Source organism: Hypanus sabinus, chromosome 2, assembly GCF_030144855.1.
Source record: "Hypanus sabinus isolate sHypSab1 chromosome 2, sHypSab1.hap1, whole genome shotgun sequence".
Lineage (NCBI taxonomy): Eukaryota > Metazoa > Chordata > Chondrichthyes > Myliobatiformes > Dasyatidae > Hypanus > Hypanus sabinus.
This window is the reverse complement of record NC_082707.1, coordinates 16,742,070-17,030,427: the sequence shown is the minus strand read 5'-3', so window position 1 is coordinate 17,030,427 and position 288,358 is coordinate 16,742,070. Positions and strand designations below refer to the sequence as shown.

General features: G+C 44.3%; 1 protein-coding gene across 3 annotated transcripts; it reads left to right on the top strand.

The window, feature by feature from the left end:
• Positions 1-58,453: 58,453 nt before the first annotated feature.
• On the top strand, positions 58,454-276,891 carry LOC132406609 (rho guanine nucleotide exchange factor 26-like). Of its 3 annotated transcripts, none has more exons than XM_059992420.1 (15): positions 58,454-59,040; positions 70,364-71,163; positions 84,068-84,116; positions 96,414-96,565; positions 140,655-140,711; positions 161,485-161,645; positions 206,395-206,547; positions 208,205-208,334; positions 213,610-213,684; positions 221,742-221,831; positions 246,515-246,669; positions 260,790-260,999; positions 270,986-271,056; positions 273,382-273,486; positions 275,080-276,891. In XM_059992420.1, the coding sequence occupies exons 2-15, from the start codon at positions 70,471-70,473 to the stop codon at positions 275,220-275,222; spliced, it is 2,244 nt and encodes a 747-aa protein (XP_059848403.1). In that variant the 5' UTR covers positions 58,454-59,040; positions 70,364-70,470; the 3' UTR covers positions 275,223-276,891. The 3 variants fall into 3 exon arrangements, with proteins under 3 accessions (XP_059848403.1, XP_059848410.1, XP_059848415.1); XM_059992427.1 differs by lacking the exon at positions 58,454-59,040 and adding an exon at positions 59,265-59,482; XM_059992432.1 differs by lacking the exons at positions 58,454-59,040; positions 70,364-71,163; positions 84,068-84,116 and adding an exon at positions 94,272-94,387 and having other exon boundaries at positions 275,080-276,887.
• The last annotated feature ends 11,467 nt before the right edge of the window (positions 276,892-288,358 follow it).

Below are 288,358 nucleotides of genomic sequence, written 5' to 3'. Positions count from 1 at the left end.
TTGTCTGCAAACTTTGCACCAAAGCAACCAATACCATCATCTGAATCATTGACATATAAAATGAAAGATGTACTTCCAACATAGACCCTGTAAAACCACCACTAGTCACAGGCAGTCAATCAGAAAAGACTCCCTTTATTCCTACCCTGACCCCTGCCAATCAGCCAGTGCTTTATCCATGATAGAATATTTCCTATAATACCATGGGATCTTAACTTGTCAAACAGCCACATGTGTGGCACCTTGTCAAAGGCCTTCTGAAAATCCAAGTACACAACATCCATCAATTCTCCTTTGTCTATCCTGCTTGTTGTCGGGCAAGATTTTCCCTTGAAGAAACTATGCTGACTACGGCTTATTTTATCATGTGCCTCCAAGTCTCCTGAAACCACATCCTTAACAATCAGTTCCAACATCGTCACAACCATTGAGTTTGGACTATATGGTCTGCAATTTCCTTTCTGTCCTTTCTTGTAGAATGGAATGACATTTATAATTTTCCAATCTTCTGGAACCATTCTTGAAACTCGTGATTCCTGAAAGATCATTACTAATGCCTGCATCCACCTCTTCCTGTCTCCTGGGGTGTTCACCATCTGGTCGTCCAGGTGACTTACATTCCTTCAGACCTTCCAATTTTCCAATAACCTCCTCCCTGGTAATGGTATCTTCACACACGTCTGACCCTTGACACCCTCAAACTTCCAGCATAGAAACATAGAAACATAGAAAATAGGTGCAGGAGTAGGCCATTCGGCCCGTCAAGCCTGCATCGCCATTCAGTATGATCATGGCTGATCATCCAACTCAGAACCCTGTACCTGCTTTCTCTCCATACCCCCTGATCCCTTTTAGCCACAAGGGCCATATCTAACTTCCTCTTAAGTATAACCAATGAACTGGCCTCAACTGTTTCCTGTGGCAGAGAATTCCACAGATTCACCACTCTCTGTGTGAAGAAGTTTTTCCTTATCTTGGTCCTAAAAGGCTTCCCCTTTATCCTTAAACTGTGACCCCTCGTTCTGGACATCGGAAGCAATCTTCCTGCATCTAGCCTGTCCAATCCCTTTAGAATTTTATATGTTTCAATAAGATCCCCCCTCAATCTTCTAAATTCTGCTAGTGGCATTCTGCATACTGCTAGTGGCTTCCACAGTGAAGACTGATGCAAAATACTTATTCAGTTCATCAGCCGTTTCCTTGTTCCTTCATTACTACCTCTCCAGCATCATTTTTCATTGGTCCCATATCCACTCTCACCTCCCTTTTACACTTTATACATTGAAGAAACTTTTGGTATCCTCTTTAATATTAATGGCTGGCTTACTTTCGTATTCCATTTTTCCTTCTGAATGACTTTTTTGGATGCCCTCTGATGGTTTTCTAAAGCTTCCCAATCCTCTATCTTCCCACTAGTTTTTGCTTTAGTATATTTCCTCTCTTTGGCTTTTATGTTGGCTTTGACTTCTCTTGGTAGCCATTGCATTTCTGCTGTCATCCGTTCTTTTCCAATCAATTCTGGCCACCTCCTCTTTCATGCCTCTGTAATTCCCTTTACTCCACAGTAATAATGATACATCTAGCTTTAGCTTCTCCTTCTTAAATTTCAGGGTGAATTCAAGCACATTATGATCACTTCCCTTCAGGGTACTTTTGCCTTAAATTCTCTATTCAATTCCAGTTCATCGCACAATACCCAACCCAGGATAACTGATCTCCTTATGGGCTCAACCACAAGCTGCTCTAAAAAGCCATATCATAGGCACTCTAGAAATTCCCCTCTAGGGATCCAGCCCCAAGCTGATTTCCCCATATTGAAATCTCCCATGACTATTGTAACATTGCCCTTTTGGCATTTTCCATCTCCCATTGTAATTTGTACGCAACAAAATATGCTGGTTTTGGAGAGGGTCCAGTAGAGATTCATGAAAATTATTCCAGGAATGAAACGGTTAACATATGGGGACTGTTTGACAGCTCTGACCCCGGACTCTCTGAAGTTTAGAAGAATGAGGGGGGAATCTCATTGAAACATATCAAATATTGAAAGACCTAGATAGAGTGGATGTAGACAGGATCTTTCTTATCCTTAAAGGGTCTAGGTTCAGAGGGCACAGCCTCAGAATAGAAGGATGTCCATTTAGAGCAGAGATGAGAAGGAATTTCTTTAGCCAGAGAGTGGTGAATCTGTGGAATTCATTGCCACATATGGCAGTGGAGGCCGAGTCACTGAGTATATATAAAGCAGAGGTTGATATCTGGTTGTTATCCGGATACGGAGTCATGGATACGGCCCTTTCCAAACCCTTCCCCACCATGGAGTACATCTACATGAAGCATTGTCACAGGAGAGCAGCATTCATCACCAGGTATCCCACCATACAAGCCACCTTCTCTTCTGGCTGTTACCATCAGCAAGAAGGTACGGGATCCTCAGGACTCACACCACCAGGTTTAGCAACCATCAGGCTCTTGAACTAGAGGAGTAATTTTACTTGACTTCACTTATCCCATTACTGAACTGTTCCCACAACCTATGGACACAGTTTCTAGGATTTTTCATCTTACGTTTTTGATAGTTATTGCTTATTTATTTATTTATTTATTTATTTATTTATTTATTTATTATTGTTTCTTTTGCTTTCTTTTGTATTTGCATAGTTTGTTGTCTTTTGCTACTGACAGTCCACCCGATTGGTGTGGTCTTTCATTGATTCTATTACGGTTATTGGGTTTATTTAGCATGCCTGCAAGTAAACAGTGAGATAAAATGTACTTTGATAAAAAATTTATTTTGAACTTTGAACTTTGTTAGGTTCTTGCTTAGTCAGGTGTCAAAGGTTACAGGAAGAAGACAGAAGTATAGTGTTGAGAGGGATAATAAGTCAGCCATGATGGAATGGCTGAGCGGGCTAATTCTGCTACTATGTCTTATGGTCTTATAGTATTATGACAAACAACAATGGACCCACCCAGCACCGATCCCTGTGGCACACCCCTAGGGCACAAGCCCCCAGTAAGAGAGTCAACCATCCACTACCACACTCTGGGTTCTCCCCTGAAGCCTGTGTCTAACTGAATTTACTACCTCATCCTAAGTCTTGTGAGAAATGAGCTAATCATTAAATAGAACATAGAACACAGGAACATAGAAAACCTACCGCACAGTACAGGCCCTTTGGCCCAGAAAGCTGTGTCAAACATATCCTTACCTGAGAACTTCCCTGGGGTTACCCATAGCCCTCTATCTTTCTGAGCTCTATATACCTGTACAGGAATCTCTTAGAAGACCCTATTGTACCCACCTCCACCACCGTCGCTGGCAGCCCATTTCACGCACTCACCACCCTCTGCGTAAAAACTTACCCCAGACACTTCCAAATCTTTATGCTTCAGTGAAGGAGACACAGAGTTAATGTTTAAGGTTGAAGAACAGATTTCCAGCAGCTTCAGTCTTTTCATAATCGTTAGAAATAATGACCAATAAACTGCTGGATTCTCATCAAAATGACATCTGTTACTGTAATGTCCTTCAGGAGAGGGTAATCTCCATCCTCATTCACGCTGGCACATCTGCGACCAACTACCGGTTGAACCTGAAACAATATATCATGCCAAGTATAGCCAAAGAGCAATACAGCTTGGAAACAGGCCTTTCGGCCCAACACAAGCATGCTGACAATGGTGCCCACCAAGGCAGTCCCATCTCAATGTTCAAAATTCATCTGCCATTTCTTTGTGCCCCATTACTACCTCTCCAGCATTACTTTTCAATGGTCAAATATCCACTCTCACCTTTCTCTTGCTCTTTATATATATGAAGCATCTTTTGGTATCTCCTTGGATATTATTGGCTATCTTACCTTCATCTTTCCTCTTCTTATGGTTTTTTTCAGTTGCCTTCTGTTGGTTTGCAAAAGCTTCCCAATCTTCTAACTTCACACCAATCAGCCACAGAAAAATAAAAGAATACATTAGAACCCATGAAAAACCATACATGAAAAGGGAGAGTACCTTAACGTGAGTCTATAGGCCATGAAGGCTGTTCAGCACTGAAGCAAGTGAAGCCATCTACACCAGTCTAGGAGCCTGAATGTTGTAGAGCTTTTGATCCTGTTTGGCCCATATCCCTCTGAACCCCTTCTTATCCATTAGCTATCAAAATAACTTATAAATGTTGTTAGTTTACTTCGACTACTTCGTCTGGCAGCTCATTCCATATGCATGAAGAAGCTTCCTCAGGTCCCTTATAAATCTTTCTCTCTCAACTGAATGCTATGCTCTCTCATTTATAGTCGCCCTTTTCCCTAGGAGAAGGTCTATATGCATTGACCTTATCTCTGTCTCTCGTGATTTTATACATCTCTGTAAGATCACCTCTCAATCTTTTATATTCCATGGAATAAAATCTTACACTGCTCATCCTCTCCCTGGTCCTGGCAGCATCCTCACAAATCTTCTCAGCACTTTTTCCATTTTAATGAGGACGTTCCTATAACAGGTAAACAGGTTAGTTGGTCACTCTAACTTGTCCTGGGTTAAATATCTGGCTGTTGGAAGGTGCAGCTCGTTGAGCTGGAAGGGCCTGTTCCACACTCTATCTCTAAATCAATAACTGGACTTAATACGGTCTCCAATCTGGTGGCAAATCATTGAATTATCAAACATCTAGTAGCCACTCCTTCTTTGCCCTTTCCCCCTTCTCTCATTTATCCTGATCCAATTGATCCTCATCACCCTATCCCTTTCCCCTCCTCCATCTTCCCATCACCCCTACACTCTTCCCACTGGTTGTTCTCCCCACCTCCCTCCCTTTATTCATGTTCCACCATCCTCCCCTATCAGATTCCGTCATCTTCAGCCCTTTGTCACTACCAGCAATCACCTCCCAGCTTCTAACATCATTCCCACACTCCCCGCCTGGACTTTCATCCCACACTAACTAGATCTACCCATCACCCGCCAGCTCTTCGTCCACCTTTATACACTCGCTATTTCCCATCTTTCCTGCCAGTCCAGATGAAGGTTCATGACCATAGATGCTGCCTGCCCACTGTTCCCCCAGCTCCTTCGTCTCTTGCAAAGGCAACAGATACATGGGAACCCCGTCGATGACAGTCACAAACCGATGGAGAGATTTATTGCTGGCTTTTCAATAGCACTGGTTCACGTACAATACATCAGTGCTGTGGGAGAGGCTTCACCAGCAGACCATCTCCACGTTCTTGCTAGGGATGGGGCAGTGACTTCTGGCCTGCCTGATCGCACCAAAGACATTGCGGTGTAGTGGTTAAGTTATCAGACTAGAAAGTAGTTATCATTGAGTTAGGAGCATAGTGAAAATCCCATCTGGGACTGGTGAAAATTTAAATCAAGGAATAAAGTTAGAATGCACAGTACAGGCTCTTTGACCTGAGATGTTACGCTAGCCCATATAAAACTACTCCATAATCAATCTAACCCTTCCCTCCTACACAGCCCGTGACCCTTCATGTTGAGGGCAGCACATTAGTCCAGCAGTTAGCATAATGCCAGTGATCCAGCTTCAGCTCTGCTGCCCTGTGTAAGGAGTTTCTGTGTTTTCCCCGTGACCATGTGGGTTTCCTCCCATGTTCCGAAGTCATAAGGGCTAGTAAGGTCTATTGATCACTTGGGTGTAATTGGGTGGCGCGGGCTCAATGGACTGCAAGAACCTGTTACCATGGTGTATCTCCAAATAAGGAAAATAACTGTCCACTCTCTAAGTAGATTAGTAAATTGGAGGTTTAACACAACCCAATTAATTAGAATATTTGGGGATTTAAAAACAACTTTAAATTTTAGAAGTACTTCTATAAATGTAACATGGAGAGCATTCTGACAGGCTGCAGCACTGTCTGGTATGGGGTGGGGGTGGGGGGGGGGCTACTGCACAGGACAGAAAGAAGCTGCAGAGGGTTGTAAATCTAGTCTGCTCCATCTTGGGTACTAGCCTACAATGTGCCCAGGACGTAGTCAGGGAGCGGTGTCTCAGAAAGGCAGTGTCCATTATTAAGGACCTCCAGCACCCAGGGCATGCCCTTTTCTCACTGTTACCATCAGGTAGGAGGTACAGAAGCCTGAAGGCACACACTCAGCGATTCAGGAACAGCTTCTTCCCCTCTGCCATCCGATTCCTAAATGGACATTGAACCCGTGAACACTACCTCACTTTTTTAATATATGTTATTTGCACTATTTGTAATCTATTCAATATACTTATACTGTAATTGATTTACTTATTTATTTATTTTTACATTTTTTTTCCTGCTATATTATGTATTGAACTGCTTTTGCTAAGCTAACATATTTCAGGACAGATGCTGGTGATAATAAACCCGATTCTGATTCTGAACTTTTTCCCATGGAGGACGGTGATTATCAGGAACAAGCTGCCAGAGGAGTTGGTGGAGGCAGCTACAACTACAATGTTTAATTAGCATTTCGACAAATGCACAGATAGGAAGGGCAGAGAGAGAAATAGGCCAAATGCAAGAAAACGGGATTGCTAGAGACAGATATCACGGAAGGCAAAAATGAGGTGAGACAAGAGGGCCCGATAATCAATGCTCTCTGTGTGAACAACCTATCCCCGCAAACTCCCAAATATATTGATTAATAGAGACCCATTAAATCTCCAATATATTTATTGATTGTGATCAAGGGAGCTTTAGGTAAGGCCAGAATTTATTTATTGCCCCATTCAATGATTCGAAATAATGTGTTAGATTCTTGCTTTGAAAGGAATTGTGCAAAGATTTCTCCTACGTTGCAGATAAAATTTATTCCTTAGGTCTTATAAATAAACCAAGTGTGCTTCTCTCCCTGAAGTTGTTACCATGGAAGTTCTGATGACAAAGTGGAAGAAGGTGGGGGGGGGGAAGGGAACAAAAATCACACTGACGGCTTTGACAGACTGGCGTGTTCGTCACGTAAATGTATTTTTAATTTTTTGGTGATTTGAAAGCAGGTCCTCTGATGTGGGAGCACTGGGCATGCGTGGTTCCTGCTCGTGAGGGCATTAGTGCTGGACTGGAAGTCTGCAAGAAGTGCTCTCCTGTCAGATGGACAGCCTTTCCGTCCAAAGCAGATAACACAGGAGCAAAGGCAGGGAAGGAGAATGGGAGGAAAGGACCAGAACGGATAACAGAACTATAAATACGCATTCAATTTATAGAGCTGTGTTAAAATGGAAAATGTCGGTCTCTCAACAGCCCCATTGAATTTGTGAGGCTGGGGTTGGAAGGGAAGCTGAAATCTGGCATCTTAATACTAATAACTTCCTCCGTATTGTTTGGTTATTTTGCTTTCCACAGGAATGATGCTGAGTGAGTCCCAGCCCACAGACCAGAAACAGAGAATGGGGAGAAATAGTCAGAGGAGGCCAGCAGACAGAGTGTCAGTGCTGCCACCTAGGGATGGGAGCTGAGTAGTGCAGTGCCCTGGCTCTGACATCGAATCCCCAAGCAGGAGATAATCTGATGGAGGAACTCCAGACTAATTTTTCATGAGATTAATCTTGGAGTAGACTAAGATGTCAGCAGAACATTGTGGACCAAAGGGTCTGCACTGTTCTATGTTCTATGGCTATGAGAAACAGCTCTTTATAATGAAAGTAGGGCTACAATCAGAAGATAGTTAACTCTAATATATTGCATTATACTATTGTTACTAATAATAGTATAATATAATGAACATAATAGATGCAATATTAAATTACTAATTGTATAATATATTAATGTACACTCAAAATATATTGTAAAGATATAATTAGTTATAATATATTGATCAATTAATAATCTAATTAATAATGCCAATGAAATATATTATAAATATATGTGCCAACTTCTTTTGCAACTATAGGAGATGTAACACCTGTGACTTCACCTCTTTCCATAGAGTGCCTCATCCAGTTCAGCCACAGCTCCTGAAGCACACATTGTAGGCTAGCATAATCATATTGAATGGAGAAATCATGTCTAACAATTGAATAGTCTGACTCTTTATCTTTCAGTTTGGTCCACTGTTATGTGGTCAACCCAATGTCCCATTGTCCACTACACTCATTTTTACAAGTTCTTTCTTCACAAGGTCCTACCCTACCAAACATTGATTTCTCAAACTTTTGGTAGCTGCACCCGCCCCTTCACCATCCCCCTTTCCTATTTCTCTCTTTCACCTTATCTCCTTACCTACCCATCATCTCCCTCTGGTGCTCCCTCCCCTCCCCTTTCTTCCATGGTCTTCTACTCTGTCCTACCTGATTCCCCCTTCTCCAGTCCTTATATCTCTTTCACCAATCAACTTCCCAGCTCTGTAATTCACCCCTCCCTCTCTCCCAGTTTCACCTTTCACCTACCACCTTGTATTCTTCCTGTCCTCCCCCCCCCCCACCTTCTTACTCCGACTTTGCCCCTTCCTTTCCAGTTCTGCTGGAGGATCTGTGCCTGAAGCATTGGCCGTATACCCTTTTCCTGTCCTACTGAGTTTCTCCAGCATTTTGTCCGTGCTGCTTTGGTTTTTGCAGCATCTGCAGATTTTCTTGTGTTTGTTTTTCACCCAGAGGTTGGTCCGTACATGGAATGAGCTGCCAGAGGATGTGGCTAAGGCTGATACATTAACAACATTTAAAATGCATTTGGAAAGCAATGGTTCCCAACCTGGGACTGCGGACTGGTTGGGAACCCCTGGTTTAGAGAGATGTGAACCAAATGTGGGCTAAAGGGGCTAACTCAGATAGACATCCTGGTTGGCCTGGATCCATAGGAACAAATAAACTGTTTGTCTGTGATTGAATCTCTGTAATAGAGTACAACATAATGATCACCTTAACAACCAGCAGAGTCAGGATCAAAGCCTGATTTACTATCACTGACTGAGATACGTGGTTTGCTGGTTTTTATCGTTGACAGTCGTTTTGTTGACAATGCAGTAACAGGGAGGAAAGGCCCAGTCAGAAATAAATGGAAACAGAAAGAAGCACCCACAGATTTTCGAAAGAGAAATGTTGCGGACACTTGAAATTGTTAAGTCAAAAATTGACCCATGAGGGTTGCAAGGTCCGAGATCAGAATCAGAATCAGGTTTACTCTCACCCATGGAGGACAGTGCAAAGCAATTTTTTAAAAATACTATGTTATAATAATATAAACAAACAAATAAATAAACAGTGCAAAAGAAAGCAAGATAGTGAGGTAGATGGAAGTTCAAAATTCAAGGTAAATTTATTATTAAAGGACGCATACTGTATGTCACCATATACTACCCTGGCATTCATTTTCTTGCAGGCATTTACAGGAAAATAAAGAAATACAAATTAATTTATGAAAAATTCTAAGTAACAAAGACTGACAAACAGCCGGCGTGTAAAAGGAGACCAATCCTGAAAGTGATACTGTGAACGTGAGGTATAGAGTGCTTGAAAGTGGGTCCAAGGGTTGAGGAGTCGGTTCAGGGTTGAGGTGACTGAAGTTATCCGTGCTCTGATGGTGGTACAGTGATAATTGTTGCTGAACCCAGCGGTGAGGGACCTCATTCTCCGTCACCTTCTGTATGTTTGAAGTGATATTCAAAGTGAGCCAAAGTAAATTTATTTTCAAAGTACATACATGTTACACGTACTACTGTGAAACTCATTTTCTTGGAACCATTTAAATAATTAAAAAAAAATACAATATTGATGAAACATCGACTGTACTCTTTGCCATAGATGCTGCCTGCCCTGCTGAGTTCCTCCAATGTTTTGTCTGGGTTGCTTGGATTTCCAGCATCTGCAGATTCTCTCTTATTCTCAATATTATTTGTTGTTCTGCTGCAGGGATACAGTGCAAGATGCAACATTTACTATAAGTCACAAAAATAACTAACTAATGCAAAAGACAAAAAACAAGGTAGTGTTCATGGGTTCGTTGACCATTCCAAAATCAGACTCTGGAGGGAAGGGAATAATGGTCTGCTCTTCCTGCTTTTAATGTTTGCATGTCACACATTGCAGAGGATACAGGAAGATATTGTTTTTCTGGCTAGATAGACCGAGACTATAAAATCACCAGTGGGCTCAAGCAGGATGGTCCACTGTGTGTGTATGAAAAATCTCATATTTAATTGACTTGTCAATAGTCATTTATCAGTCTTTCATTCAGTAAAAGCAAAGCAAACACCAGTTCTCTGCTCATGCTGCAAGGTTCCAGCACCTGCTTCACTCTTGTGCTGCCATCGTGTGGCAGGAAGATGTCACTGCATCTCCCTCATACCGAGTTCAGAGCACTTTCTGATTTTTTCTGTACTGTGCAAAAGTCTCAACACATCAATAGCTAGGGTGCTTTTGCACAGTACTGTAGTAATTTTATGAATTTCACTGTTCTGCTGCTACAAAAAAAAAACAAATTTCCTGACTCTGATATGAGTCTCTGTTGTGGACTGAGAGTGGGAAGAGAGCAATGAGAGGGGAACCATGATTGAGAAAAGGGGAAGGGAGAGGGGAAGGAGTGGGAAGCACCAGAGAGAGACTCTGTAGTGATCAATAAATCAGTGGTTTGGAATCAAATGACCTTGCCTGGTTTCTCAATGCTGGGTGTGTCTGCACCCACACCAACCCCCGCCCTTGGCACTCCTTCTCTGCCATCTGTCCCACACCCCCTCACAGGCCAATCCAACTGCCCAACAGCCTTTGCTCCCCCCAGGTTTACAAACTTGTCTACACTCCGCATTGGCAAACACAGTACTGTGCAAAAGTCTTCAACGCACCAGCTATATGTACTGAGCATGCCCAATACATTTGCCTAATCTACTGTAGAAATATAAAGCTGAACAGGCCCTTCCTGCCCAATGAGCTGTATGCCGCCCAGCAACCCACCTATTGAACCCGAGTCTGATCACAAGGGAATTTACAATGACCAATTCACCTACTGACTGGCATGTCTTTAGACTGTGGAGGAAACTGAAGCAACCAGAGGAAACCCGTGCGGTCACAGGGAGAACATACAAACTCCTTACAGACAGCACCGGAACTGAGCTCCAAATTCCAGAATGCCCTGACTGTCTTGCTAGCTGCTACACCACCACTGCCCCACTTTTGGATTTGTGGATTATGAAATTAACCTAGAACAGGTAAGCCTAGTAATTTCTGAGGTAGGGACATGTTCGGCACAACTTTGCAGGCCGCAGGCCCTGTATTGTGCTGTAGGTTTTCTATGTTTCTAGCAGGGATTACAGTGGAATTCCGAACAATTCTGGATAATTTATGTCACCCAATGGTCAGGTGTGGCCTCTTTCTGAGTTCTGACTGTAATTTTCAATCCCGAGTCGGTGAGTGATGCTGTTTATGCTGCTGTCGGTCCTATCTAACTCCATCCCTGTCACCCAGTGCTCCCTTCCCCCTTACACACTAGTCAAATCAAATCAAAGCACGTTTATCATCAAAGTGTGCATAAATTATACAAGCTTGAGATTCATCTGCATACAGGCAGCTACAAAACAAGAAACCCGAAAGAACCCAGTTTGAAAAAAGACCAACACCCAATGCACAAGAAGAGAGAAAAAGCAAATCAGATCAAACTTTGCAAACAATAAAGCAAGCATCGGTATTCAGAACAAACTGAGCCCATGAACCTGAACCCCAGAGCAGGCCCATAGCCTCAGTTTATCACACAGAAGAGAAGGTCACCATGAAGCTTGCAGACACAAAGCCCAGAGTAACGGGAACACAACACAGCCTCAGCGCCAAGGAGAGCTGAGTAAAATGTCAAGGGTTCACCTTGACCACTCCCTGTGAGAGAAGGTTCCACGTCCCCAACACTGTTTGGGAAAACAGGTTAGTTCTGAATCCCCCACCGGATTTCTTGGTGACCCTTTAGTACTAACATTATTATTTATATGAACACTGGTATGTCACCAAAGACTCCTGCAATATTCTCCAGTTGTACGGTGGAGAGCTTTCTGAATCACCACCTGCTACGGTGGTTCCATTGCACAGGATCACAAGAGTTTGCAGAGGGTTGTAGACAGAGCTGGCTCCATCACGGGCTCTAGCATTCCTACCATCAAATTCATCTTCCAAAGCCGATGCCTCAAGAAGGCAGCATCTGTCGTTAAGGACTCTCCCCACCCAGGACCGCTCTCTTCTCATTACTACCATCAGGGAGGAGGGACAGAGGCTCGCTCAGAATTACAGGAACAGCTTCTTCCCTTCCACCATCAGAATTCTGAACTGTCCTCCTTCTTCAAAGAAAGGGGCCTTCCTTTCTCCCCCATCAACCCGCCCTCACCCGCGTCTCTTCCATTTCCCACACGTCTGCCCTCACCCCATCCTCCCGCCACCCCACCGGGGGTAGGGTCCTTCCTGTCCTCACCTCCCACCCCACCAGCCTCTGCCTCCAGCACATAATTCTCCATAACTTCCGCCATCTCCAACAGGATCCCACCACCAAGTACACCTTTCCCTTCCCCCCCCCCACTTCCTGCTTTCCACAGGGATTGCTCCCTATGTGACTCCCTTGTCCACTCATTCCCTCCCCGCTGATCACCTCCCTGGCACCTTGCAAGCACAGCAAGTGACATTCCTGCTCCTACACCTCCACCCTCGCTACCATTTAGGGCCCCAAACAGTCCTTCCGGGTGAGGCGACATTTCACCTGTGAATCTGTTGGGATCATCTACTCTGTCGGGTGCTCCCGGTGTGGCCTCCTGTATATCGGTGAGACTCGACACAGATTGGGACACCGCTTCGCCAAGCACCTATGCTCCGTACGCCAGAAAAAGCGGGATCTCCCAGTGGCCACCCCCTTCCACTCTACATCCTGCTCCCATCCTGACATGTCAGTATATGGCCTCCTTGATGCGCCATCAATAACTCACACCGCGACGTAAGGTGAGATATCGGCTTTTATTGACTGGAAGAAGGAACCAGCAGTGAGTGACCATCATACTACATCCTGGAGACTGAGAGGCCGGGCTCAGGCCTCGATCGCCTTTATACAGGGGTCAGTGGGAGGAGCCACAGGAGCGGTCAGCAGGGGGCGTGTCCAGACAGGCACATAGTTCACCACACTCCTCTACTGCCGCGATACAGCCACATTTATATTGCCACCCTCCTTCACCATTCCCCATTCCAGTTTACCTCTCGCCTTGTATCCTTGCCTGCCCATTTCCTCCCTCTGGTTCTCCTCCCCCCTTCCCTTCCTTCACAGTCTTCTGTCCTCTCCTGTCAGATTCCCCCTTCTCTAGCCCGTTATCTCTTTCACCAATCAGCTTCCCAGGCCATTACTTCACCCCCCCCTTCTCCCAGTTTCACCTATGACCTGCACCTTGTACTTCTTCCTCCCCTTCCCCCACCTTCTTAAACTGACCTCGTCTACTTTTTCCAGTCCTGATGAAAGGTCTCAACCTGAAAATTCGATGGTTCACTATTTTCCGCAGATGTTGCCTGGCTTGCTGAGTTCCTCCAGCATTTTGTGTGTGTTTCTTTGAATTTCCAGCATCCGCAGATTGTTTCATCCTTTGTCCTTCCTCACTATTCCTTACTTGCTCTCTTTATTAACTTGTGTAAGTTATAGTATAGAGGTCATGGGTTAAGGGTGAAAGGTGAAATGCTTAAGGGGAACAATGGGGAAAACGTCTTCAATCAGAGGTGGTGAGAGTATGGAACGAGCTGCCAGTGGAAGGGGTGGATACAGGTTTGATTTTAATGTTTGAGACAGGTTTGAGATAGGTACATGGATGGAAGGGGACTGGAATTCTATGGTTCAGGTGCAGTTGGATGGGACTATTAGATTAAATGGTTCGGCATGGACCAGGTGGGCCAAAATGCCTGTTTCTGTGCTGTACTTTTCTATGACTATAATTGCTTTATGTATTGCACAGTACTGCTGCCAGAAAACAACAAATTTTCATGACATATGCCAGTGATATTAAACCTGATTCTGACTACCTTTTGTAAAAGCTCTTTTCCTAAACATTTCCCGAAAGTGGAAACATTCTCTCTGCAAAGACCCTTTGTAATTTGACTTTTTTTACCTTAATCCTCAGCTTTATTTCTCAAAAGGAAAATGTTCCAACCTGTTCATTGTGTTCTGATCTCATGCATCCCAGTCTTCTCCATATCCTTTCTCAACACCTGTATTCTTTCTATGACACAATACGCAGTAACGCACGCATACTCTGGGATTGACTGAACCATGGTTCATCACAGTTCCAGCACAACTTCTCCAATTTCCAATTATATTGTTCTTGGTCTTGAATTGATTGTTATCTCAAGCCCAGGTTTACTGAGAAAACCTTTCATTGCATGCCAGCTACCCAGATCATGTAAAACATCAACTTAGTAGTAAGAATCAGAATCAGACTCAGGTTTATTATCACCGGCACGTGATGTGACATTTGTTAACTTAGCAGCAGCAGTTCAATGCAATACATAATATAGAATAAGGAAAAAAGATAAAGATATTAATAATAAATAAATAAGTACCATGTACAATAATGAATAGATTAAAAATCATGCAAAAACAGAAATAATATATATTTTTAAAATGAGGTAGTGTTCACAGGATCAATGTCCATTTAGGAATCAGATGGCAGAGGGGAAGAAGCTGTTCCTGAATCACTGAGTGTGTGCCTTCAGGCTTCTGTACCTCCCACCTGATGGTAAGTGAGAAAAGGGCATGCCCTGGGTGCTGGAGGTCCTTAATAATGGACGCTGCCTTTCTGAGACACCACTCTTTGAAGAGATCCTGGGTACTCTGTAAGTTAGTACCTAAGTTGGAGCTGACTAGATTTACAACCTTCTGCAGTTTCTTTAGGTCCTGTGCAGTAGCTTCCCCCACCCCCATACCAGACAGTGATGCAGCCTTTCAGAATTCTCTCCATGGTACACCTATAGAAGTTTAAAGTGTTCTTGTTGATGTACCAAATCTCTTCAAACTCCCAATGAAGTACAGTCGCTGTCTTGCCTTCTTTGCAGTTGCATTGATGTGTTGGGACCAGGTTAGGTCCTCAGAGATGTTGACATCCAGGAACTTGAAACTGCTCGCTCTCGTCACTTCCTGATACCATGAGGAATGGTATGTGTTCCTTTGTCCACAATCAGCAATTTTGTCTTACTGATGTTGAGTGCCAGGTTGCAACACCACTCCACTAGTTGGTATATCTGGCGATGTGAGACCTAAGGATCCTATAGCTCCTTCCTGATGGCAGCAGTGAGGGAGCATGCCGGGATGGTGGGGCTCCTGGTGATGGGTGCCGCTTTCTTGTGGCAGCACTCCTTGTGGATGTACTCATTGGTGGGGAGGGATTTGCCTGTGATAGTCTGGGCTGTATCCATTATGTTTTGAAGGTTTTTCTACTCATGGCATTGGTACTAGTCCATGATCCAGCCAGTCATGATACTGTCCGTTGTGCATCCATAGAAGCTTGTCAGTCTTTTAGTCAATCCCATGCTAACTTCTAAGAAAGCAGAGCTGCTGCCATGCCAAGGTTTCATAGTGTTGCTAAAGTTCAAGTCTATCATCACTTACATGTGTACAGCTAAATGAAACGATGTTCTTCTGGGACCAAAGTGACAAACACAGTACATATACCAAATACAGCACATAAAATAATATTAATAGATAATATATTTATAGATACTGTAGATGTAGAGGTTGACACAGTGACATACTCACAGTTTGAACACGGGACAGGGGGATGGTGTAATCAACACGTTGAAATGAGCAGGGATGATGTAATAGTCTTGTGAGTGGGATGATGTAATGGTCTTGTGAGTGGGATGATGTAATTTTCTCATGACCATGGGGTGATGTTATGTCACGTGATGGTATGTTCCAAACGGTATGTAAAGCAAAGCCCACAACTGTGACGCAGTTCTCTTTTTATTTTTGTGCAACCTTGTTGTTGCTGGTTGGAGGTGTGGAGGCTCCACCATTTTGTTCGTTGCACATTTTTCTTTCCTTACAGTCCAGTATCGGAGAGTGAAGGCATTACCGGAGTTATCCAAGTTCAAAGGATTGGATAAAGTTAATGTCATTCACCATCTTGGGAAGGGGAATGATCGACGTTCTTTTTCTGATTTTGTTTGGGAATTGTTGCATGCACTTTTGAGTTAAACACCTGCAAAGTCAGCAAGGTTTGTGCAGTGACCACCCTCCAGTCAAAAGGTCAGTTCCTTTTATTTCCTCATGATTTCTTCGAACAGACAGACAGACTTTATTTATCCCGAGGGAAATTGGGTTTTGTTACAGCTGCACCAAACAAGAATAGTGTAGAGATATAGCAATATAAACCATAAATAATTAAATAATAATAATAAGTAAATTATGACAAGTGGAAATAAGTCCAGGACCAGACTATTGGCTCAGGGTGTCTGACACTCCAAGGGAGGAGTTGTAAAGTTTGATGGCCACAGGCAGGAATGACTTCCTATGATGCTCAGTGTTGCATCTCGGTGGAATGAGTCTCTGGGTGAATGTATTCCTGTGCCTAACCAGTACATTATGGAGTGGATGGGAGTCATTGTCCAAGATGGCATGCAACTTGGACAGCATCCTCTTTTCAAACTCCACCATCAGAGAGTCCAGTTCCACCCCCACAACATCACTGGCCTTACGAATGAGTTTGTTGATTCTGTTGGTGTCTGCTACCCTCAGCCTGCTGCCTCAGCACACAACAGCAGACATGATAGCACTGGCCACCACAGACTCGTAGAACATCCTCAGCATCATCCGGCAGATGTTAAGGGACCTCAGTCTCCTCAGGAAGTAGAGACAGCTCTGACCCTTCTTGTAGACAGCCTCAGTGTTCTTTGACCAGTCCAGTTTATTGTCAATTCGTATCCCTAGGTATTTGTAATCCTCCACCATGTCCACACTGACCCCTTGGATGGAATCAGGGGTCACCGGTGCCTTAGCCCTCCTCAGGTCCACCACCAGCTCCTTAGTCTTTTTCACATTAAGCTGCAGATGATTCTGCTCGCACCATGTGACAAAGTTTCCCACCGTAGCCCTGTACTCAGCCTCATCTCCCTTGCTGATGCATCCAACTATGGCAGAGTCATCAGAAAATTTCTGAAGATGGCAAGACTGATTGCAAGAGATGACAAGGCATCTCCCGGCTGTGGGATTGACAGATTCATCATTACTTTGAAGGAATTGGTGTTTCGGGGAAGTCTTTCCTTAATGACTGTATAAATGATATGGACTTTTGAACATATCACTTTGTCTGTGCTTGGATGAGAACTCGTTAAGAACAGTTTCTACATTTGACTGTTCATTAGATATTGCCGCCTAACTGTTAACTTCCGGTTAGTTAGTTGTTTGTTTACTTTTCTAAGTTTTGAGCAGAGGTTAATAAATCTCGGGATTTGTTTATAAACCCTGTCTCAGTTTCATATCAATTGCTGCTGCATTCGTAACAACATAAAGTGTACCATATTTCAGCACATCCATGTATACGGTAGGCAAGCATGAGCGCAAATTGCCTCGAGAAGAAGCCCAGAGATGGGGCATGGGGCAATGATCGACTCTATTTCTCACTGATTAAAGCATCGCAGAAGATTGAAGCATCCAGACGAAGGCAGAAGAGAGCGAGGGGTCGCTCTCTATGGATGGCCGTGCCGCTGTGTTCAAGTGGCTGCTCTTCTCAGAGGGCAACTGTGTTCGAGTTGCTCTTCTCAGAGGGCAACAGTGTTTGAGCTGCTCTTCTCAGAGGGCGACCGTGTTCGAGTTGATCTTCTCAGAGGGCAATCGTGTTTGAGTTGATCTTCTCAGAGGGCGACCGTGTTTGAGTTGATCTTCTCAGAGGGCGACCGTGTTTGAGTTGCTCTTCTCAGAGGGCGACCGTGTTCGAGTTGATCTTCTCAGAGGGCGACCGTGTTCGAGTTGATCTGCTCAGAGGGCGACCGTGTTCGAGCTGCTCTTCTCAGAGGGCGACCGTGTTCGAGTTGCTCTTCTCAGAGGGCGACCGTGTTCGAGTTGATCTTCTCAGAGGGCGACCGTGTTCGAGTTGCTCTTCTCAGAGGGCGACCGTGTTCGAGTTGCTCTTCTCAGAGGGCGACCGTGTTCGAGTTGCTCTTCTCAGAGGGCGACCGTGTTCGAGTTGCTCTTCTCAGAGGGCGACCGTGTTCGAGTTGCTCTTCTCAGAGGGCGACCGTGTTCGAGTTGATCTTCTCAGAGGGCGACCGTGTTCGAGTTGCTCTTCTCAGAGGGCGACCGTGTTCGAGTTGCTCTACCTGGAAGGCCGCTATGTTCGAGTTACTTTCCTCGGAAGGTCTCCTCAATGCTGTTGTTGGATGTTATCGAAATTCTGAAATTTGTGTGATTATTGTTGTAGACTGTATTTCAAACTGATTGAATTTCATATCAGTCTCCTTCAGTTTTCTGTGTTTTCTTTCTTGTTGCCAAGTGCCACGTTGGGGGTTTGAGCGTAGATGCCCTTGATGTCGTTTTTCTGTGTTAGATCTTTGTCAGGGAGGGGGTTGGGGGTTGGGGGGGTCGATGTTCTAGCGGCTGCTTTTCCATGTGGTTGACCTGTTTGTTTTTGTCTGAGGGAGGGAGTTGGGGGCTTGGGGTGCACAAGTTTTTATTTGCTTTTCTTTTCTTTTTTATCAGGGGTGGGGTTGATGTCTCTCTGTCACAACTTCCATCATTTTTCTTTGATTTCTGGCAACCTGGAGAAGATGAATCTCAGAGCTGTATACTGGATACATACTTTGATAATGAAAATGAACCTTTGGACCACTTTTGGGTGCCTAAAACTTTTGCACAGTACTGTAGTAATCTTACGTATTGCACAGTACGACCGCTACAAAAAAAAAGAATATTTTCCTGACATATGTGAGTGATGATAAACCTGATGCTGATATGGGTGATGTCTGGGTGTGGATGACACCGTGATTGGGGGTGTAGTGGACAGTGAGGAAGGCAGTCGGGGCTTGCAGAGGGATCTGCATCAACTGGAAAAATGGGCTGAAAATGGCAGATGGACAAGTTTTGCACTTTGGTAGGACTAACCAGGGTAAGTTTTACCCTGTGGACGGTAGGGCACTGAGGAGTGAAGTAGAACAAAAGAATCTAGGAATACAGGTACATAATTCATTGAAAGTGGTATCACAGGTAGATGGGGTCATAAAGAAAGCTTTTGGCTCATTGGCCTTCAGACATCAATGTATTGAGCACTTATGGTGGTTTTATAAGACATTGGTGAGGCCTAATTTGGAATACTGTAGTGTGAGCAGTTTTGGTCACCTACCTACAGAAAAGGTGTAAACAAGATTGAAAGAGTACAGAGAAAATTTACAAGGATGTTGCTGGGTCTGGAGGACCTGAGCTTTAAGGAAAGATTGAATTGGTTAGGACTGTATTCTTTAGATTGTAGAAGATTGAGAGGAGATTTGATAGAGGTATACAAAATTGAGGGAGATACATAGGATAAATGCAAAAGGTTTTTTCCACAGAGACTGGGTGGGTCTACGATCAGAGGTCATGGGTTAAAGGTGAAAGGTGAGAAGCTTAAGGGGAACATGAGGGAAAACTTCTCATTCAGAGGGTCATGAGAGTGTGGAATGAGTTGCCAGCACTTGCTGCATGCGAGCTCAATTTCAACATTTTAGGTGAAGTTTGGATTGGTACATGGAGAGTAGGGGTATGAAGGACTATGGTCCTGGTGCAGGTTGATGGGAGTAGACCGTTTAAATAGTTCCAGCATGAATTAGATGGGCTGAAGGGCCTGTTTCTGTGCTGTGCTCCTCTAACTCTGAGGCACCTAGTATAGAAGGCACTGCCTGTAAATGCAGTCAATTTTGTCAATTTTTAAGAACAGGGTTTTTTCCTTGCCAATTTTTAAATATTATTTGTATGTCATGACCTGCTTTGTGTACTGAATTAAAACATTTGTAAGAACATTTCATATTTCATAACAGTATAGAAGGAGGGCATTCGGCCCATTGAGTCTGTGACAGCTCATGAGCTAGTTTTCTATGTAAGTTATTCCCCATCATTTCCCACCAGGTTCTCCCACTTGCCTGCATACTAGGGGTAACATAGATTTACTTTTAAACTAACCACCTGTAAATTATTGGGATTCTGGGAGGAAATCAAAGCATCCAAGATCAGAGGAAATCCAGATGGTCTGAGGGAGAAGGGACAAGCTCCATACTGACAGCACTGGAGTTCAGAGTTGAATCTGGGCCACCAGAGCAGTGAGCTAACAGTTCAACCAGCTGCACTGCTGTGTTCCCTATGTTTATTCAGACCACAAACTGGGATCCAACAGAACATGGGAAACAAAACTAGTTTGAGATATACAGACCTATAAAGCAAGGGAACAGGCCCTTCAACCCTGCAAGCCACATTTCCTTTACCCACCTTTGGTCCATATCCCTCTAAACCAGGGGTTCCCAACAGACCCCTCTGTTAATGGTATGACCTCATGGCATAAAAAAAGGTTGGGAACCCTTGGTCTAAACCTTTCCTGTTCAAATTGCTATCCAAGTGCCCTTCAAACATTTTAATTATTCACACCTTGACCCACTCCTCTGGCAGCTCGTTGCATAGAGCCAATCCCCCCTGTGTGAATAACTTCGATTCAGATTTATTTATTGATTGTATATGGAAACAGACAGTGAAATATGTGGTTTGCGTTAACAATTATCACCAGCCTAGGGATGGGCTGAGGCAGACCGTAAGCGTTGCCACACGTTCCGTGTCAGCACCTTGCTCTACCTTGCTCAGCAGAACACAGAACACAACAAACAATAAAACATCAACAGCAAAACCAGCCCCTTTCCTCCCTCCCACCCATGGACAGTCCTCTCCTCCAACTCCAGGACAGGCCTCCTGTCTCCAGTCTATGGCCACGAGATTCAACTTCCAGACTTCCAATTGACCTGATCTTCGGTATCAACTCCCGGATTAGACGATGGCAGGACTCCGAACTCCAGGTTTGAGGTCCAGGCATGCCGACTGACCAGCCCTCATGCCTCCTGGTGTCTCCTGCTTGCACGCACTCCTCTGATCTGAGGACCCACTGACCTAGGAAAGCTCAATATCCACAGATGCCCTTCATCACCCATTCACACATCACTGGACTTCAAGAGCAGATTGGAGGCATAGGCTCCAGATGTCCTTGTCACCCATTGACATCACTTGCCAATCAGGTCGCTCTTAAATTTTTCAACTTGCGCCTTAAAATTACGGCCGTTGGTTTTAGATTCCCCGACCCTGGGAAAAACTCCAAGAAATGCAGATAAAGTCGTTAGAGAAAGTGCAAAGAGAGGATTGGCTATCAATTGCAAGAAGACCAAATGCATGGTTGTCACAAAGAAAACGGAAATATAGAAATGAAAATTGAAAATGCTTAACGAAACAAACAAACGTGGAAATTCAATTACTTAGGGAGCACGATGACATCTGACAGTAGGGCTGATATTGAAATTAGGAGAATTGGGATTACTAAATGCGCATTCAAGCATTTGATCAAGGTACTAAAGAATACAATAATTTCTATTGATTTGAAACTCAGTGTGTTGTGGTGCTACATTCATTCCATGCTAACGTATGGAAGCAAATATTGAAAAATATCACAACAAGATGAGACAGACTCACAGCTGCGGAAATGTGTTTTTTGACACAAGATTGATGAAACTATCGTGGAAGGACAGGAAACAAATGAGGAAGTATTACAGAAAGGTGGAAAAAGAAGAGAGCTGATTTTGTCAATCAGGAAACAGCAGCTGGAATTTCTGGGACGTGCACTGAGGGGAGAAAAAAGCTCAAATGTCTTGCAGCGATGGGGAAAATTGATGAAAGGTAAAGTCGTGGTCGACAGCACATGACATTCATGAGATACATCGAGGGACTGACAGGTAAATGTTTTGAAGAGTTTGTTAGAATTTCTCAGATGAAAGAGAGATGGATGACCATGAGCATTCATGTCATATCACATGGCACATAATGATGATGGTGATCCCTGGGGAAAAAAACTGTGACCATCTACTGTGTTTGTGTCATTATGAACCTCTGTAAGGTCACTCCCCAACCACCCTCACTCCAGGGAACAAACCCCAGCCCATCCAATCTCTCCATGTAAGTCAGGTCCCACCATCCCAGTGTCAGCCTATGTCTAGAAACTCATTCTCTACCTTGGCAAAGGATGCTGGGTACATAAGTACAGCTGCCAAATGAAGTGGCAGAGGTAGGTATAACAACAATGTTTGACAAGACATTTGCGCTAATATATAGATAGGGAAGGTTTACAGAGATATGATCCAAATACAGTCCATCACAGGAAAAGGCCTCCTCACCACCAAGCAGATCTACAGGGAATGCTCCCACAGGGTATCACATCACCAGGTTCAGGAACAGTTAATACCCTTCAACCAGCAGGCTCTTGAACCAGCATGGATAACTTCACTCCCCTCAACACTGAACTGATTCCACAACCCGTCGACTCACTTTTAAAGACTCTACAACTCACATTCTCAGTACATATGTATGTATGTTTTATTTGTTGGTTTATGGATTTATTTATTTATATTATAATTTTTTTGCATTTGCACACTTGATCTTCTTTTGCACATTGGTTGTTTTCAAGTCTTGGGGTATAGTTTTTCATTGATTCTATTGTATTTCTTTGCTCTACTGTGAATACCTTGAAGAAAATGAATCTCAGGGTAGTGAATGGTGACGTATACGCACTTTGATAATGGATTTACTTTGAGTTTGAACTTTGAACTTCGATAGCCTTCTCTGCCTGGTTGATTCAGATGTTCTACTGGACACGTCTTAAATGGTGTCAATGACTCTGCCTCCGCTGCCCTCTCAGGAGAGTGTCCCAGGTTCTCACCATTCTCTTGGATCTCCTCTGAGGTAACACGAGGGGGAATTTCTTTACTCAGAGAGTGGTAGCTGTGTGGAATGAGCTTCCAGTAGAAGTGGTAGAGGCAGGCTCGGTATTGTCATTTAAAGTAAAGTTGGATAGGTACATGGACAGGAAAGGAATGGAGGGTTATGTGCTGAGTGCGGGCCAGTGGGACTAGGTGAGAGTAAGCGTCGGCACGGACTAGAAGCGCTGAGATGGCCTGTTTCGGTGCTGTAATTATTATATGGTTATATATGGTCTCTTCCTGCCCACCCAGTTGAATCAACGATAAGGAAAGCAATGTTAGCATTAATTTTGAAAGGACTAGAATATAAAAGCAAGGATGTCGTGTTGGTCAGGCCACAGCTGGAATATTGTGAGCAGTTTTGAGCCTCGTGTTATCATCGGAGAGGGTCCAGAGGAGTTTTACAGTAATGATCCTGGGAATGTATGAAGAGCATTTGATGGCTCTGGGCCTGTACTCACTGGAGTTTTGAAGAATGAGGGGGAATCTCATTGAAACCTATTGAATATTGAAAGGCCTGGATTGAATGGATATGGAGAGAATATTTCCTATAGAGGGAGTGTCTAGGACCAGAGGGCACAGCCTTAGAATGGAAGGGTGTCCCTTTAAAACAGAGACAAGCTCAAGCATGGTGAATTTGTGGACATTACCACAAATGACTGTGGAGGCCAAGTCATTGGGTATATTTGATAAGTTCTTGATTAGTAAGGGTGTCAAAGGTTATGGGGAATGGGTTTGAGAGGGTCAATAAATCAGCTATAATGAATTAGTTGAACACACTTGTTTGGCCAAATGGCCTAATTCTGCTCCTATGTCTTATGGTCTTATGGTATGTTCTCCTGTCTGATCTTCTTCTGATGCAGGCAAAATTTGTTTGCACTCTATCAATATACCTCCTAACTTTGTACATCATTCATGTCTCATTCTGACCTCCTCGGCTCCAGGGGGAACAGACTCAGCCTTCCCAGTCCCTTCTCATAACTGAACTGTTCCATGCCGGGTAAAACCCCGATGAATCTCCTCTGCACGCTCTCTGGCACTATCACAGAAAATAGAACAGTCCAGGCCCTTCAGACAACAATGCTGTGCCAACCTTTTAGCCTACTCTAAGATCAATCTAACACTTCCTGCCTACATAGCCATCCACGTGTCTATCAGAGTCTCATAAATATCCCTAATGTATCTGCCTCTGCCACCATCCCTAGCAGCACACTCCATGCACCCCCACTCTCTCTGTAAAAGCATAACTCTGACATCCCCCTCACACCCATACTTTCTTTCGATCATTTTAATCTTATGCCCTCTCATACCAGCCATTTCTGCCCTACTGTTTGTCTATTTTATCCATGCCTCCTATCATCTTGTAGGCTCCATCAAGTCACCACTCATCTCCCTTCACTCCAAAGAGAAAAGCCCCAGCTCACTCAACCTTTCCTGGTAAATCTCCTCTGCACTTTCGCTGAAGTTTCCACATCCTGTGGTGACCAGGACTGAACACAATACTACACGTGTATCCATATGTGTATCCGTCCCCCTCTTTTCCTTCGCTACATCGATGACTGCATTGGCGCTGCCTCCTGCACGCATGCTGAGCTCATTGATTTCATTAACTTTGCCTCCAACTTTCACCCTGCCCTCAAATTTACCTGGTCCATTTCTGACACCTCCCTCCCCTTTCTTGATCTTTCTGTCTCCATCTCTGGAGACAGCTTATCTACTGATATCTACTATAAGCCTACAGACTCCCACAGCTACCTGGACTATTCCTCTTCCCACCCTGTCTCTTACAAAAATTCCCCTTCTCACAATTCCTCCGTCTCCGCCGCATCTGCTCTCAGGATAAGGCTTTTCATTCCAGGACGAAGGAAATGTCTTCCTTTTTTAAACAAAGGGGCTTCCCTTCTTCCACCAACAACTCTGCTCTCAAATGCATCTCTCCCATTTCCCGCACATCTGCCCTCACCCCATCTGCCTGCCACCCCACTCGGGATAGGGTTCCCCTTGTGCTCACCTACCACTTCACCAGCCTCCAGGCCCAACATATCATTCTTCGTAGCTTCTGCCACCTCCAACTGGATCCCACGACCAAACACATCTTTCCCTCCCCACTTCTTTCTGCTTTCCGCAGGGATCATTCTCTATGCGACTCCCTTGTCCACTCGTCCCCCCCATCCCTTCCCACCGTTCTCCCTCCTGGCACTTATCCTTGTAAGCGGAACAAATGCTACACCTGCCCTTACAGTTCCTCCCTCACCACCATTCAGGGCCCCAGACAGTCCTTCCAGGTGAGGCAACACTTCACCTGTGAGTCAGCTGGTGTGGTATACTGTGTCCGGTGCTCCCGGTGTGGCCTTTTATATATTGCTGAGACCCGACACAGACTGGGAGACCGTTTCGCTGAACACCTACGCTCGGTTCACCAGAGAAAGCAGGATCTCCCAGTGGCCACGCATTTTAATTCCACATCCCATTCCCATTCTGATATGTCTATCCATGGCCTCCTTTACTGTCAAAATGTATCCAAACTTAGATTGGAGAAACAACACCTTATATACCGGCTGGGTAGCCTCCAACCTGATGGCATGAACATTGACTTCTCTAACTTCCGTTAATGCCCCCCCTCCCCTTCTTACCCCATCCCTGACATATTTAGTTGTTTGCCTGTTCTCCGTCTCCCTCTGGTGCTTCCCCCACCCCCACCTTTCTTTCTCCCGAGGCCTCCCGTCCCATGATCCTTTCCCTTCTCCAGCTCTGTATCACTTTCACCAATCACCTTTCCAGCTCTTAGCTTCATCCCACCCCCTCTGGTCTTCTCCTATCATTTTGCATTTTCCCCCTCCCCCCCACTACTTTCAAATCTCTTACTATCTTTCCTTTCAGTTAGTCCTGATGAAGGGTCTCAGCCCGAAATGTCGACGGCGCTTCTCCCTATAGATGCTGCCTGGCCTGCTGCGTTCCACCAGCATTTTGTGTGTGTTGTTTGAATTTCTAGCATCTGCAGATTTCCTCGCGTTCCTCGCTCTTTAACTACACGTGTGGTACAGCCGGAGTTTTATAGAGCTGAAAACTTGCCTCACGGTTCTTGAACTCAATCCCTGACTAATGGAGGCTAACACACCACACCACCCTATTAACTTGTGTGGCAATCCTGAGGGATCTATGGATGTGGACCAAGGTCCTTCCCTTCTCCACAGTGCTCCCAGTCCTGTGATTATCACTTCCTGCAACACAATGCCCAGAACTGCGTGTGTTGCTATAGCTGAGGTCTAACCAATGTTTTAAAAAGACAGAAGGTAACCTTGCTATTTTGTTCCCAAAGCATCCGGCCCAAGCAGGGCACCAGGCCAAGTACTAAAGGCCTGTGCAGATCAACTGGCTGGTGTGTTCACTGAGATCTTTAACCTCTCACTTCGGCAGTGAGTGGTACCCATCAGCTTCAGCAGGCTTCAATTACACTGGTGCCCAGGAAGACTGTGGTGACCTGTCTCAATGACTATCATCCAATAGCACTTACATCCACAGTGATGAAATGCTTTGAGAGGTTGGGGATGAAGCTTATTAACTCCTGCCTGAGAATAAACTTGGATCCACTCCACTGGAGAAACAGGTCCACAGCAGATGCCATCTCATTGAGTCTTCACTTGACCCTGAGACATCGGGACAGCAAAGGTGCATACATCAGGATGCTCTTTATTGACTACAGCTGAACATTCAATACTATCAACCCCTCAAAACTAATCATTAGCTTCCAAGACCTTGGCCTCAATGATTCCTTGTGCAATTGAATCCTGGATTTCCTGACGCAGACTCCAGTCAGTTCGGATTGGCAACAACATCTCCTCCAGGATCTCCATCAGCACAGGTGCACCACAAGGCTGTGTGCTTCGTCTCCTGCACTCTGGTTGAATGCCCCAATTGGGTGGTCTTGCATTGATTCTGTTATGGCTATTTTTCTATAGATTTATCGAGTATTCCCACAAAAAGTGAATCTCAGGGTTGTATATGGTGACATATATGTACTTTGATAATAAAATTTGCTTTGATCTTTGAAAGCTGGCATCCTACGTGGCTTCCTAACAATGTTACCTACCTGCATTGCCAACTTCAAGGATCCAGGGACTCGTACTCCGAGATGCCTCTGAATCCTAATGCTCACCCTACCAACCCTGTTGTATTACCTCGCCTTTTAGTTGTTCCAAAAAGTTTCCTTTCACATTTGTTTGGATTCATAGCAACTTACAACAACACTCTGGCCCATTGTGTCGATGCTGCACCAACTCTCCATACCTAGCTCAGTGTTAATGGGCTGGATGGTCTTTTCTTCATATAGTTATGGAGTAGTACAGCAAAGAAACAGGCTCTTTGGCTTATCTAGTCCTTGCTGCATGATCTACTAGCTAACCCAGGCATGGGCAAACTACGGCCCGCGGGCCATATGCGGCCCGTTAAGCTTTTTAATCTGGCCCGCAGAATTTGATGAAATTATATTAATAAACCTTGTTAACGTTTTTTCCACGCAATTCTGGCGTTTTCCCAATAGATGACGCACTCTATATACATTGACCTTTGTTGAGGTGCAGCGTATTACTCCACATTTGCGCTTTACTCTTTGTTCGGCTCGACCTATTTGTGTGAACAGGCGTTCAGCGTCATGAACATCAACAAAGCCAGCCACAGATCCAAGTTAACTGACCAACACCTCAGATCCATCCTGAGAATCGCCACAACAAAACTAAATCCAGACTTTGATGCGCTGGCTAAAAAGGGAGACCAACAACACTGTTCCCACTGAAATTAAAAATAAGTTTCTTTGTTGTGTTATGTGAAAAATGCATTTGAAAATATTTTTTTTCAATAAGGCTTACATGTTACATGTTATTTCTGTTAAGTGATGGACATGAGTACTGCGCTGGTGCACGTACGTTCTCAAAATAAAAAAATGCGCTCCAGATCAAATAACGCGCTCTGCATACTGGCTGGTCATTGTTGAGTTTTGGCACAGGGGACAATTGAATAAGAAGGAGCAGGACAAGTAGACCTGCATCTCCTACCGTTTTTGAAATAAAGACAGTCCGGAGGAGAGTGATGATCATAATATCTTGAAGGATAACAGAATTTTCAGTGCTTTAAAATAATAACTGTTACTATTAAAAAAAGCTGTATTTTATTCATTTAATTTTCAGTGTTTTAAAAGTCATTTCAATAAATAGCTAAATACCATGGGACTTCAAAGACAGATATTTTGTTGTAATGCATTTGTTCATTTTCAATTGAAATTAAAGCACATGTTTTCTACATATCCCATGATATTTTATTTTCTCTTATGAGGTGTATTACCAAAACACTCGGTCCATCTGCTCCTGGTCCGGCCCCCCTGTCAAATTTTAGAACCCTTTGTGGCCCTCAAGTCAAAAAGTTTGCCCACCCCTGAGCTAACCCCATCTACCTGCAATCAGATCATATCACTCCAAACGTCCTCATCCAAACTTGTCTTAAAATTGAAGACTTACACATATAAATAGTTAGGGTGCCTAAGACTTTTTGCAGTACTGTATTTGCCTATACCAGGGGTCAGCAACCTTTACCACTGAAAGAGCCACTTGGACCCATTTCCCACAGAAAAGAAAACACTGGGAGCCGCAAAACCCGTTTGACATTTAAAATGAAATAACACTGCATACAACGTTTTTTTTGCCTTTATGCTATGTATAAACAAACTATAATGTGTTGCATTTATGAAATTGATGAACTCCTGCAGAGAAAACGAAATTACATTTCTGCATGCAACAAAAACATTTTGAACTCCGAAAAAAAGACGTTGGGTTGAAAGTTACTTTTAAGTAAAATACTCAATGTCTATTTGAGTCCTTCTGGTATTTATGAAAAACGCCGAACTTAAATTTTCCGCCAGCAGCAAACCAAAAATAACATCAGCCAGCTGTCAGCCTGAAAAATAAAAGGACTATTTCACTGAACAATGAAAAAATATGAATATACATAAAATAATAGGCAATTAAAATATTTATCATACTTGGTTAATGGGATTTCTGCTCCTGGACCTCAGCGCACAGCGTCTGCACATCAGGGCTGTATGACGTCACCTTCATCTTTACACAGGATCGCAAGCTGTCATCTGTGAGGCGTGCGCGATGTTTGTTTTTAATAAAGTTCATGTTGGAGAACACCTGCTCACATACATATGTGGATCCAAAGATCGACAGGACTCAAAGCGCATACTTTTTAATGTTTACATAAATGTCGGGCATAGCATTCCATGTTTCGAACACAAGTTTGTCCGGTTTTGGAAGGTTTTCAATATCACTCCATTTGTGTTTCTGAGCAAGAACGGCCTTCTGACGGGCAACATCTTCAAGGTCTGCTGTCAAGCGTCTAAACTTGGACACCCATATGTCTTTGTCGGCTATGTCGGCCAGTTCCATCTCAAGATCAGGTTGACTCACACCTGCCAATGCAGTCGTATTCAGTAGGGAAGGATCGATGCTTAAGGGAGTGACCGGGAAGGATAATGTGTTTTTTTCCTCTCTGAACTCACAGAAGCGTTTCCCAAACGATGTTTGCATTGCGATGATTGCAGAATGTAAATACTCCGAAATTATCATGTCGTGACCTTGTTTGAACTCTCTCAAATTGGGGAAGTGAGACAAAGTGCCTTTCTGTAAATCTCTGGCAAGCACTGTCAACTTGCGCTCGAATGCCAAAACATCCTCCAACATGTGCAGGGCTGTGCGTCCTTTCCCCTGAAGAGCTGTGTTCAGCGTGTTCAGGTGCACTGTCATGTCTACCATGAAGTGTAGCTTTTCCAGCCACTCTGGCTGTTCCAGCTCAGGAAAGGTGAGCCCTTTGCTGCCCAGGAAAGTTTTCACTTCTTCCAGACACGCGACAAAGCGTTTCAGCACCTTCCGTCTGGACAGCCAGCGATAAAAACACGTTGTAGCGGTGTCAGTAAACTGCAGTCAAAGATAGCTTTATTCGAACTAAACAGCCTTGCTTTTAAGCCTCCCTCAACCCAGCCCCCATGGACGCAGATGCTGCAAAAGACGCGTACTCACAAACCCCCGTAGGCTATCTCCCTTAGCCGGAATGCTGGCTAATTGTGAGCCGTTTCGGATGTGCCAAGAAATGTGTCGCCACACTTAGATTGTACAAGATCACCATAATCTTCAAATTTAGAATTACATTTCAAAAGCTAACAAACTAACATAAAATACATTTTAATTAAATACTGACCAATTATTTCCCAAAGCCACAGGGAGCCGCAGCACAGAGGTGAAAGAGCCACAAATGGCTCGGGAGCCGCAGGTTGCCGACCCCCGGCCTATACAGAGTAGAGTGTGAGTTTGTAAATCTGGTGGGAACAGAGGTGGTGGGAATAGCAAGGGTGGAGTGCCGCGGGTGTTGTGTGGAACAGGTGGCAGAGAAAGAGTGCCAGGGGTTGGGGGGGGGCGTAGGACAAGTTCAGGCAAACCCAGCCATGAGACACCAGGCAAGATCATTTTATTCCAAACAATTGGTTTATTAATCATTACAAAATATCACTCTAGTGCTACCTGCTCCCTCCCCTCTCCCTTCCCCTTTTCCCAACCATGATTCCCCTCTCCCTGTCCTCTTTCCCCTCTCAGTCCACAATGGAGACCCATATCAGAATCAGGTTTATCATCACTCACACTTGTCATGAAATTTGTTTATCCTTTGCTGTAGCAGTACAATATAATACATAAAATTACTAAAGTATGTATGTGCCTAAGCCTTTTGCACAGTATTGTACATGTACAATTGAACCCACATCCATCACATCTGCCTACAACTTATTCCAGACTTGCACCACCCTCTGAGTGAAGAATTTCCCCCTTGGGTATCTCACCCTTCACTCTAAACTTCTAGTTCTAGTCTCACCCAATCTGAGGGGGAAGAGCCTGATGCATTCTTCCTACCTATTCCGCTCATAATGTTATACATCTCTATCAAGCCTCCCCTCACTCTCCTGCACTCCCTAATGATGTGATACTCACAGTCAGCCTGTGATAATATTAGACAGAGCAAGTGTGCTTGGCTCATGTATTAGGTTCCTTTATATGTTGGCAAACACTCATCAGCCAATGAAGTTAGTCCATCATTTTAGTTGGTTGTGAAGTGACAGTCTGTTTTGATTTCTCAAGCTGTTGATTCTAGCTTTTATCTCACTGGCAGCTGCCACATCCAAAAATGGTTTGGCATCAGCTTTGAATAAGCCATTTTTTGATCTAATCCTCTCGTCAATTCAAATTAACTACAGCACCCCAACTATTGGGAGCAATTTTGGACCCCTTATCTGAGGAAAGATGTGCAGGCCCCAGAGAGGTTTTCCAGAGGAGTTTCACGAAAATGATCCCAGGAATGAAAGGATTAACCTAAGAGGAGAACTTGATATCTCTCAGCCTGGAAACATTAATGCAATCGTGAACAAGGCGTGCCTGTGGCTCAGCTTCATTGGAGGAGGTTTGGTATGTCACCAAAAACTTAAGCAAATTTCTATAGATATACCATGGAGAGCATTCTACAGGTTGCATCACCATCTGGTATAGAGGGGCCACTGCACAGGATCGGAAAAAGCTGCAGGAAGTTGTTAACTCAGCCAGCTCCATCGTGGCCACTATTCTCCCCAGCATCGTGGACATCTTCAAAAAGGTCAAAGTTAACTTATTATCAGCGTACATCTATGTCACCATATACAACCTGAGATTTGTTTTCCTGCAGACATACTCAATAAATCCATGGTAGGATAATAACCATAATAGAATCAATGGAATACCATACAAACTTGGGTGTTCAACCAGTGTGCAAAAGACAACAAACTGTGCAAATACAAATAGAGAGAAATAATAATAATAAACAAATAAGCAAAAGTATCAAGAACATGAGATGAAGAATTCTTGAAAGTGAGTCCATAGGTTGTGGGAACATTCTAATACCTCAAAAAGGAAGCCTCTGTCATTAAAGGCCCTCACAATCTGGGACATGCCCTCTTCTCATTTCTACCATCAGGAAGCAGATACAGGAGCCTGAAGGCACACATTCTTACTTTATGAGTGGCTTCTTCACCTCTGCCATCAGATTTCTGAACAGTCCATGAAACCATGAACGCTACCTCACGAACAGGTGCTGGAAACGTACACAAGGGCCCATGATGTTTCTGAATGTGTCCACAATATCCTGAAAAAGGAGGGTGAGCAGCCAGAAGTCGTGGCACATATTGGTACCAATGACATGGGTGGAAAAAGGGAGGAAGTCCTAAGAAAAGAACGCAGGGGGTTAGGAAGGAAGCAGAGAAGCCGTTCCTCAAGGACAGTAATCTCCGAATTGCTGCCTGTATCACACGACAATGAGGATAGGAGTAGAATGAGGTGGCAAATAAATGCATGGATGAAGAATTGGAACGGGGGCAGGGGTTCAGATTTCTGGACAACTGGGACTCTTCTAGGCTAGGTGGGAGCTGCACAAAAGGGATGGGTCGCACTTGAATCTGAGGCCGACCAATATTCTTGAGGGCAGGATTACTGGAGCTGTTGGGGGTGGTTTAAACTAATATGGCAGAGGGATGGGAACCAGGATGATCGAGCTGAGGATGAGCCAGAAGGTTTACAAGCAGATGATGGATGTAACATGAATGTAAGGAAGGACAAACCAATGACTGGGTTCAAAAGCAGACAGAGCAAAGAGTTAGATTGTATGACAGAGGCAAAATTCAAAAGGGTGATGAATGCAGGACTGAAGGGGCTGTATTTAGATGCGTGTAGCATTCGGAATAAGGCAGACGAACTCACGCCAGAATTAGAAATTAGTCTGTATGACTTTGTGGGCATCTCTGAGTCATGGCTGAAAGAAGGGCATAGTTGGGAGCTTAACAGCAAAGGATATACTTTGTATTGAAAGGAAAGGCAGGAAGGTATAGTTGGTGGTGTGATTTTGTTGTTAAGAGATGGAATTACATCTTTATAAAGAGGTGACACAGGGTCAGAGAATGTACAATCTTTGTGGGTGTTAAGAAACTGCAAGTGTAAAAGAATCATCATAGGAATCATAAATAGGCCTCCAAATAGTAGCTAAGATGTAGTGTTGAGATTCAATATGCAAGGGGATTAGGAGAATCAGTTTGGAGTCAGATTGCAAGAGATAATTTATTGAACGCCTATGAGACTGTTACACGGGGGCGACAGGAGAACCCAAGTGCAGGACACTAGCACATCGACTCAGTTGGGGAGGCTGGCATAGACCTGAACGTAGAACAGAAAACCAGAGGGATCTTGACAAGGAGACGGGATTCTCAGGGACTCTCTAGAAACTGGAGCGGAACTTAGAACTACCGGTTCCAATCGGAACAGGGAACGAAGTATCACACGAAAATTGACTAATGAACTGGCAACCTGTGATAGAGCAGCCATCATATTTATTTCCCAGTCTCTGATGAGAGCCAGATGTACAGTAATTGGGTAACCAGCAGCAATTGACTGAAATTGGAGCATAATCGGGGAGAAAGAAGTGTTAAAGGGGAACGGCCAACCAGAACCATGACAGAGACAGCTTTTTAGAGCAGCTTGTGCTTAAGCCTACTCGGGGAAAGGCTATCTTAGACTTGGTGTTGAGTAATAACCTGGATCATATCAGGAAGCTTAACGTTAAGGAGCGTTGGCTTGCACACAGAAGGCAAAGAGTGGTTGTAGACAGGTCATATTCTGCATGGAGATCGGTCACCAGTGGTGTGCCTCAGAGATCTGTTCTGGGACCCCTTCTCTGTATGATTTTTATAAATGACCTGGATGACGAAATGAAGGGATGGGTTAGTAAATATGCTGATGACACAAAGGTTGCAGGTGTTGTGGATAGTGTGGAGGGGCTGTTGGACGTTACAGCAGGACATTGATAAGATGCAAAACTGGGCAGAGAAGTGGCAGATGGAGTTCAAACCAGATAAGTGTGAGATGGTTTATTTTGGTAGGTCCAATATGATGGCAGAATATAGTATTAATGGTAAGACTCTTGGCAGTGTGAAAGATCAGAGGGATCTTGGGGTCCAAGTCCATAGGACATTCAAAGCTGCTGCATAGGTTGACTCTGTGGTTAAGAAGGCATACGGTGTATTGGCCTTCATCAACCATGGGATTGAGTTTAAAAGTCAAGAGGTAATGTAGGACCCTGGTCAGACCCCACTTGGAGTACTGTGCTCGGTTCTGGTCGCCTCACTATAGGAAGGATGTGGAAATCATAGAAAGGGTGCAGAGGAGATTTACAAGGATGTGGCCTGGATTGGGGAGCATGCCTTATGAGAATAGGTTGAGTGAACTTGACCCTTTCTTTTTGGAGTGGCAGAGGATGAGAGGTGACCTGGTAGAGGTGTATAAGATGATGAGATGCATTGATCATGTGGATGGTCAGAGGCTTGTTCCCAGGGCTGAAATAGCTAACATAAGAGGGCACTGTTTTAACGTGCTTGGAAGTAGGTACAGAGGAGATATCAGGGGTAAGTTCTTTTACAGAGAGTGGTGACTGCGTGGAATGGGCCACTGGCAGCGGTGGAGGAGGTGGAAACGATAGGGTCTTTTAAGAGATTCCTGCATAGATACATGGAGCTTAGAAAAATAGAGGGCTATGGGTAACCCTAGGTAATTTCTAAAGTAAGTGCATGTTTGGCACAGCATTGTGGGCCAAAGGGCCTGTATTGTGCCGTAAGTTTTCTATGTACTATATTCTATGAACATTCAGGAGGCAGTGATCATAATACGATTGAATTCATACTGCAATTTGAGAGGGAGAAGCACAAGTCATGTGTATCAGTATCACAATGGAATAAAGGGAATTACAGAGGCATGAGAGAGGAGCTTGCCCAGATGGATTGGAGAAGGATACTGGTGGGGATGATGGTAGAGCAGAGACGGCTGAAGTTTCTGGGAAGAGTTCACAAGGCACAAGATAGATATGTCCCACAGAGGAAGAAGTTCTCAAATGGCGGTAGTAGGCAATCATGGCTGACAAGGGGAATCAGGAACTGCATAAAAGCCAATAAAAGGGCATTTTAGATAGCAAAAGTGAGTGGAAAGCTGGATGATCGGGAAGCTTTTAAAATCCAACAAAATGCAATTAAAAACCTATCAGAAGGGAAAAGATGAAATATGAGGGTAAACAAGCCAATAATATAAAGCAGGATACTGAATGTTTTTTTTCAGTTATATAAAGAGTAAAAGAGAGTTGAGAATTGACATTGGACCACTGGAAAATGATGCTGGTGGGGTAATAATGGGGGATAAAAAAATGGCAGATGAACTTAATGAGCATTTTGCATGTTTCTTCACTGTGGAAGACACTAGCAGTGTGCCAGTGGTCCGTGAGTGACAGGAAGCAGGAGCGAGTGCCATTGCTATTACAAAGGAAATTCAAAGGGAAACTCAAAGTTCTTAAGGTGGATAAGTCAACTGGACCAGATGGACTACATCCCAGCCTCCTGAGAGAGGTTGCTGAGGAGATAAAGGATGACCTTTCAAGAAGCGCTTGGTTCTGGCATGGTCCCAGAGGACTAAAAGATTGCAAATCTCACTCCATTCTTTAAGAAGGGAGGAAGGCAAAAGAAGGAAATTATAGGGCAGTTAGCCTCACCTCAGTGGTTGGGAAAGTGTTGGAATCTAGTATTAAGGATGAGGTTTTGGGGTACTTGGAGACTAATGATAAAATAAGTCAAAGTCAACATGGTTACCATCTTGCCTGACAAATCTGTTGGTGTTCTTCAAGGAAGTAACAATCAAAATGGACAAAGGAGAAGCAGAGGATGTCACTTACTTGGATTTTCAAAAGGCATTTGATATGGTGCCACAGGTGAGGCTGCTGAACGATTTAACAACCTATGGCATTACAAGAAATATGCTGGCATGGATAGAGGAGTGGCTGACAGGCAGGAGACAGTGAGTGGGAATAAAAGAGGCCTTTTCTGGTTGGCTGCCATTGACTAGTGGTGTTCCTCCAGGGTCAGTAATTGGGACTGCTACTTTTCACAGTGTTTGTCAACTATTTGGATAATGGAATTGATGACTTTGTGGCTAACTCTGAGGATGATACAAAGATAGGTGGAGGGGTAGGTAGTGCTGAGGAAGCAATGTGATTGCAGCAGGACTTAGACAAATTGGAAAAGGGACAAAAAAAGTTACAGATGGAACACAGTGTTGGGAAATGTATGACAATGCATTTTGGTAAAACGAGCAATAATGCGGACTATTATCTAGTTGGGTAGAAGGTTCAAACATCAGAGGTGCAGAAGGACTTAGGTCTTTGTGCAAGACTACCAGAAGGTTAATTTGCGTGTTGAGTCTGTGGTAAAGAATGCAAATGCAATCCAGGCATTTATTTCAAGGGGAATAGAATATAAAAGCAAAGAGATAACGCTAAAGGCTTATATGACAGAGTATTGTGAACAGTTTTGGGCTCCATATCTCAGAAAGGAGGTGTTGTAGCGTTGTGCTACACACAACGCTAAAATAACGACACGCAGTCGGTAAGTTATTTCGAGACTAGTTTATTCAAACTTCGCGGCGCTGGCATTTAATCCCTAGTCCCGCCCTCTCCGGGCAGAAATAACAACAGAGGTGCATTACCAAAGTCTCCCCCCCCCCCCCCAGCACGCTGGCTATTTGTGAGCCGGTTCGCCTGCGCAGAAAGTGAGTCGCCACAGTGCAGTCATAGGAGCGAGTCCAGAGGAGGTTCACGAGGATGTGTCTGAGAATGAAGACATTAGCGTAAGAGGAGCTTTTGACAGCTTTGGGCGAGTATTCACAGGAACTTTAGAAGAATGCGTGGGAATCTCATTGAAACCTACCGAATGATGAAAGGAAGGACCAGATAGGGTGGATGTGGAGAGGGTGTTTCCTATGGTCAGTGTATCCAGGACCAGAGGGCACAGCCTCAAAGTTGAGGGGCAACCCTTTAGAACAGGGGTAAGCAGGAGTTTCTTTAGGCAGGGAGTGGTGAATCTGTGGAATGCTGTGCCACAGACTGTGGTGGAGGCCTAGGTGGAAATTGTTCATTTCCTGATCAGTCAGAGCACCCAAGGATATGGTGAGATGGCAGGTGTATGGGGTTGAGTTGGATCCGGAATCTGCCATGATGGAATGGCAGGGCTGACACGATGGGTTGAATGGCCTAATTCTGCTCCCATGCCTTGTGGTCTAAAATGCTGGAGGAACTCAGCGGGCAGGGCAGCATCTATGGAAAAGGGCACAGTCGACGTTTCTGGCTGAGTCCCTTCATAGGAACTCAATTAAATTAAATAAGTAGTTCAAAAATAATTTTTGAAAAATCATGAGATAATGTCCATGGGTTTATTCACCATTCAGAAATCTAATGGTGGAGGGTAAGAAGCTGTTCCTAAATCATTGAGTGTTTATCATCAGGTTCGTGTGCTTCGTCCTTGGTGGTAACAGTGAGTAGAGGGCATAGCCTGGGAGATGGGAGTCCATAATGGTGGATGTCACCTTTTTGTGGCATCACCTTTTGAAAATGTCCTTCAGAAGGAAATCTTTTGGAAGCCAGTGATTGAGCTGGTTCAGTTCCCTAATTTCTGCAGCTTTTCCTGATCCAGTGCAGTGACCCCGCCATACCAGATGGTGATGCAACCGGTTAGAATACTCTCCATGGTACATCGGTAGACATTTGCAAGAGTCTATGGTGACATACAAACCCCTAATGCAATATAACCACTGTCGTGCCTTCTGTCACCTTTCTGTCAGCTGGAAGGAGAAGCTGGTGCTTGTATTGGAGATGGAGAAGGAGAAGCTATTGCTCAGGTTGGAGAAGGAAAAGCTGGTGCATGGGTTGGAGAAGGAGAAGGAGAGCCGCCCTTTGGGTTGGAGAAGAAGGAAAAGCCGGCACTCGAGTCTGAGAGGGAGAAGTCAGCACTCAGGTTAGAGAAGGAGAAGGAGAAGCCAGTACTTAAGTTTGAGAAGGAGAACCCAGCGCTTGAGTCAAAGAAGAAGAAGCCAGTGCTTAGGTTACAGCAGGAGAAAGAGAAGCTAGTGCTCAAGCCAAAGAAGAAGCCGGTGCTCAGGTTGGAGAAGAAGAAGCTGGTGGACAGGCCGGAGAAGGAGAAGATGGCCGATGGGCTGGAGAAGGAGAAGGTGGCAGACAGGCTGGAGAAGGAGAAGATGGCCGATGGGCTGGAGAAGGAGAAGATGGCCGATGGGCTGGAGAAGGAGAAGATGGCCGATGGGTTGGAGAAGGAGAAGATGGCCAATGGGCTGGAGAAGGAGAAGGTAGCAGACAGGCTGGAGAAGGAGAAGATGGCCGATGGGCTGGAGAAGGAGAAGATGGCCGATGGGCTGGAGAAGGAGAAGGTGGCAGACAGGCTGGAGAAGGAGAAGATGGCGGACGGGCTGGAGAAGGAGAAGGTGGTGGATGAGCCGGATAAGGGGAAGGTGGTGGTTGGGCCGGACAAGGAAAAGCCAGTAAATAGGCCAGAGAATGTTTAGAGGAGCAGACCTGGGTGCGGACCGTTCTGCTGCCTGCTATTCAAAGACATCCGAGTTGGTGCACAAAAGCAGTGTGCAGTGTAACAGAGATTGACTCTCTTGGACATCTCAAGGTCCTGTTGGACAATGATATTGTAAGAAGCCACAGACCTGTTTCCCTTGTTTGGTGGCAAGACAGACGATGAGGTAGCATTATGGTTGTAGCGAGATCCAGGTCTCAAGACGAGGGTTTGCCTGCTGCTGCAGTCCAGGTGAGGAGGCGCTGGAGGCGGTGTAACGTGGCATCCATGCTCGGTTGGGAGATGGCCTCTTTCGTCAATGCCGTCAGTGACTAGTGGAATGACAGGCTAGATTGCCGGGAACTGTACCACCAATCTGCATGGTGCTCAGGGACTTGCACCATGCATGTGTTCTCTTGTGTAATGATGTGTGTGTTTCTTTCTCTCTCGCTATGTTATGCACTTTGGCCCCAGGGAAACGCTATCTAATTCAATAGTATCCATGTATGGTTTGAATGATAATTAAATGTGATTTGATTTGACTTGATCCAGTCTGAGCATTCTCCACTCTCTGATTATCAAGGATACTTTCACCCACTCACTGGATTTATCTTTTGATTTTCACACCATTCTCTATAAACACTACAGACTGTTGGGCATGAAAATCTCAGGAGATCAGCAGTTTCTGAAATACTCAAACCATCTTGGCACCAACAATCATTCTATAGTCAAAGTCATTAGATCACATTTCTTTCCCATTTAGATGTTTGGTTTGAACAACAATTGAACCTCTTGACCATGTCTGCATGCTTTTTTTTTGAATTGAGTTGCTGCCACTCTACTGGCTGATTAGAGATCTGCATGAATTAGCAGGTATATAGGTGTACCTAATAAAGTGGCCACTGGGTGCAGGAAACCATTCCCTACAACAAAGGGATCCCAGGATTGAATCTGTGTTGCTGGATCTGGGAGGCAGCAGAACTGTATTATCAACATTACTATGTCCTAACACCATCATCTTGGCAAGTGCTAATGGACTGAATGGTCTTTTTGCATCACACAGGCTTTTCCTTACATTATATGACAACTGCCTATTACCTCACCATGGTGCCCCTCATCCTTCCCTTTCTCCTGTGGTTCACTCTCCTCTCCTATAAGTTTCTTTCTTCTTTAGCACTTTACCTTTTCTACCCACCATCTCCCAGCCTCTTACTTCATTTCTGCTTCCCTCAACCACCATTCATCTCCCCTGGATTAGGCCATGAGTGTCACCCGGTGCAGACATGGCCCAAGTGAGAGACACTGACGCAGGTTGATAGTTCACAGATATTCCACTAATTTTCTAATTCGTCTTAAGTCCTACTGCAATCGCATTGCTTCCTTAGCACTACCTACCCTTCCACCTATCTTTGCATAATTTGTAAACTTTGCCAAAAGCCACCAATTCTATTATCCCAATCACTGATAAACAATGTGAAAATTTGCGGTCCCAAAACCGGCCCAAGGAACACCACTTGTCACTGGCAGCCAAACAGAAAGAAGTCCCCTTTATTCCAACTCACTGCCTCCTGCCTGTCAGCCATTCCTCTATCCATGCCAGTATCTTTCATGTAATGCCATAGCTTTTCATCGTGATCAGCAGCCTTATGTGTGACACCTTAACAAATGCCTTCTGGAAATCCAAGTAAATGACATTCACTGCCTCTTCTTTATCCACCCTGCTTGTTACTTCCTCAAAGAACTCTAACAGATTTGTCAGGCAAGATTTCCCTTTACACAAACCATGCTGAATTTGATTTATTTTGTCAATAGTTCAAGTACCCCGAAACCTCATCCTTAGAAATAGACTCCATCACTTTCCCAACCACTGAAGTCAAACTAACCCTTTCTTTTCCTTTCTTTTGCCTTCCTCCCTTCTTAAAGAGTGGAGTGACATTTGCAATTTTCCAGTCCTCCGGGACCATGCCAGAATCAAGTGATTCTTGAAAGATCATGACCAATATATACATTATCTTTTCAGCAACCTCTCTCATGACTCGGGGATGTAGTCCATTTGGTCCAAGTGACTTTGAATTTGCCTAACACTTTTTTTTGTAATAGCAATGGCACTCTCTCCTGCTCCCTGACACTCACGGACCTCTGGCATACTGCTAGTGTCTTCCACCGTGAAGAAACATGCAAAGTTCCCATTGCGTTCATCTGCCATTTCTTTGTTCATCAACACTATCTCACCAGCATCATTTTCCAGTGGTCCAATATCAACTCTCACCTCCCCTTTACTCTTTATATAACCGAAAAAACTTCTCATATCTGCTTTATATTATTGGCTAGTTTGCCCTTGTGTTTAATCTTTTCCCATCTTATGGCATTTTAGTTGCCTTTTGCTGGATTTTAAAAGTTTCCCAATCATCCAACTTCCCACTCACTTTTGCTGCCTTATACTGTGTGCCCTTTCCTTGGCTTTTATGCAGTCCTTGACTTCCTTTGTTAGCCACAGTAAAACTACTTATTCTGTGGGACTCTCTTATTCCTGAGAAAGGGTGCAGAAGGAGTTTATACTGGGATGCTGCCAGGACTGAAGAACATGTGATATAAGGAGAAAGTGGGCAAGCTTGGGTTGTTTTCTCAAGAGTGGTGTGGAGGCTGAGGGGAGACGGGACATAGGAAAGGGTTAGATGAGGTGTGAATCTCGGTCACCATGGACCAGCTGGTTCAAAGTGGCTGCTGCAAAGCTCTATGGCTGTAGATTGCAGAGTACTGTAGTAATTTTATGTATTGTACTGTCCTGCTGCCATAGAATTCATAAACACAAGAAAGTCTGCAGATGCTGGAAATCCAAAGCAACACACACAGGATGCTCACAAGGTACTCAGATAGCACCTATGGAAATGAATGAACAGCCAATGTTTTGGGCCGAGGCCCTTCTTCAGGACTGGAAAGGAAGGGGGGGAGACGCCAGAATAAAAAGGTGGAGGGAGGGGGAGGTGGATAGCCAGAAGGTGATTGGTGAAGCCAGGTGGTAGAAAGGTAAAGGGTTCAAGAGGAAGAAGTCGATCGAAGTGGGGAGTGGACCATAGGAGAAAGGGAAGGAAGAGGGGATCCAGGGGGAGGGCATAGGTAGGTGAGATGACAATTGTGAGTGAGTGATGGTAAACCTGATCCTGATCTCCATTGAGTACTGACAGTGCGAAGGGGAATCATGGTTGGGAAAAGAGGAAGGGAGAAGGGAAGGAGTAGGATGCACACAAAAGACATTCTGTAATGATCAATAAACCAATTGTTTGGAATCAAACGATCTTGCCCGGTGTCTCAGGGCAGGGTGTGTCTGTACCTGTGCCACCCCACCTCCCCACACTTGTTCAGCACTCATTCTCTGCCACCTGTCCCACACCCCTCTGCGGAGCTCCACCCTCGCCATTCCCAACACCCTTTGCTCCCATCAGATTTATAAGCTCACTCTCGGCTCCACATTCACAAATACAGTATTGTGCAAAAATCTTATGCACCCTAACTACATATATGTATGTCTCTCTGGAGACTCTGCAATTTTTGGTTGGAGTGCAGGATTATTTTCTCATGACTGCTTGCCAACTTGATGAGAACGAGTTAAGGAGATTTTAAGACTTGTTAGAATATGGTCCCGTGGCCAGCTTTTACATCAATTGCAGTCATCCTGATTGCCGTTATGTTTATTAAATTCCTGGGAGTCCTGAGGGATGGGTGTGGTGACATGAGATGGTAACAGTGTCCAGCTGCTGTTGGCTTCTGTCTTGCAATGAAGTATATAGAATTAGCAAGTCCCAGAGGAAATTCCTTCTCTCCCCCACACTCTATCTTCCAAGAAAATGCTTCTTATAATTACAGCTAAGGTATAGGGAATGGAATACCCAGTGGCATGTCCTCTTGGTCAGCCTCTTGCTGGCAATAGGAATTTGGAGAATTGACCATTTAGTTCTCAGCCATGTCGCAGGAACTCGCACGTTCTCCTCCAGGTCAAAGCTTAAGGCATCAAATTCCAGATTTGTTTCTCACGATATACAAAGAGGCCGTTTGGTTCATCAAGTCCATGACAGCTCTCAGAGCAATCCCATCAGTCCCATTCCGCCCATTCATTTCCTATATCGATGCCCTGGCACAGAGGACATAGAACAGTACAACACAGGAACAGGCCCTTTGCTCCACAGTGTTGTGTCAGACTAATCAAACCAGTGGCTAAATCCTAGCTGGACTAATTCATTCTGCTAACACAAGGTCCACATCACTCCATTCTCTGCATGTTCACATATTGAATTTCTGTATGTTCATGGTCTTCTGCTGCTGTAGCCCATCCACTTCAGGTTTTGGTGTGTTGTGCATTCAGAAATGCTCTTCTGCACAACACTGTTTTAATGTGTGATTATTTGAGTTACTGTCACCTTCCCGTCAGCTTGAAACAGTCTGCCCATTCTCTCCCGACCTCTCTCATTAAAGAGGCAATTTTCACCACAGGACTGCTACTAACTGTAGAATGGTAATACTAACTACTAACTGCTACAAACTAATTGTTCTGTCTTGCGCACCATTCTGTCAAAGTCACTGAGATCACATTTCTTCCCCTACTCTGTCATTTGGTCTGAGCAACATCTGAACCTCGTGACCATGTCTGCGTGCTTTTATGCATTCAGTTGCTGTCACATGATTGGCTGATTAGATATTTGCATTAACAAGCCAGTGTACCTAATAAAGTGGACACTGAATATATGTCGTGATATTTGTTTGTAATCAGCAGTACAGTGCAATACATAAAATAAACTATAAATTATGATTGGAAATACATACAGTATAAAAAAGAGAAAATATGTTGTGCAAAAATAGTGAGGTAGTGATCATGGATACAGTGTCCATTCAGAAACCTGATGGCGGAGGGGAAGAAGCTGCTCCAAAACTGTTGAGAATGTAACTTCAGGCTACGCTACCTCCTCCCGATGGTAGTACTGAGAAGAGGACATGTTATGGGCAGTGGGGGTCCTTCATGTTGGATGCCACCTATCTGAGGCAATACCATTTGAAGCTGTCCTCGATGGTAGGAGGCTCGTGCCCATGATGGAATTGGCTGAGTTTACAACAGTCTGCAGCTTTTCTGCCCTTGTGCAGTGGCCTGTCCATACCATTCTCTGTGTTAAAAACTTGTCCCTTGTATCTCCTTTAAACTTGTTCCCTCTCACCTTAAATGCATGCCCTTTGGCATTGGAGATTTCTATGCTGTGAAAAAGATGCTGGCTGTCTACTCTATCTGAGGCTGTCCGTTGGTCATGGAGGTTGAATTCTAGGTGTCCACATTCGATATGCAAGCCAGGGCAGGACAATATGGAGAGCAGGCTGTTACTTATGTAGCAGGCTCCTCCTCTCCACATAGCTGATGAAATCAAAGGAGACCAACAGAGTTTGGCAACAGCGACATCACAGGGGTTGCCAGTCACCACGGAGCTCAACGTAGGTCTTCCTTAGGAATTCCAGCTCCGGAGTTTTCCTCGGTTTTTCTCCAGAAGCCATGAGTGGCTACAGTCACAAGTCAGCGATGGTCTGAGACCAGAGATTTCCTTCTCTGGTCAACCACAGCTGACGAGTTCCATCTGCCCAAGGCGACTGGTTTTAAGGCACCAATAAGTCGCCTTTGTTCCTTCTCCTGTCGGTAGAAATGATTCTGCTCAAGCCACGCATGAAGGCCAGGAGCTGGATGTTATTGTCAGAAATGCATGCCATTGGGAGCAATGAATAGGTAGTGGAAGCTTGTCCATATTAACTTCTTCAGCTATAACAACCTTAATGTGTCTCTCTGCCTCCCATAATCGTATGAGGTTCCTTTAGTCTTCCCTTAAATGCTGCCACTCCAGAGAAAATAATTCATGTTTTTTCAGCTTCTCTTTATAACAGCTGCCCTCTAAGTCAGGCACCATCTTGATAAAGCCACCACCCTCCTGATCCTCCAACCAACCACGTACAGTACGGCAACTTACAGCCTAGGCTATCACAGGTGAAGCTCCCCCCACCACTGAGCACATCTACAAGGTCCATTGCCACAAGAAGGCAACAACCATCATCAAGAACACCCAGCATCCACGCTATGCTCTCTTCTCACTGCTACCATCGGGAAGGAGGTGATTCACCCACTGGGCACGTCCACCACACTAGCTTAGAGCAAAGTTTTACTGCAATCATGCAGAAGGCACTCATCCTTGTATTAGTTGGAGTCACACTAGTGGTATATAATGTTTCAAGCTCTCTTCTTGCTGCTGCCAGCAAGCAGAAGGTACAGGAACCATAGATCCCACACCACCAGCTTCAGGAACAATTATTCCCCTTCAATCATCAGGCTCCTGAACCAGACTGGATAACTTCACTCACCTCAACACTGAACTGAATCACAACCTATGGGCTCACTTTCAAGGGCTCCACAACTCATGTTCTCAACATTATTTATTTGTTTTTTTTTGTATTTACAAATTTCTATGCACATTGGTGCTTGTCAGTCTTTGTGTGAAGTTTTTCATTGGTTCTACTGCACTTCTTTGTTCTACTGTGAATCAGCCGTAATGGAACAGTGGAGTAATCTTGATAGGCCAAATGGCCTAATTCTGCACAGTCATCTCCCCCTCCCCCCTTTGTAGCAGCTGATTCCATTCTCCACTCTCAGTCCTGATGTAGGGTTTAGCCTCAAAACATCAGAAAATAAATCTCTGGGTCGTATATGGTGACATGCACACACTTTGATAATAAATTTACTTTAAAATTTGAATTTAAAGGAATTAAATTAATGACGAGGATGTGAGGGACTCCACTTGGACTTAGGAAGACACCCAACCACCAGCTGGAGCTCCAAGTTTCCACTGATAATCACGCACGGAGTGCGGCACTGTCGGCGGAGTCACCCGGCTGCCCAAACTTCGAATTGGCATCCTGCCTGACCCTTTAGGCGGATCTAAAAGCTCCAGAGAACTAGCTCGAAGGAGCTCCGGATTGCTTTCTGGTTGTCTGACCAGTTTAAGAAGCAGTCAGAAGAGCAATGGGCAAGATGTGCAATGCTGCTAAAATGTTCCTGTATTAATGAGGATCAAGGATTAGCTTTATCCGCCATATACATTTACATGAACATATTAGTGACCTGCAGTGGTGCTCGTGGTGTTGAAACTCTGGGATTTGTGTCTGCGGGTTCTGCGACTGTTTGATGCACTGAGGCTGTGGGCTTGCTCCAGGCTTCGTGTCTGAGGACTCACTTCCATTCAGAACGCTGTTCACTTGCTTATATTGTTTTCACAATTTGTTCTTTCTTTTCTGTCTCTGCACTCTGGGAGTTTGTAGATATTTTTATGGGTTCTTTTGTGTTTCTTGTTTTGTGGCTGCCTGTAAGGAGAGAAATCTCAAGGATGTATACTTTAGTGGAAAGTCTACTTTGAACTGAGAACTTTGAATGTGCAACAACAAATTCAACAGTTATAAAGAATGACATTAATAAAGTTAGAAGTACAGATATGGAATAAAAAGTGCAGAAGGACATAAAGACGAGCATGTATTTACAGTGTACAGTGCAATGACCAGCAACGAATAGCAAAGGGATATTGATCAGTTAGCGGGATGTACTGAGGAATGGCATATGGATTTCAACTTAGATAAGTGTGATTTGTTGCATTTTTGACAATGAAACCAATGCATTGATGAGTGTTGTGGGACAGAACAACTTGTGCGCAGTTCACTGAAAGCAGCCAGGGAATTAGACAATGTGGTGGAGAAGCTGTTCAGCATGCTGCCCCTCATCACTCAGTTCATCGAGTCCAGGAGTAGGGACATTACACTCAGTGGCCATTTTATTTGGCACCTGCTCGTCAAGGGAAATATCTAATCAGCCAATCACGAGGCAACAACTCAATGCATTAATGCATGCAAATATGGTCAAGAGGTTCAGTTGTTGTTCAGACCAAACATCAGAATGGGGAAGAAATGTGAGCTAAGTTATTTCAAGTGTGGAATGCTTTTGGTGCCAGACGGGGTGGTTTGAGTATCTCAGAAACTGCTGACCTCCTGGGGTTTTCATGCACAACAGTCTCTAGAGTTTACAGAGAATGGTACAAAAATTTAAAAAAATCCAGTGAAAGGTCCTCAGAAAGAGAAACAGAATTAATGTTTCAATTTGAAGACCGTTTGTTAAAACTGGGAAGATTGATTTCGGCATTAGGAAACTATTTGAAGGAATTCATTATCTTATTGTAAAACCTGGGAATTATGGTTATCTAGGAATTCAGAACGTGCTGAAGAAACTGATCTGCTGGAAGAATTCAGCAGGTCAAGTAGCATCTGTGTGAGGAAAAGAATTATTGATGTTTTGAGTCAAAACCCTGCATCAGGACTGGGAGTGGAGAATGGAATCAGCTGGTACAAAGGGGGGGAGGGGGAAATGACTGATCACCATAGATATATGAGCAGAATTAGGCCATTTGGCCCTTCGAGATTGCTCCACCATTCTATGTTGGCTGATTTAATTTTCCCTCTCAACCCAAATCTCCCCTTTGACAGCTAAGGATCTATCAACCTTAGCTTTAAATACAACCAATGACTTGGCCTCCTCAGCTGTCTGTGGCAAATTATCCCCCAGATTCACCTTCCTCTGGCCAAAAATATCCCTCCTCATCTGAAGTGGCAGGGTTTCAACCTGAAACGTTGATAGTTCTTTTCCTTGCACAAATGCTGCTCGACCGACTGAGATCCTCAGGCAGTTTGCATGTTTCTCCAGAAACCAGTAATCAGTGCGTCCTGTGTCTACATGAACAAGGTGCTCACTCTGACACAGAAGATGGTCACTGAGCCACAACAAACAGCAGAGGGCAGTGTTGCCCCTTGATCGATGGTCGGGCTCCACAGGGAATCAGAATCAGGTTTACTATCACTGACGTTTGTCATGAAACATGTTACTTTGCGGCAGCAGTGCAGTACATTTTTTAAATTATAAATTATGATAAGATAGATATATAAATTAAATAAGTATTGCAAATAGCAAAAATATAGTGTTTATGGGTTGGTCATTAAGGTGATTCACGGCGCTACCTCAGCCCAAACCCCAAAAGGAAAAACCATAAAACATAGGGCTGAATTAACTAATTCTGCTCCTTCGAGACTGCTCTGCCATTCCATTGTAGCTGATGTATTATCCCTCTCAAGCCCACTTTCCTACTTCTCTCCATAACGTTTGATGTCCTGATTAAACAAGAACCTATCAACCTCTGCTTTAAATGTACCCAATGACTTGGCCTGCACAGCTGTCTGTGGTAATGAATTCCACAGATTCACCAGTCTCTGGTGAAAGAGCTGTTTCTTCTTCTCTGTTCTAAACGGACATCCCTCTATTCTGAAGCTGTGCCCTCTGGACATAGACTTCCCCGTCCTCTCCACATCCACTCTATCTAGGCCTTTTAAGATTCGATAGGTTTCAATGATATGGCCTTGTTCTACTAAACTCTAGCAAGTACAGGCCCAAGGTCATCTAACAAACCTCATTTGTTAACCCTTTCATTTCTGGGATAATTCTTGTGAACCTCCTTTGGACCGCTCCAATGGCAATACACCTCATTTCAGATAAGAGGCCCAAAACTGCTCTCAATACTCCTAGTGCAGTCTAACTAGTGCCTTATAAAGCTTCAGGATGACATAATTGCTCTTATCTTCTAGTCCTCTTGAAATGAATGCCAACATTGCATTTGCCTTCCTTACTCAACCTGCAAGCTAATCTCAGGGAATCTTGCTTGAGGATTCCAAAGCCCCTTTGCACTTTGGATTTTTGAATTCTAGTGTATGCCCTCTCTTTTGCTTTAATGCTGTCTTTGACTTCCCTTGTCGCACATGGTTGCCTCACCATCTCTTTAGAATATTTCTTATCTTTGGGATGTATCTTTTCTGTGCCTCCCAAATATCCTCCAGGAATTCCAACCATTGCAGTTCCACCATCATCATCCCTACTAGTGTCCCCTTGCAAACCACTTTGGCCAGTTCCTCTCTCAAGCCTCGTAATTCCCTTTACTCCACTCTATTACTGATATGTCTGATTTTAGCTTCTCCTTCTCAAACTGCAGGGTGAATTCTATCATATTATGATCTCTGATTCTAATGGTTCCTTTACTTAGAGTTCCTGGTCAAATCTGGGTCATTACATAACACCCAATCCTGAATTGCCTTTCCCCTAGTGGGTTCAACCACAAGCTGCTGCGAAAAGCCATCTTGCAGGCACTCTAGAAATGTTCTGTCTTGGGATCCAGCACCAACCTGATTTTCCCAATCTACCTGTATATTGAAGTCCCTCTGGCCTTTCTATTACATGCCTTTTCTGTCACCTGTTGTAATTTGTAGTCCACATCCTAGCTCCTTTTTAGAGGCCTGTATACAACTCCCATCAGGGTCTTTTCACCCTTGCAGTTTCCTATCTCCACCCACAAGGATTTTACATCTCCTGATCCTTTATCACCTCTTTCTAAGGATTTGATGTCATTTTTTACCGACCACAGCCACCCCTCTGCCTACCTGTCTGTCCTTTCAGTACAATGCGTATCCTTGCATGTTAAACTCCCAATCATGACCTTCTTTCAGCCATGACTCAGTGATGCCCACCAACCTCTAACTGAGCTGCAAGATCATCTACCTTATTCCATATACCGTGTGCATTCAAATATAACACCTTCAGTTCTGTATTCATCACCCTTTTCAATTTTGACCCCGTTACACTTTAACTCATCCCATTGACTGCAATTTTGCCCTTTCATCTGCCTGCCTTTGTCACAGTCTCATTACCCACTACATCTAGTTGTTCACCAACTGCCCCAGTGTCAGCCCTATCACTCTCATTCCCAAACCACTGCCAAATTTGTATAAACTCTCCCTATTGGCTCTAGCAAGCCTGCCCAGAAGGATATTGGTCCCCCTTGGGCTCAGATGTAACCCATCCCTTTCGTACAGTTTATACTTTCCCCAGAAGAGATCCAAATGACCCATAAATCTGAAACCTGCCCCCTGCACAATTCGTCAGCCACAAATTCATCTGGCAAAACATCCTACTCTTACTCTCACTGGCACGTGGCACAGGCAATGATCCAGCGATTACTACTCTGCAGGTCTTGCTTTCAGCTTTCTGTCTAACTCCCTATATTCTCTAATCAGGACCTCCTCCTTTTTTCTACCTACGACTTCTGCCTACTCACCCTTCCCCTTTAGAATGCTGTGGGCCTAATCCAAGACATCCCTGATCTTGGCACCTGTGAGACAACATCTGGGTGTCTCTTTCATGTCCACTAATTCTGCAGTTGGCTCCTCTAATTATGGAATCCCCTATCACTACAGCACCCCTCTTCTCCCCACTTCCTTTCTGAGCCTCAGAGCCAGAAACCTAGTCTCTGCGGTCATCCCCTTCAGCATATCCAAAGCTGTACACTTATTACTGCGGGGAACAGCCATAGGGGTACTCTGCCCTGGCTGCCCATTCCCTTTCCTTCTCCTGGCCATCGCCCAGGTATCTACCTCTTGCAGTTTGAGCCAAAGGTCATCGAGCTGCAGCTCCAGTTCCTCAACGTGGTCTCTGCGGAGCTGCCGCTCAGTGCACTTCATGTAGATGTAATTATCAGGGAAATGGAGGTCTTTCAGAGTTCCCACATCTCACACTAAGAACATATCACTACCTCTGGACCCAGTCTTAGTACACTAGCTATGTACTAGCAGGAAAAACAATACTGATTAAAAACTTACTTAGAACCTATGCCTGTAATTGCCCAAGCCTGTTGAACTAAAGCGCGACCACTCTAACACTGGCCCACTCACACAATGACTGCTCTAACAATGGCTGCACTGCTTCACCTCCCCTCTTTTATTGGCCCTCTGCTGACTGCAGCCCACTGCAAAGAGCTAAAAGCATCCGAGCTTTTTAAACTTTTCCTGCGTCACCAACAAATGATCTCTCACGCTAGCTGCAGTCCACCGGACATGCAGTGAAAGTTACCGTTAGCAGCAGGGCCCATAATCAGGAAATAAAACAGATCTAGGATTGTTGGTGGAGCAGGCAGAGAATCCGTTCAAGAGTCAAAGTCAAGTTTATTGTCATATGCACAAGTAACGGAGAGCTTTACTTTAAAGATTAGCTCTCACCTGTCACATGTACATCCATACACTATTTGTGTCAAGGACCAACATAGTCAGAGGAAGTGCTGGGGGCAGCCTGGAAGTGTGGCCACACGTCTGGTACCAACACAGTATGCCTACAACTCACTAACCCCAACCTTTAAGTGTACAGAATGTTGGAGGAAACCAAAGCACCCAGCGGCCATGGGGAGAACAGACAAACTCCTAGGCAGCAGTGGGAATTGAACCCCATTGCTGGTGCTGCAACGCATTACACTTACAGTTGCTCCGCTCTGCTGCCCCATGCTGCTGTGTTGCCCTCTACCCTACTGCACCATCCGCAATGCCACTATGCCACCCCGTACACCAACATGCCATGAGGGGAGGTAGCTGTTCTTGAACCTAGTGGTGTGGCTCTTCAGGCCAGATGGTGGAGATAGCTGATGATGGACATTGTCTTCTAGAGGCAGTGCCTCCTGTAGATACTACTGATGGTGAGAAAGGATGTGTCTGTGATATCTTGGAAGAATCCACTACTCTCTGTGCTTCTTGTGTTTCTGTGCATTCAAATGACTGTACTAGACTATAACAACCTAAATGATGAGAGTTTGCAGAACTCTGAGACTGGTTGATAATGATAAAATATGGAAACAGGCCCTTCGGCCCAACTTGTCCATGCTGAACAAGATGCTAACCAAAGCTAATCCCCTTTGCCTGTGTTTGGCTCACATCTCCTTGAACCTTTCCGAACAAGCTCCAGCTCCGGTTTATTGTCGGCCAACCATGCACATTTATACAGCTAAGTGAAACTTTGTTCCTGTGGGGCCGAGGTGCAAAACACAGTGTGTGCAGTCACACCCAGCACATCTAGTTACAATCCAGCACGTGTGTGGCATCTGTTAGTCCCGTGAGAGCATGGATCCGCGCCCACTCCAGGATGCAGGCCCGTGCAAGGTTGTATGGAAGACCGGCAGTTGCCCATGCAGCGAGCCTCCCCTCTCCACGCCACTGATGTTGTCCAAGGGAAGGGCAAGGGCCGATACAGCTTGGCACCGGTGTCGTCGCAGGAGTTGCCAGAACGAGGTTGAAGGCAACGTCGGACTGCCTCAGGGACTCCAGCTCCGGATTTGTCCTCAGGGTTTACTCCCGAAGCCTTTCCCATGAGTGGGTATGGCCGCAAGGCAGAGGAGGTTTGAAATCTGAGTTTTCCCTCTCTTGGATGGACTGTCTTCCCAGGCTGACGAGCTCCATCTACCTGAAGCACTGGTTTTAAGGAGCCAGGACCCACCTTCGCCCCTTCTCCTGTCAGTAGAAACAGTTCCGCCGGGCTTAGAGGCTAAGCCACACGAGAAGGCTAGGAGTTGGACTTGGTTGTCAGAGGCTATTTGAGGTGCATGCTGTGAGGAGCATTTTTAGGTAGCGGGACCTTGTCTCCACTACCACCCCTCAGTTTGACAACCTTGGAACTCTGCACATACGGACACAAAATAATATTAGTACAAGTCCCTGAGTGGCATGGCCTGGAGACTGACAGGGTGGCATGAAGTGTGAGGTGTGTGTTTACACAAGACAGTATAATGACACTGAAAAGAAGCAGTCGTGTAAGTATGTGAAACAACAAAAGAGGAAAAGCGATCAGTACAGGATGAGAGTGTGCCTGTGGGTTGAGGAATGTGGTGGGGGTGTGAGGGGAGGGGCACTCAGATAGGGTGTACACGTGTGCTGGGTGGCGGCAGGGTGTTAAGAAGTCTTAACAGACTGGGGGAAGAAGCTGTTACCCAGCCTGACAGTTCTGGTCCCTATGTTGCAATGGCACTTTAACTGACAGCAGGAGGTCGAAGAGGTTGTGGGAAGCAAGGGAAGTGTCTCAGACAATGCTGGAGGCGCTGAGTATTCAACTCTTCTGTACGCCTTAAATGGGGTGAGAGAGACCCCGATGATGTTTCCAGCAATCCTCACTATCTGCTACAGGGTCTTGTGATCTGATGCATTGTATTTCCCATATCAGTCTTCTGAACCTTGTTAATTTATCTGCCATAAGTACTGTCTCTGGCAGCCCGTCCATGAATACACCACCCTTTGTAGCCTCAGGTCCCTTTGAAATATTCCTTCTCTCACATTAAACCCATTCCCTCTCGGTTATGGTTTCCTTCTCCTGGGCAAAACCAGTGTGGATTCGGCCCATCTTTACCTCTCATGATTTTATCCACTTCTACACAGATCACCCCGAGATCCTTTATACTCCATGCAATTACGCCCTTACTCTAGGGCTAGGGCTGAGCCTAACCCTAATGCACAACAGGTCACCTCAGATGCAGAGAGATCTTAGTGTGCAATTCACAAGAGGCTAGGATTCAGGGACAGCATGCAATTAGGTAGCTGAAGTGTACTGGAGATGCGAGATTGCAGATGCTAGGAGCCAAATCAGTCGATGCTGGGGAGTGTAAGGACAGCGACCACGGCCTTAGAATAGAGGGACATCCATTTAGAGCAGAGATAAGGAGGAATTTCTCTAACCAGAGTAGCGAATCTATGGAATTTGTTGCCATGGGCAGCTGTGGAGGCCAAGTCATTGGGTACACTTACAGCAGAGGTTCTTGATTAGGAGAAGGCAGGAGAAGGCAGGAGAATGGGTATGAGAGGGATAATAAATCAGCCATGCGCAAACTCGCTGTGCTGAACGGCCTAATTCTGCTCCTACGTCACATGGTCTTATGGTCTTACACCCCTCCCTCTTGGTTCAGAAGAGATTCACCTGGCCCTTCCTTGGGATTAGAAGGGATTCCTGGAAATTGGTAAAGAATCTTACCGATGATAATTAGAAGGGGGTGGTCTTACTGTAACATGTTAGGTCCAAAGGGGAGATGATATGGTAGTTGCTGACATGTTACCTCTGGTTGGAGGACTATAATGGATTTAAAAAGGCATATGGTGCATTGGCCTTCAGTAGTTGGGGGACTGAGTTCAAGAGAAGCGAGGTAATGTTGCTGCTTTATAAAACCCTGGCCAGACCACACTTGGAATATAGTTCAGTTCTGATCACCTCATTTTAGGCTTCTCAGAGGGTGCAGAGGAGATTTGCCAGGGTGCTGCCTGGATTAGAGTGAGTATAACTTATGAGGAAAGGTTGAATCAGCTATGGCTTTTTGGAATCGGGTCAGAGTTTTTATCACTGACATATGTCATGAAATTTGTTGTTTTGCAGCAGTAGTACAATGCAATACATAAAAATATACTATAAATTATAATAAGAAATACAGGTATATATTGAAAAAATATATAGAAGTAGTGTAAAATGAGAACAAAAATGGTGAGGTACCAGCTAAGGAGTGTGTAACAACTCACCTGCCGAATCAACTAGCCCTGAAAATGGATGGCGCTGGAGCGTCGGGCCCATACCCGGCCGTCGCTGGCAGTCGAGCACGCCCGCGGGGGCTAGGCCGCGACGAGTAGGAGGGACGCTGCAGTGAGCACGGAAGCCTAGGGCGCGGGCCCGGGTGGAGCCGCCGCAGGTGCAGATCTTGGTGGGAAAAAAAAAATGGTGAGGTACTGTTCATGGACCATTCAGAAATCTCATGGTAGAGGGGAAGATTTTGTTCCTCCTGTGGAGTGAAAGAGGATGAGAAGTGATTTGAAAGAGGTAAATAAGATGTAAGAGGCAGAAATCAATTGGACGGCCTGGGACTCTTTTTCCAGGGTGAAAAAGGCTAAACTGAAGGGGCATAATTTTGAGGTGATTGGATCAAGGAATAAGGGGGAGATCAGAGGTAAGTTTTTTACTCAAAGAGTGGTGATTGTGTGGAATATCTTGTCGGGGTGATGGCACAGACAGATACATTTAGGAACGTTCAAGAAACTCATAGATAGGAGCAATATTGATAGAAAAAGGGAGAGCAGTGTGGGAGGGAAGGGTTACATTAATGTTGGAGTAGGTTTGAAGGTCAGCACAACATCGTAGGCCAAAGGGACAGTACTGTCTTGTAATGTTCTCTGTTCTGTGTTAACCGATGAGTAGGCATAGTTACAAGATAAGTATGCCACCAAGGACTCCAGCAGGTTTGCACAGATATACCACGAAGAGCATTCTGACTGGTTGCATTACTATCTGGTGTGGAGGCTTCAATGCACAGGATCGGAGGAGACTGCAGAGGGTTGTAGACTCTGACAGCCCCAATACAGGCATTAGCCTCTCCGTCAGCGAGGATGTCTAGCCAACAGACCTCAGCCAATCAGGATGCACAATCACCTCTCCCTCCCACCCCCATCATCCTCAGCACGGGTGCCCAAATACCCGAATAATCACGTTGTCAAGTTCGCCAATGACACGACACTGGTTGGCTCATCACCAACGATGACAGGACAGCCTACAGAGAGGAGGTGGAGGAGCTCGAGGCCTTGGCAAATAACCTCTTCCTCAAAGTCAACAAGACAAAGGAGCTTGTTATGGACTTGAGGAAAACCCATGCCACTTACAGCACTCGTTACACTGGCAACGAAGCTGTGGAAACTGCAGGCAGTTTCAACCCCCTGGGAGAGAACATCTCATACAACCTCTCATGGTCCCAAGACACATCCTACACAATCAAGAAAGCGTGTCAATGCCTCTGCTTCCTGAGGAGGCTGATCTCTGGGCACAACGTTGTATAGAGACACAGTGGAGAGCACAGTGGAGATGCTCTCCACCGTACAGGAACTGCAATGTGGTGCACCGGAGTTAAAACTGCCCAACACATCAGAATCAGAATCAGGTTTATCATCACCGGCATGTGTCATGGAAATTGTTAACTTAGCAGCAGCGGTTCAATGCAATACCGAATATAGAAGAGAAAATAATAAATCGATCTATCAATTACAGTATATGTATATGGAGTAGATTAAACATTGTGCAAAAACAGAAATAATATTTATTAAAAAAGTGAGGTAGTGTTCACTCAGGAATGTCCATTTTGGAATCGGATGGCAGAGGGGAAGAAGCTGTTCCTGAACCGCTGAGTGTGTGCCTTCAGGCTTCTGTACCTCCTACCTGATGGTAACAGTGAGAAAAGGGCATGCCCTGGGTGCTGGAGGTCCTTAATAATAGACGCTGCCTTTCTGAGACACCGCTCCAGCACTAGCCTACCACCATCAAGGACATGTAGACAGAAAGGTGTTGAAAAGGCCGGCAGCATCATGGAGGATTTTCACCTCTCTCTTTATGGACTGTTTGTCCCACTCCCATCAGGGAAGAGGCTATTCTGCATTCATGCCAGGACCACCTAAACACAAAAACAGTTACTTCCCCTAGCCATAAGTCTAACCAACAGCTGCACCCAATAACCCACTCCTCCACAACCCCAACACCACTTCATGCACCTCACCTAGCATCACTTTATGTACTTATAATCAGTATACGTATAACAGTCATTTGTACAATTTGTTATATAGGATTACTTTCACTGGCAAGTCCTGTCGTAAATTGAGGGATTACTTCGTCGAGCACCTGCGCTCCAGTGGCCAAACATTTTCCATTCCTGTTCTGACATGCCAGACCATGACCTTCTCTTGTGCCACAACGAGGCCACACTCAGGCTGGAGGAGCACTGCCTTATATTCCATCTGGGTAACTTCCAACTTGACAGCATGAATATTGATTTCCCCTTCTGGTTAAAAAATCCCTCCCACTCCCCTCTTCACCTATTTCTTACTTTGGCCTTTTACCTCTTCTTACCAACCTATCACCTCTCCCTGAGTCCCCTCCTCATTCCCTTTCTCCTATGGTTCACTCTCCTCTCCCTTCAAATTCCATCTTAGACCCTAAGATATAGGAGCAGAGGTAGGCCATTCGGCCCATCGAGTCTGCTCCACCATTCAATCAGGGGCTGATCCAATTCTTCCAGTCATCTCCACTCCCCTGCCTTCTCCCCATACCCTTTGATGCCCTGGCTAATCAAGAACCTATCTATCTCTGCCTTAAATACTCCCAATGACTTGGCCTCTGTGGCACAAATTCCACAGATTTACCACCCTCTTCTCCTGCCCTGTTCCTTTCCTATCCACCTGGCTTCACCTATCACCTTCCAGCTAGCCTCCTTCACCACCTTTTTATTCTGGCATCTTCCCGCTTCCTTTCCAGATCTGAAGAGGAGTCTCAGCCTGAAATGTCAAATGTTTATTCATTTTCATAGGATGCTGCCTGGCCTGCTGAGTTCCTCCAGGGGTGTGTGTGTGTGTGTGTGTGTGTGTGTGTGTGTGTGTGTGTGTGTGTGTGTGTGTGTGTGTGTGTGTGTGTGTGTGTGTGTGTGTGTGTGTGTGTGTGTGTGTGTGTGTGTGTGTGTGTGTGTGTGTGTGTGTGTGTGTGTGTGTGTGTGTGTGTGTGTGTGTGTGTGTGTGCGCGCTTCCTTATGTCTCTAGTTATCTGTACAGTATGTTTTATAGGATTTGCTTTCTAATTTTTTTGTATTCTATTGCATTTATTGTGTTTTTTTATGTTGTATTCGATCTGGAGTAAGAATCATTTTGTTCTCCTTTACCCTCGTGAACTGAAGAACAAACCATCTTGAATCTTCAATCTTCAGAAGACGGTAGCTTAAGAACCGTCTTCTCGTTACTACCATCAGGGAGGAGGTACAGGAATCTGAAGATCCACACTCAATAATTCAGAAAGTTTCTTATCCCTCCACAATCTGATTTCTAAACACTGTCTCTCAATTCCTTTCTTTTTCACATTATTTATTTTGTAGTTTATATTTATGTATTGCACCATACTGCTGCTGCAAAACTGCAAATTTCTCATTATATGCCGGTGATAACAAACCAGATTCTGACTGTTTTTGCGGGCTTCCTGGGTTCAGATTACCGGCAGTGTTTCTGCAAGGGTCAGCATAGTTTGAAGTCACTTCATCAACGGGCATCGATCCCTCTAACTTTTTTACAGCTGCACAGACTCTGAGCAGGTCATATTTACTCTGTCTGTAAAGTGCATGCACTTAATTTGTTATGAACATTTGTTACGTGCTGTGTCGTATGATGTGGACAATTGTGGTGTTTACATGACCACCAGGGTCTTCTAAGAGACTTTTGGATAGGTACATGGAGCTTAGTGAAATAGAGGGCTACAGGTAAACCTAGTAATCTCTAAGTTAGGGCATTGTTCGGCACAACTTTGTGGGCTGAGGGGCCTGTATTGAGTTGTAGGTTTTCTATGTTTCTAAGATTCTTCATGTTAAATTTTCCAACAGAAGTTGCTTGCCATTGCCTGCTCCTGGGCAGTACCTTTACAAGAGGGGTGAGCCCAGCCATTATCAATACTCTTCAGAGATTGTCTGCCTGGCATCACTGGTCACATCAGCAGGACTTGTGATGCGCACCCGCTGCTCAGCTGACCATCCATCACCTGCTCCCATGGTTTTGGGTGACACTGATTGGTTGGGAGGGGTGGGGGGGCGAAGCAGGTGTTACACCTTGCCCGAGGGTGACCCACAGGCTAGCGGAGGGAAGGAGCACCTTACACCTCCTTTGGTATCCCCACCCTGCCATTAACATTATACAACAGAAAATTCCAGCTGTGTGCTTGGGAACATTTCAGGTGCTGCGCGGCTACACACCAGTACAACCTGGAGGGAACACAGTGCCAGTGGGGCGTGTGCTTTCCTTGGAAGAAAGCACTAAACGTGAGCCTTTACACCTATCAGCTCCCAGTTTCTCAGTTCATCCCCCTTCTCCTACCCACCGATCTCCCCCCTCAATCTGATTTTAACTCTCACTTTGTATCTGGTACTCCTTCCTCTTCGCCCCACCCTTTTCAGCTCTGATGAAGGGGCTCGGCCCGAAACGTTGACCGTTTATTCATTTCCACAGATGCTGCCTGACCTGCTGAGTTCCTCCAGCACTTTGTGCGTGTTACTCTGGATTTCCAGCATCTGCAGAATCTCCTGTGTTAACCAAACGCGATGGATTTTTTGAAGTGGGGAGGGGCCGCCGCTAATCCTAAATGATTTGACCGTCCGCTGTATTCATCATTTGACATCAATGAGTCGGCGCCTTTTCGAAATCCCAGCCTACTGAACCTATTCAAGGAAAATCCAGAGAGAGGCGCAACGCATTAGCGCAAGTTTTTGTTTTTGTTCCGCGAAGAAAGGCTTCTGAAGTTCACAAACTACCAAGAAGTTGGGCGGACAGTTTGAGGTGGCGTGCGTGTTTTGGAAGGAGAGAAAGAGAGAGGCCCGGCTTTCTGGCCTCTGGCCGAGAGAAGGTGGGATTTTGCACGTTGTGGTAAACGCAGGTTGGACGACCGATTCACCCCCCTTCCCCCCATCCACTCTCCCTCGCAACCTGTCGCATCCGTCCGCAGGACACGCCAACCTGCACAAGGGAGCCAAAACAGTGAAGATGGAGCTGGCCAGAAGAGATTGAGACAGGGGAGAAATAAAGAGTGAAGCTTGCCGGCAAACCGAACACCCACCACAAATCCCTGGATTTATACAATGGGAAGCAGGCGCTAGAGGTCCTCTGACTTGACCGGGATTGCCCCAGCGAGAAATTAGAGGTACGTTTTAATTTCAATCTGGCAATTCCTCTCGGCTCTCGCAGACCCCCGCTAATTGCTTTCTTTGTCGTAAAAATCCCCTAGCTTCTCAAATCTGAGAACAACAGCTACACAGTTAGGAGGAGGGAGTCTCTTCGTGATAATAAATTGCTGGCTTGTTTGTGTTTTTCCACGCTGTTAATTCCAGACTAAATTGTTCCAGATCCGCATTTTGACACGTTACGGAATGTGCCTTTCACAATATTTGTACCGGGAATGTAGACCCCCACGCGATAGTTTGTTTCTCTGACCGACGGCGCTTTAAACAAAAATCAGAAACGCTTGTGGCGACGCTCATTAAACGAATTTGGGAGCAAGATTAACCCATTCGCGCCTGCACGGGAGCACGGGCTGCGTAGAACCAAAACTGAGGAGCGGTTTCCGCGTTCCCAGTAAGTTCAAGGTAAACAACGTGAAGGTTGCATTGTTGTCTGATTGTGAACTTAATCTCAAATCGAGTCGAGCAGCCGTTCTTCGTCCCCATCGAGGCTGTCTTCAAAAGGCGGTATCCGTCATTGAGCACGTCCATCATCAGAACGTGCCTTCAGAGAGGAGGTATGGGAGCCTGAAGGTGTGCACACTCAACATTTTAGGGACAGAGCAACACACTCAAAGCGCTGGAGTCACGTACTCGCCGCCTGACCTGCTGAGTTCCGTCTAGGACTTTGTGTGTGTGTATGTGTGTTACTGTGGATTTCCAGCATCTGAAGATTTTGTTGTTTGTTTTAGGATCAGCTTTTTCACCACCGTCGCCAACTTTCTGAATCTAGGAACACGACCTGTTTTCTCTGCTTCTGTGTATGTGTGTGTGGCTCTCTGCGTCTCTCCCTCATATGTACTATATATGTACTGAAATAATAATTTAAAGTATATTTTACGTCTTGCATTGTACTAGTGCTGCTAAGCAACAAATTTCACGACATCTGCCAGTGATAATAAACTTGATTCTGATTGTGTCATTCGGCTATCAGATGTTTGGGTCCTTTCAGCACGGGGAGTGGGAACTTTAAGTGGAAGCTGAGCCGGCAGAGCAGAGGAGAGTTGTTGCAGTGTTCCAGTGACTGTAGGTTCAGGAGCTGCTGTGGATCCTCTGGCAGGGATGGGAAAGGTGCTCTGGAGATGCAATGCTTAAGCCAGTCAGTTTCATTAATACAGGGGGAGACTCGTCTTCACCTCTTGGGTAATTAAATTGTTCTTTGTCCCATGCACCAGGACAGTTTTAATCAGTTTTACATGGCATCCATGCAGAACACTCCATTACTGTATAACCGTGCATTGAGCTAGTACAGAGGGGAAAGCAATTAATGAATTTGGAATAGACTGCCTGTGGCCACTTTATTAGGTACACCTGCTTGTAAATGCAAATTTCTAATCAGCCAATCATATGGCAGCAACTCAAAAGGTAAAAGCACACAGACATGGTCAAGAGGTTCAGCTGTTGTCCAGACCAAACATCAGAGTGGGGAAGAAATGCGATCTCGGTGGCTTTGAACATGGAATGATTGTTGGTGGTTTGAGTATCTCAGGGATTGCTGATCCCCTGGGATTTTTACACACCACAGTCTCTAGTGTGGGGTGGGGGGGGGGGAGGAGAACATCCAGTGAGCAGCAGTTCTGTGGGTGAAAACACCTTGTTAACGAGGGAGGTCAGAGGAGAAAGGCCAGACTGGTTCAAGCTGACAGGAAGGTGATAGTAACTCAAATAACCACCCGTTACAACAGTGTAGTGCAGAAGAGCATCTCTGAATGCACAACACATTGAACCTTGAAGTGGATGGGCTGCTGCAGCAGAAGACCCCAAATACTCCAGCTGTACTGAATAAAGTGGTCACTGAGTGTAGTGTAACAGAGACAGTGCAACGCAGGGAAAGAAAGAAAATGTGGAAGTTGCAAAGAGGCTGATTAGGAAATTAAATTCCTCTTCACAAGAAATTCTGCAGATGCCGAAAATTCAGAGCAACACACAAAATGCTCGAGGAACTCAGTAGGCCTGGCGGTATCTAAGGAAGAAACAGTCAACCATTCTGTCTGAGACCTGTCATCAGGACTGGGAAGGAGGGGGGAAGAAGCCAGAATGGGAATGTGGTGGGGGAGGGCAAGGAATTCATCTTTTAACTTGTGTGAGGTCCATTCGGATGCCTGATGGCAGTGGGATAGAAGCTGTCATTGAACCTGGTGTATAGTGATCTCGCGCTTTCGTGTTTTGTTCATAATGGGAGGGGGCAGAAGATGAGCTAATTGGACTGGGAAGGTTGTCACAAAGTGTTGGACGAACTCAGCAAGTTGAGCAGCATTTATGGAGAGGAATGAACTGACAATGCTTTAGGCTGAGCTTGGATTAAACTGGCTGCTTTGCCAAGGCAGTAGGAAGTGTGAAGAGCCCACGGAGGGGAGGCTGGTCACTGCAATGATTCTGTGCTGCAGTTCACTCTCTGGTGTCCTGTTCTCTTGTCCCCGTCACACTTGGATTAGTTTATTCTGTCAGTGTGTGTCTCTGTGGGAAGAAAGCAGAGCAGTAGGGGAACGTTGGGGTTCTGGGGGCGGGCGTGCGGGTTACGTGCAGACAGCACCGGAGGTCAGGGTCGAAACTGGCTCAGTGAGGCAGTGGCTCTTCATGATGCGTCTCTGTAGTTGCCTCCTGGTGAGCAGGTTGGGAGCTCACACTTGGGATTAGACTGTGAAGCCATCAGACAGAGCAGCAGAATTAGACCATTCGGCCTATTGAGGCTGCTCCATTCTTCCATCATGGTTAATTCATTAACCCTCTCAACCCCATTCTTTTGACTTTTCCCTGTAAAATTAGATGCCCTTACTAATCAAGAACTAGTCAATCTCCGCTTCAAATAGACTCAATGATTTGGTCTCCATAGCTGTCGATGGCAGAGAATTCCACAGATTCACCACCCTCTGGCTTAAGAAATTTATTCTCTTTTGTTCCAAATGGATATCCCTCTATTTTGAGGCTGTGCCCTCTGGTCCTAAACTCCCCCACTATAGAAAACATACTCTTCATATCCACTTTCAACTAGTCCTGTCAATATTCAAACATATCTGCGGATGCTGGAAATCCGAGCAACACACACAAAATGCTGGAGGAACTCAGCAGGCCAGCCAGCATCTGGGAAGAGAGTACAGTGGATGTTTCGGGCCGAAACCCTTCGGCAGGCCTTTCAATGTTCGATAGGTTTCAGTGAGACCCCTGGTCATTCTTCTAAGCTCCAGTAAGTACAGGCACAGAGCCATCAAATGCTCCTCATACATTAACCCCTTTGTTCCCGTGATCATTTTTGTGAAAATCCTCCGGACCCTCTCCGGTGCCAGCGCATCCTTCCCTGGATGAGGAGCTCAAAACTGCTCCCAGTACTCTTGAGTGAGGTCTGCCCAATCCCTTATATTCTCTCAGCATTGCATCTTTCCTTTTAATCCAGCTGTATACTGCTACAGAAGAACAGTAGTGTGCTGATCTAGGAAAGAGGAGGCTTGAAAGCGTCCCTCTTTTATTTTTGTTCAGTGTCGATGTGCTATGAATAGAAGTGCCCACAGATCCACTTGGCTTACTGTGCTGTGTGACCTATTGACTGCAAACACAAATCTACTTGGACATAATTAATGTTCCTCTGAAGGATATCCGCCCCATGGAGCCAGATTTCTTCTGGAGGATAGTCGGGTCAAGAGGAATGATCCAGGAATAAAGAACGTTAGGAAGTATACACTAAGCCAATTAGTTGCTGAAGGATGATAAGGCAGGTTAATATTTCCGCTGGATCTTGTCTATCCTTTGAAAGGACTGCAGGCAAAATGTTAACTTGCCAAATCTCCTGATGGCTCCTTGGATGGTCATTCTTGCAGATTGGAAACACAAGAGACAGCAGAGGCTGGAATCTGGATTTAGATAAAATACAGATTGCCGAAGGGGCACCTTGATAGCATAGTGGATTGCCCAGTGCTATTACAGCTCAGGGCGTCAGAGTTCGGAGTTCAGTTCTGGAGCTGTCTGTACTAATTTTGTACATCCTCGCCATAAATGTGTGGATTTCCTCCGGGTGCTCCGGTTTCTTCCAACAGTCCAAAGATAAACACGTTAGTAGGGTAATTGATCTTTGTGAATTGCTATGTGATTAGACGACTGTTAAATAGGTGGGTTTCTGGATGGTGTGGCTAGTTGGGCTGGAGATTTTAAACAAAATAAAACAAACTTTCTCTGTACTCTTTCAGTCTTTTTCATTTCTTCTCTGAGATCTGTGCTGCATCACGTAATAGAAATAAATAAATAAAATTAACAGCATCCCTGGAGGCAAAGAGATGTTCAAAGTTTCTGACTGAGTCCCAATTTTGAGGTCTTGACCCAAGACCTTCACCATTTCTTTCCCACCCCAGCCGCTGCTCGACCTGCAGAGTTCCACCATAGCTTTGCTTTTTCCTCGCCACTCTTTATTGGCCTTTCCCAGTTACGTTTCTAAGGTGATGCTTTTTTTTCACAAATTGCTACGTGCTACACTGCCTAGATATTCCAGTTCAGGGAACAAGTGTTCAAAGTACATTGATTGTCAAAGTACATGTATTTTACTATGTAACACACACAAGTTCTTTCCTTTCAGTTAGTCCTGACGAAGGGTCTCGGCCCAAAACGTCGACAGCGCTTCTCCCTATAGATGCTGCCTGGCCTGCTGCGTTCCACCAGCATTTTGTGTGTGTTGCTCTAAACAGTAGGCTGGATATGGGCTATAAATTGTGTGTATTGCTTGAATTTTCGGCATCTGCAGATTTATTCGTGTTTGTATGTTACTATGTGCTACCTTAAGATTCAGTGCCTTGCATGATTTTTAACAGAGAGAAAAAAAAACAATAGAATTTACAAAAAAAAACATACACAAGCAAAGCCCGACAAATACCACCATGCAGAAGAAGGGAAACTGTGAACGTGAGCCTGTAGGTTGTGGAGTGAGTTCGGAGTAGTGCTGGATGAGATGACCGCACTGGTTCAGCAGCCTGATGGTTGTAGGGTAATAACTGTTCCTGACCCTGGTGGTGGTGGATCTGATTGCAGCAGCGAGAAGAGAGCATGACCGGGATGCTGGGGGCCCTTGATGATGGACGCTACTTTCTTTTGTTCTTTTGTCATCGCTCTGTGTAAATATGCTCAGCTGTAGGGAGGGCTTTGCACTGCACTGGACTGGACTGGGATGTCCTCCTAACTGCGTATCATGGGGTAATTCTCTTCCCTGGCAGGTCGGTGAACGAGGCTGATCTCTAATGGTTGTGGTGATTGAGTTCAGGTTCAGCTTATTGTCGTTCAACTGCACACACGTACATCGCTAACCGAAACGTCTTTCCTCTGGCACAAAGGTGCAAAACACCGTACACAAAGTGCACACAGCACATAAAAAATTATTAATTCAATACAATAAACAGACAAAAATGATCATTCTGCAAATGTCCAAAGTACCTCTACAACATATGGTTAAATATACAGTGTGTTATTGCTGCTGGAGTGGTGATAAATAATGTGCGCTGGGTAGTAGCAGGTTCTTCAGAGGTCTCATAGCCTGGGGGAAGAAGCTCTTGCCTGGTGTATTATTGCTGTAGCTTCAACCTGATGGTGGTAGGAATCAAAGAGATTTTGAGCTGGATGGAAGGGGTCCTTAGCAATGCTGAGGGCTCTGTGAACGCAGTGCTTTTGGTATGTGTCCTGGGGAGGGGGAAGAGACCCGGATGAATCTCTCAGCAGTCCTCATAATCCATTGCAGGGTCTTGCAGTCAGATATCTTGCATTTCCCATAGCAGGCAGTGATACTGCCGGTCAGGACTCTGTTGGTACTCCGGTAGAATGGAGTTGGGTCTCAACCTGAAGGACTGACTGTCTTTTTCCCTCCGTGGATGCTGCCTGACCTGCTGATTTCTTCCATTGAATGCTGGTCTAGATTTCAGCCTTTCCAGATTTCCGTATCGATGTAGATACGGCATGCAACAGGCCCTTTGAGCCCAATGAGCCACACTGCCCAGCAACCTCTCTATTTAACACTGGGTAATTTACCATGATCGATTAACCTATGAACCGGTACCTGTTTGATCCGTGAGAGGAATCTACAGCACCCGGAGGAAACCCACGTGGTCAGAATCAGAAACAGGTTCATTATCACCAGTGTGTGTCATGAAATTTGTGAGTATAGCAGTAGCTGTTCAATGCAATCCATAATATAGGAGGAAAAAATGATAAATAAATAAATCAATTAAACATATATTGAATAGATTAAAAATAGTGCAAAAAACAGAAATAATATATACTACAAAAGTGAGGTAGTATCCAAAGATTCAATGTCCATTTACGAATCGGATGGTGGAGGGGAAGAAGCTGTTCCTGAATCACTGAGTGTGTGCCTTCAGGCTTCTGTACCTCCTACCTGATGGTAACAGTGAGAAAAGGGCATGCCCTGGGTGCTGGAGGTCCTTAATAATGGACACTGCCTTTCTGAGACACTGCTCCTTAAAGATGTCCTGGGTACTTTGTAGGCTAGTGCCCAAGATGGAGCAGACTAGATTACAACCCTCTGCAGCTTCTTTCTGTCCTGTGCAGTAGCCCCTCCCCCCCCCTCCCCCCCCCCCCCCATACCAGACAGTGATGCAGCCTATCAGAATGCTCTCCATGGTACATGTACAGAAGGTTTTTGAGTGTATTTGTTGACATACCAAATCTCTTCAAACTCCTAATGAAGTATAGCTGCTGTTGTGCCTTCTTTATAACTGCATCGATATGTTGGAACCAGGTTAGATCCTCGGGGATCTTGACACCCAGGAACTTGAAACTGCTCGCTCTCTCCACTTCTGATCCCACTGTGAGGATTGGTATGTGTTCCTTCATCTTACCCTTCCTGAAGTCCACAATCAGCCCTTTCGTCTTACTGATGTTGAGTGCCAGTTTTTTGCTGTGGCATCACTCCACTAGTTGGCATCTCTCACTCCTGTATACCCTCTTGTCACCACCTAAGATTCTACCAAAAATCATTGTATTGTCAGCAAATTTATAGATGGTATTTGAGCTATACCTAGTGACACAGTCATGGGTATAGAGAGAGTAGAGCAGTGAGCTAAGCACACACCCCTGAGGTGCACCAGTGTTGATCGTCAGTGAGGAGATGTTATCACCAATCCGCTCAGATTGTGGTCTTCCGTTGAGGATGTTGTGGATCTAATTGCAGAGGGAGGTACAGAGACCCAGTCAATGAATAGCATCCTGTCATGGGCCATGGGGAGAACGTACAAACTGCTTACAGAGGACCCTGGGATTGAACTCCAAACTCCGATGCCTGTAGCTCTAAGTGTTGCACTAACTGCTACACTACTGTGGCACTCTTGTGTCTCCGTTTGGTGGCTGTCTCTTAGCTTTTTAAGTCAGCCTGCTGGCAATTGGCATGTGGTGAGATTTAAGCTTATGCTTGAGGCAAACTATTTGAGTTTCTCCTTTAAATGTGCTTTGATGGAATGCAATCAGCCCCAAACCTCGGAAATGAACTTTACAAAGAGGATAATAGCAGAGGTAATCAGAACTTGTGATTCTACAGTTGCTGGAAGTCCAGAGCAACACACTCAACACTTCAGGAACTCAGCAGGTCAGGAAGCATCTATGAAGGGGAATAAACAGTCAATGTTTAGGGCCAGACCCTTCGTCGGAACGTGAAGTGTCTCAGCCCGAAGCTTTAACTGTTTGTGGCAAAGTTTAATTCAAGGAAGTAGGTTGTATTGGAGGGCTAAGAGTAGAGGCTTTAGGGAGGTAGTTCCAGTGTGTGGCGACACAGTGTGGCAGACAATGAAGGAATAAAAAGGAGGTAGGAACTAGGGAGGGCAGAAAACGGCCAAGGCTCTCCAACTGGAGAAAAGACAGGGAGAGGGAGAAGTGGAGACCAAAGAAAGGTTTGATGGCAAGGATAAGACTTTTATAATTGAGCTGTTGCTCAATCAGGAGCACTTGTCTTTTTTTCAGGAATTCTCATGATTGAGCTGAACTATTTATGGTGTCTTATCTTAATGTAACTAAGATGCCGAATATGCTGTGTGGAAGGCACTCAGCTGCAAACCACAGGCCCAGGCGTTTGATGGCTCTGGGCTGTACTTGCTAGAGTTCAGATGAATGAGGAGAGGAGGCATCTCACTGAAACCTAATGAATGCTGAAAACCCTTGACAGAGTGGATGTGGAGAGGATGTTTCCTATAATGGGTGAGTCTAGGACCAGAGGGCACAGACTCAGAACAGAAGGATGTCCCTTTAGAATGGAAATGAGGAGGAATTTATTAAGCCAGAGGGCGGTGAATCTGTGGAGTTCATTGCCACCAACAGCTGTGGAGGCCAAGTTATTGACTGTACTTAAAGCAGAGATTGATAGGTTTTTGATTAGTAAGGTTATCAAAGGTCACTGGGAGAATGGGGTTGAGAGGGATGATAACTCATTCATGGTCAAATGACGGAGTAGAACCGATGAGCCAAATGGCCAAGTTCTGCTCCCAATTCTTAATAATCCTGTAGTGAATCTCTCAGATCCAGGATCTCAAACCCGTCTCCTGGAGAGTTGGAGGCTGAGGGGTTGCAGCCTCCGAATACAGGTCATCCCTTTAGAACAGAGATGAGGTGGAATGTCTTTAGCCAGAGGGTGGTGGTGGTGGTAGATGCAGACTCATTAATGACATTTAAGGCATTTGGACGATATTAAAATGGAGAGGCACATGGGAGGGGAGGGTTAGATTGATGTTAGAACAGGTTAAAAGATTGGCAAAACACAGTGGGCCAAAGGACCTATACTGTTCTATGTTTTGTGCTCAGCAAAATAAGTTTTAAAGAGGTTTTTTAAAAATCTTTTTTCTTTGACAGTACCTCATGATCAAGGAGGTACTATCAAACACCAGCTCCATAGCCAAGAAAGCCCAGCTGCATCTCTACTTTTTGCAAAGGCTGAGAAAAGTCCATCTCCCCCCCCCCCCATCCTCACCACATTCTACAGAGGATGTATCGAGAGCATCCTGAGCAGCTGCATCACTGCCTGGTTCGGGAATTGCACCGTCTTGGATCGCAAGCCCCTGCAGCGGATAGTGAGGTCAGCTGAAGGGATCATCGGGGTCTCTCTTCCCGCCATTACAGAAATTTACACCACACGCTGCATCCACAAAGCTAACAGCATTGTGAAGGACCCCACACACCCCTCATACAAACTCTTCTCCCTCCTGCCATCTGGGAAAAGGTACTGAAGCATTTGGGCTCTCACGACCAGACAGTTTCTTCCCCCAAGCTGTTAGACTTCTCAATTCCCAGAGTCTAGTCTAATACCAACTTACTTATATACACGCATGCACGCACGCACACACACACACACACACACACTCTCTCTCTCTCTCTCTCTTGTTCGCTCCCTCTCCCCTCCCCCTTCTCTCTCTCTCCCTCCCTTTGCAATTTTTGCTCATTTCTTTCTCAATTCCTGCTGAAACATTGTTTTCCTTTATATTTACATAATTTATTATTATATTGTAATTTGCCCTTTACTGTGTCTATTGTCTTGTTTATTAATTATTGTTTTGTGCACTTTATGTAGTCCCCTGTAGGTCTGAAGTCTAGTGTAGTTTTGTGTGGTTTCATGTAGCACCAGGGTCCTGGAGGAACGTTGTACCCGCAGTTATGGTTGAAATGACAATAAAAGTGACTTGACTTGAAGAATGTCTTCCTTCCACTCTGGGAGTGGAAGACAGGGGGACATCAAAAAGGAGACATTGGATAAACCTAGGCTATTTTCTCTGGAGAAGAGAAGGCTGAGAGGTGACCTTATGAAGTTTCTCAGATCGTGAGGGCACCGATAAGCTGAACAGTTACAGCCTTTTTCTCAGGTTAGGGGAATCAAAAACTAGTTTTATGGTGAGATGGGGGGAGGAGCAAGAAATTAAAGGAGATCTGAGGGGCAGGTTTTCACACAAGTGGTGGTGGGCTTATGGAATGAGATGTCAGAGGAAATGGTAGAGCTGGGCTCAATTCCACCATTTAACAGACATTTGGACAGCTACATGGATAGAAGTGGGGGATGTAGGCCAAATGTGAGTAAATAGGATTAGCTCAGATAGTCTATGGCAACAAAGCTGTCTGAGGCCCTATTTCCATGTTGTATAACACCATGACTCCAGATCTACAGTGGCTAATATGACCAATGTGGGACTTGCAGATCCTAACGCAGTTGGGTACTCGATAGGGGCATCGTGTCTATGGGGTGGTGTACTTCTCAAAGTTGAAGTTGAGTTTATCGTCAAATGCACAAATGCAATTGAAAATAGCAGAGGCACTCACAAGAAAAACATGTTAAACATCATGCAAGCAAGATCACAACTTAATACAGCAAAATGGTCATAGTTTTACTAAACTGTAGTGATTAGGGTTGTGCCAGTTGGTTTAAGGACTGAATTTGGTTGTTCAAGAACATCTTCAGGCTTCTGTACCTCCTGCCCAGTGGTAGCTTGTGTGTGTGTGTGTGTCTGTCTGTCTTCCTGATGCAGGTCCTCAGGATCTCAAAGCCATTTGGAATGGTACAGCTCTATTTAGGGATGTTTTGAGTCATGAATCAGTGGGAATGGTTCTTATTTTCCAAACATAACATCCTTGGAACGTGCCCTCCATTCTCCTGGCAATGCCATACTGGGGTGGCACTCAGTGACTGTTTTGAGCATCTACCCATTGAAGCCTCAAAATTGGGAGAGAGTTCAGGAAACATCCTCTCCACATCCACTCTTTCTAGGCCACCATGACCCCTCTGACGTTGCTCCAACAAGTAGGAAGTTTGAGATCTAAACCTGGCCAAAACTCCACTTTCTTGTCTGATCCCCAAAACTCTCTACTAGTCTTGAAAATATTCAGTGACTCGCATCTCCGGAATGGAGGTGGATAAATATTTGAATGATCAAGGAATGGATTATTATTAGGACTGGCACAGAAGAGTAGTTGAAGCCAATGTAGATCAGCAGTCGAATGGTGGGACAGAGTTGAGGGGCCGAATAGTGGCTTACTTCTGCTCCTATTTCCTTGTATTCATGAGATCACGGAATTCATCCTACTGATACCATATGACATAGGAGCAGAGTTAGGCCACTTGGCCCATCAAGTTAGCTCCACAATTTCTTTATGGCTGATTTCATTATGCCTCTCAACCCCATTCTCCTGCCCTCTTCCCCATAATCGTTCATGTTCTTACTAATCACAAACCTATGTACATTGCTTGAGCTTGAAGAGGTTTACTTCAATTTTTTTTCTGTCGTTGGACAGGACATCTTTCCCAGTCTGGACGAGACTCGGGGTCTCTCTCTGCTGCCTGCAATGAGTGATGGTTGATGGGGCCTCTTGAACTCAACTGTCGCTGATGCTTAACCTCGATGGTCAGAATGGATCAGGAGAGTGAAGTTGACTTGTCCAATCTTGCCATAACCCCGCTCTGGCGGAGGAGAAGGTCAACTCCCAAGTCGCCCATCACCGGCTCTTTTAATCATCGGACTAAGACGAGGCCTTCTTCCTACCAAGCCGATGGCGTCACAGTGACGGACTTCCCGCTCCACGGTGGTGTGCCCGCTGTCCACACCAGCAATGGGAATATGGTAACATCTCCCAATGGCCGGCCCTTGCCACAGAGGCAGTCCTCCACCCACTCACTTCCTGCGCCCGAAAAGAACCGCACCATCCTGAGCACTAACAGTGCCGTCTCGTTGAAGAATGGCACCCAGCAGATCATCCCCAAAGACCTGGCGTCGGGAGTCAGAGTCAAGAGCCACAGCCTGAATGGCCACAGCCGGCAGTTCAGTGTCAGAAACCGGAGAGTGCAGAGTATGCTGGAGATGCCCAGTGCTCCTCTGGTGCCCAAACTGGACTTGGACAGAGACACTGACCCCGAGCCGGACAGTCCTGGACAGCTCTGCCGTGGCCTGAGGTCCACCTCATACAGAAGGGCGGTGGGTAGTGGCGTTCATTTTGACCACGCATCGAACGTGAAGGCAAACAACCAGAGGTCCCAACACAACCTCAGGACAGTGGTCGAGGACAAGGAGAAATTCTCCTCGTTGGGCAAAGTGAAGGTAATTTCTTGTTTGAGACAATGAATTAATGATACATTTTTTCTTGGTTTAATGATAATAATAGGTTGTGAAATTCTGGAAATCTTTCATTTGCCTTCATTTAATGAAATGTAAAGTTGTGTAAATACAGTATTTAGTGTATATACAAGTTACATATAGAACATGGAACAATGCAGTACAGGCCATTCAGCCCACAATGTTATGCTCACCATTTAACCTATGCTGAGATCAATTCCCTCCCACATTCCCCTCCATTTTTATTTCTTCCTCGTGGTTACCGAAGAGTCCCTAATGTATGTGCAACTACCACCACCTTTGGCTGGGCATTGCAGGAACATACCACACTCAGCTAACTCTAACATCCCCTGTACAATTACCTCCAATCACCTTAAAATTATGCCTCGTTGCATTAGCCATTTCTGCCATGTAACAAAGGTCTTTGGCTGTCCATTCTATCTATGTCTCTCAGAACCTTGTCCCTAATTTTTTTGCCTCTGCCTCTGCGACTACCTTGGCAGCTTCCGAAAAGATTGTTCCGGATCAGAATTAGGTTTGTTATCATTGACATTATCTAGAGAAATTTGTTGTTTGGTGGCCGCTTTGCAGTGAAAGACATAAACATTTCTGTAAGTTAAAATAAAAAAATAAATACAGCAGTGGTCATGGATGCATTGACCATTCAGAAATCTGGCAGAGGGGAAGAATCTATTCCTAACGTACCGAGTGTGTGTCTTCAGGCTCCTGTAACCTCATCCCTGATGTTAGTCATGAAAAGAGGGCAGGTCCCCGATGGGGAGGAGCATTCGTGATGGATGTTGCCTTTTCGAACGCTGTGTTTTGAAGATGTCCCCAGTGGTGGGAGGGGAAGCAGTTGTACCCCTGATGGAGCTGAAGTGGGTCCACAGTCCCTGTTGGTGCCATTCAATGGAAAATTTCAGTCAGGAGACAGTCAATTGAAAATCTGACTGCAGGCAAAAGGATTTTGCCTGTGGAAAGTTACATAAACAAAGAGATCAATACAAGATGCTGGAATGGTGAGTAAAAGACTAGTTGCTGGAGGAATTCTGCAGGTCAGGCAGCATCTGCGGAGGGGAAGGAGTAGTGGATATTTTGGGTTGAGACCCTCCATCTGTACTAGGTGAAGGGTACCCACCTGAAACATAGGCTGTCCATTTCCTTCCATAGATGCTGCCTGATCTGAGTTCCTCCAGGATTTTGTGTTTGGCTCCATTGCTCTCAGACCTTTGTCTCCAATGCTCATCACCTCCAGCAATTGCTTTTTATCCTCCACATGACTCCATCCCTCACTGCCCCTCACCACATGAAAAGGCAGCCCGTCATTAGATTTTATTTATTTATCAATCACACGTATATTGAAACATGCTGTGGAATCAATAATGTTAACGACCAACACAATCTGATGATGTGCTGGAGACAGTCAGCAAGTTTTGCCACACATGCTGGTACCAATGTAGCGTACCCAAAATGCCTAGCAGAACCACCTGCAGCCAACATACACCATGCAACAATAGCTAAACCAGGGTTCCCAACCTTTTTTGTGCCAGTATCATTAACCGAGGGATCAATGGACCCCAGGTAGGGAACCCCTGAGCCTGATTTCCACTCCTCCAACAACACATACAGATGGTCCTCCAAGCCCAGGGCAGGCTGCGTTGACCTCCAAATCTTCATTGCTTCTTTAAGAGAGAAGGATGTTCTCGGATGCTTTGGAAGGAGCATAACAAAGAAAGGTGAGTGAAAGGAAATAAAGATGAGAATTATCTGTTACGTGAATATTGAAGCTAGTGGAGTGGTGTCGCAGCAACAACCTTGCACTCAAAGTCAGTAAGACCAAAAAGCTGATTGTGGACTTCAGAAAGCGTTAGATTGAGAGAACATGAACCAATCCTCATAGAGCGATCAGAACTGGAGAGAGTGAGCGATTTCAATTTCCTGAGCGTCAAGATCTCTGAGGATCTAACCTGGTACAACTTATTGATGCAGCTATAAAGAAGGCAAGATAACACCAATTTTCATTAGGAGTTTGAGGAGATTTGGTTTGTCACTTAAGACACTCAAACTTCTACAGAGGTACAATGGAAGCCATTCTGACAGCATGCATCACAGTCTGGTATGGCGGGGTGGGGGACTATGCACAGGAACAAAAGGAGCAACAGAAAGTCGTAAACTTAGTCAACTCCAACTTGGGTACTATCCTCCATAGTGTCCAAGACATCTTCAAGGAGCAGCACCTCAGAAAGATGGCATCCATGATTAAGAATTCCCTCATTGCCCAGGACATGCCCTCTTCTTATTGTTACCAGCAGGTAGCAGGTAGGAGGTAGAAACTTCAAGGCACACACTCAGCGATTCAGGAACGGCTTCTCCTCCTCTGCCATCTGATTCCTAAATGGACATCGAACCCATGAACACTACCTCACTTTGATTATGTCTGGTTTTGCACTACTTTTTAATCTAACAGTTTAATATATATATATTTAACAGATTTAATGACATATGCTGGTGATTTTAAATCTGATTCTGATTCCGAAACACAAAGTGAAATGTGCCAATGAGCAATACACTTGGGATGCGCTGGTGACTGCCCACAAGTATCGCTGGACTTCCAGCGAACAACTTATCATGGCCATAACTGGCTGATCCTAGCCTGTACATCATTACTATGTGGGGAAAAACCTGAGTAGTCAGAGCAAGCCCACGTAATCATGGGGAGAAACGTGCAAACTATTCACAGTAATCGGTAGGAATTAAACCCACTCTTCCAGCTGACACCATAAAATGTTATATTACCCACAAAAACTTGGTGTCGATACTTTTAAGGGGTCTCTTGAAGAAGAACTGACAAATAGAGTGACAGATATTGAGGGGGGAATTCCATGGCTTGGAAGCTGAAGATGTGGACATCAGTGGGGAAGTTCTCAAGTGGTCAGGATTGAAGCATTTCAGGTCACTGAGGATGATTGGGATGGTGGAGATTAGAGGTAGAAAGTGGGGAAGAGAGTTTTGGAGGGGTCATAAAATGAGGGAGAGAACTTTAAATTTGACTGTCGCTGGAGATTACTGAACATGGCTTTTCCGAGGATTGTCACCATGTCATGGTGGAGAGGCTTGTGAGTTTCTGAGATCTTGAGATCTGTGTTGGTAAGGTCAAGGGGGAGTTTCCAGGCAAAGCATGATCCAACCAAGATCTCAACAATCTGGTAGAAGATGCTGAAACATCACAGTGGCAGTGAAGGTGGAGGAAGGCTATAACTGTGAAGGGTCCCCAGTCGTCTTGCATTCCATGCCATTGGACCCTGACCCCAATCTGTGGTGGCTGCTCAATCATCAGTCCTGCCATGTTAAACAAAGTCACACACAAGCATTCACCAATAGGGGCACAACTGCTTAGGAGAACATCATACTCAATTTGAGTGATCACACAAATGAATGTAGGGATAGGAAATAAGCGAGATATCTTTCTTCCCAACTTTCTCTTTTTGCCTTGTGTCTGCATTTTTTCATTTCCGAACTCTTAAACTCCTCCTCACCACCCCCCCCCCCCCCACCCCAGCTGCAAGTTAAAATGGGCATCCTGCTTTTGTGAGCTGAAGGAACCACGTAAACTAGTAATGTTCACCCTCTCCACTCCACCTCTTCTCTGGCACGTTGCCCAGTAGAGAGCTTAAAACTGAGCATGCTTGAAACAGGCACTCTGCAAGAGAGAATTAGCTCCCAGAATCCTTCCTGAGCCATCTCCCCTTTATTCCCCTTCATCTCCAATGTGAGAAACCCTTGATTTTGCCACATTTTCCGCTGTGCCCTTTGCAAAGGGGTATTGATGGAGGCAGCCTTTGTGCAATCTGAAAGAGAGGAATCTACCATCTTCAATCCGGACAGAAAGTAGTCAGAAGCAGTGAAGAGGCCACAATTAGCAGAACCCGTGGGTTGAAAAGATAAGAGAGGATAAAGGTTGGGTTTATTGTCACATACAGTACTGTGCAAATGGGTATTGCTCTGGTCACTTTCTCTATGTGGGATTTAAAATTTAATGTGAATCAAGGGTAAAACAATTGACAAGGGTAAAATTCGGGCTAGTTACTTCTAATTTTACAAGGGAAGCCAAGTTTATCAAGAGATTTGTGTCTTTGGCTTTGGGACCAACTAAATGTATTTCAGTTTCATCTGCATTTAGTTTTATGAAAGCATTGTTCGTCAATTTGTTTATTGTAGTCAGATAGGAAGTCAGAGAAGACGGTGTTATCACCATCAGGTTCGATGGAGATGTATAATTGTGTGTCATCTGCATAGCACTGGAAATCAAGTTTATGTTCTCTAATGATGTCTCCTAAGGGGAGCAGGTACAAAGAGACAAGTAGGGGACCAAGACAGCTTCCCTGAGCAACACCAAAAGCTACGTTGTACCTCAGTCTCCAACAGAGACAAAAAAATTCTGTCTCAGATATATGAGCAACACCATTTAGCAACCAAAAGAAAATCTGCAGATGCTAAAAGTCGAAGTAACACACAGAAAATGCTGGAGGAACTCAGCAGGCCAGGCCACATCAATGGAAAAGAGTATGGTCGACATTTCAGGCCGAGACCCTTCAGCAGGACTGGAGGGAAAAAAGATGAGGAGTCAGAGTTAGAAGGTGGGGAGGAAAAAAACTCAAGGTGATAAGTGAAACTGGGATGGGGGAGGGGCGAAGTAAAGAGATGGGAAGTTGATTGGTGAAAGAGATACAGGGCTGGAGAAGGTGGAATCTGATGGGAGAGGATAGAGATCATGGAAGAAAGGAAAGGGGGAGGCACACCTGAGGGAGGTGATGAGCAGGTTAGGAAATAAGGTGAGAGAGGGAAAGGGGAATAGTGAAGGAGGCTGGTGGGTGGGGGGGGGGGGAGCATTACCAGAAGCTCAAGAAATTGGTGTTCATTCCATCAGTTTGAAACCATTGAAGGGCACCCCCAGAGAGGCCAACACAGTTCTCAAGGCGATCTAGGAGAATGTTATGATCAATTGTGTTCAAGGCAGCACTCAGATCTAAGGGAGTTGGAGCTAAGACTCTGTTGGTTTCATTGCTGAGCCTAAACTCGCCGGCAATTTTGGTAAGGGGGACCAAAGGGGCACTCCATGCCGTGGCATGCTCTAAGACCTTCGTAAAACTTTTCTAAAATATTGTTATTCAGGTAGTTGTTGGGTTGGTTGAAAATGAACTTCTTAAGAACCTTGCTCAGCAAGGGAAGATTTAATAAAGGCTGGTACCTTACTGTCAAAGTTTGGCTTTTTAGGTAAGGGTTTGACAGCCACAATTTTAAAGACATCTGGAAATCTCCAACTTCAGGGGATGTGTTAATAATTTATCTAACAGAAAAACACTGCTAAGAGTTGCTAAAAAGTGTGGTAGGGGCAGGGTCAATTCAGCAAGTACAGTCGGCCCTCCTTATCCGAGTATTCTGTATGCGCAGATTCAACCAACCGCGGATGGGGAAACCTGGAAGTTCTCTCTCCAGCACTCGTTGCTTGAGTATGTACAGACTATTTTTTTCTTGTCATTGTTCCCTAAGCAATACAGTATGACAACTATTTACATAGCATTTACATTGTATTGGGTATTATAAGTAATCAAGAAATGACTTAAAAGTACAGGCAGTCCCCGGGTTATGAATGAGTTCCATTCCTGAGTCTGTCTTTAAGTCGGTTTTGAAGTCGGAACAGGTACATCCGGAATTATTTAGCGTCAGTTAGTCAAACGTTTTTCTTAGTATGTAGTACATATTTTACATTTCTATGCATATAAAACACTTAAGAAACATGCATATTTCAAAAATTTAACCACTGCGTTGCTTAGTAAGAATTGTAGCTTTTATCAGGGCAGGGCCTTTCACATTTTCCATTAAAATTATTCCGATCATTGACCGACTGTAGCCTGACGCTTTTCCAATGACTGATGGCGTTTCACCTTTTTCCGATCGCGTTATTACTTCCACCTTATTTTCAATGGTGATCATGATTATTTTCGTGAACAGAAACACTGCGGATTCAGAGCTGTGCCGCCAGGTCCTAATGTCCTCCGCACGGAGACATGTTAAATATAGTCCTAGGTTCCGCTGGGTCCTAAAGACCACCGCTCTGATACATGTTAAATAAGGGACTTGGGTATCCGTGGGGAGGGGTCCCAGAACCAATCTCCTGCGGATAAGGAGGACTGACTGTAAACTGTTTACTCGATGTCAAAATTTTAGAGTTCTGAGTCAGAAATACTTGTAAATTTTGACATGGTTGCATTTTTCAGAGGTTGGATATAGAGATTATCAGTATCTGTAGCTTCTGTTCTATATAAATATATGCTATATCCTACATAAAATGGTTGTGGGGGAGGGAAGGGTCAGATAGAGTAGATTATAAGGTCAGCACAGCATGGTGGGCTGAAGGGCCTGTAATGTGCTGTTCTATTCTTATGAAAATAATTTCCTTATCTCTAATTACACTTTACAGATATAGTTAAACCTGGGGTAAAATCCTCCTGTTTTACCAACTTTAATCAGTATACAGAAACAGATGTATACCAGTATTTTCAGAAGCTAGATTGCATTGACATCAGGTGGAAGTGAATTTCAATGTGTATGTGGTACTAAATGCCATGTGTAACACAAAAATGGATGATCGGTCTTACAGAAACCATCAAAAAAGTTGATTAAGTTTTTGTTTTACTTTTGTCTCACTGGGATACAATAGCACAGATCAATTCTGTCACTGTATAACGTAGGTATAATACTAGTGGGGATAGGCCTGTCACAGTATAACACTGGGGTACAGTACCAATGGAAGTGGGTCTGTTTCTGTATAGTACTGGGGTATAGTACTGGTGGGGACAGATATGTCACTATATAACAATGGGGTACAGTACAGGTCAGGACAGGTCTGTCACTGTATAACACTGGGGTATTGTACTGTTGGAGATGGGTCTGTCACTGTATAAATGGTACAAAATGGGTCTGTGTCTGTATAACACGGGTACAGTACTGGTGGGGATGGGTCTGTCACTGGATAGCGCAGGAGTACAGGCCCAGTGAGGATGGGTCTGTCACTGTATAACGCTGGGATACAGTACTGGTGGGGATGGGTCTGTCACTGGATAGCACTGGAGTACAGGCCCAGTGAAGATGTGTCTGTCACTGTATAACACTGGGATACAGTACTGGTGGGGACTGGTCTATCACTGGATAGCACTGGAGTACAGGCCCAGTGAGGATGGGTCTGTCACTGTTTTACACTGGGGTACAGTACTGGTGGGGATGGGTTTGTCATTGGATAGCACTGGAGTACAGACCCAGTGAGGATGGGCCTGTCATTGTATAACACTGGGATACAGTACTGGTGGGGACTGGTCTGTCACTGGATAGCACTGGAGTACAGGCCCAGTGAGGATGGGTCTGTCACTGTATTACACTGGGGTACAGTACTGGTGGGGACTGGTCTATCACTGGATAGCACTGGAGTACAGGCCCAGTGAGGATGGGTCTGTCACTGTTTTACACTGGGGTACAGTACTGGTGGGGATGGGTTTGTCACTGGATAGCACTGGAGTACAGACCCAGTGAGGATGGGTCTGTCATTGTATAACACTGGGATACAGTACTGGTGGGGATGGGTTTGTCACTGGATAGCACTGGAGTACAGGCCCAGTGAGGATGGGTCTGTCACTGTATTACACTGGGGTACAGTACCGGTGGGGACTGGTCTGTCACTGGATAGCACTGGAGTACAGGCCCAGTGAGGATGGGTCTGTCACTGTATTACACTGGGGTACAGTACCGGTGGGGACTGATCTGTCACTGGATAGCACTGGAGTACAGGCCCAGTAAGGATGGGTCTGTCACTGTATTAATCCGGGGTCTGTTGTGATTAAACTGAACCACACAGAAGCTATAGCTGGGAAATATATAAGTCTTATTCACTCAGTAGATGTTCAGGCGAACCCCACGTTGTAAGAATCAGGTATATTATTACTGATGTACATTGTGGAATGTGTTTTGTGGCAGCAGTACATGGAAAGGCAGACAAATTTCTGTAAGTGACAGAAGCCAAACTTTGCAAAAGAGGAATAGCACTACACAGAAAACACTGGGCGAACTCAGCCAGTCGGCCAGCATCTACCGAGGGGAATAAGCAGTCAACGCTTTGGGCCGAGATCCTTCATCAGGACTGGAAAGGAAGGGGACAGAAACCGGACTTGCAAACACAAAGATAACAATAAATAATCGACTAGTTTCGTTGGCTGTATTCACCTGCTTTAACACTTTTGAGTATAATTCAGTAACTGAAGGATTACATATTTACAATGGTAGCATATCCCAAATAGCTGAACCGTTTTGAATAATCAGTAGGAAAAACTGGTCGAAGAGCCTCTAGTATAGACGTTCAAAACATACACATTGGAAATGGTCCAGAGGAAATTCACGAGAATAGTTACTGGAATAAAAGGATTAACATATGAGGAGCGTTTGATGGCTCTGAGTCGGTACTTGTGAGCGTTTAGACGAATGGGGGAGGAGGAAGATTTATCTCATTGAAACCTATCGAATGTTGAAATAAAGTAGATATGGAGAGGATATTTCCTGTAGTGGGTGAGCCTAGGAACACAAGGCTCCCCTCAGAGTTGAGGGACGTCTATTTAGGACAGAGATGAGGAACTATTTCCTTAGCCAGAGGGTGGTGAAGCTGTGGAATTAATTGTCTCAGATGGTTGCACAGGCCAGGTCATTCGGTATTCTTATGGCAGAGGTTGATAGGTTCCGAATCAATCAGGGCATCAACGCTTACAGGGAAAAGGGGTTGAGAGGGATAATAAATCAGCCATGATGGAATGGTGGGGCAGATCCCTTTTGTCCAGAGTTAACAGATGACTCTCCTAATAAGCAACCAGCCAGAACAGTAAGGAACAAAACAGAGCAGCGCTGAACTGAGCATTAAGTAATCGGGATGTGTGAATCCAGGCAATAGCCACCTGATACCTTCCCTGACATCATTCTGAAGATTTCAAAAGCCACCACTTAACAAGGCCATTGTTCTATTGTCTTCACCTGCCTGGTTTCAGTGGGGTGGGATCGGGATGTTCCCCACCCAATGGTTGGTTTCAGTAGACTCAGTTTATTTGTTGGAGGAGAATGGTGAACAGGTTTTATTCCCTGAAAGCTGATTCTCATTTTGAATGGATCCATAATTATGTTCTCCAATATTCCAGATTAATTCCAAATAGGATCACCGCTGTTTAACCTGGGTAGTAGATCGGTGGGGAGAACTCTTTCCACTGGGATACTGCGACAGACTAGTATTGTACCTCACTGTTACCCAGTGTACTCTCTCTGTATAACACTGCAGTACTGTACCAGTGGGGGCAGGTCTGTCAGTGTATAACACTGGGGTACAGTGATGGACAAGTACTGTACCTCACTGTTAAAATTGTGTACTTTCTGTGTATAACACAGGGTACAGCCCTGTGGGGACAGCTGTCACTGTATAATACTGGGGTACAGTACCGGTAGGGAAGGGTCTGTCACTGTATAACACAGGTACTGTACAGGTGGGACAGCTCTGTCACTGTATAACACGGGTACAGTACTGGTGGGGAGGGTCTATCGCTGTATAACACTGGGGTACAGTATCAGTGGGGATGGGCTTGTCCATGTTTAAGACTGGGATAAGTGACAAACTAGTACTGTACCTTACTGTTACACTGTGTACTCTCTCTGTATACCACAGGGTACAGCCCTCTAGGGACAGCTCTGTCACTGTGTTACACAGATATAGTACTGGTGGGGATGGGTCTGTCACTGTATAACACTGAGGTACAGTAGTGATGGGATCAGGTCATGTCCAAAGTAGATGGAAACACAATCTCGCTGGCTGTCCACTCGGCCTTGGATCAACTGGTTAATGGTAATATTTATCTCTGGCAGCTGTTTATTGATTACGGCTCAGCGTACAACACAACCATAACCTCAGTTCTTATCAACAGGTTCCAGAACCTGGGCTTCTGTACCTTCCTCTGCAACTGGCTACTTGACTTTTGCACTGCGAGACCACAATCTGTGCAAATCGGAATTATGGTCTCCTCCTTGCTGACTATCAACACTGGTGCACCTCAAGGATATGTACATAGCCCACTGCTCTACTCTCTCTACACCCATGACTGTATATCTAGGCACAGAAGTCGTGGTCGTCTTCAACTCCGACGGATGAACAATAACAACAAGGCACAGCTCAAACACTATCAATAAATTTGTTGATACTATTGATGGAAGAATTTCAAATGGTGATGAGGAGGCGTACGGAGTAAGATAGATCGGTGGTGTCACAACAACAACCTTGCACTCAACATCAGTAAGACCAAGGAATTGATTGTGAACTTCATGAAGAGGAATTCGAGGGAGTGTACACCAGTCCTCATTGAGGGATCGGAATTGGAAAGGGTGAGCAGATTCAAGTTCCCGGGTATCAACACACAAAAATACAACTGCAGATGCTGTGGATCAAAGAGTACGTACACAACGCTGGGCGAACTCAGCATGTCAGGCAGCGTCTGTTAGAAAAGTGTAGCCAATGTTTCGGGCCGAGTCCCTTCAGCTTGGATTTCCCGCATCTGCAGATTTTCTCTTGTTAATGTTTCAGAAACAGCTCCTTGTCTTCCACCATCTGAATGGACACTTCCTCAGCATTTTTTCCTCTCCTTTTGCACTACTCATTTTATTTATTATTTTATATGTACTTAATTTTTAGTATCTGTTACTGTACTGCTGGAAAACAACAAATTTAACCACATATGCTGGTGATATTAAATCTGATTCTGTAGAACACTGGCGTACAGAACTGTGTGATGTCGGTGCTGGTTTGGCAAGTGGAACAGTGAAGGGCGGTGGCTGGAGCAGCTTAAATAATGGGGTTTGTTTCATTAACACAAAGCGTGTTTTCTGTGAGCAGCCTTGGAAGCAATTTGGGCTGTAAAACAAGCTTTGCACTACCTGATATAAAGGACGTCGTGGGAGAAGTCGCCTGTTCCCCGCTGTCCTGCCCTGTCGTTATCACAGAGCGCGCATCTCCTGCCTGTCCTCTGGCCATGATCACATTACTCTTCCTGGGAGCTCACTGTGCTCAAATCGGCCCTGACTTTTTCTATATTGAAACAGTGACCACACAAAGTGCTTCACTGATGTGAATTGCTTAGGCATTCACTTGGATGAGAATGGTCTTATGCAAATGGAAATCTTCAAAATTCAAAGTAAATTTATCATCAAAGTACATACATATCAAATATACTGAGATTAATCTTCTTGTGGGCATTTGCAATAAATACACAATAGAATCGATGAAAAACTGCACAAACAGACAAAAACGACCGACATGCAAAAGGCAACAAATTGTGCAAATACATAAAGGAAAAAAAAACCATAATAACAATAAATAATAAATATTGAGAATGCGTTGTCTAGTCTTTGAAAGTGAGTTACTTGCTTGTGGAATCAGTTCAGTGAAGTGCACTCTGCTCTTTGTTCATTTTCTCCGTTCAATAAGTGTAGCATTTCCATTGACCCTCTGAGAGCATGTCTGACTCCAGTGTGTACCTTTCTCATTAACGGTGAGCTTCAAGTTCCCAGAAGTGAATGAACATCACTAGATTTCTGTCCTTGTTCCACCACATTGATGGAACGACCAAGAATACTCACCAACTCAAATACTTCCACAGGAGGCTAAAGAAATTCATCATGTCCTTATCAACCCTAACTAATGCACCATAGAAAGCACCCGGTCCAGGTGCATCACAGTTTGGCATAGCACCTACTTTGCCTATGACTGCTAGAAACTGAAGATAGTTTGGGTACAACTTAGTACAACCCAAGAACCAGCCTCCTCTCTATGGATTCTGTATAAACTTTTTTCTGTCTGAGAGCAGCCAGCAAAATCAAAGACCTCACCATCCCCAGGCATTCTGTCTCCCATCAGGCAGAAGATACAAAAGCCTGAAAGGACGTAAGACCAGTCTGAAGGACAGTTTTGACCCCATTTTATAAGCCTATTAAATGGCTCCATTATTATTGTTTATTATCATTGCCTGTTACGCCATTGGTGTTTAGGGCAGCAATGAAGGTCCTTCATCTCTGGCAGTGTTCGGGGCTTCCTTCTTCGTTTCAGAAGCTTCCTCTCCGTAAATGGTTCTCTAGTAAGATAAAATTAACCTTGCAATCTATCCTGTACAGCACTTCCTGGTCACCAACCAACAGGAAAGATGTCAGTAAGACTGAGAGAATATAGAGAAAATTTACAAGGATGCTGCCAGGACTAAAGAACCCAAGTTATTGGGGAAGTTTGAATAGGTTAGGAATTTATTCCCTAGAACATAGGAGAATAAGGAGAGAATTGATACAGGTTGGGCGAGACTAGAGCTAGAGTTCATGGGTTAAGGGTGAAAGGTGAAATGTTTAAGGGCAACATTGGGGAACATCTTCACTCAGAGGGTGGTGAGAGTGTGGAATAACAGCAGAAGAGGTGGATGCAGGGTTGATTTAAACATTTTGGGGAAGTTTGTATAGGTACATGGATGGGAGGGGTGTGGAGGCTTGAGGTGCAGGTCGATAGGACTGGGCAGATTAATAGTTTGCTAAGGACTAGATAGGCAGATTGGCCTGTTTCAGTGGCTCTGTCTGGCTCTTGCACTTTATTTTGCATTATTAGTGTTTTGCCTTTTTCTGCCTCAATGAACAATGTAACATTATGATTTATATAAACAGTATGCAAGGCTAGCTTTCCACTGTGACAGTATTAAACCATTTCCATTACCCTGTGTAGTGGAGTAAACTATCATCGATCCCAAATACTAACCATCTTTTTCTCTCCTTTTGTGGAAAGGAACAAGAAAAGAAGCAACTGACGATCCAGGGGCCATTCGACGGAAAAGGTAATTGTCAGTCTTTGTGTGTGGTTCTTGGCTGGTGCTGTGAGTGCCGGCTGGGAAATGAATCTCAGGGTTGTATATGGTGACATATACGTACTGTACTTTGGTATCTACTTTGATCATTGAGACACTTCAGTGATTCGCCCTCCCAGCACTTAAACCAGTCAAACTTTGCACAAGTTCTTCTTGCAATCCTGCAGAAATCACTCATCCTTGTACCACCATTTGGATCCAATCCCAAAGATCTGAGTTTGTCATTTGTGGACACACCAGTGCCATGTAAGTGCTCACACTTTCTTCTTCCTGTTGCCATCAAGCAGGAGGTACAGGAGCCTTTAGGTCCCACATCACCAGCTTCAGGAACAAGTACTACCTTTCAATCATCAGGCTCTTGAACCAACGTGGATAACTTCTCTCATGTCAACATCAAACTGATTCCACAACCTTTCAACTTCCAAGGATCCTACAACTCAGGTTGCCAGTATTAACTGATCTATATCTGTATTTGCATAGTTTGCCTCTTCTTTTGCACATTGGTTGTTTGTCAGTCTTTCAATGATTCAATTGTACTTATTAGTTCGACTGTGAATGCCTGCGAGAAAATGAACTTCCGGCTGGTATATGGTGACGTGTACATACTTTGATAATAAATTTACTTTGAGTTGGCACTCCCTCCTTTTGTATGCCTGATTAACAGGGCCCGATTCCTCACGGCAGGAATTGAAGAGAGTTGGTTAATGATTGTTAACAGAGTAAATGCTGACTGCTCAGGCAACATAGCTGAGCTGATGCACTACTGCAGTGCTGAGGGAGAGTTGTAGTATCAGGCGTAGTATCCTTCAGAAGACGTGTTCAGGTGCTGCTCTCTCAGAAGAACATTATGATTGTAGAAATTTGCCCTTATAATCAGAGGGTGGAGAGTATTTGCTCTCACTCAAGAAGAATTGATGGGCCAGATGGCCTAAATTTTGATCCTATCTCTTATGATCATATAATCTCACACTATAGCAACAATTATTGCTTTGGAGTCACGGGAACTTACAAAGATTACCTTTATTTGTTGTGCGCACGTTGAAGCATACAGCGAAATATGTCATTTGCATCAAATTAAGTCAGTGAGGATTGCGCTGAACAAGTGCTGCCACACTTCCGGCACCAACATAGCATGCGTATCAGATACTAACGCCAGTCTGAACACCCTTGGAATGTGGGACGAAAGTGGAGCGGCTGGGGGAAACCCACACGGTCAATGGGAGAAGGTACAGACAGCAGCGGGAATTGAACCCCGATCGGTGATCACTGGCAGTGTAGAGTGATTGCACTAAATTCTCTGTGAGTGTGCCACCCCAGAATTACTTTTGTGCTCTAGTAAGGGAAGAATGTAACATCGAAGCAGATAGAGCAGACAGTTGCTGGTCTCATTGTTGTAGGAATGACCTCCCTCTCCCTCGACAGAGAGAGAGAACCTGTCTGAGACTGTAGTTTCTGATGGACTGTGGATCAAGGACTCTCTGGGGCACTCCTGCTGTTGCATGCATAGTTGTGGAGTGGGGGGGGGGGGGGTCAGTGCTTCTGCTAGTGCATGTGGGGGGGGGGGTAGGGTCGATGCTGCTTGTGCGGGGGGGGGGTGAGGGGAGGCTTCGGCACTTTGATGTTTCTGTCATTCATTCTATGGGGTTTCTTGTTTCGTGGATGCCTGTGAAGAGAAAGAATTTCAGGTTGTTCACTGTATACATTCTCTGATATTAAAATGAACCTTTGAACTTGACAACTGTGAGCAAAGCTAAGTATTTTGGGACGTCCACAGAGGTATGTACTCAATAAATGCTTGTTCCTTTTAATCCTTAGAAAGCCAGTAGGGTTCAAAGTAATTTTGTTATCAAGGTATATTTATGTCACTATGTAGAGTGAGGTAGAAATTTCCAGAAATTCGCCCCTCTGTGAATGAAATTCAAGCACGTCTGCATCTAAAATGACTACCCACTTATCTTGCAACTCTATCCCCTCAATTGAGACAGTGAAACATTCTCAGCATCTACCTGTCTTGTCCTTTTATGACTTTATTATGTATGTTTCAATATGATATAAATTTTACTTTGAACTTTGATTACCCCTCATCTAAACTCCAAAAAATACCATTCCAAATGTAGTAGTTGTATGCAAATTTATTAGGGCACGACTTCAGGATTGAAGGACGTCCTTTCGGAACTGAGATGCGGAGAAATTACTTTAGTCAGAGGGTGGTAAATCTGTGGAGTTTGTTGGCACGAGCGGCTGTGGAGGCCGAGTCACTGGGTGTATTTAAGGCAGAGATGGATAGGCTCTTGATTAGACAGGGCATTAAACGGTATGGGGTGAAAGCAGGGGAGTGGGGATTGAATGGCAGAACAGACTTGATGGGCTGAATGGCCTACTTCTGTTCCTATGTCTTATGGTCTTACAACCCTGAGATTTGTTTTCTTGTGGGCATGTGCAATAAAGCTATAGATTATTAAGTATAACAGATCGATGAAAGACCACACAAATTTGGGTACTAGAGGACATCGAATGGTCTGAATACAAAAAGAAATAACAACAATAATTATTGTGAAACATGAGATTAAGTGTCCTTGAAAGTGAGCCCGTGGGATGTGGGTAAGTGTTAATAATGTGGCTATAATGTGCTGTGAGGTCCGGGACTCTGCTGGGAGGAACAGGCCCCCAGTCCTTGGGGTCGCATTGCCGTTGGCCGTTGGCGGGGCTGTCTTAATACACTCGGCAGAGGATGGTGCTTGGAGAAGCTGTGCCGGAGGGGATGGTCGTCCGCTCGGAGGTTTGACGGACTCGGAGTCCGCTGCGGTCAGGTCGCTTTCAGTGTGTGCTGCGTCTGCGAGGCTGAGTCGGGCGGCATCATGGAAGTCCATAGCTGGGGTATTCCCTTCTGCTGCCTGCGTGGGATGGCGAGTCTGTCGGGACCCTGAGGACTTGTGGAAACTGTGTGGTGGTTTCTTTTGAACTTATAGTCCTTTAACATCTTTGGACTATTTTTACTGTGCCCATAGTCTGTTTTTTTTATCAAGTATGCTATTGTTTGCACTGTTGTATCTATGTGGTTTTGTGCAGGTCTTGTAGCTTTAGTTTTTGGTCTTCTTTGTCTGGTGGATTTGGAGCTCCTTTCCGGGGAACGCGCTAAGATGGTAGCACGATATTAATACGCAGCAGCCTCTCCGGACTCTGGATTGGGGATTGCCAAACGTTATGTGGATTTTCTGGTGTAGTCTGTTTTGCCATATGCTTTTGTGATATCATTCTGGAGGAATGTTGTCTCATTTTTTTAACTGCATTGCATTTGTGGTTTCTAAATGACAATAAACTGAATCTGATAAGAAGGTAAGGCATAGGAGCAGAATTACACCATTTAGCTTATTGAGTCAGCCATTGCATCATGGCTGAAGTAGACCATAGGAGCGTATAACGACAGCATCAGTATGATAGAAATAGATTCATGATCCATTTGGATGAAGAGACTGAAAGAAACATTGCAAATATTTGTTCATTATGTGCCATGATGTATGGCATGGGTGATTATGGTCTTTTCACGTTGATTGTTTTTGGCAAGTGTTTCTACAGAAGTGGTTTGCCACTGTCCTCTGGCCAGTGTCTCTACATGATGGGCGACCCCTATCTTGAGACACTGCCTCTTAAAGATGTAGTCGGTGGTGGTTAGTGTTGTGCCCGTGATGGAGCTGGCTGTGTGTACTGTGTTGTGGTCTGGAGTACTGAAGAAGGGTGTCGTCCCAAAACATTGACTGTTTACTCATTTCCATCGATGCTGCCTGACTTGCTCAGTTCCTCCAGTATTTTGTGTGTGTTGCCTTGGTCTGGAGGAACATTGTTTTGTTTGGCGGTATACATATATAAGGTTGTAATGACAACAAACTTGAACAACCCTCTGCAGCCTCCTGCGATCTTGTGCGTTTCAGTTTCAATATGTAATAGTATTACCTTCTTTTGCAAACAGTATGTATGAATAGGCTCTAGTTTATATTGGAGCCAGTGACCCTTTTAAGAGTGGCACCTTCAGTCTCCAAGGCAGAAACCCATTAATTTGTACGTCTCATTAACTATTGACTGCCTGTGTCAGGTCCAAGAATCAGGTACTCTGTGTTCTCTTCCGTATAACTCACACAGGAAATTCAGCGATGATGAACTGACATATACGCACTGGACACACATCCAATTTTAGCAGCTAGTATCAATTTGTTCCTTATCATTTGATCAATGCAGGTTTTAAAGTGAATGGTTCCTCTTACAATGACACCCTTTGTTACTGCTGATGATTCAGTCTCCTTTTGTTGCCCTCTTTTCGTTCACAGGAGAATTAAAAATGATTCAGTCATAGAATCGTAGAGAGGGACAGCACAGAAACAGGCCCTTCAGTCCATCTAATCCATGCCAAAACCATTTAAACTACCTACTCCCATCAACCTGCACTTGGGACCATAGCCTGCAATACCCCTACCATCCAAACTTCGTTTAAACATTGAAGTCGAGCTTGGATACACCACCGGCACTGGCAGCTCTTGCCACACTCTTATGGCCCTCTGAGTAAAGAAGTTTCCCTTTATGTTCCCCTTGAACTTTTCATCTTTCACCCTTAACCCATGACCTCTGGTTGTAGTCCCACCCAACCTCAGTGGAAAAAGCTTGCTTGCATTTACCTGTATTTACCCCTCATAGTTTTGTACACTTCTAACAAATCACCTCTCAATCTTCTTTGTTCCAAAGAATAAAGTGCTAACCTAATTCAATCTTTCTCTATTAACTCAGGTTCTCCAGACCTGGCAACATCCTTGTAAATTTTCTCTGTACTCTTTGAACCTCATTTACACCTTTCATATAGGTAGGTGATCGAAACTGTACACCATACTCCAAATTAGAGTATTTTTTAAACCGCGGGACAACATTAGATATCCTCCAATCCTCTGGTACCTCTTCTGTCACTAAGGAAGTTTTAAATATCTCTGCCATGACCCCGGCAATTTCTGTTCTTCCCTCCTCCCATAGGGTCTGAGGGAACAGCTTGTCAGGTCCTGGGGATTTATCTAACTTGATTAGCCTCAGGATAGCAAACACCTCCTCCTCTGTAATCTGTACAGAATCAATGAGGTTGATGCCACTTTGCCTCACTTCTGTAGACTCTGTGTCTGTCTCCTGAGTAACTACAGATTCAAAAAATTATTTAAGACCTTGCCCATCTATTTGGCTCCACATATGGATTACCATTCTGGTCTTCCAGAGGAACAATTTTGTCCCTTACAATCTTTTTGCTCTTAAAATATCCATAGAATCCCTTGGGATTTTCCCTCACCTTGTCTGCTAGCGCAACTTTATGCCTTTGTTTAGCCCTCCTGATTTCTACTTTAAGTGTTCTTTTGCATTTCTTATACTCCATGAGCACCTTGTTTGGTCGTACCTGCTATGCACCTCCTTTTTTTCTCTCTGAACTTGTGCCTCAACATCTCTTGAAAACCAAAGTTCCTTACGCTTGTTATCATTACCTTTTATTCTGACCGATGCATACAAGCTTTGTACTATCAAAATTTAATCTTTGAACGCCTCCCACTTACCATTGCCAGAAAACAGCCTGAGCAGATCCACACTTGGCAGATCATTACTGATACCATCAAAATTGCTTTTTCGCCAATTTAGAATCTCAGCCCGCGGACCAGACCTACCTTTTTGCCTACTTTGAAACTTAATTGTATTGTGATCACTGGGTACAAAGTGATTCTACACAAACTTCAGTCACCTGCCCTGTCTCATTCCCAAAAAGCAGATCCAGTATTGTACATTCTGTCATTGGGACTTCTGTTTACTGATGAAGGAAATTTTCCTTAACATATTTGACAAAGTCTATCCTATGTGATCCTTTTACAGTATGGGTTTGCAGGTCAATATGTGGAAAGTGAAAATAACCTCCTTATAACAGCCTTATGTTTCTTGCAGCATTCTGTGCTAACTTTACAAATTTGTTCCTGTAATTCTGGCAGATTTTTGGGTGGTCTGTAATCTAGCCCCACTAACGTGGTCATACCTTTTTTAAAAATTTCAGTTCCACCTATAACACTTCACTAAATGAGTTCTCCAGTCTGTCCTGACAGAGCACTGCTGTGGCACTTTCTCTGACTAGTAACGCCACCCCGCCTCCTTTAATCCCTCCTGCACTGACACATCTAAAACAGTCTACCTTTAATCTGCCGTCTCCTTTTGAATTTAACTAGTCCCACTCCCTTTCGATAATTAATACATTTTTCAAGGACTTTACGACTCATATTCTTGGTATTATTCATTTAAAAACATTCACAGAACAACCTTGAGCATTGCCACACAGGAACAGGCACTCCTGTCCCCAATGCTGTGTCATACAATTAAATTAATAATCAAATGGCCAACTAAATTAAATCCTTCAATTTTCCTCACATTCATGTGCCTATCTAAACAGATCTTAATTATTCATAATATATTTGCCCCTTCCACTGCCCCAGGCAGCACATTCCAAGCACCCACAACACTCTGTCTAAAAAAAACTTGCCCCTCACATTGACTTTGAAATTACCTCCTTTCATCTTAATAACATGCCCTCTGGTTTTAGACAGTTCAACTCTTGGAAGAAAGATACTGTCTGTCTAATTTGTCTATGCCTCTCTTAATTTTTATAACTATCAGAGTCTCTGTCGCTCAAGAGAAAGCAACCCAGGTTTGTCTAACCTCTCTTTATAGCACATTCCCTCAAACCATGCAGCATCCTTGCACCATCTGCAGAGCCTCAACATTGTTCCTTTAATGGAGCGACCAGAACTGTATGCAAGAATCCAGAAGCAGCCTTAGAGTTTTATAAAACTGCAACCGAACTTCCTGACTTTTGAACTCAGTGCCTTGACTAATAAAGGCAAGCTTGCCATGTGCCTTCTTAATCACCCTAGCAACCTGCGTAGCCACTTTCAGGGAGCTGTGAACTTAGATCCTAAGATCCCTCTGCTCATCAGCACTGTTAAGGGTTTTGCTGTTAAAAGTGTTCTGCCTTTTTACACTTGACTTACCAAGGTGCAAAACTTCACCTTTGTCCAGGTTAGACTCCATCTGCCATTCCTCTGCCCATATCTGTGGCTGATCTATATCCTCCTGTGATCTTTGCCAGTCAGTCACCTACCCTATCCACACCACCACCAATCTTCGAGTCATCTTTAAACTTATGAACTCACATATCTACCTGTTCACCCAGGTCACTTATGTACATCACAAACAAAGAGTGCCCAGTACAGATCCCCGTGGAACATCACTAACCTCTGACCTCCAGCTAGAACAAGCCCCTTCGACCACCACCTTCTGTCTTCCATGGTCAAGCCATTTTGAATCCAAACAGCCAGCTCACCATTGATTCCATTGATATATTAACCTTGATGAGCTATCCATGAGGGTCCCTGTCTATACTAAAATCTATGTAGGCAACATTCTCAGCTTTGTCAATCACTTACATCACCACATCAAAAAAAAAATCAATCTAGTTACTAAGACACAGCTCGCCCCTCACAGAACCATGCTGGCAATCCTTAATTAGGCCGTGGTTTTCCAAATGCAGAAAAGAGGTACCTCATGTCCCTGATAAAGAGGCCTCTGAGTGTATGTCAATGGTCTTCTTCTGCAGTAGGCGATCCACTTCAAGGTTTGACACATCGGTGCGCAGAAGAGCATCTCTGAACGCACAATGTTAAAGCACGTGGTTATTTGAGTTACTGTCACCTTCCTCTCAGCATGAACACTTCTAGCACTCTCCTCTGACTTCCCTCATTAACAAGGAGTTTTTGCCCACAGAACTGCCGCTCGCTGTTTTTATTTTTGTTCTTTGCTCATTCCTCTGTGAACTCTAGAGACTCTTGTGAAAATCCCAGGAGATCAGCAGTTTCTGAGATACTCAGACCCTGTCTGGCAACAGCAATCACTTCATGGTCAGAGTCACTTGGATCATATTTCTTCCCCATTCTGTTGTTTGGTCTGGACGACAACTGAACCTCTTGACCATGTCTGCACGCTTTTATGCATTGAGTTGCTGCCACGTGGTTGGCTGATCAGATATTTGCAGTGATGAGCAGCTGTACTTAATAAAGTGGCCACTGAGAGGCATGTATTTGAAATCTATCATTGAATCTGTTTGGTCAGATCATATCAACTTGTTGCATTAGGTAAACTACCTTCATCTCACCAGATTCTTGAAGCATTGCAGTGTGAAGATGTCTTCACTGGTTGGAGGGTTGTGCTGGGTCAGTGATCCCCTGTCGTAAAGTTCTTGGCTAATGTCTCTTCCCTTGGCCAATGGTCATTACATGAGCTATAGCGTCTTGACTAATGGCTCGACAAAAACCAATACACTCCTGTCATCTGGGAGCCAAGCCATAGTCTGTGTTAACAACCTTCCTTGATCTCTCTACCTCAGCTTCATAATTCTTCACTCATTCAAGTTCAAGATTATTGTCATTCAACCATGTCTACCAGCAAGCAAAACAATGTTCCTCGGAGCTAAGGAACACAACATGGTAGGTGTAACTCACTCGCAACACACAAAGTAATATTACCTCAAATAAAGTAACAAATAATAAGGTGTATTTATGACACAAGTTAAAAGGTGAACAGTATTACGTGACTGGCACATTGTATATGATGAGACCTGGGCAGTGGCAGGAAGAAGCTGTTTCCCATTTTAACACTTATTGTCTTAATGCTGCAGTACCTCCTGCCTAATGGTAGGAGGTGAAAGAGATTGTTCGATGAATAGAGGGATCTTTAACAATGCCTAGGGCCCTGTTAATGCAGAGCACCTGATAAATATCTCGGAAGATGGATACTGATGATGAGCAGATCTCGCAAGGTTTATAATCATAATGTAATATAGCATGGAAAAATGTCAATTGGTCCAACTCCTCTACACTGACCACTGTTCTCACTAAACCCTCCCATTTGCTTGCATTATGTTCATTGCCCTCTTACAACTTTCCAATTCATGTATGTATCAAATTGCCCTTTGAATGATAAATGCAAGAGATTCTGCAGGTGCTGGAAATGTTGAGCAACACACACAAAATGCTGGAGGAACTCAGCAAGTCAGGCAGCATCTGTAGAGGGGAATAAACAGTTGACCTTTCAGGAGGTCTTGAAAATTGTTCTTGTTATTTTCTGAAACCACATTTTCAGGCAGCTCCCACCTTCCACGTGAAGAAGTTGCCTCCCCTGTTCCTTTCAAATCTTTCCACACTCGCCTTCAACATAAGACCAGGAGACATAAGAACAAAATTAGACCATTCACTCCATCTGGTCTGCACTGCCTTTCAATATTTGATAGGTTTCAATCCCCTAAGAAAGTAGAGGAGCCTCAAGTCCCACACCACCGGTTTCAGAAATAGTTATTACTCTTTAACCATTAGGCTCCTGAACCCATGTGGAAAACTTCACTCACCTCGGTACTGAACTGATTCCACAGCCTATGGGCTCACTCTCAAGGACTCTGCAACTCATGTTCTCAATATTACTTATTACTTATTTATTCATTATTTTTATTTACTTTTGTATTTGTGCAGTTTGTCGCCCTTTGAACATTGCTTACTTGTCCGTCTTTGTGTGTAGTTTTTCATTTGTTTCTTTGTATTGACTGTGAATATCTGTTATAATCAGTCTCAGTGTAGTATATAGCGACATTCTGGATATAAACTTTGATAACAAGTTTACTTTGTTCTATGTTTGATGATATTAGAGTAAATCGTGAAATGTAGAATTTCCTTGGAACTTCTCTGTTCATTAGTTGTAGATGTGTAGATGGGGCGGGGTGGAGAGAACAAGAAGAATTATGTGAGAGTGATAATTTGATTAATGAAGACTTTCCTAAAGCTGAAAAGAAGTTAAAAGGTTGGCACTGGGAAAGTAATGGGGAGGGCAGTCCGGGGGTGGGGGGTGGGGGCATCTAATTGAATAAAGTGATCACGTGAGGAGATCTCTCTGATTTATTCACTCCGAGTTGGCAGCCCTAGGCCAGGAGAGCTGCCTGAGTGTTGCCATGGCGCTAAACCTTCTTTAATTTAAATGAGTTCACAAGGAAACAGACTGTGGAAATGACAACTGAACATTGCTAGTCCTAACGTTCCTGGGTGCGCAAAGTCTTTTTTTTAACCTTTTTTTTCCACTTGTGAAATTCTGGATGTCGGGGCGTCCCAGCGGAAGGAAGAATGGAACTCATGTTAAGCGAGGTAGCATACTCACCACTGAATTATCGGCTCCAGAGACCTGTGAACGTAAACTTGGCTGAAAGTCCAATACAGTATTGACGGAACACTACGCTAGCAGAGATGTCATCTTTTAGCTAGGATCATTAAGCCAAGGGTCGGTTTGTCCTCTGAATGGGAGGTACAGTAAACTCTCTGTGGTCTGCGTTGAAGTGGGGCAGGGTCACTCACCTTGCTGACACAAGGCATCGCAGATACCGGAGTCTGGAGCCACGCACAAGATGCTGGAGGAACTCAGCAGGTCAGGCAGCATCTTTGGGGAGGGGGGAAAGTGGAGAGTCGACATTTTTGGATCGATGCGCAGACTGTAAGACAGAGGGGAGATGGTCAATTAAAAAACAGGTCGTGGGGAAGAGGTGAAATGAGCTAGCAAGCAGTAGGTGATAGGCAGATGGGGAGGGCGAGCGGTAAAAGTGACAGGGACTGGCAGATGACAAAGTGTTGCAGATCGCCCTGCTGATGCTGGAAATCACGAGTAACACACACAGATGGAGCAGCACAGTGCCGTGGTGGTTATTGCAATGTTTTATAGTGCAGCTGACATGGATTCAGTTCCTGCCACCGCCTGGAAGGAGTTTGTACGTTCTTCCCCTGATCCTGTGGATTTCCCCAGCTGCTTCCGTTTCCTCCCACAGTCCAAAGCTGAACTGGTCGTTAGGTTGATGTGGCGTTGTAAATTGTCCTGCGATTAGGCTAGGATAAATCAGGAGATTGCTGGGCAGCGCGACTTGAGGGGCCGGGAGGGCCCTCAATAAATAAATAAACACAGCAGGTCAGGCAGCCTCTGTACAGGGGAATAAACAATCAATGTTTCAGCAGGTCAGGCAACCCTGGTACAGGGGAATAAGCAGTCGATGTTTCAGCAGGTCAGGCAGCCACTGTGCAGGGGAATAAGCAGTCGATGTTTCAGCAGGTCAGGCAGCCTCTGTGCAGAGGAATAAGCAGTCGATGTTTCAGCAGGTCAGGCAGCCTCTGTGCAGGGGAATAAGCAGTTGATGTTTCAGACTAAGACCTGTCATCAGGAGAATAGAATCTTATATGAAAGGAAGGCAGAGCTTGTGGCCAAATAGGGGAATAGGGGAAATAGGGTGAAGTGTGTTGGACATTTGGACTGTAGGAAAGCTTTTTCTTGGTCAATAACTTTTTAATTCCAGTAACATCTCTGACAAAACAATTAACAATCTTTATCATGTTGATGGGAATAGGGGGCTAAATAACTCTGTGCAGATGGGCTATGGAGTGTACCACCCTGCATCCCTGATTGCTTTTCGGAAAATTTTTATTTGTTTTATTTAGAGATTCAGCGTGGGAACAGGCCCCTCTGCTGCAATGAGCTGTACCGCTCAGAAGCCTAGCTGTTTAACGCTAGCCTCAATACAGGACAAATTGCAATGAGCAGTTAACTTACTAACTTGTATGTTTGTGGTCTGTGGGAGGAAACCAGTGCACCCTGTGGGAGCTCACACAGTCTTGGAGAGGACATACAAACTTCTTAGATATGGCGTTGGAATTGTACTCCAATTTCTGGAACACCCGAGCCATAATAACATTGAGCTAGCATGCATAGACACGTGTGAAGTTTGTGCACCTTTCTACCATCAGGCTGTAGATTCAGATGCATAAAGTCAGGAACGGTCTGGATGGGAAAAATCTTCTTCCCTCAGATCATTAGGCTTCTGAATTCTCTGCCCCATCACTTTTGAAGTGTAACCGGATAATTTTATTGTACCTTAACAATATTTAATTTATGCCCTTTAATGTATCTAATGTGTAATTCTTACTTTCCAAAGTTATTGTGTGCTACATAGGTGTTATGTGTACTACTGTGCTTTACACCCTGGCTCAGAGAAACGTCGTCTCATTTGGCGGTATAGTGTCCTTATAGTTAAATGGCATAAACTTGACTTGACCTGAAGTGTTGAATCTGTTAAAAGTTGCAGTCCAAGTGCATGTCATTCTGTCTTCTAAATACCCTTTGATTTGATTGCAGAAAATGCAGTTCTATATCAGAACTATAAGGAGAAGGCACTGACTCTGAATAACGGGGACTCGGACGAAGATTTGGATCAAAATGTCCAGTCGGAGGAGAAGATTGTTGTGCAGTTTAAGCCAATTCGCTCTTCCTGGAGCCAACTCTCTGTGGTAGGAGGATTAAACTAACTCCGCATTGCTGTGAATGCCAGAGTCCTAGAGCAGAAATAAGCCCTTTGGCCCATCTCATTAGTGCTGACCAAATTAGTTGCATTTGCCTGTGTGTTTGGTCCATATCATATCCCTGGAGTTCATGGAACTATTTCAGAGGTTTTTTCAAAATTTGCACGTGTACCCGCCTCTACCCCTTGGGTCCCACAGGTTCAGGAACAATCATCACTCTACAACCATCAGGCTTTTGAACTGGTGAGGGTAACTTCACTCACCATGACTCCACACAGATTCTACAACCTGCAGACTCATTTTCAAGAACTCATGCAAATCATGTTCTCAGTATTTTTAATATATTTGCACAGTTTGTCATCTTTTTGCACATTGGTTGTTTGTGAGTCTTTGATTATAGTTTTTCAAAGTTCAAAGTACATTTATTATCAAAGTATGTATACATTATACAACTTGAGATTTGTCTCCCTGCCGGCAGTCACAAAACCTTTATAGAGTCTATCGTGTTTATTTATTTCCCTGTAAGTGGCTGCAGAAAATGAATCTCAATGTAGTACATGGCAACATATCCAAAATTTAATAATGTATTTACCTTGAACTTTGAACTTCTGGCATATAACCAACCACCCTCTGTGTGGAAAATTTTGGCCCTCAGTTTCCCTTTAAATTTTCCCCTTCTGTACCATTTAGTTTTAGACTCTCCTACCCAACAATACACCTTCTCTATGCCCCTCATGTCAGCACAGTCACGTAGTGGTTAGCACAAAGCTTTTCAATACTAGTGACACAGGTTCAATTCCCGCTACTATCTTGTAAGGAGTTTGGTCGTTCTCCCCATGACCACGTAGGTTTTCTCCTGGTGCTCCGGTTTCTTCCCACAGTCCAAACGCCTACCGTTGGTAGGTTGATTGGTTATTATAAATTATCCCATGATTAGGCTAGAGTTAAATTGGGGAGGTTGCTAGGCAGCACAGCTTGAAGGGGCAGAAGTCCCTGTTCCACCCTGCATCTCAAGAAATAAATAAATTTCGCCTGTGCCTTCCTTAAACTCAGAAAGCCCATTGAGCCCCGAGTTAACCATTAACCAGCCATTTACACTGACACTTTTATTCACCCCACATTCTTGTTAACTCTCTGCAGATTCCACCCTTCACCTGTGCAGCAGGAGCAATTCACAATGGCCAGTTAATTTTGCAAAGTCAAAGTTAAGTTTGTTGTCAGGTGCACAAGTGCAGTGGAAAGCTGACTTGCATCAGCATCACAAGCACGTCCTAATCAGATACTGGGGCATCATGGTGGAGTAGCAGTTACCATGAAGCTTTACAGTGCCACTGAGCGGGGTTCAACTCCCTGTTGTGAAAAGTGCTCAAAGTCGTCATGGTGTTGTTGTGCTGAGGAAGGGATAAGGGTTGTGCTGGTTGGTTCAAGAACCAAGTAAAAGTAACTGTACCTGGTAGGGTGGGACTTCAGGGATCTCTAGTTGCTGCCTGATGGCAGCTGGGAAAAGGTGGGCATCTCAGATGATGAATGTTGCTGCCTTGAATCAGCTTCTCCTGTAGTTTTTGAGTGGAACGGCTGAGTCCACTACTCCTCACAAACCTCCTGCATCACTTCAGCTTGAAATTGCCGAACCAGACTGTGATGGAACCTGTCAGTAACTCTCAAAATTACAACTACAGAAGTCAGTTAGAGTCATCGGTGCCATGTTGAACCTCAAAACTCAAAGTAAATTTGTTAACAGGGAACATATATGACACACAAATTCATTTTCTTGTGGGCATCCTCAATAAATTTATAATAAATAATAACCATAATACAAACGTTTGTAGAATCAATGAAAGACAGCATCAAATTAGGCGTTTAACCAGAATAAAAAAAGATGACAAACTGTGCAAATACAAAAAGAAAGAAATATTAGTAATAAATAAACAATAAATATCGTGAGCTTGAAATAAAGAAACTTTGAAAGTGCGTCCATAGGTTATGGGAACAGTTCATTGAGGGGGCAAGTGAAATGTTGTGCCGGTCGGAAAATGGACCTCTTTAACCTGATTGCATCTATGTGCTGGACTCATGGCAGGTCATTTGATAGGTGAACACCCAGGAATGTGACACTACTAACCTTCGCCATTTCCAGTCACCAGTGTGGAGTGTCTGATGTTCACTCTCCTTCCCTTCCTGAATTGGAAAGATAAGGTTTGGTTTCAAATCCTCAGGCTCTCATGGAGAGTAGTCTTGGATTATTCTCTATCTGTGAGCTGTGCATTCAGTTGGAATTGCTAATTGCTCAGTTATTGTCCCAAGTACTGAGATAGGGTGAGGAGTTGTTACATGCCATCCAAGCGGAACATTCCTCCTGTAAGCACATCCAGGTAGTAAACCATGACTGTGTGCGTTTCCTCCGGGTGCTCCAGTTTCCGAGGGTGGATGTGTTAGGGTTAGTGAGTTGTGGGCATGCTATATTGGCACTGGAGGGATCGTGATTCTTGCAGGTGCCCCCAGCATGTTCTTAGACTGTGCAGGATTTGAATAAAACAACACATTTCACTGTAACTTTTGATATACTTGTGACAAATAAACCTAAATTTAAAAACCTTTAATCTTTCAACTGAAAACTGCATGCAGAATATACTATTACAGTTAGAGAAAGTGCAGAGCAGGTTGACCAATTGCAAAGGCCGTGTTGAGGTTGATTGGGGGATCAAGGGTTCACCTCTAGAACCAGTGTGGATAACTTCACTCACCTCAACTCTGAACTGGTTCCACAACCTACGGGCTCACTGACAAGGGCTTTACAACTCATGTTCTCAGTATTAATTAATTATTTATTCATTTAAATAGTCTTGATTTTGCACATTGATTGTTGGGCAATCACTATAATTTTCATTGATTCTATTGCATTTTTCTGTTCTACTATAAATGCCTGCAAGTACATGATAATATATATGGTGACATATAGGTACCTTGAGAATAAACCTCTTTTGAACTTTGATCTATAGCATATGAGAACTTACAATATAGTCCGTCAACAGGATTGAAGATGTTCTTGATTTATTTATTGACATACAGCGTGGACTAGACCTTTCTGGCCCTTTGAGCTGCTCTGCCCAGTAATCCCCAGTTTAATCCTAGCCTAATCATGGGACAATTTACAATTATCAATTAACCTACCAACTGGTACGCCTTTGGCCTGAAGGAAGATACTGGAGCACCCGGAGGAAACCCATATGGTCAAGGGGAGAATATCCAAACTCCTTACAGGCTGTAGCGGGAATTGAACCCCGCTCGCCTGTATAGTAAAGCGTTGTGCTAACCACTACCGTGCTGCCCAAAACCTAGAGGTGGGTGTTCCCAAGCTTTTGCCCGATGGAAGAGTGGGAAAAGGGAGACTGATTGGAGTGGGAAGTGCCCCTGATTATATTGGCTGTTTTCCTGAAGGAATGGGAAACACAATCAGTGGCCACTTTATTATGTGCCTCCTGCACCTAATAAAGTGGCCACTGGGCATATGTTCATGGTTCTCTGCATCTGTAGCCCATCTACTTCAAGGATCGTCGTTTTGTGCATTCAGAGATGCTCTTCTGCACACACTGTAGTAACACAGGATTATTTGAGTTATTGTTGCCTTCCTGTCAGCTTGAACCAATCTGGCCATTCTCCTCTCACCTTTCATTAACAAGGCATTTTCATTCACAGACTGCCACTCACTGTTTTTTTGATTTTCTGCACTGTTCTCTGTAAAATCTTGAGACTGTTGTGCTTGAAAATCCCAGGAGATCAGTTTCTGAGACACTCAACCACCCTGTCTGGCACCAACAATCATTCCACAGTCAAAGTCACCTGGATCACATTTCTTCCCCATTCCGATGTTTGGACTGATCAACAAATGAACCTCTTGCAGCACACACAAAATGATGGAGGAACTCAGCAGGTCAGGTAGTATCTACGGAAATGAATTAGCAGTCAACGTTTTGGGCTGAGAACCTTCTGCAGGACTGGAAGGGGGAAGACACCTGAACAAAAAGGTGGGGGAAGGGGAAGCAGGAGAGCTGGAAAGTAATAGGTGAAGCCAAGTGGGTGGGAAAGGTAAAGAAAGGGCTGGAGAAGGAGGAATCTAACAGGAAATGATTGAAGAAAGGGAAAGGAGAGGGGAGGTGATAGGCAGATGAGAAGAGCCAAGAGGCCAGAGTGGGGAATAAAAAAAGAGGGGAGGGTTTTATTTTTAAACTGAAAGGAAAAATCGATATTAATGCCATCAGGTTGGAGGCTACATAGATAAAATACAAGGTGTTACTCCCACACCCATATGTAGTCTCAGCAAATTGACGACCAACCCATTGCTGAACACAAACTATCAATAGATATCTTTTATAATCCTACTGATTCCCATGGTTATCTTGACCCATACCTCTTCCCAACCTGTCTCTTGTAAAAATGCTATTCTCTTTTCTCAGTTCCTTTGTCTCCACTGCATCTATTCCCAGGAGGTGGCCTTCCTTTCCAGGGAATCAGAGATGTTCTTCTTCTTCAAAGAACAGGGTTTCCCTTCCTCCATTGAGGCTGTCCTCACCTCTTTCTCCTCAATTCCATTGGGAGGCAGGGTTTGAGGGTCGGCACAACATTGTGGGCCGAAGGGTCTGTAATGTGCTATACTATTCTATGTTCTATGAACATCCGCGCTCACCCCATCTTCCTGCTGCCTTATCAGTGATAGGCTTCCTCTTGCTGTTACCCACCATCCCATGATCCACTGCATCGAGCTCATCATTTTCCACAACTTTTGTCATGTCTGAATGGGTCCCACCACAAAACATATCTTTACCTTTCCCCAGTCTCCGCAGGGATATGTCTCTCCATGATTCATTTGCCCCACTAATCTCCCTCCTGGCACTTTTCACTCCCAAGTGGCTGAAGTGCTACACCCGCCCATTCACCTCCACCCTCACCACCATTCAGGGCCCCAAACGGTCCTTCCAGGTGAGTCAACACTTTACCTGTGAATATGTTGGGGTTGCCTATTGTGTCCAGTGCTCCCAATGCAGCCTTCTCTACATTGGTGAGACCCTTTGCAAATTAGGGGAATGCTTCGTCAAGCATTTCTGCTCCATCTGCTAAAAGCAGAACTTTGTGGTGGCTAGACAACTTAATTCCCATTCCAGCATATTGATCCATTGCCTCCTCTTGTGCCAAGAGCAGGCCACCCTTAGGGTTGAGGAGCAACCCCTTGTATTCTCTCTGGGTAGTCTCCAATCTGATGGCATGAATGTAAATTCATCCTTACTGTTTAAAAAAAAATACCTCCCTTCCCCTCTTCTTCCATTGCCCACTCTGGCCTCTTCCTACTTCTCACTAGCCTATCAGCTCCCATTTGTATCCCTCCTCCTTCCCTTTCTCCTATGGTCCACTCTCCTCTATCAGATTCCTTCCTCTCCAGCCCTTTATCTTTCCCACCCACCTGGCTTCACCTATCACCTTCTAGCTATCCACCTTTCTCTCCCCTTCCTTTCCAGTCCTGAAAAAGAGTCCTGGCTAGAAATGTCAACTGTTTATTCATTTCCATAGATGCTGTCTGACTTTGAGTTCCTCCAGCACTTTGTGTGTTTTGCTGTGGATCTGCAGACTTTTTACGATTAACTGAATCCTTCACCAAGTCTGCATGTTTTTATGCATTGAGTTGCTGCCACATGATTGGCTGATACGATATTTGTATTAAAAAGCAGGTATGCAGGTGTATTTAATAAATTGGCCACTGGGTGTACAGACAAAGTTAATAAATCTTCAAGTGCTTTGCAGTGATGCAGTAATACTGTCTGCAAATCCATTGGAGGACTAAATGATTCAGTTTCTATATTCTAGTCTAAGGTTAAAGAGACCACATTACATTGTGGGCCAAAGGATCTGTATTGTGCTGTACCATTAGCCTCACCCAGGCCAAGAAAATACACAAAAATCAGTTGATATGGCCTTCTCAGTAAGAATCACAAGATAACATATTTGTACTTTAAAAATAAATCTGCTTTGAACTTTAAACCACACCTCTCCGGTTTTGTAATGAAGACTTTCTTATGAAAGGTTGATCAGAAAGGGCACTGACTAAAAGTAGAGAGAGAGGAAGCTCGATTTACTGTTTGTGGGAATGAGTATATGCAATTAGGTTGTACTTATGAATTTAGGAATATGAGAGCCTATGTGGATGTACAGCAACACTCGAGACGCTGGAGAAAGCCAGCAGGCCTGCAGTATTTTTGGAGGGGAATAGACAGTGTACGTTTTAGTCTGAGACCCATCATCAGGACTGGAAATTAAGGGGGCAGAAGTCAGCATAAGCAAGTGGTGGGAGTGGGAGGAGTACAGACTGGCAGGTGACAGGTGAGGGGGAAGGGGGGTGGGAAGATGTGAAAAGCTGGGAGGTGATGGGTGGAAGACATATAGGGCGAAAGAAGGAATCAGAATCTGTTTATTACCACTGACATACAGCATGGCATGAAATTGTTGTTTTGTGGCAGCAGTATAGAGTAGTACATATATGAATCATGATACATCCATTTCCCTCCCAGGAGGTTGTAGCTGAGGGGGAATTAGATCAGCCATGATGTAGTGGTGGAGCAGATTCAAAGGGCCGAAAGACTTAATTCTGTCCTGTATTTTATGGTCTGATAAAGAATTGCTGTACTCTAGGTCCCAATGGAAATACAAATTTAACTACAATAGGAGAGGACATGGAATGGCTTCACAAGTCCCTGAACTGGGTGCTAAGCAGGTGCTACACCTTGCCCAAGGGTGGCCTGCAGCTAGCGGCGGGGAAAGAGCACTTTACACTTCATTTGGTAGAGACGTATTTCCACCCCACGTCTGGAATGTGCAGACATTGTTAGCAAAGTACACTTCACCTTATACTATCCGGAGATTCATTTTCTTGTAGGCATTCACAGTAGAATAAAAACTTGTTGCAATAATATCCTTTCAAAGGATATCAGAGCAAAGACCACACACAGTGGAGTAAAGGGAATTACAGAGGCATGTGAGAGGAGTTGGCCAGAATTGATGGAAAAGAACACTGGCAGGGATGATGGCAGAGCAGCAATGGCTGGAATTTCTAGAAGTAATTCGGAAGGCACAGGATGTATTCTAAAGCCACAGAGGAAGAAGTATTCTAAAGGAAAAATAACACAACTGTGGCTAACAAGAGAAGTCAAAGCCACTGTAAATGCCACCGTAAATGCCAATGAGAGGGCAGAAAATAAAAGAGATTAGTGGGAAGTTAGAGGATTTGAAAGCTTTCAATAATGAGCTTAACACAACTAAAAAAGTAATTAAGGTAAACATGGAATACAAAAGTAAGCTAGCCAATAATATTAAACAGGATACCAAAAGTTTTTATCAGATACGTAAAGTATAAAGGAGAGGCAAGAGTGGATATCAACTTGCTGGAAAATGATGCTGGAGTGGTAGTAGTGGGGGGCAACAAAATGGCAGATTAACTGAGTAAGTATTTTGCATCAGTCTTTACTGTGGAAGACATTAGCAATATGGTAGAATTCTGGTTGTCAGACGGCATGAAGTGTGTGAAGTTACCGTGACTAGAGAGAAAGTTCTTGGGAAAATAAAAGGTCTGAAGGTAGATAAGTCACCTGGACCAGATGGTGTACACCCCAGGGTTCTAAATGAGGTGTCTAAGGAGAACATGGAGGCATTAGTAATGACCTTTCAAGAATCTCTGGATCTGTCAGTACCTCCAGTGGAACTCTGTGTCCACTAGCTGTCAGTCAGGGGTTTTGTATTGCCATGTGCTCCTGCTCTCCTCTGACCCCTGTATTACTGAGTACTCAGTTTCTCATCTGCTTCTCATTATTACCTGTATTGCTGCCACCCACGTCTCATTGTGCTCCACCTATTATCGGCTTCTCTGTTTATTGCTCGGTGTATTTCAGTCCTGTGTTTTCATCTGTTTGTTGCTGGAGTGTGCCAGTGAATTTTCCTGAGCCTTTCCAGCATTTGTATCTGTACTTTGTCGATCTGAATATCGACTGCATGTTTCATGATTCTAGTTTTTGGATTTCTCTGGATGTTTTGATCTCTGCTTGAATTTTGATGCCAACTTTGGTTTTCCACCTTGGGATTTGCTACTCAATATCACTGTGTGCACAGTACTGAGTCTGAGATTGGATCCCTGCTCTTGACAGGAACCTAGAATGGTTCCAGAAAGCTAGAAAATTGCAAATGCCACTTTCGTCCTCAAGAAGGGAGAGAGGCCAAAGAAAGGAAACTATAGGCTAGTTAATCTGACTTCATTGGTTGGGAAGATATTGGAGTTCATTATTAAGGATGTGGACTTAGGGTACTTGGAGACATGAAAAATAAGCCTTAAAGTCAGCATGGTTTCCTCAAGGGAAATTTTTTCCTGACAGATCTGTTGGAATTATTTCAAGAAATAACAAGCAGGATTGACAAAGGAGAATGGAATGTCTACTTGCATTTTCAGAAGGCCTTTAACAAGGTGTCACTCGTGATGTTGCTTGACAAGCTACGAGCCCATGGTATTACAGGAAAGATTCTAGAGTGGATAAAGCAGTGGATGATTGGCAGGAGGCAAAGGGTGGGAATAAAGGGAGTCTTTTCTGATTGCCTGCTGGTGACTAGTGGTCTTCCACAGGGGTCTATGTTGAGATTGTCTTTTTACATTAGAACAGAAAACAGGCTATTCGGCCCTTCTAGTCTATGCTGAAACTTTATTCTGCTAGTCCCATTAACCTGCACTCAGTCCATAACCCTCCAGACCTCTTCCATCCATGTATCTATCCAATTTATTGTTAAAACTTAAGAGTGATCCTGCATTTACCATGTCAGATGGCAGCTCATTCCACACTCGCACCACTCTGAGTGAAGTTCCCCCTAAACCTTTCCTCTTTCACCCTAAAGCCATGTCCTCTTGTATTTATCTCTCCTAATCTAAGTGCAAAGCACCTACTCGCATTTACTCTTTCCATACCCCTCATAATTTTGTAAACCTCAATCAAATCTCCCCTCTTCTACGCTCCAAGGAATAATGTCCTAACCTGTTCAATCTTTCCCTGTAACTCAACTCCTGAAGACCCGACAACATCCTAGTAAATCTTCTCTGCACTCTTTCAATCTTACTGGTATCCTTCCTATAGTTAGGTGACCAGAACTGCACACAATATTCCAAATTTGGCCTCACCAGTGTCTTATACAACTTCACCATAACATCCCAATTCCTATACTCAATACTTTGATTTATGAATGCCAGGATGCCAAAAGCCGCCTTTACAAATCCGTCTACCTATGACACCACTTTCAGGGAATTGTGTATCTGAACTCCCAGATCCCTTTATTCCTCTGCGCTCCTCAGTGCCCTACCATTTACTGTTATTTCCTACCTTGATTTGTCCTTCCAAAATGCAACACCTCACACTTGGCTGCATTAAATTCCATCTGCTATTTTCTGGCCCATTATTCCAGTCGATCCAGATCCCTCTGAAAGTTTTGAAAGCCTTCCTCAGTGTTCACAACGCCTCCAATCTTAGTGTCATCAGCAAACTTGCTGATCCAATTTTCCACATTGTCATCTAGATCATTGATATAGACAACAAACAACAATGGTCCCAGCACTGATCCCTGAGGCACACCACAGTCTGAGGCCTCCACTCTCCACACACAGGCCTCCAGTCTGAGAAACGATCATCCACTACCACTGTCTTCTCCCACACAGCCAATTTCGAATCCAGTTTACAACCTCTCCATGGATACCTAGTGTCTGAACCTTCTGAACTAACCTCTCGTGTGGGACCTTGTCAAAGGCCTTACTAAAGTCCATGTAGAAAACATCCACGGCCTTTCCTTTATCTACTTTCCTGGTAACCCCCTCGAAAAACTCTACAGGATTCATTAAACATGATCTACCACATACAAAGCCTTGCTGATTATCCTTAATCAGCCCTTGGCTGTCCAAATACTTGTATATCCAATCTCTCAGAACACCTTCCAATAACTTATCTACTACAGATGTCAGGCTCACTGGCCTGTAATTACCTGGTTTACTTTCAGAGCCTTTTTTAAACAACAGAACAACACGAACTAGCCTCCAATCCTCCGGCACCGCACCCATGGCTAAGGACATATTAAATATTTCTGCCAGGGCCCGTGCAATTTCTACATGAGTCTCACTCAATGTCCAATGAAATATCATGTCAGGCCTTGGGGATTTATCTACCTTTAGTCAAGTCAAGTCACTTATTTGCTGTAAGGCAGCAAGCACCTCCTCCTCTTTAATCTCTATATGTTCTATGACACTACTGCTTGTTTCCCATCCATCCATATACACTATGCCAGTTTCCTCAGTAAATACAGATGCAAAAAACCGTTTAAGATCTCCCCCATCTCATGAAGCTCCACACATAGCCGACCACTCTGATCTTCGAGAGGACCAATTTTGTCCCTTACTATCCTTTTAATATACTTGTAGAAGCCCTTTGGGTTTACCTTCACATTATCTGCCAAAGCAACCTCATGTCTTTTTGCCTTCCTGATTTCCTTCTTTAGTGTTTTCTTACATTTTCTATACTCTTTAAGTACCTCATTTGTTCCTTGTTGGCTATACCTGCTGTACACCTCTTTCTTTTTCTTAACTGGATCGCCAATATCCCTTGATAACTAAAGTTCCCTATGCCTGTTAACTTTGCCTTTAATCCTGGCAGGAACATGCAAACTCTGCACTCTCAAAATTTCACCCTTGAAGGCCTCCCACTTACTGAAAACATCCTTGCTAGAAAACAACTTATCCCAATCCACTCTTCCTAGATCCCTTCTCATTTTCACAAAAGTGGCCCTTCTCCAATTTAGGTCCTCAACTCAAGGACCAGACCTATCCTTGAAACTAGAGACATTATGGTCACTGGACCCAAAATGTTCCCCTACACATACTTATGTCACCTGATCTGTCTGGTTCCCTAATAGGAGACTAAGTATTGCATCCTCTCTCATTGGTACCTCTATATATTGATTTAGAAAACTTTCCTGAACACATTTGACAAACTCTAAGCCATCTAGCCCTTTCACAGTGCAGGAGTCCCAGTCAATATGTGGAAAGTTAAAATTCCTTACTATTACAACTTACTGTTCCTTCCATCGGTCTGCTATCTCTCTACAGATTTGCTCCTCCAAATCTCTCTGACTATTGGGCGGTCTGTAATGCAACCCTGTTAGTGTGATCACACCTTTCCCGTTCCTCAGCTCCACCCATATGGCCTCTGTAGACAAGCCCTCTGGGCTGTCCTGTCTACACACAGCTGTGATATTTTCCCTGACTAGTGCTACTCCTCCCCTTTTCATCCCTCCCCCTCTATCACGTCTGAAACAATGGAACCTTGGAACATGAATCTGCCCGTCCTGCCCCTCCTGCAACCAAGTCTCACTATTAGCAATAATGTTGTAATCCCACATGCCAATCCACACCCTAAACTCATCTGCCTTACCTACAATACTCCTTGCATTGAAATAAATGCACCTGAGAACATTTCTATCATGTACAAACCTTTGATTTCTGTCTCTACGTGCAGTCGTCACACGACCTTTATCCTATTTCACCTCACTGTCAGCTTTAACACTCTGGTTCCCCTCCCCCTGCAAATCTAGTTTAAAGCTCCCAGAGCAGCACTAGCAAATCTTCCCACAAGTATGTTAGTCCCCCTCCAGTTCAGGTGCAAATTGTCCCGTTGGAACAGGTCCCACTTTCCCTGGAACAAAGCCCAATTGTCCAGAAACATGAAGCCCTCCCTCCTGCACCAACTCCTTAGCCACGTATTTAGCTGCATTATCTTCCTATTTCTAACCTCACTAGCACATGGCATGGGAGCAATCCTGAGATTCAACTTTGCACCTAACTCACTAAGCTCTTTGCAGGACCTCCTCCTCCTTCCTATCCACATCATTGGTCCCCGCGAGGACCACAACATCTGTCTACTCACCCTCCCCCCGAAAATACCGTGAACTCAATCAGAGATATCGGGGACCCTGACACCAGGGAGGCAACAGACCATCTGGGATTCTCGATCTCTCCCACAGAACCTCTTATCTGATCCCCTAACTATCAAATCTCCTATCACTACCACTCTCCTCTTTTCCCTCCTTCCTTTCTGAGCTGAGGGTCCAGTCTCAGTGCCAGAGACACGACCACTACAACTTGCCCCTGGTAGGTCGTCCCCACCAATAGTATCCAAAACGGTATACTTATTGTTGATAGGAACAGGCACCGGGGTGCTGTGCTCATTCTGTCTATTCCCCTTCGCTCTCCTGACAGTCACCCAGCTACCTGCCTCCTGACTTTTAGGGTAACTGTCTCCCTAAAACTCCTGTCCATTTCTGCCTCTGCCTCATGAATGATCTGAAGTTCATCCAGCTCCAGTTCCCTAACTCGGAATGTCAGGAGCTGCAGCTGGATGCACCTTTTACAGGTGTAGTCATCAGAGACAATTGTGCTGTCCCTGACTTCCCACCTACTGCAATCGGAGCACTCAACTGCCCTAACTGCTGCCTCCATTACCTACTCCTGTTAATTAAATTAATTAAAGGAACTTACCCAGCTTTACCTCACTGGGAGCAAGCTCGTCCTCGGCCTCTGCTTGCCGAAGCCTCTCGAGCCAAAGCCTCAAAACTCCACTCCTACCCTGAGCAACTCACACACTGGCCACTCCTCTTCAGTTACCCTTCCTTTTATTTGTCCCTGCCAATTATCTCCAGTACTCACTCCCTCTAATCAACTAATCAACACTCTGTTTAACCCTTCAGTTGCGCTCCGCGCTCATTTTAAAGCACACTCACCTCAGCTCCTCAGCTGCTTCCCAGCACTCAGCACTCTCCCGAGAACTTCGCTCCTCCTCCTGTTGCGACAGTCCCGTGATCACAAATTATTATGTCAGTAATTTGGATGATGGAATTGATGGCTTTGTTGCAAAGTTTGCAGGTGATATGAAAATAGGTGGAGGGGGGCAGGTAGTTCTGAGAAAGTAGATTGGCTACAGATGGATTAAGAGAATGGGCAAAGAAATTGTGGATGGAATATAGTTGTAGCGTTCTCGCTCGGGTGTAATGGAACGCCGAATTAAACGCGAGATAAACCGTAGTCAATGAAAACAAGGTCACAGTAAGATTAACCATTTACTGTTCACTTTTCACATTAACGTATGGTGAAAACTGTTGATAATACAAGATTGATACAGTATTTGTTCCCTTCTTGATATCACATTAATATTGTAAATACTTGTAAAAGTAAACTACAACTACATTGCATTAAAGTGCAGCAAACAGTCAGAATCTACCTACGCCATGGACCGCTTTAAATACACTTCAACACAAACTATCCGCAACTCTTTAACTAATGAAAACATAAACCTTATCGACCGTCATTACTTTTAACAGAGTCAGCGTTAACATTTTAATTCAACATATTGATTATCTATTAACTTACAGCGTTGCTCTCACTGTGATTTCTAATGCATACAAACAACTTCTTGCGCGAGTCTGTTTCTTGCTCTGGTCTCCCTCGTGCGAGCCCCTGCCCTGGCGTCGATCCCAAACCGGTATTTTCCCACAAGACGCGGCGAAACTGGATGTGACGTCATCACATGCCGATATATTTTACAGGCAATGAATATACTTTAAACAATTCTAATTTTAACTAGAAAATACTGACAAATGAATTACTAAGCGAAAATATTATAAACTAAACAAATGCCATAAAGGCAACACAATAGTGTCAGGAAGTGTGTGGTCATGCACATTGGTAGAATAAATAAAAGGGTTGACTGCTTTCTAAATGGATAAAAAATGCAAAAAACTGAGATGCCATGGAACTTAGGAGTCTTTGTGCAGGTTTCCCTAAAGGTTAATTTGTAGGTTGTGTCTGTGGTAGGGAAGGCAGGTACGATGTTAGTATTCATTTCAAGAGGACTAGAATATAAAAGCAAGGATGTAATGTTGAGACTTTGGAAAGCACTGGTGAGGCCTCACTCAGAGTATTGTGAACAGGTTTGGGCCTCTTATCTCTCGATAAGAGGGACTTATTGGAAGTTCACAAATCATTCAGGATTGAATAGTTTGTCATATGAAGAGCATCTGATGGCATTGGGCCTATATTCATTGGAATTCAGAAGAATGAGGGGTGACCTTGTTGAAACCTATCGAATGGTGAAAGACCTTGATGGAGTGGATGTGGAGAGGATGTTTCCTATGGTGGGAGATTCTAAGACCAGAGGATACTGCTTTAGAATAGAGAATTGTCCTTTTAGAATGGAGATGAGGAATTTCTTTAGCCAGAGAGTGGTGAATCTGTGAAATTCTTTACCATAGGCAGCTGTGGAGGCTAAGTCTTTGCGTACTTTTAAGGCAGAGGTTGATAGATTCTTGATTGGCCAGGGCATAAAGAGATACGGGGAAATGGCAGGAGATTGGAGCTGAGAGGAAAATTGGATCAGCCATGATGAAATGGTGAAGCAGACTCGATGGACCAAATGGCCTAATTCTGCTCCTATATCTTATGGTCTTATAATTGAATGCTGTAGCAGAGTTTATTGGCCAAATGGCCTAGTTCTACTTCCAAATCAGGAGTTACATTTTTGAGGGTCCGATCTTCCTTTTCTACTACCTATTTCCGACCTTGAATGAATTATTCATTGACACCCATTGTTGCTAACGTGCCAATTGTACTTAGATGGCAATCAGTTCACATCCACTTCCTGCCCTTTGTACTTTCCTTGCTTTTTATGACCATGTTAATGTACCTGCTATTGGAGATTCATTCATGCCCAACATGCTGTCTCTGGGAATCAGAACCAGGTTTAATATCACTGGTATATGATACGTGTTCATTGTCCATTCAGAAATTCGGAGTAGTTGTAAATTCCCTGTATCCCAAACACAGTTTGAAGATTAACTGAAAAGATTAAGGATCATCATTTTTACACTATTGTGTAAGAAATTTTCACAGTGCTGTAGTAATGTTATTCATTATATTGTACGGTTGCCATAAATAAAGCAAAATTCATGATATAACCATATAACAATTATAGTACGGAAACAGGCCATCTCAGCCCTTCTAGTCCGTACCGAACACTTACTCCCACCTAGTCCCACTGACCTGCACTCAGCCCATAACCCTCCATTCCGGTATACCTATCCAATTTTACTTTAAAAGACAATATTGAAATAATGTGCACATGTGAGTGATGGTAAACCTGATTCTGATATGGGTCTCCATTGTGGAGTGAGAGTGGGAAGTGGGCAGGGAGAGGGGGATCATGGTTGGGAAAAGGGGAAGGGAGAGGGGAGGAGTGGGAAGCACCAGAGAGACATTCTGTAATGATCAATCAACCAATTGTTTGGAATCAAATGACCTTGCCTGGTGTCTCAGGGCTGGGTGTTTAGATTAGATTAGGTTCAAATTTATTGTCATTGTGCTGAGTACAGATACAAAGCCAAATGAAATGCATTTAGCATCTATTCAGACATGCAAAGAATTGTGTTATTTACAAAACAACTGTGAATAAGAAGGAAGTGCTTCAGCGCACAAATATAAAAGTACTGAGACAGTACGATATGGGTGCAATACTGCTTAGCGTTGTGATGTGAGTTTCAGCAGGGTCACTGCCTCAGGGAAAAAGCTCTTTCTGTGCCTGCTGGTGTGGGAGCGGAGGCTTCTGTAGTGCCCATTGGATGGGAGGATAGTAAAAAGTCTATGGTTAGGGTGAGATGCATCCTTGATAATGCTTTTCGCCCTGCCCAGCCAACTTTTCAAACAGAGGAGATTTACCAGGATGCTGCCTGGTTTAAAGAGTATGGATTATGATCAGAGATCAAGGGAGCTAGGGCTTTACTCTTTGGAGAGAAGGAGGATGAGAGGAGACATGATAGAGGTGTACAAGATATTAAGAGGAATAGACAGGGTGGACAGCCAGCGCCTCTTCCCCAGGGCACCACTGCTCAGTACAAGAGGACATGGCTTTAAGGTAAGGGGAGGGAAGTTCAAGGGGGATATAGAGGAAGGTTTTTCACTCAGAGAGTGGTTGGTGCGTGGAATGCACTGCCTGAGTCAGTGGTGGAGGCAGATACACTAGTGAAGTTTAAGTGACTATTAGACAGGTATATGGAGGAATTTAAGGTGGGGGTTATATGGGAGGCAGGGTTTGAGGGTCAGCACAACATTGTGGGCCGAAGGGCTTGTAATGTGCTGTGCTATTCTATGTTCGATGTTTATGGTAGATGTTCTCAATGGTGGGTAATTGGGTGCCGATAATCCGCTGGGCAGTCTTCATCACATGCTGGAGTGCTTTGCAGTCCTACAATTGCCATACCACACTGAGATGCAGTTGGTGAGTATGCTCTCAGTGGTACGGCGGTAAAAGTCCGTCAGTATCCTGGGACAGAGGTGAGCTTTCCTGATGCTCCACAGGAAATAAAGGCGCTGTTGCGTCTTTTTGTTCAGGATGGAGGAGCATCTTGAGTTTCTCTCTACAACCTGTCCCACACCCTTCCTGCTGCGCTCCACCCTGACTGTTCCTAACATCCTTTGCTCCTGCCAAATTTACAAACTCGCTTTCCGTTCCCCGTTGACACATGTACAGAACTGTGCAGAAGTCTTAGACATCCTTGCTCTGTATATATACTTAAGACTTTTGCACAGTGCTGTACATCGAAACATACAGTGAAACCTGTCATTTTGCATCAAATCAAATCAAAGAGGATTGTGCTGGGCAGCCCACAAAGTTGCCAAGCCTTCGATGCCAATATAGCATGTCCCCAACTCACTAACCCCCAGATTGTATGTCTTTAGAACATGGGAGCACCCAGAGGAAACTCGCGGTTGGGGGAGAATGCACAAAATCTTTTTAGAAAGCGCAGGGGTTGAACCCAGATCAGTGATCGCTGGTGGTACAAGGTGTTACACTAACCGTTACACTACCGTGCTGCCCCGGTAGGTGGTAAGATGCCAAGGAGCTTCAAAACTAGTCGATCCTTCTCAGTTTAGCAATTTTGCTCATTTCTCTGAGAATGAATGGCCATGAATCTTAGGCAATGAATGGCCTAATTCTGCTCCGATGTCTCATGGTCTTAACACTTCCTCGCAACTGCACAACAATCTAACCTCGTTGCAGGGTCTTCAGCTGAAATTAGATTCATATTCATTCTTTCTTGTTGCATAGGAGCTCTTTCAGTCCATCGAGTCAATGCCAGCCCTCAAGCTCCTTCCCATTCAACTAAATTCCAGGGGACCTCAGTGGGTCGAGCAGAATCTGTAGAGGGAGATCCTTCCACAAACAGGGAAAAATCTGCAGATGCTGGAAGTCCTCAGAGATTCTCTGCTACCCATCTGTATTAGTGGCAGCTTCCAGAAGCCATTTAGCACTCTGGTTTTTTCCCACAGTCCAACAATGTACTGGTTGGTAGGTTAATTGGGCATTGTAAATTGTCCTGTGATTAGGCTAGGGTTAAATCAGACTATTTTGACTATTTATCACAATCAAACAATCAATCAATAAATTAATCAATTAGCACATCTCTGGAATGTAGAAGGAAACGAGAGATTCTGGGCCAAAGCTCTCCACGGATGGTGCTGGAGGTCAGAATCAATCCAAGGTTGACAGGAGCTGTGAGAGAGCTCTCATGAGGAGATGTCACAGGAAGGCACATCCATTACTAAGGACCCTCACCGTCTGGGTTATGCCTTCTTCACATTACTAATGTTGGGGGGGGTGGTCCATGAAGTGCCAGTAGCATGATGCTGAGATACATCCTGCGGATGCGCTGGGGCACATCATCAGCGATGTAACCTAGGTGTTAGCCACTCTCTCCCAGGTGAGCCTGCCAGGGTTGATCAGTCCCTGGCTTGCGGCCCAGTTGCACTCATCCGCAGATCACGCCTCTTGATCCATCGCAATCTGGAGTCTCGCTCAGCAGCCTTTGTGACGGCCCTGATGGCCCGTTTCTTTGCAGCCCACATAATGCCAAGAGGAGAGTAGCTTCTTGAGTCATAAATTCATAGTACAATTTGTTAAATTATTTCCAGTAGTATTTATTTATGCGCTGTTTGTGAGTTATACGTACTGTGTTTGCACCTTGGACTGGAGGAACATTCATTTGTTTGCAGGTATACATGCGTATGGTTGGAATGACAACAGACTTGAACTTGGTAGAGGAGCCTGAAAATACACACTTAATGTTTTAGGTGCTGCACCTCCCCCTCTGCCATCAGATTTCTGAATGGTTCATGAGCACCACCTCGATATTCCTCTTTTGCTCTCTTTATTTATTCTGGTAGCTTTTAGGAATTTTTATGTTATGCATTGTGGTGCTGCCTCTTGACAACAAATATCAAACATAGAACGCTTCACACAATATGCGCCCTTCAGTCCGTAATATTGTGTTAAGGTAGTGTTAGTACAAATGCAAACCTCGCAATTGATAAGAGTCGTAGAGATACAGTTTGTGTTTGGCCAACAGGTATCAGAATCAGTTTTATTAAAATTAATTTGATTAATTGGATCACGCCTCCATTTTGATGACAAAAAGCAGAGATTGAGTGGACAGCCAGAGTCTTTTCCCCAGATGGAAATGGCTAATACGGGGTGGACATAGATTAAAGGTGATAGGAGAAAAGTCTAAAGGCAATTTAACCTACTCTAAGATCAGTCTAACCTTTCCCTCTCACAGATTCCACCCTCCCACCGGCATTTTTTTTCATCCATGTGCCTATCCAAGAGTCACTTGTATGTCCCCAGTGTCTACTACCATCCCTGACAGGGAGCCCACTACTCTCTGTGTTTAAAAGCAAAACTACCTGTGTCATCCAACCCCCACCCCCCCAGACACTCCTTGAATCACTTTTAAATTATACACCTCGTACTAGCCATTTTCTCCTTGGGAGTAAGTCTCCAGCTAGCCGTTCAGTGTATACCTCTCTTCATCAAATAGTTTGGTTAATTTTAGTCAGTTACTGTACACATGTATACAGCTAAATGAAACAACATTCCTCTGGGACCAACTGTGAAACAGAGTACATTTGGTAGGTGGTTGTCCATCATGACAGGAAACCTGGACGGGAGAGGTTTTAAAGTGGTTGCATGGGGGTGGTTCCACTCCCTCAATCTCTGAAGTCCCCGTCTGGTCGTACCTACGAGTGTCCTAAGCTGGCAGACTAGGGACTTCCTTGGTTACAGTGGATGACCACGAAGTCTTCTGTGTCTCGTCATGGCCTGCGCTCTCCACGGAGGGTCACAGTACCGTCTTCCACTGTAGATCTCGTCCAACCAGTCCGCGGGAGCTGACCGCACACTTGGACAGGCTTGTCACTATCTCACCAGTGTACGAGGCTGTCCTCACCTGGTTTCGACCAGATGTTCACATTTTATATTATTATATAAAATAATATTAACCAATAAAAATATTTATTCTGTAGATGTACAAGTTGATAGAAAGTGCAATGTAGTTAAATATGCAACAGTGTAAAGCTGCTGGTGCAGTTTTAAGTCGTGTGTACTGAGTGGTAGCTAGGTGTTTACCACAGCCTGGGGACAGGAGCTGGTACTGAGCCTAACAGTCGTTGATCTTATACTGCCTGTCAGTTGGAGGTCAAAGAGATAGTGAGATGGATGCACTGTGATGTTGTAGAAAGCAACAAATTTCATAGAATATAGAACATTACAGGCCCTTCGGCCACAATGTTCTGCTGACCTTTTAACCTACTCCAAGATGTAGCTTCCCTCTGATGTCGCCCTCCATTTTTCTATCATCCATGTGCCACTAAATGGCCCTAATACATCCGCCTCCACCACTGTCCCTGGCAGGGTGTACCGCACACCCACCATTCTCTGAAATCCCCCTTTGACTTTCCTCCAATCACCTTTAGTTTATGCCCCCTCGTATTAGCCATTTCCATCCGGGAAAAAAGTTTCTGGCTGTGCACTCAATCTCTGCTTCTTCTCATTGAAATGGAGGCATAGATCCAATTATTAAGTTAATTTTAATCAACCTATTTCTGATTCTGGTACCTGTTTGCCAAACACAAGCTGTATCTCTATGACTCTATGAATCATGAGGTTTACATCTGTACCAATACTCCCTTAACCCATTATGTTCCATCCACATTTCCATCACCTCTCCACAAATTCTATGTCTCGATCACATGAATGACAATTTAGAGCATGATTTAACTTATCAACCTGTGTGTCTAGGTTGTGGGAGGAACTCAGAGCACCTGGAGGAAACCTCTAGGGAACAGAGAATCCAGAAGGCGGGGAGAACAAGCGAACTCCATACAGGCAGTGCCCAAGGTCAGGACTGATCCTGGGTCACCGGAGCTGTGAGCGGCAGCTCCACAGTGTAAATGCGATGCAACATTACAATTCCTTTTCCCGATGCATCTGGTGTGTCGCTGTAGCGCAGCGGTCAGCTTGACACGACTACAGCACGGGGCACCGAAGATCAGAGTTCAATTGTGATGCTGTCTGTAAGGAGTTTGTACACTTCCTCTGTGAATGTGTGGGTTTCCTCCGGGTGCTGCAGTTTCTTCCACAATCCAAAGACATACCAGTTAGTATGTTAATCGGTCATTATAAATTGTCCTGTGAATGGGCCAAGGTTAAACGTTACCGTGCTGTATCTCTAAATAAAATATAATAAGATAAACCATTCTACCACTGTCTCCATTTCTAAGTTGTTTTCTGCACAATCTTTATGTCTTGATACCTCCTCCCATGTTGTTCTCAAAGTGGCACTGCTTATTGGGGCGTTTAATGGGTTAAAAGCTGATCGATAAATACATGGTGCTTTTGCTGTGATTGTGGAATGGTGGTTTCTGCTGCGCTGACCAGATCTTTCGTTTAGCTTGATTGGCAGAGGTCTGTCTCCTGGGAAAGAAAATCAAGAAGAAAAATTGCACTGTTATGTTTGTAGTGTGTGTTTTGTGGCCAGGTCTCTTCAATGAACACTTTTACATTTATAAAGGTCATAAGGTATAGGAGCAGAATTAGGCTGAGTTGGCCAGTTGAGCCAACTTTGCCGTTTCATCATGGCTGATCCATTCCCCCGCCCTCCTCTCCCCGCACGCTCATCATTACAGTGGTGTATGGTGCCACTCAGAGCTACTGTGCTTCATAACCAATGCAGAACATTTTGAATGACCTTCCTGATGAAGAGGCTCGGCCCGAAACTTCGACAGCGCTTCTCCCTATAGATGCTGCCTGGCCTGCCGTGTTCCACCAGCATTTTGTGTGTGTTGTTGTTTGAATTTCCAGCATCTGCAGGTTTCCTCGTGAATGACCTTTTAATACAGGCTTTGGGTCATGGGTTCTGATTGCAAATGTCTGAAAGGTATTTTTTGTCTGAAAATATGCAAAAATCATTTGTTACAGTAACCGTACCTTCGCGGTGTTCAAGTTTGAGCTTAACTTTATTGTCATTCAATCATATTCATGTATACTGTCAAATGAATCAAATTTTCTTCAGGAGAAGGGTACAGGAGCATCAGGACTAGGACTGCCAGACTGCTTCTTTCCTCAGGCTGTGAGACTAATGAATACCCTGCCACCACTGAGGTCTCGTCACTAGGACAGCGAGCTGTTTACTGTACTGTTTATTGTTTACCCATGCTGCATGCATTTTGAATTATATTTTATTAACTTATTTATGGTAATATTTCGGTTTATGTGCTGTGCGTGATTTATGTTTTATGGGTTCACCATGGTCCGGAGGAACGTTGATTTGTTTGGCTGTATACATGTACAGTCTAATGTCAATAAACTTGAACTTGTTCCTCCTGACCAAGGTGCATAACACACAAAACTGACACAAAAGTAATATTACTACAAATAATTTAACAATATAAGGGTGCATTTACGACGCAAGTTTAAAAGGTAAACCGTATAACTCTACTGCTGCATCATGCATGTTGAGACCTGGGTGGAGGCAGGGAGTTCAGTCGTCTCACGGCCTGGGGGAACAACATCCCGACAGTCCTTGCCCTAATGCTGCAGTATCTCCTACTTGATGGTAGGGGGTCAAAGCTATTGTTGGATGGATAGGAGGGATCATTGACAGTCCTAAGGGCCTTGTGTACACTATACTCATGATAGAAATCTTGGATGGGTGGGAAGAGACCCTGACAATCCTCTCAGCAGCCTTCACAATCTTTTGTAGTGTCTTATGCTCAGATGCCTTGCAATTCCCTTACCAGACCGTGACGCAGCTGGTCAGGGCACTCTTTGACAGTGCTCCTGTAAAAATTGGTTAGAATGGGGAGCCTCACATGACTCCACGTGGAAGAAGGACGACCCTCTCTGTAGTCCTCACTATCCTTGGGGTCAGATGCCTTGTAACAGATGATATCAAAGTGAATAGCATCAAAAACAGATAAGAATGATAAGAAAGAGCAATTAAGATAACTAATAAGAGAGGGAGAGACAGAAGCAATGCGGATGCTGGAAATCTGGAACCTCGCTCATACAAAAAGCTGGAGGAACTCAGCAACGTCTATAGAGGGAATTGGGAAGTCGATATTTCAGGCTGGGCCCCTTCATCACTTCTGATTTAAGGTGGCACTAGTGAACCTCAGAGACTGCTGGCTGGTGACCGATGAAACCAGGAAAACAATTAAATAATGAAAAAATTAAACCCTCCTGATGAAGGGTTTTGGCCCGAAATGTCGTCACTACCTCCTCCCGTAGATGCTGTATGGCCTGCTGAGTTCTGCCAGCATTTTGTGTTTTTAAAACAATTAAATACTTTGTTAATCACACTATTCCTGGCAAACGATCATCACAAGTAATAGTCTGTAACTTCCCTTTGGATCTGAAGGCAGTTCAATGTGACAGAACCAAGACAAGCTGAGGTGACAGGCATGTCGCCAAGAGGGAGGAAGACCTGAGGTTTGATTGATTTAAACGCCGTGATGAAGGCTCAATCGAGGCGGTGGAGGTCCAGGCACAGAGTGTACTAATTGGAGTGAACTCAAATGTTTGGATGGAGGCGTAAGCGCAGGGCTGCATTCAAAAGGTCAGTTTCAGGCTGAGTCAAGGCAGTGAAGTCAGGTCAGCAGAGCAGATCAGGATGATTGAACTCAATGCTTAGACGGAGATCTAAGCACAGGGCTGAATCGCAAATGTTGGGTAAAGGCCAGTCAAGGTGGTGGGGACCAGGCCCCAGAGCATATCGAGGTGATTGAACCGGAAGTTTGGACATCGATTTAGGTGCTGGGCCAAACTGAAAAGGTCAGGATGTCGGGGCCTGAGGCGAAGGCAAAGGTGTTTATGTACTGTACGTCAGAATTGATGCAATTATGAAGAAGGCACATCAGCGGGTCACCCTTGGGCAAGGTGCAGCACTTGTTTAGACCCCCGATCAGGGTCACCTGAAACCATGGGAGCAGGTGGAGGATGGCTGTATGAGCAGCTGGTGCATTTCACAAGTCCTGGTTATGAGATCACTGATGCCAGGCAGATAATCTCTGAGAGTATTGATAATGGCTAGAGTAACCCATCTTGTAAAGACACTGCTCAGATGAAGGCAATGGCAAGACACTTCTGTAGAAAATTTTCCAATAACAATTACAGTCATAGACGACGATCGCCTACATCATATGACCTGCCACATAATAATGATGACCTTGGAGAACATTCCATCTGCTGTGGAGGGACCACTGCACAGGATTGGAAGAAGCTGCAAAGGGTTGTAACCTCATCATGGGTTTTAGCCTCCCCGGCTTCGAGAATGTCATCAAAAGGTGACGCAACAAAATGGCTGCATCCATCATTAATGACCCCCATCACTCAGGATGTGCTCTCTTCTTATTACCATCAGAGAGGAGGTACAGAAGCTTGAAGACACACGCTCAACAGTTTAGGAACATCTCCTTTGCCTTTGCCATCAGATTTCTAAATGGACAATGAGCCAACCCACAAACACTGCCTCAGTAATTTTGACTCTTTTTGCAATATTTATTTACTTTACTATTTGTGGCAAATTTCACCGCATACAGTATGTCAGTGATAATAAATCTGATTCTGATTCAGACTTCTGAATTTAAGAGTATTATGGCAGCTTGTTTGAATGTGGAGGTGGTCTGTAAGTCAGCAGTTCATAACCCAGCGACGTCTTTTTTAAGAAGTGCAGCAGATGAGTAGTGCAAAATCCCACAAGCTGGCATATGGTCAAACAACACAGAAACAGCCCAGAAAGTCTGTGCTCATAGTGAACCAAGTTGGTTACACTAATCCTGTTAGGTTCTTCTGCCATTCCCACCAATTTCTCACACTCACCACTCATCTACAGCCTTTCCCCTTTTCCACCAATCACCTCTCAGATTCTGACTTCATTCCCTCACCCACCTTCTTCCCTTCACCTGCTTTAACCCAGCACCTGTTAGCTTATACTCCTCCTCACCTCCTCCGCCTCCTCCTCCTCATTCTGGCTTCTGACTCTTTCCTTTCCAGTCCTGATGAAAGATCTCAGCACAAAATCCTGACTATTGCTCTCTATAGATGCTGCCTGACCTGCTGAATTCCTCCAGCATTTTGTGTGTGTTGCAATGAACTTCTAGCATCTGCTGGGGTCATTTATTGTATCTCGTGCTGGTCTATGGCATCCTCTTGTGCTAAGGTGAGGCCTCCCTCAGGGTGGAGGAGCAACACCCTATATTCTGACTAGGTACCCTCCAACCTGATGGTATGAATATAGATTTCTCCAGTCTGTGAACAAAATTCGCCTCCCCTCTTTCCTCTGTTCCCCACTCTGAGTAACTTCTTCTCACCTCCCTCTGGGTCACCTCCTCCATCCCTTTCTCCTATTGTCCACTCTCCTCTCCTATCAGATTCTTCTCCACCCCTTGCCTTTCCCCACCCACCTGGCTTCATCTATCACCTTCTAGCCGCCACTTCCCCCTCCCCTCACTGTTTACTTCCCCCTTCCCTCTTAGTCAGGCATCTTCCCCCTTCCCCCTCAGTCCTGAAGAAGGGTCTCTTCCCGAAACCTCGGCTGTTTAATATTTTCCACAGATGCTGCCTGATCTGTTGAGTTCCTCCAGCATTTAGAGTGTGTGCTGCTCTGGATTTCCAGCATCTGCAGAATTGTTTACTGTGCTTGTATATTCCCGACCTTGACGCTGCCTGACTTCCTGAGTTCCTCCTGCAGTTGTGCATGTCACTGTCACCACACTGGTCTCTTTTGTTAACTTCATTACTTGAATTTGAATTTTCCCAGCCATTGCTTGAACACATTCTTCTCTGTGAGTGGTCTGAAGCTGCAGATGCTGATTCCAATAACTTAACGACCACACTAGCAAAACTTAGTATACGAGGGCGCATATCAATTGAACGCACTTGTTTTAAAGATAAACTATTCCTGTGTCTTCGCTCTCGGCCGGGAGTTGGCAGCCATGTGTGAGCGGGCTTTGCGGTAGCCATGACAACCGGGACGAGGTGAGCTTTGAGGAATTGCAGATCTTTCTGTAACATATAGTAATACTAGGAGATTAAGCAGAGGTTGAACTGACACAAGAGCCTCCTGGTTCTTCACGACGTTTCCTAGTGTGCCTATCAGGAGCCCGTGTCAATATGTCAATATAAACATATTTATGCGGCTGACGCGACAGCAATGAGATGCTAATGGATAAAGTAACAATCAACCACTCACATAATGTTTAATGTGCTTGGAACAGAGTGGAGAATTCTTGGCAAGTGTGTGGGTCGGTAGGCAGGGAGAGTTGGGCCTTCATTTAATTGCGCCAAACATTCAGCTGCCCCGGGATTTTCTGAAGGTTACCGCGAAGGCTGGAGGTTAGTTGTGATTTTTCTCTCGTCTCTGCGAGAGAGGGAGATTAAAAGAAAAGGCCGGTAGACTGCGGTGCGGACGGTTCAGTCGGGAGCTACGGGCGTCTGTGTGAGAGCTGGAGTTAGAAGCGGACTGAACACGTACAGCGGGGAAGGCTAGACAGGCATCCCGTCCATCCCCATGCATCTTCTCAACGCGTCTTGCCCTGACAGGTAGTCTGGCTATCAGTTCCACCACTGTCAGAAATGAGGGCAGCAAAGAAGGTAAGGATTTTAAATATCCTCTGGTGTTTTTTTTTCTGATGTGTACGGGCAGTATTGATAGAAAGTAAATTAAATGTGGGGGGGGGGGGGTTGTGGAGGAGGTTCAGATCATTCATCTCCGATCTACTAAACACAGAAGTCGCCTCATTAATCTTCTTCAGTAACTGTCGCGATGGGGCTGTGAAGGGCAAAGGCTGCAAAGATTTGACGCCCTGCCTTCAGTAAGGTAAATGCAGAGAAGGGTCCCGTTGACCAGCACAACATTTTCAGGAGTTCTGAATGTAGCAGACTAGCCATACAGGCCAGAATTGAGAAGGGATTTTTACCCAGTGTTGATTTTCGAATCTCAGAGGGCTAGAGAAACTAAGTTGCTACCGACGCTCAGTGGCCACTCTATTGGGTATCTGCCGGTCCGCTGGGTGTATGTTCATGGTCTTCTGCTGCTGTAGCCCATCCACTTCAAGCTTCCATGTATTTGTGCATTCGGAGATGTTCTTCTGCACACACTGTTGTAAAGTGTGGTTATTTGAGTTACCGTCACCTCCCTGTTAGGTTGAACCAGTCCAGCCAGCCTTTCTCCCCTGACCTCTTATTAACAAGGTATTCTCACACACACAACTAACAATCACTGAATGTTTTTTTGTTTCTCACACCATTCTTAGAAAACTCCAGAGCCTATTGTCTGTGAAAACCCTGGGCAATGAGTAGTTTCTGAGATAGTCAAACCACTCGGTCAAAGTCACTTGGTTTACATTTCTTCCCCATATGAACAACAGAAACTCCCGACCATGCCTGTCTGCTCTTATGCTTTGAGTTGCTGCCACAAGATTGGGCAATTTGATATTTGCATTAACAGCAAGTGTACCTAATAAAGTGGCCACAGAGTGTAGATTTGAGATGGATTTTAGTGGATTTCTGAAAAATAAAGGAATCAAGGGAAGTAGATTCGGTGTCTGCAATCAGCCAAGGTGAACTGAATGTTGGGAAAGGTACAGTGGATAGAACGACCACACGCTTCTGTTTCTTACATGTCGCTCAATCCATATTTTAAATGAGTGGAATGTAAATTGTGTAAGAAGAGATTAAAGTTTATATCGTACCAGCAAAATCAAAGTCAAGTTTATTGTCATTCACACAGTGCAGAAGTCCAGGTACATGTACATAGCTAGGGCGTCTGAGAAGTTTACACAGTAATTTTATGTATTGCACTGTACTGCTACAAAAAAAAAACAAATTTCATGACATGTTAGTGGTGATAAACCTGATTCTTATATGGGTCTGTGTTGTGTGCTGACAGTGGGAAGGCGGCAGGGAGAACGAATCATGGTTGGGAAAGGGGAGGGAGCAGGAAGCACCAGGGAGACTTTCTACATTGATCAATAAACCAATTGTTTGGAATCAAATGACCTTGCCAGGTGTCTCTGGGCTGAGCGTGTCTGCACCCGCGCCACTTCCCCTCCACCCGCGCCACCTCCCCTCCGCCCTGGCACTCCTTATCTGCCACCTGTCCCACACCTCTCCCGCAGCGCTCCACTCACTGTTCCAAACATCTTTTGCTCCCGCCAGATTTACAAACTCATTCTCCGTTCCATGTTGACAAACACAATCCTGTGTAAAAGTCTTAGGCACCCTAGGTATATATATGTGCCTAAGACTTATATATGTGCGCACTACTGTACATGTATACAAGTCCTGGTTTTGTGAGCACTGATGCCAGGCGGACAATCTCTGAAAAGAATTGATAATGGCTGGGGTCAGAAAAATTTGCTGAGAACAGTCATGGTGACAGAAAGACGATGATTGCCCACGTCATATAACATGGCACATAATGAACAAATAGAAACTTAGAAAAACTAAAAACACAATACAGGCCCTTCGGCCCACAATGCTGTGCCGAACACATACTTATTTTAGAAATTACCTAGGGTTACACATAGCCCTCAATTTTTCTGAGCTCCATGTACCTTTCAAGGAGTCTCTTCAAAGACTCTTATCGTATCCACCTCCACCACCGTCAGCCCATTCCATGTAGTCACACTCTCTGCGTAAAAAAACTTACCCCTGACGACCCCTCTGTACCTACTTCCAAGTACCTTAAAACTATGCTCTCTCATGCTAGCCATTTCAGCCCTGGGGAAAAGCCTCTGACTATCCACACGATCAATGCCTCTCATCATTTTGCGCCCCTCTATCAGGTCACCTCTCATTCTCTGCTGCTACAAGGAGAAAAGGCTGAGTTCACTCAACCTATTCTCATAAGGTATGCTCCCCAATCCAGGCAACATCCTTGTAAATCACCTCTGCACCCTTTCTATAATATCCACATGTACATGAAAATCTTACTTACAGCAGCATCCCGGGCACAAGCACAAACACAGGCACAAATTGAATGCAATTATTATAAGGAAATATACAATTAGAACAAATAAAGCTTTATTGTTTAATGTTGTCAAGGTGGTCATAGTGTTGCTATACTGAGACAGTGACTCGGGTTGACAGTGAGAAGAGAGCATGGCTTGGATAGTGGAGGTCCTTTATGATTGGAGCTGCTTTCTTGAGGCAGTGCTCCTTGTAAATGTGGTCAGTGATAGGGGGGAACTGAACTATATTCAGCACTTTCTGCAGACTTCCCCGTTCTTGGGCATTGGTGTTTCCATACCAGGCTGTGTACTTTCAACAGTAACGCCGTAGTTGTTGGTTAAGAGTGTGTAGTGACATGCCAAAGCAAGGTACATCGCATCCTTTCCCATTGTGGTTGACGGTCTCTTGCTGTGGACAAAATGGCCGTTCTGATGGACTCCCAGGAAGAATGTGCAATCTTTGTGCGGACAGCAGCCAAGTCCAGGATTGAACCTGTGTTCTTGGAATGGTGTGGTGACAGCACTAGCTGCTGCACCACTGTGCCTACGTAGGTCATATTGTGCTTTACTGGGGCAAAGTGTCACAGCAAATATTTCCCTGCCACCATGTAAGCCAGCGTCTATATGAGGGGCATAGATAAGGTAAATGCAAGGAGGTTGGGTGAGACTCATCCAAGAGGTCTTGTGTTAAGGGTAAAAGGTGAAATGTTTAAGGGAAACATGAGGGAGAACTTCCTCACTCAGAGCGTGGTGACAGTGTGGAATGAGCTGGCAGCGGAAGAGGTAGATTTGGGTTTGATTTCAACATTTAAGAGAAATTTGGATAGGTACATGGATGGGAGGGTACGAAAAGCTTTTGTACAGGCGTGGGTCAATGGGACCAGGCAGATTAATGGTTCAGCACACATGCTATGAGTATATAAGTATCTGAGCCCTTCCTTCAGTCACCTAAGGTCTCACCTCTGACAGTGCTAGACTCCCTCAGTGTGGGACCTGAAATCTCAGCCTGCATTATGCACTCTGACCTCTGGGGGGGGAAAAACATTGGATAACTGTGTTTTCGGTAACACACTTACCTCTGAGCAGGATGATTTTATCTTCAAGGTCTTACGGTAGAATGGCAGTCAGCATAATGCTTTGCAGGAGCAGCTGCGACTGGGGTTCAGTCCCACTGCTGTCTGTAAGGAGTTTGTACATTCTCCACATGACCATGTGGGTTTCCTCCAGGTGCTCCAGTTTCCTCCCACATTCCAAAGACATACTGGTTAGGGTAGGTAAGTTGAGGGTGTGCTATTCTAGAACTAGAGGGCACAGTCTCAGAATAGAGGGACATCCATTTAGAATGCAGATGAGGAGGAATTTCTTTAGCCAGACGATGGTGAATCTGTGGAATTCGTTACTGCAGGCGGCTGTGGGAGCCAAATCTTTGGGTGAATTTTAGGTAGAGTTTGATAGGTTCTTGTTTAGTCAGGGTGGGAAAGGTTACAGGGAGAAGGCAGGAAACTGGAATTGAGAGGGAAATGGAACAGCCACGATGAAATCACGGATCAGACTTGAATGGCTTTATTCTGCTCCTATTTCTTATGTTGGCGCTGAAAACATGACGACACTTGGTGGGCTGCCCCAGCACATCTTCTGACTGTGTTGGTTGTGACACAGACAACACATATTTCAATGTACGTGTGACAAATAAGGCTAATCTTTATTTAAATTAAACTAAATTGGTTTGTAATTTTGATATGTACTAATTACAGTGAAAAACTTGTCTTGTCTACTGTCCATACTGATCAATTAGTTACACCAAGCACTGTGTTAGGAACAATGAACAGATCTGCGGAGAGCAATTTGTAATGAGTTACCACAGTCCAGCACCATCTTCACAAACATCTCAAATCCAAAAGTCTTCTGGCTCAGAGTTGAGTGTCTTACTAACCAAGGCATAGCCTGCAGGATTTGGGCTAAAAAGGCAGTGTTGCCCTATTGGATATGCCTGGGGTAGCCTACAAAGTGGATATTGTGACACCATTGGGCAGAAAATCATTGGAATTATTCCCAATGGCGTGGCCATCATTTAATCCTCCTCAGCTGCTCAGCTTTTTATTACTGTAGAATTATGGGAGCTTGCTGTGCAGAAATGGCCATCGCACTCCCTAATGTATTTTTAAAGACTGTAAAGTGCCTTGGGATGTCCTGGAAGTTATGTAACAGTGCCTCCCACTAAACCACAACCAACTTCTCAGCAGAGAGAAGAACCTGTGGGAAGGATGGGACTAAGCAGATTAATAGTTCAGCACAGAGTAGATTTCCCGAGTCATGTAGTAATAAGATGGAGCAGTATTAGGCCATTCAGTCTGTTCTGCTGTTCCATCATGGATGATTTATTATCCCTCTCAACCTCATTCTCCTGCCTTCTCCCTATACACTTTGATGTCTTTACTAATTACAAACCTGTCAATCTCTACTTTAAATATATCCAATGACTTGGTCTCCACAGCGCTCTATGGCAATGAATTCCACACATTCACCCCCCCCCCCCCCCCCGGCTAAAGAGATTTCTCCTCGTGTATTCAAAAGGGACATCCATCTATTCGGAGGTTGTGTGCATTGACCATATGCCTTATGCGATTTTATAAAACCCCTTTAAAATGACAGCTTAATTCTGTAGGAAACAATGAATGAAGTCCCAACCTAGTTAACTTCTCTCCAGGCCCTGGATTCTCAGTAACAACGTCATGAAAATCATCTGCACTCATTCCAACTTGATGGTACCTTCGTGATCACAAAATGTCCAGAACTGAACATGATATACCAAATGTGGCCTCACCAACATCTTGTGCAACTGCGACGTGACCTGCTATCTATTACACTCAATGACCTGACTGGTATAGGCCAGCATGCCAAAAGCATTCTCGACCACCCTGTCAACCTGTGACATCACATGCAGACAAGGAGATAGCACAGATGAGTTGTTATTAGGTAGGGGCTGGGTTGGTGGGAGCAGTTTCAATAGGCACATCCAGCTGGGAATTGCATAAATTTCCAAGTGGGAATAATTGTGGGTTTGTGGGGAGATACCAAGGAGCGTGAGACTAATAGGCCAGCTTGCTCTCAGAAAGCTCAATGGCTCAGTTGGCATGGCAACCTGCTGTGACATGTAATTTTATTTCCCCATTATCTAGACAGAAGCTCTTTCTCCCTTAGAGTGACGTGAAAGTGCAGCCCAGAGAGTGGAATGAAAGCCCGAGCATGAATTTGAAACACATTGGGGGTGGGTGATGTACTTTCTAGGTCGAACCTAAAGGCAGAGTACATGGTTAATTGCAGGATTCTTAGCAGTGTTGAGGAGCAGTGGGATCTCTAAAACTTTGACAAACTTCTATAGATGTGTGGTGGAGAGTATATTGATTGGCTGCATTACAGCCTGGTATGGAGATATCAATGCCCTGGAACAGAAGATTCTTCAAAAAGTAGTGGATATGACCCAGTCCATCACGGGTAAAGCCCTGCTGACCGTTGAGCTCATCTACACAGAGCATTGTCATAGGAAAACAGCATCCATCATCAGGGACAGCACCATCTAGGACATGCTCTCTTCTCACTACTGCCATCAGGAAGAAGGTGCAGGAGCCTCAGGGCACACACCACCAGGTTCAGGAACAGTTATTGCCCCTCAGCTATCAGGTGCTTGAACTAAAGCGATGAACTTCATTCAACTTCACTTGCCCCCATCATTGAACTGTTCCCACAACTCACTGTCAAGGAATCTTCATCTCATGCTCTCGATATTTAATGCTTATATGTTTACTGTTATTATTTCTTTCTTCTTGTATTTGCACAGTTTGTTGTCTTTTGCACACTGGTTGTACACCCTGTTGGTGCAGTCTTTCATTGGTTCTATTATGGTTATTGGAATTATTGAGTATGCCTACAAGAAAATTAATCTCAGGGTTGTATATAGTGACATATGTATACTTCGATAATAAATTCACTGTGAACCCTCAAAGCTGCTGCACAAGTTAATAGGGTGATTAAGGAAACATATGGTGTGTTGGCCTTCAAGAGCCATGAGGTAATGTTGCAGCTCTATAAAACGATGGTTTGACCACATTTGGAGTATCCAGTTCTGGTCAACAGGAAGGACATCAACACTAGCACACATCAAGAATGTGTACTTAACCCACTGCTCTGTTCTCTCTGTGTGGCTTGGCGCAGTTAAAACTCCAACTGTATATTTCCCAAAGACACAGCCATTGTTGGCAGAATTTCAGATGGTGATAAGGAGGCATGGAGGAATGTGATAGATCAGCTGGTTGAATGATGTTGCAACAACAACCTTGCACTCAACATCAGTAAAGACCAAGGGATTGAGTGTGGACTTCAGGAAGAGGAAGTCGAGGGAACACACGACAGTTCTCATCGAGGGATCAGCGGTGGAAAGGGTGAGCAATTGCAGGTTTGTGGATGTCAACATCTCTGAAGATCTCTCTTGGGCCCAATATATTGCTGTAATTACAAAGAGGGCACAATAATGACTATATTTTATTAGGAGCTTGATATGCAACCAAACTCTCTCCGAAATTTCTAGAGATGTACTGTGGAGAGCATTCTCACTAGTTGCTTCACTGTCTAGTATGGAGGGGCCACTGCACAGGATTGGAAAATGCTGCAGGAGGCTGCAAGCTCAGCCAGCACCATTATGGGCACCAGCTTTTCCAGCATTGAGGACATCTTCAAAAGGCCATGCTTCAAAAAGGTGACATCCATCATAAAGAAACTCCATCACCCAGGACATGCCAGGGCATCAAAAGGTATAGAGAGAAGGCATGGGAGGTGGGGATGACTGGAAGAATTGGATTTGCCCATGATTGAATGACAGGGAAGATTCAATGGGCCAAATGGCCTGCTTCCGCTCCTATATCTTATGGTCTGGGCATGCCCTTTCTTCATTGCTACCAATGAGGAGGAGTTCAGGGAGCCTGAGGACACACACTCAAAGTTTCAGAAACAGCTTCTTCCCCTCTGCCATCTGAATGGGCAATGAATCCATATTCACTGCCTCACTATTTAATTTTTTTGCTCTCTTTTTGCATTACCTATTTTTGATTTATATTTCTTATTGTAATTTATATTTTTTATTATTATGCATTGCAGTGTACTGGTGCAATGAAACCATTTTCATGACATTAGTCAGTGATATTAAACCTAAATCTGATTGTGATTCTGATTCTGACTTTAGAGAGGATGAAGAGATTTATCAGGTGCTGCCTGAATTTGAGAGCATATCTTTTGAGGATAGGTTGAGAGAGCTAGAGCTTCACTTTTTGGACTGAGGAGGATGAAAGTTGACAATGGAGATGTATTGGATGACAAGAGGCATAGATTGAGTGGACAGTCAGAGACTTTTTTCCCCCAGGGCAGAAATGGCCACTACATGGGAGCATAATTTTAAGGTGATTAGAAGAAGGTATAGAGTTGGTATCAGAGTAGTTTTTTTACATAGAGAGTGGTGGGTTTGTTGAATTCTGTGCTGGGGATGCAGTAGAGGCAGATATGCTCGGAAACTCTTAAAATGGCACTTTGATCACAAAAAAAGGAGAGTTATGTGGAAGTAAGGGGTAGACTGTTCTCAGAGTAGCTTAAAAGGTTGGAAAAACCTCATGGGTGGAAGTTCCTGTGGTGCGCTGTACTATTCCACGTTCTGTGGCTGTTGAATGGGACATTGGTTTCTCAACGAGGATCACCCAGCACTGCTAATGACTGCACAGGAAACATTCTGGAGTTTCACTGACTCTTAACGGCTGCAGTGTGTAACAGCGTTCTGACGTTCCACACATTCTTCCCAGTCAGGCCAGTGGGATTGCCTCAGACTCCCTGGGGCAGATGTAACTCCGGGACACTGTCAAATCTTCTCATGAGACGGCCAAGTCTGTTATTGCTGGCTGCAAGTGTTTTTCTTGATCTTTCTGAATGAGTTCTCCCAAGCTCTCTGTGATCCTAGTTAATGACACATTCACAGCCCTGTTACCTGGTTCAAATAGAGTAAGCTGTTTTGTGTGGATATCTCAGCTTGCTATCAGCGACAGGTCCCCGCCCAACACCAACCTCCTGCTCCTGTGCTCGGGAGACAGCGAGTGTGTAACGAGTTGCCAGCTGAAGTGGTGGATGTTCAAAGTCAAATTTCAATATAAATTTATTATCAAAGTATGTACAGAACTCTGCAAAGTTCTTAGACATGTATATACAGCTAGGGTGCCCAAGACTGTTGCATAATATTGTATTTGTCCATGGGGAATGGAGAGTGAATTTGTAAATCTGATGGGAGCAAAGGTTGTTGGAAATGGTGAGGGTGGAGCGCCACTGGAGAGGTGCGGGACAGGTGGCAGAGAAAGAATGCCAGCGATGGGGGTTGCCGTGGGTGCAGACCCACCCAGCCTTGAGTCACCAGGCATTTGATTTGAAACACTTGTTTTATTGATCATTACAGAATGTTTCACTGGTGCTTTCTGCTTGCTCCCCTCTCTCTTCCCTTTTTCCCAATCATAATGCCCTCTCCTTGCCTCCTTCACACTCTCATAAATTGAGCCTAATATAACCTTAAGCTTGATATATATATGTGCGTAAGACTTTTGGATAGAACTGGATATGTCACCAAGTACAATCCTGAGGTTAATGTCTTGTGGGCATACTCAATAAATCCGTTGAATAATAACCATAGCACAGGCAATGAAAGACCAAACTAACTTGGTTAAAACTAACCAGTGTGCAAAGGACAACAAACTCTGCAAATACAAAATTATAGAAATAATAAAAAAAAATGAATAGTAAGAATTGAGATCATGAGATGAAGACTTGTAAGTGTGTCCATAGCTTGTGAGAATATCTCAAAGATGGGGCTTGAGTGAAGTTATCTTCTTTGGTTCAAGAACCTGATGGTTGAGGGGTAATAACTCTTCCTGAACCTGGTGGAGTGAGTCCTGAGACTCCTGTATCTTCTTCCTGATGGTAGCAGCCAGAAGCGAGCTGTGTTGGGTGGTGGGGGACCCTGCACTCTGTGTAGATGTGCTCAGTGGTGAGGAGGGCTTTACCCATGATGGACTGGGCAGTATCCACCAAGTTTTAAAGGATTTTCCGTTCAAGGGCTTTGATGTTTCCATTGCAGTCTGTGATGCAGCCAGTCAATATACTCTCCTGTACTCATCTATGGAAGTTTGTTAAAGTTTAAGATGTCATGTCACATCTATAACAAACTCCTAAGGAAGGAGAGGAAGAAGAGGTTTGATTGCAACATTTAAGAGAAGCTTGGATAAGTACATGGATGGGAATGGCATGGAGCGCTGTGGTCTGGGTGCAAGTTGTTGGGACTAGGAAGAATAATATTTTGGCATTTACTAGATGGGCCACTTTATGTGCTCTATAGCTCTATTAGGATAGAACTTTGTTTCCTATTCCTTAACCGTCTCCCCTCTATATGTATATTTAAGACAGAGATTGATAGGTCCTTGATTGGTCAGGGTATGAGGGAATATGGCGAGAAGGCAGGAGATTGGCACTGAAAGGAAATTGGATCAGCCATGATGAAATGGTGAAGCAGACTTGATAAGCTGAATGACCTAATTCTTCTCCTATGTCTTATTTTCCTGCGGTCTAAATAGGAATCTCTAATAAACAGGGGCATACATTAACAGAATAGAATAGAAAGTCTTACATCATGGTCACAGGCTCTTTGACCCAGCTTGTCCAAACTAACTGTGATTGACAATGTTAGAGTAAATGCACAAGATTAGTTTCACCCAAAGAATGACCTGTCTTCCTTTCTTCTTGCTGCTATCTTCCGGTGGAGGGTTCAGGAGTCCTGGGACTCACACTGCCAGGTTTGGGAGCAGCTGTTACTCTGTAGCCATTGGGTTCCTGGACCAGCTTCACTCACCTCAGCGCTGAACTGGTTCCGCGGCCTGTAGACTCACCTTTGGGGACACTGTGGCAAATGTTCACTTTAATTATTTGCATGATATTGTTCTTTTTTTTCCCTCTTGGTTGTGTGTGGTTTCTCGTGGATTCTGTTCTGTTTCTTTTTTAGTGGGTGCCTGCAAGAAGATGAATCTCAGGGTTGTACATGTTTTACATACAGTGAATGTTGAACTTCGCTGATTCAAAGTTCAAGTAAATGTACTATCAAAGTACAATCCTGAGATTCATTTTCTTGTGGGTATTCACGGGAGATTGTTTAAAGGGGTGGTATATATAGAGGACCTCAACAAATTTATCTGTGTGCTTGAAGATCTGTGACCTGCTGCTGGATCAGATTGGTGTGGGGAACTATTTTTCAGTTAGCACAAACCATCAGTGATTTCCTGACACTTTGTGAACTGGATGTTAATTAAATGGTGAAAGATTGCAGCAAGCTGTTGTGCAGTGGGACTTGTGAGGGCTTGTGCATGAATCGGGAAAGGCTTGTTTTCAAGCCTTTGAAGATGTAATGAAGAACTTTTCAAGTTTTCAAGATGTAATGTTGACCTTCATTGACAGAGAGATTGAATTTAAAAGCAGAGATGTTACGAAGCATCTGTACAGGATCCTGTTGAGTCCACATCTGAGAAATGCATGCAGTTCTCATCTTGTTACTTGAGGAAAGATAAGCTTGTTTTGGAGATGATACGCAGGAGATTCACCAGTCTGGAGAGAAAATGAGGGGATTAGCCCATGAAAGGGTTAGTGTCCATCATTAGGGACCCCTTCAAATCAGTCCATGCTCTCTTCTCACTGCTGCCATCAGGAAGGAAATACAGGAACCTTAGATCCCACACCACCATGTTCAGAAACAGTTACTACACTTTTACCATCAGGCCCCTGAATCAGAGTGGATAATTTCACTCACTACAATGCTGAACTGATTCCACAACCAATGGATTCACTTTCAAGAACTCTACAACTCATGCTCTCTATTTATTATTATATATTTTTAATCTTTTTGTATTAACATGATTTTTTGTTTTTTTGCCGTTTGGTTGTCTGTCTTTGTGTGTGGTTTTTCATTGACTCCATTGTGTTTCTTTATAGATAATGTGAATGTCTGAAAGAAATGGATCTCAGGGTAGTATATGGTGATAGGTACAGTGCTGTGCAAAAAGTATCAGGCACATATAGATAGTGATGATGCCAAAGACTATTGCACAGCGCTGTAGTAACTTTATGTATTGCACTGTACTGCTGCCACAAAAATAAAACCAAATCTCATGACGTGTGATGATAAACCTGATATGGTTTCTCTATTGTGGACTGAGAGGGGGAAGGAGAAGGGAGTCGTGGTTGGTAAAGGGGAAGGAAGAGGGGAGGGAGTGGGAACCACCAGAGAGACATTCTGTAATGGCCAAGAAACTAATTGTTTGAAATCAAGTGACTTAGCTTGGTGTCTCAGGGCTGGGTGCATCTCCTTCTGGCACCCCCTGGCACTCCTTCTCTGCCACCTGTCCCACACCCCTCTGGCAGTACTCCGCCCTCGCCATTCCCAACATCCTTTGCTCCCGCTAGATTTACAAACTCGCTCTTCATTTCCCATTGGCAAATACTGTACTGTGCAAATGTCTTAGACACCCTAGCCATATATGTGTGCCTAAGACTTTTGCACAGTTCTGTATGTACTTTGATAGTAAATTAACTTTGAACTTTAAACTTTTGAATGAGGAGAGATTCTGCTTGGGACTCTTCTCCCTGGAATTCAGAAGAATGAGAGGGGATCTTATAGAAAGATATTCAATTACGAAAGGGATAGATAAGGTAGAGGCAGGGGAGTAGAGTTAGGGTAGCAATAAGGAGAAACTGCTTTTCCCAAAGAGTAGTGAATCTGGGGAATTCTCTGCCCAGGCAAGCATTAGAGGCTACCTCAATAAACATATTTAAGACGCGATCAGATTTTTGCATAGCTGCAGGATTAAGGGTTCTGGGGAAAAAAGAGGGTAGGTGATGTGGAGTTCATGACCAAGTCAGCCATGATATTGAATGGCAGAACAGGCTTGCTGGGTCCAATAACCTACTCCTGATACTGTTTCTTATGTTTAAGGACAGGTGCTGATTAATTAGTCACATGTTGAAAGCCAGGATAGGCTTGAGGGTTTGTACAGCCTCTCCCCCGTACCTTCTGCAGAGTATTAGTTAAGTTCTTGCCTCTGATACAAGAGCAGGGAGACAGTTCACTGAGCCAAACATCACACTTCCCATTGGGCTTACCTTCAGAAGAAGCAGAAAGAAACTCTCGGGTCACTAACTAAATATGTAGCATATCAGTTGGTGCAACACTGTAAGATTTGGGTTCAATTTCTGTTGCCATCTGCAAGGAGTTTGTTCATTCTCCCCATGAATGTGTGGGTTTCCTCCGGGTGCTCCGGTTTCCTCCTACACATACGGTTAGGCCCTGGGTTAGAGAGTTGAGGGTGTGCTTTATTAACAACACTAGTGGGCTACCACCAGCACGTCCTCCGACATTGTTGGTCACTGTCGCAAATGACACATTTCACTGCATGTTTCGATGTACTTGTGATAAATAAAGCTGATCTTGTATTTATCAAAAACGGAGGCACTGGCCAAACCTTCAATACAAGTACCTTGAGAAGGAGCAAAGGGAAATTCTCTGGTCTCTCAGTAAGTATTTATCTCCTCCCCCCTCCCCCCCAATATCAGAAATAGAGCAATCTGGCCGTTTCTAGACTGGAATTTGTTGAACTCAGATCAGCTGACATGTGAGCTTTATTCTCCAGTTATATATCTCTGCAACTTTATTTATTTTTCTTATTTATTTAGAGATACAGCATGGTAACAGGCCCTTTCAGTAAGCCCAAAACGCCCAATTACATCCATGCGGCCACTTAATCTACTAACCCATACAACTTTGGGATTTGGGAGGAAACCGGAGCACCAGAAGAAACCCACGCGGTCTCGGGGAGAACTTACAGATAGCTGCGGGAATTGAACCCAGGTCGCTGGTGCTGTAAATGCATTATGCTAACTCTGCTGTCCCTTAACATACGAAAATATTTTAGTGGATCTATCTTCTCTGGACTTCTTTAGATCACATCCATTGTGAGTGGGCAGTTTAAATGGTTTGGCATGAACTAGATGGGCTGAAGGGCATGTTTCTGCGATGTACTTTTCTACGACACTATGGTAACACTGCAAATGTATGAAGATGAAAGACATTGTGTAAATATAAATTATTACTTAATTTGGTCATCTCAAGACGGCCTGCTATAGCAAGTAATCCCTGTAAGTTCCTCAGTATTGTGAAATAGCAGGAGCAGAGTGCCAGAATTTTTCCCATTCCTTTCCCTGTGGAGTTGCAGCCAAGTGCATGTCACCTCAGCATAGACGTTGTCAAACCAGGGATTTATTTTGTTGGATCTGCCTAGTTCGGTACATAGCAACCAAATCAAGTAGGGACCTTTGAAATTTAAACTGTAACCTGAGGAAATAAATCCTAAGAATGGATCACATGCACCCCTCCTTATGCGGGAAGATATCCCGAGGAATAAGCGATGACAGATGTCTTAACAATATCCAGCAGTGTCATATCAAAGTATTAAGCTCTGGAGAAATTTCTAGAGTGTAACTTTGAACAAAAATTCAAATAAAGTATTAATAATCCAACAGTACTATAAACATAAAGTTTATAGTGATATTTCAGCTTTACAAAGGTCTTGTTAGGCGACAGCTGAAGTATTGCATACTATTGTGGTCATCCCATTATAGCAATGACGTTGAGGCTTTGGAAAGGGTGCAGAAGAGATTTACCAGGATGTTGCCAGGATTTGATTATGTACTATACCGAGAGTCTGGACAAACTTGGTTTGTTTTCTCTGAAGCGGTGATGGAGGTTTATAAGGTTATGAGAGGAGACAAATAATATATTGTTCCCAGGGTTGAAAAGTCTAATAGTATCATGTCATCATCATCATACGTCATATCGTATGACGTGGGCGATCATGGTCTTATGACCATTATTGTTCTTGGCAAATTTTTCTGCAGAGGTGCTTTGCCATTGCCTTTTTCTGGACGGTGTCTTTACAAGATGGGTGACTCCAGCCATTATCAATATTCTTCAGAGATTGTCTTCCTGGCATCAGTGGTCGCATAACCAGGACGTGTGATATGCACCAGCTGCTCATACGACCATCCTCCACATGCTGCCATGGTTTCACATGACCCTGATCGGGGGCAAAGCAGAGGCTACACTTTGCCCAAGGGTGACCTGCAGACTGACGGAGTGAATAAGTACCTTACAGCTCCTTTGGCAGACATGCATTTACAACCTGTCAAATTCTATAGGGCATACATTTACTGTGAGAGGAGGTAATCTTACAGGAGTTGTAAGGGGCAAGCTTTTTTTTTACATAGAGAGTTGTAGGTGACTGGGATGCACTGCCTGAAGTAGTGGTCAAGGCAAGCATTGAAGATGTTTGAATAGGCACATGAATGTGGAGAAAATGGAAGAATACGGACATTTGTGTCAGCAGAAGGGATTAGTTTAGATTGGGGACCATTAAGAGGCATAGATGTGGGAAAAATGGAAGGATATGGACATCTGTGTAGGCAAACGGATCAGTTTAGTTGGCCATTAGATTCAGCACAACATTACAGGCCAAAGGCCCTGTTGCTATTCTGTACTGTTCTCTGTTCTACCTAAAGTAGAAGTACATGATGTATACAGGACAGTTTTTGGAGGAGTGTAAGAAGATAGGAGGCTTAGATAGACTGGACTGCCAGTGCCTTTTTCCCAAAGCAGAAATAGCTAAAATGAAAGGGCTTAATTTTAAGGTGATTGGAGGAAAGTATCGGGGAGATGTCAGATATAGGGTTTTTTTTGCACAGAGTGGTGGGTGCATGGAACATGCTGCTGGGGTGGGGGGTGATGGTGGTTGATAGATCCAAATTCATTAGACATTCAAGAGACTCTTAAATAGGCACTTGGATGAAAGAAAAATGGAGGGTTATGTGGGGCAGAAGCATGAAATTGATCTCGGGAGTGTTTCAAAGGTTAGCAGAAGGTCGTAGGTTGAAGGCCATGTACTGTGCTGTATGCTCCAGCTACATGTGGAACTTAGGATCCAAGTCCATAGCTCCCTGAGATTGGCCACACAAGTTGATAAGGGGGGAAAGAAGGCAGAAGGGATGATGGTTGAGGTACTGAGTTCAAAAATCAGGAAGTTATGTTTCAGCTTTATAAAACTCTGGTTAAGCCACATCTGGACTATTGTATTCAGTTCTGATCATCCATTTATAGGAAGGGTATAATGACCATAAGACATAGGAGCAGTATTAGGCCATTTGGCCCAATGAGCCTGCACTGCCATTTCATCATAGCTGATCCATTTCCCTCTCAACTCCATTCTCCAGTTTTTCCCCCATAACTTTTCACACCCTGACTAGTCAAGAATCTATCAATGTCTGCCTTAAATATACCAAGTGATTTGGCCTGCACAGTCACTTGTGGCAATTAATTCTGGTGATTCACTACTCTCTTGTCTGAGGAAATTCCCTTCTCATCTCTGCCCTGAATGGATGTCCTTCTGTTCTGAGCTCATGCCCTCGTGGGGATGCAAGAGAGCTTTACCAGGATGCTGTCTGGATTCAAAGTTGTGTGCTATAAGAAGACATTGAACAAGCTAGGGTATTTTTTCCTCTGGAGGCCAAGGGAAGATTGGATAGAAATTTATAATAGAGGCATAGATGCACTCAACGTCCACTTTATTCGGTACACCTGCTCATTATTGTAAATATCTAACCAGCCAATCATGTCACAGCAACTCTATGTATCAAAGCATGCAGACACTGTCAAGAGATTCAGTTGTTGTTCAGACCAAACATCAGAATGGGGAAGAAGTGTAATGTAAGTGACTTTGACCGAAGAATGATTGTTGGTGCCAGACGGGTGGTTTGGGTATCTCAGAAACATTTTCTAGAGTTTACAGAGAATGGTGTGAGAAACAAAAAACATCCATTGAGTGGCAGTTCTGTGAGTTAATGAGAGAGGGCAGAAGAGAATGGCAGAATGGTTCAAGCTAACAGGATGGTCAAATAACCACACATTGCAACAGTGATGTGCAGAAGAACATCTCTGAATGCACAACACGCCGAACCTTGAAATGGATGGGCTACAGCAGCAGAGACCACGAATATATACTGAGTGGCCAACTCATTAGGTTCAGGAGGTGTAGTGTTGATAATATAGTATAGGTATCTACTGAGTGAGGATTGCTGTTATCTTCTTCTCAGGGCTAAAATGTCTAATACTAGAGGGCATACATTGTATATAAACTTAAAGGAAGTGTTTACACAAGTTATTTACACAGATGGTGGTGGATGCCTTGAACCTGCTGCCTGGGGTGTCAGATACAATAGAGGCATTTAAGAGGCTGTTAGACATATGAATATGCAGGGTATGGAGGTGTATGGATGTTGAGAAGGCAGAAGGGACTAGCTTAGTAACCAGTATTTAATTACTAGTTTAATTAATAGACCATACCCATTGTGAACCAAAGGGCCTAGTCCTCAGTTGTACCCGTCTAAGTTCCATGTTCTAAATCACTAAACTGGACATAAGCGGTTCTGCAGATGCTGGAAATCCAAAGCAATACAAAAATGGTGCTGGTGAAGGTCACTCAAAAATTTGATGGTGGAGTGAAGAAGTTATTGCTAAAACTTAGAGAGTGAGTCTTCAGGCTCCTGTACCTCCTTTCCAATGATAGCCAGATTGATAGGTTGATCACCCTTTTGTTGGCAGAAATCCTTTGACCTGGGGCTTCATTGCCTGGAATGCTGCCGCACAAAACTTTGCTAAGATTTAATTTGCTTCTACCCTAAAAATCATGTTGTCGTCAACTCCTGTCCCTATTATTAACATAGATAATGTGGGAAGTGCTTAACGTATTGTTCAGAAAATTGAAAGTGGCATCACAGGTCGATGGGGTTGTAAAGAGAGCTTTTGGCACATTGGCCGTCATCCATCAAAGTATTGAATACAAAAGTTGGGATGTTTTGTTGAAGTTCTGTAAGATATTGGCAAAGGGTATTGTGCAAAGTTCTGGTCATCTATCTACAGGAATGATACCAAAAAGATTGAAAGAGTGCAGAGAAAATTTATAAGTGTGTTGCTGGAATTTGAGAACTTATAGGGAAAGATTAAATAGCTTAGGACTTTATTTGTGGGAGTGTAGGAGAATAAGAGGAGATTTCATAGAGCTATACAAATTTATGAGGATAAACACAAGCAGGCTTTTTCCATTGAAGTTGGGTGAGACTAGAACTAGAGGTCATGGATGAAGGGTGAAAGGTGAACCATTTAAGGGGAATGTGAGGGGGATATTCTTCACTCAGAGGGTCGTGAGTGTGTGGAATGAGCTGCCAGTGGAAGAGTTGGATGCAGGCTTGATTTCAACATTTAAGAGTAATTTGGGTAAGTATATGGTTGGAAGGGGTATGGAGGACTATAGACCTGGTGCAGATTGATGGGACAAGGCTGAATAATATTTCGGCATGGACTTGTTGGGCTGATGGACCGGTTTCTGTGCTGCAATGCTCTGTGACTTATGACTAATACAATATTTGGAAATAACCCTTGCAACACTTGTCTTTCAGGTGAGGAAGAGTGGGATTTTACAGACCGTCAGCCAAGAGGAGAGGAAACGGCAAGAGGTACATTTTACTCTTTGGTTAATCGTGGCCTCCCACATGGAGCATCAAGGCAATAACAATCACAAAATAGTTTATATTAAGGTGGAGATCTAAGGGTTATGAAAACCAGCCTAATAGAATGGAGAAAAGCTGATTTTAAGGCAGTGAATCAGAAAGATGAAATGGACAATCATGGGAAACATTAGAACTGGTGTACAGGAGAATAATTCTGCTAAAAGGCAGCATGGCAGCATTGGGATTAGAGTAAAGCCGTTAGTGACAGTGACACAGGTTCTATTCCTGCTGCTGTCTGTAAAAACAATTGTACATTTCTTTGTGGCCATGTGGGTTTCCTCTAACATTCCAATGATGCAAGGGTTAATTGGTCACATGGGTGTGATTAGACAGCATGAGCTTCGTGGGCAGAAGGGCCAGTTGTCGTGCTGTATCTCGACACTAAATTAAATGAACAAAGAACAAACATAATGAATGGTCCTGAGGCTCCAAGGAGGAATAAAGAAATAAGGATGATCATAAATGTAGAGAGTCCCTGATTAGAGATACTACAATGATATCAAGTGAGAGCAAAAATAAAAGATAGGATGATAAAGACATATAATAAAATTAATATACCAATGAACATAAAACGTAATTGTGAAATGCATAGTAAAATGCTTAATGAATCCAGAAGTGAACTATGCTGGAAGTATGAAATAAGATGGAGTTGTTATAAAATAAATACGAGGTAGGGATGAGAATGGGGCCATTAAGAAGTAGTTAGGTTAATGCTCACATTCAGGGATTCTGCAGTTCATGTTCTGTGTGTTACTTCGCTTTTTTATTGTTCGCATAATTTGTTCTTTTTTACATACATTGGGTGTTTGAAGGTCTTTGTTGTGTGGGGGTTTTTAACGGGTTCTATTGTGTTTCTTTGTTTTGTGGCTGCCTGCAAGAAGAAGAATCTGAAGGTTCTATATACTACACATACTTATGATAATAAGTGTACTTTGTACGACAGGAACAGAACACAATGTAGAACCTAGAACTTTGAGCATTACAGCCCAGTTCAGGCCCTTTGGTCCACAATGTTGTGCCGACGTTTTAACTCACTGTAAGATCAATCTCACCCTTCCCTCCCACATAGTCCTCCATTTTTCTTTCAACCACATGCCAATCTAAATTCCACTAATGTTTCTGCATCTACCAGCACTCCTCATTCTGTTTGAAACAGAACCTACCTTTGTCACCCCCCAAAACTTTTCTCTAATTACCTTAAAATTATGACCCCCCCCTTTATAAATCAAAATATTGAGTATACGAGTTGAAATGTAGTGGTGAGGTTGTTTAAGGCTGAATTTGGAGTATGGTGTGCAGTTTTGGTTGCTGAATTACAGGAAAGATATTAATAAGGTTGAAAGAGTGCAGAGAAGGTTTACAAGGATGTTGCCAGGACTTGAGAAACTGAGTTACAGAGAAAGCTTGAATAGGTTAGGACTTTATTCCCTGGAGCGTAGAAGAATGAGTGGAGATTTGATAGAGGTGTATAAAATTATGGGTATAGATAGAGTGAATGCAAGCAGGCTTTTTCCAGTGAGGCTAGGGGAGAAAAAAACCAGAGGACATGGGTTAAGGGTGAAGGGGGAAAAGTTCAAAGGAAACATTGCGGGGGGGGCTTCTTCACACAGAGAGTGGTGGGAGTGTGGAATGAGCTGCCAGATGAAGTGGTGAAGGCGGGCTCGCTTTTAACATTTAAGAAAATCTTGGACAGGTACATGGATGAGAGGTGTACGGAGGGATATGGCCCAGGTACAGATCAGTGGGACTAGGCAGAAAAATGGTTTGGCACAGCCAAGAAGGGCCAAAAGGCCTGTTTCTGTGCTGTAATGTTCTATGATTCTTATATTAGCAATTTGTTACTTTGCTTTAGTGTTTACCGAGGAGATGTGATTGGCAGACTGGAAATACTTGATGAAAACAGCAATAAGATAAGCGCACTTAAACTAGATTCAGATTAATTTAACCTGTACTTTAATCAGTATTAACTTCAGATGTTCACCAGGAAATCCTATGAGGAATTTTAGAAGAAACATCTTTCTCCAATGAAGGGATCAAAGTTCAACATAAATTTATTATCAAAGTACATATATGTCATCTTATACAGCCATGAGATTCATTTTCTTGTGGGCATTCACAGAAAATAACACAATAGAATCATGGAAAAAAGAAAGGAACACAATAGAATAATTAAAAAATGGGACAAAGAAAGACAAATAACCAATGTGCAAAAGACAGCAATCTGTGCAAATCCAATAAAGAAAAAATGTAATAATGATAATAAATAAGTAAGCAATAAATATCAAGAACGTGAGTTGTAGGTTGTGGTTGTAGGTGTGAGTGAAGTTATCCATTCTGGTTCAAGAGCCAAAGGATTAAGGGTTCTGGACCCTGGTGGTGTGGGTCTCGAGGCTTCTGTGTCTCCTTCCTTGTGGCAGCAGTGAGAAGAGAGCATGACTTGAATGGTAGGGGTCCTTGATGATGGATGCTGCTTTTCAGTGGCAGCACCCAAGAGTGGGGAATGAGCCAATGTTTGGTTGCTGGAGTGGATTTGGAGCCAATTCAGAGAGGCAAATCTGAGGCAAGGCAGAGTCAGTCGAAGCAGCGAGGTCCGAGATCGAGAGCAAGGAACAAGCCGAGGTTTGATTTATTCAATCGCCGGGCCGAATTGGAAAGGTCGGGTATGGGCCGAATCAAGGCAGCGGGTCCCGGGCCCGAGAACATTTTGAAGCATCAGGTTGACTCGTCTTTGTGCTGAACTGAGGCTGTGGCCTGCAACCAACGGGCTCCTAGATTGGCTCTGACTGGCTTCATGGCTACGGACTCACTTTCATGAGCTTCAGTTCTGAATGTTATTTGCTTATTTTTATTGCTTGCATAGTTTATTTTTCTCTGCACACTGGGTGTCTGATGGTCTTTTTTTACTGGGTTCTAGTGGGTTTCTTTGTTTTGTGGCTGCTGTAAGGAGGTAAATATACATACTTTGATAACACATGCTGTTTGAATGTATTTTGAACTTTATATCGGACTATATACTGGTTATGCTAAGATGGACTCTGGCCTCACAAAGCACAAAGTGAATTTATCATCAAGGTTCATGTATGTCACCATATACCTTTCTGAGATTCATTCTCTTGCAGGCATACTCAATAAATCCATGAACCATAATAGAATCAATGAAAGACTGCACCCAACAAATAACCAATGTGCAAAAGACAATAAACTGTGTGAATCGAAAAGAAAAAAGAAAACGTCATAATGCATAAATAAGTAATAAACACAGAGAACATGAGACCTTGATAGTGAGTCCATAGACTCTGGTGGGGGCAAGTGAAGTTATCCCCTCTGGTTGAGAAGCTAGTTCTGTCTCGCTAAGTACATGTTCAGCACAGCATTGTGGGCTGAAGGGCCTGTGTTGTGCTGTAGGGTTTTCTATGATTCTGATTTTATTATTTATCTGCACTGCACGCTTTCAGTAGGTCTTACACTTTATTCTGCATGGTTATTGTTTGACCAATGCACTATGTAATGACCTGTAGGACAAGCTTCTCACTGATTCACATGACAAAAATAACCCAGTAAGATGGTTTCTTGCCCAGTAAAATGGTGCCGTGAAGTGTCAGATCTGTATACAGCTCCGATGGGAATCATTATACTGCACATTCCCATTTAGGACTACAACAGGTGAAACCCACAGTCACAACCATTGGCACTTCAGTAAGCAGCATCGCTTTACGATGTTTAAAATCGCTTTCAGATGTTTGAGATTCTTATTTAGGTCTACAACAGATAAAATCCACTTTCACAGCCATGGGCACTTCAGTAAGCAATGTGGCTTTAAGATGTTCAAAAACAGTCTATTGATACTCAAAATCAGTGAACCTCAGATGACAAACTTGGACCGCACGTGCAGTTCCCCTTTAAGAAAGTGGAAGTGGGGACATCACATACCTTAGTCTTCCACTCCCGACTATCGACTGGTGAATGTACAGTTTCTAGAATATAAAGTTGAAGACCCCAGAGCAAGATTCCTGTACCAGAAGGACATCAGGGACTGCTGTGTACTTTACTTTTTGGAAATACAGCTCACACCAGCAATTTCGGACACAGCACCACAGCCCAATGGATTTACCATTCTCCCCGAAGACAGCTCGGCTCTGTCCTTAAAGGTAAGTATGCTTTATGATTGATTCATCATGGTGCAAAAACATGGCATTCTGTCTCAATCCTGCTCACCTGACTTGGAACAGAAAGTGGTCAAATGTCATCTAAATGTGAGGGAGTTTACCACCATCATTCTGGTAGTGGTGTACGTTCCACCTCAGGCCAATGTCAGGTAGGCACTGGAGGAGCAAAACTCTGTAGACACCAGTCACAAAGCAGTACACCCTAATACCTTCCCTATCATTGTGGGAGATTTCAACCAGGCCAGCTTGAGGAAGTCTATGAACAACGTATCACCTGTGGAACCAGAGGAGCCAACTCACTTGACCTCTGTTACGCAACCATCAACCATCCCCCGCTCACACTTTGGAAAGTATGATCACCCGGCTGGACTTCTAGGCAGAGGCTAAAGACAGCAGCACCAGCGGTGAAGACCAAGAAAGTATAGTCAAGAGAAGCGGAGGGACATCAGAGGACTGCATTGAATAGGTAGACTGGACAATATTCAGAGATTCATCTTTGAATCTGAATTAGTATGCCACCTTTGTCACCGACTTCATCATGACCTATGTGGATGAGGGACGTACTGGACATACCCAAACCAGAAGCCATGAATTACCCAGGAGACTTGTAGCCTGCTCAGGGTTATTTCTGTGGCATTTAAGACCATAATCCAGAACAAGACAAGAAGACCAGGTACGACCTATGGAAGGCTGTTTTAAGAGTGTATCAACACTTCCAGTTGAAGTTCGAGAAGGATTGGATGCTTGTCAACTGTGGCAGAGTTTACAGACCATTACTTTTTACAAAGTGAAACCTAACGTCATGAAAGGCTGTGATGCTTCACACCCAGATGAGCTCAGCGCCTTTTTATACACACCTTGAAAGGGAGAATCAAACTACACATGTACGAATCCCTGTGTCATCTCATGACCCTGTGATCTCTGACTCAGAACATCTTTCAAGAGGCTGAATTCTTGCAACGAGTCAGGCCCAGATGGTACGACTCTGCAGGTTGGCTAGAATCAACTTTTGTCTAAACAAGGGCCTAGACTCACTGCAATTCGCCTACTGCCACAACAGGTTTATAGCAGATGCAATCTGACTGGCCATCCACTCAGTGTTGGATCTCCTGCACAACAGTAATACCTGCTTAAGGCTGCTGTTTTTTTTTGACTACAGCTCAGTGTTCAACACAATCATACCCACAGTTCTAATAAAATAAAGGTCCGAAACCAGGGTTTCTTACTTCCCTCTGCAACTGGACCCTTGATTTCCTCACTGGGAGATAACATACTACAAATCGGACGTAACATCTCCTCCTTGCTGACAGTCAACACCAGCACACTTCAAGGATGCATGCTTAGCCCATTACTCTACTCTCTCTGCACCCACTATTTTGTGTCTGGTCGCAACTTAAACACCTTCTATAAATTTGCCAAGGACACTATCGTTTGCAGAATCTCAGATGGTGTCAAGGAGGCATACAGGAGCAAGGTAGATCAGTTGGCTGAGTGGTGTCACTCACTCACATTGGTCTTACGTGAGTGACCTTGCACTCATGTAAGACCAAGGATTTGATCGTGGACCAGAAAATGGAAGTTGAGGGAATACATACGAGTCCTCACCGAGGGGTCAGGAGTGGAAAGGGTGAGCAGTTGCAAATTCCTGGATGTCAGCATTGCTGAAGATGTATCCTGGGCCCAACATATTGATGCAATTACGAAAGGGCTGGAAGGATCTATTCTGCTTGTGTCACAATAAATAAATAAATAGAAATTATGTAAACAAAAAATGCTTAGTCAAACAAAATAGTTACAATATTACTCAACTATTAGTGAAATATTGAAAACACAACACTTATCACCCTATTACTCCTTCTCATCCAGATCTACCTGCCAGCTCTTACCCTCACTTCATTATCCAGATTATCTCCACTTCATCCAGATGATGGGCCTCAGCCTGAAGTGTTGGCTGTCCATATCTCTCAACAGATGCTGCTTGCCCTTTTGAGTTTCTCCAGTTCTTATTAGTCTTACGTGGGTCCCAACATATGGTTAAGGATTAAAGATTAGCTTTATTTGTCGTGTGCATTGAAACATATTGTGAAATCCTTTGATAAGCATTGAAGTCTGAGGATGTGCTGGAGAAAGTCAACATACCATACTCACACTTACAACTCTAACCTAAACCCATATGTCCATACCATACCCACACTTACAACTCTAACCTAAACCCATACGTCCATACCATACCCACACTTACAACTCTAACCTAAACCCATACGTCCATACCATACCCACACTTACAACTCTAACCTAAACCCATACGTCCATACCATACCCACACTTACAACTCTAACCTAAACCCATACGTCCATACCATACCCACACTTACAACTCTAACCTAAACCCATACGTCCATACCATACCCACACTTACAACTCTAACCTAAACCCATACATCCATACCATACCATACCCACACTTGCAAGCCTTAACCTAAACCCATACGTCCATACCATACCCACACTTGCAAACCTTAACCTAAACCCATATGTCCATACCATACCCACACTTGCAAACCTTAACCTAAACCCATATGTCCATACCATACCCACACTTGCAAACCTTAACCTAAACCCATACGTCCATACCATACCCACACTTGCAAACCTTAACCTAAACCCATATGTCCATACCATACCCACACTTGCAAACCTTAACCTAAACTCATATGTCCATATCATGCCCACAACTTACACACCTTAACCTTAACCCATAAGTCCATAAGATACAGCAGAAGAATTAGGCAGTCAGCTCATTGAGTTTACTCTGCCATTCCATCATGGCTGATTTATTGAGCTAGTCAATCCCATTCTCCTGCCTTTTCCCTGTAACCATTGACATTCTTACTAACCAAGAAACTGTCAACCCTTGCTCTAGATATACCCAATGACTTGGCCTCCACAGCTGTCTGTGGCAATGAATTCCACAGATTCACTACCATCTGTCTGAAGAAATACCTCCTCATCTCTCTATTCAGAGGCTGTGCCTTCTGGGTGTAGACTCCCCATTATTGGAAAGATCCTTTCCATGTCCACTATACCTAGATCTTTCAATAGTCAATAGGTTTCAGTGAGACTCCCTCTTGTGAGTACGGGCCCAGAGTCATCAAACGTGTGATGTTGGAGGAAACCCATGCAGTCGCAGGGAAAACATACAAACTCCTTACAGACAGCGGTGAGAATTGAACCCCGATTGGTGATTGGATGTAGCGCTCTATCCTCTACGCCACCGTTCCACCCATATCTACAGAAGGGGCAAAACAGCTGCCATGACTCAAGTCTGAAAGCACTGTGCAGAGTCAGACACGACTAGAAGTTTCGCATCGCTCAGTCCAGTACATGCAGAGGAAGCAGCCCGCCCTGGAGGAGAAGTATCTTCATAACCACTTGTGGAAACAGTATTTCATTGAGCAAGCAGCCGAGCCAAGGAGCAGCCTCCTGTGGGAGAGGCTGGATGCAATTACAATTGATTTATTTAAATGTAGATTAGATAGATTTCTTTTTAGAAGTAACGTTTTGGTATTCAGAATTGGAGACAGGCTGTGCACTGATTGTACCATGCTCAAGACAAAACAAAGAACTTTGAATCTCTGATATCCAGCCCTTCAGCCCATGAAACCACTTCTGAACACAATGCCAAATCAAACTAAATCTTTTGTGCCTTTGTGTGTGATCCACAATCCTCTGCTCCCTGGATATTCATGTAAGCTGATCTGTTATTATCACATGTACCAAGGTTAAGTGAAAAACTTAAATCACAAGAGATTCTGTGGATGCTGGAAATCCAAAGTAACACACACAATTGTTGGAGGAACTCAGCAGGTGAGGCAGCATCTGTGGGGAGGAATAAGAAGTCGACATTTTGGGGTGAGATGCTTCATCACGACTAGAAAGGAAGGGGGCAGGGGAAGGGGAAGATGAGCTCACAGGTGATGAGTGAAGCCAGGTGAGATGGATGGTGGCAGGGTGGGGGTGGTGATAGGTGGAAGAGGTACAGGTGAACTGATAAATAAGGAGAAATAGTTACAACAAAGTAAGTTCAGAGATCAAGAGTTCATCTTTACCAAAATGTTGACTGTTTATTTATCTCCATAGATGCTGCCTGACCTGCTGAGTTCCTCCAGCATTTTGTGTGTGAAAAACTTTGTCTTGCATACCATCCATACATCGCATCAGAGAATTGAGATGCTGCAGACAAAGAGCAATAAAAGAATGTAGAATAAAGCATTATAAGTCAGTTACAGAGGAAGTGCAGGGTAGGCAGACAATAAGGTACAAGGCCATGAAGAGCAGATTGTGAGGTTAAGAGTCCATTCTTACTGTACTAGGGACCATTATTACTTCAATAACAGTGGGCCAGAAGTTGTCCTTGAACCTGGTGGTGCACGCTTTCAGGCTTTTGCATCCTCTGCCTGAAGGTGGGTGCGGGAAAGAGAGAGAGAGAATAGCTGGAATGGGTGAGATCTTTGACTATTAAACACAAAGTACACTGCAGATGCTGTGGTCAAAGCAACACGTACAAACAAGCTGGATGAACTCAGCTGAGTTCATCCAGCTTGTTTGTACGTGATCTCTGACTATGTTGGTTGCCCTACCAAGAGACACCAAGACTCTATGGAGGGATGACTGGTTCTCACAATATGCTGAGCTGTGTCCATACAGCTTTCTGCTGTTTCTTGTGGTTTCAGGCTGAGCAGTTGCCATCGAAGTAATATGCTGTATGTGTGCTTGTATAACAGTCTCTTAAATGCCACTATAATACCTCTTCCCAGCAGCTATTTAAAAATAACTTACCTTGCACATCTCCTTTAAACTTCTCCCTCTCACCTTAAATGCATGTCCTCTAGTACTGGATATTTCTACCCTGGGATAAAGAGTCTGACTCTATCTATGCCTCTCATAAGCTTATAAAACTTTTTAAAAGATCTCGGCTCAGACTCTGACATTCCAAACAAAACAATTCAAATTTATTCTATTTGGAGCTCCCTGTGCATCCTTCTCCGCCTTGGTGACACTCATCGTAGATTGGGGGACTGCTTTGCTGAGCACCTTCGCTTTGTCCACAGGATTTCCCGGTGGCCAACCATTTTAATTCCAATCCCCATTCCCATCCTTAAGTTGGTCCATGGCCTTCTCTCCTGTCACAATGAGGCCGTTGTGAGGTTGGAGGAGCAACACCTCATGTTCCATCTGGTTAACGTCCAACTTGATGGCATGAACATTGATTTCTCTAACTCCTGGTAATTTCTACTTCTTCCCTCTGCTCTATTCTTCCATGCCCCATTCTGGCTCCCCTCATACCTCTTTTCTCCTCACCTGCCTAACACATCATTCTGGTGCCCCTCCTTCTTTCCTTTCTCCCCTGCTTCCCTCTCCTCTCCTAACAGTTTCCTTCTTCTCTTTCCCCTTTTCCCCTTTAGCTTTTCCACCTAAAATCTCCCAACTTCTCAATTCATTCTCCCTCCCCCCCCCAACCATCTACCTTCCCCCTCAGCTGGCTTCACCTATCACCCTATAGTTTGTACTTCTTCTGTTTCCCCCACCTACTTCCCCCTTCTTTCCAATCCTGATGAAGGGTCTCAGCCTGAAACATCAATTCTTTATTCCTTTTCATAGATGCTGCCCAACCTGCTGAGTTCCTCCACATGTTGTAAGTGTTGCTCCAGGTTTGTCCATCCATGGAGTGTTGTAGTTTAGAGGCTATGTGGGTTATTCTCACCCAGTCTAGATGTGGAAAAGATTGATAGATAGCTCTTTCTCAATTCTGTGGGCAGCAGTGTAGAATTGATGGAGTGATTTGTCTGATTAATAGCGTATCACTTACCCAACAGGCTGGTATATGTCTAGGGGAAAAGGAGATCCAGCCACTTACCAACCCCACCTCCCGTACACGCAGGTGCTGTGAGAATCAAGTTTATGCCGCGTGCAAACACACCACATCAAACTCACGCCAGATACTGTTATGGAATACACTTTAAAGATTTTACTAAAACTAAGAGAGTACTAGGCAATACGGTATATATGAAGGAAAAGAAAATAAAGTAAAAGGTGCCAACTTATCAAAGTTTAGTCAGTTTAGTGCACATTGTTGAAGCTCAACCATCGAACCATTCAACTTCTCTTCACTTTCCTCCGACCTCCACGTCCTCGCACCTGGGACCACTTAGGTGGTCGACCGAGCAGTGCAGCGCACATCCACCTTCCTCGGCGTCTTCTTCCCAACTCCTCTGAAAAGACCGCGAAAACCCCCAAGCTCCCAGCCTCACAAGACAAAATAACATTCCGCATTGGTTAACAAATGAATACAATCCCAATATCAGCAAGTCTGAAGCTAAACAGCTGTGAGAGAAAGCACTTCTCATAGAAAGAAGCATTCCTATTCTTAACAATCCAAAGAAGCCATTTTGATTAACATACACAGTACATTGTACAATTGAAATAATGAACGAGATTCTCTCATGTAAACTAGTTACATGACCCCCAGACAGTTGGTTTCCAACTTCTCTGAGGGACAGTTACTGCGTAGCTATCTGAGATTACAGGGTAACACACACACAAAGTGCTGGAGGAACTCAGCAGGCCAGACAGCATCTAGGAAAAGAGTATAGTCGATGTTTTAAGCCAAAACCCTTCCCCAGTCCTGTCGATAGGTTTCAACCTGAAATGTCATCTGTACTCTTTTCCTAAATGCTGCCTAGCTTGCTGAGTTCTTCCAACATTTTGTGTGTGTTGCTCAGCTTTCCAATATCTGCAGATTTTCTTTTGAATGAAATTACAGGGTGGCAGGTTGGAGATACGTCGTTAGCAAATGAGGTGTAAGGTGCTCCTTCCCTCTGCTAGCCTGCAGTCAATCTTGGACAAAGTATAGCATCTACTTAACAACCCTCCTCACCTCTCCCGGATCCGGGTCACGTGAAGCCATGTGAGCAGATGGTAGGTGGTTGTATGAGCAGCTGGTGCCTATCACAAATTCTGGTTATTTGACCGCTGATGCCAGGCAGACAATGTCTGAAGAGTATCGATGATGACTGGGGTCATCCATCTTGTAAAGACATCGCCCAGAAGAAGACCACTTCTGTAGAAAAATTTCTAAAGAATAATCATGGTCATGGAAAGTCTGTGACTGCCAACATCCTATAACATGGTACATAACAAGCAAACAAGAGATTAAACAGGAAGGGATCTGTGAAGTCCTTAGAGATAAGGGCACACACACCCCCCCCCCCCCCGCCCCCATCTACTTACATCTGAATGGATCTGTGTACAAATCTACTACCCTTTTGCTTAACTCGTTCATACACATACCCTCCTGGGTTGAGAGGTTGAAATATTTCCCATGATTGAAGAATTCCTCGTGAGGGTGGTTCTAAGCTTGTGTCAATCAAGCCCATCCTTGAAAATTTAGACATTGTACAGTAGAGTATTTTCCACTCAATTCCAGAGACTAGGTTTCAATTCTAACCACAAGTCCTACCCATGTGGAGTTTGCATGCTCTCCGGTGACCACGTGGGTCCACCCCCCCCCCCCCCCCCCCAACACATCTCAAAGAGGTGCAGCTGGGTGGTCGAATGAGCTGGAAGTCAACGGGAATGTGTGGAGAATGAAATGGGGTTGGTGTAGATCAGTGCATGGTGGTTGACATAGGCACAGTGGGACAAAGTATCTTTATTTTTTTGAAGCTCTACAGAATCCTGGTTAGACTACACGGAGTTCTGGTTGCTTCATTGTAAGAAGGATATAGAAGCCTTAGAGAGGGCGCAGAGAAGATTTACCAAGGTGCTGTCTGGAATAAAGAGATGAGTGAGCTGGGGCTTTGAAGTGAAGGAGAATGAGAGATGACATGATAGAGTTGTATAAGATAATAAAAGGAAGAGAAAGAGTGGACAGCCAGAGACTTTTTCAGTACAAAAGGACATACTTTGAAGGTGATGGCAGGGAAATAGGGGATATCAGAAGTAGTTTTTTACACAGAGAGTGGCAAATGCATGGTAGTAGAGGCAGGTACATTAGGGATATTTAAGAGATATTTAGATAGGCACATGACTGAAAAATGGAGGGCTCTGTGGGAGGGAAGTGTCAGATTGATCTTAGGGTTGGTTTAAGGGTTGGCCTAATATGATGGGTTCAAAGGGCCTGAATTGTGCTATACTGTTCTACGTTTCTGTGCTGTATGGCACTCTGACTAGATCATTTCTTTGTGTAAGTGTGTCCTTGATGTAGTGCGGATTCAGTGGCCAAAGAGCCTGTTTTTGCATTTAATGACCCTATCACTCTGTGATTAGGTATCTGCAGAAACGACTCAAATCCTGACATCCGTAAGTCATTCCTGACATCAGTAAGGAATCTATCAGATTCAGATTCATGTTCAGGATCATATATTTTTCACATGTACATTGGCACATACAGTGAAATGCGTCAATTGCATTAATAGCCAACACAACCTCAGCATGTGCGGGGTCCAGTTCACAAGTATCGGCACCCATTCTGGTGTCAATGTAGCTTGCCTATAGTGTTCAGCAGAATAATACAAACAACAAAAATAGCATAAAGACAACAACAAAACAAAAGAATAATATTTTCCCTATTCGTGCACCCAAACAAGGTCTCCAACCCCCCCCCCCCCCCAACCAGGACAGGACACTTCCTGGCCTCCAAGCACCAGACTTTGGCCTCGGACACATGGATTTGTAGACATTGAGCCTTCATCCTCCAGTCTCTGGCCCAGACTTACAAACTCACAGACATCTGACCCTCTGGACACACCAACCCAAGGGTTTTGATGTTCAATCCTTGACCTCTGGACTCGCTAATTCCTAGATTTTGGCCTCAGGATATCAAGCTCAGACTCCCCATTTATGGGATTTGCCTTTGATCTCCAGGCCTCGCCTCCAGACTGACAACTCTAGGTTGATGGTGATGGAATTCTCTCTGTTTGCTTGGATGAGTACCGTTCCAGGAACCTTTGGAACCTACCTTAAACAGTTTTTGCTAAGGCAGGTCGTAATCGACAGCAGTACAAGAAGGCAGCTCACTACAAACATCTCGACAAGGTCAATGTAAATTTATTATCGAAGGGTCACCATATACAACCCTATATGTCACCATATACAACCCTAGGATTTATTTTCTTGTGGACATACTCAATAAATCCAATATTGAATAATAAAGAATGAAAGACTTTACATTCTTCCTGATGACAGTAGCAACTTCAGCATTCAACTATTGTGCAAAAGACAGCAAACTGTGCAAATGCAAAAAAAAAGTTAATAATAATAAATAAGCAGTAAAAATTGAGAACATGAGATGAAGAGTTATTGAAAATGAGTCCATAAGTTGTGGGAACATTTCAATGATGGAGTATGTAAAGTTGTTAACCCCTTTGGTTCAGGAGCCTGATGGTTGAGGGGTAATAACTGTTCCTGAACCTGGTGGTGTGAGTCCTGAGTCTTCTGTACCTTCGTCCGGGTGGCAGCAGTGAGAAGAGAGCATGTCCTGTGTGGTGGGGGGTCCCTCATAATGGATCCTGGAATAGAAAATAGGAATCAGAATCAGGTTTGTTATCACTGGCAAATGTCATGAAATTTGGTGTTTTGTGGCAGCAGTACAGGCAAGGTATCAAAAATACTATAATTTACAATAAAAATATATAAAAGATGAATAATTAGAGCATAAGGAGAGCAAAATAGTGAGGATCATGGACAATTCAGAACTCTGGCTGAGGATAAGAACCTGTATCTAAAACATTGAGTGTAGGTCTTCAGGCTCCTTTACCTCCTCCTTGTTGGTAGTAATGAGTAGAGAGCATGCTTGTAGTGAAAGTCCTTAATGATGGATGTAGCTTTCTGGAGGCACCATCTCTTGAAGATATCCTCGATGTTGGGGAGGTTTGTGTCCATGATGGAGCTGGCTGAGTTTACAACTCTTAGCGTCATTGGCACCTCTAGGACAGATGGTGATAATGTCAGTCAGAATGCTCTTCACGGTACAGCTGTAGAAATTTGCTAGAGCCTTCGGTGACATACTAAATCTCCATCAAACTTCTAATGAAGTATCGCTGTTGGCGCGCCTTCTTTATGATGAAGAAAAGGTTGTCTGTTTTTCTTGCGGCAGCCGTCTATGAATAATAAGAACCCTATAATTCACATTGACATTTTGTTATAATTTTGTGATGGAAACCATTCATCAAAGCAGAATTGTCTTCCTGTTGGCCACAGCTTTCTTTGGACAGAATGGTTTATGGTTCTGAACCAAGGATCAAATTCACCTTTATTTAGACTACAGTTATTAAAGGGAAAAATCCCAGAAGTGCTTTCAATCTCGCACTACTTTTGCAACCACTCTGTTCCCAGCAGCCTGGTGAGAAGAATCTGGATAGCTTTTAGGAACTCGTTATTAAAAAGAAATCTCCGTAATTTACATTATTTATATACTTAATCAGTGATGTTATAATCGTGTATGGAAAAGCACAAGAAAGCCTAATGCTGAATGAAATTGGGACAATTTCACTGTACACTTAGTGGCCACTTTATTAGGTACCTCCTGTACTGAATAATAAAGTTGTGCTAACAACATGCTACGATGTCGCATTTGTACAAAGCACTGCTAAACTGAACTTGAAATAATGTTCAGTTGTGACTTAGATTCAGATTTATTTATTTGTCACACGTACATCAAAGCATGCATGAAGTGGGTCATTGCGTTAACAACCAACACACCCTGAAGATGTGCTGGGGACAGACCGCAAGTGTTGCCACAGGTTCAGGCGCAAACCTAGCTTGCCCACAATGTTCAGTAGAACAGCACATAACACAAGCAGCAAAAATAAGCCCTTTTTGAACAACAACTCATTCACATATGTGAACAGTCCTCCAAGCCCAGATCAGGCCTCTGGGTCTCCAGCCCCTCCAAACTCCAGCATTCTTCTGGATTCACAGATAATGGGCTTCTGACTTTCCAGAGGAATTCAGACACGTTGTCCCAGGCAATCGGCCTCCAATTCTGGACTTCCAACCAACCTTTGATCTTCAGTATCAACCCCAGGACTAGCTGTTTACATTTAACCTGAGATAGCTTAGATGCCATTAAGCAGAAAAGATTTAAGAGGATGACTGAGGGTCTGAGTTGTGGAGAGACACTGAGCAGGCTGGGACTTTATTCCTTAGAGTGTAGCAGAATGAGGGGTGGTCTTATCGATGGGTGTAAAATCATGAGGGCCATAGATAGGGTGAGACCACCTGTTTCCCAGGGTCAGAGTATCAAAGGCACAGTGTTTAGATGAGAGGGGAGAGATATGAACCTGAGGGGCAACTTACCCGAGGAAGTGGTTGAGGAAGGTACATTAAAAACATTTAGAAGGTGTTTGGACGGAAAGACAAATGGGACCATCTTAGATTGGCATGGTCCAGTTTGCCTGTATGTATGATGTATGACCCCATGACTCCAAGCACCTTAATTGAAAAATCACCCTATTACTCAAGGGTGAAGGTTCATCTTTATTGGTCAGAAGTGCTGACGTGCATTAGAAATTTGCTGTGGTGCAGTGTCGTGACAGGCAACAAAAAAACATCCTTCAACAATTATGTAAAAAAATAAACAGAGGTTAAACTGCAGATATGGAATGAAATATGCATTAATACATTAAACCAGCATGTGTTTACAATGTGAATGGCATTATAAAAAGTGGTTTGAAGTGTTTACAGTGCAGTGACTGAGGTAATAGAAAAAGTGGGGTGGGAGGGGAATCTAGCAAGAATGGTTGATTTCAAACTGGACAGCCAGCTCCTTTTTCGCAGGATGGAAATGACTAATAGCAGAGGATTTTTTTGAGGTAATTGCAGGAATGTTTTGGGATGATGTCAGAGGTAGGTTTTTACACAGAGAATGGTGGGTGGTGGAGGCTGAAACATTATGGACATTTAAGAGATAGGCACATAGATAAGAGAAAAATGGAGGGTAATTGGCTATGTAGGTGGAAGGGTTAAATTGATCATGAAGTAGGTTAAAAGGTCATCATAACATCATGGGCCGAAATGTCTGTACTGTGCTGTAATGTTCAATGTGCTATGAAACTAATTGAATTGTCCTGTTTCTAGTTATTCATGACTACTAGGAAACTTTTCATACTAATATAATTTTTATTTTTTTCTCAGCCCATGTTGGTAATATCTGAGGTATGGGCATAGCCAAATACACTCATTTCTCAATTGCTCTGAACTTCTTGATGATTCTAGTGGTGTTTAGTATTGTGGCCTTCTGAAAATTTACATAGATATTACTGTGTAGGTCCAATTCTTTTATGCTTTTGTGCTCTGACTGTGGGATGACACCAGTTTTAGACATTACTATTGGGACAAAGTATACCCTGTTCATGTTCCATAGTCTTTCTATTTTAATTCTGCAAATTTTTGGTGTTTTCACTTATTGACTTCTGTATGTCATGTGTTTTTGAAATGGCTATTGCTGTTAAGTACGTTGTTCTTGCTTGCTTATCCTGTATTGTTATATTGAGAAAGTTATCATGGGTTGTCCTATCTGTAATAACAGATCAGTTGTAATATAATTTGTAGGACTCTGACTCTAAAACTGGATTAGACTTGTATCTAGATTATGGTATGGTTTCTTTTATGCGTTTGTATTCTAATGCAAGCTTTTATGAATGATGTTTGCCACTTGATTGTAATCAGATTGAGTTAAACTGCTGCAGGATCCTGTAAGATGTTGGATTGCTTCTGGTTTCTTTTGGCATTTTCTGCACTCATCATCTTGAATTTGTCGGTCTTCTATTTTTGTATTTCTGATAATTTTGTGTTAACCACCGGGTCCTGTATTGCCACAATGAATACTACTGTTTCTGGGAAGAGGTCTCCAACTCTGAGCCCAGGGGTCCAACACTTCCTTGTCGATATCTAGTCTGCTCAGATCATGGGGATGTCCTCCATGGAGGGTCATGCTCTTCTGTTGGTTAATTTTTTTCTTCAATTGTGGTAATTTATTCCTTTTTCTGGGTTGTGCTTTCATTTAAGTTTAGTGGTCCGTACTTATCAGAATTGTATATGTTTGCATGGACTGCTGAATCCTGTTTTGTTGATGAAAATATATCCTCAAAAGTTTTATCTGATTATTGTGTAATCTTTTGATGTCTGTTATTCTTCTTCCTCCTTCTGTCCTAGGTAATGTTAATGTTCGAGTGCGTAAGGTGCTTTATAAAATTTGTTATTTCAGTTGTTATTTTTCTTTGTAAATTTTCCACATTGGTTTCAGACCAAGATATTGTGCCAAAAATATGTTAATAACAGTGTAGCGAAATTGTTTATTGCCTCTGTTATATTTTTGCTATTGAGCTCAGTTTAGCAGATTTTCTTAAGCCTTGAAGTAAATTCTGTCAAAATTTTCACTTTATCACACTATGATCTATTTTCTCTGTTGATACCCAGATACATGTATGTTTTATATTCATTCATACATTATTATTATTACAAAGTTGAAAAATCTTAAAAAATATATGAGAGAATTTGCATAAAGTTGGATTTCCATATGTAACCTGGGACCCCCACCCCCGGGCTGGTATATGCCTTTACTGAAAAGTATCGTTTAAGGAATTACTTGCTGCTGCCAATTGTCTGACTGTGATCAATGTTCTGGTACAATTTTTCATCATTATCTTTAGGGAATTGATTCTTGGACTAGGTGTTAAATTGGAATCCAAACAGGTTTATAATTGTCACATATTAAAGGAGAATTATTTCGCTCTGTGTTCAGTTCCATTTGGTTGGTGAGCCTGGAAGTAGGAGAATTGGAATTGGTTTATTATTGTCAAATGTGCTGAGTTACAGTGAAAAGTCATAGCACAGAAACAGGCCCTTCGGCCCATTTAGTCTGTACCAAGCCAATAACCTCCCTAGTCCAATCGACCTACACCTGGATCACAGTCCTTCACACTCCTCCCATCAATGTACATATCCAAGCTTCTCTTAAACGTTTAAATCTAACATGCATCCACTACTTGCACTGGCAGCTTGTTCCACACTCTCTCCACCCTCAGAGTGAAGAAGATCCCCTATCTGTTCATCCAGATCAGATCATTAGACATTGATGTAGAACATAGCTGGAAAAAAGTTTCACCAGCAACAGAGTGCAGTGCAGGTAGCCAGAATGCCGGTCATTATGAGATCAGTTATGGTGGTGAAAAATTGGAGCTGGGACTGAAGTTGAGGGAGATACTTCTAGACACTGACAATGCTAGAATGTTCAAAGGGTCTTCAATAACTGATACTTAATACATAAAGGTTGGCTTTATTTGTCACCTATTTAGTACTGTGCAAAAAATCTTAGGCACATGTGTATCTAGGGTGCCTAAGACTTTTCCACAATATTGTAGTAATTTTATGAATTACACTTTACTGCTGCTGCAAAAAAATTCATGACATATGTGAATGATGATAATCCTGATTCTGTTTTGGGACTCTATTGTGGACTGAGAGTTGGGGCAGGGAGAGGGGAATCATGGTTGGGAAAGGGGGAAGAGAGAGGGGAGGGGTTGGGAAGCAACGAGAGACATTCTGTAATGATCTATAAACAATCTATAAATTGTTTGGAATCAAATGACCTTATCTGCTGTCTCAGGGCTCTGTGTGTCTGTATTTGTACCATACCCCTGCCTCTGGCACCCCATCTCTGCCACCTGTCTGTGGTGAACTACATATACCTGTCTGGACACGCCCCCTGCTGACTGCTCCTGTGACTCCTCCCACAGACCCCTGTATAAAGGCGATCAAGGCCTGAGCCCGGCCTCTCAGTCTCCAGGATGTAGTATGGTGGTCACTCACTGCTTGTTCCTTCTTCCAGTCAATAAAAGCCGATATCTCGCCTTTACATCTCAGAGTGAGTTATTGATGGTGCATCACTGTCCCAAACGCCTCCTGCAGTCCTCCACCCTCACCACTCTCAACATCCTTTTCTTTTGCCTGAATTACAACACACCCGCGCACCCACCTCTCTCAGTGTAAAAACACCTCTGCCATGCTCCCTAATCATTCCTCCAATTGGTTTAAAGTTATGCCCACGTGTATGCCTCAGGGAAAAAAGGTGCTGATTGTCCACATATATCTGTGCCTCTTATCATCTTGGACATCTCTAGCACGTCACCTCTCATCTTTCTTTGCTCCAAAGAGAAAAACCCCAGCTCGCTCACCATATCCTCATAAAACATGCTCTCCACTCCATGTTGACAAATACAGTCTCTGCTCCACGTTGACAAAGACTGTGGCTGCATCTGTGTCTTTGAGCAAGGCACTGAACCACACATTGCTCTGCGATGACACCGGTGCCAAGCTGTATGGGTCCTCATGCCCTTCCCTTGGACAACATCGGTGGCCTGGAGCGGGGAGACTTGCAGCTTGGGCAGCTTGGTCTTCCATTAAAAAAAACCTTGCCCAGGCTTGTGCCCTGGAAACTTTTCAAGGTGCAAATCCATGGTCTATCAAGACTAACGGAGGCCTACATACATATATACACCTAAGACTGTTGCACAGTGTGTACAGCATAGCATCGGAATATACAGTGAAATGTGTCATGTTTTTTGCATTAACAACCAACATATTCCAGTCGATGTACTGGTGGCAGCACACAAGAGGCCAAAATGATCTCCCCAGAGCTTACTCATCAACATTAGGATAGATTTACCAGGATGATGTCTGAAATAGAGAGCATGGTTTATGAGGATATGGTGAGCATTTTTCCTGGGGCATACAAGTGGGCATAACTTTAAACTGATTGGAGGAATGATTAGGGAGCATGGCAGAGGTAGATATTTTACAAAGAGAGAGGTGGGTGTGTGGAACACACTGCTGTGTGTAGTGGTAGAGACAGATACATTAAGGACATTTAATAGATTCTTAAACACGTGGATGAAAAAGGAGGTCTATTTGGAATGGAAAGGATAGATTGATCTTGGAGTGAGTTAAAGGTTGGCCCAGCGTTGTGGGCCAAAGCACCTGTACTGCTCTATTAACTGAATTCAAATTCAAGTTGATTGTGATGCAATGGTACAAATGTATACAGCTAAATGAAACATTATTCCTCTGGGGCCAGTGTGGAAACAGTACATACATTCACACACAGCACATATAGTGATGATAGCACATACAGTCACCAGTTAGTATCACAAGTCCCTGAGTGGCCTGGTCTGAAGGTTGATGAGGCATGGGATGTTGTCCTGGAGCCATGTCTCTGTAAAATAAGACCTCAGCAGTTCCTCATCTCATGCTGAGTCAGTTGCAGACAGAAGTAATCCAGTTTGTTTCCAGGGAGCGAATACTGGAGAGCAGTATCAGCAGAAATGGATGATGTACATTGACTTTTGTTACACAAGCTTTGTAATAGATTATGTGGAAAGGAGTCAGGCCACAGACACTATCTCATTGGGCAGCAGGATAAACTAACTGGACTGAATGTCCTCCTCTGTTTCCTGACTTCCTCCCTCTGAACTGGACACCCTCTCTTTATCCACAGGCTATTTTTGAAGTGATATCATCGGAGCACTCCTACATGCTGAGCCTGGAGATCCTAATCCGGATGTTTAAGAATTCAGAAGCGCTGAACTTAACCATGACCAAGACCGAGAGGCACCACCTGTTTTCTAACATCGTTGACGTGCACAAGTCCAGCAGCAAGTGAGTCGCACTTTCCATAGTCCCCTTCCTCAGTGGCTTCTGTTTGGTGACACCCTTCCTCCTCGAGGAAGTTGTCTTCTGTTGTACATCTGTGTAAATGATGTTGGAATCCCTGTTGAACTGCACTGGGTGGAAAGATTTGTGGTAAAACTGGGTCAATGTCAGTAATTGGTTTATTGTGATAACGTGGCGAGATACAGTAAAAAGCTTCTGCAGGCCACCCATGAGGATCATTTCAAAACATAAATACATCAGAGTGGCACAAAGGGTAGGGAACAGATCAGAAACAGATTTTATTATCACTGGTGTGAAATTTGTCCTTTGAAGACCATAAGACAGAGGAGCAGATTTATGCCATTCAGCCCATCAAATCTGCTGCACCATTCCATTATGGCTAATTTACTATCCCTCTGAATCCCATTCTCCTGCCTTCTCCCTGTAACTTTTTATGTCCTATCTAATCAAGAATTTATTAACCTCTGCTTTAAATATACATGGTGACTTGGCCTCCATAGATGTCTGGGGAATAAATTCCACAGATTCATCACCCTCTGGCTAAAGAAATTCCACCTCATCTCTGTTCCAAATGGACAGCCCTCTACACTGAGGCTGTGCCCTCTGTTCCTAGATTCCCCCACTATAGGAAATATCTTCTCCATATCCACTCTATCTAGACCTTTCAATATTCGATAGGTTTCAATGAGATCTCCCCTCATTCTTCTAAACTCCTACAAAGGCCCAGACTCATCAAATGCTTCTCATTACTTAACCATTTCATTCCCTGGATTGTTCTCGTGAATGTCCGTTGGACTTCCTCCTCTGGCTAAAGAAATTCCTCCTTGTTTGTTGTTTAATAGCATTGGGTATGAGAGTTGCAAACTCATTTTCACTGTATCGGTGCATGACAAATTGTTCTATGCAATGACAATAAAGATATTTCAATTTCGATTTCAACTTCACTTATCTCTGCTCTTGGCAGTAGTACAGAGCAAAGGTATCAAATTACTGTAATTTACAAAGATTAAAGTGCAAGTAAAGAAATGATTTTCATGGACAATTCAGTAATTTGATGGCAGCGGTTTCAGAATCACCTAGTGTGTGTCTTCGGGCTCCTGTACCTCTTCGGTACTGTGATGAGAAGATGGCACGTTCCAGATTGTGAGGGTCCTTAGTGCTGGATGCTGTCTTCTTGAGGCTCCGCAGACATACTTTATTGATCCTGAGGGAAATTGGGTTTCATTACAGCCGCACCAAGAATAGTGAAGAAATATAGCAATATAAAACCAGAAATAATTAGATAATAAGTTAATCATGCCAAGTGGAAATAAGTCCAGGACCAGCCTATTGGCTCAGGGTGTCTGACACTCCGAGGGAGGAGTTGTAAAGTTTGATGGCCACAGGTAGGAATGACTTCCTATGACGCTCAGTGTTACATCTCGCTGGAATGAGTCTCTGGCTGAATGTACTCCTGTGCTTAACCAGTACATTATGGAGTGGATGGGAGTCATTGGGAGTCATTGTCCAAGATGGCATCCTCTTTTCAGACTCCACCATCAAAGAGTCCAGTTCCACCCCCACAACATCACTGTCCTTACGAATGAGTTTGTTGATTCTGTTGTGTCTGCTACCCTCAGCCTGCTGCCCCAGCACACAACAGCAAATATGATAGCACTAGCCACCACAGACTCGTAGAACACCCTCAGCATCGTCCGGCTGATGTTAAAAGACCTCAGACTCCTCAGGAAGTAGAGATGGCTCTGACCCTTCTTTTAGACAGCCTCAGTGTTCTTTGACCAGTCCAGTTTATTGTCAGTTCGTATCCCCAGGTATTTGTAATCCTCCACCATGTCCACACTGACCCCTTGGATGGAATCAGGGGTCACCGGTGCCTTAGCCCTCCTCAGGCCCTCCACCAGCTGCTTCGTCTTTTTCACATTGAGCTGCAGATGATTCTGCCCCTGATAGAGCTGTCTAAGTTTACAACCTGTTGTGAACTCTTGGAGCTGGCTAGGGTGCAACCAGTCAGAATCCTCTCCTCCACACATCTATAGTGATTTGTAAGAGTCTTTGGTGACATAGCAAATCTCCTGAAACTCCTAAATCAGAATACCTGGAATAGACACTTAATGACCACTTTATTAGGTACAGGAGTATATGTTTGTGGTCTTCTGCAACTTCCACTTCAAGTTTTGACATGTTGTATATTCAGATATACTCTTCTGCACACCACAGTTGTAACGTGTGGTTATTTGAGTTACTGTCAGCCTGAACCAGTCTGTCCATTCACCTCTGACCTCTCTCATTAACAAGGCGTTTTCACACAGAGAACTGCCACTCACTGGATGTTTTTGCACTATTCTCTGTAAACTCTAGAGAGTATGTGTGTGAAAATCCTATCAGCAGTTTCTGAGATACTCAAACCACCCCACTTGGCACCAACAATCATTCCACGGTCAAAGTCACTTAGATCTCATTTCTTCCCCATTCTGATGTTTGGTCTGAACAACAACAGAACCTGCTGTCCACATGTTTATGAATTGCGTTGCTGCCACGTGATTGGCTGATTAGGAGTACATGGGCACCTTGTAAGGTGGTCACTGAGTGTAATGTTACAGTTGCTGAGCAGAGTGCAGAGAAGAGATCCATTCAAGAGTTTATGGACTGTCCACAAAAAAAAAGTGCTGCTAAAGAGATGGTGCTAACACCTTTTGTATGTCCTTCTATTTCTTGGAGATTTGCCAAGCTGCCTTTGCTGGAACCTGGAACAAGATTGGAAATGATTTATTGGTGTCACATGTACTGAGATATGGTGAACAGTTTGTCTTGCACACTGTTCAAACAGATCAGACCATTACGTAGTGCATTGAGGTAGAGCAATTTAAAACTGTATAAAGTGTAACAGCTAGAGAAAGTGCAGTTCAGGTAAACAGTAAGGTGCCAGATCATAATGAGTTAGATTATGAAATTACAAGGGATCTATTTAATAGTCTTTTGACAGCTGTCCATGAGCCTGTTGGGACGATCTCATTGAAAGCTGTCTAATGTTGAGAGGCCTCTCTAGGATGGATGTGGAGAGGATGTTTCCTATAGTGGAGGAGTGTAAGAGCAGGGGACACAGCATCAGAATTGTGGGACGTCCATCTAGAATGGAGATGAGGAGAATTTCTTTAACCAGAGAGTGGTGACTCTGTGAAATTCTCTGCCACATGTGGCTGTGGAGCCAAGTCATTGGGTATATTTAAGGCAGAGGTTGATAGGTTCTTGATTAGTTAGGGCATGAAAGGTTATAGGGAGAAGGTAGGAGAATGGTATTGAGAGGGAACTGGATCAGCCATGATGAAATGACGGAGCAGACTCGAGAGTCCAAGTGGCCTAATTCTGCACCTATATCTTAAGTCTTCTGGTACTTGCTTAAAGGTTTTGTACCTTCTGCCTGGTGAAAGAGGGGGAAAGAGAGAAGCTCCAGGGTGGGTTGGGTATTTGATTCTTTGGGCTGTTTTACTGAGGTATTGAGAAGTACCGACAGAATGCACAAGAGGGGAGGCTGCTGTTAATAAGCTTTGGAAAAACTCAGCAGGTCATGCAGCATCCATGGAGGTGAAGGGATGGTCAAAGTTTCAGCCCAGGAGCCTGCATCAGGATGTGAGCTGTTCTTGCCACTTATGTGTTGACTCTTCCAGTTTTCCATTGGACCTATAGTTTGGAGTGAACTAGATGGGCCTTAGGGCCTGTTTCTGTGCTGCTGTGCTGTTCAACTGTATGACTCGATCCATATGAAAAGTATCTTAATTTTCATTGGGTGGCATGTTCGCAAAGCAGTTAGTGTGACCAGTGTTCAATTCCCACTGCACTCTGTAAGTAGCTTGTATGTTTTACCTGTGACTGCATGGATTTCCTCCAGGTGCTGTGGTTTCCTCCCACATTCTAAAAGACATACGAGTTAGTTGTGGGCATGCTACATTGGCACTGGAAGCGGGGCCACACTTATGGACTACTGCCAGCACATCTCGTTCTAAGCTCATCATTGATACAAGTGACTCGTTTCACGATATGCTTCGATGTACATGTCACAATTGAAGTTTTTGTGCTTTATCTTTAAAAGCTTCTTTTCAGAATGTTCCTTCATATTGCTTTGTGCAGAAAACTATTATACTTGTTCTAGAGAGCAGTGTGCTTACGATAGAATTTATTTACCCCTTTCATTTGCAGCCAGATTATCCCAAGGGCCAGCAGAGGGATTGTCAGTTAACAGCAACCTTTACACAAATTTACACAAAGATCCTAGGGCAGATGGCCAAGGCTTGCTTGACAATACAGTAGACAGACAATATCTAATTACCAGAGTTGAAATGTCTAGTGTGGTGAGATGGAGATACGTCTTTACCAAAGGAGGTGTAGGGCGCTCCTTCCCTCTGCTCCCCTGCAGGTCACCCTTGGCCAAGGTGTAGCAGCTGCGTAGCCCCTTGATCAGGATCATGTGAACCCATGGGAGCAGGTGGTAGACGGTCGTATGAGTAATTGGTGCATATCACAAGACCTGTTTATATGACCACTGCCACTAGGCAGACAATCTCTGAAGAGTATTTATAATGGCTGAGGTCACTGCCCAGAAGAAGCAATGTTAAACCACTTCTGTAGAAAAATTTGCCCAGAACAATCATGGTCAAAAGATCATGATCACCTACATCCTACGACACGGCACATAATGATAATGATGCTGATGAATTTTCCGATACCAGAGAGCATGCATTTAAGGTGAGAGGGGTAAGTTCAAAGGAGATGTAAAGAGTGAGTATTTTACACAGAGATTGGTGGGTTCCTGGAATGTGCTGCCGGGGGTGGTAGTAGACATACAGTACATACGTTAGAGACGTAGACTTTTAATAGACGTTTAGATAGGCACTTCAATGTGAGGGAAATGGAAGGATATGGACATCGTGAAGCCAGAAGAGGTTAGTTTAGTTGGCCATTTGATTACTAATTTAACTGGTTCAGCACATCATTGCGGGCCGAAGGGCCTGCTCCTGAGCTGTACTGTTCCATGTTCTAACAGACAGAAGAGACTCTGCAGATGCTGGAAATCTTGAGTAGCACACAGAAAGCGCTGGAGAACCCGGAAGGTTTGGTGCTGCCTGACCTGTTGATTTCCTCCAGCATCTTGTGTGCTAACTTCACAAGTTAGTTTCTATACTGTCCTAGAGGATAAGTAATTCCTAGAGCAATGCAGCACAGAAATAGGTCCTTCAGCCCAATTAGTCCAAGCTGTCCAGGACTCCCAGCTACGCTGATTGCATTTGCCCTTGTTTGGCTCATGTCTCTTGAAACCAGGGGTTCCCAGCCTGGGGTCCATGGGCCTCTTGGGTGATGTCATAGATGGTAAGACTTTATGGCATAAAAAAGGTTTGGAACACCTGCTGTAAACCTGGCCTATCCCTGTGCCTGTTTTTTAGATGTTGTCATAGTATCTGCCTCAATCACTTCCCCCGGCAGCTTGTTCCATATGCTGACCACTGTCTGGGTGAAAACCCTGTCTCTCTCCTCTCACCTTAAACCTTATCTTGGTAAAAATAAAGATTTAAAGATTGCCATGTGTACATCAGAACATCGAGTGAAATGCCTCATTTTGCATCAACAAGTGCTTTCTGAGGATATGCTACAGTCATTTCAAAGTTACACCGTGCATTTGGTGCCAACACAGCTTGCCCATAATTTATTAACCCTTATTGACCCACATGTAACCGGAGCACCCAGAGAAAGCTCATGCGGTCACAGAGAGAACGTACAAACTTAGAGACAGCTTTGGGAATTGAACACGGGTCGATGGTGCTGTAAAGTGTTCTGCCCCACGCCTGGGAAACAGACTGCCATATCTATGATGCTTCGTCTTTTTGTAAGATCACCCTCCCCCCCTTCTCCTGCACCCCAGTATTTCTTTCAGCATTCTAGGAAAGACAGAACCTCTCAGCGAGGCAGATGCACAAGCCTGGTTGGAGATGGATAGATTTGGACTGAAGGGTTTATGGGAAAATGGGATGTTGGGTCAACCACACTCCTGTTGTAAGGTGAGACAGGTGACAACAAATTTCACAACATACGCCACATGTACTGTGGAGCACATTCTAACTGGTTGCATCACTGTTTGTTATGGAGGAGCCACTGAACAGGATTGGAAAAAGCTGCTGAAAGTTGTAAACTCAGCCAGCTCCATCATGGGCATAGCGTTCCCAGCATCGAGGACATCTTCAAAAGACGATGCTTCAATAAAACAGCATCTGTCCTTAAGGAACCCCGTTACCCAGAGTATGCTGGCTTTTCATTGCTATCATCAGGGAGGAGGTACAGAAGCCTGAAGACTCACACTGAATGTTTCAGGAACAACTTACTTCCCTCCACAGTCTTTCTGTACTAATTAACTAATTTAATTATGTATTGCAAAACAACAAATTTCATGATATTTGCCAGTGCTATTGAACCCAATTCTGATTCTGAAAGGCTTTATTAAATTCAAGAAGGTAACTTTAAGTGATTGTTCAACATTACCTCAGTCTGGGAACAGAGCCAGGCATTTGTTTGTTTACTATCTGCTCGTTACCTCATCAATAATCCCCTGACAGTTTCGCTGATGTGAATGGCCTTGATTACAATGTTCCTCTTGTACTCGTTCTTGTGGTCCTGGGGAATGAATGGGAGTGAGGCCGTCAGATATATCCTAAATGATTACTGTGGGAAAGAAAGGGTTCTATCTCCAGTAGCATAAAGAAGGAAATTATTCCATCCAGGGCAACACAGACAGAAAGCTGGAGGAGCTCAGCAGGTCAGGCAGCATCAATGGAAATAAACTAATCATTGACATTTTGGACCGAGACCCTTCTTCAAGACTGGGCTAGGATTCCATTCTATCAAGAGCCCCTTTAAAATCCAGCTTCCAACTAACTTCCAAATTTGTCACTCCCTGCTCATGCAGCTGTTTTGAGGATGGATTGTAGGGCCAATATGATCAGGGAAAAAATATCTTACAGTAAATCATTGACAGAATGGACAGCAACTGTACATCTTTTCCAAAATTAAATACGTTTCCAACGACCAGCAATTCAATCCTTCTTGTTTAGCCATTCAATTAAATCATAGCTCATTTGGAGTCTTCAAAGTTCAAAGTAAATTTATCGTCAAAGTACATGTATATATGTTCATTTTCCTGCTGACATTCACAGTAACTGCAAAGGAACACAATAGAATCAATGAAAAGTGACACACAAAGACAAACAGAAAAATGACAAACCACGCAAATATAAATTAAAAAAAATGATTTGTTAATTAATTTAAAAAACACATTTAGACTCCCTGAAAGTGAGTTGAGAGGTTGTGGAATCAGTTCAGTGTTGAGGTGAGTGAAGTTATCCATGCTGGCTCAGGAGTCTGTTGATTGAAGGGTATTAACTGTTCCTGAAACTTGTGGTGTGGGGATCTTGGCTGCTATCCCTCTCCCTTTGCTAATTTCCAAGTTTAACGAAAGTAAGTCTTAGGAAAGGAGTGTAACCTTAAGCAGTTGTTCTCCGTAGCAAATTCCAGTCAACCTCAGATTTGAAGTTTTCAAATGCAAGCAGGGTTCAGACCATGCTGAGCATTGTGAGCAGTCTTGGGACCCTTTACAAAGAAATGGTGTGCTGGTGTTGGAAGTTCACACGAATGATTGTGGGAGCGAAAGGGTTAGTGTATGACGAGCTTTTGATGGCTCTGGCCCTGTACTTGCTGGCCACTTGGAAAAATGAGGGGAGGGTCTCACTGAAACCTATCGAATATTGAGAGGCCTGGATAGAGTGGACGTGGAGAAGATGTTTCCTCTTGTGAGGGAGTCTAGGTCCAGAGGGCACAGCCTCAGTAAAGAGGGATGTCCCTTTAGAACAGAGATGAGGAGGAATTTGAGCCGGAGGTAGCGAATCTGTGCAATTCATTGCCACAGATGTCTGTGAACAGCAAGTCATTGTGCGTATTTAAAGTGGTGGTTGATAGCTTCTTGATTAGTAAGGGAGTCAGGAGGTTTTGGGAGGTTGGGAGGCAGGAGGGGGGTTGAGGGGTATAATACATCAGCCATGATGGAATGGTGAAACAGACTCAATGGGCTGAATGGCCTAATTCTGCTCCTACGTCTCATGGATAAGATCACTCATCACCACCGTCTCGAGGACAATTAATAACTACTAATAAATGTAGGCTTCATCAGTGAGCCCAGCATCACGTTGTGAATCCCAAACAGATCTTCACGTGAGCCCAGCATCACATTGTGAATCCCAAACAGATCTTCACGTGAGCCCAGCATCACATTGTGAATCCCAAACAGATCTTCGCCAGTGAGCCCAGCATCACATTGTGAATCCCAAACAGATCTTCACGTGAGCCCAGCATCACATTGTGAATCCCAAACAGATCTTCACCAGTGAGCCCAGCATCACATTGTGAATCCCAAACAGATCTTCGCCAGTGAGCCCAGCATCACATTGTGAATCCCAAACAGATCTTCACGTGAGCCCAGCATCACATTGTGAATCCCAAACAGATCTTCGCCAGTGAGCCCAACAACAAATTGTGAATCCCAAACAGATCTTCATCAGTGAGCCCAGCATCACATTGTGAATCCCAAACAGATCTTCGCCAGTGAGCCCAGCATCACATTGTGAATCCCAAACAGATCTTCGCCAGTGAGCCCAACAACAAATTGTGAATCCCAAACAGATCTTCGCCAGTGAGCCCAGCATCAAATTGTGAATCCCAAACAGATCTTCACGTGAGCCCAGCATCACATTGTGAATCCCAAACAGATCTTCGCCAGTGAGCCCAGCATCACATTGTGAATCCCAAACAGATCTTCACCAGTGAGCCCAACAACACATTGTGAATCCCAAACAGATCTTCACGTGAGCCCAGCATCACATTGTGAATCCCAAACAGATCTTCACCAGTGAGCCCAGCATCAAATTGTGAATCCCAAACAGATCTTCACGTGAGCCCAGCATCACATTGTGAATCCCAAACAGATCTTCACCAGTGAGCCCAGCATCACATTGTGAATCCCAAACAGATCTTCACCAGTGAGCCCAGCATCACATTGTGAATCCCAAACAGATCTTCACCAGTGAGCCCAGCATCACATTGTGAATCCCAAACAGATCTTCGCCAGTGAGCCCAGCATCACATTGTGAATCCCAAACAGATCTTCACGTGAGCCCAGCATCACATTGTGAATCCCAAACAGATCTTCACCAGTGAGCCCAGCATCACATTGTGAATCCCAAACAGATCTTCGCCAGTGAGCCCAGCATCACATTGTGAATCCCAAACAGATCTTCGCCAGTGAGCCCAGCATCACATTGTGAATCCCAAACAGATCTTCACCAGTGAGCCCAACATCACATTGTGAATCCCAAACAGATCTTCGCCAGTGAGCCCAGCATCACATTGTGAATCCCAAACAGATCTTCACCAGTGAGCCCAGCATCACATTGTGAATCCCAAACAGATCTTCACCAGTGAGCCCAGCATCACATTGTGAATCCCAAACAGATCTTCACCAGTGAGCCCAGCATCACATTGTGAATCCCAAACAGATCTTCACCAGTGAGCCCAGCATCACATTGTGAATCCCAAACAGATCTTCGCCAGTGAGCCCAGCATCACATTGTGAATCCCAAACAGATCTTCACGTGAGCCCAGCATCACATTGTGAATCCCAAACAGATCTTCGCCAGTGAGCCCAGCATCACATTGTGAATCCCAAACAGATCTTCGCCAGTGAGCCCAACAACAAATTGTGAATCCCAAACAGATCTTCACGTGAGCCCAGCATCACATTGTGAATCCCAAACAGATCTTCACGTGAGCCCAGCATCACATTGTGAATCCCAAACAGATCTTCACGTGAGCCCAGCATCACATTGTGAATCCCAAACAGATCTTCACGTGAGCCCAGCATCACATTGTGAATCCCAAACAGATCTTCGCCAGTGAGCCCAGCATCACATTGTGAATCCCAAACAGATCTTCACCAGTGAGCCCAGCATCACATTGTGAATCCCAAACAGATCTTCACCAGTGAGCCCAGCATCACATTGTGAATCCCAAACAGATCTTCGCCAGTGAGCCCAGCATCACATTGTGAATCCCAAACAGATCTTCGCCAGTGAGCCCAGCATCACATTGTGAATCCCAAACAGATCTTCACCAGTGAGCCCAGCATCACATTGTGAATCCCAAACAGATCTTCACCAGTGAGCCCAGCATCACATTGTGAATCCCAAACAGATCTTCGCCAGTGAGCCCAGCATCACATTGTGAATCCCAAACAGATCTTCACCAGTGAGCCCAGCATCACATTGTGAATCCCAAACAGATCTTCACCAGTGAGCCCAGCATCACATTGTGAATCCCAAACAGATCTTCGCCAGTGAGCCCAGCATCACATTGTGAATCCCAAACAGATCTTCACCAGTGAGCCCAGCATCACATTGTGAATCCCAAACAGATCTTCACCAGTGAGCCCAGCATCACATTGTGAATCCCAAACAGATCTTCACCAGTGAGCCCAGCATCACATTGTGAATCCCAAACAGATCTTCACCAGTGAGCCCAGCATCACATTGTGAATCCCAAACGGATCTTCACGTGAGCCCAGCATCACATTGTGAATCCCAAACAGATCTTCACCAGTGAGCCCAGCATCACATTGTGAATCCCAAACAGATCTTCGCCAGTGAGCCCAGCATCACATTGTGAATCCCAAACAGATCTTCACCAGTGAGCCCAGCATCACATTGTGAATACCAAACAGATCTTCACCAGTGAGCCCAGCATCACATTGTGAATCCCAAACAGATCTTCGCCAGTGAGCCCAGCATCACATTGTGAATCCCAAACAGATCTTCACCAGTGAGCCCAGCATCACATTGTGAATCCCAAACAGATCTTCACGTGAGCCCAGCATCACATTGTGAATCCCAAACAGATCTTCACCAGTGAGCCCAGCATCACATTGTGAATCCCAAACAGATCTTCGCCAGTGAGCCCAGCATCACATTGTGAATCCCAAACAGATCTTCACCAGTGAGCCCAACAACACATTGTGAATCCCAAACAGATCTTCGCCAGTGAGCCCAGCATCACATTGTGAATCCCAAACAGATCTTCACGTGAGCCCAGCATCACATTGTGAATCCCAAACAGATCTTCACCAGTGAGCCCAGCATCACATTGTGAATCCCAAACAGATCTTCGCCAGTGAGCCCAGCATCACATTGTGAATCCCAAACAGATCTTCACGTGAGCCCAGCATCACATTGTGAATCCCAAACAGATCTTCACGTGAGCCCAGCATCACATTGTGAATCCCAAACAGATCTTCGCCAGTGAGCCCAGCATCACATTGTGAATCCCAAACAGATCTTCACCAGTGAGCCCAACAACACATTGTGAATCCCAAACAGATCTTCGCCAGTGAGCCCAGCATCACATTGTGAATCCCAAACAGATCTTCACCAGTGAGCCCAGCATCACATTGTGAATACCAAACAGATCTTCACCAGTGAGCCCAGCATCACATTGTGAATCCCAAACAGATCTTCGCCAGTGAGCCCAGCATCACATTGTGAATCCCAAACAGATCGTCACCAGTGAGCCCAGCATCACATTGTGAATACCAAACAGATCTTCACCAGTGAGCCCAGCATCACATTGTGAATCCCAAACAGATCTTCACGTGAGCCCAGCATCACATTGTGAATCCCAAACAGATCTTCGCCAGTGAGCCCAGCATCACATTGTGAATCCCAAACAGATCTTCACCAGTGAGCCCAGCATCAAATTGTGAATCCCAAACAGATCTTCACGTGAGCCCAGCATCACATTGTGAATCCCAAACAGATCTTCACGTGAGCCCAGCATCACATTGTGAATCCCAAACAGATCTTCACCAGTGAGCCCAACAACAAATTGTGAATCCCAAACGGATCTTCACCAGTGAGCCCAGCATCACATTGTGAATACCAAACAGATCTTCACCAGTGAGCCCAGCATCACATTGTGAATCCCAAACAGATCTTCACCAGTGAGCCCAGCATCACATTGTGAATCCCAAACGGATCTTCACCAGTGAGCCCAGCATCACATTGTGAATCCCAAACGGATCTTCACGTGAGCCCAGCATCACATTGTGAATCCCAAACAGATCTTCACCAGTGAGCCCAGCATCACATTGTGAATCCCAAACAGATCTTCACCAGTGAGCCCAGCATCACATTGTGAATCCCAAACAGATCTTCACCAGTGAGCCCAGCATCACATTGTGAATCCCAAACAGATCTTCACCAGTGAGCCCAGCATCACATTGTGAATCCCAAACGGATCTTCACGTGAGCCCAGCATCACATTGTGAATCCCAAACAGATCTTCACCAGTGAGCCCAGCATCACATTGTGAATCCCAAACAGATCTTCACCAGTGAGCCCAGCATCACATTGTGAATCCCAAACAGATCTTCACCAGTGAGCCCAGCATCACATTGTGAATCCCAAACAGATCTTCGCCAGTGAGCCCAGCATCACATTGTGAATCCCAAACAGATCTTCACGTGAGCCCAGCATCACATTGTGAATCCCAAACAGATCTTCGCCAGTGAGCCCAGCATCACATTGTGAATCCCAAACAGATCTTCGCCAGTGAGCCCAACAACAAATTGTGAATCCCAAACAGATCTTCACGTGAGCCCAGCATCACATTGTGAATCCCAAACAGATCTTCACGTGAGCCCAGCATCACATTGTGAATCCCAAACAGATCTTCACGTGAGCCCAGCATCACATTGTGAATCCCAAACAGATCTTCACGTGAGCCCAGCATCACATTGTGAATCCCAAACAGATCTTCGCCAGTGAGCCCAGCATCACATTGTGAATCCCAAACAGATCTTCACCAGTGAGCCCAGCATCACATTGTGAATCCCAAACAGATCTTCACCAGTGAGCCCAGCATCACATTGTGAATCCCAAACAGATCTTCGCCAGTGAGCCCAGCATCACATTGTGAATCCCAAACAGATCTTCGCCAGTGAGCCCAGCATCACATTGTGAATCCCAAACAGATCTTCACCAGTGAGCCCAGCATCACATTGTGAATCCCAAACAGATCTTCACCAGTGAGCCCAGCATCACATTGTGAATCCCAAACAGATCTTCGCCAGTGAGCCCAGCATCACATTGTGAATCCCAAACAGATCTTCACCAGTGAGCCCAGCATCACACTGTGAATCCCAAACAGATCTTCACCAGTGAGCCCAGCATCACATTGTGAATCCCAAACAGATCTTCGCCAGTGAGCCCAGCATCACATTGTGAATCCCAAACAGATCTTCACCAGTGAGCCCAGCATCACATTGTGAATCCCAAACAGATCTTCACCAGTGAGCCCAGCATCACATTGTGAATCCCAAACAGATCTTCACCAGTGAGCCCAGCATCACATTGTGAATCCCAAACAGATCTTCACCAGTGAGCCCAGCATCACATTGTGAATCCCAAACGGATCTTCACGTGAGCCCAGCATCACATTGTGAATCCCAAACAGATCTTCACCAGTGAGCCCAGCATCACATTGTGAATCCCAAACAGATCTTCGCCAGTGAGCCCAGCATCACATTGTGAATCCCAAACAGATCTTCACCAGTGAGCCCAGCATCACATTGTGAATACCAAACAGATCTTCACCAGTGAGCCCAGCATCACATTGTGAATCCCAAACAGATCTTCGCCAGTGAGCCCAGCATCACATTGTGAATCCCAAACAGATCTTCACCAGTGAGCCCAGCATCACATTGTGAATCCCAAACAGATCTTCACGTGAGCCCAGCATCACATTGTGAATCCCAAACAGATCTTCACCAGTGAGCCCAGCATCACATTGTGAATCCCAAACAGATCTTCGCCAGTGAGCCCAGCATCACATTGTGAATCCCAAACAGATCTTCACCAGTGAGCCCAACAACACATTGTGAATCCCAAACAGATCTTCGCCAGTGAGCCCAGCATCACATTGTGAATCCCAAACAGATCTTCACGTGAGCCCAGCATCACATTGTGAATCCCAAACAGATCTTCGCCAGTGAGCCCAGCATCACATTGTGAATCCCAAACAGATCTTCACCAGTGAGCCCAACAACACATTGTGAATCCCAAACAGATCTTCGCCAGTGAGCCCAGCATCACATTGTGAATCCCAAACAGATCTTCACCAGTGAGCCCAGCATCACATTGTGAATACCAAACAGATCTTCACCAGTGAGCCCAGCATCACATTGTGAATCCCAAACAGATCTTCGCCAGTGAGCCCAGCATCACATTGTGAATCCCAAACAGATCGTCACCAGTGAGCCCAGCATCACATTGTGAATACCAAACAGATCTTCACCAGTGAGCCCAGCATCACATTGTGAATCCCAAACAGATCTTCACGTGAGCCCAGCATCACATTGTGAATCCCAAACAGATCTTCGCCAGTGAGCCCAGCATCACATTGTGAATCCCAAACAGATCTTCACCAGTGAGCCCAGCATCAAATTGTGAATCCCAAACAGATCTTCACGTGAGCCCAGCATCACATTGTGAATCCCAAACAGATCTTCACGTGAGCCCAGCATCACATTGTGAATCCCAAACAGATCTTCACCAGTGAGCCCAACAACAAATTGTGAATCCCAAACGGATCTTCACCAGTGAGCCCAGCATCACATTGTGAATACCAAACAGATCTTCACCAGTGAGCCCAGCATCACATTGTGAATCCCAAACAGATCTTCACCAGTGAGCCCAGCATCACATTGTGAATCCCAAACGGATCTTCACCAGTGAGCCCAGCATCACATTGTGAATCCCAAACGGATCTTCACGTGAGCCCAGCATCACATTGTGAATCCCAAACAGATCTTCACCAGTGAGCCCAGCATCACATTGTGAATCCCAAACAGATCTTCACCAGTGAGCCCAGCATCACATTGTGAATCCCAAACAGATCTTCACCAGTGAGCCCAGCATCACATTGTGAATCCCAAACAGATCTTCACCAGTGAGCCCAGCATCACATTGTGAATCCCAAACGGATCTTCACGTGAGCCCAGCATCACATTGTGAATCCCAAACAGATCTTCACCAGTGAGCCCAGCATCACATTGTGAATCCCAAACAGATCTTCACGTGAGCCCAGCATCACATTGTGAATCCCAAACAGATCTTCACCAGTGAGCCCAACATCACATTGTGAATCCCAAACAGATCTTCGCCAGTGAGCCCAGCATCACATTGTGAATCCCAAACAGATCTTCACCAGTGAGCCCAGCATCACATTGTGAATCCCAAACAGATCTTCGCCAGTGAGCCCAGCATCACATTGTGAATCCCAAACAGATCTTCACCAGTGAGCCCAACAACACATTGTGAATCCCAAACAGATCTTCGCCAGTGAGCCCAGCATCACATTGTGAATCCCAAACAGATCTTCGCCAGTGAGCCCAGCATCACATTGTGAATCCCAAACAGATCTTCACCAGTGAGCCCAGCATCACATTGTGAATCCCAAACAGATCTTCGCCAGTGAGCCCAGCATCACATTGTGAATCCCAAACAGATCTTCACCAGTGAGCCCAGCATCACATTGTGAATCCCAAACAGATCTTCGCCAGTGAGCCCAGCATCACATTGTGAATCCCAAACAGATCTTCACCAGTGAGCCCAGCATCACATTGTGAATCCCAAACAGATCTTCACCAGTGAGCCCAGCATCACATTGTGAATACCAAACAGATCTTCACCAGTGAGCCCAGCATCACATTGTGAATCCCAAACAGATCTTCACGTGAGCCCAGCATCACATTGTGAATCCCAAACAGATCTTCACCAGTGAGCCCAGCATCACATTGTGAATCCCAAACAGATCTTCACGTGAGCCCAGCATCACATTGTGAATCCCAAACAGATCTTCGCCAGTGAGCCCAGCATCACATTGTGAATCCCAAACAGATCTTCACGTGAGCCCAGCATCACATTGTGAATCCCAAACAGATCTTCACGTGAGCCCAGCATCACATTGTGAATCCCAAACAGATCTTCACCAGTGAGCCCAACAACAAATTGTGAATCCCAAACAGATCTTCGCCAGTGAGCCCAGCATCACATTGTGAATCCCAAACAGATCTTCACCAGTGAGCCCAGCATCACATTGTGAATCCCAAACAGATCTTCACCAGTGAGCCCAGCATCACATTGTGAATCCCAAACGGATCTTCACGTGAGCCCAGCATCACATTGTGAATCCCAAACAGATCTTCACGTGAGCCCAGCATCACATTGTGAATCCCAAACAGATCTTCGCCAGTGAGCCCAGCATCACATTGTGAATCCCAAACAGATCTTCACGTGAGCCCAGCATCACATTGTGAATCCCAAACAGATCTTCACGTGAGCCCAGCATCACATTGTGAATCCCAAACAGATCTTCGCCAGTGAGCCCAGCATCACATTGTGAATCCCAAACAGATCTTCGCCAGTGAGCCCAGCATCACATTGTGAATCCCAAACAGATCTTTGCCAGTGAGCCCAACAACAAATTGTGAATCCCAAACAGATCTTCACGTGAGCCCAGCATCACATTGTGAATCCCAAACAGATCTTCGCCAGTGAGCCCAGCATCACATTGTGAATCCCAAACAGATCTTCACGTGAGCCCAGCATCACATTGTGAATACCAAACAGATCTTCACCAGTGAGCCCAGCATCACATTGTGAATCCCAAACAGATCTTCACCAGTGAGCCCAGCATCACATTGTGAATACCAAACAGATCTTCACCAGTGAGCCCAGCATCAAATTGTGAATCCCAAACAGATCTTCGCCAGTGAGCCCAGCATCACATTGTGAATACCAAACAGATCTTCACCAGTGAGCCCAGCATCAAATTGTGAATACCAAACAGATCTTCACCAGTGAGCCCAGCATCAAATTGTGAATCCCAAACAGATCTTCGCCAGTGAGCCCAGCATCACATTGTGAATCCCAAACAGATCTTCACCAGTGAGCCCAGCATCACATTGTGAATCCCAAACAGATCTTCACCAGTGAGCCCAGCATCACATTGTGAATACCAAACAGATCTTCACCAGTGAGCCCAGCATCAAATTGTGAATCCCAAACAGATCTTCACCAGTGAGCCCAGCATCACATTGTGAATCCCAAACAGATCTTCACCAGTGAGCCCAGCATCACATTGTGAATCCCAAACAGATCTTCACCAGTGAGCCCAGCATCACATTGTGAATCCCAAACAGATCTTCGCCAGTGAGCCCAGCATCACATTGTGAATCCCAAACAGATCTTCACCAGTGAGCCCAGCATCACATTGTGAATCCCAAACAGATCTTCACGTGAGCCCAGCATCACATTGTGAATCCCAAACAGATCTTCGCCAGTGAGCCCAGCATCACATTGTGAATCCCAAACAGATCTTCACGTGAGCCCAGCATCACATTGTGAATCCCAAACAGATCTTCACCAGTGAGCCCAGCATCACATTGTGAATCCCAAACAGATCTTCGCCAGTGAGCCCAGCATCACATTGTGAATCCCAAACAGATCTTCACCAGTGAGCCCAGCATCACATTGTGAATCCCAAACAGATCTTCACGTGAGCCCAGCATCACATTGTGAATCCCAAACAGATCTTCACCAGTGAGCCCAGCATCACATTGTGAATACCAAACAGATCTTCACCAGTGAGCCCAGCATCACATTGTGAATCCCAAACAGATCTTCACGTGAGCCCAGCATCACATTGTGAATCCCAAACAGATCTTCACCAGTGAGCCCAGCATCACATTGTGAATCCCAAACAGATCTTCACGTGAGCCCAGCATCACATTGTGAATCCCAAACAGATCTTCACCAGTGAGCCCAGCATCACATTGTGAATACCAAACAGATCTTCACCAGTGAGCCCAGCATCACATTGTGAATCCCAAACAGATCTTCACGTGAGCCCAGCATCACATTGTGAATCCCAAACAGATCTTCACGTGAGCCCAGCATCACATTGTGAATCCCAAACAGATCTTCACGTGAGCCCAGCATCACATTGTGAATACCTAGTAGATCTTTGGCAGGAGTTTTGCTCTTTCAGTGCTCTTGCACTTTCTGACTCCACCATTCAATGAATTGCCCTGTTTCATTCCTGCCTCCATGTTTGTTCTGGACTCTGAAATGGAAATGATAAATGTTCTTTATCACCTCCATTTATTGATCTGTGTTTCTATAGACCTTATCAACTCCGATGCAGAGAATTGAAAGAATCTGTAAATGGTTGGGTCTCCTTCACTCCATCCGCACACAGCAGGGTTTCTTGGTGGCCAACCATTTAATTTTCTATCCCCATTCCTGTTGCAACATGTCAGTCCGTGCCCTTCCCTCCTGCCACGATGAGGCCACTCTCAGGTTGGAGCACCAACTCCTCATATTCTGGCTGGGTATCCTCCAGTCTGATGGCATAAATGTCAATTTCTCTCACTCTAACTTGCAGTAATTTTACCACCTTTCCCTTACCTCTTCTTCAATTCTTCATGTACATATGCTTCCCTCTTACCACTTCTCCACACCTGCCTATCACATCCCCTTGGTGCCCCTCTTCCTGCCATTTTACCCCACAGTCCATTCTCCCCTCCTATCAGATTCCTCCATCTCTAGCCATTAACCTTTTCCATTTAACAGTTCCCAGCTTTTACTTCATTTACCACTCCCTACCCACCTGGCTTCACCTATTACCTTCAAGCTATTAGCTTGAACACGCTTCACCTTCTTGTCCTGACTTCTTCCCCCTTCCTTTCAGTCATAAAGAATAGTCTCGGCCCAAAACATCCAATGTTTATTCCCCTTCATAGATGCTGCCTGACCTGCTGAGTTCCTCCAGCATTTTTGTGCATGTTGCATGGGGTTATAGACCCAGCCAGTTCCATGACAGGCAGTAACTCAAGGACACCTGCAAGTGGTGGTGTCTCAGAAAGCCTGCTTCCATCATGGAGGACCCTCACCATCTGGGGAATCGTCTCTTTCTTATTGCTACAATCGAGGAGGAGGTATAGGAGCTTGAACACACACACTTAATGTTTTAGGTACAGCCTGTTCCCTTCCGCCTCCAGATTTCTAAATGGTCCATGTATGGTAGGGTAGTGTTTAGTGCAGTGTTTTATGGTACCGGCGACCTGGGCTCAATTCCTGCCCCTGTTTGTAAGAAATTTATACATTCCCCCTGTGGCTGCGTGGGTTTCCTCCGGGTGCTCTGGTTTCCTCCCACAGACCCAAGACATGCTGGTTGGTAGGTTAATTGGTCATTCTAAATTGTCCCGTGATTAGGCTCGGATTAAATGAAAGGCTGCTTGGTGCTGTGGCTCAAAGGGGCAGCAGGGCTTATTATGCGCTCTTCCTCAATAAGTTAACCAAAGAAACCCAAGAACATTAACTCACTATCTCTCTTTCACACTTCTTTTTTATATATTTTTATTGTAACTCGTGGAAATTTTTGTTACTATTTGGTTGTCACTGGTAGCTTGGAAAATAATCTTTATAATAATAAGCACACAGAAAATAAAATACTTTGAGAGATTTCATATATTGATTACTTGTATCCAAACATAATGGTGATACCAAAGTTCTGATGAAGGGTCTCGGTCCAAAACATCGACTGTTTATTCCTTTTCATACCTGCCGAGTTCCGCCAACATTTTGTGTGTGTTGCTTTAGATCTCCAACATCTGCAAAATCCCTTGTGTTTTTGACCTGCAAGTACCGTTGTTTATGCAGTATAATTTATATGTGCAGAAAGGATTTATGTGGATGTGGCCAGGACTAGAGATTTGTTTATTTGTTATGTGTTCTTCGCAATATACAGTGAAATGTGTCATTTGTGTCAACAACCAACGCAGTTGAGGGTGTGCTGAGGGCAGCCTGCAAGTGTCACCTCACAATCTGGTGCCAAAGGGCCTGAGTGTTAGGGACGGGTTGGACAGGCTATGTCCTTGTACCTTAGGAGGTAGGAGAATGAGAGGCGACCTTAAACAGGTTATAAAATTGTGAGCGGCAGAGATAAGGTAACAGTCTTTTTCCCCAGAGTAGCGGAGCTAAAAACTAGGGGGCATAGATTTAGGATAAGAGGGGAGAAGTTTAAAAGGGTCCTGAAGGGCGGTGAGAATATGGAATGAGCTGCCAGAGCATGTGGTCAATGCAGATATAATTGTATCATTTTAAACAGCACTTTGATTGGTAGCTGCAGTCACCATCGCTAACAGTGAGGCTGATCAACATCTCCACCCACTGACCCATCCTACCACCACTACTTTATCATTTCCTGTCAGTCACCTTGTATACTGAGTGTCACTTTATGTGTGTGTGTGTATGTATGTATGTATATACACACGCGCGCGCACACACACACACACACACACACACAGGTGTAAAATCTTTCTTTTGTATTTATATTCATTGTGATTTTTATTTTTATTATTGTGTTCTTTATTTTATTATGTTTTCTTTTCGTTCTGCATCAGATCTGGACCTTTACACTTGTGTACGGTAATTGACATGAAACAATTTTGGATCTTGAAATAAGGGCAAGGCTATAAGGGACGTGGGTAGAACACTGGAAATTGGGATGGGCCAGCTGGGTGTCATGGTTAGTATGAATTCATTGGGCCGCAGGGTCTATATCCATCATGTATTGCTGTATGATCATGGATGAATGATTTTTATGTCTCCCACTGTACTGCTACAAACAATTTAATGACACGTGCTCACTGGTCACTTTGTGAAGTACCTCCTGTACCTAATAAAGTGGCGACTGAGTGTACATTCTTGGTCTTCAGCTGCTGTGGCCCGTCCACTTCAGGGTTTGATGTTGTGCATTCAGAGATGCTCTTCTGCACACCATTGTCGTGCCCTGTGGTTATTTGAGTTACTGTCACCTTCCTGTCTGTCAGCTTCAACCAGTCTGGCCATTCTCCTCTGACCTCTAGTCAGAAAAAGTAATTTTCACCACAGATCTGCTGTTGATTATATTTTTTTGTTTGTTTTATACTATTCTCTATAAACTCTAGAGACTATTGTGTGCAAAAGTCCCAAGAGATCAGCATTTCTGAGATACTCAAACCACCCCATCTGGCACCAATACTCATTCCACAATTAAAACCACTTAGTTCACATTTCTTCCCCATTCTTATGTTTGGTCTGAACACAATTAAACCTCTTGACTCTGCATGCTTTTATGCATTGAGTTGCTACCACACGATTGGCTGATTAGATACTTACTTTAATGAACAAATGTTCAGGTGTACCTAATAATGTGGCTGCCGAGCTTATATCAGTGATAATAAATACAGTTCTGATTCGTCATCTCTATTTTAAAGCATTCTTTTGTTCTCATTGGTTTGATTTAAATTTATTAAGAATTGCATTCCTCAGCAGCGGTATTGCTATAGACTTTTCTATAATCATTAACGTGATGTAGAATTCACTTTGTAGCTTTTGACCTTTCACTTTGTTATCTTTCCCAGTAATAGTCTGCAAATAAACTCAAAGGCTCTTGTCATTGTTGTCTCTCAGATAAGCTTCAAACTGTGATTCCAGAGTAACACATACAAAACTGGAGGAACTCAGACTGTGATTCTGTGTCTCATTCCTGGTCAACTGTTTCCAACTCTGAAAGCAGTAGTTGAACAGAATCATAGTTGATTTATGAGAGGAAAATCAGGATAGATTAATGTTCAGGAATCCTGCTAGGTTGTGCCTCATTGAAAAACTCTCCAGGGAATCGGTGGATGTGGTCTACATGCATGTTACCTCCTGCGCCTTGAATTATATGTCATTAACTTCTTATAGTATAATATTGTGGTTTATGTGTTGTGTGATGTATGTTGTGTGGGTGCACTGTGGTCTGGAGGAATGTTTGTTGTAAATATGTACCATCAGATGATACAAAACCTGAATTTGTACAGGTATTTGGACTTCTTAGCCGGCTGTCGTCAAAATCCAGGATAGGTGGTAAACAATGTTAGTGCACGCGCAGCTAAGGGTAGCGTACAGGTACGGATTGATAACAAGATAGTTGACAGAAATAATGAGAGTCCTTGTCAGGTTAGCAGACTGTGGCTGGCAGGCCATTCGGCCCATTGATTCTGCTCCACCATTCCATTATGTCTGATTGATTTTCCCTCTCAACTCTATTCTCCTGCCTTCTCCCCATAATCTGTGACTCCCTTACTAATCAAGAACCTGTCAACCTCCGATAAGACCATGAGACATTGGAGCAGAATTCGGCCTTCGGGCCCAAAGTGAAAACAAGCGCCCCGTGAAGAAGAGAGAACTTGCTGCCTTCTGTCAAGCTTTGTGCATCTGCCCTAATGTGACTTGTCATTTTATTGTGTTAAAGGTAGAAGGAAAATTGCTGTTGTTGATGTAACAGTTTGTTCTCTGATCAAGGCAGCCTGACCCAAGGACTAAAACAGCAGGGTTACTGCTCAACATTTATCACACTGCAAATGTAGGGCAGATGGGAGAGCCCAATTAAAGAGACAGTGCACCTTTAAAAGGGACAGGGCAGAGTTCTCATCCCTGCGGGAAAATTAAAAGGAGTTTATTATACTTTGATTATGCTCAAATGCCTCAGGAAAGTGGGAATGTAGCACTGTATAACTATATTATAAAAGCTTAATATCAACATTTTTAATCAGATTGGGTGAAACAGCTCAGGGGATTCCGGCACCATATCAAAAGACTGAGCGGCTCATGTGATTAAAATTGTGGGAATTACTGGCACCGTGTCTGAGTTATTTCAATAGTAAGTCAACTAATGAGCTAATAAACTGGGAAAGTGAGTTCAGATCCAAAATGGCTGGGATTAAGGAAGCTAGAATTAACAGTGATGATGATTGTTCGGTTTACTGGCAGAATCACTGAGGGTGGTTGATCTGTGGAATTCGTTGCTACAGGCTGCTGTGGAGACCATGTCATTGGGTTCATTTAAGGCAGAGGTTGATAGATTCTTGATAGTCATGTCATGATGGGATACAGGCAGGAGATTGGGCCTGAGAGAGAAAATGGATCAGCCATGATGAAATGGTGGAGCAGACTAGATGGGCCAAATGGCCTAATTTCTCCTATATCTTATGGTGTAATGGTCTAATGTAACAAAGTGCTGGAAATATTCAGCAAGTTGGGCAGTGTCTGTGGGATGTGAATCAGTGTTAATGTTTCAGGCAAAGATCCCTTATCAGTCACTTGTGTACACGGGTACCTCAGTCCCTTTGATCTCAGCATCGCCCATTCTCTCACCGTTCGAAAAAGAGTCCCACCATTTAGTATTGGGTAACCTCACACACTTGCGCATTATATGTATCGGCAGAGTGATCTGTTGAAGGATCTTAACCTTACAATGGTGACACTTTTTGCAAAAGCAGACAGAATAATCAAAGACCAGATCAACACTGGACATTCTTTTCCACTGGGCAGATGATACTAAAGCCTGAAAGCTCTTAACACCACGCTTAAGGACAGCATCTATGAATTGTGCTCTTGTACGATAAGATGGCCTCTTGGCCTCTCAATCTACCTCGTTATGATCCTATCTCTGACATACCCTGATACTTACTTCCAATCACATTAAAATTATGCTCCCTGGTATTTACCATTTCTGCTCCAGGACACTCGGCCTCACAATCTACCTGGTTATGATTTTACACTATGTTGCTTACCTGCACTCCACCTTTCTGTCGGTAGATTTTACACTTCATTCTGTGTTGTTACTGTTTTCCCTTGTTCTACCCCAATGCACTGTGCATGATGTGATCTGTCTGAACAGCATGCACAGCAAGCTTTTCACTCCACCAATAGTAAACCATTACCAATACCAACAGGAGGAAGCCGGCTACTCAGGCAGCATCTGTGGAGGAAGAGAGTCGGTTGACGTTTCAGGTCAGGGCCCTTTACCAGGACTGAATCTCGTTGACCGCGCTCTTCCGAAGGCCATCTTATCATACAAGAGCACTGTTCATAGATGCTGTCCTTGAGCGTGGTGTTAACTTACGGGTTTTAGTATTTTTATATGCACTGTAACGTTCTTTCTGGAGAAAGGGCACTGACCTCAAATATTAACTGACTGCCTCTCTGCAGATGCTGCTTGACTTGCTGAGGTGTTTCCAGCATTCTCCGGTTTTATTTATTTTATGTGTGTTGTTCAGGATTTCCAGCGTCTGCAGACTCTCTCAAGGTTATATTATATATTCTTTGGTACCGATAGTCGTGTCCTAAAAGCGGAAATGAACATGTTAAGCAAGTTGTACCTAATGCTGGGTTGCACAATGTCCCGTGTTACTATTTAACTCAGCTTGCAAAGATTCTTCAATACAAAGTCGATGAGTGAGAAGGAAGTCCTGGGGTTTTGGGGATAGAAATACTAGTTAGACATGGCAGGAAACAGCTGGAAGTTATCAATAGCCACACTGCCGTTGACAGATGTGGCCAGTTGTGCATTCCTGCCCTCTCCGGTCATCCCATTAGCTACTCCCAGCTCACCGCTCCTTCATAACACACGTAGCATTTGATAATTCCGACACTGCAGGAGTAGGACTCAATGGACACAGTGCGGTCACCTCCCTGAGCAGACTGACAGAATGCCTCATCACCAGATCTCACCAGCAGGCACCAAGACCTTGCCTGGCCAGCGGTGAGAGGGTCCCTCACAGTCAGATTCTTCCTGCGTGCTCAGAGCCTCCTCACTCCCACCGTGCCCTGCCCACAGGATGACTATAATGGGGACGACATGGTCCCTCAGCTCTTTGTTGTGGGCTGTAGATTTGTGAAGAGGGTGTGGAGAAACATGCAAGGGTCTGTGTCACAGTTGATCACGAGCAGCTTTGTGGCAGAGGACTGTCTGATCTACAGGCTGTTCCCACGGACGGACACACACACACACACACACACACACACACACACACACACACACACACACACATACACTTACTTGCTGGCCAATCATCAACTCGGTGAAAGACCCCCTTTGATCTGCCCGAAACTTGTTGGTCTGCCAACGCATAAAGGAGGAATGGAATGCCAGCTGGCACATTCCAGACTGCAGGAGTATGTGCTGAGGGACGCACTGAAGTGTGGGCGAGCTGCTACAGGGGCTTCGTAGTGAAGGACCAGAGTATAGGTTCTTTAACTGGAGAGGGGGGAGCTGGGTTGGGTGTGGAAACCCCTCAATTATTGTAACTGTGTACCACCCCAGAGGACTACATGAGCAGCAACAATTTAAGGTTTGAAGGAATGTAATAGAACACATTGACTGTGAATATAAGATTGAGAGGGTATTGTGTGGAGCTAGAACGACGATGGAGCAGGAGGATTAAGCATTTTTACTGAGACGCATTAGCCACAGTAAAGGCTGTGCAACTTACAGTGCGTGAGCAACAAACCGGATTCGCCAAGTTGGAAATATGCATGCTTGAAAGCCCGCACAAAACGAGAGTGCCTTTTGCGTGTAAAAAGCCCAATCAATTTACTATGTGATCAATCAGCCTCGTGCACTTGACTTCAGCTGTCCTGATGAAGGGTCTCAGCTTCTTTGTTCCTCTCTATAGCTGCTGCCTGACCTACTGAGTTCCTCCAGAATTTTGTGTGTGGTACTCTGGATTTCCATCATCTGCAAAATCTCTTGTGTCTACATAATTAACTTCCTGAACTTCATAGCCTTGTGTTGCACAATCTTTTCTCTTCACTATCTTGTATAATTTACTTTAAATATAAATTCTGTGTGTTGTCAGAACCTATGTGCCTGTGGTATTGTTGCAAGCAACTTTTTCATTGTACCTCGACTTCGTTGAACTTGTACACGAGACAAACTTGACATGAATTTATTCATCTTCAACAGTGGAATAATTTAGCATTAATATCCTTACCTAGTTACACTTGGATTGAGATATTGATTGTACATGTCGGGATATTTACACAGGGTAGGAATTCCCTCAAGAAAACACATCAGTGAACCAGATAGGTCTTAAAAACTGAGTAGTCTTTTAAAAATTCTGTGTTTATAAGACCATAAATCATAGGAGCAGAATTAAGCCATTTGGCCTATTGACTCTGCTCCGCTATTAGACATTATTTTTCTCTCTGATCCCAATTCTTCTGCCTTCTTGCAACCTTTGATACCTTTACTAATCAAGAACCTATCAAACTCTGCTTTCAAGTTACTTGGCCTCCACTGCAATTAGTGGCAATGATTCATCACTTATCGCTCTGTGTAGAAAACCTTCTTCTGACACCCCTCTATATTTTCCTGTACTTGCCTTAAAATTATACCTTGTTCTTAGCCACCTCCACTCTGTGAAAAAGTCTCTGGCTGTCCATGGTTCTTAGCGTCTAGTACACCTTCATCATTCACCTCTCATTCTCCTTCACTCGACTCGCTAAACCTCTCCTCATAGGACAGGTTCTCTAATCCAAGCAGAATCCTGGTAAATCTCCCTAAAATTTCCACATCCTTCCTATAATGAGGTGACCAGAACTTAACGCAATACTCAGCCTGTGGCCTAACCAGAGTTTTAGTGAGCAAAGATGCCTTGTTTATGAGCGAGGTCAGAGGAGGGTGGCCAGACAGATTGTCACAGACAAGTTAATAAAATATAAATTAAATGCATGTAATGTGCAATTAAACGGTAATCAATGGACAGTACATGATACAGTCAGCCCACCTTATCTGCGGGGGATTGGTTCCGGGACCCCTCGCGGATATCAAAATTCGTGGATGCTCAAGTCCATTATTCAACCTGTCTGAATCCGGTGGACCTTAGGACCCAGCGGAACTCCAGACCTTATTTAACCTGTGTCAGTGTGGTGGACATTAGGACACGGCGCCAGAGCTCTGAATGCGTAGTGTTTCTGTTCACAAAAATAATAACGATAATGATTGAAAATGAAGTGGAAATAATAAAGCGATCGGAAAGAGGTGAAATGCCATCGGTCATTGGAAAAGCTTTAGGCTACAGTCGGTCAACGATCAGAACAATTTTAAAGGATAAAGTGAAAAAGGCCCTGGCCCGATGTAAGTTACAATTATTACTAAGCAACGGAGTGGTTTAATTATTAGGTTTCGGGGTTTTGAGTTTTTGATCCTCCACATCAACCCGGCACGGTGGAGAACACACTAGGGAATGAACTGTCCCGAGTCCCGAGAACTTCGGTTCCTGAGCCCGGCGCTGAAACATACATTCTTAAGTGTTTTATATGCATAGAAAGGTAAAATATATACTATATACTAAGACAAATGTTTGACTAACTGACGCTAAATAATACCGGATGTACCTGTTCCGACTTAGTTAGTAAGAGAACTTCCAATTTTTTCCGATTCTGATGCACAATAACCCACGCACATCCTCCCATATACTTTAAATCATCTCTAGATTACTTATAATACCTAATACAATGTAAATGCTATGTAAAATGGTTGTTATGCTGCATTGCTTAGGGAATAATGACAAGAAAAAAAGTCTGTACAAACTCGAACAACAAGTGCTGGAAAAGCACTTCCGGTTTTCGCGATTCACGGTTGGTTGAATTCGTGCATGTGGAATGCGCGGATAAGGAGGGCCGAATGTACATTAAACAGGTCATATTCCTGGTGATGAGACATCAGTGGTGGCAGATTATTCATTAGTTTCACAGCCTGATGGAAGAAGCTGTACCCAGTTCTTCATAGTTCCTCACTTGTTGAAGTAGCAAAATCATTTCGTGTTCACTGCCGTCCATTTCTGGAATCTCCAAGCCTGAATGTCTGAAACCACAGTAAAAAAGCAGTTCTGAATTTTCTAACTGCATTTTGAACACAAACACACACAACTGACGCTGTTTAAGACCTGTTTGTTCTAAGTACCCTGTAGGAACTAATGGCCACTGAGTGCAAGTGACTGATGCGGGTTAGAAACTGTTCAGTAACAGTCCCCTGTTCCAATTACACAGCCTTGTGACCCAAATAAACAAAGGGAATCCCGGCTGTTTTCCTGATTAATTTTCGTTCTGTAAGTGTTATCCCAACTAAGCAGTTGCCCCAATTAACCAAAATCTAATGTACAGTTCTCTTGATTTTCTTTTTGTGTTTGCATGATTTCTGGTCTTTAGCACATTGGTTGTTTGTCTTCAGTTGTGCTTCTTGTATTTATTGTAAATATTATAAATAATGAATTTCAGGATTGTATATAGTGACATTTATATACTTAGATAATAATTTTCTTTGAACTTTGGGGACAACCTGTACTCTGAAAAGCAACATAGCTGCAGACGCCAGAATTCTGAAATAAACATTGCAAATTGGTGGAAACTCTCAGCAGATCAGGGAGCGCCTGTGGAGAGAGAAACCAACAATTTTTCAAACCCACCCATAATGTATAGTGCTTTCAGTTCATTGAGTCTGCTCTGCTTACTTCCCCCTCTGAATCCCATTCTCCTGCCTTCTCCCCATTACCTTGATGCCCTTACTAATCAAGAACCCATCAACCTCTACTTTATATATACTCAATGACTTGGCCTTCACAGCCATCTGTGGCAATGAAGTCCACAGATGCACCACCCTCTAGATATAGAAATCTCCCCTCATATCTGTTCTAAAGGGATATTCCTCTTTACTGTGACTGTGCACTGTGGCCCTACACTCCCCCACTATAGAAAACATCCTCCTCACATCCACTCTATCTAGGCTTTTCAATATTCAATACGTTTCAATGAGATTCCCCCCTTCATTCTTCTCAACTACAGCATGTACAGGTCCAAAGCCATCAAACGCTTTTCATATTTTAACTCTTAGGTTCCTGGGATCCTTCTTGTGAACCCTTTCAACTCTTCTGCACCCTCTCCAGTGCCAGAACAGCTTTTCTTAGATAAGGGGCTCAAAAGCTGCTCACAATACTCTGTGCGATCTGACCAACGCCTTATAAAGCCTCAGCATTACACCCTGCTTTTGTGTTCTAGTCCTCTCGAAATGAATGCTAACATTGCATCTGCCTTCCTTACCACCGACTCAATCTGCAAGTTCACCTTTACAGAATCTTGGACGAGGGCTGCCAAGTCCCTTTGCACCTCTGAATTTTGAATTTTTTTCCCATTTAGAAAATAGGCCATATCATTATTCCTTCTACCATAGTGCATGGCCATGCACTTCCCTAGACATTATTCCATCTGTTACTTCATTGCCCCATTCCCCAATCTGTTTTAAGTCCTTCTGCAGACTCCCTGCTTCCTCAATACTACCTGCCCCTCCACCTATGTTTGTATCTCCCCTCCTTCATCCAGTCTTCATGGGCTATCGGGATGTGGAGATGCAAGTTTGAACGGGCTTGTCAAGCTGTTTACTCCTGAATTGATTTTCTGTGTGATTTATTGTACTGCGAGCACCGTGATCCCCCTGTCACTGTCAGGATTCTCACTTGTTTCACGAGAGGATGATTGTCCCCGGAGAGGTCGGCGGCAGCCTCTCAGAAAGAGTTTGGGCATTTAGTGCAGTCTCTCAACAATGCATGTACTGTCCTCTGCAGAATCCAGGCATATACATTCCAGTCAGGCATTGATACTGCAGTAGAATATGTGTCTTGTCCGCCGGTCAAGAGGGCTGAATGATGCATTCAGTGGCTCTTTCAGTAATGAAGAGCGATCAGTATTGTCTTTGCCCAGAGAAGGGGTACCACACATATATCAGAAACACTGGACAGAGGCAGCATTAATCTTCATGCTCAAATATCACAGAGTATATTCAGTCTCAGAGCCAGTTATGATCACAGAAGCAGCCAACATAATTAAGGACCCCTCCTACTCCGGACATTCTCTCTTCTGCCCTCTTCCGTTGAGCAGAAGGTACAAATGCTCATGAATACGTACCATCAGGCTCAAGGACAGCTTCTGTTCTGGTGTTATAAGACAATTGACAAATCTCAAGGTTGTATATTGTATGCATACTTCGATAATAAATGTAGTTTGAACTTTGAATTGGCTCCTTATACAATAAAGATCTGATCTCCCAATCTGCCTCCTCAGGACCCTTATGATTTATTGTCTGCCTTCACTAGACTTTCTCGGCAACTGCATTCTCTCTGAAACCCCCCTGGTTTCCTTGGCTGCGTACGTCTAAGGAATACACACTGCAGTCCTGCCAAACCCGTGAGATTGAGGCGGCTCTCCCACCGCAAACCCCGGTCTGTGTGGATGCCGTGTAATTTGTTACCCTGTTACAACTCAATGCCAAGAGATAATAGCACACTGCATACGACTAAAGGAATTATATTTATGGATCTTAACTAAAAGAGAGGGTTAGTAAACAAGAGAAAGAAAAAAACATTGGAATCAAATAGTCAAGTTGGAGCTCAACTCTTCCAAAGGTCATATTCACCAATCCTCAGTCATGTGTGGAACCTTGCTCCATTGAATCACGGTCCCCCACTGGGTCAAACCCAATGACTGGTTCTCTCCAGCATCTTATTTCTTTGTCTGCCGGTGAACAAAAGACTAAGTCTCACACCGGTGGTGTCAGGCACACAACACAAGAACCCGCTCCCCTGATTGGACGGCTCACATTCCAAAGCACCTGTTATCTCTAACCATAACCCAAACACCGCTTCTACAGAAAGAGCATTACATTAGCAGTGAGATTTTTCCCAGGGTGGGCCCTTCATGTATGTACATGAACCTTATACAGTACCGCTTATTTTTGTAGTTGTCTTGGAAATGAAGAACAGCAGCCCATAGATATGCACTGGTATAAACTGCTCCTGTGCCCAGACTAAGCACATTTTACTTTCACCAAATTCCTACCAACTGTCCCCAATTTCTGCTGCTACCTGAGTGATTATGGACAATTCTCAGTGATCACCCAACTTACCTGTGTTTATTTAGCTGGCTGCATACTCTGGGTATATTTACAGTTTGGGTGGTGAGGTAGAGATACTTCTCTACTGAGATGGTTCTTCCCTCTGCTAACCTGCAGCCCACACTTGGGCAAGGTGAAACACCTGCTTAGCCACAACTGTTCCAAATCAAGGTCACATGAACCCATGGGTGCCGATGGTGCATGTCACAAGTTATGCAACCACTGACGCCAGGCAGACAATCCCTGAAGAGTGTTGATAATGGCTGGCGTCAACTGACTTGTAAAGACACGGCCCAGCAGAAGGCAACAGCAAAACCACTTCTGTAGAAGTATTTTCCCAGAGCAGTCATGGACATAGTAAGGCCATGATCACTACGTCATACAACATGGTGGTTTACCAACCTACACGTCTTTGGGATGTAGGGAGGAAAGGAGGAAACATGGGGTGCCACAGTAGCATTGTGGTTAGCACACCACCGTTACAGCTCGGGGCGACAGAGTGTAGAATACAATTCTGACAGCATCTGTAAGAAGTTTGTATATCCTTCGCATGATCACTTGGGTTTCCAATGCATGCTCTTGGCTTCCTCCTGCGGTTCAACGATGTACTGGTTAGTAGGTCAATTGGTCATTGTAAATTGCCCTGTGAATAGACTACTGTTAACTAGGTGGGTTGCTGGGTGGCATAGCTCATTGGACCAGAAGTGCCTGCCCACACGGTTTCTCTAAATAAATAAACAAACAAATAAGTAAAAACTGATCACTGTAAGGAATCCCAGTCGGTCATAGGGGGAACGGGAAAACTCCACCGGGACAGCACCAGTGGTCAGGATTGGACCCGTGTCTCTGGAGGTGTGAGGTGGCGCCCCCTACTGCTGAGCTACTCAGGAGGTCCAGGAATGCGCGGTACTGCAGGTCAGGTATAACCTTATTTGCCCTCTCACAGGCAGACACGTGAAATAGCCACTCAGACTCGGGAGAAGTTCTGACCCACAAGGAGTTAATCCTGCAACCAAAGTGCCTTGTGAGCGGCATTGGCCCTTTGCCAAGTTCACAAGTGCTCTGTTGTAGCAAACCTTTCAGCAACGTAACAGGTGGCTGCTGCAGGCGGGATTCCAGCACAGAATCAACCTGCACTTTGCACCAGAAGTCCGATGCTGCCTCACACAGGAACATTGACTGAAAGTGTGCACTGTGGGAAAGGAATGACTCACATCTTACGTTGACACAAACACAAGAGACCCTGCAGATGCTGGCAATCCAGAGCAGCACACACAAAACACTGGAGGAACTCAGCAGGTCAGGCAGCATCTACAGAAAATAAATCAACTGTTGACGCTTTGGGCTGGGAGCCTTCATCGGGTCTGGAATAAAAAAGTGGGGGGAGGGGAAAGAGGACAAGCTAGAAGATGATAGGTGAAGCCAGATGGGTGGGAAAGGCATTTTATGTTGACAACAGGCTCAAAGCACACATTCCCAGTAGAGAGATAGATGACCCTTCACACTGACAGTTTTGAATCACAATCATTGTCTCCCTCCTTCAGAATTAAATTCCTTTCCATGGAAATTCCCAACACTATTAAACTGGTGCCAGCCGCCATGGCCGGAAGGAGAACAGTCCCAGCCTTTCCCGTCTCTGTGAGATATACATTCCGTGGCCACTTTATTAGGTACAGGATAGCCTAATTCTGCTCCTGTATCTTATGAGTTAACTAATAAAGAAGTCACTGAGTGTACAGTAACATATATTAGAAATTTGCTGTGGTGGGTTGGCATTTCATGGACAAAAATTCAACAATTATAAAGAATAATGATATAAAATAAAGTTGGAAGTATGGATATAGGTTAAAATGTGCATAACTACTTAAATATTAGCATGTATTTACAATGCAAACAGCATTATCAAAAGTGGTTTAAAGTGTTTACCGCACTGCATTCACTGAGGTAACTGGGAGAGTGGGGTGGTGGGGGTAGCTAACTAGATTGGTTATTCAGATTAACTGCTTGGGGCAAGAAACTTTTTAGATAGGGTGACCTTTTTGTTTTAATACCCTTTCATTCCAAACATACTCATGACTCTATCAAAAAACCTCTCGTTCACCAGTATCGTAACTGCTTCCATCTCGGCCCCTGGCAGTCCATTTCAGATATCCACCTCTCTTTGTATAAAATACTTGCCCCACGCATCCTCTTGAAAGCTTAACCTCTCACCTTAAATGCAAGTCAGCCAGTATTATAAATTAGGTTAGCGACTTTAGTCATATGCACCTGTTACTGTGTGTGTAATGTATGAAAATATATGCATGATGATATAGGGGTACAAATTAATAGGTTCCTTAAGTTGTTACAGCTGTGAGTGTTAGTGGGGATAAGCTCCCACTAACTATTAAATGCTCCAAATAGCATGCGTCTCAAATAGCCCCTGTCCAGCTCTTGGCCTTCACACGTGCACACCTGTAATACATAATAAAAGCACTGTAAATTATAAAAACCACTATAACTTGTATAACTCCTGCACGCATTGGTATTCTCCATCTTCCTGTACGTATGTGAGACATGGACCCTCACAGCAGAGCTACAGAGGAAGATACAGGCATTGGAAATGAGATGCTATCGCAACATTTTGGGCATCTCCTACTTGGACCACATCACAAACGAGCAGGTCCGCAAGACCATTCAGCTCCACGTTGGCCCCCATGAAGACCTTCTCACAATGGTGAAGAAAAGGAAGCTGAGATGGTACGGCCACATAACAAGATCCAGTGGCCATGCAGAGACCGTTCTACAGGGAACTATGGATGGGAAAAGAGGGGCAGGCAGATAAAGGAAAAGATGGACGGACCATATTAAAGAATGGACAGGGAAAACACTTGCAGTGACCCAGGCCCTGGCACACAATCGTGACTGATGGAAGAGACCGAAGCAAAGCTTGTCGTGACAGCACCCCGACGACTCCACCAGGAGTTAAGGGCGCAAGAAGAAGAAGAACTTACACAATTAAATTAAATAATGAGTGCAAAAAGAGAGCAAAATAATAGTGAGGTAGTGTTCATGGGTTCATTGTCCATTCAGAAATCTGATGGCAGAGGGGAGAAAGCTGTTCTAAAATACTGAGTGTGTGTCTTCAGGCTCCTGTACCTCCCCTTTAATGGTAGTAATGAGAAGAGGCCAGGTCTGGATGATAGGAGTCCTTAATGATGGATGTTGTCTTTTTGAGGCATCACCTTTTGAAGGTGTCTGGGTGCTGGGGAGGCCAGTGCCCACGATGAAGCTGGCTGAGTTTGCAACCCTCCGCAGTTTTTTTTCCAATCCTGTGCAGTGCAGCCTCCAAATGAGAGAGTGATGCAGCCAGTCAGAATGCTCGCCACACTACATCTGTGACTTCCCAATTCTCCTCAAGCTCCCAATGCAGTACAGCTGGCAGTGAGCCTTCTTTGTAATGCCATCACTCGTTGTGCCAGGGATAGATCGTCTGAGATGTTGCTCACACCCAGGAGCTTGAAGCTGCTCACCCTTTCAGTGCTGTCCCCTCGACGAGAGTTTTCTAAACCTTACTCAGTGGATTGAGGAGCATCAGTGGAAGGAAAGAAATTTTTGATGTTGAAACCCTGCTTCGAAACCTTGCAGGTCCTAAGGATTTTATAGACAATAGACAATAGGTGCAGAAGTAGACCATTCGGCCCCTCGAGTCTGCACCGCCATTCTGAGATCATGACTGATCATTCACTATAAATACCCAGTCCCTGCCTTGTCCCCATATCCCTTGATTCCCCTATCCATCAGATATCTATCCAGCTCCTTCTTGAAAGCATCCAGAGAATTGGCCTCCACCGTCTTCCGAGGCAGTGCATTCCACACCTCCACAACTCTCTGGGAGAAGAAGCTCTTCCTCAACTCTGTTTTAAATAACTGACCTCTTATTCTCAATCCATGCCCTCTGGTACTGGACTCTCCCAACATCTGGAACATATTTCCTGCCTCAATCCTATCAAATCCTTTAATTATCTTAAACGTTTCAATCAGATATCCCTCAATCTCCTCAATTCCAGCGTGTACAAGCCCAATCTCTCCAATCTCTCTGCGTAAGACAGCCCTGCCATCCCAGGAATCAACTTAGTGAATCTACGCTGCACTTCCTCAATTGCCAGAATGTCCTTCCTTAAACCTGGAGACCAAAACTGTACACAATATTCCAGGTGTGGTCTCACCAGGGCCCTGTACAAATGCAAAAGAACATCCTTGCTCTTGTATTCAATTCCCCTTGTAACAAAGGCCAACATTCTGTTTGCCCTCTTCACTGCCTGTTGCACTTGCTCATTCACCTTCATTGACTGGTGAACTAGGACTCCTAGGTCTCTTTGCATTTCTCTCTTACCTAACTCGACACCGTTCAGACAATACTCTGTCCTCTTGTTCCAGCTTCCAAAGTGGATAACTTCACATTTATTCACATTGAATGACATCTGCCAAGTATCTGCCCACTCACTCAGCCTATCCAAGTCTCCCTGTATTCTCCTAACGTCCTCTTCACATGTCACACTGCCACCCAGTTTAGTATCGTCAGCAAACTTGCTGATATAGTTTTCAATGCCCTCATCTAAATCATTGACATAAATCGTGAAGAGCTGTGGTCCCAATACAGAGCCCTGTGGTACCCCACTAGTCACCTCCAGCCAGTCTGAGAAACACCCATTCACTGCTACCCTTTGCTTTCTATCTGCCAACCAGTTTTCTATCCCTGTTGAAACCCTGCCCCCAATGCCATGAGCTCTGATTTTACTCACCAATCTCCTATGTGGCACCTTATCGAATGCCTTCTGAAAATCTAGGTACACATCTACTGGCTTACCCTCGTCTAACATCCTTGTTACACCCTCAAAAAACTCCCAACAGATTAGTCAAGCATGATTTGCCCTTGGTAAATCCATGCTGGCTCGGCCTAATCCTATTTCTGCCATCTAGATATGCCACTATTTCGTCCTTAATAATGGACTCAAGCATCTTCCCCATGACTGACGTTAGGCTAACGTTAGGATAGTTCTCCGTTTTCTCCTTCCCTCCCTTCTTGAAAAGTGGGACAACATTAGCCACTCTCCAATCTTCAGGAACTGATCCTGAATCTAAGGAACATTGGAAAATGATTACCAATGCATCCGCAATTTCCTGAGCCACCTCTTTTAGAACCCTCGGATGCAGACCATCTGGACCCGGGGATTTATTAGCCTTCAGTCCTACCAGTCTACTCATCACAGTTTCTTTCCTAATGTCAATCTGTCTCAATTCCTCTGATATCTTATGACCCTGGCCCATCCATACATCTGGGAGATTGCTTGTGTCCTCCCTGGTGAAGACAGATCTAAAGTATGCATTAAATTCTGTTTCCATTTCCCTGTTTCCCATAACAATTTCTCCCAATTCATTCTTCAAGGGGCCAACATTGTTCTTAACTATCTTCTTTCTCTTCACATAGCTAAAAAAGCTTTTGCTATCCCCTTTTATATTCCTGGCTAGACTGAGCTCATACCTGATTTTTTCTCTCCGTATTGCTTTTTTAGTTAAGATCTGCTGTTCCTTAAAACTTTCCCAATCATCTGTATTCCCACTCATCTTAGCCCTGTCATACTTCTTTTTCTTTAATGCTATACAATCTCTGACTTCCTTTGTCAACCACTGTGGCCCCTTCCCCCTCTTTGAATCCTTCCTTCTCATTGGAATGAACTGCATTTGCATCTTTTGTATTATGCCCAAGAATATCTGCCACTGCTGATCCACTGTCTTTCCTGCCAGGGCATCCGCCCATTTAACTTTGGCCAGCTCTTCCCTCATGGCTCCGTAGTCTCCTTTATTTAATTGCAACACTGACACCTCTGATCTGCCCTTATCCCTCTCAAATTGTAGATAAAAACTTATCATGTTATGATCACTACTTCCTAATGGCTCCTTTACTTCAAGATCACTTATCAATTCCTGTGCATTACACATCACCAAGTCCAAAATAGCCTCGTTCCTGGTTGGCTCAAGCACAAGCTGTTCCAAAAATACATCCCTTAGACACTCCACAAACTCCCTATCCTGGGGTCCAGCACCTACCTGATTCTCCCAGTCCACCTGCATGTTGAAATCTCCCATAACGACTGCATTACCTTTAGCACATGCCAATGTTAACTCCCTAATCAACTTGTACCCAATATCCACGCTACTGTTTGGGGGCCTGTACACAACACCCATTAGGGTCTTTTTACCCTTACTGTTCCTCAGCTCAATCCACACAGACTCTACTTCCCCTGTTCCCAAGTCACCTCTTGCTAAGGACTGAATCTCATTCCTCACCAACAGGGCCACCCCACCCCCTCTTCCCATATTTCTGTCTCTACGATAGCACGTATACCCTGGTACACTCAATTCCCAGGCCTGATCCCCTTGCAGCCATGTCTCCGTTATCCCAACAATATCGTAGTTCCCCATTTTCATCTGAGCTTCAAGCTCATCTGTCTTATTTCTGACACTTCGCGCATTCAAGTATAGAATTCTTAGCCCATTCCTCCTCTCTTTGCTTAAAACACTGTCTACTGTACCTAACCCAGCTCCTTGAACTTCCATCGGGCAAATTGCACCCTGAATTTTGATGACCTTCTCAAGATCACCCAAACCTTGTACACATTTAACCCCATGCACCTTCTGACCAACCCTCTGGATCTGGATCCCTGCCCCCTGCACATCTAGTTTAACCCCCCCCGAGCAGCACTGGCAAATACTCCTGCAAGAATGTTAGTACCCCTCCGGTTCAGATGTAGACCATCCCTTCGAAACAGATCCCAATGTCCCTGGAACAAAGACCAATTATCCAAAAACCTGAACCCTTCCTTCCTGCACCATGCTCTCAGCCTCGTATTAATGTGCATAATCATTCTATTCTTCGCCTCACTCGCACGTGGCACAGGTAGCACAGGTAGCAATCCCGAGATTGTCACCCTGGAGATCCTGCCTTTCAGCTTCACTCCTAACTCCCTGAGCTCTCTAAGCAGGACCCCCTCACTCACCTTACCTACATCATTGGTCCCTACATGGACCACTACATCTGGGTTCATGCCCTCACTCTCAAGAATAGCCTGCACCCGATCTGAGATGTCCCGGACCCTGGCACCAGGGAGGCAACATACCATCCGAGACTCCCGATCTGCCCACAAAATCTCCTATCTGCCCCCCTAACTATAGAGTCCCCTAAAACTATCGCTCTCTTCTCTTCCCGCCTCCCCTTTCTAGTTGAGGGTTCAACCTCTGTGCCAGAGGCAGGACCACTGCAACTCATTCCTGGTAGGTCATCCCCATCAACAGTATCCAGTTGTGGATTGTATCCTATAATAAGTAGTGGATACAGCCTAGTCCATCATGAGTAAAGCCCTCCCCACTATCACGCTCAAGGACCCCCACCATGCAGGATGTGTTCTCTCTTTTGCCATTGGGAAGAAGGTACAGGAGACTCAGGCCTCACACCACCAGGTTCAGGAACAGTTAATACCCCTCAAAGGGGATAACTTCACCCAACTTCACTTGCCCCATCATTGATATGTTCACACAACCAATGGACTCACTTTCAAGCACTCTTCACCTCATGTTCTTGATGATTATTGTCTATTTATTTATTGATTATTATTTCTTTCTTTTTCGATTTGCAAAGTTTGTGGTCTTCTGCACACTGGTTGAATGCCCTAGTTGGGTGGTCTTTCATTGATTCTGTATTGGTTACTATTCTGTAGATTTATTGAGTATGTCCACAAGAAAATGAATCTCAGGATTGTTTATGGTGACATATGAGGGGTGATTGATAAGTTTGTGGCCTAAGGTAGAAGGAGTCAATTTTCGAAAAACTAGCACATTTATTTTTCAACATGGTCCCCTCCTGCATTTACACACTTAGTCGTGGAGCATACGGATCTTGGACCTCCAGAAAGTGTCCACAGATGGGTGATTGATACGTTGTGGCCTAAGGTAGAAGGAGATGAGTTATACAGCTCTCATTACACGCACATGCAGTTCAACTCTTTGATTATGTAGGAAGTTTTAAATTAATAATGCATCGGGTGATTGATAAATTCGTGGCCTAAGGTGGATGGAGATGAGTTATTAACTTCAAACTTTCTGCATAATCACTCAAAGAGTTGAACTGCATGTGCATGTAATGAGAGCTGTATAACTCATCTCCTTCTACCTTAGGCCACAACTTATCAATCACCCGTCTGTGGACACTTTCTGGAGGTCCAAGATCCATATGCTCCATGACCGCTGGACTAAGTGTGTAAATGTAGGAGGGGGTTATATTCAAAAATAAATGTCCTAGGTTTTCAAAAATTGACTCCTTCTACCTCAGGCCACAAACTTATCAATCACCCCTCCTGTATGTACTTTGATAATGACATTTACTTTGAATTTTGATTACATTGGGTGTGAAAGATAAAATAGAATAATTATGTGACTACATCACAGTTCCTTTGTTTTAGAGCGGTGGACGTTTCCCACAATGCCGAGGAAGTGCTGAGAGTCCCAATTATTGCAAGCAAGTTCCAAGGGTTACCTTGTTAGCATTACAATGAAACACACCACCTCAGAAGCAACTGATGTCTTGTTTCGACAGAGTTGGTTTAGTGGGGGGGGGGGGAGAGGAGGGTGGGTGTGCTGTGGGTAGGGAATGTAAATCATATCACAGGGACAATGAAAAGTGTTGTGTAAGATAAACACGAGAAATTCTGCAGATGCTAGAAATCCAAAGCAACTCACACAAAATGCTGGAAGAACTCAGCAGGTTAGGCAGATTCTATAGAAATTAATAGATAGTCAATGGCTTGGGCTGAGTCCCTTCTTCAGGACTGAGAAAAAAGGGGGAAACTGCAAGAATAAAAAAGTGGGGACACGGGAAGGAGATAGGTGGGAGGTGATAGGTGAAGCCAGGTAGGTGGAAAGGTCAAGGGCTGGAGAGGAAGGAGAGGAGTGTAGAAGAAAGGGAAGGAGGAGGGGACGCAGGAAGAAGCAATAGCCAGGTGAGAAGAGTCAGAAGGTCAGAGTAGGGGGTTGTGCATGGCCTTGTTCTCAGACCTGAAGAAGGGTCTTGTCCTGAAATGTCGACTGTCTGTCCATTTCCTTAGATGTTGCCTGACCTGCTGAGATCCTCCAGCATTTTATGACTGTTGCATGAGAGAGCTGCTGTTATATTCTTTCAATCATATCGCACCAAGGAAGCCTGTTTATGGTCATAAGCCCAAGTACATGTAATGCAAGTACCGGTATAATACAAAGCCTGCTTACTGCAGTGTCACAGGCACATAACATCGGAGGATTAGCATTCACAAAGAAAACATAAGCAGAAATTATACAGAATTTTAACTCAAATAGAACAAAAACACAAGAGGTTCTGCAGGAGCTGGAAATCCAGAGCAACACACACAAAACGGCCTCCGCATTAAGCAGGGTGCCGACCATTTTAATTCCTGTCCCCATTCCATTCTGATCTGCTGGTACATTTCCTCCTCTATTGTCGTGATGCAGCCACTCTCAGCGTGGAGGAGGAACACATTATATTTTGTCTGGGTAGACCGCAAACTGATGACATGGACATTGATTTCTGTAACTCCTGATAATTTTCATCCACCTCCTTCCCTGTTTTCCCATCCCCATTCTGGCTCCTCTCTTAACTCTTCGCTTCTCCTCACCTGCCTGTCAACTCTCCTTGCTGCCCCTCCTCCTTGAATTAAAATCAAAGGGTTGATAATTTCTAAAGGGAGAGAAAATACAAAAAAAAACTGAGGTGCAAAAGGATGTGGGAGCCCTTGGTGCAGGATCCCCTAAAGGTTAATTTGCTGGTTGAGTCTGTAGTGATGATGGCAAATACAATGTTAGCATTCATTTCAAGAGGACTGGAATATAAAAGTAAGGATGTAATGTTGAGACTTTATGAAGCACTTGGTGTATTGTGAGCAGATTTGGGCCCCTTGTCTTAGAAAGGATATGCTGAAACTGTTCAAAAGAGGTTCATGAAAATGATTCCAGGATTAAACTGCTTGTCTCATGAAGAGCATTTGATGCCCTGGGTCTATATTCAGTAGAATTCAGAAGAATGAGGGCTGACCTCACTGAAACCTATTAAATAGTATAAGTCATTGATAGAGTGGATGTGAAGAGGATGTTTATTATGGTGGGAGAATGTGAGACCAGAGGACACAGACTCTGAATGGACAGGTGTCCTTTTATAACAGAGATGAGGAGGAATTTCTTTATCCAGAGAGTGGTGAATCTGTGGAATTCATTGCCACAGGCAGCCATGAAGGCTAAGTCGTTACGTATATTTAGGGCAGAGTTTGATAGATCCTTGATTGGTCAGGGATATGAAGGAATATGGGAGAAGGCAGGAGACTGGGGCTGAGTGGGAAATTGGATCAGCCATGATGGAATGGCGGAGCAGACATGATGGGCCAAATGGCTTAATTCTGCTCCTATAGCTTATGGTCTTATGGTGTTTCTAATTGCATCAATTTGTTGGACCCAGGATAGAGCTTCAGAGAAGTTGACACCTAGGTGTTTGAAACTGCTCATCTTTTCTGCTGCGGATCCCTCGATGAATAGTGTCATTGGCAAATTTACTGATGGGTGTTTGAGCTGTGCTAGCCACACAGTTGTGGTTGTAGAGAGAAGAGAACAGTGGCCTAATGCTAACTATTTGCCTTTGTAATTTGGGAGGAAACGAGCACTTGGTCGAAATCCACACAGTCACAGACAAAATGTACAAACTCCTTACAGACAGCGGTGGGGATTGAACCCTGATCGCCTGGTCTGTAAAGCATTGCATTAACTGCTGCACCAGCGTGCTGCCCAGACATACCAGAACAGGTCCAAAAGTTAGGGAGACACAAGCAATAGCAGATATTGGAATGTGAAGCAATAAACAATTTGCTGGAGAAGCTCAACCAGTCAGGAGGGGATAGTGAGGGTTCTTCGTGATGAATGCTGCTTTCTTCTGGCAGTGCTCCGTGTCAATGTGCTCCATTGTGGCGGTGGAGGGAGCTTTATCTGTGATGGACTGTATTGCCTCTGGCATTTTCCTTAGACTTTTCCTTTCCTGGTCATTAAAACAATAAGTCTAAATCAAGTTGAAAGCCTATCAACTGGACGTGAAATGGACGTTTCCATTAATGGGAGGGTCTAGGACCAGAGGACACAGCCTTAGAATAGAAGGACTCGAACAGAGATGAGGAGGATTTTCTTTAGCCAGAGGCTGATAAATGTGTGGAATTCATTGCCACAGCTATCTGTAGAGGCCAAATCATTGGGTATATTTAAAGCAGATTTTGATAGGTTAATTGGTCGGGGTGTCAGAGGTTATGGGGAGAAAGAAAGAGAATGGGGTTGAAAGCGGTAACAAATCAGCCATGATGGAATGGTGGAGCAAACTCGATGGGCTGAATGGTTTAAAACTGCCAATGAGAATTGTGATTAAATAATAGATGCAGTGAGGCCAGTGTGGATCCATGGGGAGAGAATCAGTTAATGTTTCAAGTCAGTGGTTCCAACAACGTGGGTTCAAATGCCAACAGCCTCAAATATTCACTTGGTTGCTGTCCCTACTGGCAACACTTGGCCTGCTACTGCTGTGCTTTATTTTACTATATCTAGCACTGATAACATTCAGTTTTACATTAGTGAGCTGTCAGTGCTCCAGTCTCTTCTCACGGAAACATTACTCAACTGTTGAGACATAATCCTCCTTTCTGTGGGAGCATTTGGCTCAAGTGGCAGCTCTTCTCTTTCTCTTGGACTTCCATGAAAACAATGCCTTTCACTTGGAATCGGATCATGTTATGTTCCACAACCATCTCTTGGGTATGATTAATACATCTTCGTATGACTGGAATGTGTTCCAAAGAGGGTGTAGTCTACCTTGATCAACAGGGACAGCCGACAGCTGAAAATAACTGCATATTCCTAGCCCATCTCTCTGTCAGTCTATTTCTCTTTTGTTTTCATTCTGTTATTCCATTTTCTGTTTCTCTTTCTATTTCTCTTACGATTCTATTTAGAGTTGTAGACCAACACAGCACCTAAACAGGCCCTTCGGCCCATTTATTCTGTGCCAAACTATTAATCAGCCTCGTCCTATCAACCCACACTGGGACCTTAGTCCTCCATACCCCTCCATCCATGTACCTATCCAAATTTCTTTTAAATGTTGAAGTCAAACCAGCATCCACCACTTCCACTGGCAGCTGGTTCCACGCTCTCACCACCCTCTGAGTGGAAAAAGACCCCCCTCATGTGCCCCTTAAACATGTCACCTTTCACCCTTAACCCTTGACCTCTAGTTCAGGTCTCACCAACCTCAATGGAAAAGGCCTTATTGCATTTACGCTGCAGTAATTTACTGCTCATAATTTTGTATGCTTTGTATTCCTGTATCAAAATTCCCCTGTTTCTCCTCGTACTCACCAGGGAATAAGTTAACCATATAACCATATAACAATTACAGCACAGAAACAGGCCATCTCGGCCCTTCTAATCTGTGTTGAATGCCTACTCTCACCTAGTCCCATCGACCTCCACTCAGCCCAAAACCCTCCATTCCTTTCCTGTCCATATACTTATCCATTTTTTTTTAAATGACAATATTGAACCTGCCTCTACCACTATTACTGGAAGCTCGTTCCACACAGCTACCACTCTCTGAACAAAGAAGTTCCCCCTCATGTTACCTCTAAACTTTTGCCCCTTAACTCTCAACTCATGTCCTCTTGTTCGAATCTCCTCTACTCTCAATGGAAAAAGCATATCCACGTCAACTCTATCTATCCCCCTCATAATTTTAAATGCCTCTGATGATGGATGGTGCTTTCCTATGTTAGTGTTTCATGTCGATGTGCTCAGTGGTTGGGAGGAGGGTGAGTGGCGTTATGTGTAATGTACTATTTGAGTAGTAAATATAAATGATATGTATGCCCAGTCATGTTATTATTGGGCAAACTACCTAAATCAGGGCAATAGCATTCAGATTTAACTTGCCTTACTCCCAATGAAATGCCAGCTCCTCCTACTGCAAACCCAGTCCTGTGGATAAAAGTGGGACAGACTATCTTCTGCCTGGATCTGGTGCAATGCCAACTACAATGAAGACTGGCAGAACAATGCTGTATATAATCCATTACATTTCTTTCCATACTAACACACAATGGGGATTTGATGCTGTATCATTCCACCATCTCCTTAAAGAAATTCATTCAGAACTTTCCACTAAGTCTACCTTCACTATCATCTGCAATCATTGATCAGGCTGAGTAACCATACAATAACTATGGCCAAAGTTTCCTTGGTTCGGACTTTTTCTTATAGCTCACGTCCCCAAGACCAGACAATAACCCTATAAACATTCTCTGCATTCTTTCAATCTTATTGACGTCTTTCCTGTAGGTGGTTGACCAGAAATGCACACAATACTCCAAATTAGGCCTCACCAACGTTTTATAAAACTTTATTTCTATTTCTACGCTCCGTGGCCACTTTATTAGGTACCTCCTGTACCCAGTGGGAGTTCGGTCCCTGTTCTGTCCATTGTACCAAAGTCCTGTAATGTTATTAGTAAATCAATAATCCAGCAGTTGTCTCATTGAGATTGATCACGGGGGAGGGAAAATTTGAGGGCTCTGATTGAATAGGGTCCAACTGGGAGATAAACAGGGAGAAACGACTGCTCACTGAGGTGTGGAAAGTCATTGAATGCTCTCGGTTGTGTCTCTGACAGGTTCTTCAAGGAGCTTGAGGCCAGGCATCAGCAGGACGCGGTGATTTCTGACATCAGTGACATCGTGGAGAAGCACGCTGTTTCCACCTTCGAACCCTATGTGACATACTGCTCAAACGAAGTTTATCAGCAGCGGACTCTTCAGAAGCTGCTGTGAGTGTGTGATGGTGCTGGCCGAGAGGCATCAAACTGCCAGTTACTTATTGTATCATATTTCCTTATGCAGGAGAGAGAGAGAGACCATTCCTTATACAGCAGCTAAATCAAAAAGATTGTTTGGACTTTGTAAACCTGCTGCTCATTTGATTTTGCTGCATATAGCATGGTGCTGCTGGCAATCTTACAATGAATATGCTTTAACAACTGTCTGTCATTGAATGTGAGCCATTTTGTAAAGAGGGTGTGAAAGGCTCTGCCGGAATGCATTGCTCATCATTTCCCCCCCCCCCCCCCCCCCCCCCCCCCCCCGCCTTCTCCTGTTTTTTTCCATTCCCCATTCTGGAATCACCCTTACTGCTCTCCTCATCTGCCCATTACCTCCTTGTCGGTACATGACTTCCTCCACTGCCATGATGAGCCCACTCTCAGCTTGGAGGAGCAAGACCATGATACCATAAGATATAGGAACAGAATTAGGCCATTCTGCCCATCACGTCCACTCTGTAATTTCGTCACGGCTGATCTATTTTCCCTCTCAGCCCGCTTCTTGCCTTCTCCCTGTATCCCTTCACGCCCCGACTAATCAAGAATCTATTGACCTCTGCTGTAAACATACCCTATGATTTGGCCTCCACAGCTGCCTGCGGCGACAAATTCCACAGATTTACGACACTCTGGCTAAAGTAATTTCTCCTCATCTCCATTCTAAATGGGGATTCAATACTGGAATAATTTTTGTGAACCTCCTTTGAACCCTCTCCAATGTCAGCACATCCTTTCTTTGATAAGATGCCTTAAACTCCTCACAATCCTGAAGTGAGGCCTCAGTAGTGCTTTATAAAGCCTCATGTTCAATTGGGCAGCCACCAATCTGATCTTTTATGTTGGGTATGATCTGCTTGAATTGTAAGCAAGACTATATCTCAGTATAAAAATATCAAGTACAATTATCTTTCTAATCCAGTAATTTTCCCCCTCCCCTTCCTTCTTTTTCCATTCCCCACTCTGGCACCCCTTTTATTCCTGCTCTTCTCACCTGCCCATCACCTCTCTCTGGTTCGTTCCCCATTCCCTTTCACTCAAAATCCACTCTCCTATCAGATTTTTTTTCTTTTTCAGCCCTTTATTTCCTTCCTCCTATCACCTCCCAGCTTCTCACCTTATCCACCCACCCACCTTCCCACTCACCTGGTCTCACCAATCACCTGGCAGTCTGTACTCCTTCCATTCCCCCACCTTTTTATTTTGGATTCTACCCCCTTCCTTTCTATACCGATGAAGGGTCTTGGCCCGAAACATGGACTGTTTATTCTTCTCCGTAGTCACTGCCTGACCTGCTGAGTTCCTCCAGCATTTTGTGTGGGTGTTACCCTGGATTTCAACCATCTGCAGAATCTCTTCTGATCATATTAGCAGCCTTGGTTGTGACGTAGGCTAATACCTAAAGTGTGTGGCTCAGCAGATGGTATATGATGCAAATGAGCCTAGAATGACACATGAAGCCAAAGCCCAACAGGAAAATAAATAGTGATTTTTTTGTAAATTTAAATTGGCAGGGAAGTTCTAAACTGAAACTTAGTTTTTTGCTGATGCTATGTTCACCATCTGTTCACCTCTTGGTTGTCACCGCTTTCTTGCTTTGCGCCAACAGAAATACAAATCCTAACTTCAAAGAGATCCTGATGAAGATTGAAGCCCAGCCCGAGTGCCGGAACCTGCCCATGATCTCGTTCCTCATTCTGCCAATGCAACGGGTCACTCGATTACCTCTCCTGATGGATGTAAGAAATGCATCCCTTCATGAACTGTGGGGGTGGGGGAGGGAGCGAGTCTACAGCAAGACATATAATTTCATTTAAAAGTGGGCGCCATGGTAGAATTGCAGTTAGCGCGACCCTATTACACCTCAGGGCCTTTTGGAGCTCCGAGTTCAGGTCCAGCACTCTCTGTAAGGAGTTTGTACATTTTGCCCATGAACCACTTGGGTTTCTGCCAGATGTTCCGGTTTCTTCCCCCAGTCCACAGATGTACTTGTTTGTTAGTTAATTGGTCATTGGAAATTGTCCTGTCATTAGGCTGGTGTTAAATGGGTTGGTAGCTGGGTGGAGCACCTCATTGGGACTGAAAGTCTGTTCCACGATGTAGCTCTAAAAAGCAGACAGACAGACAGACATACTTTATTGATCCCGAGGGAAATTGGCTTTCGTTACAGCTGCACCAACCAAGAATAGTGAAGAGATATAGCAATATAAAACCATAATTAATTAATTAAATCAATTAATTAAACAGGTGGGTTGCTAGGTGGAGCACCTCATTGGGCCGGAAGAGTCTGTTCCATGATGTAGCTCTAAATAATTAGATTAAATTAATTAAATAAATAGGTGGGTTGCTGGGTGGTACAGCTCATTAGGCTGGAAGGGTCTGTTCTGTGCTGTATCTGTAAGTAAATAAATTAAAATCCAGTTAATATATATTTTGAGTAGCTTTGAGTCCCATATCTGTGAACAGATGTGCTGGCATTAGAGATGGTTCTCAGGAAGTTTACAAGAATGAAGGGGTTAATGAATGAGGAGTGTCTGATAATTCTAGGTCTGTACTTGCTGGAGTTTAGAAGAATGGGGAGGGATCTCATTAAAAACTACTGAGCAGTGAAAAGGCTAGAAAGAGTGGACGTGGAAAGGATTGTTCTAACGGTGGGAAATTCTAGCGCCAGAGGACACAGCCTCATGTTACGAGGACATCCTTTTAGAACAGAGGTGAGGAGTCATTCCTTTAGTCAGGGTGGTGAATCTGGGAGAATTCATTGCCACAGATGGCTGTGGAAGCCTAGTCACTAGGGGTTTATTTAAAGCAGAGTTTGATAGGTTTATGCTTAGGAAATGTATCAAAGATTACAGGGAGAAGGCAAGAAAATGGAGTTGAGAGGGAAAATAAATCAACCATGGTCAAATGATGGAGCATTATCAATGGGCCAAGTGGCCTAACTCCACTTATATATCTTATGGTCTTGTGAATTCTACACTGTCATTGTCTTTCAGAAGGGCCATGTGCCCCCCTAATGCTTCAGATTTAATTTCCAGTATGTATCAGCTGTGGTATTGGTTTATTATTGTCACATGCACTGAGATATAGTCTTGCTTACAATCCAAGCAGATCATGCCCAACATAATGACATTAAGGAAGTTGTTTGATCTCTGTCTAATTTCTGAACCTTAGGATTCTTCTGGGAGTCAAAGATGTTGACTGGTTTTAATTCCAAGACTTCGGTTTAGTTTAGAGTACAAACAAACATACAAATAATAGTAAAAAATAAAGAGCTGGGAAATGATGCTAAGCGATGTAACACAAAAAATGGCACTTCTGAAAAATTTATCATTTTTATAGGTAAGAGAAATTAGTTAATAGGCTACATAATTAAAACAGTTACATCACATGGGTAATGTGCGAATACTTAGCCAATGAAAAATAAGTCGGGTTATAAACCGTTAGTTTAGCTGCTATACCGCTTTCTGCCAGTGAGTGTGAACAATACAGGAGTTCGTTTAAAAAGTAAAAATCTTATAAAAAGTATTATTTAAAACAGACAATGGAAACAATGCATGATGTAGTGTTCAAGTGCAATCAGGGAAATAAAGTGATAGGGCCATCACAATATAAGGCATGACATACGTGAGGCATTAAAGACTAAACCGGAGGAACACATCAGGTCGAGCATTGTCTGTGGGAGGAAAGGAATTGTCATACTTTTGGGTTGAAGGTCTCCAGCAGGGCCATCAGATGCTGCCTGATCCACTGAGTTCCTCCAGCAGATAGTTTCTTGCTCTGGATTGCAGCATCCACCTCTTGTGTTTCCATGTGTGGGGTACTTACTTCCCTTGAATTTGGTTTACTAAGGTTAAGAGCCAGTGACCTTTAGTACATGAGGAATTACATCCTGACCCAACATAGAACATTTCAGCACAGTACTTCCCCTTTGGCCCACAATGTTGTGCTGAATTTTTAACCCACTACAAGATTAATCTAACCCTTCCTTCAATATAGCCCTCCATTTTCCTGTCATCCATGTCCCTTTCTAAGAGTTTCTTAAATGCCCCTAATGTATCTGCCTCTACCAGGGACAGGGTAATCTGAGCACCCTTCACTCTCTGTGTCAAAAAAAAATTAACCCTGACACCTCCTCTACACCTTCCTCCAGTCACCTTAAACTTATGCCCCCTCATATTCGCCACTTCCACCCTGGGAAAAAGACTTTGGCTCTCCACTCTATCAAGTTGTCTCTCGTTCCTGTTCACTCAACCTATTCATAAGACATGCTGTCTAGTCCAGGCAGCATTCTCGTAAATCTTCTCTGCACCCTCTCTAAAGCTCCAACAGACAAGGCAGAGACAGCACTCTTACCCCATTGGACTCCATGAGGGAACTTGATTAGTTTTCAGAACATCGAGACTGTTCTGTGATAAAGAACTGCCTGGATGCTGTAAAACCATTTAAGTGAAGATGTACCCCCTTAAATATTTCACCTTTTATTCTAAGTCTGTGACCTCTAGTTCTGGTCTCACCCAATGCCTGCTCACATTCGCCCCTCATAATTTTGCATAGCTCCCCTCATTTTCCTGTGGCCCAGGGGATAAAGTCCTACCTATTCTACTTCTTGTTGCAACTCAGATTCTCAAGTCCCAACAATGTTTGTGTGTGTTTTGCAATAAATTCTTAGTGATTTACCAAATTTAAATTCCAGAGATACTGTGGTTGCATTTCTCTCAATTGCTAGACAGTTACTGCACCACTAGACCAGACCAATCACTGACCAGTTACTGTACCACTGGCCCAGACCAATTACTAGACTAGTTATTGCACCACTAGACCAGACCTACCCCATTCACCCTATCTATACCCCTCATAACTTCTCCCAGTGCCCTCCCCTTTCCATTTCTGCCACGGTCCACTCTCTTCTCTTTTCAGATTCCATCTTCTCCAGTCCTTTGCCTTCTCCACTGATCATCACCCGGCTTCTTACTTCATGCCCCCTCCCCAAACCAGTTAGCTCCACCTACTACCTATTAGCTTATCCTTCTCTAGTCCCCAGCCTTCTTATTCACCCTTTTTTCCAAGTTCCGATGAAGGGTCTTCACCCAAAACATCGGCTGTTTATTCATTTCCATCGATGCTACCTGATTGCTGAGTTCCTCCAGCATTTTGTGTGGGTTGCTATGGATTTCCAGCATCAACAGAATATTTTGTGCTTATAATGCAAGAAAAACATTAGAGGCACATGAAATTATGAGTGGTATAGATATGGTGAATGCACATGGGATTTTTTCCCCCTCAGGTTGGGTGAGACTAGAACTTATGGTAAAATATTTACGGGGGTTCTGAATGGAAATTTCTGCACCCAGAGTTATGGAATGAGCTACCAGTGAAAGTGGTAGGCTTTTTAACGTCAGAGCCAGAGGTGAGAGAGGGATAAGCTCCCACTGCGTATTAAATGCTCCCAAAGATATGTGTCTCAAATAGCCTCTGACAACTGAGTACAGTTCCTGGCCTTCACATGTGGCTCAGCTGTTAAGCCCAGTGGAATCATTTCTACTGACAGGAGAAGGGCAAAGGCAGATTACTGGTGCCTTAAAACTAGTCACTTTGGTAGATGGGCTTGTCAGCTGTGATTGGCAGCTCATCTAGAAGAAGGAAAACTCTGATCTCAAACCTCTACTGCCTTGCAGCTATACCCACTCATGAGGAAGTCTTCGGGAGTAAACCCGAGGAAATATCGAGAGCTGGAGTCCCTAAGGCAGTCCTAAATTGAGTTCAATGCTGACTGGGAACTCCTGTGGCACTGCTGGAGCCAGATTGTATCAGTCTCTGCTGTTGCTTTGGGTTCATCCGCTGTATGGAAAGGGGGAGCTTCCTACATGGGCAACAGCTTGCTCTCCATATTGTACTGCTCTGGCGTGCATATCATGTAGGCAGCTAGGATGCAACATCCATGATCGACCTTCAGCAATGGGGAGCCTTGAGTAAGTGGTAGATGCTGATTACATCTTAGAGAAGATTATGATAGATACATGGATGAAAGTGGTATGGAGGGCTGTGCTCTGGGTGTAGGTGGATGGACTAGATAGGTTAAGGGGTCTATTTCTGTGTTGCCGTTCTTTATGACTGAATGTCTATCACGGCCCGTATCACTAGACAACAAATTTTTTCTAACGTGTTGCTTCCAGGAATATTTGTCACTTGAAGCTGAACACAAATAAAATCTCAGCCTATTGTATCACATAGGAATTTGGAATAACACTAAGTTGACTTTTATTGAATATAATGTGTCCCGATGCGTAATGGCCCTGACACTTCGTAATAGTTCAACTAAGGTAAAAATGTACTGGTGATGATTGCCATTTGTACTCAGAGTCTGAGGCTTCTCCTGAAAGTATCGTGCAATAATCAGCCAGCATTGGTAGATTCCAGTTGCCCTCATACCACACCACAGCACCCGGGTGAAATCTTTCTCCATGCTCATCTCTGACTGTGCAAAGGTTTGCAGCAAAGAAGATGTCGAAATGGGCATGCAGAAAATAAATCTTTAATGACATGTTGCACTTCATGGTTTTGTATGCTTGATGCATGTTGTCAACCAGCTGCATGTAGTTTGGTGCCCAGCAGTTTCCAAGAAAATTTTCAGTAACATTCTTGAATGCCTTCCATGTGATTTTCTGTGGTCCCACTTGAAGTTCTTTGAATTGCCTGTCGTTGATGACCTGTTTGATTTGTGGAACAACAAAAGTGCCTTCCTTAATCTTGGCATCAGTTATTCTGACTTGAATTATGAAGTGAAATAACAAATACAGGCAATTTCAAACAAATGTTGCATGATAGGGAAACTTAACAGTGATTTTCATAATCAGCAGCCCAAAATCCATAAGATATGCCCAAAAGTATTCAGGAAACAAAATCGTTGTTGTCCAGTATATTCATTTGCTGCATTGGAATAAAATATGACTTCTGAATTGCACTAATTTTCAGCAATGGAATGGGTTTTATACCTTGATCTTTTCTTCACAGACCATTTGCCAGAAAACTCCAAAGGACTCGCCTGAATATGAATGTGCCAAGAAGGCATTGCAGTCCGTTAGCAAGGTGAGCAACATTACTGCTTCATGGAGAGTCCCCAACATGGTTGTCTCAAGATAGCATCTTCCCACCTGCCTCAAGGGAAAGTATTTCCAACTGATAAGTGTTATTTTTGTCTTCTGAAAGGAGTACGTTAGCTGCTCCTTCCACTGCACTCATTTACTCTTCACTGACTGAATGAAAAATTGTATTTAGGCAACAGTGTATTTGAAATTACATATGTTAAGGAGGTAAAGAAGCATATGGTATTGGTATATTATTGCCACATGGATTGAGGTGCTGTGGAAAAACCTGCTTTTCATACTGTTCATACAAATCAATTCATTACATAGAGCATACAGTTCACTGAGCTCGTAATAACAATGCAGAATAATGTATAGCAGTGCGGGTAAACATTAAAGTGCAAGATTATAATGAGGTAGATTGTGAGGTCAAAAATTTGTTTAGTGTTTACTGTCTAATGGTCTTTGAACAGTGGGGTAGAAATTGTCCTTGAGCCTGGTGATGCGTGTTTTCAGGATTTTGTATCTTCTGCCCAATGTGAGAGCAAGAACAAAGGATGTCTGGGGTCGGTGGGCTCTTTGATTATACTGGCTGCTTGCTGATCTCTGCTGCTGACTGTGTGGAGTTCAGAATTAGTATTGATGTGTATACCAAGATATAGTAAAAAAAAACTGGTCTTGATAACTGCTTATACAGATCAAATCATTACTCAGTGCTTTGAGCTAGAATAAGGGGACATGCCAGATTTCTTTAGCCTCCTGAGGAAGCTAGGGGGTTAGTGAGGTTAATTGGCCATGGCTGTAAATTGTAATTTAAAATAATGTGGAATATAGTGTAACAGTTACAGACCTCCAGCATCCAGGATTTGCTCTCTTCTCGCTGCTGATATCAGGTAGATTGTACAAGAGCTTTAGGTCCCCCACCACCAAGTTCAGGAACAGTTATTACACTCAACCATCAGGCTCCTGAACCAGCCCGGATAACCTCAAATCTGAACTGATTCCACAACCTCTGGACGCATTTTCACTTGCACATTGGTTGTTTGTCGGTCTTGTAGTTTTTCTTAGATCCTATTGAATTTCTTACTGTGAATATCTACAAAAGTGTATCTCAGGGCTGCATATGGTGACATATATGTACCTCAGGATTGTATATATTGACATATATGAATCTCGGTTGTATATGGTAACATACATTGATAATAAATTTATTTGAACTTTGAACTTGAGGGAGTACATGATACATAGACATGTAAGGTACTCGGTCAAAGACAAGATCAGCTGAGAAATCCAAAGTTCACTTTGTTGGGGAAGAGGGTCGTTCAGGAGCTTGACTACAGTGGGATAGAAGTTGGCCTTGTACCTGGTAAAATGTTTTCTCAAGTTTTTGAATCTCCTGTGCAGAGGGAGGGGGGAGCAGAAAGAATGACTGGGGTGGTGGGAGGATTCCTTCATCATCTGTGAAAGTGTCAGTGTCTGAGTGATCCAGTGGGCAGGGCAGATGGTTCACGTTCCTGATACATTCCATTCGGAGCTTCTGTTGAGTGAGGAGATTACCAGGTGGTCAGATTCCAAAATCTCCTTGGGGAATTGCAACATTCCCAGGGAATCCCGGGTGATTTCTGACCCAGGATTATTCAAAGTGGGGAATGAATACTAGTGCTGAGAAGCATGGTTCCATGCAGCAGACAAGACCCTCCCACCGATGTGCCTGTCTGGAAAGGAAACTGCAATGTCCCACGCCAGCCGCTTGGATCCCGTGGAACCAGAGTGGAAGCAAATCATCTGGGAAGGGCCTGAGTAGAAACTATGGAGGTGTCTGTTCACTCTAATGTCCTCATGAGCTTCAGCCAATCACAGGGGCAACGGCTACGGCATCGATTCAAAGAGCTGGTTCAATTCCACAGGGGAATCACTCCACACACAGAGGCAGGAACGTTAGATCCCTTCAACTCCCAGTGGAATTGTAGGGATGATTTCAAGATGATCAAGCAATGTGAAGACAATAAAACATCAGAGCAGAATTAGGTCAGTCATCCCACTGAGTTTGTTCATCACGGCTGATTATTATTCCTCTCAGCCCCGTTCTCCTGCCTTCTTCCTGTAACCATTGATGCCATTACTAATCAAAAATTATCAACCTCCACTTTAAATATAACCAGTGACTTGTCCTCCCCAGCCATCTGTAGCAATGAATTCACAGATTCACCATCCTCTGACTTAAAAAGTCCCTTGTCATCTCTGTTTTAAAGGTGAGGTTGTATCCTGAACACCTCCACTACAGGAAACTTCCTTCCCATGTCCGCTCTATCTAAGCTTTAAAATATTCAATAGGTTTCGATGAGATCCACCCTCATTCTTCTAAACATCAGCAAGTACAGGCCCAGAGCCATCAAATTCTCCTCATATTTTAACCCTGTTATTTCTGGTATCATTCTTGTATACTTCCTCTGGACCCACTCCAATGCCAGCACTTTGTCTTGGACATGGGTCCTCTCAGTATTGCAAGTGTGGTCTGACCAATGCCCTATAAGGCATTACATCTTTCCTTTATACTGTGCTCCTCTCAAAATGAATGCTAACATTGCCATTTGGAAGAGATCACGGTGTGGGTGCGTCACATAGCAATGTGGTGACATCATTATTGCTTTTTGATTCTTTCTTTATGGAATCAGTTACCTTTACACTGGTTCCAAATTTAACTCTCAATGTGGTGGTACAGGTCGAGCAGCATTCAGAGTGGGGCAGACCAGTGTTTTTGAACTTGAGATGTAGGTCAGGTGAAATTGGCTGACAAACAAGCAATGCTGGAAATCCTCAGCAAGTCAGGCAGCATTTAAAGAGAGAGAAAGAGAAAGTGAAAACATCAGGTTTACTATGACTGGCACAGAGCATAGAACATAGAAATTTATGGCTCATTACAGGCCCTTCGGCCCACAATGTTGTACCGAGCATGTAACATACACTAGAAACTGCCTAGCATTTCCCTAGTGCATAGCCCTCTATTTTTCTAAGCTCCATGTACCTATCTAAGAGGCTCTCAAAAGACCCTGTTGGATCCTGTAGTCATGAAATGTGTTTCCTTGTGTCGCAGTACATTTCAATACATAATAGTAAAAAATTATACATTGCCATCTATTGCGATATAAATTGCAGTAAGAAGTAGATATAAAAAAATATAAAACAGAGGAAAAAAGCGAGATAGTGTTCATGAATTCATTCTCGATTGATGATGACGGAGAGTAAGAAGCTGTTCCTGAAACATTGCGCGTGTGTGTCTTCATGCTCCTGTACCTCCTCCTTGATGGTAGGAATGGGAAGAGGGCACATCTTGGGAGATGGGGGCCCTTAATGATGGATGCCGTTTCTTTGAGGCATCACTTTTGAAGATGTTGGGGTGACTAGTACCTGTGATGGGGCTGGCTAAGTTTTCAACTTTCTGCAGCTTTTTCCAATCCTGTGCAGTGGCTCCTCCAAACCAGACAGTGATTCAACCGGTTAGAATGCTCTGCACGGCACATCTGTGGACATTTGCCAGTGTCTTTGGTGACATACCAAGTCTCCTGAAATTTCTAACGAAATATAGCTGTGCCACTTCTTTTCAATTGCGTCAGTGTTCGGCCTAGGATAGATCTTCAGAGCTGTTGACAGCCAGGAACTTGAAACTGCTCAGCCGTTCCCTGTTGATACCTCGATGAGGGCTGGTGTGTGTTCCCTCGACTTCCCCTTCCTGAAATCCGCAATCAGTTCCTTGGTCTTACTGACGTTGAGTGCAAGGTTTTTGTTAAGGTTGTGCAAGCTGGTCTATCTTGCTGATGTATCTACATCACCATCACCATCACCATCACCATCATACAGACCTGTCTGTGCGGTGAATGGTAAAGTCATTGGGCTGAGGTGCTGCATTGGAAATGAACGGGGTAGCCATGTTTCCATTAAGTAAAGTACACAGTAGTCCCTGATGTCCCTCTGATATAGCAATCTTGCTCTGACGTCTTCAATTTTACTTTCCAGAGACCGTACATTTGCCAACAGGATAGTTGGGAATGGGGGGAAGGTGTCTAAAGCTTTTGTGTTTCAGTTGTACCTGTATATCAGCACACCATCCCTACATCCTTTTTTCTTAAGGGGAAAATGCACTTGCAACCAACTCTACTATCCAGGGTCCATCGATGTTGAGTATAAATTGATTTTTAAAAATTTTTAAATGAGGCAGCCTACTGAAGTACCCATGGCTGTGATTGTGGATTTCAGCTGTAGTCCTACTGAATGAAAACGTTTGATGATTCCCATTGGAGCTGTGCACAAAATGTCAACACTTATCGGAACCATCTTAGGGCAAGGAAGGGATGGAGCAAGAAAGAGGGAAAGAGAAAGAAGGGAGAAGGGGGCAAAGGGAAATATATATATATTTATATAGAGAGAGAAATGGAGAGACAGAGATAGAGGGGGAAAGGATGGAGGGAAAGAGAAAGTGGGGAGAAGGGAGGTTGAACAGAAAGAGATAGAGAGAGGAAGGGAAAGAGGGAGTGAAAGAGAAAGGGGGAAGTGGGGAGAGAGAAAGGGGAGGAGAGTGAGGAAGGGTAAGAGAATGGTGAGAAAGTGAGAGAGATAGAGAGGGGTGGGGTAGGAAGAGAGAGGGAGTTATGAGAGAAAGGATGGAGAAGGAGGGAGAGTGCTAATGCTTTGCGTCAACAACCCCGCACAAGTTCTACCTGTTCAGCAAGGGCCCATCAAAAGGCTTGCCCACTCCAGAACACTCTCTCCTCTTACATCCACTGTAATTTTTTGCCAACTAGGTCTCACTTGCAGAACTCCCTGTTCCGCCCTGCATAGACTCCTAGATTTTAAAATATTCTCGGTTTCAAATCCAGATTGGATACAATTGTCGAAATGACCTACACCTACATAATCTCCTCTCTCATCTACTTCCATCTCATTAACATTGCAGAATTTAATCGGGGATCGGTAAACTGGTTTGGTATTGTCACGAGTATGAGACATTCTGTTTTGCATGCCATTCGGAGCGGTCATTCCAAGCATGAATACTTTGAGGTGGTCCAAAAGGAAAAGCAATTATGGAGTGCTGAATGCAGAGTCACAGTCACAGAGAAAGTGCAGACCAGGCAGGCACCAGGGATTCTTCAGATGCTGGAAACCCAGAGCAGCGCACACAAAGTGCTGGAAGAACTCAGCAGGTCAGGCAGCATCTATGGAAGGAAATAAATAGCGGGCCGAGACTTCTGATCAGGACTGGAAAGGAAGGGGTTTTGAAGGCAGAATTAGAAGGTGAGGGGAAGGGGGAGGAGAGCAAGCTGGAAGGTGAAGTCAGGTGAGTGGGGAGGCGGGTGAAGTGAGAAGCTGGGAGGGGATAGGTGGAAGATATACGTCCATGTGCCTATTTTGTAGTAGTGTTCCTTTTTTCTCACGCACTTATTCTTTATTCCCCATTTCAAATGTTTCTGTAGTAACTTGTGGATTTGATGGGGGGGGGGGGGGAATCTCACTGAAACCCATCGAATATTGAAAGGCCTAGATAGAGTGGATGTGGAGAGGATAGTGGGGGAGTCTAGGACCAGAGGGCACAGCCTCAGAATAGAGGAGCCTCCATTTAGAATGGCGATGAGGAGGAATTTCTTTAACCAGAAGGTGGTGAACCTGTGGAATTTGTTGCCACAGGCGGCTGTGGAGGCCAGGGCACTAGATGTATTTGAGGCGGAGGCCGACAGGTCATTGATTAGTCAGGATGTGGAAGGTTAAGGGGAGAAGGGAGAAGAATGGGGTTGAGAGGGAAATGATCAGCCATAATGAAATTGTAGATCAGAGTTGATGGGCTAAATGGCCCAATCCCACTCCTACGTCTTATGGTGTTATGGGTGAGCTACTGTTAGCCAGACTTCTGTATGGCAGAGGTGAGCTGTACATAAAGTTATGAGAGGGTCCAGAGAAAGTAACAGGAAGGATGGTGGAAACTGGAGATTAAGTAATTAGGAGAAGGATTAGAGAGGAGATGAGCAAAGGTATTTTCTCCCAGAGGTCGTGGCAGAGAGGAGGGGGGAAAATGTGGAACTCACAGTTAAAAACGGCTGTGAAGGAATATCTACACAATATTTGAACAGGACATTGGTGGGTACATTGAAGAAGCTTGGCCAATAGTGTATGGACCAGGAGCTGGACCAAGACTAGTAACACAAGAGATATGGCAGATGCTGGAAATCTCTCCCCCTCTCCCCCTCTCCCCCTCTCCCCCTCTCCCCCTCTCCCCCTCTCCCCCTCTCCCCCTCTCCCCCTCTCCCCCTCTCCCCCTCTCCCCCTCTCCCCCTCTCCCCCTCTCCCCCTCTCCCCCTCTCCCCCTCTCCCCCTCTCCCCCCCTCCCCCCCTACACACACACAAGGATCTCATCAGGTCAGGCAGTGTCTGTAGAGAGAAAAGGATTGGCATAGACCAGATGGGTCCAATGGCCTCTTACTGCACTTTAATATGCATTCTGTTACTGTTTTCCCTTGTACTACCTCCATGCAGAGCTGTAATGAACTGATCTGTATGAACAATATTCAAGACACATTTTCCACTGCATCTTATGAGAATAACAAACCAATTTACTGATATGTACTTTCCAGCTCTTGTTACATAACCTGGAAGCTATTCAAGTGCTGGTCAGGCTGTGGTTTTTTTTGATGAGAAACAGACCCTCAGAATAATTTGAGTAATTTTTCTTCTGAGCTGCCCTATAATCCTTTGACCTTAAATCTTCAGCCCCAAACTACTGACCTCTCCTCCAGAAACATGACCATGCTAATTTTGCACTCATGTGTTTTTCGAGAGGGATCTTCATTATTTCCAATCTGAGCTGAAAATCTCCTGTAGTGTTAGTTATGATTTGTTTGTCAAAATAGAATACTGTAAATCACTGCGCTAGCCACTACACTACTGTGCTGCCCAAATTTGTTCCAGCTTAATGCTCTGTAATGATTTGATCTGCATGAAGTGTGCAAGACAAGATTTTCACTGTACATCGGTATACGTGACATAACAAGCCAATTCACCAATCAATTCTCTAGAATTCTATGACCTCAACTTCATTTCCTGCCAATCAGTATCAATGATGAAGATACACTTGGTCTTTTGATCTAAGCTATCCAATACAGGTTGACGCAAGCTCCAGGTAGATAGGGTCGTAAAGAAAGCTTTTGGCATGTTGGCCTTCATAAATCGAAGTGAGTACAGCAGATAGATGTTATGTTGAAGTTGTATAAGATGGCTGTGAGGCCTGCTCTGGAGTATTGTGTGCAATTTTGGTCACCTACCTACAGGAAAGATGGGACTACAACCCGAGGTCATGGGTTAAAGGTGAAAGGTAAAATGTTTAAGGGGAACATGATGGAAAACTTCTTCACTCAGTGGGTCGTGAGAGTGTGGAATGAGCTGCCAGCACAAGTGGTCCATGCAAGCTCGATTTCAGCACTTAAGAGAAGTTTGGATAGGTACATGGATGGTTGGGTGGGGGTTGCGGGTTATGGTCCCAGTGCAGGTTGATGGGAGTAGGCAGTTTGGCTCGGTCTGCATGGACCAAAGGGCCTGTTTGCGTGCTGTACTTTTCTATGACTCTAATTTAAAGCAACACATAAGATAGTTTATACACAGAGATTGATTATACGTCCATTAGGTGATGCTGGGTGCAGAGTGTCTGTATGTAAGGTGACTCTGACAGGGAATGATAAAGTAGTGGTAGTGGGGGTTGTGGTGGACTGGGTTAGGGGTGAAGGTGATCAGATGGTGGAAGAGATGTCAGAGGTAGTTTTTTTTTACACAAGAGAGTGGTGGGTGCATGGAACACCCTGCCAGGGTGTTGGCAGAGGCAGATACATTAGGGACATTTAAGTGACTGTTAGATCAACCCATGAATGAAAGAAAAGTAGAGGGTTATGGTCTACGTAGGATTACACAGGTCAGCACAATATCATGGGTGGGTGGGTCATCGCTGTCCTAGATGAATTTCAGTGTGAAGGTTCTTCAGGTACAATATAAGTAATCGATCTCTTGCCCTATGCTTTGTGATAGCTGGTGCGACAGTGCAATGAAGGAGCACGGCGGATGGAGCGGACAGAGATGATGTACACCATTAACACCCAACTGGATTTCAGAATCAAGGTACCTGTTTTACCTCATACCCGAGTGTGGAGGTCTGTCCTATCACACCTGCTGCCTTCCATCAGCAGACATCCCCCTGTCAGTTACGGCTGGGCCAGGGGATTCCAGCTCCTCTTTTGGAGTGGTTGGCCCGTTTGTCTTTTACATTGGCCAGTAAAAGAATTCCAGTCATCTGGGATCCCATTATTTGGAAATCCTGCTTGACCCAGGATTATTAACCTGGAATATGAGCTGAAGGGTGGGGAGGAGTGGGTGGCAGATGTGGTTTGCATGCATCATGGGGTACAGAGGGCGGCTGGGATCCAGGTTCCCGGCTGTGGCCAGGGTATATGCAGCTGGAATCAGGGTGTCCAGAATGTGGGGAGGTCTGGAATGCATTTCTTCAAACTAACCCCGTTCACTGAAACTGTATCACTCTGTGTAACAGGTGAACATAAAAGAGTGTTTTAGTAATTTATTTATTCTATTTAGAGATACAATTGGAACAGGCCCTTTCAGCACAGCGAGCTACACTGCCCAGCAATCCCCCTATTTAACCCTAGCCTGACCACAGGAAAATTTACAATGAGCAACTAACCTACTAACTGGAACATCTGTGGACTCTGGGAGAAACGGGAGCATCCGTGAGGTCCCAGGAAGAACAGACAAACTCCTTACAGACGGCACTGGAATTGACTGCCAGACTCTGGCGCCCTGCGCCGTAATGGCATCTCTAACCACTGCGCTTCCTTGGTGCCCTTGTGAACGCCCAGCCGTGGAACCCCGACACACGAGCAAACAATTTATAAGGATGAGTTATATTTAAAACAGAGGTTGATAGGTTCTTGATTGGTACGGGATGTCAAAGAGAATGGTGTGTTCATTTAACCCTATCAAATATTGAGGGCGAGAAAGAGTGGATATGGAGAGGGCTCAGTTTCAGAATAGCAGGATGTCCCTTTAGAACAGAGTTGAGGAGGAATCTATTTAGCCAGAAGGTGGTGGATCTGTGGAACTGATTGTCACAGAGGTCGATAGGTTCTTTGTTCGTAAGAGCATCAGTTATGGGAAGAAGATAAGAGAATGGAGTTGTGAGTGATAATAAATCAGCCACAATCGAATGGCAGGGCAGGTATTGATGGGCCGAATGGCCTAACTGCTTCTAATGCCTGGCCCACATAAAGGAGTTGGGAAGAAGGTCGCTGTATAATGACCTCCCCCCCATTTTGAATATCAAATACACAGAATGTACAAGTGAAGTGTCTGTCAGCTGCCTTCTCTAACACAGAATTCAACATTGAACTTCCAGTGATGGACCCCACTCTCCTTCACCATTCCCCACCTCCTTTTCCCTCTCTCACCTTATCTCCTTGCCTGCCCATTGCCTTCCTCTCCCCTTTCTTTTTTCTAAGGCCTTCTATCCTCGCCTTCTCCAACTCTGCAAGTCTTTCACCAATCAACTTCTCAGCTCTTCACTTCATCCCCCCACTTCTGGTATTACCTATTACCTCATGTTTCTCTCTCCCCTCCCCCAAATTTAAATCTACTCCTCACCTTTTTTTCTTTAGTCCTGCTGAAGGGTTTCAGTGTGAAACATCAACTGTACTTTTTTCAATAGATACTGCCTGGCCTGCTGAGTTCCTCCAGCATTTTGCATGTTTTGAGGAAATAGTTCACTAGTGTGCAGTCACACAAGGACTGGGGGGCGTTCATTGTATCTATGCACCTCCTGTGTTATTTATCACATAATCTGCATCCAATAGTACTAATTGGTGTCTAAGTATTAGACAGCACCAGAGAAATAATTCTCTGTTTGGTTGATGGGTTTTTGGTTAGTGCATCAAAGGGTATGTGGAGAAGGCAGGAGAATGGGAAAGGGATTAAGTTAGCCATGATGGAATGGCAGAACAGATTCAATGGGCTGAATGGCCTAATTCTGCTCCTGTGTTTTCTGGTCTCAATCTGGCAATGAGAACTATGATCCATAAAATGGAAGTAGCGAGGCTGCTGAGTGTCCGTGAGGAGAGGAACAGAGTTAATATTCTTCGTCGAAGCAGGTTCAAAAGCCATCAACCTCAAACCTCCATTCAATTGCTCTCCCCACTGGCAATTCCGTAATATCAAGTTAAAAATCTGATACGTGTGCACACACTGGTTCCTACAAGGGACGGAACTAATTTCTTCTCTATCGCTCCCCACTTTCACTAATTGTTGATTTCTTGCCAGCCTTGTGTGCTTTGGATATCATTTGATACAATGCTTAGAGGTTTGGTTACGATATCAAATGATAATTGTCCATTTTTCGGTTTATAAACAAAATCCTTCTCTCTGGAAGCAGCTTCCTGAATCCCAAGGGAGTGCCCAAAAGGAAGAAAATAATGTCTTTAGTCGAAGAACATAAAAAGATGGAGTATTTCAAGTCAAGTCAACTTTTATTGTCATTTTGACCATAACTGCTGGTACAGTGCTTAGTAAAAATGAGACATTTTTCAGGACCATGGTGTTACATGACATAGTACAAAAAACTAGACTGAACTAAGTTATAAAAAAAAACACAGAGAAAGCTACACTAGGCTACAGACCTACACTGGATTGCATAAAGTGCACAAAAACAATGCAGGCATTACAATAAATAATAAACAGGACAGTAGGGCAAGGTGTCAGTCCAAGCTTCAGGTATGGAGGAGTCTGATAGCTTGGGGGGAAGAAACTGTTACATAGTCTGGTCGTGAGAGCCTGAATGCTTCGGAGCCTTTTCCCAGATGGCAGGAGGGAGAAGAGATTGTATGAAGGGTGCTTGGGGTCCTTCATAATGCTGTTTCCTTTGCGGATGCAGCATGTAGTGTAAATGTCTGTGATGGCAGGAAGAGAGACCTCGATGATCTTCTCAGCTGCAGGGTCTTGCGATTCGAGATGGTGTAATTTCCGAACCAGGCAGTGATGCAGTTTCTCAGAATGCTCTCAATACAACCCCTGTAGAATGTGATGAGGATGGGGGTGGGAGGTGGACTTTCCTCAGCCTTCGCAAAAAGTAGAGACGCTGCTGGGCATTCTTTGCTATGGAGCTGGTGTTGAGGGACCAGGTGAGATTCTCCGTCAGGTGAACACCAAGAAATTTGGTGCTCTTTATGATCTCTACCGAGGAGCCGTCGATGTTCCGTGGGGAGTGGTCGCTCCGTGCCCTCCTGAAGTCAACAACCATCTCTTTCGTTTTGCTCACATTAGGAGACAGGTTGTTGGCTCTGCACCTGTCCGTTAGCTACTGCACCTCCTCTCTGTGAGCTGACTCGTCGTTCTTGCTGATGAGACCCACCACGGTCGTGTCATCGGCGAACTTGATGATATGGTTCGAGCTGTGTGTTGCAGCACAGTCGTGGGTCAGCAGAGTGAATTCAACAATAAGGGATTTAAATGAACTGGTGTTGGATGTCATTGTACATGAATGAATCGCTGAAAGTTAATTTGCAGGTATAGTGAGTAATCAGGAAGGCAAATTATATACTGGCCTTTGTTAGAAGAGAAAGAGGATATTATTGCACTGATATAGAACATTCGTGGGACCAGAACTGAATCTTGTGCACAGATCTGATTACCTCAGGAGGGATAAGCTTATGATCCAACAAAGATTCAGCAGCTTGACGCTGGGATGGAGAGACTTTCCATGAAGGAGGAATTAGCAATATCTCCCTATACTCCCCAGGTTAGAAAAATGAGATCAAGGTTCAAGGTGAATTTACTTTCAAAGTACATATATGTCACCATATTCACTTTCAGTCCTGTATTCATTTTGTCCCATGTTACACTGCAACTCATTCTACTGATTGCAATTTTGCCCTGTCATCTGCCAGTCCTTCTTGACAGTCTCTGCTTGTATACCAACTACCCCATCCACACAACTACCACTCAGTTTCCCATTCCCCTGCCAAATCAACAACTCTGAGGCTCATTTTCTTGCGGGCATTTACAATCACAAAGGAATACGATAGAATCAGTGAAGAAATGCGTACAAAGACTGACAAACAACCAATGCACAAAAGAAGACAAACTGCAAATGCACAAATAGAAAAGTAAGTATTGAAAACATGAGCTGCAGCGTCAGTTCAGCATTGTGGTGAGTGAAGTTATCCACGCTGGTCAGGAGCCTAAAGGTTAAACTGTTCCTGAACCTGGTGGTGTGGGATCTAAGGTTCCTGTACCTCCTTCCCAATGGCAACAGTGAGAGGAGAGCATGGCCTGGATGGTGGGGTCCTTGATGATGGCTGCTGCTTTCGTGCGGCAGTGCCCCTTGTAGATGTGCTCAATGGTGAGGAGGTCTTTTCCAGTGATGGACGGGATTGTATCCTCTACTTTTCGTAGGCTTTTCGGTTCATGGACCTTGATGTTTCCTTGCCAGGCTATGATTCAGCCAGTCAGAATAATCTCTACTGTGCATCTTTAGAAGCTTGTTGAAGTTTTAGATGACGTGCCGAATCTGCGCAAACTTCTAAGAAAGTAGAGGTGCTGCTGTTCCTCCTTCCTAACGGCAGTTACATGCTGGTTCCAGAACAGACCCTCGGAAATGATAATGCCAAGGATTTTAAAGCTACTGACCCTCTCCACCTCCTGCCTCACGATGAGCACTGGCTCGTGAGCCTCCAGTCTCCTCCTCCTGTCGTCAATAATCAGCCTTTAGTTTTGCTGACTTTGAGTAAGAGTTTGTTGTTTTGGCACCATTCAACAGAATTTTCAATCTCCCTCCAGCATGCTGATTTGAAATCACCTTTGATTCGGCCAACAACAGTGGTATCATCAACAAAGTTAAGTATGACATTAGAACTGTACTTAGCATCACAGTCATAAGTGTAAAGTGAGTGGAGAAGGGGACTAGACGTACAGCCTTGTGGTGCTCCTGTGGTTGCGGAGGAGATGTTGTTGCCTATCTCTACCAACTGGGGTCTGCAAGTGAGGAAATTGAGGATGCATTTGCACAAGGAGGCATGGAGGCTGAGGTCTTGGAGCTTCAAATTCAAATTCAAGTTTAATTATCATTCAACCATGCATGAATACAGCCAAAGCAAACATTGTTCCTCTGGGGCCAAGGTGCAAAATGTACACAGCACATTCAATGCAGTGAGCGCACAGCTATATCTATAGCCCAAGTCCCTGAGTTACATGTCCCTCAAATTGATGTTGCAGTTCCCAGCAGTCCGCAGACAAACACAAGCATGCAATCCAGCCTGTCATTCCAAAATTCAAACACTGGAGGGCAGCACTGACAGGAGGGGGCAGCCGCCAACCGAGCACGAACGCCACACTATACTACCACCGACGTCTCATCTCCTGGACTGCAGCAGCAGGCAAGCCCGCAACTTGAGGCCTAGTGTGCTTAACCACCGAAACTGCGCAGCTCCCCTGCTGTCTCTCGTGCCACCAAAGAAGGGAAACTGGCCTGCGGCATCTTACCATATCAGTGTCCAACAGGGTAATGCGATTGCAAGGAAAACATCCAAGGCAATCACCCATGGTTACACTGCATGCCGCCTTGGTGCACCAACTTTGATGCCTTCAGTGCCTTCCCGTAACATGCAGCAACACCGTCTCCCCCAAGTCCAGCTCCTCTGCCAAGGAGCAGCTTACTGATGCTGTAGACCTGCAGTACCTAAAGTTCTTGGAGTCCATCATTGTCTTGCGATCATAAAGGAGACACTTAAAAAAGAAAAGTACCGCCTTTGGTTGGCCCCTGAGAGGCTGCTGTATCCGAGCATGCTGCTAGCTTACCAGAAGTTGATTAGTTTTGAGGTTATGATAGTATTGAATGCGGAGCTGTGGTCAATGAAGAGCGTCCTGATGAATGCATCTTCACTGTTCAGGTGTTCCAGGGTTAAGCGGAGATCCAATAATATGGCATCTGCTGTGAACCTGTTGTGATGGTAGGCAAATTGGAGCCGATCCAGGTTTCTTCTCAGGAGTTGATGTATTTCATTGCCAGCCACTCAAAGCACTTCATCACAGTGGTTATAAGATAAGTGCAACTGGATGATAGTCATTGGGGCAGCTTATCACATTCTTCCAGGGCACCGGTATGATTGAAGCCTACTTGAAGCAGGTGGGTAACTCGGACTGCAGAATTGACAGGTTAAAGATGTCGGTAAACAGTCCAGCCAGTTGGATTAGCACAGGTCCTCTGTACTCGGCTGTTCCCCTCCATAGATGCTGCCTGATCTGCTGAGTTCCTCCAACATTTTGCACCTGATGCTCCAGGTTTGCAGCATCTGCAGAATCTCTTTTGTCTTCTGTTTCATGCCCCCCTTTGATGTTGTAAAACTGGAGTGCACAGTAGTCTGTTTATATACAGAAAGTTTGTGCTAAGAGCATTGAAATGCACGGCCAACCAATTAATATTAATGATTTTCAATGAGAATTTCTCATTTTAAAAAAATTGAAGGGGCTTGCAATGTCATTAACTTGAACACCATTCGGAAAAAGGCCATTCCAACGATGCAACACTCATCTAGATTGCCTGCGGTGCTTTTGCCAGGACACAGGAGTGGGTTCACACTGCCCTCTCTCAGATGCAGGCATTCAAAGTTCAAACTAAATTTATTATAAAAGTACATATATGTAACCATGACAAGCTCCCACTACCGAAAAGTGCTCCTCATGGCATGCGCCTCAAATAGCCTCTGACAATAGCCTCTGGCCTTCTCGTGTGGCTTAGCCTCTAAGCCCGGTGGAACTGTTTCTACTGACAGGAGAAGGGGTGAAGGCGGGTCCTGGCTCCTTAAAACCAGTGCTTCAGGTAGATGGAGCTCGTCAGCCTTTGAAGACAGTCCATCTAAGAGAAGGAAAACTCTGATTTCAAGCCTCTGCTGTCTTGCGGCCATACCCATTCATGGAAAAGGCTTCGGGAGTAAACCCTGAGGACAAATCCGGAGCTGGAGTCCCTGAGGCAGTCCGACGTTGCCTTCAACCTCGTTCTGGCAACTCCTGCGATGACACTGGTGCCAAGCTGTATCGGCCCTTGCCCTTCCTTTGAACAACATCGCTGGTGTGGAGGGGTGAGACTCGCTGCATAGGCAACTGCCAGCCTTCCATACAACCTTGCCCAGGCCTGCACCCCGGAGAGGACGCAGATCCATGTTCTCACGAGAGTAACGGATGCCACACACATACTATTCTGAGATTCATTTTCTTGTGCGTATTCATAGTAAAGAAACACAATAGAATCAATGAAAAACTATTCACAAAGACTGACAAACAATGTCCAAAAGAAGACAAACTGTAAGTACAGACAGTCAGATAGATAGACAGAAAGATAGATAGAAAGAATGAATTGAGAACACGAGTTGTAAAGTCCTTAAAAGTGAGTCCATGGGTTGTGGAAGAGAGTTGAGGTAAGTGAAGTTATCCAGTCTAAGAGTTCAGGAGCCTGATGATTAAACTGTTCGTGAACCTGTCCTGTACCTCCTTCCAGTGGCAGCGGTGAGAAGAGAGCATGGTCTGGATGGTGGACACTGCTTCCTTGTGTCAGCGCTCTTTGTCAGTGTGTGGAATGGTGAGGAGGTCCTTACCCTACTACCAGCTGAGCCACAACTGCAATGCATTGATAATTTTCCTCTCTCCTGCTTCATTCTTGGTTCCTCTGATCCTTGGCTCTTCATTCAGCTTCTCACTTAGCAACAGCTTGGCACTGTGTTGTGAATGTCACAGGCTCACTGACTGCCAGATGGCTAGGGCTGATGCCAGCAGGGACAGACTGGGACTGATTGAGAAATTATGATTCATCATTTGGTTCGACTGCATGTTGCGAGTAAGTTGTTTTCTTGTAACATTTATCTCATATGATTTCCAGCATTCTTTAGGAGTTTTGTCCGAAACACTTCCCAGAATAGTGTTTGGCTGTAATTCTCATGTACTTACATTGACTAATTTATATATTGAAAGGCGGAGACATAGAAAGATAGAGCAAAATGGACTGATAGATTGGACATTGGTAAATTGGTTTATCATTGTCACACGTACCGAGATACAGTGAACAGCTTTGTTTTGCATGCCATCAAAAGTTCAAGTAAAGTTATTATCAAAGTGCATATACAACCCTGAGGTTCATGTACTTCTGGGCATACTCAATAAATCCATAATAGAATAATAATGTCAGTGAAAAAGCACACCAACTTGGGCATTCAGTGCCAGCAAATGGAAGGATTGCTTCAGTTGTGTGTAGCAGGAGATGGACTGGTGGGGCAGTGAATGTTGCTGACTGTTTCTCTTGGCGACAGTGACCTGTGTCAGTCTGCAACCAGGGAACTTCCAGTTGTGGGAAGTGAGTGGGTGGGATCTGTGGATAAGGAGATTGGAGTCAGATTCATGGCATGCGTACTTTTGCCTGTACTGTACAGTTGAATAGCTTTGGCAGTGAAGCATTTCAGTGCACGCACATTGTCCAGAAGCCCTGTGGATTTCTATCTTGAAAATAAGTGAGCTTTTATCTTCCCAATTGCTTTTGATAGACAAGAGATCAAAAATAAGGTAGTGATAATGCAGACAAGATGCTGTGGAAAGATGGTATTGCCAATATATAGTAAAATTTTGCAGGTGGCTCAGAAAACTGGAAACTACTAAATCTGTATCAACTAGACCAGGGGTGGGCAAACTTTTTGACTTGTGGGCCACAAAGGGTTCTAAAATTTGACAGGGGGGCTGGACCAGGAGCAGATGGACCGAGTGTTTTGGTAATACACCTCATAAGAGAAAATAAAATATCATGAGATATGTAGAAAACATGTGCTTTAATTTCAATTGAAAATGAACAAATGCATTACAACAAAATATCTGTCTTTGAAGTCCCATGGTATTTAGCTATTTATTGAAATGACTTTTAAAACACTGAAAATTAAATGAATAAAATACAGCTTCTTTTAATAGTAACAGTTATTATTTTAAAGCACTGAAAATTCTGTTATCCTTCAAGATATTATCATCATCACTCTCCTCCTGACTGTCTTTATTTCAAAAACGGTAGGAGATGCAGGTCTACTTGTCCTGCTCCTTCTTATTCAATTGTCCCCTGTGCCAAAACTCAACAATGACCAGCCAGTATGCGGAGTGCGTTATTTGATCTGGAGCGCATTTTTTATTTTGAGAACGTAAGTGCACCTGCGCACTACTCATGTCCATCACTTAACAGAAATAACATGTAACATGTAAGCCTTATTGAAAAAAAATATTTTCAAATGCATTTTTTACATAACACAACAAAGAAGCTTATTTTTAATTTCAGTGGGAACAGTGTTGTTGGTCTCCCTTTTTAGCCAGCGCATCGAAGTCTGGATTTAGTTTTGTTGTGGCGATTCTCAGGATGGATCTGAGGTGTTGGTCAGTTAACTTGGATCTGTGGCTGGCTTTGTTGATGTTCATGACGCTGAACGCCTGTTCACACAAATAGGTCGAGCCGAACAAAGAGTAAAGCGCAAATGTGGAGTAATACGCTGCACCTCAACAAAGTTCAATGTATATAGACTGCGTCATCTATTGGGAAAACGCCAGAATTGCGGGGAAAAAACGTTAACAAGGTTTATTAATATAATTTCATCAAGTTCTGCGGGCCGGATTAAAAAGCTTAACGGGCCGCATATGGCCCGCGGGCCGTAGTTTGCCCATGCCTGAACTAGACATACTTCTGAACCACGATCACTGCAATCCACAGCCAGTAATTTCTCTTTAAGAAATGTATATTTTAGTCATCCATATGAGCTGGCAGTTTGACGGTCTCGTGAAGGATTAGGTGAACTTGTCTCTTGCGACTGCTGCTAAAGCTGGGGTGCCATCACTGGGTGCAGATGCTACATGGAGACCCAAGAGTGAAAAACGATCCCGCGCTGATTGAAGCGATGAGCGATATTAAAGCAGAGGCTTGCGAGCAGAAAATGAGCAGGTGTTCAGCGACGTCTACTGCGTACGACCTGCCTCCCTCTCTTCTCGCCACGGCCGTCGGGATGGAAGTGCCGGGGTCTTGGGTCCCGTGCCACCGGGTTCGGGAGCAGCTGTTGTCCAGCTTCACTCACCTCAGCACTGAACTGACTGCAGCCTGTGGACTCGCTTTCAGAGACTCCACAGCTCAGCTTCTCAGTGGTATTTATTTACTTGCTTATCTCACAAAGGAACACAGTGAGGCAGCTCAGGAAATTCAACAAACTATCCAAGCAACGTGCAGCCATCCAAACAAATTGGACCCGGAAAGCACTGACTTCCATCAACCTAGGTAAAGCATCGATGAGGCGACTAGATCGGTCCTCGCCAAGGGGCTATCCTTCATTCCGGTCCCCGGAGCTGTACCTTATTCGGACTACATTAGCGGAGTAGAGCAAGCAATCCAAAAGCTACCACCAGATACTGCAGAGGAGGTAAGGATAGAGGTGTGCATGGCCCTCAACCAAAGGTTACAAAAGAAGAGTGACTGGCCCTCCAGCGAAACCCAGACATCATGATTTTACCAGCGGACAAAGGAAATGCAACAGGCCTCAAGTCCTCAGGAATACCACAGGAAAACCTGTTTCAGGCTGGAATCCTGAGATGCTTACTTGTACACTGGGTGTTTGTCGGTCTTTGTTAAGTGTGGTTTTTCATAGATTCTATCGTGTTGTAGCGGTGTGCTACACGCAGCGCTAAAATAACGACACGGAGTCGGTAAACTGCAGTCAAAGATAATTTTATTCGACCTTCACAGCCTTGCTTAAAGCCTCCCTCATCTCCCCCCCCCCCCCGCCCCCCGGGCGTGGATGCTTCAAGAGACACGCACTCACCAACCCCTGCAGGCTTTTCTCCCTTTGTTGCGGACCTTGCCTTTGTGCCTGCACGCTGGCTATTTGTGAGCCGGTTCGAATGTGCTAGGGAGTGGGTCGCCACAGTGTTCCCTTTTCTTATGTGGGTGCATGTAAGGAGATTAATCTCTTTTTTTCTTTTTCAATATTTTTATTGATTTCTTACGAAGAAGAATACAGAGTACAGGAGGATGTATATCATATATCAATTACAATATATATGAATCACACCTATTGTCTCATTACCCCATAGTCATGTAAATTAAAGTGAATTGTAATATTGAGAAGTAATAACACGAGGAAATCTGCAGATGCTGGAAATTCAAACAGCAACACACACAAAATGCTGGTGGAACACAGCAGACCAGGCAGCATCTATAGGGAGAAGCGATGTCGACGTTTCGGGCCAAGACCCTTTGTCAGGACGCTGAAAAGTAATAATTTTATTATGCAAAGTGAATCTAAACCCGCTACCAAGAAAAACTGTTTGGTAAAGAAAGAAAGAATCTCAAGGTTGTATGTGGTGTACGTACTTTGATAATAAATTTGAACCTTGAACTTTGAAGTGTGAGGTGTTGAACTATGGGAGGACAAACCAGGGTAGGACTTACACAATGAATGGTAGGGCACTGAGGAGTGTGGTAGTACAAAGGGCTCTGGGAATACAAATCTATAATTCCTTGAAAGGGACACCACCGGTAGATAAGGTCAAAAAGAGCACTCTTCATATGTTGGCCCTCAAAAATCAGGGTGTTAGGTACTGGAGTTTGGATGTTGTTTTGAGGTATAATTTGGAGTATTGCATGCTGTTCTGGCCAACTGCCTGCAGGAAAGATACCGAAAAGCTTGAAAGAGTAAACACAAGATATTGTACAGATGCTGGAAGTCCAAAGCAACACACAGAAAATGTTGGAGGAACTCAGCAAGTCAGGCAGCGTCTACGGAAATGAATAAACAGTCGTCATTTCAGGCTGAGGCACTTCTTCAGGACCAGAAGGGAAGGGAAAATGCCAGGATAAAAAGGTAGGGGGAGGGGAAGGAGGATAGCTGGGTTTCAATAGGTACATTTAATGTCAGGGAAATGTATACAATATACATCCTGAAATTCTTTTTCTTTGCAACAGGGGAGTGCCCCGAAGAATGAATGACAGTTAAACATTAGAACCCTAAAGACCGCTCCCAGCTCCCCACCCCCACCAGCAGAAAAGCATCAGCCCCCTCCACCGAGCACTCCAGTGTGCAGCAAAGCATCAATAAAGACACAGACTTGCAGTACCCCGAAGACTACTCGTTCACCCGGTAATTCAACCTACCACAGGCTCCCTCTCCCCCTATTAAGGGAAAAAGAGGTGTCCCCGTTTCACAGCGAGAGGGGATACATAGCAATAACTCGCTGATTTATGATGTTAAAAAAGTCTGTTGTGTCGCTTTTTCCAAGCGCTGTGCCCAAAGAGTCATCTGTGGAAAGGCACAGTTCTCCAGGCCATCAACCCCCCGTAGCTGACCCACTGCTCCCAACGTCCCGTGTTCTCCTGCCTAGAACCAGCACATCTCCAGAGGCATGAAAACCCAGCAGTCTGAAGTCGCGGTAGTCTTTTAGGCTGTCTCCTTGGGATATCAAAAAGTGGCCGGTCGTCCCACTCTTGCAAAGTCCCAAAGTCAGAGAGTAACTCCAGGTCAGGGTCTGCAAAAGAACCCTGAAAAGGAAACAAAAGAGATAATGAAGATAGAAATAGAGCTGTTTCCCAAGATGCAAGCAAAGGAGTCCTCGTTTAGCGACATCATAATCATAATAAAGTGATAGGTGAAGCCAAGTGGGTAGAAAAGGTAAAGAGTTGGTGAGGAAGAGAGAAAAGAATCTGATAGGAGAGGAGAGTGGACCAAAGGAGAAAGAGAAGGAGAAGAGAACTCGGGGTGGGGGTGATAAGCAGGTGGGAAGAGGAATGAGGCCAGAGTGGAGAATATAGGGCTGAGTTATCGGAAGATAAAATCAATAATCATGCCATCATTTTGGAGGCTACCCAAAAGGAATAAATTTATATCATTGTTGCCATTTTTTACACTGAGTAGAAGGTGCCCGTAAGTGACTGCCATGGGTAGTGGTGGAAGCAGATGCGAAAGTGGCATCGAAGAGGCATTTAGACATGATTGCAGGGAATGGAGGGATTGCAGATCATGTGTGGGCAGTGGAGATTTCAATCAGTATGACACAGCTATTGAATGGTTTGTTCCTGTGCTGTACTGTCCTACGCTCAGTGGCTACTTTATTGGGTTCTTCCTGTACCTATTTAAGTGGCCACTGAGTCCATGTACATGGCCTCCAGCTGTTGTAGCCCATCCACTTCAAGGTTCGATGTTTTGTGCATTCAGCAGTGTTCTTCTGCACACACTTGTAATGTGTGGTTTCGGTCGCCTTCCTGTCAGCTTGAAACAGTGTGACCATTCTCCTCTGACCACTCTTGTTAAGAAGGTGCTTTCACCCACAGAACTGCATGCTATTTGTTTCTCACACCACTCTCTGTACGTTCGAGAGGCTGCTGTGTGTGAAAATCCCAGGAGCTCAGCAATTTCTGAGATACTCAAACCACCACATCTGGCATCAACAACCACTCCATGGTCAAAGTCACATATCTCTCCCATTCTGATGTTTGGTCTGCGCAGCTAAAACCCTTGCTCGTATCTGCATGCTTTGCAGGACTGGGGTGTCAATCAGAATATCTACCATTGCCCCTTGATTCCATAATCTGTTTTTCTTCTCTCCTTGTTGTATTTTTGCTAGTTATTCTCAACCCAAATCACAAACACAGATGGCAGGGTCATTGCCAGTGTGGTTTGTCCTGTTGGCTGTGCTCACGAAGAGCTAGATGTTTTTACAACAGTCACCACATGTAAAACCACACACCGTGGCTGTGAATTGTGTTGGAGAAGAATCTGAATCCAGGTCAGAACTAGGTTCAATATCACTGGTGTATGTCACAAATTTGTTGCTTTGTAGCTGCAGTACATTGCAATACAGAATAAAAGAGCTATAAATTGCAATAAGAAATACAGAATATTTAAACATTGGGTTAAGAAAGTCGTGTAAAAAGCAAGCAAAAAAATAGTGAGGTAGTGTTCATTGATGATGAGTGGGAGAAACTGTTCCTGAAACATTGAGTGTGTGTCTTCAGGCTCTTGTACCTCCCCTTTGATGGTAGCAATGAGTAGAGGGCATACCCTGGTGATGGAGGTCCTTAATGATGCTTTGAGAGCTTGAAGTTGTTATTGGCACAATATAAGTTCATCTTATCTTTCAAAGCAACCTGCCATCTCCTCATTGCATAACTTCTTCCATGGAACCACAGAGTCACACAACACTGAAATAGGCTCTTTGGTCCACTATGTCTACATCTAACCTAAGTCCTTGTCAAGATCACCCCTCAGTCTGTTACTCCGCAAGGAATAAAGTAATATCCTGCTCAATGTCTCACTATAACTCAGTACCTCGAGTTCTGGCAACATCCTCAAAAGTCTTTTCCGCAATCTTTCCAAATTCATGCATCTTTCATGAAGCAGGGTGACCAAAAATGAACAGAATATTCCAAATGTGACCTCACCGCCTTGTGTAACAGCAACATAATGTCCCTACATCTAAATGCCCTGACTGAGGAACGTCTTTGTTAACATTGTGCATATTACATTTTCTGAACTGCAGTCCAAGGCATGCACTTTATTAGGTACACCTGTATACCTGCTCATTAATCAAATAATTAATCAGCCAATCATATGGCAGCAACCCAGTGTATTAAAGTACCCAGACATGGTCAAAAGTTCCAGTTGCTGATCTCCTGGAATATTCACACACACAACACTATCTAGAGTTTACAGAAAATTGTGCAAGAAACAAGCAAAAACATACAATGAACGACGTGAGAGAGGTTAGTGGAGAATTACAAGAATGGCTGAAGCTGACAGGAAGGTGACAGTAACTCAAATAACGTCAGGTTTCAACAGTGGTGGGCAATGGAGCATTACTGAATACGCAACACATTGAACCTTGAAGTGGATGGGCTACAGCAGCAGAAGACCACAAACATACTCTCACTGGCCCCTTCAATAGGTACAGGAAATACCTAATGAAGTGGCCACTGAATGTGTCTTCCCAATCGCGGGGGTATCCATATCTCCAACTGGTTGGACTGTGGTGCAGAATCTAATGAGGCATGGTGATTCCCAGAATACAGAATCTGGTGTTGATGTTTTCTGATCCTCAGCCAGTTATTGCAAAGTCAGAGAGAGAGAGAGGGTGTCTCCAAGTTCACTCAACGCTGAGCTGAAATGGTATAGACGTCCACTGATAGTCCTAGCATTACAATGGAGCCTTTCTCTGGACCTCGAGATGTCACTAGGTCAGAAGCTGCTCTGTATCCAAGTTATGCTGTCTGGCAGTCCAGAAAAGGAAAAGAGCAATGAGTTCATGTTCCACCTCCCATTGAAATGGCCACATTCTTGACACTGTATCAAAGACTAATTGAAAACTCTTCATTCAGAGGGTGCCTTGCTCCCAAGTATTGCTTCATGTTATGAGGATGACTTCAGACTTTTACAGAAGGGAAAATTGTGCTGGAACTGTTGGTTTCATTCAGCCTTAATATCTAACTGAGTGCACGGGGAGTCATTCATTCAGTCGAGACACCAGGGTACATCTAACTTGGTGCTGGGTCAGACTCGGGCCAGAATGTCTAAGCCACAGAGACTTTGTTGAGAAGATGTGGATTGGTGATTTCTCGGTGATTGACAAGCCTCTGAACTTCTAGTCTATAAAGAATAACAAGTCGGCCATGATGGAAAGGCAGAGGGGAATTGATGGGCTAAATGGCCTAACTTTGCTCCTACATAACACATGGTCCTTCCGATGGAAGCCACTTTCTTGAAGTACCCCTCTAGCTGCTTTGGATGACGTTGGGGGGAGGGGGGTGGTGGTGGGGCAACCTACCAGGGCGAAGCCATTACGACCACGTCTCTGGCTGTGTGGTTCAGAAGAGAAGGGCTGCAGTAGCAATTTGGCAGTTGTACGTGTGGCTAAGAAACTAGTGCAGGATTCAGAGTTTCAGATTTCTGGACCATTGCCATCTCTGCTGTGGAAGGTATGATCTGTTAAAAGGGCAGCTCAAACCTGAACTTGAGGGGAACCAATATCCTTGCTAGAGCTGCTGGGGAGGATTAAAACTAATTTGCCGGAGGATAGGAACAGGAGTGATAAAGCTGAGAACGGGACATTTGGTATACAAGTCAATGCATGTGTGTAGTGAGACGGTGAGGAAGGACAGACAGATGACAGGGCAAAATTGCAATTAGTGAGTTGAGTTGAAGGACAGAATCAAAATGGGTGAAGAATTTAGGACTAAAGATGTTGTATCTGAATGCATGCAGTGAATGGTGTAAGGTTGATGATCTTGTAGCATAGTAAGAGATTGGCAGGTATGACATTGTGGCCATCTCTGAGTTGTGGCAGAAAGAAGATCATAATTGGGAGCTTAAAATCCAAGAATACACATTGTGTCGAAAGAATAAGCAGGTAGGCAGATGGGGTGGGGTGGCTGTGGTTGGTAAAAAATGAAATTTTTTTAGAAGGTGGTGACATAGGATCAGAAGATGCAGAGTCATATTGATAGAGATAAGAAACATTAAGAGTAAAAGGATTCTGATAGGAACTATGTACAGGCTTCTGAACAATATCGGGATGTGGGCTACAAATTACAATGGGAGATAGAAAAGGCATTTAAAAATGGTAATGTTACAATAATCATGGAGGATTTCAATATGCACGGAGATTAAGAAAATCAGGGTAGTGCTGGATCCCAAGATACAGATTTTGTAGAATGGCTACTAGATGGCTTTTTAGAAAAGTTCATGGTTGAGCACAAAAGGGAAAATACATTTCTGGCTGTTATGTAATGAACCAGTTTAGCTTAAGGTAAAGGAAACCTGAGGAGGCAGTATTCATAATATGATAGAATTCACCATGTAGATTGAGAGGTAAAAGATAAAAGTCAGATGTATCAGTATTACAGTGGAGTAAAGGGAATTACAGAGGCATGAGAGAGGATCTGGCCAAAGTTGATTGAAAGGGAACACTAGCAGGGATGACCACTAAACAACAATGGCTGGAATTTCTGGAAGCAATTTGGAAGGCAGAGGATAGGTACATCCCAATGATGAAGATGAAGATTCTAAAGGGAAGATGAGGCAACCGTGGCTGTCAAAGAGTATAAAAGCAAATGGGAGGGCATAGCATAGACCAAATATTAGTGGCAAGTTAGAGGATTGGGAAGGTTTTAAAAAGTAGCAGAAGGTAAGTAAAATTCTATAAGGAGTGAAAAGATTAAATATGATGGTGATCTAACCGATAATATAAAAGAGGATGCCAAAAGTTTTCTCAGATATATAAAAAAGTAAATGAGAGGCAAGAGAAAGTTGGAAGTGATGGGCGATATGATTTATAATGTTGGAAAGTACAGGTTTGGTTTAGCATTTGTGAAAGAGGGCTCTAAATCCAGGGTGTACAGCGCAGGCCCACGATCAAGCATACTTTCTTCAGTCAACCAGCAAGGCTGTAGCTGAGGCAGCAGAGGCAGGATCATCATGGGTGTGGACTAAGTACATCCAGAGGGGCAGATAGTCGGACAATGTATCTATCTTTTGTAAGCTCTTCAGTAGCTGCATAGACACTTGAAGAGTAGACTGTCTGTTGGATGGAAGCAGCCAACAACTCTGATAGAGGCAGATGCCAAGTTTTTACTCTCATTAGTGGGAGGTGGTGCTTTAGCACTGCTGGCTCACCACCTTGAGGGAGTCTTGATTATAAGCGGGTTGAAACTCCTGAACACAGGTGGCAGATCAACTGATGATAGCACAGGACCGTTAACATCTTAATCCACGTGTATTTTCAATTCTATAATTCAATTCAGACTACTGGAAAATGATGTTGGAGAGCTGGTAATGGAGTGGGGGGATGAGAAAAAGGAATGGCGGACACAATAAGTGTTTTGCACCAGTCTTCACTATGGAAGACACTAGCGGTATGCTGGAAATTCAAGTGGGTCAGGGGACAGAAGTGAGTGCAATTGCTGTTACGAAGGAGAAGCTGCTTGTGAAGCTGAACGATCTGAAGGTAGATAAGTCTCCTGGTCCAGGTGGACTACACCCCAAGGATTTGAAAGAGGGAACTGAAGAGATTGTGGAGCCATTACCCGTGATCTTTCAGGAATCAGGTTCTGGAATGGTTCTAGAGGACTAGAAAACTGCAAATGTCACTCCACTCTTTAAGAAGGGAGGGAGGCAGAAGAATGTAAATTATAGGCTAGTTAGCCTGACTTCATTGGTTGGTGAGATGCTGGAATCCATTACTGCAGATGAGGATTCAGGGTACTTGGAGGCACATGGAATTCTTTGAAGAAATAACAGGGAAGATAGATAAAGGAGCGTCAGTACATGTTCATAACTTGGATTTTCAGAAGGAGACAAGGTGCTGTACGTGAGGCTGTTTAATAAGGTAAGAGCCCATGGTATTACAGGAAAGATACTGGCCTGGATAGAATATTGTCTAACTGACAGGAGGCAAACAGCGGGCTTAAAGGAGTCTTTTTCTGGTTGGCTGCCAGTGACTAGTGATGTTCCGCTGGGGTTGGTGTTGGGACTGCTTCTTTTCTGAAAGGTTGAGGTAGAGTGGAAGGAGAGAGGATGTTTCTTATAGTGGGGGAGTCTAGAACCAGAGGGCACAGTCTCAGAATAGAGGACACCTATTTAACAGAGGTAAGAAGGAGCTTCTTTAGCAAGAGGACGGTGAATCTGTGGAAGTCATCACCTTGGACAGCTGTGGAGGCCAAGTGATTGGGTACATTTACAGTGGAGGGTGGTAGAATCTTGGTTAGTCGGGGCATCAAAGTTTATGGGGGAAAAAGCAGGAGAATGGAGTTGAGGATATTAAATCAGCCATGATGGAATGGCGGAGCAGTTTTGATGGACTGAATGGCCTAATTCTACTCCTATGTCTTATGGTCTTACTGTGCTGTATCTCTGAATAAATAAAAATAAAATATCCCAGGAATAAATTCTAGAAAGAAAGTTCAGTTACCAATTAATTATCAGGCATGTACGTCACAGTAACAAGGCCGGAAGAGTTTTATCACCATTATCTTGTCTCTGCCCACTAATAATGAGAATCTTTTAAACATCCTGCCACATTTAATTGAATTGTATCTTGTTGCAGAAGTACCAGACATTAATTAGCAATTTACAGGGCATATTATTTCCCTGTATTACCACATTCCTTCTTACAGATATAGTTAATGAATAATTTGAAAATGGAAACGAGAGATAAAATACTGCAGATGCAGGGAATTATGTAGCAAAAGCAAATAATATAGGATGTCCATCCACCAAAGGCAGAATTTCCGGGTTGCTGCCATTTTAATTCCTATTCCCACTGCCATTCTGACATGTTGGTCCGTGGCTTCCTTTTGCCATGATGAGGCCACCCTCAGGATGGAGGAACAACACACATTCACCAAGTGGATGACATGGACATCAATTTCTCCTTCTGGTGATCTTTTCCCTCCGCCTCCCCTCTTCTTTCATTGCCTGCTCTGGTCTCTTATCTCTCTCTTCATCTGCCCATCACCTTCTCCTGGTGTCCCTCCTCCTTCCCTCTCTTCCATGATGCACTCTCCTCTCCTGTCAGGTTCCATCTTGCCAGCCCTTTGCTTCCAGCTTCTCACTCCATTGCCACTCCCCCACCTGTCTGGCATCACCTATCACCTTCTAGCTATCGCCCTTCCCGAAGACTGTGGTGACTGAAACAGAGTCAGTATTTCACCTCACTGATTCTTCCACCAGAAATGGAAGAGTGAAAAAACAAGCATGGTTTAAATTTTAGAGTAGAGGGAACGGAATACCTGTGGTAGGGTGGAGAGCAAGGCTGACCAGGTAGTGATTCCTCTAATCCTAGAGAGAAAAACAATGAACAAGAAAGAATGGTGTAACTACTTAAATCATAGAATTACAGAACACTACGGAGCAGAATCAGGCCCTCAACCCATCCAATCTATTCCAAACTATCAATCTGACCTCTGTACCCTCCCATCCTTGTACCTATCCAAATTTCTCTTAAATGTTGAAATCAAACCCGTGTCCGCCACTTCCACTGACAGCTCGTTCCACACCTTCACTGCCCTCTTGAGTGCTTCTTTTCCTTCAGAAAAGAAAAACAGTCGACGTTTCAGACTGAGACCCTTCATCAAGGCCAGTCCTAATGGGGGGTCTTGGCCTAAACTGTCGACGGTTTACTCTTCTCCATGAGTTCTGCTTGGCCTGCCGAGTTCCTCCAGCATCTTGTGTGTGTTACTTGGATTTCCAGCATCTGCAGATCTTCTTGTCTTTGCTCCACATAATATAGCTTACATATATACATTGATTGTGTGTCCATAGAGTGAAACTAGACACACAAGTGTCTGTATATATGGTGACTCAGACAGGAAAAAATTTTATGTATTTATTTATTTAGAGATGCCGTGCAGAACAGGCTCTTCTGGTCCAATGAGCCAGACTGCTCGGCAACCCACCTATTTCCCTAGCCTAATCACAGGACAATTTACAATGACTAATTATCCTACTAAAGGGTATACCTTTGGACTGTGGGAAGAAACCAGAGCACGCGGAGGAAATCCACACAGGTATCAGGAGAATGTACAAAATCCTTACAGACAGACTGGAATTGAATTCTGAACTCTCTACTCCTCAAGCTGTGATAGTGTTGTGCTATCTGGTGTGCTACCCAATCAAAGACAGAGCCGTGGTTGTGCAACAAGTGGTCCTTAGCTTTACTTTGCTGAGATACAGTTAAGGTTCTTAGGGTCTTCTTGCTGCTAACATCACGAAGGAGCGACTGAAGCCTCAGGTCCCACACCACCAGGTTCAGGAGCTGTCATTACTCTCCAACCATTTGGCTCCTGAACCAGTGTGGATAACTTCACTCACCACCACACTAATGGACTCAAGAACTCTACAACTCATGTTCCCAGCATGTATTAATTATGTATGTAGATATGTGCATGTGTTTGTATTTGTATATATGTATGAATGTATTTGCAAGTTTACCTTCTGCACATTGGTAATTTATCAGACTTTTTGTGTGGATTACATTGACTCATTGTACTCCTTTGTTCTGCTGTGAACATCCGCAAGAAATGAATCTCAAGGTAGCATATGGTGACATTTATTTACTTTGATAATAAATTTACTCTGTGGAAGCAAATATAGCACCGTTTTAGCCAGTCATATGAAGAGGCAGAGGACAGAGGGAAGAAAAACAATTGCAGACAGATGCGCAGTTGAAATTAGCACAATCACTGGCACATCATGGGCCAGAGGGCCTGATCCTGTCTTTTCCCATTCTGTGTTCTCTGTGGGACCAGCCTTGTTGCCTCTGATATTATTGGTTTGAACATGCGTCAAATGGCTTGAGACTTTGCTGTCTGTAGTTCTACATACACTCAGTGGCCACTTTGTTATCTATCTCGTGTACCTAATAAAGTGGCCAATGAGTATACGCTCATGGTCTTCTGCTGCTGCAGCCCTTCCACTTCCAGGTTCAATATGTTGCACACTCAGGGATGATCTTCTGCACACCACTGTTGTAACGCATGGTTGTTACAGTTACTATTGCCCTCCAAGTCACCCTGAACCAGTCTAGCCATTCTCCTCTGACATAAAATGAGAAAATCTGCAGATGCTGGAAATTTAAGCAACACACACAAAATGCTGGAGGAACTCAGCAGGCCAGGCAGCATCTATGGAAAAGCGAACAGTCGATGTTTCAGGCTGAAACCCTTAAGCAGGACCGAAACTTTGACTGCACTCTTTCCCTAGATGCTGCCTGGCCTGCTGAGTTCCTCTAGCATTTTTTGTGTGTTGCTCCTCTGACATGTCTCATTAACAATTTATTTTTTGCCCACAGACCTGCCACTCGCTGGATGTCTTTTATGTTTTTCACACAATTCTTTGTAAACTCTAGAGCAGGCATGGGCAAACTACGGCCCATGGTCCATATGCGGCCCGTTAAGCTTTTTAATCCGGCCCGCAGAACTTGATGAAATTATATTAATAAACCTTGTTAACGTTTTTTCCCCGCAATTCTGGCGTTTTCCCAATAGATGACGCACTCTATATACATTGACCTTTGTTGAGGTGCAGCGTATTACTCCACATTTGCGCTTTACTCTTTGTTCGGCTCGACCTATTTGTGTGAACAGGCGTTCAGCGTCATGAACATCAACAAAGCCAGCCACAGATCCAAGTTAACTGACCAACACCTCAGATCCATCCTGAGAATCGCCACAACAAAACTAAATCCAGACTTTGATGCGCTGGCTAAAAAGGGAGACCAACAACACTGTTCCCACTGAAATTAAAAATAAGTTTCTTTGTTGTGTTATGTAAAAAATGCATTTGAAAATATTTTTTTTCAATAAGGCTTACATGTTACATGTTACTTCTGTTAAGTGATGGACATGAGTAGTGCGCAGGTGCACGTACATTCTCACAATAAAAAATGCGCTCCAGATCAAATAACGCGCTCCGCATACTGGCGCGCTGTCACTGTTCTGTCCTTGTGCTGGTCATTGTTGAGTTTTGGCACAGGGGACAATTGAATAAGAAGGAGCAGGACAAGTAGACCTGCATCTCCTACCGTTTTTGAAATAAAGACAGTCAGGAGGAGAGTGATGATGATAATATCTTGAAGGATACCAGAACTTTCAGTGCTTTAAAATAACAACTGTTACTATTAAAAGAAGCTGTATTTTATTCATTTAATTTTCAGTGTTTTAAAAGTCATTTCAATAAATAGCTAAATACCATGGGACTTCAAAGACAGATATTTTGTTGTAATGCATTTGTTTATTTTCAATTGAAATTAAAGCACATGTTTTCTACATATCCCATGATATTTTATTTTCTCTTATGAGGTGTATTACCAAAACACTTGGTCCATCTGCTCCTGGTCCGGCCCCCCTGTCAAATTTTAGAACCCTTTGTGGCCCACAAGTCAAAAAGTTTGCCCACCCCTGGTCTAGAGACTGTGTATGTAAAATATCCCAGGAGATCAGCAGCTTCTGAAATACTCAAACCACCCTGTCTGGCACCAACAATTATTCCACTGTCAAAGTCACTTAGATCACATTTCTTCTCCATTCTGATGTTTGGTCTGAACACCAACTGGACCATTTGACCATGTCTGCATGCATTAATGCATTGAGTTACTGCTACATGACTGGCTGATTAGATATTTGCATTAACTGGCAGGTATCCAGGTGTACCTAATAAAGTGGCCACTGTGTGGATAACTGCACATTTAGCCTGTGCAATGGGAAGAGGCTACTGAAAAGCTCTGCTGAATCATCATGAAATTTTTAAAACTAAGAAATATTAAAAACTGCTGACGCTAGAAATCTGAGATTAAAAATAGAAAATTGTGGAATCACTCAGCAGGCCAGGCAACATCTCTGTCTGCACTAGTCACATGTACCAAGATACAGTGAAAAACATTTGTTTGTCATCCATCATTCCACACATTATTACATCACAGAAGTATGATGAAAAGTGAAGGCAGAATATCAACTTTCATAGTAACCTTCTCAAAAAACTCTCAAAGATTGATTAGACATGAGCTACCATATGCAAAGTCATGCAGACGCTCCCTGTCCATCCAAATACACACATACTCTGTTGCATACCTTGCAGTAATTTACCCACTACTGACATCAGGCCCGCTAGCCTATGATTTCCCAGCTTACTCTTAGAGCTGCTCTTGAAGAACGGAACAACTTTAGCTGTCCTCTAGTCCTCGGGCAACTCACTCATGGCTGAAGCTATTTCAGGTATGTCGGTGAGAGGCATGCAGTTTCTGCGGTAGCTCCCACTAAGTGAACACTTCGTCACTGACCACCCTAACTTACCCTGAGACCGCTTGCACTTCCTCATCCCTAATCTGGATACAGTCCATTTTATTTATTTTTTTATTGAGATACTGTGTGGTGCGGGCCCTCCCGACCCTTTGAACCTCACTGCACAGCAGCCCCCAACTTAACCCTAGCCTAATCATGGAACAATTTACAAAGACCAATTAATTTACCAACCAGCGTGTTTTTGGACTGTGGGAGGAAACCAGAGCACCCGGAGGAAACCCATGCGGTCACGGGGAGAACTGCTTACAGGCAGCAGCAGGAATTGAACCTGGGTCACTGGAACTGTAAAGCATTGTGCTAACCACTACACCACCCAACAATCCATGACCTCACTATTCTTCTCCCTCAGCATGTAGACTGTTCCTCTGCCAGAGCTGCTGGGTATTTCCACCACTTCTGTTTCTGTTCATCTTGTTTGGTTATTTGCAATAAACAGTTGTCTCAGCATACATCCCACGCTGCAAGACCCTCCCAGTACTGGAACAGGTTAAAGCCACTGGGATCATAAACACAAGAAGAAGTTCCACAGATGCTGGAAGTCCAGAGTAATACATAGAAAATGCTGGAGGAACTCAGCAGGTCAGGCAGCATCTATGGAAATGAATAAGCGGTCAATGTTTAGGACTGAGACCCCTTATCCGGACTGGAAAGGAGGGGGAAGAAGCCAGAATAAGAAGGTTGGGGAAGGGCAAGTCCTGATGAATAATATTTTTGACTGTTTGTTCCTCCAGCATTTTCTATAAAAGTCACTGGGAGTGAGTTTCAGCAGGTGGCCAACACTATACTCTGGGGTAAAAGCCAACTTTCTCCACCTATCAACAGCTCAGTTCTGAGCCAAATGTGTGCATAAATGGCTATCCTCCCCCTTGCTTCCTGACAGCTTGGTATTTTCTCTCCACAGCCATTCCCTCTGGTCTCCTCATCCCGCTGGCTGTGTAAGAGGGGCGAGCTGATTGGCTTTGTCGAGGACACAGGAATCTTTTCCAAACGCACATCCAGGCAGCAGGTCTACTTCTTCCTGTTCAATGATGTCCTAATTGTGACTAAGAAGAAAAGGTGAGTCAACACCTCTCCATCTCTCCCCTTCTCACTGAAGCTTGTGTCTAGCCTTGACATCGTGAAGATAAAGTTTAGACCAGTGAAGGACTGAGGGAATACTGCACTCTTTCAGATGCAGTATTAAATGAAACCCTCAGAGTGTTTGAGTTACTGTCAGCTTGAACCAGTCCGCCCATTCTTCCCTGACTTCTCTCGTTAACAAGGAATTTTTCTCCATAGAACTGCAGCTCAATGGATGTTGTTTTTGTTTTTCACACCATTCTCTCTAAGCTCTAGAGAGTTGTGTGTGAAAATCCCAGGAAATCAACAGCGTCTGAGATACTCAGACCACCCCATTTGGCACCAATAATCATTCCTCAATCCAAGTCACTCAGATCACATTCCTAACCAATTCTGAAGTTTGGTCTGAACAACAAATGAACCTCTTGACCATATCCTCATTCTGTTTATGTAATAAGTTTCTGCCACCTATTTGGCTGACTAGGTATTTGCTTTAACAAGAAGGTAAACAGGTGTACTTGATAAACTGGCCACTGACTGTAGAATGATACAATACAGAAAAAGACCCTTTGGCCCATATAGTCCATGCCAACCTGACCTGCCTCATCCCATCTACCTGCATGCTGATCATAGTCCTCCATACCCCTCCCATCCGCAGACCTATCCAATCTTCTTTTAGATGTTACAGTTGAACCCACGTCCACCACTTTCTCCAGCAGTTCACTCCTTACTCACGCTACCCTCTGAGATAGGTTCCCTCTTAAGTCTTTCACCTTTCACCTTTAGCCTATGACCTCTAGTTGTAGTCTCATCCAGTCTGAGGGGAAAAAGCCAGCATATGAATCCACCCTATCTGTCTCCCTCATAATTTTGTTAACCTATATATGACCTCCCTTCATTGTCCTGCACTCCAGGGAATGAAGTCCTAACCTATTCAACCGTTTCCTGAGGCCTGGCGGCGTCATAGAGCCATAGAGAAGCATGGCACAGAACCAGGCCCTGGAGTGCAGTAGAACAGCTCCTCACTTCCTGAGCCTATGTCCAGTTTGGTCCTGTCAGATCTCCAGGCCACTGAGAGATCGCTTTAAGCAGATCATAATCTGATTCCGCGCCTTGAAGCAGACCGGCGGCCTAGCTAATTCCTTGAAGTTTAGTTTCCTCCATGAAGCAAGGGCACTGACTTCCCAGAAATGTTTCTCAAAGGCAGGAAGAAGCCCCATGAACACTGTGTTCAGAACATGAGGAACAAATCAGCTGAGGATTCCTTGGGAATTGTTTACTTCCTTTGCCACTGTCAGGAATCGTGCGAAGAGAGGAGGACAGAAAATTCAAGAAGTCCAGAGGGGCTTTCTGCCACGTGAGATTTATAAAGCCAAGCCGGTGTAAAGGGAATTTTGTGATGTTGGCTGACTCCTTGTGGCAGCGGTGGGCTGTGGATCCAGAGCTAATCAGAACCAGATGTGTCCAGTGACAGTGATGAGGTCTGGGGTTCCTGCTCTTGTTTGTCGTTTGTGTGCTGGAGTCTGGAGCTGTTGCAAACACAGCAGCTGAGGGGGTGAGAAATGGCAGAGATAGATCGGTTTGTAAAGAGCACGTGCATGAAGTATGCAGGGTCCAGGATCTGATTTCCTCCCGCATCATAAAGATGTGCAGTCTGTAGACTCAGCCAGCTCTAGCACGGGCACAACCCTCCCCTCCAGCAAGTACCTCTCTGAGAGATGGTGCCTCAAGAAGGTAGCATCCATCAGCAAGGACATGGCCTCTTAAAATAAGACCATTAGGTATAGGAACAGAAACAGGCCATTTGGCCCATGGACTCTGCTCCGCCTGATCCAGTTTTCATCTCAGCCCCAATCTCCTGCCTTCTCCCCAAGTCTTCATGCCCTGATCAAACAAGAACCTGTCGACCTCTGGCTCGGTATGGATGTGATGGGCTGAAGGGCCATTTATGTGCTGTACTATTCTGGGCCGTGGTGGTTGATTGTGGTCATTGATCAGAAACTAGTGGTGTTCTTGCAAAGTGATATAAATGCCCTATTATTTTGTGCTAGGTTCATGTTGGCTACGTAGAAGCAGGAGGTTCATGAAATGAGTAGGGAGTCTGGGGTTGAGTGGCCTTTTTGTGAAGGTGATGCAGATTCACATCTGCATCTATACATCTAGTGAAATATGTCAATTGCATTAGCAACCAACACGGGGCAGATGGCAGGTGTCACCAAATGTTCCGATGCCATTAAGGCATGCCCACAATGTTCAGCTGAACAACACTAATAGCAACAAAACAAGACAACAATAGCAGAACAAACCCCTTTCCCACTCTCCTACCCACCCATGCCCTCATTCCACTCCCAGACCTGAGCAGGCCACTTCCAGGCCTACTGTCTGCTCTGGACTTCCAGATTCACAGACAATGAGTCTCTAACCTCCAGTCCCTGGCCTGGCCTGGACTCCTCCTCTGGGCCTCTACCTCCACATCTCACCAATTTCAGTCTTCAACCTATTGGGCTTTCTATCCCTGGACTTGCTAGATTTGGAATGTCAGTGCTGAATAAACATTCATCTGCAGGCCACTTCCTCTATGGTGTCACTGGGTGTCTGATGCATTGGTACTGGCAAGTGATATGAGGCCTCTGTTCTTTCAACAACTTATTTTGGTTCAAAAACCTTGATTCTCCAGGAAACTGGATTTGCCCAGATACTTTACTTTCTCTTGTGAGTATTCCATGTGCTAGAGCAGATTTATGGTTGAAGATTTAATGAAGGAATAATCTTTTGTTTGTTTACATCCGGTGACCTTAGACAAGCTGCTGTAACTTTCCAGTGATTAAACTTAAAAATGTATGGCTGAGTTCAATCTCTGACGAAATATCTATGACAAACAGATTTCCAATCTGTCACTTGCGGGCTGTGCTAAATGTTAGACTGTTTATAACAACACTTGCGTTGTCCTCACTTTACTGATGAAGAACTGACATTCTTACTGCTGCATAGGTAGGCTTGTCACTCCTTTGATAAATTAAGACCCTGCTTGGCATCTGAGGCCTTCCATTGGTTGGATTTGAACATGGATTTTACGTGCTAGATATCTACGTGATACACAAGCCAAGACAGCACGATATGGGGAGCAAGCTGTTGCTCATGCAATGGGCTCCTCCTCGCCACACAGCCAATAAATCCAACAGAATGGTAGAGACCACTACAGTTTGGCTGCAGTGGCATCACAGGAGTTGCCAGTTAGCGTTCAATGCAACATAGGGTTGCTTTCGGGACTCCAGCGCTAGATTTTTCCCTCAGGGTTTACACTCGAAGCCTTCCCCGTGAGTGAGTACAGCCACAAGGCAGCGGGGGTTTGAGATCAGGGTTTTCCTTCCCCTAGACAAGCTGCCCATCGCGGCTGACAAGTCACATCTGCACAAAGCAATGGCCCAGGTAACTCGCCTTTGCTGCTTCTCCTGTCAGTAGAAACAGTTCCATCGGGCTTATCAGAAAAGCCACAGGACTTGGTTGTCAGAGGCTGTTTGAGACGCACTCCATTGGTTAATGGGATCTTAACCCCTGGCTATAACGGCACTTAAGAACCTGCTTGGACTGTTGTAAAAAAAAATTATGATGTAACATACAGAAGCTGGTTCTTCAGACTGTCATGCTCATACTGAACAGCAAGTACCCAAAATGCAGAGGTATTTTGGACCAAGTTATTTGTTTATTTATTTTTATTGCTAAATTCTCTGGTCTGGAATAGGCCCTTTTGGCCTTCAGGCCGCACAAACCAGCAACCCCCAATTTAACTCTAGCCTAATAAGGACAATTTACAAAGACCAATTAACCCATCAAGCAGTATGTTTTTGGACTGTGGGAGGAAACCATGGCAGCCAGAGGAAACCCACATGGTCATGGGGGAGAATGTACAATACAAACTCCTCACAATCTGTGGCAGGAATTGAACCCTGGTCGCTGTTACTGTATGTTCTTCAACGATCAAGTTCTAGAACCAGCATGGATATCTTCACTCACCACAACTTTGAACTGATGACTAAGCACAGTGTATGGGCACACTTTCAAGGACTCTACAACTCACATTCTCAGCAATATTTACTTATTTATTCCTACAACTTGTTTCTTTTTGTATTTGCACAATTTGTCAGTCTTTGTGTGTAGTTTTACATTGATACTATTGTAGTGTTTCCATTGAGAATGCCTGCAAGGAAATAAATCTTGGTGTCATATTTGGTGACATATACTTACTTTGATGATGGCTGCGAAACTTAGATAGCTGAGCCTCTGATGATGATCTTTGGGGATGGGAGAGGTTTCGGGGGATTGGAGGGTTGCGGATGTTGTTCCCTCGTTCAAGAAAGGGAGTAGAGATAGCCCAAAAATTATAGACCAGTGAGTCTTACTTCAGTGGTCAGTAAGCTGATGGAGAAGATACTGAGAGGCAGGATTTATGAACATTTGGAGAGGTATAATATGATTAAGAATAGTCAGCATGGCCTTGTCAAAGGCAGGTTGTGCCTTATGAGCCTGAATAAATTTTTTGAGGATGTGACTAAACACATTGATGAAGGTAGAGTAGTGGAGGTAGTGTATATGGATTTCAGCAAGGCATTTGACAAGGTACCCCATGTGAGGCTTATTGAAAAAGTAAGGAGGCATGGGATCCAAGGGGACATTGCTTTGTGGATCCAGAACTGGCGTGCCCACAGAAGGCAAAGAGTGCTTGCAGACGGGTCATATTCTGCATGGAGGTGGGTCACCAGTGCCTCAGGGATCTGCTCTGGGACCCCTTCACTTCGTGATTTTTATAAATGACCTGGATGAAGAAGTGCAGGGATGGTTTAGTAAATTCACTGATGACACAAATGTTGGGGGTGTTGTCGATAGTGTGGAGGGCTATCAAAGTTTATAGCGGGAGATAGGATGCAAAACTGAGTTGAGAAGTAGCAGATGGAGTTCAACCCAGATAAGTGTGAAGTAGTTCATTTTTGTAGGTCAAATATGACGGTAGAATGTAGTATTAATGGCAAGACTCTTGGCAGTGTGCAGGGTCAGAAGGATTTTATTTCCCTGCTGTTGCCTGATGCTTATTGAATGCAGATTATGTGATCAATAACACATGAGGTGCATGGGTACACTGAATGCCCTCCAGTCCTGGTAACACCTTGTGCGACTTCCAACTAATGAACTATTTTGTCTGTATACTGAGTACTGTTGGGAGCAGGAAGCTGACAGACACTTCTCTTGTAAGGTTTGTATTTTTGGGGTCATTATACATCAGCCTTCTTCCCAGCTGCTTTGTGTAGATAGACGTTGGACCAGAATAAGACCATAAAACGTAGGTTTCAGAATCAGGCCATTATGCCATTCGGCCGTGGCTGACTTATTATCGCTCTCAACCTGATTCTCCTGCCTTCTTCCCAGAACCTTTGACACCCTGAGTAACAAATATACCCAATGACTTGGCCTCCACAGGCATCTGTGGCAATCAATTCTACAGTTTCTCCTCTCGAAAATCCTCCTCATCTCTGTTCTAAAGGGACATCCTTGTACTCTAAGTCTGTGTCCTCTAGTCCACATTATCAGAAACATCCTCTCCACGTCTACTCCTTCTAGACGTTTTTATATTCAATAGGTTTCAAATAGATCCCCATCATTCTTCTAATCTCCAGAGAGTTCAGGCCCAGAGCCATCAAATCCTCCTCATACATTAACCCTCTCATTCCCAGGATCATTCTCATGAACCCCCCTCTGGAACCTCTCCAATGCCAGCGGATCCTGTCTTAGAAAGGGGGCCCAAAACTGCTCACAATACTCCCAAGTGCAGTCTGACCAATGCCTTATAAAGCCGTAGCACTACATCTTGCTTTTATATTCTAGGCCTCTTGAAATGGTTAAGTACTTGCCGTGGTAGGTAGCTCCATAATCAACATTCAGCTATGGGCAGCTTGTAGAAGAACAGCTTTCCAAAGTCAACAAAGTGGAAAAAAAAGAATTCCATTGTCACGTGTACAAGTGAAAAACTTCACTTGGAGCGGTATCTCAGGCTCAAAGAAGCAGCACCCGCAGCAAAAGGATAAATTGCACATAAATTATACATAATTTTAAAAAGAAAAACACAATTTAAACAAAAGGAAAATCCACTTATTGCAAAGTGGTTACGCTGTTGCTATGCTGAGTTAGTGATTAGGATTGTGATGGTGAGTTCAGGAACCAAATAGACACTTAGAAACATAGAAAACATACAGCATGATACAGGCCCTTCAGCCCACAAAGCTGTGCTGAACATGTACTTACCCTAGAACTACCTAGGCTTACCCATAGCCCTCTATTTTACTAAGCTCCATGTATCCATCCAGGAGTCTCTTAAAAGACCCTATCGTATCCGCCTCCACCACCACCGTCTGCAGCCCATTCCACGCACTCACCACTCTCTGCGTAAGAAACTTACCCCTGCCATCTCCTCTGTACCTACTTTCAAGCACCTTAAAACTATGCCTCCTCATGCTGGCCATTTCAGCCCTGGAAAAAGCCTCTGACTATCCACTTGATCAATGCCTCTCATTACTTGTACACTTCTATCAGGTCACCTCTCATCCTCTGGCCAAGTTCACTCAACCTATTCTCATAAGGCATGCTCCCCAATCCAGGCAACATTGGTGTAAATCTCCTCTGCACCCTTTCTATGGTTTCCACATCCTTCCTGTAGTGAGGCGACCAGAACTGAGCACAGTACTCCAAGTGGGGTCTGACCAGGGTCATATATAGCTGTAATATTACCTCTCGGCTCTTAAACTCAGTCCCATGATTGATGAAGGCCAATGCACCATATGCCTTCTTAACCACAGGATGCTTAAAGGGAAGTAGCTGTTCTTGGGTCTACTGGTGTGGGACTTCAGGCTTCTGTACCTCCTGCCCAATGGGAGCTGTGAGAAGATGGCATGGCCCAGATGGTCGCAATCTTTGATGATAGATGCTACCTCCTTGAGTTAGTACCTACTCTAGATACTACTGACAGTGGGGAGGGATGTGCTCGTGATGTATTGCGCAAAGTCATTATTCTCTGCAGATTCTTGCCTTCCTGTGCATTTTGAATTTCCATACCAGACCATGATGCAACTAGTCAAGATATTCTCAACAATATATCTGTAGAAATTTTTTGGTGATAAAGCTGAACTTCCTTAATCTTCCAGGCAAGTCAAGACACTGGTGCTCCTTCCTTGTGGTTGTATTTATGGGTGAGCGCACTCATACATAGAAAGAATGGACTGAGCCTTTTCCCAGGCCCAGGGAGCATGAATTACAGGACATGGGTTTAAGGTGAAAGGGGAGAGTCAGGAAATTGTGATGTGATTTTATCATAGGGCGGGAGGTATGTATGTGGAATGAACTACGCTATGTGTGGAACGAGCTGCCAGAGCAACTGGTTGAGGCAGGTACAATAACAACTTTTAAAAGCCACAAGCATGAGAAAATCTGCAGACACTGGAAATCGATCTCGGCCTAAAACGTTGACTGCTTACTCTTTTCCATAGTTGCTGCCTGGCCTGCTGAGTTCCTCCAACAGAGTGAGTGAGTGAGTGAGTGTGTGTGTGTGTGTGTGTGTGTGTGTGTGTGTGTGTGTGTGTGTGTGTGTGTGTGTGTGTGTGTGTGTGTGTGTGTGTGTGTGTCTGTGTGTGTGTGTGTGTGTGTGTGGCCTATGAAGAACACCTTGGTCAGCATGGATAGATGGGCTTACATACTCTAGAATGATTCTAGAACACTAGAATGATGTGCTAGGCCCAGGACGGTTATTGGTATGTGGTTTATTATTGTCACATGTACTAAGATACTGTGAAAGCCTGTCTTTCATTCTTTTTAATCCAATATGTTAAAGTTACTGATTCATTCCCTGCCAATCCCTGATGTAGGCTGGCGCATGCTCACCACCTTCCTCTTCCTAAAGTCAGCCATCAGCTCCTCAGTTAGTTGAGACAAACCACGGGGCTTGTCTTATTGCTATTTCAAAGACTGTTCAAAGTAAATCTATTATCATGGCACGTATGTGTTGCTGTATACTACCCTGCCGTTCAGTTTCTTGCAGGAAGTCACAGTAGATACAAAGAAATACAACAAAGTCAATGAAATACTACACACAGACAGACTGACAAGCAACCAACGTGCAAAAGAAGGCAAAAAATGATAAATAAATCAGTAGATACATAAATAATTTAATTGATTAACTGAGAACGTGAGTTATAGTGTCCTTGAAAATTGTGGAATCAGTTTAGCGCAGAGTTGACTGAAGTTATTCCCTCTGGTTCAGGCGCCTGATGGTTGAGGGGTAGTAACTGTTTCTGAACTTGGTGGTGTGGGATCTAAGGCTCCTGTACCTGCTTCCCAATGACAGTAGGTATTGATCTTCACATACCTCCTTGGGAACAGTCCGAGACAGAAATTTACATATTTTTCTCCATACCACCTTGCCAAAGAACATTCCAACAGAAGGTGGCTGTTGGTGCTAACCCCTTGGAGGCATTGTCTTCTCTGACAGCTGCCTATAACTCACATGTCTCCATGCAGCTGATCATATTCCTTTGACACACATTCATTTGGTGTGGAGCCAATGAAAAAGGATGAAATACCCACCAATAATTTGGTCTCCGAATTACAGGAAGGATATTAATAATGTTGAAAGAGTGCAGGGAAGGTTTACAAGGATGTTGCCGGGACTTGAGAAACTGAGTTACAGAGAAAGGTTGAATAGGTTAGGACTTGATTCCCTGGAGCGTAGGAGAATGAGGGGTGATTTGATAGAGGTATATGAAATTATGATGGGTATAGATAGAGTGAATGCAAGCAGGCTTTTTCCACTGAGGTTAGGGGAGAAAACAACCTGAGGACATGGGTTAAGGGTGAAGGGGGAAAAGTTTAAAGGGAATATGGGGGGGGGGGGGCTTCTTCACGTAGAGAGTGGTGGGAGTGTGGAATGAGCTGCCAGATGAAGTGGTAAATGTGGGCTCACTTTTAACATTTAAGAATAACTTGGACAGGTACATGGATGAGAGGTGTACGGAGGGATATGGTCCGGGAGCAGGTCAATGGGACTAGGCTGAAAAATGGTTCGGCACAGCCAAGAAGGGCCAAAAGGCCTGTTTCCGTGTTGTAATGTTCTATGCTACGAAGGCAAGTACTGGTTACTGGTGGGTTAGGGTTAGTATGTTATAGGTGTGCTGTGTTGGTGCTGGAGGCTGGCATCACTTGCAGGCTACCCCCAGCCAATCCTCGGACTGTGTTGGTTATTAACGCAAATGGCACATTCCATAATGTTATATGGCCCTTCCCTAAATGCCAGTGTGAAATTATGTGGCATATAGCTATAGTATACAGAGGCCAAGAAGCTTTCTTTCTTCAGAGGTTAAAGGTTTAAGGTAAGGGGTCAGAGATTTAGAGACGATTTGAGGAAGAATGTTTTTTCAGCAAGTGTGTATTTACTAAACCTGGAATTCTTTGACTCAGGGGTGGGGGTGTGGGTAGGTTACATCTATAAAGCTTTGGGATGAAAACTTAAAATGCTAGTTCAAATACAGATTGCCAAGTGCAGCTGACAAGGTTCCTGTGGATGGTACACCAGCAAATGTATCTCTATTATTTAAGAAGAAAGGCACCAGCTAACGACAGATCGGTAACTCTCACATCAGTGGTAAGGAAACTGCCTTACTCTGATGTCAGTCTATAAGACTATGAAATATAGGAGCCAAGCTAGGTGATTTGGCCCAATGAGTCTGTTCAGCCATTCTATCAAGGTGGATCTACTAACCCTCTCAATCCCATTCTCCTGCCTCTCCCTGTAATCCCAAATATACCCAATGACTTGGCCTCTAGAGCTGTCTTTGGCAATGAATTCTACAAATTCACCACACTTGCTGAAGTAATTTCTCCTCACCCCCGTTCAAAAGGGACGTCCTTTCACTCTGAGGCAGTGCTTTCTGGTCCCAGACTCTGCCACAATAGAAAACATCCTCTCCACATCCACTCTATCGAAGCCTTTCAATATTTTATAAGTTTCAACGAGGTAACTCCCATTCTTCTTAATTCCAGCAAGTACAGGTCTAGAGCCATCAAATGCTCCTCATATGTTAACCCTTTCATTCCTGGAATATTTCTTGAGAACCTCCTCTGGACCCTCTCCAATGCCAGCACATAAGTGATTCAAAACTCCTCACAATACCCCATGTATGGTCTGACTAAAGTCTTACTAAGGCTCAGCATTACATCCTTGAATTAATATTCTCACCCTCTTGAAATGAATGCTAACATTACATTTGCCTTCCTTTCCGCTGACTCAACCTGCACGTTAGCTTGTTGGGAATCCTGCACAAGTTGTTCTACTTGTCTTATTTTTGAATTTGCTTCCCCTTTAGAAAATAATCTAAATGTTTATTCCTTCAACCAAAGTGCATGACCATACACTTCACTACACTATATTCCATCTGTCACTTCTTTGCCCATTCTCCCAATCTGTCCAAGTCATTCTGCAGCTTCGCTGTTTCCTCAGTCCTACCTGTACCTCCAACAAACTGGCCTGTGGTCTGTTATTAAGATAGTGGTGGAGTGATTCTTGGAAAATAATAATAGGTTTAGGCAAGGTCAACATGAATATTTAAAAGGCTTCACTAATCCATTAATGTTCATTTTTTAAGCTGTAACTTATAGAATGGGAAAGAGGCAACAGGTGGCTATTGTGCAGTTGAACTTTCATCTGACCTTGGATAATATGGCATATTGGAATTGGAATTGATTTAGTGAAAAGTCGGGTCTTGCTCAATGTTCATATTCATCAATTTGTTACATGGTGCATTGAGATAGAACAAGGTAAAGCAATAAAAGAATGCAGAGTAAGTGTTAACAGATACAGAGAAAGTGCAGTGCAGAAAGACAGTGAGGTGCGAGGGGACCTGCAGATTGTTGTGATGTAGGAGTGTGGAGGGGGTATTTGGGGAAGGGAGGAGGAGGGATTTGGGAGGATATCTGCAGCTGTGTTACCTCACATTCTCTTGTATCTCTAGAAGACTGCTGCAGTGATTCACTAGTCCCTTCTACCTGCACTCGGTGCTATTTCTCCATTCTCTGCATGTTCATAGAGTCATAGAAAAGTACAGCAGGAAAACAGACCCTTTGGTCCACCTAACCTATGCTGATCCATTTAAAACGCTTGCTCCCATCCACCTGCACCAGGACCATAGCCCTCCATATCCCTACCATCAACGTACCTATCCAAATTTCTCTTAAACATTGAAATTGAACTCACATGCACCATTTGCACTGGCAGCTCATACCACACTGAACCTCTGAGTGAAGAAGTTTCCCCTCATGTTCCCCTTAAACTTTTCACCTTTCACCCTTAACCACTGACCACTCACGTTGTAGTCTCACTTACCCTCAGTGGAAAAAGCTTGCTTGCATTTACCTACCTATTACTATAGGTAGTATGGGTAACCCTAGTAATTTCTAAGGTAGAGACATGTTTGGCACAACTTTGTGGGCCAAAGGGCCTGTATTATGTTGTAGGTTTTCTATGGTTCTATATCCCTCATAATTTTGTATACCTCTATCACATCTCCTCTCAATCTTCTACATTCCAAGGAATATAGTCCTAACCAATTCAATCCTTTCTTATAACTCAGGTCCTCCAGACCCAGCAACATCCTTGTAAATTTTCTCTGTGGTCTTTCAATCTTATTTACATCCTTCTTGTAGGTAGGTGACCAGAAATTGCATCCAATGCTACAATTAGGCCTCACCAATGTCTTATACAACTTCAGCATAACAACCCAGCTCCTGAACTCAATACTTTTATTTATGAAGGGCAATGTGTCAAAATCTTTCTTTATGACCCTATCAACATGTGACACCACTTTCAATGAACTATAGACCCATATACCCAGATCCCTTTGTTCTACCACACTCCTCAGTGCCCTACTGTTCACTGTGTAAGACCGACTCTGGCTGGTCCTATCAAAGTGCAACACCTCAAACTTGTCTTTCTGAGCCCATTTTTTCCGGCTGCTGGAGATCCCTCTGTCTGCCATGATAGGCTTCCTCGCTGTCCACATGCTCCAAGTCCAAAGTAAACTTTATAGTCAAAGAACATATATGTAATATAGCCGGTCAGTGGCGGTGTAGGATCCACACTGGACATCGAGGTGTGTGGCCACAGGTTCAAATTCAGCTGGCTCCTTGCACGCTTTCTGTCTGGGTTGCAATCAGTGTTGAGATAGGGACTTGGCCTCGTAAAAAAAAAACAGATGAAAATTCTAAAGAAGCAGCAAGGTTGCTGCCAGACATGTCTCAAAGTTGGAAAACAACAACAACAACAACAATATATGTACCCCAAACTTCTGTTAAACGCATCTATAGTATCTGCCTTCCAGACAACCACCATTGTAAAAAAAAATTGCCCCACACATCTTCTTTCTACTTTCCCAGTATCTTCTAACCCATGAACTCTAGTTGTAATCCTACCCAACCTCACTGGAAAAAGTCTGCTTCCATTTGCTGTACTCTACATATCTAATTTTGTACACCTTTATCAAATCTCCTCTCAATCTTCTACAATCCAAAGAATAAAGTCCTAACCTATCCAGTTTTACCTCTAATATTAGATATGTGACCACTAACTGTCTACTCTATATGTCTCTCATAATTTTATAAGCATCTGTCAGGTCCCTCCTTAAACTCTGCCGTTCCAAAGCAACTGATCCAAGATTGTCCACCCTCTCCTCATGATGCATCCCCTGCAGTCCATGCCGCATCCTAGTAACCTGCACCCTTTCCATGACCTCCACATCCTTCTACAAATGATGCAACCAGAATTGGTAACAATGCTCTATCTGTGCTTAACGTAGCTTTCTGACTCTTGACCTCATTGCCTTGACTAACAAAGATAAGCATGCCAAAGTTAGCAGAGACAGATACAATACAGGGGTTTAAGAAGTTGTGCTCTCTGGTCTGAAACTCCCCCACTATAGGAGACATCCTCCCCACATCTACTCTGTCTAGGCATTTCAATATTCAATAGATTTCAATGAGATCCCCCTCATTCTTCAAAATTCCAGCAAGTGAGCACTGCAGTCATCAAAAGCTCCTTGTATATTAACCCTTTCAATGCCGGGATCTTGCCCATAAACCTGGCACAAACACCAGTAGGTAGCTTTGAGGAAGCAGAGAGGATATAGACGGGTTTACACGGATGGGGAGAATGGGCAAGGAATGGAATACAGTGTTGGGAGGTGCATGGTCATGTAATTCGTAGCAGAAATAAAAGCTTAGATTATTTACTAAATGGAGAGAAAATTCAAAAATCTGAGGTGCAAAGGGACTTGGGAATCCTCCTGTAGAATTCCCTAAAGGTTAATTTGCTGATTGAGTCGGTGGCGAGGAAGGCAAATGCAATGTTAGCATTGATTTCAAGAGGACTAGAATGTAAAAACAAGGATATAATGTTGAGGCTTTAAAATGCACTGGTGAGGCCTCACGTGGAGTATTGTGAGCCAGGATTGTTTTAAGACGGTTTACGAAAATGATTTGGGGATTGAAAGGCTTGTCGTGTGAGGAGCGCTTGATGGCTCTTGGCCTCTACTCAGTGCAGTTCAGGCAAATGAGGGGTAACTTTAGTGAAACCTATTGAACATCAAAAGGCATGGATAAAGTGGATGTGAAGAGGATGTTTCCAATTTTGGGGAGTCTTAAGACTAGAAGGCACAGCCTCAGAATAGAGGGGCGTACTTTTAGAATGGAAATGAGGAATTTCTTTAGCCAGAGAGTGCTGAACCTGTGAAATTCATCTCCACAAGCTGGCTGTGGAGGCCAAGTCTTTGGGTATGTTTAAAGTTGAGGTTGATAGGTTCTTGCTTAGTAAGGGCATCCAAGGTTATGGGGAAAAGGTAAGAGAATAGGATTGAGAAAAGAATAGATCAGGCATGCTGAACTGGCAGAACAAATCTGAGCCAAATGGCCTAATTCTGCTCCTATATCTGATGGTCATGGTTTTTCAGACACATTTCACTCTATTTTGATGCACAAATGACTAGTAAAGCAAATCATTTTTTCTCTTTAAAAAATATCTTCTGTCATTTCAGCGAGGAGAGCTATGTTGTGACTGACTACGCCATGAGAAGTCAACTGCAGGTGGAACCTTGTGAGGCGGACGAACTGAATCTGTCGCCCATGAAGACGGCGTCCGGCATGCTGTACTCCCGGCAGTCCTCCATCAGCTTCCTCTTCCGGCTCACCATGCTCGGCAACCACGCCGGTGACAAGGTGGTGATGGTGTTTGGGGCGGATTCGCCGTGAGTGCATTTTGTTTTGGAATTCTCCCCCTCCCCTCGAAACCCAGCGATTAGAAGGTTAGCTTTATTTGTCACGTGCACATTGGAGCATGCAGTGAATTACATCAATATGCTTCTAATCAAATCAGCGAGGGTCGTGCTGGCAGCCTGCAAGTATCGCCATGCTTTTGACGCCAACTTACTAACCAAGCGTTCTTGATATCAAAGGTTATAGGGAGAAGGAAGGAGAATGGGATTGAGAGGGGTAATAAGCGAGCCATGGATTAAATGGTCTAATTCTGCTCCTATGTCTCATGGTCTTACAATATTATAGTCTAACTGTACGTATTTGGAATGTGGGAGGAAACCAGATCACCAAGAGGAAACCCACATAGTCACAGGGAGTATGTGAGAACTCCTTACAGACAAGCGCTGGAATCGTACCCCAATCTTACAGCTGGCACTATAGAGTGATTGCTCTAACCACTACACTACCATGCTGCCACAAACCTAATCCATCTAAACCTAATGGTAAACACAAGAGATTTTGCAGATGCCTGAAGTCCAGAGCCACACACACAAAATGCTGGAGCTACTCAACGGGTCAGGCAGGTCCCCTGTTCTCAGGCCACTAAGACTAATGGTCTTGGTCATTCTCACAGCTGCCCTTGCTTTGCTTTGGGTCTTTGGTGGCTGTAGTCAGGCACAGGGTGATCTGGACGGCTGCCTGTAACAGTGAGGATTGTTTGGTTTAACAGGAGAAACCCCTTTAATGCACTCCTGTTCATCATGATCTATGTTCATCCACTTGCCATATGATCAGCCATGGACTGATTGCCATGGAGCTCTCGGAGGCTTCCTGAGCATGCCCCCTTTTGCCCATGATTGGCCCATATCCCTCAAAACCAGAGGTTCCTAACCTGGGGTCCATGGACCCCTTGGTTAATGGCAGGGGTCCGTAGAATAACAAGGGTTGGGAACCCCTCCTCTAAACCTTTTCTGTTCATGCACCTGTCCAAGTGATTTTAATGTCGTAATTGTATGACCTCTACCACTTCCTGGGGCAGCTCCTTCCCTAAACCCATCACCCTTGTCCTCTCTGAATATGGTCCCCTTTGACTCTTTCTCCTCTCACCTCAAATGCGTACCCTCTCGCTTTAGGCTCCCCGACCCTTGATAAAAATACTGTGACCATGCACCTCATCTATGGCCCTCATGATTTTATAGACCCATATCTTGGAGAGGCCTAATTTGGAGTATCGTGTGCCGTATTAGTCACTTAGCTGCAGGGAAGATGTAAGTAAGGTTGAAAGAGTACAAGAATGTTTCTGAGTTTGGAGGACCTGAGTTATAAGGAAAGATTGAATAGGTTTGGACTTTATTCCTTAGAATGTAGAAGGTTGAGAGGAGATTTGATAGAAGTATATAAAACTGTGAGGATTAAACTCCAAACATCCTATGGCCTGAGCTGTAATAACATTGTGCTAACTGCTGTGCTACTGTAGCACCCATGGATGAGCCTAATGTGGGCAAATGGAGTTCGTGTTTTCATTGAAACCTATCAAATATTGAAAAGCCTAGATATTGTGGACATTGGGAGGATGTTTGCTGTAGTGGGGGAGTCTAGGACCAGAAGGCACAGTCTCCAAATACAAGGACATCCCTTCAGAAGAGAGAAGAGGAGGAATTTCTTTCACCAAAGGGTGGTGAATCAGTGGAATTCATTGCCACCAACAGCTATGGAGGTCAGGCCATTGGGTATATTTAAAGTTGGGTTTGATAGGTTCCTGATTAGTAAGGGTATCAAAGGTTACAGGGAGAAGGCAGGAGAGTTGGGTTGAGGGGGTTAATAAATCTGTCATGATGGAATGGCGGAGCAGTCTCAATTGGCCAGTTAGTCTAATTCTCCTCCTATTTCATATGATCTTTTTGCCTTACGGTACAGGTGGGCAGATTTTTGCATAGTCGGGGAATTGGGGGCTATGAGGAAAAGGCGGGTAGGTGGAGATGAATCCATGGTCAGGTTAGCTATGATCTTATTGAATGATGGAGCAGGCTTGGTGTCCTTCCCTGAATAAGGCAACCTGAACTGAACACACTTCCCAAATACAGTGCTGGTTGGTATGTTAATCGGTCGCTGTAAATTGCCTTGAGTGCATAGGTAGGTGATAGATACTGGGAGGAATGAATGGTAATATTCGGAGATTTGAGTGTGTTAGTGTGTAATCAATGTATACATGTGCCTAGTGGCCAGTAGGAGCTTGATGGGCTGAAGGGCCTGTTTTTAATGCTTTATCTCTCTCACTGAGAATCATAAAAAGTCCAGTCATTCCTTGCAGTTAAGGCAGATAAGAGGAGATTTAATAGAAGTGTCAAAATAGATAAATAAATAAGATTGAAGTGTGGAGGTATACGGTTTAGTATCTAGAATATGGGTCACAGCACATCTAAGCTGGCTTGCTAGCTTTCCAAACTGCACATTAGCTTGAAATCTCCATCAGGTGTTTCCCCAAATCCCTTTTGAATGTCACTTACTGAAAGTATTTAGTGACAGATTCATTGTCAGTTCCCAGTCTCCTGGTTGTAGATTGTGACATAGATGTGCTTTGATAATAAATTGACTTTGTACCTGGTACATAATTCTTTTAACCACTAATGTTGTAGATTTTAGTTGGAGAGCAAAAGCTCAGAGACAGGTTCTTCAGCCCATCGAGACACTGCTAACCACCAGGCACATGTTTACGTTATTCCTACACCAACGCACATTCCCATTCATTCCTCCCTTCCTCTACCACTTACCTGCACACTCGAGGCAACTTACAGTGACCGATTAACAAGCACCTCATCTGGGAAGTGTGTTCACTTCTGAATGCTTCATTATAGGACGGATGCAAAAGTTTTGTAAAAGGTGCAGACGAGATTTACCAGGATGCCTGCTGGATTAGAGAGCATGTCATATGAGAATAGATCGAGCAAGCTAGAGCCTTTCTCTTTGGGGAGGAGGAGGATGAGAGGTGACCTGCTAGAGGTGTGTAAGACACTAAGAGGCATTGGACAGCCAGCTCCTTTCGCCTAAAGGAGAAATGGCTAATACAAGATGGCATAATTGAAAGTGAGGGAAGTATAAGGGGGAATGTCAGACAAAGGTTTTTCACATAGAGTAGTGGGTAAGTGGAACACATTATCAGGTGTGGTTGTAGAGGCAGATGCCTTAGGGGCAATTAAGAGACTTTTAGATAGACATATGGATGAATGAAAAATTGGAAAGTGGTGCAGGAGAGAAGGGTTAGATTGATCTTGGAGTAGATTAAAAGATCGGCACTACATCTTGGGCTGAAGGAGATGGACTGTGCTGTAATGTTCTATGAAACTGGAGCACCCAGATGAAACTCACCTATCGCAGGGAGAACACCGACAGAACACAGGTAAACTCCACACAGACAACACTCGAGTTCAGGACTGAACTTTTCTTCGTGCTTGCTGGTGAGGTCGCAAGTTAATTCCAATTGATATGACCTTGTGTTGAGCAGTTTGTGGTACCTGGAGTCCCCAACGTTACAACATCCTCCTGTTCACAGACAGGACAAGCACCTTCCACACCAATGTCCTCAGCACTGAGGCCTCTGAGTCGGCCCTACGGTGGGAAGCCAAGTTGTTTGCAAGGTGAAGGCAGATGCCTTGACATTTAAGATGATCTAGTGTAGTGGTTAGCATACTGCCTTACAACACCAGCAATTAGGGTTCAATTCCCACCGCTGACTGTAAGGGGTCTGTGCATTCTCCCTGAGACCACGTGGGTTTCCTTTCACATTCCAAAGGTGTTTAGTAAGGATTACTAAGTTGTGGACATGTTATGTTGGTACTGGAAGCAGGGTGACACTTGATGAGTGCCCTGTGGCACACGCTCAGACTGTGTTGGTTGTTGACACAAACAATGCCATTTCACTCTGTTTCAAGGGGTCAATGTACATGTAAAAAGTAACTGTAAAATTTAAGGTCCTTCATTGTAAGTTAGGCAGATGAATATGCAGAGAATGGAGAGATATGGACACTGTGTAGACAGATGGGATTAGTTTAGATGGGCATTTGATTACAAGTTTATTTAATTTGCTATCAGCACCAGCCTGTCCTCATGCTGTATGCTCCATGAAGGAGGTTAGTGAGTCAGATGAACTTTTAACAGGGTATTACATTTGTTTAATTAGTTAATTCGTCAACTTTTATTGTCATTTCGATCATACCAGCTGGTACAGTGCATAGTAAAAATGAGACAACATTTTTCAGGACCATGGTTTACATGACACAGTACAAAAAAACTAGACTGAACTACGTAATAAAAAAAAACAGAGAAAGCTACACTAGACTACAGATCTACACTAGACTGAATAAAGTGCACAAATACAGTGCAGGCATTACAATAAATAATAAACAGGACAGTAGGGCACGGTGTCAGTCCAGGCTTCGGGTATTGAGTCTGAGAGCTTGGAGGAAGGAACTGTTACATAGTCTGGTCGTGAGAGCCCGAATGCGTTGGAGCCTTTTCCCAGACAGCAGGAGGTAGAAGAGATTGTATGAGGGCTGCATGGGGTCCTTCATAATGCTGTTTCCTTTGCGGTTGCAGCGTGTAGTGTAAATGTCCGTGATGGCAGGAAGAGAGACCCCGATGATCTTCTCAGCTGACCTCACTATCTGCTGCAGGGTCTGTTGAGATGGTGCAATTTCCCAACCAGGCGGTGACGCAGCTGCTCAGGATGCTCTCAATACAACCCCTGTAGAATGTGATGAGGATGGGGGGTGGGAGATGGATTTTCCTCAGTCTTCGCAGAAAGTAGAGACGCTGCTGAGCTTTCTTTGCTATGGAGCTGGTGTTGAGGGACCAGGTGTTAGTTGAGCCCATCACCCTTATTCAGACTGCCCAGAGTATTTATCACCAGGTATCTCCCAGGAATGAGATCTCTGGACCTTCTGCTGACGTTTCCGTAGCTCTGGCCTTTTCAGGATGGGGTTGCTAGCCTCATGCTAATCCTCCTCCTCCTGCAGCTGGGCTTGAGACCATCCGAGGCAGAGTTATTTGTTTAATTCCTCAGCTGTCTTGGGAAGGTTTGAACCTCTCAGTCTTGGCACAGTGATTGGCGATGCAGTTTTCTGGATGGGACATTACACGGAGGCCCCAGACGAGGCAGCTCTGGCCAGGCAGGAGCAGGCCTACGTTGTGGCCAATGTTTGTCGCTCAGGTTTACAGATGAGCTTTTATTTGTCACATCGAAACATAACAGTGAAATGTGTCATTTTGCATCAACAACCAGCACAGCCTGAGGATTGTGCTGGGGCAGCCCACAGTGTTGTCACGCTTCTGGTGCCCGCAGATCGATAACCTCAAACGCTGTACGTCTTTGGAATGTGGGAGGAAACCAGAGCACCCGGAGGTCATGGGGAGAGTGCATAGCAACGGGCATCAAACCACAATCAGTATTTAATGTTACCGTGAAATGATTGGGCTACCATGTCACCCACCACCAATCAACACCACGCGTCATTAGGGCATTTTGCAATGCTGCTGTTTGTAACTAGGGTAGATTTTCCCCTCTGACGCAACAGGGTTGACACTAAGGTAATTGATTTGCTGGGACTTTCACAAGGATGAAACTTACTTGCCCATTACGCTGCTGGTGTCTAGGGCAGCAGTGAAGGCGCTGTATCACTGTCTGACCCTGGACATCTTCTCTATTGTGGCTCAGGGTGCTCAGTCTCACACACAGATGTAGAAGGATTCTTCATTACTGTTTCTCACAACTGTCAGAGTTGTGAGCCCTGAGCTGAACCGTGAACTTGCACGACTTATGGATTGCTCTTAGTCTGACCTTTAACCTTTGACCTGACTGGCATGGATAACCCTACCAAAACACAAGACCCTGACTCCAGCCAGCAGAGCTCTCCAGGTTGTTGAGGCACACAAGCCTCCAAACCCTATACATCGAGGTTGTGGTCCTCTTAGGGGTCAAAGGTGAAAGGTGACATGTAAATGCAAATCACTGGTTAAGTGACAGGATGAGTGAAAACAGCTTGAAGGGTTGGAACAATTTATTCCTGATCTTATGACTAACCAGTTATACTACCCGCTCTGCTACCAGGCCGTCACGGTAACATAGCAATAGCGCGATGCTATTTTAGCTTTGGGTGTCAGAGTTCAGAGGTCAATCCTGGTGCTGTCTCTCCGTTCTCCCCGTGAACTGCGTGGGCTTCCTCCAGGTGCTCTGGTTCTTCCCACAGTCCAAAGACGTGCCAGTTACTTAATTGTAAATTGTCCTGTGATCAGGCTAGGGTTAAATAGGTGGGTCACTGGGCAGTGCAGCTCACCGGGCTGGAAAGACCTGTTCCAATTGCATCTCTAAATAAAATAAGTAATAAATAAAAGTTCCATGTATCAAGACTGCCAGTGATTAATGAACGGTCTGTGAGTGAAGCCTGCAGCTCTTTACTCTTGATGAATTGTGATGGATTGCTCAGTGACACTGCTTGGTGAATCTCCTGTGATTGTCCAGGGATGAGAAACAGTTCAAGGCCTTGGCAGTGGCAGTTCATCTGAAATAAAACTTACAGCAGCTTTAGGGTATAATCCCCAGCTTCACAACTGGCTTTCGAGTTTATTCAGTCTGAATCACAGAACTTTCATGTGCTTTACGACTCATGTTCTCAACACTTATTGCTTATTAATTATTATTATTATGTTATCTTTTTGCATTTGCACAGTTCGTTGCCTTTTGGTTGTCTCTCCATCTCTGTTGTGTATGGTTTTTCATTGATTCTTTCCTGTTTCTTTGTATTGACTGTGAATGCCTGCAAGAAAATGAAGCTCGTGATAGAATATGGTGACATATACTGTATATAATTTGATAAAAAATTTACTTTGAACTTTGAACCTCTTGTAGCGGAGCACAGGGTTCCCATACTGGCTGAATGTAAGGTTGTGTGGTGCACCTATATCATTGTGTGTTTGATATATATCGTAATGGATATGGATATATCTCAGTGTGTGTGTCTGAGATATGTCTCAGTGGTGCATCCATGTATGTGTGTGTATTTGTGATGTTTTCTGTGTGTGTGTGTGTGAGAGAGAGAGATCTCAATAACATTATATGTGATATATGTCTCAATGGATTTGTCTAAATGTATGTGCCTCAGTGGGTCTGTCTATATGAGTGTGTTGTGATATCTCACCATGTGTGTCAAGTAAGTGTGTATGTGGTGTATGTGATATATATCCTGTTGGTTGTGTCTACTGTGTGTCTGTGTGTGTGTATGTGTGATATGTGTCTTGGTTGGTGTGTCCATGTAAGTGTGCCTGATAGACATTCAGTGACCACTTCATCAGATACACCGGTGTGCACGTGCTCGTTAATGCAGATATCTAATCAGCCAATCACGTGGCAGCAACTCAGTGCGTAAAAGTATGCAGACGTGGTCAAGATGTCATGATGTATGCCAGCAATGTTGGAACCCACGCGCAGAGAAAAGACAGACTCCAAAGTTTACACGAGTGAATCTGCAGATGCTGGAAATAAATAAAAACACAAAATGCTGGCAGAACTCAGCAGGCCAGACAGCGTCTGTGGGAGAAGGTTTGACTCCTGATGAAGGGTTTCGGGCAGAAACGTCGTCACTACCTCCTCCCATAGATGCTGTCTGGCCTGCTGAGTTCTGCCAGCATTTTGTGTTTTTATTAGACTCCAAAGTTTATTCGTAATAATTCCAACACAGCACCTGTGGCTCGGCCAAGCAACACCACAAGATGTAACATTCTGCGGTTAGCACTAATCTGGCATCCGTTTAGATAATAAAAGTAAAACGGAATCTTCGAGACTATCAAAATAAACTTCACAAGTTTGAACAGAAAGCACCGGGAGACTGCATTACAAAAATCAAGTTGCTTGATAAAAAAACACAAGGAAATCTAAACAATCACCAACTGTAGTTAAACAACGATTAACCCGTCCAGCTGCTCCGAAATCCTCGGAGCCCAATGCTCTGTGGCACCTAATGGCCCAGGGAGGGGGATGCTGTAATGATCGCTTTGGGCCTGTGGGGGGAGCTGTGTTTCTTGAATTACTTAAGATGCCCAATTAGCGCTAATCGCAGGATCATAGTTCAGAGAATGTTATGTCAGTGTTCCATCTTTTTATTCTCCAGTCCTGAGGAAGGGTCTCAGCCCAAAACGTGGACTATACTCTTTTCCATAGTTGCTGCCTGGCCAGCTGAGTTCCTCCAGCATTCTGTGTGTGTCTGTGGCAAACATTGATTTCTGGTGTTTTGAAAATGTTACATCTCGCAGTGTCACTCATACGAGCCGCTGATGTTCATTTAGAAATATCATGACTAAATTTTGGTCACTGCCTCTACATCAGAGTCTTTTTTTTCCCGATACTTGGGTCCGATATTGCCAGCATACATTATGACACAAAAGGTTCAGTTGTAGTCAGACCAAACATAAGAATGAGAAAGAGCTGTGATCTAAGCGACTTTGACCATGTTGTTGCCAGACAGGGTGGTTTGATATCTCCAAAGAAGGCTGATCTCCTGGGATTTTCACAGACAACAGTCTGGAGTTTGCACAGAATGGTGCAAAAAAACCAAAAGAAAACATAGTGAGCAGTAGTTCTGTGGGTAAAAATGCCTTGCTAACGAGAGAAGTCTGGAGAATGGCCTGATTGCTTCATGCTGACAGGAAGGCGACAGTAACTCAGATAACCACACGTTACAACAGTGGCGTGCAGAAAAGCATCAGAAGACCATGGACCTACACTCAGTTCATTAGGTACAGGAGGCCGATGGATTTGTCTAAAAGTGTGTGCGTGAGAGAGAGATGTCTTAACTGAACCAGTCTTTCTCAGAAATGACAGATTTGAAATCACATACTGCTGTGATATTTATGAAGCAATACTTTTGTCATAGTTTGTATATGAAAGAAAATTCCAGCAACAAATGGTACATGCGGGGGAGCATTTCAGGGACCGTGCGCCGCACACCCGCGCGGCTTAGAGGGAACAGTGATACACTGTAAGCCTCAGTGGATTTGTCTATATGTGTAATTGTGGGTGTTATGTGTCCACGAGTGTATGCTCAATGGATGTGTGTCATTCACCTATAGATGGTTGTGTTTGAGTGATTCACTAACATAGATCGATGTGTGTCTGCTTTGTATCGCGTGTACTGTGGCCGCGATTTTGGCGAGTGAGCTGACGGTATTGCATTCCCCAATTTTCGTGTGGTGTAACCAGTTTTTCATTAAAAGCTACTGTAAACTGCGAGGGTTTAACATTTCATCCCTGCTGCCCGCGGCACTTTTGTTCAATCTGTTTGTACGTCAAACAAAGCGGAAAGGGGAAGGTGTTTGCGTGCCAACAAATACTGATGTAATGAAAGGCAGGAACACAAGAGATTCTGCAGATGCTGGAAATCCAGAGTAACACGCACAGAATGATGAAGGATGCTCTGTGGAAAGTTGCCTGACCGCCCCAGCATTTTGTGTGTGTCCTTAGCAAGACGTTGTTTACACAGCAACATTCACAGTCCCGAATGTTGCACAGCAGATGCTGTAAAATGCAAACGCAGTTGCCAATACACACTCGGCTAACTGAACTATCTCATCCCAATATCCCCGCAACATTCTTTCCATCCAATTCGCTTTTAATGGTTCCACACTCCAGTACCCAGCCACTCCTGATTCGTAGACTGCGATGTATCTAAAAGGACCAGATGGAACAAAAGTTTATTTCAGGGGCTGGCCAGCGTTGTGTAGTGAGGAGCAGAGAGGAAACGGGAAGATTGTTGAGGTGGGCATGGGGTGGAGGGAGCGGATTTACTCTGCGGCGCTGGTCCAAAACCAGCAGAGGGTCACGTAACTTCGAGAAAGTGTCCGTCGCAGGGACGGAGGGGGCGGAGGTTGCAGATACCGAGAGCCACTGGGGTGAGAATGCAATTTAATATATGTTTTGGTTGTCTCTCTGCAGGAGTGACCGCGCTCGCTGGCTGACGGCCCTGGGGCAGAGCGGCGCCGAGAGGCAACACCCAGACAGGACAAGTGAGTGGTCAGGGTGTGGGCTGGGTCGGAGCATGGGAATTGGTGGGGGGGGGGGGGGGAGAGATTGGACGGCGATATTCAAGGGACTGGCCGGCGTTGTGGACCCGGGGAGTGGTTCGGCGGCGATTGGCGAAGACGCACTGCCACCTAATGGGCTCCAAGGTGAACTACAGCTCTGCCTCCATCTCACGCACAGTTACCCTCTCACTCTCCTCATTCACTCGCCGCTTTCTCTTCCTTCCGCGCGCGCACACAGTGGCATTTCACAATGGTCCCTTCTGTCAGAGAATGGTGATTGCAGGAGGCAATGGTAGAGGCAGATACCTTAGGAGTACAGTATTCGAATGACTCTCAGGATGGAGGGAAGCATTAGAACCTAACACTTCCTTCCCACTTTGGTTAGAAGATTGGCACAACATTGTGGGCCAGAGTGCTTGTACTGTGCTGTAATGTTCTATGTCGCTTATAATAACCCTGATTCTGATGGTCTGTAGGTTAACTGGACAATGCAAATCATCTCTAGTGTCTAGAGTCACAGAGTATTACAGCACGTTTACAGACCCTTTGGCCGACCCATAGGTGTAGGTGAGTTACAGAGCCTAAGTGTAGAACAGAGCGTATTAATGAACAGGTGAATCAAACAAAGTGGTCACAGTGAATAGTCACAGTCTTTCTTCCTGGGATACAGGAGCCTTGGTTCCTTAAGGTTGTTATAGCCGGGGGTGGTAATGGGGACAAGCTCCCAGTACCTATTGAATGCTTCTAATAGCACGCGTGACAAGCAAGTCCTGCTCCTGGCCTTCACACATGGCTTAGCTCCTCAGCCTGGCAGAATCGTTTCTACTGACAGGAATGCTGACTGGCAGCTCCTGGGTAAATTGTATCCATCTCAGCATTCCTTTGGATTCATCAACTGTGTGGAGAGGAGGAGCCTGCTACATGGAGTCCAGCTTGCTCTGCATATCGCACTGCCCTGGCTTGCGTATCATGTACACAGCCGGGAAAGAAACATTCGTGGGTGACCCCAACCAAAGGTGGACCTCCCAGAAGTCTGAAACTAGCAGGCGTTGATTTAAGGTGAGGAGGGAAAGATTTAAAGGAGATGAAAGAGGTGACATTTTCTCACAGGAGTTGGTGGGACTATGGAATGAGTTGCCAGAGGAGGTGGTAGAGACGGGTACAATTCAGACAAATAGTGACATTTAGACAGCTACGTGGAGAGGAAGGGTTCAGAGCTTGGGTTCCCAACCTTGTTTATGCCATGGAGCCTTACCATTGACTGAGGGGTCCTTGGACTCTGGGTTGGGAACCCCTGGTTTGGAGGGTTATAGACCAAATGGGAGCTAATGAGACAACACAAGTAGGTCAGCCTGGATGATGTGGGCCAAATGGCCTATTTTCATGGTGTTTAGCTCTTTGACGAGTAAACATGAACGGCTCATTCCTACTTCTATTTATAAATCTGGGTTCTGGATGGTGCACTGTCATTTGTCCCTGCAGCATACTCAGCAGTTTGCTCAATCCTCCCTGCCAACGTACCATCCCTGGGATCAATACTTCTTACAAATTGCATCATGTCTTTCTGCAGATCTTCCACAAGGAAGCCAGAACTGTGCACTCTTTCCTAGCTCAGTATCAGAATGATGTTTAATATCACTGACGTGTCATGAAATTTGCTGTTTTGTGGCAGCAGTCTAGTTCAATACAATACTACAAACTCCAATAATATAATTAAGTAAACAGTGCAAAAGAGAGTAAAAATACTGAGGTAGTGTTCCTGCATTGGTTCATTGTCCATTCAGAAATCTGATGGTGCAGAGGTGGAAGCTGTTCCTAAAGTGTTAAGTGTGTGTCTTCGGGCTCTTGTACCTCCTCCCTGATGGTGGCAACAAGAAGAGAGCATGTCCTGCGTGTCGGGGTCCTTAATGATGTACACTGCCTTTTTGACACATCATCTTTTGCAGATGTCTTCGATGCTGGGAAGGCTGGTGCCCATGATGGAGCTGGCTGAGTTTACAACTTTCCGCAGCTTTTTCCAAACCTGTGCAGTAGCCCTCTCCCAAACCGGGCAGTGATGCAGCCAGTTAGAATGCTCCCCATGCTATATCTGTATAAATTTGCAACTGCCTTTGGTGATGTACCAAACCTCCTCAAACTCCTAATGAAGTATAGCCACTGTTATACCTCCTTTGTGAATGCATAAGTCAGGCCCAGGGGTAGGTTCTCAGCGAGAGCCAATGTAAGCTGAATGACTCTTGTCTACTTTTGAATTCTTTCTACAAAGCATCTCACCTTGTTTTCTCTCTCCCTGTCTCTCCCCAACAGCTCTGTCGCAGGTGGAGATCACCAGGACCTACCCAGCCAAGCAGCCTGACGAGCTGTCCCTCCAGGTGGCCGATGTGGTGTTACTGTACCAGAGTTTAGAGGATGGTGAGTACCACATAGCAGCAGAATTAGGCCATTCAGTCCATCGAGTCTTTTCAGCCGTTCCATTATGATTGATTTATTTTCCCTCTCGACCACATTCTCCTGCCTTCCAACTAATTAAGAAACTATCAACATGCACTTTAACTATACCCAGTGACTTGGCCTCCACAGTGTCTGTGGCAATGAATTCTACAGATTCCACCATCCTCTGGCTCAAGAAATTCCTCTATGTGTCTGTTCTAAAGGGGCAACTTTCTACTCTGAGGTTGTGCCCTCTGATCCTATACTCAGCTATTATAGGAAGCATTCTCTCCACATCCACTTTATCAGACCTTCCAGTATTCAATACGCTTCAATGAGATTACCCCTCATTCTTCTAAACTCCAGAGAGTATAGGCCCAAAACCAAAATACGTTGACCCTTTCATTCCTGGGATCATTCTCATGAACTTCTTCTGGATCCTCTCCAATGTAAGCACATCCCTTCCTAGATATGGGGCCCAAAACTACTCACAATACTTTAAGTGCAGTCTGACCAGTGCCTTATAAAGCCTCAGCATCACGTCCTTACTTTTAGTTCTAGCCCTCTCAAAATGAATGCTAACATTACATTCACCTTCTTTACTGCTGATTCAACCTGTGTGCAGGTGGAACTCAACTTGAAGGGAGGGCAAGTCTCCATCCAAGGGAGAAGACTGAATGGAAGGTATTACAGGAAAGGTATCAATAAAATTGAAAAAAAGAGTACAGTCAAAATTAACACAGATGTTGCCAGTACTTGAGGACTAAAGACCAAAGTTACAAGGAAAGGTAGAATAGATTAGAACTTCATCTCCTAGGTGTAGGAGAATGAAGGGCAGGTCTTAGAAGTGTAAAATATTATGAGGGGTTTAATACATGCAGACTTTACCCCCTCAGGGTGGGTGAAAACAAGTAATAGATTATGCATAAAAAGTGAAATATTTTAAGGGGAGTTTGAGGATGAACAACTTCTCTCAGAGGGTGATGAGAGCATGGACCGAGCTGTCAGCAGAAGTGGCAGATACTGGTTCAGTTGTGACGCTTAAGAAAGGTAAGTACAGGGAGGGCAGGGGTTTGGAGTGATATGATTGGTACAGGTAGGCGGGAATAGGCAAACAATTTGGTCGGTACAAACTAGATGGGCCGTAGGGACAGTTTCTGTGCTGTAGTGCTGCATGGTTTTGAAGTCAGCTTGAGCTGGATGGACAGAAAGGCCTCTTTCTGCCTGTAGATCTCTCTGCCTCTTACCAGGTCAGCTTGGATTACATCAGTCGAAGGTCCTGTTTCTACATTTCATGCACTATGATATCAGTTTGGTATGACCTGGATGGACAGAAAGGCTCTTCCTGTATTTAGTGCTCTATGATTCATTGGTTCAGCATGGCCCAGATGGACTGAAGGGCCTGTTTCTACATTTAGTGCTCTCTATCAGTTTGGCATGGACTAGATGGGTTGAAGGGCCTCTTTCTGTGTTTAGTGCTCTATGACTCTTTCAGGTCAGCATGGACTAGATGGACTGAAGGGCCTGTTTCTGTGCTGTGGTGCTGTATGACTAACGTACAACTTCACTTTGCAGGTTGGTGCGAAGGGGAGCGACTGCGAGACAGTGAGATTGGTTGGTTTCCTATGGACTGTGCCAAGGTCATCACATGTCAGGCCACCATCAGCAAGAATATGCAGCGTATGGGGCGGCTGCTGGGACTGGAAACAAACGTCTAGACAATGGGAGAGCCAGAGCGAGCGGGCCTGGGCTGGAGGAAACACTGTCAGCGAGGAGAAACACCTCCCCCACCACCCACCGCCTTGCATGGGGTCTGCTGCAGACCTCCTGGGAGTTAAGCCACCGGCTGGAACGTTTGGCAGCCACACTGCTGAAAAAGGGTTGAGAAAGGGCAAGGTGGGGGCGTCAAGGGATCGTGTAAATAAATCGTGATCGAGGAGATCCCTGGAACGCTGCCTCGCCCGATGTTGGACTCGGGACCCCTGGGAGTCACTTCTTTTGAGATGAACCATGAGTGTAGGGTGACCTTGTTCCATGAAGGAGAACAATTGTGAAAGGATACCCCTCGGATAGGAGGCACAGCAGCAGACCCAGAGCTTAGCTGTGTTCATTGAAATGTAGAAACAGGCAAGATCATGCAAATAACACGTCTTTTAAGTTAAGGTTTCGCTGCTGAATCTTTGATTAAATATTCAGAGTTATGGAAACCACTGACTATGAGCTGGTCTGTGGCAATGTTTAATGTGATTGTATTGCACTGAATAAAATGCAGTTTATTATAGAAAAGTATAACGAAGAGTAAAGGTGTCTCACACAACTCAGTGAGGATTTCTCCACTTTTCTGTCAGATTACACAGAGTTGCCGTCATCTCCACATCTTCCACCATTCAGGAGGCCACGCCAGGGTATTCTTGCACAGTAACGCACAACAGCATTGCCGGCACACCTCTGCGAGTCAGGCAGCCTCTATGCAGGGGAACAAACGGTCGACGTTTCAGGCCGAGGTCCTTCATTGCGATATACACAGTGAATGTCAGGGCACTGAGGAGTGCAGCAGAACGATAATGATATGGGAATATAAATCTATAGTCTCTTGTAAGTGTCATCACAGGTAGTAGGGTTATATAGAGAGCACTTTTGGCACCTATGACCATAAGAAATTGGAGCAGAATTAGGCCTCTTGGCTCATCAAGTCTGCTCCATTTATTATCCCTTTCAACCCCATTTTCTTGTGTTCCCCCTGTAACCTTTGACACCCTGACTAATCACAAACCTATAAACCTCCAGTGACTTGCCCTGCTCAGCCATCTGTGGCAATGAATTCTACAGATTCACCGAGTTGGCCTTCATAAAATCAGAGCAGTAACTACAGGAGTTGGGATGTTTTGCTGAAGTTGTATTGGTGAGGCTGAACTTTGAGTATTGTGTGCAGTTCTGGTCCCCTATCCAAAGGAAAGATATGAAAGAGTGCAGGGGAAATTGACAAGGATGTTGCTGGGACTTGAGGACCTGAAAGGGAAAGGGGAAGGTTCAACAGGTTAGTGGTTTATTCCCTGTCATGTAGGAGAATGAGGAGGGGGAATCTTATAGAGATATACAGAAAAATTAGAGGTGTGGATAGGGTGAATGCAAACAGGCTTTTTCTCCTCATGTTGAGTGAGACGAGAACTAGAAGTCACAGGTCGTGTGAAGGTGAAATATTGAGTGGGATCTGTAATGTATGGATCTATTTCTTTTATAGCAATGACCCCTGCCATCATTAAGTATTGAGGAAGTCTGTGCTTGCGCTGTTATCTATGCATGCACATTGTTCTCTCTCTCACTGCAATGTGAATATGTTAATTGAAGCTATCTCCCACGTGCGTGATTTTATTTAATATATATGTACAGGCAGTCCGGGGTTATGAACTAGTTCCGTTTCTGAGTCCGTCTTTAAGTCGGATTTGTACGCAAGTCGCAACAGGTACATCCAGTGTTACTTAGCGTCAGTCAAACTTTTGTCTTAATATATAGTATATATTTTACCTTTCTATGCATATGAAACACTGAAGAAACGCATGTATTCCAATAATTAAACCACTGCATTGCTTAGTAATAACTGTAGCTTTCATCGGGGCAGGGCCTTTCCAATGCTCCATTATTCTCACTTTATCCTTTAAAATTTTTCTGATCATTGACCGACTATAGCCTAACGCTTTTCCAATGACTGATGACGTTTCACCTCTTTCCAAATGCATTATTTCCACTTTATTTTCAATCGCGTTCACTTCCCATCAATGGAACAGAAACACTTTGGGCGGTGGGTCCCGAGCTGCGTCGGCTCCCGAGGTCCACTTTGTCCTAAGGACCACAGCACTGAATTCCCCACGTCCTAAACTCCACCGCGCTGAAACAGGTTAAATGGGACAAGTAGGGGCTGTGCTGGGTTTGGGTATGCAATCCTCCACGATATTCCCCGTGGGAACTTAAACTGGAGGGGGCAGTTTTTTTTAATGATGTCGAGTTGCAAATTGGGAGCAGTCTGTCATAGGATCGAATTCGGAAACCTCCGTTCTTGAGCCCGGCACTGATCTCATGGCTCCACCAGCCAACCGGAATTGGGGGGGGGGGGGGGGGCGGGGTCAGGGTGAACTTTGCTAAGAAAAATTTAAGTCAAATACAAAGTTACACACTTAACACAGTGTCAACGGCAATGACTTAAAATGGCGGACGGTGTTCTCCTTCCTCGGTCCGTAAGTACGAGTTGTCTGTAAATCGGATGTTCGTAACTCGGGGACTACCTATAGTTGGGCACAGACACACGAAACAGGTGACGAGTACGAACCTGAATGTCAGAAAATACCACGAACTACACTGTCAGATACAGGACGAAACTGAGAGTTAAACCACACAAGAAAGCCATCACAGAAGCTAACCAATGCGTGAGTACAGCATAGTAACAGTGAAAGAAGTGCTGTATTTAAAGTGAAAATAATGTGGCTATGGCTTCAGTTGGGAAAGATGGCAAATTTGATAGCACTAATAGTGCTGGGAGTCATAGATCGAGAGGGTGCAACTGTATTGGAATGCAAACAACATGGAAGAACTAAAGAAAGCCCCAACACTTCTTAGCTTAATGGGCCCAAGAATGTACACTCTCTTATGCAACCTAGTAACTCCTGAAAAGCCAACAAGCAAGACGCTTGATGAAATTGTTACAATTTTTAAAAATCACTTAAACCACTGGCAATAACTGAGAGATTTAGATTTTACAAAAGGAACCAGTCAAAAGATGAGAGTATGCCTGAATGCATTACAGAACTGCACAAGCTTTTCCAGTACTGTGACCTTAGAGATGGACTTTCTGATGCATTAAAGGACAGACTTTGACATAGACGAAGTACTCAAAAGAGGCTACTCTCCGGAAGAGACTGAACCTTACAACGGACATTGTCCATTGCAATACTGTAGCAAAGCATGCAGCAGAACTACAGAAAAGGAGGTTAGAAGTTGAGATGCACAAATTGTTCCTGAATGGTGCAAGCAGCCAAAAATGTTCTGAATATGACAAATCCTCCCATGATGACTGTTGGTTCCAAGGAAAAGTCTGCAGAGAGTGTCACAGACAAGAAGAAGATTCTCACCCGGAACTATGTGTGGTACCGGGAATAGATAAATAGATTGAAGACTTGGCCAAAAGCTGTTTGGGATGCCAAAAAAGTTCAAAATGCAACCCAGGCAGTGTTACACCCATGGGAGTGGCTATCATCACATTGGTAAAGAGTACATATTGACTTTGCTGGGCCATTGATGGCTATGCAATTCCTGATTGCTATGACTGCTCATTTGAAATGGCCAGAGTGATGGAGGATGAGAGATGACCTGATAGAGGTATACAAGATAATGACAGGCATTGATCGTGTGTATAGTCAGAGGCTTTTTCCCAGGGCTGAAATGGCTAGCATGAGAGGGCATATTTTTAAGGTGCTTGGAGGTGGGGGGGGGGGTAAGTTTTTTTACGCAGAGAGTGGTGAGTGCTTGGAATGGGCTGCCACTGGTAGTGGTGGAGGTGGAAACGATAGGGTTCTTAAGAGACTCCTGGATGGCTACACGGAGCTTAGAAAAATAGAGGGCTATGGGTCAGCCTAGGTAATTCTAAGGTAGGAACATGTTTGGCAGAGCTTTGTGGGCTGAAGGACCTGTATTGTGCTGTAGGTTTTCTATGTAACTCTGGTTAGGTCACATCTGGAGTATTGCATACTGTTCTGGTTGCCCCACTATAGGAAGGATGTTGAAGGTTTGGAGAGGGTGCAGAAGAGGCTTACCAGGACACTGCCTAGTTTAGAGCACATATGCTAACATGAGAGGCTGGATAAACTTGGGTTGTTTTCTCTGGAGTGGCGGAGGCTGAGCAGAGATCTGAGCGAAGTCTAAGATTATGAGAGGCGTAGACAGGAGGTATCTGTTTCCCAGGCTTGGAATGCCCAATTGGCATGCACTGGTGGGAGTGGGTAGCTTCAAAGTGGATGTGGGGAGCAAGTTTTTTACAAGTGTCGTGGGTGCCTGGAATGCGCTGCCTCGTATTGTGATGGAGGCAAATACATTGGAGGCTTTTAAGAGACATTTTGATATGCACATGGGTGTAAAGAAGATGGAGGGATAGGGACGCAGTGTAGGTAGGAGGAATCAGTGTTTTTGATTTTCATTTTAGCTGGTGTGGGCTGAATGGCCTCTTCCTGTGCTGTACTGTTCTATGTTTTAGTTCCTTCCCCAGGGAAGGGGAGTCTGAACTGGCGTATCTAGGTTTAGAGTGAAAAAGTAAGATTTAAAGGTGAAGTGAGAGGCAACATTTTCCACAGAGAGTGCTGAGATTTTCGAGGAAGTGCTTGAGACAAGTACGGTAGTATTTAAGAGACACTTGGATAGGGGTGGGGTGGGTTTGGAAGGATTTATGCATTTAGAGATAGAGCACAGAAATAGGCTCTTCTGGCCCAATTAACCTACTAACCCATAGGTTTTTAGAACGTGGAGGAAGCCAAAGCACTCGGAGAAAGCCCATGTGGAGAACGTACAAACTCCATGCAGACAGTAGAGAGTGGCAAACTTAAACCTAATGCAGGGAATTGAGACCAGCATGGCCAACATGGGCCGAAGGATCTGTCTGTACTAGGTGCAGACAGAAGGGACAATCAGAATCAGGTTTAATATCACCGGCATGCATTGTGAAATATGTTGTTTTGGGACAGCAGTTTATTGCAATATAACAATAAAAAGCTGTAAGTTACAATAAGAAATATACATGTGGAAAAAATCAAATCAGTAAAGCAAAAAGAGAGTGAAAAAAAGTGAGGTGGTGTACATGGGTTCATTGTCCATTCAGAAATCTGATGGCAGACGGGAAGAAGCTGTTTTCTAAAATGTTCTAAGTGTGTCTCTTCATGCTGCTGTACCTGTTCATTGACGGTAACAATGAGAAGAGGGCATGTTCTGGGTAATAGGGGTCCTTAATGACAGATGCCAACTTTTGCAGCCATCACATTTTGAAGATGCCCTCAATGATGGGGAGACCAGTGCCCATGATGGAACTGGGCAAGTTTTCAACTTTCTGCAGTTTTCCCCCCAATGTTGTGCAGTGACCCTCCACACCAGAAGGTAATGCAACCAGTTAGAATGTTTTATACCTGTCGAAATTTGCAAGAACCTTTGATGACATTCCAGGTCTCTTCACACTCCTAATGAAGTATAGCCGCTGGCTTCCTGTGCGTACTGTCACTGGGTCCAGCATCCTGCAGTTCACACCGTGGGGGCATCTTCTTCAGGAGGATGTTCACCACAAACTTCTCAAGAAGAATTATGGAGCAATACCAACAAAAGTGATTATTAAACAAAAACACACTAAGTTCCAGCTCTGCTGAATAATATCAATTGAATAGATATTGACAGCCCAGTGGAGATGGGAGCAACAGTTTGACTCATTAATGTATCCCAGACGAATGGGCGGCACGATTCCTAGGGGTTAACATAACATTTTTACAGCCTCAGCAACTGGAGCTCAAAACCTGCCACTGCCTGTAAGGACTCGGTATGTTCTCCCCATGGCAGTGGGGTTTCCTTCATGTGCTCTGGTTTCCTCCCACATTCCAAAGATGTACAGGATGGTAGGTTAATTAGTCACAACTGGTGTAATTGGATGGGCCATGCTCATTGGACACCGCTGTATTTCTAAAATTAAAAAAAATATGAAAATTAATTTACTCAGGAAACAGGCGATCAGCAATACCTGCAGGTTAATTCTTTCGGGAAAATACTGCATCGAAGATAAAGATTTATCAATAAGCTTTAAGATTTGGGCTTTGGTTCCAACCTGTGCAACTGGATCCTCAATTTTCCCATTTGCAAACCAATAAGGTAATAATCTCCACAATCGGCATCAGCATGGGCGCACCACAAGGATGTGTGCTTAGCACTCGGCTCTACTCACTTTATACTTACGACTGTCAGGCTACGCACAGCTCCAACGCCACATTCAAATTTGCTGACAACACCACTGTTACAGACCGAATCAAAGGTGGAGACAAATTGACATACAGGAGGGATACTGAAAGTCTAGTTGAGTGGTGCAATAATAACTTCACACTCAATGTCAACAAAACCAAGTGGCCAATTATTGACCACAGGGGGAAGAAGTCAGAAGTCCACCAAGCCAGACCTTGTTAGGGTAACAGAGCTGGAGACAGTCTGCAACTTTAACTTCCTTGCAATTAACGCATCACAAGTTCTGTTCTGGGATCATCGTGTAAGTGCCATCACAAGGAAGGCAACATCTGCATTCAAGGTTTGCAAAGATTTGGCATATCACCATCACAGTTAGCACCACCTGTCTGACCATCACAGGAAAAGCCCTCCCCCCACCAGCAGACTTTAATGGAGTATGAGAAGAAAGCAGAATCCATCATCAAGGACACCCACCATCCAGTCCATGTTCTCTTCTCTCTATTACCATCAGGCAGGAGGGACAGGAGCCTTAGGTCCCACACCACCATGTTCAGGAATAGTAATTACCCTACAAACACTGGGCTCCTGAACCAGTGTGGATAACTTCACTCATCTGAACTTCAAGTTGATCCTACGATCTACAGACTGATTCCAAGGCCTCTTCATAACTCATGTTCTCTGTATTCTTTTTATTTGCAGCTTGTCTTTTACACATTAGTTGTTTGTCAGTCTTTGTTTATGAAAAGATTTTCATAAATTATATGAAACACCTGGAAGAAGATGAAACTCAAAGTTACATGCTCACAACTTGCTAACCAAGTTTAGTTTGGAATGTGGGAGGGATCCGGAGCACCCAGAGGACACCCACGTGATCATGGTGAGAACATACAAACTCCTTACAGTCAGCGAATGCAATTGAACCCTAATCTTCCTATACATTGCATTCATTAGGTCCCAGCAGTAGACTAGTGGACAGGTTACCTCAGTGGTACAGAAGCTTGTGGGTTCCAGAAGACGTAGGAGGAGAATCAGGCCATTTGGCCCATTAACTCTACTCCACATTCAATCGTGGCTGATACATTATCTCTTCCAGCAACATTCTCCCTGTAACATATGACAAGACACCCTGACTAATCAAGAACCCATCAGCCTCTGCTTTAAATATACCCAATGACTTGGCCTTCACAGCCATCTGTGGTGATGAATTCCACAGATTCACCATGATCTAGCTAAAGAAACTCCTCCTTATATCTCTGTTTTAAAGGGATATCCTTATATTCTAAGGCTGTGCCCTCTGGTCCTAAACTCCCCGACTACAGGAAACATCCTCTCCATATCCACTCTACCCAGCCTTTCAGTACTCGACAGGTTTCGAATATCTTCTGAAATGTCGGCACTCAGAGACTTGAAGCTGCTCACTAGCTTCAAGAGGACCATAAGACATAGGAGCAGAATTAGGCCTTTTGCCCCATCGAATTTGCTCTGCCATTCGATCCTTTTCCCCCCTCCTCAGCCCTACTCCCCGGACTTCGCCCTGTAACCTTGATGCGGTGTCCAATTAAGAACCTATCTATCTCCGCTTTAAATACACCCAGTGACCTGGTCTCCACAGCTGCCTGTGGTAATAAATTCCACAAATTCACACTCTCTGGTTAAAGGAATTTCTCCAAAACTCTGTTTTAAATGGATGCTCCCTCTATCCTGAGGCTGTGCCCTCTTGTGCTAGACTCCCCCACCATGGGAAACATCCTTTCCAAATCTACTCTGTCTAGGCCTTTCAACATTTGAAAGGTTTCAATGAAATCCCCCTCATCCTTTTATATTTCGGTGAGTACAGACCCAGAACTATCAAACGTTCTTCGTATGATCATCTCCAGGATTCCATTCCTGGAATCATCCTTGTGAACCCCTCTGAACCTTCCCTAATGCTAGCACATTTTTTCTTAGACGAGGAGACCAGAACTGCTCTCAGTACTCAAGGTGAGGCCTCACCAGTGCCTTATAAAGACTCAGCATCACATCCCTTCTCTTGTATTCTAGACTCCTTGAAAAGAATGCTAGCATTGCATTTGCCTTCCTCACCACCGACCCAACCTTTAAGTTCTGCACAAGGATTCCCAAGCTCCTTTGCACTTCAGATTTTTGGATTTTCTCACCGTTTGAAAATAGTCTGCACGTTTATTTCCACTACCAAAGTGTATGACCATCTTTTCCAAAATTGTATTTCATTTGCCACTTTCTTGCGCATTCTCCTAATCTGTTTTAAGTCTTTCTGCAGTCTGTTTCCCCAATACTACCCGCCTCTCCACTAATCTTCAAATCATCTGCAAACTTAGCAACAAAGCCACCTGTTTCATCATCTAAATCACTGCTTTAAGAATCGGTCTTCATATCAGATTCATTATCACTGACAGAAGACATGAACTTTGTTGTTTTGCAGTAGCAGTACCATAAAATCACTACAAATTAGAAATATCAATAAAGAGTGCAAAAAGCGATAATGAGGTAGCGTTCAGGAACTGTTTAGAAAGCTGATGGTAAAGAGAGTATGTCCCAGGAAAGAAGCTATATTGGTTTAATTAATCACAAACAAGAGAAAATCTGCAAGTGCTGGAAATCAAAGCAAGCAAGCAACACACAGAGAAAATGCTGGAGGAACTCAGCAGGCCAGGGTTTCGGCCCAAAACATCGACTGTACATGCTGCCTGGCCTGCTGAGTTCCTCTGGCATTTGTGCTGCGTGCTCTATATATTTTGCCTGCATGTATCTGAGTCAGCCTCCGTTATATTGCATTGTTACATTCTCACCAGGCTGTCAGCTTTGTATCACACAGTATCCTATTTGGTTTTGGCCAGTTATTTGAATGTTTGTACTTCATACATGCAGTACTCCTGCCACCTAGTGGGCCAGTGGCGCAATGGCTAACGTGTCTGACAGTCATAAAATTGTCTGTCGCAGTCCCTCGCTCGTTGACGTCCCTTCCTGTTTATTTTCACATAGAACAGTACATAAGAACACAAGGAATAGGAGCAGGACTAGGCAATCTGGCCTGTCGATCCTGCTCCGCCATTCAATAAGATCACAGCTGATCAGACCATGAACACAGGGACAGGCCCACAATGAAGATGACACAAATGAATTAATGACTAATATTGGTTATTTCTTCACACTATCCATATCTTTTCATTTTCCTCACATTAATGTGCCAATCTAAATGTCTCTTAAGAATACTTAATGTATTTATCTATCATCACCCCAGACAGCACATTCCTAGCACCCACAACACTCCGTGTAAAAAAAACTCGCTCCTCACACTTCCGTTGAAATTTCCCCCTCACCTTAAATGCCTGTTCTCTGGTATTAGACATTTCAACCCTGGGAAGCAAATACTGTCGACTCTATCTATGCCTGTTATAATCTTATAAACTCCTTTAAGATCTGCCTTCTGTCTCGGCTGTTCCAAACCTCATCCTTAATAATAGACTCCAAAATCCTTCCAACCACTAAATTTCCTTCACTCTGTCTCCCTCCCTTCTCAGAGTGGAGCGACAAAAGGAATCTTGACTTCTGGTCAGGAAGGTGCCTGCATATGGTCAACATCCTCTGGATAGACCGTGAAACCATTTATATCACTAATTTTAAGGCTTTCATGTCTGTTTTTCATCTTGAATGTGATTCTGGAACTGTTGGAGCCCGTGATTTGCAGTTTGGAGATCGTTTGGGTGCTCCAGCGCTCTGCAGTCTCCGAGAGGATTCCAGGAGGCAGAGGCAGCGAGTGCGAGCCTCGTAGCGAGGAGACCAACGAGCCGACGTTCGACTCCATTTTGCTGATTAATGTTTCCATTGTTTGCCGATTAAGCGAGGGAGACTGAAACATTGAGGTGAACGTGGAGGATGAGCGCTGACTGCCTGCCTTTTGATCAATTGCGGGAATGCTCTGCTACCAGAGAGGGGAGAGGCTGTCACTGTGCTCGGAGAATGTTACCCAACCTTTCTGCATTTTGGATATGGATATAATAAATTAAGCTTTGACATTTGCAATTTTCCAATCCAGTGATTCTTAAAGATCATTACTAATACATCCACAAATCTCTTCAGTTACCTCTTACAGAATCCTGGGCAGTAGTCCATCTGGTCCAGGTGATTTATTTATATTCGGATGTTTCAGTTTCCCAACCTTCACTAGAAGCTGTGTGGATGAGTGTGTGCCCCCAAAGACTTGCTGTGCCTTCCCAAACCAAAAGCCGTGGATGAACCAGGAGGTACATCGCCTGCTTAAGGCCAGAACTGTGGCATTCAAGGCTGGTGACCCAGGTCTGTAGCGGATAACCAGGTATGATCTGCAGAGGGCAATTTCAGGGGCGAAGAGGCAATTTTGAACAAAGTTGGAGGCAACATCGGATGTACGACAATTCTGGCAGAGTTTACAAGACATTACTTCCTACAGAGCGAAACCCAACAGCGTGAATGGAAGTCACTACCTGACGAACTCAACGCCTCCTATGCCCGCTTTGAAAGGGAGAAAATAACTGCAGCTGTGAAGATCCCGGCCGCACCCGGTGACCCTGTGATCTCCGTCTTGGAGCCGATGTAAGGCTGTCTTTAAAGAGGGTGAACTCTCGTAAGGCGGAAGATACCAACAGAGTACATGGTAAGACTCTGAAATCTAGTATTCAAGGACATTTTCAACCTCTCACTGCTCCAGGCAGAAGTTCCCATTTGCTTCAAAAAGGCAACAATTATACCAGTGCCTAAGAAGAATAATATTAGCTCCCTTAATGACTACTGCCCAGTTGCACTCACAGCTACAGTGATGAAATGCTTTGAGAGTTTGGTCATGACGAGACTGAACTCTTGCCTCAGCAAGGACCTGGACCCACTACAATTTGCCTATCACACTATAGGTCAAAGACAGGTGCAACCTCAATGGTTCTCCACACGGCCTTAGACCACTTGGACAACACAAACACCTAGGTCAGGATGCTGTTCATCCACCACAGCTCAGCATTTAATAACATCATTCCCACAATCCTGATTGAGAAGTTACAGAACCTGGGTCTCTGTACCTCCCTCTGCAATTGAATTCTCGATTTTCTCACCAGAAGACCACAATCCATGTGGATTGGTGATAATATCTCCTCCTCGCTGATGAACAACACTGGTGTACCTCAGGGGTGCGTGCTTAGCCCATTGCTCTACTCTCTCTATACCCATGACTGTGTGGCTAAGCATAGCTCAAATACCATGTATAAATTTGCTGATGATACAACTGTAGCATCTGTGCCCCCAATTTACCCCCATTCGCCTAGGGTGAACCGCCGTCGCCCCGCCAGTAGTGCAGTACTTCGGTGTAAATATGGTGTAATGCCCCCAGTACACTCTCGCAATACAAATACCAGACAATGCACCAAAAGCAAGTAAATAATTACAACTTTACAGTTATTCCTTAGTGATGGGTTAGTAGAAACAGATAACCTAAAGGCGCCAAATCATAAGTTTATCAGTTTGTGCACATATTTTAATACCTTGGAGCTCACGCCTCTGGTTCCATCCACAACCATCTTCCGAGCCTTCTGAATCGCCAACGTCCAGTATCCGCCGCACTGGAACCGCTGTCCACTCCTCACACGTCCGTCCCCCTCGCTCACCTCCCGAAAAAGACTGCAAACTCCCATTCAGCTTCCACATACAAGATAGCGTAACAATTCTCCATTGGTAAATTCCCCCCTTATCTGCAGTCATAACCCAAACTTTCCAGATACAGAGAAGCCATTTTGTTAGCCTGAACAGTTAACATCACAATTACTGGTACTGAGACCCCTACACAACCGTTGTTGGTAGAATCTCAGATGGAGATGAGAGGGTGTACAAGAGTGAGATATACCAACCAGTGGAGTGGTATCACAACAACAACCTTGTACTCAATGTCAGTAAGACGAAAGAGCTGACTGTAGACTTCAGGAAGGCTAAGACGAAAGAATACATACCAATCTTCATAGAGGGATCAGAAGTGGAGAATGAGTAGTTTTAAGTTATTCCATTCCACATTCCACACACTCACCTCTCTGCTTAAAAAACTTACCCTTAACATCTCCAGTGCACTTATTTCCAAGCACCTTAAAACTGTGCCCTCTCATTGCTAGCCATTTCAGCCCTGGGAAAAAGCCTCCAACTATCCACACTATCAATGCCTCTCAACATCTTATACATCTTTATCAGGTCATATCTCATCTTCCATCGCTCCAAGGAGAAAAGGCCGAGTTCACTCAACCTATTCTCATAAGGCATGCTCCCCATTCCTTGTAAATCTCCTCTGCACCCTTTCTATGGTTTCCACATCTTTCCTGTAGTGAGGCAACCAGAACTGAGCACAGTACTCCACGTGGGGTCTGACCAGGGTCCTATGTAACTGCAACATTACCTCTCGGCTCCTAAACTCAATTCAACGATTGATGAAGGCCAATGCACTGTATGTCTTCTTAACCACAGAGTGTACCTACGTAGGAGCTTTGAGAGTCCTGTTGGCTCGGACCCCACAATCTGTCTGATCCTCCACACTGCCAAGAGCTTTACCATTAATACTATATTCTGCCATCATATTGGACCTACCAAAATTAACCACCTCACCCTTATCTGGGTTGAACTCCATCTGCCACTTCTCAGCCTGGTCTTGCATCTCATCAATGTCTTGCTTTAGCCTGACAGCTCTCCACACTATCCACAGCTCTCCACCCAACCACTGTATCATCAGCAAATTTACTAACCCATCTCTCCACTTCCTCAACCAGGTTATTTATAAAAATCACGAAGAGTAGGGGTCCTAGAACAGATCCCTGAGGCACACCACTGGTCACTGACCTCCATGCAGAATATGACCCGT

What these genes read in the sequence shown, in the direction of transcription:
- LOC132406609 (XM_059992420.1), top strand. Translation starts at nt 70,471, where the DNA reads ATGGTCAGAATGGATCAGGAGAGTGAAGTTGACTTGTCCAATCTTGCC. An exon ending in CGGACTCTTCAGAAGCTGCT is followed by an intron (nt 206,548 to 208,204) that starts GTGAGTGTGTGA and finishes TTGCGCCAACAG; the next exon opens with AAATACAAATCCTAACTTCA. An exon ending in AACTGGATTTCAGAATCAAG is followed by an intron (nt 221,832 to 246,514) that starts GTACCTGTTTTA and finishes TTCTCTCCACAG; the next exon opens with CCATTCCCTCTGGTCTCCTC.